The 288,358-nt window shown below is 38.9% G+C and overlaps 7 protein-coding genes and 3 long non-coding RNA genes across 17 annotated transcripts; 2 read left to right on the forward strand and 8 right to left on the reverse strand.

Moving 5' to 3' along the window:
* The first annotated feature begins 7,283 nt into the window (after window positions 1-7,283).
* Window positions 7,284-100,627, forward strand: LOC124111125 (acetylcholinesterase-like). Of its 2 annotated transcripts, none has more exons than XM_046470727.2 (11): window positions 7,284-7,904; window positions 54,374-54,532; window positions 81,486-81,642; window positions 82,799-82,984; window positions 83,902-84,104; window positions 89,069-89,213; window positions 89,851-89,958; window positions 91,781-91,854; window positions 93,638-93,758; window positions 95,874-96,024; window positions 96,848-100,627. In XM_046470727.2, exons 1-11 carry the CDS (start codon window positions 7,692-7,694, stop codon window positions 97,233-97,235), a joined length of 1,905 nt encoding a protein of 634 aa, XP_046326683.1. In that variant the 5' UTR covers window positions 7,284-7,691; the 3' UTR covers window positions 97,236-100,627. The 2 variants fall into 2 exon arrangements, with proteins under 2 accessions (XP_046326683.1, XP_046326684.1); XM_046470728.2 differs by having other exon boundaries at window positions 7,285-7,904; window positions 95,889-96,024.
* A 5,281-nt stretch (window positions 100,628-105,908) lies between these two features.
* On the reverse strand, window positions 105,909-127,416 carry LOC124111126 (putative RNA polymerase II subunit B1 CTD phosphatase RPAP2). Of its 5 annotated transcripts, XM_048399585.1 has the most exons (11): window positions 127,263-127,416; window positions 124,766-124,902; window positions 121,620-121,718; window positions 121,199-121,264; window positions 120,594-120,721; window positions 116,884-117,686; window positions 116,246-116,829; window positions 111,078-111,181; window positions 108,492-108,572; window positions 106,814-106,882; window positions 105,909-106,202 (listed from the first exon to the last, which is right to left on the reverse strand). In XM_048399585.1, exons 2-11 carry the CDS (start codon window positions 124,880-124,882, stop codon window positions 106,052-106,054), a joined length of 2,202 nt encoding a protein of 733 aa, XP_048255542.1. In that variant the 5' UTR covers window positions 124,883-124,902; window positions 127,263-127,416; the 3' UTR covers window positions 105,909-106,051. The 5 variants fall into 5 exon arrangements, with proteins under 5 accessions (XP_048255542.1, XP_048255541.1, XP_048255538.1 ...); XM_048399584.1 differs by having other exon boundaries at window positions 111,078-111,178; window positions 116,246-117,686; XM_048399581.1 differs by having other exon boundaries at window positions 116,246-117,686.
* A 4,145-nt stretch (window positions 127,417-131,561) lies between these two features.
* LOC124111127 (probable basic-leucine zipper transcription factor Q) lies at window positions 131,562-170,405 on the forward strand. Of its 3 annotated transcripts, XM_048399586.1 has the most exons (18): window positions 131,712-133,249; window positions 141,660-141,741; window positions 144,702-144,901; window positions 146,900-147,001; window positions 147,665-147,794; window positions 151,802-151,888; window positions 154,625-154,662; window positions 156,038-156,124; window positions 157,798-157,855; window positions 159,928-160,044; window positions 160,531-160,596; window positions 161,830-161,895; window positions 163,129-163,194; window positions 164,428-164,493; window positions 165,727-165,792; window positions 167,026-167,091; window positions 168,325-168,390; window positions 170,207-170,405. In XM_048399586.1, the coding sequence occupies exons 1-18, from the start codon at window positions 133,199-133,201 to the stop codon at window positions 170,281-170,283; spliced, it is 1,491 nt and encodes a 496-aa protein (XP_048255543.1). In that variant the 5' UTR covers window positions 131,712-133,198; the 3' UTR covers window positions 170,284-170,405. The 3 variants fall into 3 exon arrangements, with proteins under 3 accessions (XP_048255545.1, XP_048255544.1, XP_048255543.1); XM_048399587.1 differs by lacking the exon at window positions 164,428-164,493 and having other exon boundaries at window positions 131,568-133,249; XM_048399588.1 differs by lacking the exons at window positions 167,026-167,091; window positions 168,325-168,390 and having other exon boundaries at window positions 131,562-133,249.
* LOC125382023 lies at window positions 134,444-135,893 on the reverse strand. The gene is made up of 3 exons (XR_007222146.1): window positions 135,315-135,893; window positions 134,900-134,961; window positions 134,444-134,506 (listed from the first exon to the last, which is right to left on the reverse strand). It is a non-coding gene; the product is annotated as an uncharacterized LOC125382023 (long non-coding RNA).
* A 3,275-nt stretch (window positions 170,406-173,680) lies between the features above and the next one.
* LOC124111089 lies at window positions 173,681-175,910 on the reverse strand. Its single transcript, XR_006857381.2, has 3 exons — window positions 175,864-175,910; window positions 174,893-175,002; window positions 173,681-174,026 (listed from the first exon to the last, which is right to left on the reverse strand). It is a non-coding gene; the product is annotated as an uncharacterized LOC124111089 (long non-coding RNA).
* Window positions 175,911-198,072: 22,162 nt separating this feature from the next.
* On the reverse strand, window positions 198,073-201,595 carry LOC124111090. Its single transcript, XM_046470664.2, has 3 exons — window positions 201,437-201,595; window positions 200,272-200,371; window positions 198,073-198,395 (listed from the first exon to the last, which is right to left on the reverse strand). The coding sequence occupies exons 1-3, from the start codon at window positions 201,510-201,512 to the stop codon at window positions 198,197-198,199; spliced, it is 375 nt and encodes a 124-aa protein (XP_046326620.1). The 5' UTR covers window positions 201,513-201,595; the 3' UTR covers window positions 198,073-198,196.
* A 3,219-nt stretch (window positions 201,596-204,814) lies between these two features.
* On the reverse strand, window positions 204,815-210,184 carry LOC124111086 (scavenger receptor class F member 1-like). The gene is made up of 5 exons (XM_048399589.1): window positions 210,127-210,184; window positions 208,070-208,993; window positions 207,474-207,582; window positions 207,121-207,184; window positions 204,815-206,004 (listed from the first exon to the last, which is right to left on the reverse strand). Coding segments are annotated over exons 1-4 (1,083 nt in total). The 5' UTR covers window positions 210,176-210,184; the 3' UTR covers window positions 204,815-206,004; window positions 207,121-207,183.
* Window positions 210,185-232,654: 22,470 nt separating this feature from the next.
* On the reverse strand, window positions 232,655-235,342 carry LOC125382024. Its single transcript, XR_007222147.1, has 2 exons — window positions 235,266-235,342; window positions 232,655-232,732 (listed from the first exon to the last, which is right to left on the reverse strand). It is a non-coding gene; the product is annotated as an uncharacterized LOC125382024 (long non-coding RNA).
* Window positions 235,343-235,642: 300 nt separating this feature from the next.
* On the reverse strand, window positions 235,643-236,930 carry LOC124120222 (scavenger receptor class F member 1-like). The gene is made up of 2 exons (XM_046482988.2): window positions 236,034-236,930; window positions 235,643-235,755 (listed from the first exon to the last, which is right to left on the reverse strand). The coding sequence occupies exons 1-2, from the start codon at window positions 236,830-236,832 to the stop codon at window positions 235,643-235,645; spliced, it is 912 nt and encodes a 303-aa protein (XP_046338944.2). The 5' UTR covers window positions 236,833-236,930.
* Window positions 236,931-260,789: 23,859 nt separating this feature from the next.
* LOC124136216 (multiple epidermal growth factor-like domains protein 10) lies at window positions 260,790-270,547 on the reverse strand. Its single transcript, XM_048399590.1, has 5 exons — window positions 269,853-270,547; window positions 264,406-264,456; window positions 262,111-263,016; window positions 261,686-261,794; window positions 260,790-261,385 (listed from the first exon to the last, which is right to left on the reverse strand). Exons 2-5 carry the CDS (start codon window positions 264,446-264,448, stop codon window positions 261,313-261,315), a joined length of 1,131 nt encoding a protein of 376 aa, XP_048255547.1. The 5' UTR covers window positions 264,449-264,456; window positions 269,853-270,547; the 3' UTR covers window positions 260,790-261,312.
* Between the last annotated feature and the right edge of the window lie 17,811 nt (window positions 270,548-288,358).

A 288,358-nucleotide genomic window follows, 5' to 3' on the forward strand; every position in this document is an offset into this window, starting at 1 on the left:
AATGGTGTCCCTCAGACTTCCATGATCTACTGATCTTGGGTTCGACCACTAGCTTTGCTCTGATTATGTTTCCAGGTTTGTCACAACATACTCGTGGGTTTAAAAAATGTTTCCGTTATTTCCGGGGTTTCCTTCCCTACCAAGCCAACATGTCACGGTATAAAAGATATTCTTTCAGTGCCGACCTGAACCCAACAAACTCACTCCTTCACCCAATGGCCATACCATAATCCATATCTTGCTCCGTGAAATCAGCCGGTGTTAGATACAAGAAGTCCAGGCCCTTATGGATGAAGGCCATAACATGTCTAATGGAGCACGCCTATAAATAACGAGCTGCAAGACGGTGGTATTGCATGATGGCCAATAAGTGTGGTCTTACGGTAATTACACAGATCAATAGGAATAGGCGTCCAGTATTTCTTCCGTGAGTTATTGGACTAATTGCGAACCCTCGACTGTTGCCCATATCCTGGGTCGGAGTAAAGCACTGGCGTAGATCAGCGTAGGCGCCACACACGCGGTGCATGGAATTTGGAATTACCGGAAGTAATATTTACAAGAGCAACTATCAGAATGAGAGGAAAGCTAAAGTGTATTCCTTCTACTTATTCTTATTAACTATAAGTTGTTCAACTATTATTTCTCCGGCCATTATAATGATAGGTATGATGATGATTCTCATCATTGTCATCTTTATCAGCACCAAACTAGCTACGGTTATTTTGTACCACGTGTACATCAATAGCCACAAAGGTGGTGGTGTGATTGAGTAAGTCTTACGCGGTGTTTTTGATTTCGGTGTCGTTTCGGTTATATCAAACCAAGCGTCACTTTTAGCAGTGTATCAGTTATATCGTGGCTATGGGCCTAGCGTCACTTTTAGCGGTGTTTTAGTTATATCACGGTTGTAGACCTAGCGTCTCTTTAAGTGGTGTTTTAGTTATATCACGGTTGTAGACCTAGCGTCTCTTTTTGCGGTGTTTTAGTTATATCACGGTTGTAGACCTAGTGTCACTTTTAGCGGTGTTTTAGTTATATCACGGTTATAGACCTAGCGTCATTTTATGCGGTGTTTTAGTTATATCACGGTTATAAACCTAGCGTCATCTTTAGCGTTTTTTAGTGATATCACGGTTATGGGCCTAACGTCACTCTTACTGGTGTTTTAGTTATATCACGGTTGTTGACCTAGCGTCACTTCCAGCGGTGTTTTAGTTATATCACGGTTGTAGACCTAGTGTCACTTTTAGCGGTGTTTTAGTTATATCACGGTTATAGACCTAGCGTCATTTTATGCGGTGTTTTAGTTATATCACGGTTATAAACCTAGCGTCATCTTTAGCGTTTTTTAGTGATATCACGGTTATGGGCCTAACGTCACTCTTACTGGTGTTTTAGTTATATCACGGTTGTAGACCTAGCGTCACTTCCAGCGGTGTTTTAGTTATATCACGGTTGAAGACCTAGCGTCACTTCCAGCGGTGTTTTAGTTATATCACGGTTGAAGACCTAGCGTCACTTCCAGCGGTGTTTTAGTTATATCACGGTTGAAGACCTAGCGTCACTTCCAGCGGTGTTTTAGTTATATCACGGTTGTAGACCTAGCGTCACTTCCAGCGGTGTTTTAGTTATATCACGGTTGAAGACCTAGCGTCACTTCCAGCGGTGTTTTAGTTATATCACGGTTGAAGACCTAGCGTCACTTCCAGCGGTGTTTTTGTTATATCACGGTTATGGGCATAGCGTCACTTTTAACTGTTTTTCCGTTATATCACGGTTTTAGACATAGCGTCGCTTCGGCGGTGTTTTAGTTATATCACGGTTGTAGACCTAGCGATGCGTGTAGCGTGTTTTAGTTATATCACGGTTACTGACCTAGCGTCTCTTTTAGCGGTGTTTTAGTTATATCACGGTTGTAGACCTTGCGTCATTTTTAGCGGTGTTTTAGTTATATCACTGTTGTAGACCTAGCGTCGCGTTTGGTGGTGTTTTAGTTATATCACGGTTATTGACCTAGCGACACTTTTAGCGGTGTATCCGTTATATCACGGTTATGGGCCTAGCGTCACTTTTAGAAGTATTTCCGTTATATCACGGAAAATTTCACGGTGTTTTAGTTATATCACGGCTATTGACCTAGCGTCGCATTATGCAGAATTTAAGTTATCACGGTTGTAGACCTAGCGTTGCGTTTGGCGGTGTTTCAATTATATAACAGTTGCAGACCTAGCGTCGCGTTTGGCGGTGTTTCAGTTATATGACGGTTGTAGACCTAGCGTCGCGTTTGGCGGTGTTTCAGTTTTATCATGATGATAGGCTCAGCGTCGCTTATCGTCTATTCGGTTATTTGGCGTTCGTGCTTAATGTGACGCTGGACTTAGTGGGCATTGGTATGGTGCATACCGACCATGAATCATAGTGAGTGTGAACTAAAATGCGGACCCACAACAAGCGGATCCGGGAGCGAATTAATGCGAATCCGGCGCTTGACTACCAATCGGAAACTCGAGCCTCCCAAAACATCATTTCTTCTACATCGACTGCCGCTGCTTCATCTCTCACAATCGCTGTAATATACCAACATAAACATAATAGCAAATGAGGGATGGATGGCCCAGTGGCCTTAGGCGCAGCGACTCTCTCAGCACCGTTGTCCCTTTGCTCTCATGTTCTGCATCTTCCCGAGGCAAGGGAGTTATCTGACTATAAAAGTTCAGTTTCCGACCTTGCCGAACTAGGCTGGAATATCGGATAATTGTTTTGGCTGGACTAACGAGCCTATGCATAGTCCAATCAAAATCGCGTAACGAAATCGGTTCGAAAACTGCCGTGCAGATTTAGGTTGATTGCAAGATTTGAAAGGCATTTGTACCGTCAACTGCGCGTCTACAGATATTTGTATCTTTTCAAATCAAGGTACTCAAGAAATGTGATGCACTCCCCGAGGTAAGACCCGTTTTATAACAATATAGATCTTTAGTATCGATTACACCGCCTTGACTGGGCGCCGCCATTTTGTTTGAAGCAAATGCAGGTAATTATAGGTGGAAACTGATTGGTCAATAGGAGGGACATGGAAGGGGCATAACTTGTAATAGCTACTGAAGGAGCTACGATCGAGCTACGGAATTTCAACCTAGTTCGACAAGGTTGGAAATTGGTCTTTAAAAGTCAGTTAACTTCCTTGTCTCGGGAAATACTGTTCAAAGCAGCCTGAAACCTAACTCACTCACTCACAAATATGTACTCCAGCAATTACCAAACAAATTCAATTAGCAATAGTACCAAATCTTAATTCGTGATGGTATTTCCCAAATGCACCTGAAGTGTGTGATGTCGTCGTTGACATCCATGACACGTGTGTACTATAATTACTTGTTTCTGTGGACGTCGACAGCAGTTGGTGTCAGTACGAGATGTCTCAATAGTACTTGCCAGTATCAGGACCGTGCTCGTGGGTTTCACAAATGTAATAAATCTCTAAGAGCTGCATCACCAAGAGCTGCTTTCTTCACACATTAAGCTGACACGTCATTATATCATATAACTTACTGTTCAGTAACCCACTCACTCACACTCACTCATCACCGTGTATCTCATCGGTCGTATCTTAATGTGTGATATACAAAAACTTGTACAGACATAAACACACAAGGGAACATCTGAGAGAATACATCATAATTTCCTTAGTAATACAAATATACATTTGGGTGTAATTACTGCCCTAACTGACACAGACAGATATATAATGGTGTCATTTAAATGTTAATTCTATCGCAATTGTAACATGTATACTTAGCATAGTCTCTCGCAATAAAAGACTTAAAATGTTATGGAAACAATGGAATACGTGTACAACATGGTTGCTAGTAGTCGTCCAACTTTGCTCATATGTGGTTTCACTGATTGTGGCGTTGATAGATCATCTAATGCTCGTTGTTCAACGCCGCAATCGGCTATGTTCCAGCTATATGACGTCTGTCTGTAAATAATCGAGTCTGGACCAGACAATCCACTGACTGACATCACGCGCATCGATCTACGCAACTGGGATATGATTACATACATAAACAAAGTCATCGAGCCTGACCACCCGATCCCGTCAGTCGCCTCTTACGACAAACATTGGTTGCTGAAGAACAGTTCTATCCCGGATTACCCAGGGCCGTTAACCAATCGTATATCATACTAAAGTAATTTATGATGCACTAATGTGATTGGTATTATGAGCGTTGTAGACAAGATATCAATCGCGATGAGAGACATTGCACAGTGGAGATAGTATGCCCTTAACGTGTTTTGCTCAAGTTCCACTGGCCAGGAACACTCATTACGTGTTCATTCCCAAATTGAAACGCAAAGGTTAACCAAGAAATTATATTGAAACACACAGGGTTAGGTTTACAATGACAAGAGGCAATACAAATATGTGGCGGCAGTAATAGTGAGAGAGAGTGAATATGGTTTTACGCCGCTTTTAGCAATATTCCAGCAATATCACGGCGGGGGACACCAGAAATGGGCTTCACACATTGCAGTAATAAATAACACGCACCATACACACTCACAAATGTCCGGTATATGTCACAGTTGAATGTCTTGTATGAGGCACGTGATCCGTTCTGGAATCCAGGAACCAGTGTTGGAAGCAGGCTTTAAAGTTTTTCCGATAGGTATCCCGTCCGCACAGGGCAGGTAGATAAGACGCAACTTATGGAGGGCGTCGTCGAATCGCCGCCGTCTCGCTCTTACATCGGTACAGCCAGCCTTTTAGAATTTGCTTCCTCGAAGCTACTCAAATCATGTAGTCAGCCCGGAAGTGAGGTAGGGAGGTAATTCTATTCTGTTCACTGTCAAGGTCATTACCAGAACTTGATATTGTACGAGCGCCTCAATCAAATTGCTGCCAATTACAATCAACACTGCTGCCTACAGCAACATTACTACCACGTTACAGCCCTAGCGTCTGGCTAACGATATCTCTTGAAATTTCTTTAAAACAAACCAAGCTCTTACATCTTTTATTTCAACAGGCATTAGTCTTTAAAATGATTGTTATAACCACTTGCTTTGTAACCAAAATTCCATTCTTTTAATGATGTGTATGTCAAATTATATGTGTTTAATATGCAAGCACTTTCGCGGTTACAAAGAAGTTCCTGTTCCGGGTAATAAATCATTGTCACAAGGGAACATCCATTGATTTGCATGTTTTTTTCATAGCTGTATCCAACGAACTGGTTTTTTTACTCAGCACAGTAAACAATCGATTTGACATTTGGGTTTGTTCTACAAAACAAACTATTCTTTTGTTCCCCACTGCCAACAAGCTATCCATTTTGGGCATATTTCTTAACAACTTCATTAAGGAAATCTATCCCCCCCCCCCCCCCCCTCCACACACAAACCCATCCATAGTAATGTAATTTGGTGAAGATGAGGATTATTGAGATATCTGTTGAACGATTTTTTATTACTAGGACAACACTAACACTGACATTTTTACAACTTTACCTTCATCAGATAATACCTCCACGTTACTACGTTTGTAGCAGCATATGCGGTAGTAGCAACATCAGCATGAGTTGCATATTAGCGGTGACAAAACCTTGTAACAGTTACATTGTAGGAGTTAAATTACATCAAGTGCAACAGCAATGATCGCGAGTAGGAGCTCTAGCGGGGACAGAGCATGAGTGTTAGACACAATAAATAGTTGAGTGAGTGAGTTTCGGTTAACGCCGCTTTGAATAGTATTTTAATTATATCTGTCTACCATCTGTGCTGCTATCTATATATATCCTTCTATCTCTATTTATCCATGATATCAAAGCAGATATCAAACCTTTACCCATCCATGTATAAGTTTTAATAATTATGTACACAACCATCTCTCTACAATCCGTGCTATTATCTACATATGGTCCGTCTTTCTCTGTTCGTCTAGCCATCTAGTATCTTACTATATATTAAACCATCCGTTCACGTATAGAACCATACGCATCCATTAGTGTATAAATCCATACACCTATCAGGCCCACCTTACATCCTTCTATCAATCCATTCGTTCAGCCATCCATCAATGTGCTGGTATCAATCAATACATCGATAAGACCACGTTACATCCTTTCATCAATCCACCCGTCCGTTATCCATTATTATATATTTTTTACATCGATAAGCCCATCTGACCTTGTTCCATCAATCCATCCGTCCGTTATCCATCAATATATATTTTTTACATCGATAAGCTCATCTGACCTTGTTCCATCAATCCATCCGTCCATCCATCAATATATCAATTCCTCCATCCATATTTTCGGATTTCGTCAACCATAACCTGATTGTATATGACAGTTTGTGTGTATTATCGAAACATAATAACACATATATAACACATATTTACTCTTATAGTCACACATAAACACACCATACCCACCATGCCCTGGTCATATATGCACGTATGTATTTATTATGTTGCACTTTTACAAAAACAACCACTACATTCATATACACACAATTCAACACAGTTTCACACATTGTGTCTCATACTCGTGCTGTTTGATGGTTTACAATAAAAAAAAATGAATTGATAGTTTATGAGGAGGTACAAAAGGGTATCCATTAAAGGCAACATTTTCTCGATACCCAGCCACTCAAAGGACGCCATATGCGTTGTTGTGAGAAACTATATAAACATCAATGTATTGAGTTGGTACCACACTTTATAACTTTACCAGCTATAATACAGATAATTCCGCGGATCGAACGTCATGAGAATGAAGTCAATACAAGAAAATGACCTTTACATAACACCAATTAACTGGGGCCGGCTGTAGTGCAATAATCCATTGCTTCTATGTTGTGTTGTCGACCTTCTGTCCTGTGAATGCATAGTCTCTATCGATTCAATCCAAATTATTATAACTGGTGAGAGTGGCAAAATCTTTGGCTTCCTGTAGTAAGCCTGTAAGACTTGACGAGGAAGAGACAAATCTATACAGCATGAGAAATCATATACCTCGAGGACAGAACGCCCCATGTCGATATTCGTCTTACTATCATACTATGTGCCGAGGCTTGCTTTACAACTCTGGCTCGCGTAAAGCCAGTTAACACTACGCCAGTGTCTCGTTAATAACATATTACAATAGCACGCGAAGGGGACAGTTAGGCAAAGTTTTAGTTACTTGATCGGCAGCAAAACTTACACTTTTCTGTCACAGGGAGCTCCACCCATTAAATACAAGTCCCGCCCCGATTGATGCATTGTCTAGTACATTACTCTCGGCATCTGTTACTGAGAGCGATACTGCCAACCTCGGACCCCTCGGCCCATATGCTTGTCGGTGCGCTACCCTTCGTCTTGAGGTGATATCACTCGCTAAATTAGAGCGAATCTCTGCTCTAGGGTCACAGCGAGCCCAGCACCCCTGGTCAGGCAGATAGAGAGATAGAGGGGAGTGAGAGAAGACATGAAGCGAATCGACTCTAATCTTTATGCTGCTTGTATATAAAGGATTTGTTTTCGATTCCAGGGTTACCGAGAACTCTCCGGATGAGTCAAGATTGGCTCTAATCACATCAATTACACGGGTTTTGCTCAGAGCTCCTGTTTCGTGAGCTGGGGCATCAAACTTTTCAAGTTGGCTTTTTGTGAAGTTGCACTCAAGCGTAAGGCCACGAGAATGTCCGATTTTTCAAGGATTTTAAACTTTTTGGTTTACGCTACTATTTTAGCGTGTGTGAAATGTGGTCGTCAAGGTAGACAGTTTGTTGTCAGGGAGACAAAATATGGAACAGTCCGTGGTTTTGTTGATCATGTACATTCAAACCACAAAGTTGAAAAATATCTCGGTGTTCCTTTTGCATCTCCGCCGGTTGGAAACCTTAGATTTGAGGTAAGTGTTCATTTGACTCTGTTATACATGTACTATTAACATGCCTTCTCGATATGCCGAGTATGCTCACTATGATATATCAACAAGGAAACGAAAGTATAGAATCTCACCACAGGAATTCATTTGTATTGCACGGCCCGCATAGTGGCATGCTTCATAATGACTTTAGTTTAAATGAACTTGTAGGGAGTTGAGAAAATCGATACTCGGATTGTTTAACTTTAGTTTATTATACGTTACATACGTTATTATACACTTACGTTTTACATAATACTTTATTGCAACGTTAAGCTTATATATAGTTATTTCTTCTTCACAAAAGAACGGCATCTCTGCTACAATGGTGATGAAGATGTGAAATCCCCTGAAATGCTGTTCTTATTACAATCTATAACCGCGTCCTATTTCACACACGAGTAGTGTATCATGAATACCTATGTACCAGTTTTAATTTCATCTGTCAAAATACCTTTAACGGTAATAGTTTATATATTTTTTACCAGGAGGTATATGTATTTTAGTGTCTTTGAACGTTCGTATGTGGTTTCGATGTCATTTTCGTGGGTTTAATTTAATCGTTTAAGGCATACCAGGACAGTACCTTAATAATATTATGTGAATAGCTTTGTCTCACAATGGTGGCCGTCTATCTATGCTATAATCACTCGCATGTTGTTATCACCATGATAACAGTGTATGGTATTTTACATTAACAGCCTCGAACAGACACAACATAGTGATAATATTACATAGAAATTGTGTCACAATCAGCGACAATTAGTCTTTGACCATTACCACGTATAATATTATGAAACTGGTAGTCATAATATCATGTCTACTGAATATCAAGACACCAGCCATAGGTTGGTAATTGAATGGGCTGGGCACTTACTGATCCTTTTTAGTAGAGTCTGGTAACAAGTTGCATAACACTAATACTGAATGTGACTTGTTGTTGTGTAAGTTCTAGACGAAATATAGAAGTTGTGTTTAGTTTTGCAACACTATTATTTCTGTCTTTTGTTAGGTTTGGCAAGTATGATATACCAATTGTACCACGTATGTTAACAGTTGTACCACGTATGTTAAAAGTAATGCCATGTGTGTTGTGGCTAGATTATGGTTGTATAACAGTAATGTTATATATGTTGTGACCAGATTATGGTTGGTATAACAGTAATGTTATATATGTTGTGACCAGATTATGGTTGGTATAACAACAATGTCGTGTATGTTGTGGCTAGAATATGGTTGTATAACAGTAATGTCATCTATTTTGTGACTAGAATATGGATGTATAACAGTAATGTCATCTATTGTGTGGCTAGAATATGGATGGTATAAAAACAATGTCGTGTATGTTGTGGCTAGAATATGGATATATAACAGTAATGTCATCTATTGTGTGGCTAGAATATGGTTGTATAACAGTAATGTCATCTACTGTGTGGCTAGAATATGGTTGTATAACAGTAATGTCATCTATTGTGTGGCTAGAATAAGGTTGTATAACAGTAATGTCATCTATTGTGTGGCTAGAATATGGATTGTATAACAACAATGTCGTGTATGTTGTGGCTAGAATAATGTTGTATAACAGTAGTGTCATCTATTTTGTGGCTAGAATATGGTTGTATAACAGTAATATCATCTATTTTGTGTCTAGAATATGGTTGTATAACAGTAATGTCATCTATTGTGTGGCTAGAATATGGTTGTATAACAGTAGTGCCATATATGTTGAGGCTAATTTATGGCTGTATAACAGTAATGTCATATATGGTGTGGCTGGATTAAGGTTGGTAAAACAGTAAAATAACATATGTTATGGCTAGATTATGGTTGTATAACAGTAATATCCCATATAGCGTGGCTAGAATATAGTTGGTGAGACAGTAATGTAGTTCTGTCGTGACTTGATAATAATTGGAATACAGTTTAGTGGTTCTATTTACGTTACGTTTAGTATAAGTTAAGATTAACTTTATGGATTAGCTATTTCATATGATACACTCATAACATAAGGTTTAGCGTGATGAATCTGATCATGTGCACTGTCGGCACTATATTCATTTCCTTCAAATTCAGATCATGACAAGTGAACACGAGGCCGGTGCCTTGTGATATAACGGTAATGGTCCTTTATATATATTCAGGTCAATATGTGATTGCGAATAATTTATGAACACCGTCATCAGATTATTAAGTGGTTTATAGCTGCTTCAGTTGCAGTGATAAGGCAATCATCCCCAGTCACAGCATCAATATCGGGGCTTCAGCTGAGTTGTTTTCGCCTGCTCACAAGTTTATATTATCGGGGATTGAGTTCATTTTGATTTTCACTTGTTCACACGTTCATAACATCTGACATTGAGTTCAGTTTGATTTTCACTCGCTCATACATTTATATCATCGGGGATTGAGTTCAGTTTGATTATCACCCGCTCATACATTTATATCATCGGGGATAGAGTTCAGTTTGATTATCACCCGCTCATACATTTATATCATCGGGGACTGAGTTCAGTTTGATTATCACCCGCTCATACAATTGAGTCTATCTATCTGTCTGTCTCTCTGTCTTTCCGTCCGTCCGTCCGTCCATACATGATCCATCCATCCAACCATCCATCCATACTGGTATATTCAATATATAAGAACAGAGCTAACTACATCTACACACACACACACACACACACACACACACACACACACACACACACACACACACACACACACACGCACGCACGCACGCACGCACGCACGCACGCACGCACGCACGCACGCGCACACACACACAAACACACACACACACAAACAATATAATCGTCATTGTCTTGCTACTCGCCTCAAATATGAATGTTAAATAGCAAAGTAGTTATATAATGAGACTGATGCTTATCACAGCTGTCAGCTGGTTATGGCTAGTGTCATAATAGATATTCAGCATTTGTTCAGAGTAAAGATGGGATACTTTGCCAACGTGTAACATAGATTCAGTTACCTATTTCGCAGGCTTATCGTAAACAGCTGTGATAAACCCATTAAGTTTAATCACGGAGCACGACTTTTACCAGTGCTTCTACTTTATCTAAATAGAATGCGAATATAACTGACACTCTACATTTGAAATGTTTGAATAGTCAAATGCCAATTCAAGTAAAGTTAAGTAAAGTCAAAACACATACATTAAATATGTGAGTGACTATTAGAATCCAATAGGTTTGTTATCGTTTTTGGACATTTCTTAACATGTTTACTGCAGATGAAGTTAAAAGAGTGCATTGTATACATTTACAGCCTTCTGTCTTCTGGTTCATTGTTTGTTAAATGATACAAACATTTGAAAGAAGGCAAAACGTTTATACACAATATCTTAAACTGAAGTTTATAATAAGTTACAAATGAATAAAACCCATATAATTGCAACCAATCTCTGATGCCAGTGCTATAACTCTTAAAAAACAACAAGTATTTCGTTTCTGAACCAAAAAATAAATAATAATCTTTTGAAGTTTCATATGTCGAGTAGAATTTTGAAAATGCATTCAGTACTTGTTTACTGATGGGTCGAAAACCAGTAAACATTGTCAGATATCAAGTTAATGGTATACATGAAAGACATTCTTCTTGACCAGAATGTTTGAAAACGTGCTGTTGCTAGTTGCGTTGATATTTTCTTTCTAAACATGTCAAACAGGATTCAACAAGCAATAAGTCAGTTATAAGATTAACGTCCACACCAAAAAAAATCAATCAACTATATCTGAAAAGTTTCAGAGAGAAAAAGTGCATTTTTAGAATACAGTGGTATAATAGCTTTGTAGTTATTTTAGTAAGTTGCATAATTCCAAATAAGATTTATTGACTACTTCTTATTTCAATAATCTAGTATAGTAGCCAGACAGTCAAATTATTTGGCGCCTTTGGCAATCATCAGATAATTCCTCAGAAATAATATCAAATCCGGTTACACGTAGAGCTCCATATTTGATATTTGACGTATGACATTTGACATGGGGAACCAGATCATGTGAGTTCTGAGTCGTCACGTTTGATAAACATGGTGCTAAATGTTACAATATCCCTGGAGCGAGACAGAGCCTAGGCAGTTGCGTGCTAGAAGTAATTCATAGATACTTGCGACAAAAAATCGAAGTGGATAGTAAAGATGGCCCATATTTCTAGGCAACTGTTCAAAAATGAATACGCCTTTATTGACCATAGGCCGGGGTGTCGTGAAGGATATAGCCTTCAGTCAAAGCGACGTGCGTTTTATCATATTTATGTGCCTGATTAGCTCAGATAGAATTGGAGTGTATTTACTAGGAAATGTCCTTTTAGTTAAAGCCGTCGGTGAATGTGAGAATCTGCCCTGGATTCGATCCTTTCACGAATTAATCGAATTATTCTTAGGATAATAATTCAGTTTTGAAATGAATAGAGAAACTGTTCTATTTTGGTCAAAAAACCTTGCAGAGATCAAAAAGAAAATGTAGAAGCTTTTGTCACGTATATTGACAAGCTGTTCTTTATACGAGTGATCCTTTAATACTTTGTCTTTCTGAAACTGATTGTCCTCAACACGCCACAGTGACATCCTGACACGTCGGTGCATATCTGTTGTGATTTACGATGGCTAATCTGTGAACATATGGTCAAGTGCATAATGTCTAAATTATTGCAATAACGATTTTTGAAGCGTACGAAGAATTAATTACAGATCGAGACGTCCTTGCCTACAATTTCTTTCTACCTTTCTGGCTGCTTTCCTGTTGACTTACCTGTACACCTACCTACCTTTCTGAATGCTTTCCTAATGGCTGTACGCCTAGTTTGGTCATACAGTTTTACCAATGTGCATATCTGCACGTCCACCTTATTATTTATATGGATATCTTCTTATCCACTCAGATTGTTTACCTTAATTCATTGTATCTATCAACTTATCCATCCTTTTACCATACTACCTACCTACTTGAAAGTCAGGTGTCTACCTCAATAAATAATATATATATATACTGATGTATCTATTTCATATACACATATACAGACATACACATAGATACATAACTACACGCATAGTACTACATATCACATGAACATGTAATGAATACATAAGGCATACTTTACAAAGGCAGTGTTAGCACTTGGATACACAGTATTGGAGTGATGATAAACATAGTACTTTATAAGGATCGCTGTGGGGAACGTTTAACATACTTCACGCTGAAATGGTTCTTCTTCGAAGAAAGAGAAATTGCAATGGCGTTTCCTGATTGAATGCACGAATCATAGCTTGCTGCTTGTTTCAAGGTTGTAACTAGAAATCAGAACAAATATATTTTTTCATCCTCACTGCTTCTGTAAAATATCCACCTGACATATAACACGAAGACGAAAATATCAAAGCTCTAAAGCGTCAATAAAAAAGGCAACGTTTTTGCCATTTTGCCATTTTCTTATTATAGAAATTAAATGCCACGAATTTGATATGATCCATATTTCCTGCTTGCGGGGGCGTCTTAAATAACACCAAACTACATGTCTCCACGAATGTCAAATATTGAGGCATCCATGATGTATGTCTTAAAAAACATAACCTTTAAGGCGTAATTACTGGAATGGTAAAGCACAAACAAAACAGTCAATTGGACAGCTTTCACATTTACGTTTTTCCTCCGTAACCTTTAAAACGACGAGCCACTTATTAAGGCGATGGATCACACAAAATGTAATCACCTTCATTTAAAGAACATTATTCCGAGATGTCTTCCAAACTGTCACAACCGGCACCTTCTCTTGTCATTCTTCACCTTTAACTTTTACGTCCACGGCCATTAAACAATAAAAGAACTACGTACCATGCAGCTAAACACAAAAATGGATGACACATTCACCTAAATCGCCCCCACTATTGTCTAAGAATACCCTCAGGGGCATGGCAATCCAGGCCAGGTATCACTTGACTGTATCTATCCGTTATTTGGTGTTACTTCCTCATCATTGTGGATCAAATTGCAGACAAATCTGCATCCAAAAAAGAGCTGTAGATTTCTGTCAATCACTTGTCAAAATTGTACGTATTTCCTTCTGAGAGCCACCTGCTTGGCACAAGCCCGAGGGGGACTACAAGACTGCAGCATTCCCGGCAGATGCGCAGTGCTAGCTTTGATATTAAATGAAATATCCTCCCACGTCCCATCCCACGCTTTCCTTCAGGACGGAGTCTGGGTTGGAGCAAGCGAGGAGCAGTTTACGCAAAAAGCATCTGATTAACTGGCGTAATTTGCGGATGGTTTCGAGCCATCTGGTTGCTGATTTCTGTAATCATGTAATTTACACTCCATATAGCGTTGCCGTTGAGGGCTTTGATGCAAAACTAAGCGTTATGAAATAGAGCCTATTACGTAATTAACAACATATAGACAAGTACGCAGATTAGTATATTTAGGAAATTGCTCCCACGTCACAAGGAGAATATGTGAGGTTTTTTCGTTTGACTAGCTTAATATTTAGTGTTCGATAAAAACATTTTAAAAGGCTACCTTTGAAAATTACCTTAAGAGGTGCTATTTTTAGTAAATATGAGCAGTTTGTAGCGTATAGAGATGTTAAGCTTGAACCTTTTCTTTCTGCATTTATGTTTGGTTATAAGGGATATTTGGTGTTAGAAAATGATTGTAAATAATGAGCATACATTTTTTATCGAACCTGTCAGAAGATACAAGGTGGGTTTTTTATCTATCGATGAAATGAGTAATGATGTTTACATTCTGCCAAACAAAGGATGCTTTTAAGCTAAGAAAACATTCTATTATCAATTGTATAGTAGCGTAAGCATGTGTTTGTTGCACAATGCCGTTGTTCCACGTCGGAATAAAGATAAATACGTACACGAAAAGGTCCCTGAACAAACACAGTTTCACTGTTGAACATATACCAATAACACCTTAGGAATCAGAAGACATACAACTCAAGAAGTATGAGTATGTCGAAAATGTCCAAAATGTGATTCGATGTTCAAAACGGTCGTTGAAGATAATACTTTCATAGCTATTTAGCATCCGTAGAACACCTGGTTTGACTGACTAAATGCCTATCTTACTAAAAGCAAGGCTCGAGTCTCAACCTGTCGACATTGGTTTGTCTCCTCACGCTTTTACTGAATTTTAAAGGTGATAATTACATAACCTTGATGCTGCTGACAGCTTTATATTCGTGCAGTCTACTTCCCTGATGTAATATAAACGTTATAAAAATAAAGAAAATGGGTCACCACGTTGTTATTCTTTGGTTCAAAATCTCTTAGAAGCTGAAACGTACTTTTATTTGTTGGGAACATACACAGCGACGTTATCAAGGGCATCCATCGTTATACCACACAACATAGAAATTCAATCACTCCTGACAAATATTTAACTTGCTAACAATGTTTTCTTTAAACACCTTCCTTCCATAAAATATTGCTCGCTTGTGACATAACGGCACGTGTGTGCTCAGATAAACCCCGATGTACGTTTTATATTTAAACATCCTTTAACAGTGTTATATATATCATAAAAGCGGTGACACGAAGGGCTATGCGATTACACAATACCAAATGATGTTGTGTGTTTTTCTACGATTGCCCATCAGGCGTGAAGTATCTGCTCTTTGAGATGATATAAATTTGTATGATGTTTGACAGTAGCTTCGATAGATCTGTAAAGATATCCATTTCATCTTCTAATGTCATTCAGTGAGGAAAATAGCCATGACTTTAAGGTTTGTTGTTCGACTGATAATTATGTGGAGGAATATTTTCAGTACAACGCCCTATCTAATGAAAAGATGTGAATCCCTTTCCAAGATGTGTTCTGAGAAGGTCACGACTCAGCTGCACTTAAATGCTCTTCGGTTTTACTGTTCTGTTTTATCGTGTTTGAAATACATCACCTGCTCTCTCTTCCATTAAATAACCTTAGTGACAAAATGATTTCCAGTTTATGTAGGCATTAAAGCCTTATTTGATATTTGTAGAAAGTATATACCATCAAATAAAAGCCTAGGTTATTTTTAAATCACTACCAAACCAATATAACAATCTAATGTAATGTTTACAACCTCTGTTGAAATATTGCTCTGATAGCAATGAACCTATTTGGGTGATTTAAGATTTAAATATTGTGATTATTTAACTAATATTATGACGTTAATCTTTTATGCCACTGTGACAATAGCGCATCTTTAACATGTCTTTCAACAGATGTCTTTTAGTATTTGTACCTTGTTACTTGTGATAAATGTAAAATATAATTTGTCAAAATATATTAGGAAATATATATGAAACCAATCCATTACCACACATATACAATAGAAGATCTCAAAGAAAGTTGAAGACTATTTCAAAGCGATGGAGAACTTTATGATGTCCGTGATATGGGACTCCCTAATATGGACGTCCCTTACAATAAGAATCGATAAATGTAATCACGACCATCATTAATATTTCTTTTCTCCTGAACATTAGGAAGATGTCCCTATTGTCTGTCCTTATCTGCAATAGGTCATTCCGAATAGTCATCCATCAACGCTCGTCTCCACATTAGGGCTGGCAGGAGCTACAACGCATGTCGGCCAAGCATCAACAGGTTCTATAATTAAGACTAATAGCGTGTCACACAGGTGAAAGGGGAGTCACTTCGATCCACCAGAACATCTCACACAAGCGCATGTGTACCTGTTCAATGTCGAGAACAGCCTCGTTAATCAGGACAGTTTGGACAATAAACTAATGTCATAGTGTTATCAAACTGTGCAGAAACACAACGAATAATTAATCATGATATTCCATGTTCAATTGGTGTCCTGGTTGTTTAGATGCTCCGTGTCTCGTGCCAACGTCTTATCACGTGTTTAATTAGTTCCCACTGTCTGGAATTGAAGGTGTCAAGTGTCGCGAGGTCATGAGTCGTGAGGAAGTAAGGTAAAGAGATCGTGGGTAAATGGGTTGCAATTTAAGATGTTACACAGATGCGATTCTTTCAAAAGACATATTGATTTTGTTTCATCATAGAAACTCTTCATTATCTTTGATGTCATGTGATACTGATGAGACTGAGGGGTCAGTCAATATGTGTTTCCTGTAATGCCCTAACGTTGAAGCAGCAGTACATATTGGCTTAAGTTCAATGGCCTTAGGTAATTCAACCAGAGTTTGTATTTTACTAAAGATGAACTGTGATTTAATGTGACAGTATCTAATATTAAAAACCCGTCAATGATAATAAATAAAAAAATAATTTTAAATAAAAGGCAAAATAGTGTTAAATAATATATGAACGCATAACTGAATATCAGGACAACACCAGGTGTTAGTTAAAGGGTAAGAATGCAAAGACGTTTGGGATTAATTTAGAAACACAGATTATTTTCTCAATACTCTTGTACTCTTGTATATCATATGCCAGAGTACTGTAAGTGAGATTTAAATAGTTCAAATAATGTTTGATAGTTAAAGAATTATTGAGATCAATGTGTTGCATTCCCTGGATCTGATCAGCTGCACGCGCTCAGATTGGTGATAGCCAGAAAACAGTAAAATTATTTGAACAAAACAAATCACACATGATTAAACGTTTTGCAATCTGCTTCTAAACAATATCTTGAATGTAAACTTAATTAAAGCGAATAATCAGTTATAACAATGTTACATTAAAATAAAAGCAATACAATCATTTCCATATTCACAGGAGTCCATTGTGTAATGCCTACCAGAACACAAATCACTATCAAATAGTGATGACACCAGGTGTTCACAAAAAGGTCAACGTATCCTTCCCCAATTGTGGATCCCCTCACAAACACATGCAAAGGCATGTCAATTCTTCAAATGAAAATAAATCCGGGAAGATATGGTACAAGACAAAATAGGGAATTGCATCGGACATCATTGGTCACTGATGCGTCAAATTTGAAAATGGCATCCACATGTCTACCATAACACTTTTTGAAGACCTTAAGTACTGCAGCCCCGATCAAACAACTCATGAGCAAGAGTCGTATGGCGTTCGTTGATATCTTCGTAGAAAGAGCTTGTACCTCAAAAGTTGTGAACTGTAGACACCAGGGCTAGAGCTGCTGGAATATTTCTCGACAAAAGCCATAAGTCTTGTGGGGATTCCGTGTCAGAACAGATTCCCAGCAACCTATGTTAATCGCAAGAGGCGACTAAATGGATCGGGTGATTAGGCTTTGCTGATTGTGTGTCATCGTACCCAAAATGGCTTGGTACGTGGCTCATAATATCAATCACCGGATTGTCTTATCCAGACCAAATTATGCTTAGTTTGCATGTATTTGCAAGTCCCAAGTTTTCAGAATAATTTGACAAGTGACTGCGCCTTTCTCTGGCTCAGCTATGTGTTCTGATATAGGGTATCAACCAAACGACGTAACCAAATAGCTATCTTTGCCAGACAACAGGTTGTAAGTAAATATGTGTCATCTATATCACAAGGTCAAAGGTTGTCAGGTAATCCTTTAATAGTCTGTTGTCGCTTGCAGGGTATGTAAGAAATGACATCACCTGGACAAGAAAAGCGCCTAGCCCTCACAAACTGTCTAACAAGGCCATATAGTCCGTCTCGTAGGCGATTAGTGGAAAGATCTATCTATAATACTTCATGTGTTCTATTGTAAAGTAAGCAGGTGATACGCCCTGTCAGCACTACTATAGCGACACACGTCAAGTGTGTGCATGGCGGGCGACTTAAATTCTCACCTCACAATGGGGAGACACAAGTATGGATCAAGAAGACTTAAAGTTGTTACCTGCCACATTGGGTGAATACGGATGGGTTGTAGCTATTTGATACAACAGCGGCCAAAATAGTCCTGCAACACGACTGTGGAATATATATTTTTTAAGAAAACCACCAGATATGTATACAAGTATGTCTAGCCAGCTCTAGCCAGCTCTATGAAATCAACATCTGGAAAATTATTTGTTTTAATTTTAGAGGAGAAACATGTATTGCGCAATAAACGATTTCATAGACTATATGTTAATCCACAGCCAGCCAACAGAATGGGAAATAATACCAAGTCCCTACTGGAAGATAAAGGTTGTTACTTCTACTTATACACATTACATTCGACTCATTAATGAACATTAATCGTATTACGGTCACGGTATATTAAATTTGAAAAAGATACGATTCATCGAGATACAATCGTGGTAATATGTATGTTCTTTGTTTCTTGAAACATATTCTATTGACATGATCAAATTGGAAATTTGAAATTCACTCATTTGTCACCCTTTCTCAAACATAATACAGGTTACATTCATAAAAAAACATATTTAGAAACTTTGAAGAAATGATCACGATAACTTTTTTTGTTTGTTGTTAAACGACGCACTCAGTAATATTCCATATGACGGCGGTCTGTAAAGTGTCGAGTCTCCATCATACAAATCCAGTGCTTGACATCATGAGCATCGATCTACGCAGTTGGGATACGTCATCATCACGACATCAATTACCAAGCCAGAGAGATTATAGTAACAGAAGGAAACCAAGACGTTACAGTAAGATTTAGGTGGAATACCATGAGGGGGACAGTAGGAACTTGGAGAGAGTGAGTATGGCTTTACGCCGCTTTTAGCAATATCCCAGCAATATCACCGGGGGACACCAGAAATGTGCTTCACACATTGTACCCATGTCGTGAATCGAACCCGGGCCTTCGGCGCGACGAGCGAACGCTTTATACCACTAGGCTACCCGACCGCCCCAGTAGTAAATGGAGTTAGTTCATGCAAGTTTGCTATCAAGCCTCTAAGAGCTCGTTAAATCATGTGTTGCAGTTCAATGTTTTGTATGACAATGAAGAAAGTTGTAATCCAAATAAAGCGTACTACAAACCTGTTCATGATGATATTTGCTTCTGCCTAATGTTGTATGTTTGGTGTCATGTAAATAAGAATCATTATTACGCATATACATTCCGATAATCTTACACGGACAGGGAGGCATTTAGTGCTCCGTGGTTCTTCAACATACCCATGAGTATCTTAATTGGCTCCCCGTCATCCTGCCATCGTGTTTAAAGAAATACCTACGTGATGGCTATTTTCAACTCGAACGCAGTACAAATTTGGCCCAGGGGGACTTCGTGTATTATATAATGGTCGTCGTGGCACGATATGAAGGATTTCCACAGTGATGAACTTATTCCACTCACAGTGTTCTCGTTTCTTTTACGAAAGACGTGATTGCTTCTATGACTAGGACTGGGAGCTGGGTTCACAGCGCGGGTCATTAGTTCGATCTGGTGGAAATTAATTGATTTGACGCGTATTTCAGTGTTTGTTTTATACCTAGTTAATGGCCTGTTGATGTAGCATTTATGATGATCCTGTGCGCTCAAAGGAGAAGCTGTTGACTGCGAAGAATGTATTTTTTGCCTCCAAGGCGCCTGTTTTCATGTGTGGATCATCGTTCATAAAATAATGAATTACTGGCTTGTGTGAATCGAGATACCTCTTCATTTCGCGGGTTTCGAACTTCCAAAGTTTTCTCTGTTGGTCACCATTTATGTGTACTGTTATTTCAGTCTAGTGTGTGTGTAGATATTCGTAGTTTGGTGTCATCTATCTCTCTCTCTCGTGCCGATGGCCTGAGGTAACAGGATGCACATTTAACGTGTAGGAGAATAATTGCTCCCAGAGTGTGAGCTCGAGTAGCAATTTGCTGTCAATAGGATATAATTCGTCTTTCTAGATTTTCGCTGCTGCTCTCATCACAGGATGGGTGCTGTCAATAACAACTAACAAAGAGGTTTTCCTTTCGTAACCTAAATATTATGGCCGCTAGTGTGCCCAAATTATCTACTGCTGCTGCTGCTACTACTACTACTACTACTACTACTACTACTACTACTACTACTACTACTACTACTACTACTACTACTACTACTTTTTTACTTTGTGCTTCCTTCTTCTGAAACTGTGATGTAGATAGTATATATAGTTGACTGCTGTATTAAACACGAAGAAACATACGAAAAACAAATGCTTCTACTACTACTACTACTACTACTACTACTACTACTACTACTACTACTATCACCCAGGCCTGTTCTCTACTTGTTTTGACCAAGACCGTAATTACAATGTTCGCGATTCGTTTGGGAATAATCATACTTACATCGCGAACTTTAAGCTATTACTGTTACAAGAGTTTTTATACAACCTAATTCATTCTATTTTGATTTCATTGCAATTAATGAAGAATATGTTTTCCGTATGTGTGGTGTATTGCTGACGATATCCTAAACAATGCAACATGTGTGTAAGTATATACATTGATATTTTCGGAGCTAGCGTGATGCCACATAAGCAAATTACACACATGGAAGCTTCACCGTATAGAAGACAGGTGCATATCTACAGGGTTCATTGTGTAATTGCTTACATGGGTGGCCATATTTCCGGGCTCAAATCATCTCTCAGGCCTTTTGTAACCTTTAATAATCTGAAGATCTTTCACAGTCACAATTGCCCCATCCACAATTGGAACTACACTTTAGGACATAGCAGCCCTGGTCGAAGACAACGTCGTGTTAAGTTGGTTGAGCTGTACGAACGACACACATACTACTCAGGTGGCACATACCGGAAAATATGAGTGGTTTCCATGGAATGACCCGTGGCTCCTTTTACACACCAGCGGGAGTCGAATCAAAGACTGTGGACGAGTACCATGGGAATATAAGAATCGTGCTTTCATCTTTTTTTCAAATCTTCTGTACCAAAGTCAGAAGATGGATGTGTATCCTGATTAAGTATATGGTAAAAATAGAAAATGAGTTTTCATGCTTCCATAGGTATCAGATTCATATAAGATCCTCTAAAACATGTGGAAACATGACATATTTTGATGGAAACGTGTCTGCGTCTGTTGAAGCACTTCATATTGACCATTCATGACGTAAATAATGTCATGGTGTCATGCCTGAGCCCGTGACCAAATTCTAAATACCAAGGGTAGACCTTAGTTGCTTGTTACACAAGGATTTACGATTAATATAGACACTTTCAATTTTAAATCATGATTAAATGGTTTCATTATCAACTGCGTGTGGTCATATTGCTCCTTTTGGCCTCTTTAACGTACAATTCGTTTTGTTGTACATAAATATTTATATAGTGAGGACTTTACTCTTGTAAAAGAACAATCCAATGTAAATATCCGGATTATTTTTTTCAAAATTGAATCTAAATGTTTATTAACTTCCTGGCTACGTTAACATCCATAGATAAGTGGAACACGATTAGTATAAACCCACTCTAGAAAAGTAAGGACCATATCACCATCTTCTCAAAGAAGAGCACCCAAACAAGCCTCTTTCACACCCTGAAACACAAATCGTGAAGATATTAACTTGTTGATAAGTCCTATCCCTCCTCCTGTGTCGATTTCATCCAACGTGTGTCAATTGCATGTCGATTTCCATTATGTTGAGAAGTCAGATAAGCTCATTCTACCTGTCAACCAGCACACATGAAGCAAAGTCGTGTTGGTTGCACCGTAGGTGTGTAAATAGCACATATGAGGGCTACGCAGCAACGGAGATACGGACAGGTGGGAGCATGATGTGTTTATTTAACAAGCTGAGTCAGTTTTTTGTCGGTCTAGACAACCTGGGGAACGTGGAGTGAAGATAGATTAGATGAAATGTAGCACAGGTTAGTTTCAATAAATAGCTTACATGGCAGGGCAAAGAGCGTCAGTGAAAACGGCAGCGACGTTCTGATATGCTAAAATCTATCAGCGAACCACGTGACTACTTCACGTGAGACTATATAAAACAAATGTGTTATATAATACTGAAACTGTATACTGAAATTGAAATAAATTATTAATTAAAAATTTCTTGTGATAAACATGTCAAAAACTTAGTGTTAATTTATCGTGGAGTGCCAGAGATTTGATATGTATATGTATTCTGTGAAATCTTTAACATTTCATTTCTTAATTATTGTCATGTGAAATATAGAGCTAAATGGTTTTATCAACATTTGTGTTTGGTTATACTTTAATTATGTGTAACAGTGATAGCCATTCCTTCCACCATTATGAAATGACAAGTAACATTATACACGTTCTGCCACAACAAATCTGTGAAACAATCACTGCTCTGAAATTGGCATGCCTGTCTACCAGGCGTAGGTGATTAAGGGTCGTTCAGTAAAACGTTTTGCTATAAATCTAAACATTATCAATCTCAACTATCAGCTGTGAACGTACAAAGCCCACGGGACTATGGCTGCAGATGTAGCCAAAGTAACCTCACACCCACACTATGCCTGTCTAACCTCACAAAAATATCCCTTATTCACTGATCATTTAGATGATCACACTACGCATTATCACGTTGTTCCAATTAATAACCGTGGGTGATATATCTTGGTAGCTCGCTATCTCGCGAGATTCGTATCGAGGGGTGGCACTGGATAGGAAACTGACTACTCAGTACTTTCGCAGAACACGCCCTTCTCCGTTTCCCTGATTCTACATCAATTTTCACAGTTGAAATATATCAAAAACACATGCAAAGAAAGCTGTTCACTTTGGCAGCTGTCGTGCAACGTCAGAACACCAACGTATTCATCGTTGGCTTTGTTGTTACGATTGAGAACATTGTGGTCTGCACAGAGCAGAAATGAAGCTAAAATGACTTTGTTAAAGGTACAGGGCCTGTGGTCTTGCTCCAAGACTGCACTGAAAGATAAGTCCAATGGATGTGTAGTCATTCTATTCTCATAATATGCAAGTCGAGATAAGCGGACAGTACAAGGAGTCTCCTATAGGGACAACTTCTTCTTCGTCTTCTTCTTCTTACTACTACCTACTACTACTACTACTACTACTACTACTAGTCAATTTATATGGTGCTATATCTCGATGCATAAGAATGCTCTGGGAGCTTAGACATTATTACCGCGGTCAATGGATCAGTGTGCACTCAAAAATCATTCTCAACTCCCTGGGGAGTATACAACCCAAGCTACATGTGAGGCGCTAGAAGGTAAACAGCCACATGACCATCTCATCCAACCAGGTACCCATTCACTATTCGATGAACAGAGGCACATTTCGAACAAAGTCACTTGACTGAGGAGACACCACATGTGCTACATGTGCTTCAGTGTGGGGCAGGACCGAAGCCCCAGAAACTCTCAAGAGTTAAGCTGTTGAACGCGGTGACACATCAAACTACTTCCCAAGCCACCACGTTTATATTTATATAATCTAGAAATTTAAATTTAAACTACTAATTATTGTCTTAGAGACTTGTGCAAGTCTAATGGCCACGTTCCACAAAGCGTTCCACAAAGATTATCGTAACTACCATACTTTAACATAGGCTTACGATAGTCGTAGCCCAAAGATCGGTTTGCGCAACGGAGCCCTGGTCCCGAAATGAATAACACTATACGTTAGTGACCGTATGTTAAAAAAGGAACTGACTTTCTAATTGCAAATCACCACATGCCATGTTTCCCTCCTATAACCAATCCCTCTATCCTCCGTAAAGAGTCCTGTATCAGTTATGATCCCTCTTGTCACAAGCTCCCGAGCCACATTCCTGTACTCAGGTAGTGGAAATGGTGGTATAAAAAACGTGATCTAACTTTGGCACTTGTTGTAAACAGATAACGCTGGATTTCCAACACGGTCCAAAATATCATCAATAAATCCCCAAGAAGACAGGTTTTTCCTCTACAGTCGATAAAATCTGGCAGTTTTTACAAACAAAACTAAGCCCCAGATTTCGGAGATTTACAACTTTACTTTAATTTGTAATTTGAAGAGGATATTAGGTTAATATTTACTGAGAGAAAAACAAGCAACACAATAAAACCTGGCCAGTTTAAAAGGTTTCAAGAAAACAATGGTTTACAAGTTGTTTCAACAGCTACAGTCAATTTCCTCACATGTTTTGCAGTCATAAAACTGTTTATTTATATTTTTATAATGTCATGGTATGACAGATTAACTATAGTAATCTGAAAGAATCGTGTGTTCTTTAATTCCTTTTGAGTAGTGTATATACAGTGACAATCTAAAATACCATTAAGGATATTTATTCTGACTCGTGTCTGAACAAACATGAAACATTTTAATGAAGGAAAGGATTCTAAGAGAAAGGACAAGCCAATGCGACCTACTTTCCCATGTTTCTTTCCGCCAAAAGCTAACCGATTTCTGCTGTTTGAGCCTATCATCACAATACATGTTGTCTGATTAATTTGCACCCAAGATGTATTTACTTAGTCTCCCTTTTCAATAAAAGAAAGGACCTGCGACAATATTTAGCTTCTTGCGCCTGGTTATTCAAGCGAAATTGATTTTACGGAATAAAACAAATAGAAATCTATCTTGTAAGGAACCTCGGAGTTGCTGGACTCTTTGATGTGTGAGAATTTAGGCCAAGGGTGTACCATTGGATACAGTAGCCAGGATAGGACAAGTGGAGAACCTTCAGAAGTGCTCCGCCTATTTCAGAAGTGTTTTTCACCATTGGTTCCAAGTAAAATATGAAGCCATGCGATGCTGGTCTGCCTGTAGTATGGTTGTCAGCAAGATTGGCATTTAAAGCTGAAGTGTTCTGTCGATAAGATGACACTAGACTCACTTTAAGTGTCTCTCTCAGCAAACACTTTGTGTTAAGTCACTTGTTAATTGCACCAGTTATTGTGCGATGTGTGGTATTGTTGTTATTAGAGCGAGCACATCAGACCAAACCACAGACTGGCGTCTAGAAATGAAAGAGACCAACACGTGTATGTTCTTATCATCCTTCGGCTGCTTCTGTGGCTTCTGTTTTCTTTAACTTCTCCATGTCTAAGACAGGGGATCCAGTTCAGTACAGTTCCAAGTGCATGAGTGGTAAAATAATTTTAGAAGCATGCAGACCTTCTTTAATAGATCTATCTATATAACATGTTCCATGCAAAGTTTCGACCCGTTTTATCATTTTGCCTTTAAGAACTTATTAAACAGTATACCGAAATATAGTCCAAAGAGAAAGGTAAAGTTACCTTCCATACATATGTTCAATGTGTTAGTTGTACTTGAGACACTTCCTAATGGAGCTCCCGCTCATTTATTCCACATTTTTGTGATTTTTACAATCACAATCTGAACTCTTCGAACTTTTACTCACGCGTGTAATGTAAGCTTAATCTAGACCCTTTTTCGTCTTGCATAAATCGACCAAAGTAACTGTTTCCGTCTACAAAAAGCATAGTTAAATAGATCAGTTGCAATCTGTCTGAATATGCGGCTTCCAGGATAACAAGGTTATAACAAGAACGGACTAATGAGATCTCTCAGTATAAAGTTCACAATCAAAAGATTAATGAATCCTCGCTGACAAATTCGATATGAGTTACTGTGATAGCCTGGTTGTGTTTGTCGTTCTATAAGAAACAGGAGTATGTTGGAACGTGGCGTCTCGATATAACATGCACAATTATTACTAATAGGGTTCTCCCAGAACATACACTACCTATTGAGGGATGACAAGTGTCTAGACTATTGCATCGTGTGTTCACCTCATGTGGAGTATCAGATTTTCAGAAAGCATTATTTTAGGAAGTTAAACATGACAAAAGTCATTACTTTCTCTGATTGATTAGAATCATATTCCTCAGTTATTATTTTGAGGACTGTGTTATTGTGATGAAAATATTGCAAGGTGATGGTCGTTTAGGGGTTGCCTTATTCAAGGTCGTTGAGATGATATTCTAAAAAAGGAAACTGAAATACGGTTACTTAACACTAATGTCATTTGATTAATTATATGACATGTTCCAAGTAAAAAATTATTTGTGTTTAACGGCGCACTAGGCAAATTCCAGCTATAAGACGGCGGTCTGTAAATAATCAAGTCTGGACGAGACAATCCAGTGATTGACATCATAAGCATCGATCCACGCAATTGGGACACGATGCCATGCATCAACTAAGTCAGCGAGCCTGACCACCCGATCCCGTTAGTCGCCTCCTACGAAAAGCATAGTCGCCTATGTCTATAGTCGCAAGCATGGGTTCCTGAAGACCCATTCTACCCCGGATCATCACGGGTCTACACACATATCAAAAGGGTCTCGTCATATAATCTTGAACGCGAGGATGTTCAACCCTATTTCACCTCACCTCGTCATTGCTTGTGGCCTTTACGAGGTGTTTTTCTTTTAGGATGCAATGCATGCATATTTAAACCGAATCAACCGCAAAACAGCTGATCAATCATGTTGGCCTGGCATTAGACAGAAAACTGTTTTCTAATCTCTCATGACATGGTCAATTTAACTTTCGATGCAAATTACATGATGCGGGGTTTACATTCCAATTTTGACCTGGATGTACATGTACCTTCACATTGGTAATTTCCGTTCATAGATTGTTCCATATTCTGTAGTTGTCCTTCTATGCTTTGATTGAATATAACTAGCCATTGTATATTTTATTCTTGATGTGTTTAGATTTGGTTCGATAATGTGTTGGCTCTATGTAAATCTAAAATATTGTTATTGATGACCATTGTCAGGTGGCCGTGTGAAATATTCTTTGATTTTTACAAATTGTGTACCGTTATTGATCATATAAAATACACTTCATCCTTATTCCTAATGAAAAAGCCTCGCGATCCTTAAGCAAACATACATTTCCGACGAAAACGTATTTTGAAAGAAAATATTTTGATGGAAACGTTATTCATTAGATACACGTCCATTAGATGACTAGGAAGTTTGAAAACGAAGTTCAAAGTATCTTTTGCCCCTGTTACCATGGACATAAATTATAAAATAATATTTTAAGTAATATCGAAAGGGCACTTTGTTTCATATCATGGGCTGAGACCTGAGACAAATAATCGTAAAACGTTCGCAGTAAATTTCCGTTATGCACTTTTATACCTGTGCAATGGGCATTTTCAGCGTAAAATGGTCTATTACACAAAATGACTTTTCCAGAATAATTGTTTTCCACATTTGCCAGAGGTAGCAGCTACATTTAAAGCAATCGACTTGAATAAACTCTGCCTTCTTCACAATCCGTTTTTGTTACATATGTTTACCATTGCATGTTTTGTAATCATCCGTACCAAGGTAAACTGCCACGGTTACATCTATACTTAGATTGTGTATATAAACAGAAAGCGATTTATATGGGGTTAGGATAATTTTGTGAACTTAACTAACGTGCGTTCTTTTCAAACAAGCAATGGGAAATTGCCACAACTCAAACCTGGTGGACCCTGTGTTTAAACGTTCCGCATTCGTATACACAGCCCTCGTTCGTTTTGTAATCACCCACTTAGGCCCAAACTTGCAAATGTCAAAATCAGAAAGATTTAATGCTTATCTTACAAAGTATACACCATGCATTCACAACACATATCACGGCTTACTCCATGCTGTAACGCTGGGCTGTTTATATTTCACATACAGCTCTCATGTGCTGCTTTCCAAATGTCAAAACCTTGTCTATATACCTAAGCAGTGGCTATCGAAAACCCCTCGACATGTACTTAGCTTGTATAAACCATCTCTGCCACGTGTAGCGCATGATCGCCCTGTAACATATCTTTACGGCGCGGTCTGGTGTACCGTCATTTTGACGTTAAACGTGTCTCGACGTTGTCCGATACGCTTTAGCTGGCGGGCACCACAGTGTGATGTTGCCGGGGATATTTATTTTGATTTATGTAGTTTTTTGATGCCTAAAGGTTGGATTCGTATTAATAACACTTAACATTTTGTTGAATTATAAAGGTCTGATATTTGATGACAAAAATATGGCGTTTTGTGCTATCTAATTGGGCTGTAGATTTGAAGATTGAATTGTTTTTATGGTAATCTTTCTGCCTGGCGTGAGTCACTGCAAATGGTTGTGCCATTTTATAAACATTATATTTAAGAATTAAGGTCAATACGTGTATTGCTAATACATTTAGATCCCATAGATGAGGTGCACATATAATATAATTAAAGTAAATAGTATTGCGCATTTACAATAGCATTACTATGGTGCTGGGCGTGCGGAACTTAAGAAGAATTAGCACCTTATAAAATTGCAGGACAATGACATTTTCCTATTTCAAACCACGTGTGTCCTTTTTTTCAGAATACCTATTCAGGAACTATTTCAAATACCGTTTCTTGGTCTCGGTCAATGTGTGAATAAGACGTGAAATTCAGGTTCACTATTGCCATAACATAAGGGAAGGCGAGGCGACCAGTGTCTACTTAATCAATTCAACACGTACATATCTAATAGTCATAAATATTAAATACACACCCGTCAGCAGAAACTATTTGGACGTTTAGGATACTGTACCGGAGCCCATTTTCACCACGTTGTGCATATCATTCACGGTATCTTCAGATTCTAACACTCCGTTCCGATGAGCTATGAGATAACTAACGTCATTAATAATGTCATCACCATAACCATGAACCCTCGAGTGGTAAGGATGTTTCACCCCATCACTCAGGTTTTTGTCAGATAGATGCTTCTTCAGTATGTCTCCAGCTTGACCTATGGTCACCATGGTCAATAAATAAAGCGATAAGGGAGACCTAATGAATCCATTTAGATAGAAGGTGTTGTATCAACATCCAGCACCGGCTAGCGGTCAAGCCCTCGAATATTTCAAAACAAAATAAACATAGTGGTACGTGTAGAATCTAACGCCCGAGTTGGTTAGCGCTGCTTGCACGTTACTAATGAACTGCGGCGGTAACGGCATTCCAACAACGGACTCATCTAAATGAAGATAAATACCCCTGAGGCTAAATATACAATATGTTGCAGTCTTACATCACAGGTTTACAGCAACACGAAAGAGCCAAACATGTTGTTTGGACCAGACAAAATATTGCTTCGTGGTAAATTAAAAGTTGGAAATACGTCAAAGTAGAGTTTTAAGACCGGAGTTATTCATTCGCCCTTATTTCTGTTTTCTGTGCCAGTTGGTCTTTTTCATATGTGTTTTGCGTGTTATGAACGGTTGAGTTAATATCTAGTAATAACACATAATGATTCCAGCATGGCATTCTAAAGAATGGTATTATAAAAAAAGACAAGGGTTTCTGAACAACAACTGTTGTCTACTTTGTCATCTGTCAGCTTCTAAGAAATGCCAATTAAACGAATGTCATTGTGTTGCCAACTCTTCTCAGAGGCCAAAGTAACTGTGATCAGAGGAACTTATTGATAGTTGAAAATTAATAACGAGATGACTGCATGACTTTACAGAGTGATTAATCTTCTAACTGTGTACACAACAAATCACCATTCAATACACACCAGGTAGCGTTATGACATTTAAATGCGTATTTGCGTCAGAAGAACGTCACACTAAACGTGCCCCTGCATTCTTCAAACTGCTACATTTCTACCTGGGAATGAGAGCACCCAGACACTTCCACGTAAAGTTAGAAGTTTGGTGGTGAAGATTTGAATGTGAATGGAATCAAAATTATAATCATATAGCCTATGAGGTTAACCTTCAGTTCACAGTAACACCGGTACGCTTCAAAGAAAACGCGCGGAGTTAAACAACCAGATGTGATAAATACGAACATCAAACGTGATACTCATAATGATTGATTGAGAGATTTCTTATGCTTGATTGCGAGTTTCATGTTTCTAATAAATAAGAAGTCGCGATGATATGATATTTTTGCTGAATGAATGAATGAATGAATGAATGAATGAATGAATGAATGAATGAATGGTATATGATTAATACAAGTACTTTAAACTACTAAGTAAATATGACGTTCAGATCCGAACGTTTCAAAACTGTGATGACTATGATTGGGCACGGAATTGTATCAGTTATAATCTTGGCTTGACCACAAGTCTGACAACAGTCAGCGTCGGTAGAAGACCAGAGGGATTTGAAACACACATACAGTGGGATTAACCTCGCCAAAGAAGTAGATCGGCGTCCCTCACTCGGAGTCCTGTTTTCAAGATAAGGCACCGGTGGGATTTATACTTGAGAGTGTTGATTGTTGAACGTCTAATCTAAATGTTCTGGTGATAATTGAAATAAATTATCTCCTGATAGACATAGCTTTAGATTTATGAGCGGACAACTACTGCCCAACAATACCATGACAATTATAGGCCAGCCCTTCTAAGAAGGAGTTGTGTTGGACTAGACAGGTTTCAGATTTAACTTTCCATCTATTCGAAGACGCGTTGTAATGTGCACTGATCAAAAATGTATTTCACAACACGGTGCATTAGGATACTGTTCTGGGGTTGGGACAGATGCCAAGGAGATGTTCCGATGATATAAACAAGTTTTCGATTTTTGGAGACTCATTTTATATTTAAGACATGAAACACTTCAATTCTGAGTTTGGGTCCCTAATTTACATGCGTAAACCATTCACACATCTTAGTGCTGCGTGCGATGGTTACAATGACCTCCGTTGGTTGTCTACGAAACCCTGTAACCTGAAACGAAATAGTGCTTCAATCGTGATAACGTCTTCTGCACATTCACTTGTGTGGTGTCAGTGTACAAATAATGTAGGTCTCCTAAGTGACAACGTTAGCTGATAACGTCGGACCACCCTAGTATATGACGAAGAGATGCAACACACTGTTATAAAGACATAGACAACGTTTTGTTTCTACAGATTCATGCCAAAAATGTACATTTCATTCGGAATTTCAAAGCGTGGGAGATATGGCTCACCACTGAAGTGAAAATGGGCGATTTGCCGATTATCACCCAATAAATCTGGCAAAACACTCACTGATAAATAAATACTGATCCAAGAGGGGACCTCGGCTTGCTCTGGTTGCAAAAGAAAGGAATCTTTCGGCCTATCCGATGGTGAAAAATGGTTGATAACATCTGCCGTGTGGGTGGCCATTTTGATGACGTATAGTAGTTGCCTCCAAATTACGGCACATGTTTGAAGTGGAATAGGATCTAAGGGGAATTAGCCCGATTTGGCTAATGCTGTAATCCTTTAGCAAGATAGTGATAACATCTACAGCTACTCTCGCATGTTTTGATTTGAAAAAGAAAGGAAAACGCAATTTGTAGTGTATATTTTTACACTGAGTCCGGCTTTAACTTGCAATTAAACCTTCACCGATGGTTCGAGTGGTTGGGTGTCGCTAATACAACAAATGAAAGACTTTGTTGGTTTTTGTTCATTGTTTGGATGCTATTTGGAGCATGGCTTCAAAGGCCAATTGTCTTCAATCAATTTTAGCAAAGGACCCGCTCAGAGAGATTCCAAGCACATCTGGATCAGCAGAAATCTCTGTATGCAGGCCGGTATAATCGTGAATATGTAGAAGAAGCCTTATGTTCCACCAGCAATGAAGAAAAGCATTTGCTTAGAATGATTTAGCTTTGTGTCTGTAGTATTTTCTTATGATATATCTTATGGCAGAAATGGCCAAAGTTGTCTTTTGTCATTCACACATGGTAGTCTCTAAAACAGAATCAGTTTGGTTCGATTTATATTTTTAGGCATAATTTACTCACGACAATGACGATTACTACGGGTTAACAGTATTGACAAAAAAGATGGAATTCCAGAGAGACCACATGGCTCACACTTTACAGTTACAAGTTACAAATTGAAATGACGTAAGAATTACAAAATATGTGCTACCTACCCTAAGGAGGCATTTTATAAAATCTTTGCCACTTCTTTTCACATTTTCTGGTTTATCCTAGGAACAATTGATAAAGCACATGCTCGAAATCAGACTTTAAAAAAACTGTCGGGATGGAATTAGAGGATTGGCTTAATGAACATAGACGCGTTTCCATGGAAAACATGGACGAACGTAACGCAGAGTGATTTAAATACAAGTGTGCAGAGAAGACTTGTATAAATCACACTTTCTGTTGCTGACAGATGTTCTCGCAGCTGTTCTGCGTTACGCCCGCCAAGAAGACATCTAATTCGCCGTAATGTTGAATTACAAAGTGTAAGAGGATAATTCAACAGGAATCTTCTAGATATGAAGCCATTTGGTATGATGACATTCGTAGCATTATAAATTTATACGTATATTTTAGGCCATTGAATCTGTATTTGGGAAACTTGAAACGTGGAGGTCAAAACACAGTAAGGAAATACGAACAGTCATTTAGACAATATATACAGATTGGTATTTTCAGAAAAGTTTAACGGACGAAATATCTGTGCTGAAACTGTTTCAGCTGCTTCTCTAAGTTATTCTACCATGAGTATGTCCTGGTGTGGTTTGCTGCATCAACAGGCTAAGAATTTAAAACAAATTGGACCAATGTGTAATTGGTAGCCACTTTCACATGAGTGAACAGATATTAGACTCACGTTTTACCTCCCAATCACGTCTTTCTTTGATGTTAACCTTACAACTCAGTTTTCAATTTCTTGACCAGTATCGTGACCATCTTGAAACCTAAATCCCGTGAGTAAAGTCTGTGTTATTAAGCGATTATCGCAGGTAGTTTATCACCTATTTACCTCGTTTCAGATAACACATGGACACTTTGATCGATTTAAGATGTTCTACTGATAGGAATCTGATAAGCAAACGTGAAAAAAACGTTAGTGTATTCCAGTTACAACCTGCTGCTCGAGGACATGTCGGGACATCTCCATCAATGCGATTCAATCTCAATTCTAAACACCGAATATCTCAGTACTTCTCGTTGGTTGCCCGTATGCTCTTGTTGAACAATAGATTCTAATGTATATTGATATATACCAGTCTACTCAAAGACGCTAAAGAACATCAGATTCTTCACATTACTGTAGTTAATTGGTCATGGCATGAAAACTAACTGTAGTAATATGAAAGGATAGGTTGTTCTTTGACTTCTTTTCGGTAGTAAACATCGTAACAAAGGGATTTTAATGATTGAATTTAATTTGCCAAATGTATCCTTAACCAAACTGTGACGATCTGAGGTACTGCATAGAACGACTGACAGACTAACTGCACATTGCATCAGTTTCTATACATATGGTAGGCATTAAGGATTCGATTGTGTGTGTCAATATTGTTCTGTTGATACTGCTTCATGTTAAATGTTGGATCAGAGTTAAACAGGTGTCCAACAGAAACAAGGGGGTTTAACCAAATTGTTCTTCATAATTGCCCACGCTACGATAAAGCCTTGTGTCAGTGCACTATAATTGCAGTAATTCACCACCGATCGGGGAAGTCTTGCTGGCATATGTTTCAGGTATTTTGATGATTAACATGTTTTCTAAAGCAACGGTTTTGTGTCCTTGACCTTCACTAACGACGGGGGATACCAGGAATGGACTAGTTGAACTTGTTCCAGTTTGTGTGAACTGTTTCACTGTTGAACTGTCTGGCGACAGAGATACGAATAAGTCTTCTCCTGTCGCGTGTGGTCATGACAGACAATTAGTTGCCTGAACCTTTTTTGCGTTTGAATCTAGGCGTTACTAGGCGTTACAGTGACATCGTACATTGGCTGCTGTAGAATGAGTATGTGTCATAAATCGTATCACTAAGTGACTGCTGTTTGATTTCAGGGGTCATTAACACCCATTAAATGTTCGTGACGGTTTGACATGGCCTGTCATCAGATCAGATGCTTGAAAGGTGTACAGTCTGTCTCCGAAATGTACATGAAATTTCATTTACTACGGTCAACAGAACCGTTCCTATTGATTTGAAGGACAGCTTGTTCCTAAAGGGGCGTAAGCTTGTACATGTTAAGGGTACATGCACGTTGTATTCCAGTTGGTTTGAAGGACAGCTTGTTCGTGAAGGGCGTAAGCTTGTATATGTTAAGGGTACATGCACGTTGTATTCCAGTTGGTTTGAAGGACAGCTTGTTCGTAAAGGGCGTAAGCTTGTATATGTTATAGGGTACATGCACGTTGTATTCCAGTTGGTTTGAAGGACAGCTTGTTCGTGAAGGGGCGTAAGCTTGTACATGTTATAGGGTACATGCACGTTGTATTCCAGTTGGTTTGAAGGACAGCTTGTTCGTGAAGGGGCGTAAGCTTGTACATGTTATAGGGTACATGCAAGTTGTATTCCAGTTGGTTTGAAGGACAGCTGGTTCGTGAAGAGCGTAAGGTACATGCACGTTGTATTCCAGTTGGTTTGAAGGACAGCTGGTTCGTGAAGAGCGTAAGGTACATGCACGTTGTATTCCAGTTGGTTTGAAGGACAGCTTGTTCGTGAAGAGCGTAAGGTACATGCACGTTGTATTCCAGTTGGTTTGAAGGACAGCTGGTTCGCGAAGGGCGTAAGCTTGTACATATTATAGGGTACATGCACGTTGTATTCCAGTTGGTTTGAAGGACAGCTGGTTCGTGAAGAGCGTAAGGTACATGCACGTTGTATTCCAGTTGGTTTGAAGGGAAACTGCGAGGTATCGAATTCCCGTCACAAGTGAAATAGACACAGGATATATACATTGTAATAGAAGGAGTCCCTGATGGTATGGTCAGCTATTGACCTAGGTCCAGACGGCGTCTGACCTCGCGCAGAGGGGCAGACGACACGCTGTGGGCCGAAGGTCGAGGAACTCACTTAGTTGATAAGAAAAACATGAGCGCTTGTCAAGTCATATGGAAATAGTTGTCTGGAGGTAGTTTCCTCATCTCGATGGCATGGTCCTGGGAACACTTTTGTTTCTTATTGAGATTTAAGATATGACCGATCTCCTTGCTCATTATCTTCGAAGTTGAATCTTTCAAAATATCTGATTATATCTAGTAGGTCCGGAAAGACGTTCACAGAAGATCAAAGTTATCTAGATTTGTTATATGATATAAACGATTCGCAGTACTAATTATTTTTGATTGTTGTGATTTCAAGATTTGGGTTTATCAACAAGTATTTGGATTCTGAAATGTCTCCATGCAGTTACAAAGGATATTTAGTCTCACAATAAATATTTTTTGCAAAACGAGTTTATTTGCGTGTTTCACGCTATTGAATTTTTATTAACATTCTCCATATCTAATGACGTGTCACAAATGGAAATATTGCATCAGATAGTCATTTCGATGCAGATGCTCTGGCAACCTTCGTACAGATATATATAGTTTTATTTCTTAAGGCAGCGTATGTGTCACAAGCTGCATGAGAGCTCTTCTTACAAAAATCTTACTGTATGCCGTTGTGAAAAAGTAATGAATGAGGGTATTCTTTTCGCAATCTATTCAGGTGCTGTTTGTTTGTTGTTTAACGCCGCACTCAGCAATATTCAAGCTATATGACAGCGGTCGAGTAAATAATCGAGTCTGGACCAGACAATCCAGTGACTGACTTCATGAGCATCGATCCACACAATTGGGATACGGTGACATGCATCAACCAAGTCAGCAAGTCTGACCACCCGATCCCGTTGGTCGCCTCTTACGACAAGCATAGTCGCCTTTTACAGCAAGCATGGGTTGCCTAAGACATTTTCTACTCCGGATCTGCACGGGTCTTATGAAATATCACTTCAGAGCTACGTAGCGCATCACAGCGTGTGAAATTGCATTATGCTCTTTTATGAAACAAAACTTCTCAAAACACATATGTGACGTCATTCTATTAGTTAAACGCTCCGCTATTTTTCAGGAATGGTCAGTTGGTTTTCAAGTATTCATTATCTTGAACTAACTATTTGTTTATTTTGACACTCAAGTGAAATATTTGGATAACGTGTTGCCGATCCCGCATCGTATACTTTGAAGATGTGTTATACTCGACCTACGTACATGGCAGTTCGTTGTGACAGAAAAGTATTAAATACGTTCAGTTCAGGTTTTTGTATAAACCTTACAAAATATTATGTATAGTGTTGTGTTACACCTGTGACAGTGTACATGTTAATGCAATCATATAAACCTTGACGAGAAAAATTAAAACTCTTATAAACATATATATATCCTTATTCGGGGCTCTATTTTCCCTATAATTCCTATCAGCATGTTTTTAAACGTGCAAGCGATTGATAAAGTGCTCGTTTTGGACCAAGTCCTTTTCCATCAGCTAGCGACGGAGCATGGCACACGTGCAAACAGCGACAGAGAACGTATTTCACGTGCATGCATCACGCAAGGGCGACTCGCACAGTATAAGTAAAAACTTCAGCGAGTTTTTATTTATTTTTTAACCATGAGAATGGTTTGTCAAAGTGTAAAAGTAGGGGGTGTTTTTAGTAGGGGAATATCCTCGTCCCTCTACAATATTTTAAACAATGATCCTCGGGCCGTGCTGGTCCTCGGCTGCATTAGTTTCAAGGAATGGAGAGGTACTCGGACATTCCTCTCTACAGAATGGAAAGGTACTCGGACATTCCCCTATACAGAATGGAGAGGTACTCGGACATTCTTCTCTACAGAATGGAGAGGTACTCGGACATACCTCTCTACAGAATGGAAAGGTACTCGGACATTTCCCTATACAGAATGGACAGGTACTCGGACATTCCTCTCTACAGAATGGAGAGGTGTTCGGACATTCCCCTATACAGAATGGAGAGGTACTCGGACATTCCTCTCTACAGAATGGAGAGGTACTCGGACATACCTCTCTACAGAATAGAGAGGTAGTCTGACATTCCTCTATACAGAATGGAAAGGTACTCGGACATTCCTCTCTACAGAATGGAAAGGTACTCTGATATTCCTCTCTACAGAATGGAGAGGTACTCGGACATACCTCTCTACAGAATGGAGAGGTACTCTGATATTCCTCTCTACAGAATGGAGAGGTACTCTGACATTCCTCTATACAGAATGGAAAGGTACTCGGACATTCCTCTCTACAGAATGGAGAGGTATTCTGATATTCCTCTCTACAGAATGGTAAGGTACTCGGACATTCCTCTCTACAGAATGGAGAGGTACTCTGATATTCCTCTCTACAGAATGGAGAGGTACTATGATATTCCTCTCTACAGAATGAAAAAGTACTCGGACATTCCTCTCTACAGAATGGAGAGGTACTCGGACATTCCTCTCTACAGAATGGAGAGGTACTCCGATATTACTCTCTACAGAATGGAGAGGTACTCTGATATTCATCTCTACAGAATGGAAAGGTACTCGTACATTCCTCTCTACAGAATGGAGAGGTACTCTGATATTCCTCTCTACAGAATGAAGAGGTACTCGCACATTCCCCTATACAGAATAGAAAGGTACTCGGACATTCCTCTCTACGGATGAAGAGGTACTCGCACATTCCCTTATACAGAATGGAGAGGTGGGCGGACATTCCTCTCTACAGAATGGAGAGGTACTTGCACATTCCCCTATACAGAATGGAAAGGTACTCGGACATTCCCATCTACAGAATTGAGAGGTACTCTGATATTCCTCACTACAGAATGGACAGGTACTCGGACATCCCTCTCTACAGAAACTACACAGCGCATCGCAACCAATGAAATTGCTATCAAGACACAAAACATCAATAAACAACATAGCGCATCGCAGCGTATGAAATTGCACTGTACACAATTATGAAATACAATTTCAGAAAACTGAAGGTCACCGAGTACACAGTACTAACATTCGTATCGCAATCTCACTGAGTGTAGAAATCAGTCCATCGACGTTTCCTTTACCAACATGGCCCGTTAACTCAATTTACTAACCTTCCTCGACACCGCAAATTAACCATGACTAGTGGTATGGAAAACACGATTTCACACTCCTCCCGTCCCCCCAAAGCCACATGCCCGACGGTCGGGGGAGGCAGTTGATGTATAGCCCCCCGGTAGTGCTGTAGTTTGAACATAGGCTACATGTCTGAACTCCTCTCGTTAAGTGTTTAGGCTGCGAGTAGGGATTAGTTATGAGAGGTGGCAATGATTTTCTGAATGATGCTGCCTGTGTTTTTGGTTGAGGAATGTGTAGCAATTGGAACTGTGTTAATTTCGTCTGGGTGATTGCGAAATATTTTGTAGGCATCATGTCTAGTATTTGGATGCTGCGAATAAAGTAGACGCTCGTTGCCGGGATATATTTAGTACTGAGGATGTTAGTAAGGGAATGAGAGAGGAAGCGAGGGAGATAAAGAGCGCGAAGGAGAGAAAAAAGAGAGAAATTGAGAGAGTAAAAAATGGAGTAAGCGACAGAGTGGAGGGAAGGGGAGTTATACAGGGAATGAGAGGTGCAATAATTAAAATGTTGGTAAGGAAATACAGGGAGAAGGAGAGAGAGAGAGAGAGAGAGAGAGAGAGAGAGAGAGAGAGAGAGAGAGAGTAACGCAAAGAAAAATATAAAAATACATCAAACATGAATCACATAATTTTAATCGTAACAGTAATCTCACTACAACAATGCTTTTAATATTTATTAAAATAAATTACTTTGAATGGTGTTTGGGGCAAATACTCCGAAAAACCTGTATAAGATATTTGCAGTGATATTTCTGAGCGAGATATTCCTCTAAATAGGATAAAAACATTATAAATCGCGTTGTTAGTGATAATGTTTTAACGTAACACGTTTCCTCTAATGTTAGACCAGGAATGTCGGTTGGTTCTTCTAGTGTTTACTTACACACTATTAAACCTGTTAAACCTTATCAAACAAAGTGGTTGTACAAGAAAATTCGATTAGAAAAAGACAAGATGATAAAACAATTCAGTCCTTCGTCAGACAGTCATGAAGACCTTCGCTTTATCGGTGGCAAAACGTACCTATGACTCCATTTCCTCCTGATTATACTTTTAAGGATGAAATATGACCACGGGCTGCTGTTTTAAGCTGTCTGCCTATATTGTAGGCAAGGCAGTTTTCATTATAACAAAGAAGCCATTTCTCGTGGGTTTTAGGCGAATGATTGAACCACTTGTATCACTGTGTTAACGTCATACGTTTAACGTTTATTTCCCCGCTGTTCTTATTATATATCAGCAACGTCTGTAAATTGATTTATCTTGTGTACTGCCATCCCACTAGGGACAACGTCGGGACCCTTATTAAGGCTTTGAAGGTAGGCGAAAAGTGGGACACGTTCAGTGATTTTAAATATTGGTATCCTGGGGAATTGTTTTCGTTAATTGTGACATCATCATTTTTGTACGTTAATAAATATCCTAATGCTGAAGTGATATGTAGGTAAATTTATTTTTCTCCAGAAATAACGCGATTCCAATTTAATTTGCACATTTTATAGTCATTTCTTACAAACCAGACAGTTTCTGAGTTGTCTGATGCGCCGCCCTGGTCGTCTAATTGGCCCCAATCATCTCATTTCTCACTTCTCCGTCTTTCTGTTAATTCAGTAAGAACTGCAATGCTTTATTACATATATGTTTCCACATATTCCACGTCTCCTCGTTTCCATGTCCGTGATATACGTGTAGCTTTACAACCCTAGTTCTGACTGTTATTGAAGGTGCAAGGTCAGAGGCTCCTATCAGATTTCATTCAAGACCCTCAAACACCACTTTGTCTTCTGGCTCAAATCCGATGTATATCACCACAGCAGTTAATGACTACCTAATTACACATACACAACGCCTTAGTTTCACACAGGGAATTAATTACAACGTCTAGACCTGGACTGGAATTGGACACCAGACCATCGAATATAGTCTCCTAGTATTTGATAGGACCATCTGACCGTACACGTTAAATAACAGTCAGAACTGGAGCTGTTTAAACTGCGTGTATATCACTAAAATGGATACGAGGAGACGTGAAATGTATGGAAACATTTATGAAATAAAGCATTACAGTTAGGAACTGAATTAACAAGAAAATGGAGAAGTGGAAAAGGAGATGATTGAGCCCAATCAGCGGCGCATCAGACAACTCAGAAACTGTCTGGTTTGTGAGAAATGGCTTTAAAATGTGCAAATTAAATTGAAATCATTTTAACCCTGGATGAAAAGGAAGTAACCTAAGTATAACTTCATCATTACGGAATGTATTAACGTACAAAAATGATGTTGTCACAATATAACGAAAAAAGCCCCAAGATACCAATATCTAAAATCACTGAACGTGTCCCACTTTTCGCCTACCTTCAAAGCCTTAATAAGGGTCCCGACGTTGTCCCTAGTGGGGTGGCAGTACACAAGATAAATCAATTTACAGACGTTGCTGATATATAATAAGAACAGCGGGGAAATAAACGTTAAACCTATGACGTTAACACAGTGACACAAGTGGTTCAATCATTCGCCTAATGTCCACGAGAAATGACTCCTTTGTTATAATGAAAACTGCCTTGCCTACAATATAGGCAGACAGTTTAAAACAGCAGCGCATGGTCATATTTCATCCTTAAAAGTATAATCAGGAGGAAATGGAGGCATAAGTACGTTTTGCCACCGATAAAGCGAAGGTCTTCATGACTGTCTGACGAAGGACTGAATTGTTTTATCATCTTGTCTTTTCCTAATCGAGTTTTCTTGTATAACCACTTTGTTTGGTAAGGTTTAACAGGTTTAAGAGCATGTCAGTAGATACTAGAGGAACCTTTAAATGGAGACAAGGCTGGGGAAAGTATCAGTCCCAGCAAATTCGATTCATTTCAACCCTTTGTCTGTTAAGTCAAATTGTATTATGAATATATTATTCAGACTGTTAATGGTTGCCCTTTTTACATGACGACAGCTTTAGAAAGTTTTAGAAGAGCACTTGCTGTGCAGAATCTAGACCTAGACGGACAGCATACTTTTGAAGCATAATCCCTCTTGAATACATGTTTTTCTTATAGTATGACACTTATTGCAGTGCACCGGGCGAAGACATTGCGTGTTTTAAGCGGAAGCGTCGGTTAAAATAGATTCATCAGAAAGAGTAAGGAAACTAATCTGTTAGCGCTGAGCACAGACAAATCCAGTACTGTATGAAAAGGGATATAAATGACACATATTCGTAACGGTTTCCTTGTGTTACGAAATATCGCAGTGTGATTTGTTTTTTGTGTGCAAGCACATTTCACGTCACGAGTGCAGCGGCTCGCAAATAAATGAGGGCGTGTGTAAGTCATGTGAATTAGTAGGTTGTCGTCGAAACACGTGAATAGGAATTGCATGTGAATACAAATATTTATCCATTGAAAACTATCCTTTCTATTGTAATTCATAGTAGAACTTTTCAGATGATTATCCAGTACATTAATGCACTGCTCTGTGTCAATGTCTGTCTTTAGTGTGGTGATCGTGTGTTGAACATGAAAGACTGCAGCATCTCGTTACGTTATATACTTGTCATAATACAGCGTGACCATTAAATGTTATGCAGTTGACTTTCTTAGTCGCGATTTAAACTGATTTTGTCATTGTAAACGTAAACTGATATAAACCATATAACGTTAGTTACTCTGCATGACAAGTCTTTTCAGATAACTGATGTCAGTACTTAAACATCTTCAAACAGTATGGAGATTATAAACTTAAAATGCCAGGTATTTGTATTAGTCTGTCATACAAATATATCCAATATATCCTAAGTCTATGATAGCTGGAAAGTCTAGATTACTGCAGTTTCTAAAAGTGAAGGGAGTTTCTTTCTCCTTTTTATTAATTTTTATGAAGATAATGTGACAACTGTTTCTGTGTAAAATAGTTTCAGAGACTAGATGTTAGTCTAGTACTGTATTACAATCAACACATACGATGTTCTTTAGTTTCTGGGCGTTGGGAGAGAAATATACAAAACTGTTTATGTAGAAAACGTATGTTTGTATTTCTCAATGATCTGACGTCATTTCGAAAGCAAACACAAAAGATGTTAAATAAATATTTACTTTTTCACAAAACATTTCATCGTCAGTAATATTCAGCAACGTTTAAGAATTCTTAGATGGTTTTTGAATGACATAAAACGTGTGGTATTTTTGCATTGTCCTGGGTGCTATGATTTTTATAAACTGATAATTGTATGATTTATATATGTCTGGGTTTCTTTGTCTAACACAAACAGCTTGACTGAATCATAGCGCCGTCGGAGACGTTATTTCTGCAGTGGCTTGGCGAGGGCCTGCCTTGAAAATATACACGTCAATAAAACCGGCACAGTTGCATATACTCTAGCCTTAAACGTTCAGGAAAGTAGACAAAAAAAATGAAAGGTTAAAAGTTTAAGAGGTGATTCTACATAGATTCGCTTAGCGATCACACAGAATGTGCAGGAACCACGTTTATTTACGCTGTAAATTGCTCTGCGCGAGCTGTGCACGCGGCCTCGTCAATCAAATAATGAAATTGACACTGTTAAAACGCCAATCCATGTTGCAAGAGGAATTCCCCTTCAAATCAGCTTGTTGCTTTATCCGGGGATAATTACTTCTTGCTCTGTATTAGATCTTTGTTCATTCTACGTAGTGTCACGTTGTATTTGTACCGGTTGTTTGATTTGATGCATACAAAATCTGGTAACGTGGTAATGTCAATTTTATTTTGCCGAAAAGGTAACGGGTTGTTAATATCTAAAGTCCGATACCCTCATTCCAAGCGGTTGAAGGGTGATTGGCATCAGTTGTAGAATGTGTATTTGTTATACACTCGTTTCAATCAGGGCATTTGGGATTAATCGAAATCATGAATGCACGATTGAATAATTTTACCCCCATACACCTTTTGATATAAACGCCCAAGAGCTGCCCAACTTCAGACTTTCCTCCAACATTAAGCTGACAACCCGTGATATAACTGGAAACCTGTTCAAAGTGGCGTTAAACCCAACACACACATTCAGTTTGAGCGTAATGACGTTTCAAGGCAGACATGGGACATTTGTGCAAAATTGCAAGCGCTTCCGTGCAAAGGTACAATTTGCAAACCTGATGATAATATATACATTTGTGCAACGTCTTGTACTGTGCTACTAGAAGATCGATCAACATGTCAATGTGCCATATGTTTGCTTCTATTTCTCGTACTGACCTTGCAGATGTACGCCTTTGACACATTAATTGATACTTCGACTTTATATGAAAAGTAATCATTTTGTCTCCACGAAGCAATATTTGAAATAATGATCGTCAAGTATTGATCTGTTTCAGAATATGTAAAGTCGGATCAAACATCAGTTCAGATCACGTTTTCGAAAATGAATTGTTTCACTATAACGTCGGGTTTCTTTGTCAGTAGTATGTACAATGAGTTCATCAAAGCCAACTGTATTTATGCTGGATCTGGTATGCATTTATGACGGCCATGAAAGGCAAAGAAACACAAGCACAGCTATAACGAGTTTTCACTTTGGGGTTATGCATGTAAAAACTAGGTATACCGTATCATTACTTCATGCAACGTGAACCTTTCAGCAGCTGTAGAGCTGTGGTGATTTATGAACAATTCAACAAGACAAAAATACTTCCTGATATGGATTTCATTTTATATAGTAATACAAATTTTACATAAAAATGACTAAACGATGTGTGTAATATAAATACATGTTGTTTATACATGGGTGATTTGTTGTGCATAAATTTTGAAGAGGGCATTGTAAGTTGTGGTAGCCTGGACCTGATCGAACTCACATTCAATAAAATATGTTTAAAGTAAACTATTGCTTCTCACTTCGATCAAGTGAACATTTGATTCGATCTCAGACGGAATTATTCGTGAATTCATGTCTTCAACTAAGTGAGTGAGTCAGATACATAAGTCTTCAACTAAGTGAGTGTGTGAGATACATGTCTTCAACTAAGTGAGTGAGTGAGATACATGTCATCAACTAAGTGAGTGAGTGAGATACATAAGTCTTCAACTAAGTGAGTGAGTGAGATACATAAGTCTTCAACTAAGTGAGTGTGAGACACATGTCTTCAACTAAGTGAGCGAGTGAGATACATAAGTCTTCAACTAAGTGAGTGAGTGAGATACATGTCTTCAACTAAGTGAGTGAGTGGGACACATGTCTTCAACTGAGTGAGTGAGTGAGATACATAAGTCTTCAACTAAGTGAGTGTGTGAGATACATGTCTTCAACTAAGTGAGTGAGTGAGACACATGTCTTCAACTGAGTGAGTGAGTGAGATACATACGTCTTCAACTAAGTGAGTGAGTGAGTGAGATACATAAGTCTTCAACTAAGTGAGTGAATGAGATACATGTCTTCAACTAAGTGAGTGCTTGAGATTCATAAGTCTTCAACTAAGTGAGTGAGTGAGATACATGTCTTCAACTAAGTGAGTGAGTGAGACACATGTCTTCAACTGAGTGAGTGAGTGAGATACATAAGTCTTCAACTAAGTGAGTGAGTGAGATACATAAGTCTTCAACTAAGTGCGTGAATGAGATACATAAGTCTTCAACTAAGTGAGTGAGTGAGATACATAAGTCTTTAACTGAGTGAGTGAGTGAGTGAGTGAGATACATAAGTCTTCAACTGAGTGAGTGAGTGAGATACATAAGTCTTTAACTAAGTGAGTGAGTTTTACGCCGCTTTGAGCAATATTCCAGCAACATCACGGCGGGGGACACCAGGAATGGGCTTCACACATTTTACTCATATCGGGAATCGAACCCGGGTCTTCGGCGTGACGAGCGAACGCTTTAACCACTAGGCTACTCGACCGCCCCCTTCAACTAAGAGATGACCGTGGTATACTTTATTACTTGCGAACTTAGTTGTAACTGCTTGGTTTCACATGTTGTTTCTTTATGAAAGTCTCATAGGACACATAACATACACTGATATATTACCGAAGTAAGTTCACTGTGTCACTCACATTGCCCTAATTACGTTTTAGATGTCCAAGAATGATTACATACTTTCTCAGGTAAACATCCTCGGCCCAAACGCCAATTGGTATAATCGTTTGTTTCAAGGTTCAGAGTCTAGACACAAGTTTCGGATCAAATTCCTAATGATCATCGATTATTAAAACTGCTACGGAAAGAAATAATCGACATTGATGATTTATATGTCACAAGGATACTCGCTGTCCTGAGTGATATACAATGCTATCTTACAAACACGTATTAAGGCGCTTTAATGATAGTCCTGCTGATCGTTAGATGACCAGAGCTGATTTGGAGGTTTTTATTTCAATAATGCTTTCCTTGTTTTTGTAGGTCATTTTGCTAATTGACTATCATGTTTTGATTTGTTGACAGATACATATGTCAAACAGCCTTGAACCGTTAGATAAACTAGCACATGATGATTATTACGAAATGTTGGATAGTTATTTTGCCCATATATGTCGGAAGAGGCTTTCCCACGGTGGATTCAATGTGATGGCAGTGTCACGAAAATGTCCCGAGTGGTTACATATTTTGTTCTGAGTGAAACAAACGGGCAAATGATAACATTAATAATGCCAAGTACATTCATGAAATATCCAGTCATGTTGACGTAAACATATGTAATATAAGTAAATTTATTTAAATGTTCAATTACTTTCAAATGGTAGGTTTCTTAGGAGTGCAGACGTCCATGTTAATCATTCTAGCCTTTGAGAGACGAACCTGCTATTTAATGTTGTGGGGAAAGGAATTGGTGCTGTGAGGTGTTTAAACAGAAATACATGATACTTTGTCAGCTACTGCTTTTAACACATGCAGTTTATTATTTTAATATTTTTAAGAGGAGGTGACAATTTATGTATTTTGTTACAAGACATTTTTGTGAGGATATCCTACATGTCAAGCGGATGTTTTACATGTACTTTCCAGTCTTTACTGGGAGATATTATTTTTCTGAAAACAATCAACAGGACTACAACTATTACAGCTGCTACTAATACTAGCGATGGTGCTTGAAGTAGTGGTAGCAGTCGATGATGTAGCAGTAGTAGTGATGCTAGTAGTTTTTGTTGTGAAGGTAGTAGAAGAATAATTAATAAACATATTATAATATTTGTGGTTATGAAAAGTGTAGTGGTTGTTGTAGAGGCTGGAACTGGTGTATTGGTATTGGTAGTGGTAGTGGTAGACGTAGGCGTAGCAGCAGTACAGTAAACTACGGCTATTACGAACTCAAAGGGACCACACATTTTAGTTCGTTATAACCGTAGTTCGTTATAAGCATATATATAGCATATATACAGCATATATACAGCAAATGACCGGGACCAAAAAACCTGTTCGTTATATCCGCCAGTTCGTTATAAGCGTGTTCGTTATAAACGTAGTTTACTGTAGTAGTAGTAGTAGTAGTAGTAGTAGAAGTAGTAGTAGTAGAAGTAGTAGTAGTAGTAGTAGTAGTAATGGTACATGGTATAGATGTAGTGGTAGTAGTATTTGCTGTAGTTGTAGTCATAGTGGTTGTAGAAATACTACCTCTCTATATGGTCGTTGTTATACTTTTGTCCTACGCTGCGGTATTAGTAGTAGCGGCTGTTGTACTATAACCATGACACACCACGTGGAGAGGGGCATACACACGATGTAGAACAATAACATACACACAGTCACCCTGACAAGTATCGATGAGGCTGTCCAATCAATCAGACAGTCAGAGATCGATTGATAATGACAATGATCACGAGCCTGTCTCTTCCGCCGTCGCCCCAAGTGCCGATCAAATGACAGTCGATATGATAGGATAATCAAAACTAGCAGGTTATTATCGCCTTGTGGATTAGAGAGTTCCACTTCCGCTAAGGGACAAATCAATAATGGCCTTTTACAACCTCTAGCGTTGAGAGTTAGATTCTGCAGAAGGGATAAGAAAGAGCTTTTCAGGTTCATACGATGCAATAAAGGTTTTCTACAAAGGCGGTTTGTGGTCGCTGATAGCAAAGTTAATGGCTGGTACTCTTCAAGGCGTGTATATTCTGAAGATCATCGCCATAAAACTGACATCTGAACTAACCGGGACAGAGAATGATTAGGAATGTCTATGTTTTATGTTTCATGTACCGTTCTAAACATATTCAGTGACATACAGGGCTCCAGCTATTATTTAAAGCATAGGAGCCCAAATCTTGCATCCATGACAAGGTGCACAAATCGTATATAACTAACATGACATGAACAACAAATGCACTTTGACTCTACATCATATTTCTCTTCTTTTATTTCCATCTTGAACTTCGATTCCTAATTTATGAAGGAGGCTTTCTGTCTTTGAATTATACTCAGCTTTGAAAATCAAATGAGGTTTTGCTAAGGTGTCCTTTGAACCTGCCCATCAGCAAGATCACATATGAAGAGATATTTTGTTCTTTTGGTTGGTCACCATACTAGGAAAGATATTATTTAGCTAATCATAAACTTTCGTTCATGTTTTTTTACGTGTACCATAGATATTGAACACTTTGGTTCATGCAATTCCCTATTTTGACTTATACCATATGATCCCGAGTTTTTCAGATGAATATTTGACCTGCCTTTGCATGTGTTTGTGGCGGGTGACACCTGAGAGGCAGAATACGCTCACCTTTTTCCGAATACCTGGTGTAATCACTCTTTCATAAACACATGCTTAAAATTGTCGAAAATCGTGCAATGGGCTGTGCTTTTGGCAGCTAATTCTTATGATTATGGAAATGCTTTTGTCGACTATATTTATATAATTAGTGAATTTAGGACAATTCGTCATTCTTTTGTTATTCATTTAGGCCATACTAGTAAACTGTATCATACCGCAAGTTCAAATCATTCAAGTGTAAAAAAGTAAAATGTCTCGTCAATCTTATGAACATAGTCAATCAGTTTCCGTTTTCTGTATCATAGGAATTTTCTGAAATTTCCAGCAGGCCAAACAGTTCCTTAATACTTCGAATTTCATTAATTTTTTTTAAATAAATGAACATTATTTCCGAATCCGCTGTAGCCTTTCTTAAAAACTACTTTTGAATGAAACGTAACCGATTATTCATGAAAGAAAACTTTTTCTCGTGGGAACAGAAGGAGAAAGCTATTTGTAGATACGTCCTACTAAGTAGGTTTTTAAAAGTATGAATCACATTATATATACGAATTACTTCTGAATCGGTTTAAACGTTTTGGTACGCACGTAGGCAGCCAACTGTATGGCGAATAACGAAACAAGCAATTCCTGTGGACACATATCATGTTTTGAGGTAGAGCCCGTATCAGTCAGCGGCCTTGTTTACATGACAACGACATGTTCAAAGCTGTCCCGTGAGTACGAAATATGTCACATCACCATGAGAACCTTTTTTGAAGCACCGTGTTCATTCCCCTGACAAGGAAAACACATTTATAGATATTTGAAGCGATGATTTCAGCACACAATTAATTTTGTTTGTTGACTACATAATTTTCAATTATACCATTTTGATTATATTGATTGTGTTTGATGGGGGCTGCATAGATTCCATGCACTTTGGTCAAGTCGGTGTAACATGTGTCAAATTGTCATTATGTTAAACGTTGGTTGCATCATAAGCTAAAAATTAACTAATATGTTGATAAAACCGACTACACAAAGTAAATACGAAATAAAATAGTTCTATCCGAACCTATCTCTACGTATTATAAGATGTCTTTCTTTCCAACGGCGATACACCAATTCTCATTCAAACAGATCAGATCATCCATCTGTCAATGTATGAAAATACATACAACAAAACACATTAAATATTCACAAGAAATCTCTGCTGAAAGCAAAGCCGATTGTACGATTTCTAACCATATCAGGAGCATGTGTTTATGAATCACTATCAAATAGTGATGATACCAGTTGTTCGCGAAAAGATGAGCGTGTCCTGCACCATCGATGGCACCCTTCACAAACACATGCAAATGCAAGTCAATTGTTCACTTCGACAAACACGGGAACACATCATTTTAGTCACTGATGCGCCAAATTTGGAAATATCCTCCAATTGTCTACCATAAAACGTTTTGGGGGCGTTCGTTCGTCAATGCGAAGGGTTCGATTCCCAACATGGGTACAATAAAAGCAAATCAATTGTTCACCTGAAAACACGGGAACATTTGGTACAGTTTGGTTCATTTGGAAATGTCCTCCACAGGTCTACCATAAACGGGTTATTTTTATAAATAATCGTAAAAACTATGTCAAGTGTCTATGAACAATTAGGGGCGGTCGGGTAGCCTAGTGGTTAAAGCGTTCGCTCGTCACGCCGAAGACCCGGGTTCGAATCCCGACATGGGTACAAGGTGTGAAGCCCATTTCTGGTGTTCCCCGCCGTGATATTGCTGGAATATTGCTAAAGGCGGCGTAGAAACCAAACTCACTCACTCACTATGAACAATTATGGCTTTTATACATTGCATGTATTGAAGTGTTCATAACCATTTAGTTTCTCGTCACTTCAATAAAAACATTCCGATCTGTCTTTGCGTTCATTTCTGTTTCGTCTTGAAATGTTATCTCTGTATGAAACTTGTTGAAAATCGGTCTGGGTATGAAATAGGTCGCAAAATGAAAAAAAATGAAAATGGATACAAGCAATCAGGGATATTCGTGTTGGGCGGTTCCAGAAGGAAGGACACTTTTTGTGTGGTCTTATCATCGTTACTGCATAGGATACTTTGTCACATATTGTAAATGGGAATCCATTGAGTTGTACTTCGTGCATGACTGTTGCGATCCACACACGTATATTGTAGATAACACGGTCAATTTGTCTTGTGTGTTTCCAAATCAGCCAAAATAGCTTCACTGTTTAAACACCCATTTAAAACATCTACATTAAAAACAAAACTTAAAAAAACTTCAAACAAGTTTCACTTTGTTCTTAGGGGGTACATTTCTAGATTGTTATCGAAAAGAGACACATGCATGTAAACATAGCCGCTGTGTATCAAGTCCCACATAGCAAACCTGCCCAAATGCTTTACTTTTGAGCATCAGGGGTTAGTGATTTTTTAAGTGAGAACATTACGGTCTTGTTAATCTCGCTTTCATCTGACAGTATGATGTAGCGCCAAGTTTGCATGTATGTTAAACATGTTACGAGGTACCCGAATGACATGATGCATACTCGTTCTCAAAATACAATGATTCATTCAGGAGCAATCTACTTAATGGTAATCATTGGATTCATGTTCACAGTTTCAGAAGAACGCATAAGAGATACGAGGGGTTGCATTCGTCACCACTCGCCCCTTTCCGTAACCTGCAAGAAGACTCGTCCCCCTATCGATGAATGTTATGTGCGAAAATACGACAAACCAATCAGAATGCGCGTATGATTTCAAGTTCTTCGTCAAAGAATCCCTCAGAAATAATTTTTGAATTAACATATGTCTTGCATCTAAAAATATACCAAAGACACAGTTAAATGTGTTCACTCATACTGTATAAATCCGCATGTCCCGACGTGCTTTAAATTGCATCTGAAATAATGTGGGAAATCTGGGGAAAATGTGTGAACCATTACGCAACGAGTTGACAATTGTTTTAGGGATGCCCGTTTGCGCTTAGACGGAACCCGGTCGCAAAAATGGCCACGAGAGGGGCACGAGTCGCTATTCGGCTTGTCCCGGAATAACACGAGTTGGTCACGAATGGAGGGGTTGGTGCGTAATAGTTTATCTTACAGTAGTTGTACCAGTATGTGTTGGACATCTGGATGTTACTACCAATCCAAGAAACAGTTAACCCATTATATTGTATTCTTATCAGTTCATTGAAGCGAGCCACCAATACCGATGTCACTGTTACAGACTCTTTGCCAACCTCCGTACAGCGATACATAGTTTCATGTCATTTCAAGGCAGCGTGCATTGTATGTGTCACAAGCTGCATTGGAGTTCTTCTTACAGAATCTTACTGTATGCCGTTGTGAAAAAGTAAGGGTTGGAGATGTATTCTTTTCGCTAACTATTCAGGTGCTGTTTGTTTGTTGTTTAACGCCGCACTCAGCCATATTCCAGCTATATGACAGCGGTCGAGTAAATAATCGAGTCTGGACAAGACAATCCAGTGACTGACTTCATGAGCATCGATCCACGCAATTGGGATACGATCACATGCATCAACCAAGTCGCCTCTTACGACAAGCATAGTCGCCTTTTACAGCAAGCATGGGTTGCTTAAGATATTTTCTACTCCGGATCTTCACGGGTCTTATGAAATATCACTTCAGAGCTGGTTTGTTGTGTTACGCCGCATTCGGCCATATTCCAGCTAAATGACGGCCGTCTGTAAATGATCGAGTCTGGATCAGACAATCCAGTGATTGATATCATGAGCATCGATCTACGCATTTGGGATACGATGCACCAACCAAGTCAGCGAGCATGGCCATCCCGAGCCCGTTAATCGCCTCTTACGACAAGCATCGTCGCCTCATGCGACAAGTAGGGTTGCTAAAGACCTGTATTGTAACCCGGATCTTCACGGGTCCCGTTCTGATGAATCAATTTTTACCCGACGTCTATTTCGGGAGTTCACGGTTTTATTTCCTGTATCTTTCATAAATGAATACATATATGTTGCCCCATCTCAAAACACCTCGGAAAACTTACATTTCACCTTTAATGAACGCCATGTTGATATTTCTTGTCACCGCTAAACATAATTTTCCCTTTTCGGCTCTAATACTTTTCTTTCAACGGTCAAATTAGTTATTTCCTAAGGCGAATTTGTAAATATTTTGAGCGAGGCTTAACATAACAGTTAACTAAAACTGAAGCATTGACTAGCTTCCGGCCTACCGATATAGGTGCTAAATGCGCCTAGACCGCCGCGCATTCCAACAGCGATACCAGTCACGTAAAAAACCCGACATGATGAGATAAGAAAGGCCATAACTCGTAAATGGTTATCATGCATACCACTTACCTACATGCACATGCACCTCGTTAACTATAGCAAGAACAATGGAAGGGAATTCCATTTACAATAATTGTTCTTATGAGTCTGAGGTCAAAATGTCTACATGTCTCTCAATAAATTTGTCACAAAAAGCTGATACAAGCAAACGGGGTTGCAGGTCTCAAGAAAAATGGCATTTATAGTGTTTTTTGCCTGGGATTGTGGCTCTACTCCTGCCTATCTGATTGCCGTAATCTGTTGTAGGACCCATAAAACAACGCGAATGGGAGCATAAATGAGCAATAACAAGGCTTTGAGTGACGCAAAGAGATACATAAACTTGTTGTAATTAAGTATTCTATCCATTTCCTTACGTTATCGGCCTTTGAGCATAAGGCGGTGAAAATGTATGGTTAACCATAAGGGCCATACTTGGAGATAGCGATGCAACTTGTTATGTTGGCTGCTTGATCCCAATTACAATGTGAAATACGACTCTTTATTGCCCTCTAAACATTGGCGGATTTGTTCAGCCGTAATAAATGTTCAGGTGAATAAAAGACAAGGATCCCGGGGCGCACAAAATAACAACGGAAGGATTTTGATACATGCATGTAAACTGTTATCACCACTGATACCCTATCAGAGCAGCTTATTTCAAAATATTGCTCGCATATATCTCCTGTAAATACTGATACCCTGATACAAAATGTAATTAACTCACGAAGTTGAAGAAGAATATACTCACGGGAACCCGTGAAGATCTGTGATAGAATAGGTTTTCGGCAACCCATGTTGACGTAAGAGGGAATAACGTGATCGGGTGGTCAGGCTCGCTGACTTGGTTGATGCATGTCATAATGTCCCAAATGCGTAGAACTATGCTCATGATATCAATCACTGGATTGCCTGGTACAGACTCGAATATTTACAGCCCGCCGTCATGTAGCTGGAATATTGCTAAGTGCAACCAAACTAACAAAAATGCACGAATTCAGCCCAAACACCAGGGTACTTACAAACGTACAATTCGTTACTACCATACCTGTTTTTAGTTTTAAAGAAAGCGTTTGTATTCAAACGAAACTACGTCTTAAACAGGTAGCATACGTATAGTAGTACTATTTACTACAGACATTGGAATGAATACTGAAACGAGATTATTTGTACCCAAATTTAATGTCATGTCTCAAGCATCTATGTACACAACACAACATTTTGTTTTAGTCTGTTCTTATAATCAGGACAACAGAAACAAGTTCATTTTCGTATATTACACACAAAATGCCCGAAAGGATAAGTTTCATTGCAGGGCGCCAGGTTTGAAAAAGTTAAATCGGTATGACTTATAGTTGAAAAGATGTAAACAAACTTTAAAAAGAAACTTTATCTATGTCTCACATATGTATAATGATATGCTTACATACGATATACATAAATAACTATGAAAATATGTTTTAAAATATTCCTAACTGTAAATTAGTACACGAAACATCTCTCTGTTATTTGACAACAATTATTAGAGGGAGATGGTTTACCAGCCCCAGAGCGCTTGCGCTTCTAGCCAGCAACCGCTCGCAGGCGAAGGGCAGGGTACCAGTCTGGCTTTAAACGATCTATTTCTCCATACAGCATTTCGCTATATGATAGAGTCGGAATCGTAATCTGCTTTTACCACAGATTTCTTACGATTATAGAATGAATTTTGTCGTTTTTATTTTATATAGTATATGTCTTAACATGTGTTTTATTGTTTCAGTTTCCGATTCCCCCTCCACACTGGGGAGAGATCAACGCACTGGAGTTCCCCCCTGCTTGTCCCCAACCTAAAGTCGGAGTGAGTTACATTGAATACCTCGTCCCTGGCTTCAACAGAACAAATGAGGACTGTTTATACTTAAACATATATGTTCCGAGGGTAAGTGCACATTTGTCCAGAGTTGATCGACACTAAATGACGGCTTCAAATGCGTTTTGGTTTAATTGCTTTAGAATTAATTAATACTGATAAGATTTCAGGTCACGGTAAACGGCTTGGTATTGTCCTTTCAATGTTGTATTGTGTGTTGCTATACTCAAATGAACATATAATATGAACCGGTATTTCACATTTATTGAAAGCAGGTGGTCCAATGGATTTCTCAATACATTGTTTCATTACAGTTAGGTGTACCAAACACCCTGTACCAATCTCATTAAAATCAGATCTTAGTTCTCGCTATCGCTAAACAAAGATCTGAGGACATCCCATTACGGGTCACGTCAGAACGACCTTTCATCCAAGCAATCAGAGCGTCGCTTAACAGATCATGAAAGTGACGACGGAATGTGTTTTCTAATCATGCAACCTCGAAAAATTTAACAGAGGGTATTCCTTACGACAGTTACGTATTTTTTTTTATTATATCCATACAATCTAGGTCATCTATAAGCCATACCAGAATGTTCTTTTTATCAGTTTTAATGTTTTTAATCGAGAAAATGTCAAAATATGTTTCGAAGCGTAGTCGCCAGTTTGAAGCTTGTGTCGTAAAGCTCGAAAAAGCGTCCTTCTGAGTGGCTAATGTCGATTTCTTGTCAGTCATTTCATTGGTCGGTCAAAGTTCTAGAAGGTCGTTCTGACGTGACCCGTTATGGGATGTCCTCAGATCTTTGTTTAGCGGTAGCCTATACCGATAAATGATCTGTGCATGTACCTTTATCAGACAGCTGATAGAAAGACTGAGCACAAAATGATATAGGTAACAAAACAAATAGATATTTACAAACACATAGGATAGCGAATGTGGACAGTGGATGAAACCTATGGATGGTGCCTATGTGTTCAAGAGTGTGACAATAATGTTTAGAACAATGTTTGTAATAAATAGGGATCTGCCAAGTAGAATTCACCAAAGAAACAGAGAGTGAGTGAGTTGTGTTTAGCGCCGCTTTGAACAGTATCTCAGTTGTCCGGTTGATGTGGGAAGGGAGCCCAACGTGGTGCAGGTCAAGTGATGAATGGGACTTCGCTGTCCTTCATCAAGGATGTAAATTTACTATCTACTAACTTGTATAATCAGACTTGCAATGACTAGTTCCTATGTAAGGATGAGTGAGTATTGTTTTAGCAAAATTCCAGCAATATACGGCGGGGAACACCAGAAATGGGCTTCACACATTGTACATGTACCCATGTGGGGAATCGTACCCGGGCCTTCGGCGCTTTAACCACAAAGCTACCTCACCGCAACTGGTCTGCTGACACAATCTTGATAAAACAACAATTGTATGCAACCATATATACTATTACCTTATTTGGACCCAATTGTGTCGAGAAAAGATGCAGAATTCAGAAAAATTGCGCACTACGACGAGTTTGGCAACGAACAGTGTTTGAATGATTATAAGTGTATAAAGAAAATGTATTTGAACTAACTGTGATAATTTACACTCGGTTATGTCAAGGAAATTAACTTTAATTTCAGTTTAATTTTAGCGCTGATGATGCATCTTAGATAAGTTCCTCTTGAAGACGTACATATTTTAAATGAGGATATGATCTTATTCGCCATAATGTTTTTGCACTGTTTTCGAATCTTCACGCTGATTTAAAGATCAAAGTCCTGCAACGACAAATCTACACTGGAACGAAGATTATTGGAATGTCTCACTGGCACCTTTAACATACAATATTTTCAAAGAAACAAACTTCAAAATATCATTAGTTGGAGCTTAAATATCATAAATACAATCTCACTTGTGATGTAAATTTATCTCAAGAAGCGCAAAAAGTCTTTGAAAAGTAATCTTTTGATTACAAAGTAATTTTACGGTTTCTAAAACTCATTAGTCGAGGGTAATTTGTAATATGTCAATTTTGCTGCTACTATTAACATAAGGACAGGGTGGTGCGTCCCTTAAATAGTCAGCATCAGTTTCGTAGCTCTTGGGACAATTAATTGCCCTGCATAATTGGCACTCGTGCTCTTTTTCTTCGAAGTCAGATTCAATATGCGTGATATCACATACATCGCATCCACATCTTAACGAAATGTTTTAGAACATAGCACGAGCTTTCATTTCAAAGCCGTCCTATTTAACACTATTTTAACCCAACAGAAGATTAATTCCCTTTTTTTTCACCTACCGCGATTATGGCGATCCTAGATGGCACTTCCGCACATGCGCAGTTCTTAGATGCTACGGTTGCAAGGCTAGTTGTGTTATTGTTTGGGAACCTATACCCACGTGTGTGTTTTCATCTCTTCAACTTGAAAGAAACGAGTTCTTACATCGGTAAATTAATATGAAACAGTGTTGCCCAGAAGCCGAAAGGAACACGCTTTGTATGTATACACAGTCTTGCGGTTTGGCAAAAGCGCTACTGAGGAATGATAATTAGTTTGGATATTGGTTTCCGAAGCTGAATGTGAATGTGGTTTTTATATTAAAAGAAATAAGCTTGACGCCGGATTGAAACAAAATCCCATTCTGACTAAGTTATTTAATCTTTGATCTTGGTTCGATTTTTTACTTACCAAAACACATTCGCTCTCGTGTACGGCTAATATGGCCAGAGGCGGTAGGGGGTGACTTATCATTCTTGTTACATTTTCATGTTGGATAGTTTGGTATGAAACATAATCTGTGTTAATGCAATGAAATTATAATGGCAGAAAATACACACACGAGTAATATTGTAATGTATAGTAAATTTGCGTATGCAAGTAGAGGTATTAATACCATGCGTTCAGATGCAATACATGTATGTGTGACGTGCGCAAAAGAGGTTTTGTTTACCCAAGAGTAGCATTGAAATCTCTTTGTACTTGGTAGAGAAGACGAATTTTCTCATATTTGTTTGTACTGGTCTGACATTAGGACTGACACAACAAAAGATGAATGAGGATGAAATCAAGTGAGTGAGTGAGTTGGGTTTAACGCCGCTTTTAACAGTATTCCAGTTATATCGCGGCGTATCGGCTTGATGTGGGAGGAACGCCCGAAGTGGATCCCAGGAGCAGGGGTATGGTACTGACAAACCTAGAAACATAATCGGCGCAAATCGGGATTCGAACCCGCAATCATAGGTTCCTGGCGTGTGTAAGGGACGCAACTCTGCACAGCGAATCGCGGCGCCTTAGACGACTGGGCCACCACTGCCACCCGGATGAAATCAAGATGACGCGTATGGTATTGTTAAAGGAACCAATACAGATCATCAATGGATTGCAAATTTTCGAATGACCAGAGAAACATGTTCCTATCTGCAGACTGTATACCAGTCAGACAACATCTGCATTGAAGTTTGCCATAGCATGCAATTGGTCCTTTTTCGTCTCCTGAGTTCAGGACTGTTTGAAACCTTTTTGGTGAAGAGAGGCCTTCAGTGTGGTGGGGTGCGAGAGACGTTTGCATTCTGTTGTTGACTCTAATAGCGCCACTTATTTCAGATGTCCCCAAAATGATTATTTACAGGCTGTCATTTATGGTTACGAAAAGATCTGAGATTCCCAAACCGTTGTGGTGCCATCGACTGCATTCTCATCCCAATCCGCAAGGTCCGGGGTTCGATCCCCGGCCGCGTCATACCAAAAGACGTTAAAAGGTGGTACTTGTTGTTACCCTGTCTGGCGCTCGGCACTAAGGGGCTAAAACAAGGACTGGTCGGGTCGGAGTCAGTATACTGTGTCTGAGTGAGGTATTCATGTTAAACTGCGGCATGGTATCTCAGTGTGCTAGCACTATAAATCGGCATCAGTCCGGACTAGTACAAGCAGCCACACACACAGGTGCATGCACGTCGCTATATAAGTGCAATAATCTTGGACGCGACGCTAAACCCAATCTCACCTCACCTCACATCCCAACCAGTGGTTCGGCCCATGCCCTAGACTAACATTTAGTCTCTGAAATCTTATATTACACAATATCCTTCTTGACTCTAAAAATAAAAACAATTCTCTATGCTGATTTCAGAATAGAGCTAGCTTGAGATGGCTAGACTTGCTTTTGTATGCATTTCTAGATTATTATTTTTTCATAAAATAAATATATTCCACGGTCATGGTGCAGGACTACCCATGCCCATGTGACTATCAGAACAGGAATAATGCTTCAAGCTGTTTGTTACCTCAAATGTGTGTTTACTTATATTATCGTTGGATGGCCGAAAAGAGTATATGGTGTCCAAGTTTTTTTAACTTCTGAGCTGTTCCACAAAGGTGAAACTGATGACCTGTTCTCAGAGGAGCAAATGAAAGCCAGCTACACCAGACAAGGAAGTCAATGTGCATGTAACAATAACCCATGTTTGTCAAATCCATACACAAATCGTGCCTAACCTTACAGCTGCCCAAATACAATTAACTACTACAGGCTAATCGGAGCTGAGACGACCAATCCGTTGGGCTGGCTCAATGGAAGGTGGAGATGTTTCCAAAAGAGACTCAATGTTGAGTTCATTTTGCCTGAGACTGGCTTGGCTTCATACTTTGTTTCTGAATAAACACACGTGGAACATAAGGTGTAAATTCCCTGTCATGACAGGACTCTGATGTTATGCTGACATTATACTCTTCTACTGTTCATACGTTATATTATATTTTTTACTATTTGGTTGTTTGTTTAGTGTTAACAGCGGACTCAGCAATATTCCAGCTTTATGACGGAGGTCTGTGAATAATCGAGTCTGGGCTATACAATCCAGTGATTGACTTCATCAGCATCGATCCACGCTACTGGGACACGATGACATGTATCAACCAAGTCAGCGAGCCTGACTACCCGATCCCGTTAGTCACCTCTTTCGACAAGCGTAGTCGCCTTGAAAGGCAAACATGGGTTGCTGAAGACCTATTCTACCCCGTATTTTCACGGGACGTTTTACTTTTTGGAAACATCACAGTAACAATGTTTATGTTTTTGGGCACATTATAATAACATTGATTATTCTTTGGGCACTCTACAGCGGCACTGCTATGTGGGCACATCACAGTAACACTCATTATTCCTTGGGCACATTATAATAACATTGACTATTCTTTGGGCACATTACAGTAACACTGTTAATTCTGTGGGCACATCACATCAATACGGTTTGTTCTTTTGGGTACATTACAGTAACACTGTTAATTCTTTGGGCACATTACAGTAACACTGTTAATTCTTTGGGCACATTACAGTAACACTGTTAATTCTTTGGGCACATTACAGTAACACTGTTAATTCTTTGGGCACATTACATTAACATTGTTAATTCTTTGGGCACATTACAGTAACACTGTTAATTCTGTGGGTACATTACAGTAACACTGTTAATTCTTTGGGCACATTACAGTAACACTGTTAATTCTTTGGGCACATTACAGAAACATTGTTAATTCTGTGGGCACATTACAGTAACACTGTTAATTCTTTGGGCACATTACAGTAACACTGTTAATTCTGTGGGCACATTACAGTAACACTGTTAATTCTTTGGGCACATTACAGAAACACTGTTAATTCTTTGGGCACATTACAGTAACACTGTCAATTCATTCGGCACATAACAGTAACACTGTTTATTCTTTTGGCACATTACAATGACTGTAATCGTTGGGCACATCACAGTCATATTGTTTCTGTTTAGGAGGATTTACACTGACACAGCTTATCCTAAGCATGTCATGTTGGCACTTTTTATCCTCAGACATGTTACAATATCGATGTTTATCCTTTGGTTACACTTCACTGCTGGGGATCACTTAGGCAAATATAATCTGGACTCATGACATACAAAAAAGGGAAACAGGTTTACGACATCCGATGTGCGACGGCAGGATTGTCTCAAGTTTGGCTCTACACGTATCACACAGTCACACAAACATACCGAACATGCCATTAGGCATATCTTCTTGTCCAGTGTTTCCAAATAATACAGGTTTATTGTCTTTGTTTTCTTCAAATTACAAAACCAATAGAAAGCCTCTTTGTTAGAGGTTCTGAAATATACCCTCCCTTTTAAAAACGTCCAACTTCCTGCTCGATGATTAGTGGGGAGCTCGGGATTCACAAGGAACAACAGATACATTGTTAAATTTCAAAACATGTGATTACGTTTTACATGTGTATACTCAATATATGCATCATGTTCAGCGTCCTGGGTGTTTTGTTCATGTACTATAAACATCCCCTTGTCTGCAATGTCTGCAAAACTCATGTGCTTTAATTAACATTTTAATTTAGGTAAATATAATCTCTAACGTAGGGTTTATGCATGCTGATCTCCAATATTTCATTTGCTATTTTTAATATATGCACCAGATATTTCTGTTATGAATATGGAACTGTTTACCTATGTAAAAGAATGAACTTTGATTAGAGCTCTTGATTAGATCTGGTATTTCAAGTTTATTTGTAGTATTGTCAGACCTGGTTATCATTTCTGCCCGTGCTTCTGATATAATCAAGAGGGTTCCAAGAATGCCTGTTGGTTTCTTGGCTTGACTATCGACAGTTGTGTCTGTATTCACATGCTATCGGCTATACACGTGTATATACTTTGTCTCGTAAGCACTTGGCATCGAAATAGGAGGAGAGGTTATCACTTGATGCCACGATGCTCATGGTTCGTGTTTAGAGAGGAGGGTTTGGAAGGGTTGAAGGGATAAAATTAAGAGTGTTTGATGGAGTCATGCAGACAGACCACATGTAGGGATATTTGGCTTGGAGGTGGAAATTTTGCATATGGTTTAGGTGGCACGGTGTATGTTAATGGGCAATATGGTTGGCTCTTGATCAGGCAAGGGTATAATATAGATAAAGATAAATGCAATCAAGCTATGAATATACCAAGTGTCTAAATGTTTAACAAAACTGTACTTGTACGTGTGTAACACGTCATTTCGGGATGTTGCCGAGTGTCGCTTAGTTTATATATTAAATATAGCCAGTTGTCAGAGTTGTTTCTGATGATGACTAAGGGTAGGAATTGTCCTGTCGTAATTAGACGTGTCGTGATGCAAAGTTGTATGCTATGGATGGATTGGTTTGTTAGTTATGAGGGAATGCAAACTGTAAGAAGCCGGTGGCACGTGCAGCGGAACAAAAGAATGAGATGAATTATGGGTTATGTTTACACACATCAAGATTTTCCACTGGGTTGTGATTGTAGTTATATAAAAAATAGTCCAGTGATAAAGTTATAAAGCACCCGCTTCATATTAGCGTACACCAGCTATCAGACATAAAGTTGATCAACCAATTCCAAGAAGCAACTGTCAAACAACGGAAACATGTATATTAGCATAACTTCAAACTTACTCCTGTACTGCCAATACATTTAATAATCTTCATATCGCCGTAGAGCATATAAACCTCAAATATTACATATGTCATTTAAAGAAATAAATTAATCATGCCTCTGTTGGTACTGAAAACTAATACATGTGCCTCGCATTGTAGGGGAAAATAACAAATAATGTGCCTTTTTTGCAGACAAAGTGTCCAAAGAATACGGTTTCTTTACTTTTTTCTGTTTAAGAAAATGATAATTGAGCACCTGTTTATGTTGATCTTAATCTAAAATCATCTACCACAAACAAACAGACACAGACAGACAGACAGACAGACAGACACACGCCACAAAAACATATTGCTTCTCCCCTCGCTTATGTATTCAATCTGGACGAAGTGTTTTCCGCACTGACAGTTCTGTGAGTAATCTATAACTGCTGTTGTAAGAATGTTATACCTATCTTCTTTGATATGAACTGTATCACGATCTGCTCCCAGCGGGGAGGAAATTGACATGGAAGTGCCTCTTCGTGGTTCTTGTGCCGATGTTTACTGAATAAATATCAGTATACAGGGGTACAGGAAAACAGGAATTGACATCCTGTCATGTTGGGAGTTGTATTCAGAATGTAAGTTCTACAATGGTGATGAAATTAACACGATAGTGATGTAGTGACTATGAAATGGACATGAAATGAACATGAGTGAATTTCAAAGCCAAACTTAACGATGTGTACACAACGTGTATCAATAATATGGTGGATGTTATTGCTATAGCGGCAGCTACTCTTAGAAGTGTCATTGGGCCCATGTGATCACCGATTTCACTTAAACCATTCAAGTGTTCACAGTGAACAAAATAGTTTCTACCGTGTCGCTTCTATATAAATAATGACACGGATGAGCCATCTTTGTTGTGAGCAGCTGTCAATCAGCAAGGGGTACGCATCATTTCCTTTCCGACCTGCGTTTTTGAAATCACATGAGCATAAATAACGAATGAAAACATCCGTGAAAAGTGACCAGTGATTCCTATAGTGTTGCTACCATGAGAATGTCATTGGCAGCTTTTTTCCATGTCTTTTGTTTGACCGGTAACAAACAGGTCTTGCCATCGCCACGTTTAAATACTCGTCAAATTGCAATTACATTGCAAGAAAGGGGTGGCTATCCCCTTTCATGCCTGAGATGTCACTGTACAACGTGGTTATTTTCTGTGGGATTGTCTTTCATCTTTGTCACTCCTGCGGAAATCAAATTAGTAACAACCACACAACCGCCTTCACCACCCTGTCCCACACACAGTGCATCGTCTTCGTGTGCGTTCAATTATGGTGCAAATGTTATATCTTTAAATTGTGTTTTAGAAGTTATAGTGTCACTAAAGATAGTTGACTTATGGATTACAGTGTATGTTTCGGTACAGATACTGGTAGTTTTATCACCTGCTTGATAAAGGTACTAGATACAGTTCAGATGCTTGTACCTGTATCACTTGATAGAGATGCTAGCATCTGTACCAAAACGTCGTATCTAAAGGAGTTGCATTCTATAAGTCATTGTGCCAAGGTTGGTTATGTATGATCTATTTGTCAAAGTGTGAATATTCAAATTATGTCCACAACAATTTTGATTACTTAATAAAATATATACGGGATATGGGTGGCCCAATCGTCTAAGGCGCGGCAACTCGCAGTGCAGAGTTGCGTCCCTTGGGAACACCAGAAACCTAAGATTGTGGGTTCGAATGCCGGTTCGCCCTAATTTTGTTTCTAGATTTGTCAGCATCATACCCGGCCTCTACTTGATATCACAAGAAGAAAACAATTCCCAACGAGTGGATTATTTTTCAGTTGTTTACATGTGCTAAAATCATGATTCTTACCCCAAAATATATGTTGTCATATTCCTTAACAATTTTCTGACAGGGAGATGGCGGAGTGCGGGTTTGGTCGTTGCAGCTGGATGGAGAAAGTCTCTATTACATAACAACTGAACAAGAAACATATCAGTGACACAAATCTTCAGTAATGAATCTAGCTCCCTAGACCACAGACCTATATAATCTAAGTCCGTGCCTAGACATAACAATCAGTGTCTCACACACCGCATGTATTCTCCTTATACACGGCCCCCTACAATCTCATATCGAGCGCCCGAACCCCTCCCCCCGCTCCCCTCCGTGAAAAGACGGTCAATTCCCAGCTCATCTTTCCCACATTTCTCAGAGGTGTCCGACGACCAGCTGACGTGCGAATACCCCCACAATCCCTCTCTGTAAACAAAGCGATTTAGAGACCCAGTCGACCCTCTCCGCCCATCCGTCATTCATTCGATATGTCCGCTAAAGCAGATGGGATGAGGGTTCCCCATCACTCTTAATTAATTTATGTAATTTGTCAAACATAGATCAATCTCACTGTCTTTTCGCGGAGTTCGTGTAGCAACTGGGGCGCACTGGATTAAAGAGATTAGCTGGATGAACGAGGCGATTATCGTTGTTGTAAGCGGCATGAGCAATGTTCTAAGGGGCTGTTATGAGCTTCGACCGGAAAGCCCTGGCAGCCATATTTGCTTAGACATTGATTGATGAATTTGGGTTATTATTGTTCTCCTGTCTCCAAATTAAAGTGATTGAAATTCGAATGTTTCTTGACATGTTTGTATTCAAATAAAATCGATCTTTTCTAAATATACAGGACCAATCTCTCTCGTGTAGTTACTACTACTACTACTACTACTACCACTACTACTACTACTGATACGCCGGTGGGCTTTACCGGATTAATTGCAAATCCTAACAAAAGTGGAATAAACACTTTTCTTATGTCTGTAAACACTTGTATGTCCCATTCCAATATTCCCCTCCTAGTTACTTGGGGTCAGTATTCTACATGTGTGGTAAGTTTCTGTTTATGGCTTCCTAAATCATGTGATCTAATCACGGACTATTTCAGTATGAAATAATGAGAAATATCACTATTTGTTTTCAAACATATTAATACTATATCATTCGTGATGTGCATGGACCAAACATAACAAGTTACGCTGACGTTTACGTTGATTATATCCGTGACGAATGTGTTTCAACATGGGAGAGAAATCTAGTCACTGGGAAAATATTTAAAAAATCCAAATGACATCAATTCTCTTCCGAGAGTCATCGTTATCTTGTCAAGCCAGAAGGAAAACAAGACACGCTGAGGTCAGACAAAATTGGTACCGTCTTCGAATCCAATGCGTAAATATACAATTCAGAAACTCTAACCGCAAATCCACAAGATTCTCACGTTGTTTGTTTTCATGTAATTTTCCCTTAATGTGTGCGCAAAGGGCGACAATGCAGGGCCGCTTAGCCACAACAAAATAACCACTGGTTTTGCTTTAAGTACAAGCTATGGATAGTTATCACTGGTGGTGGATTCTTCTTACGTCAATAGGGGAAACCGAGGATCTGGTTTCTTCAGCTCTCGCTTACCGACCGTGGCTGAAACCTCCTCATGTGGTCCTGGCCAGAATAGGAGACGCTGTAATTTGTCTTCTGGGATGTCGGTGACAGTCATACAAGCTCTCTTGCTCGGTGAAATGTAGGTGTGGTTGGAAGAGGCCATTGATGACTTTGCTGGTGTTAAAATGGGCTCAGTTTTTAATGTATTTCCACATTGTGTTGGAGTTGTATGTTGATGTAGTGTTGATAATGGAGGTCAAGAAGAATCGGTTTTCCATGAAAATTATTTGACGTTGTAATTAATCCACATGCGCAAACGGAATCCTGGCAATGTCCGCCGTCCAGAGGAAATTCTGACTCCAATATTTCTGTTATTTATATTTGTATATGCTTTGTTCCTCAGTAAAATAGAATAAAGGGATACTTTAGAAATCTAAATGTAATTATTAGTGAGCTAGAGCAATGTTTTATGAGTTTAATACCATAACAGATAATGATCTCAATATGAAGTGATTTGTTATACCATACAGAACAGCCAATGCCTGGATGTTGAACACCTAACTCCTCAATTTGATTTATTTGAGGTTAAAAGGTCAGAGCTCAGTTCGAGATCCTATCCTGTATCCTTACCAAGGTGCTAGCCCTGAGGTCGGTCCATACTATCTGCTCGTGTAGTACAGTGGATTGGTTTTATCTATCCATAACATACAGTGATAGTTGAATTTCTTACACCCGCCACCTTCAGTACTTAGAGTGTTAATAACGTTGTCAAACACAATTACGTACCCCCCTGAGATCTCTCATTTACCTGTCTCACCTGAGTCTTAGTTACCTGTCAGAGGTAACACCTAAAGACATCAAAGTGCCGCGTATCTCTATTGCTGTGATAAACTACTTGGGCAGGCAACGACCATCGTGTTGATTGTAATATGTTTGTGTAATTATCATTGCTTTGAAGGTGTTGGCAAGGGTGGTTTGTTTGGTTTACCAGCAGGATACCTCCAATATTGCACTAGTAGCGCTGTGTAATAAATATGTTTTGTCTTATATGTAAACATTTGAGAGATCGAGTCAAGAGATCGATCACTCTAAGATAATACGTTTTTTAAAAGAACCAGACCTTATTGCATTTAATGCATACAAAATATGCAATCATTCATATACGTTTTCATTATTACAGGTGAATACTTGACCATTGTTGAGATCATTACTTCTTTTCTTCTTCGTTGATCCGGGGTCATTACAACTTGACTATACCCGGGTGTATTGACTTATAATACTCGTTCGGCGTTATTTCAGAAACATGTGCTATATTTAAATTGAATTGTCTTGATTAACAGGATTATGTCAAGCTCTCCATAATTGAACAAGATCTCACTAGAAGCTAATTGAAGTGAAAGTTATTTCACACCAGCAACATTCCTGGTATCTCACGTCGGCCTTTAATTAATCGCCATGGCCAGGCCCACCACGCGTGGACAAGCTGATCAACGACCAACTGATCAACGACAAACTGATCAACGACCAACTGATCAACGACCAACGGCAGCAGGACATGGCTTTGGAAATAGTTTCAAAATAGCGAAATTGAGAAATTGTCCCTGAGTTGGTTGAGTAATCATTACCTGCTTGATTGATCGACTTATTAGATGTGAGTAGACCGACTAACAAATAAAAGTGACAAACCCCTTTCCATAGCCACAGGAAACACAGTTTTGAACAACTTGAATCAAACCTGCTTTGACTGCTGACAGTCCCGGGCTGAGCTCTCCTTTAAGACAGGCATGTGGGTACTACGGACCTATCACTATACAGGTCGCGAGGTGTCAATACTTTGGTATTTTACGTGACCGAGACGAGCTGACAGTTGTTACCCATACATTATATAAGGAGAAATCGTTTCGAATCCACATCCCGTAGTCTCCCGCGAGATCCGAGACTGCAGGCAGAGCCTTCGAAAATGGCGGATATATATGTTTCTTGCTTCATTCACAAGAATGGTGAATAATGTCAGGATGTATGATTACGTGGCCACAACCAGTGTCAGTTGAACGTAAAACGACCTTTGACTGTTACATGAATAAAGCGAGCACTTGGCCTTTATAAATCCCAGATAAGAAATCTAGCACTTATACGACCAAAATCCTTCGTTAAATCAACACCACGGCGTACATGAATGTCACACAAACACATATCTACAAATTTATGTCTACTTAAAGATTAGAGAAACGCTTATAGAGATTAAAGGCTTTTTAGAAAGCATAAAACGGCGTATCTGCATCATGAATATGTCCAAGTCATATTCCGTAAAGCCTTGCTCCCATCAAAACGAGCAATGTCAGCGATATTTCAGCAGGGAAATATGGGAGTAGTATTAAGGCCATCACAAATTACTTAATCGTTACACAGACCTTTCCATAAATAATTATGGGTTGGTGAACAGACGTAAAGGGTTTCCGGAATGATCCAAATTTCAATTTGTCCAGAACATCGTTCAAAGATTGTTTTCGTAAGAGTGAGTGAGTGGATACGTATACCCTACTTAAACACAGTATACGGACTCAGTGCCAGCCAGTACTTGTTTTGTCCCCTTACTGCCGAGCGCCAGACAGGGTAACAACAAGGACCATCTTTTAACGTCTTTTGGTTTGAGGATGCTTAGTTATCATAAATATTATCGTGACACGTATTCTTTAAATAAACAGAAAAAGGTAGCGGTGACCCCCCCCACCCCCCCACCCCCCCCCCCCCCCCCCCAACATTCGTCGCGTGTGGTGACCTGCAATGAACATATTCTCTGCAGTATTTTTGTTATGAAGGTGAGGGAGTTGGGTTGAACAGTATTCCAGTAATATCACGGCGTTTCAGCTTGCTGTGGGAAGAAAGCCTCAACTGGTGCAGGTGTTAGACGCTTACCATTTTGGTGAAACCAAATAGCGTGGGTATGGGGCTGACACCCACACACACAAACAAAATCGACGAGAAGCGGGTTTCGAACCCACGAACAGAGGTTTCTGGCGTGTCCAAGGGACCTTACTCTGTACAGCGAATTGCGGCGCCTTAGAGACTGGGCTACTCGTGCCCTCCTTATTATGAATGAATACATAACGGAACTCATAAGACGTACAAAGTAACCGCCTCGCAGGCTTATTGGATTCTTCATCAATTGTATTATTTTAGATGAGGACTGATAGGTATCAGTAAAATGTCAACAACCACCTTCGGCGTCATCTCTTTGAAGCTGTCTAGAAAATATGTTCTTTCTTCTTTTACATGCATTAATTATAATTTATTCTTGGGGCAAATGTAGTGATAGGTTTCACCAATAATGGGAGAGATGTAATTATTTAATTCAGACATGTATGACATGACATGCTGTGATAAATGACGGTGTTACGACCCAAATATTTAATCATATAAGTGAGTGAGTGAGTGAGTGAGTGAGTGCCGCCGGCTATCTCGAAGTACGTGTGGCATGCAGGGGGAGAGAAAAAAAAGGGGGGGGCATTAATACTCTCTATAGCCCTCGAAGTACGATGACACACTAAAACAGCCAGGTTTGCTGCCTGTAGGTGGACGACCATTATGGTACTATCCACAGACAGCTTCAGATGGATACTGGATCGGACACCTGTGTGATTTGTTTGATATCTAGGAAATAGCTTATGAAGCTATCTGTACTAGGGGAGCATTTACATGATTTCCATGGGTTGGGTTTTAAATGTATAGTTTTCAGAAACATGCCCAAAATGAATAGTTAGTCGGCAGTGGTGACAAAAATGAATAGTTTGTTTTGTTGAAAATACACTACGTCATTTTGTGTGTGTTATGAGTGATAGTGAATAGATTGTTTGATGGCGCTCGGTAAATATATAGTTTGTCGGAAAAAATAGATTCTTCCCAAAAATAATCCCGACCCCCAAATCCATACAAATCAAATAGGGTATCCCTATAACTCACATACACGTCATTCAAACTCATGCCATACATGAACGTCATTGTGAAACGTGGAAGAAAAGTAGTCGATTCATCACAAATACATTCCCTGATATTCTCAAAGGATTAGCAATTATACACATTTCCTGACTCAGCAGATCATCACGAGGCCATTGACAAAGTACCTGCATTATGCTCATTTGCGGTAGTATTATTTCAAAGATCAATGCTTCTACCCCCAGGTTAACACTCAAAGACACACTTCTTCTACCACATGCTTAAGGCTAAGGGTAAGATGAAAGCAAAGGACTTTGTTATTCCTTGTTAGTTGGACGTTCACACATACAGTGTTCATGGCCTCGCCGTGCTTAGTGTCTACCCTAGGGCAGTGTACGTGCTTCCTGCTGGTCTGCGTGTTCGACGTTTGAAGGCAAGGCGAACGTTCAGCCGATGTGTTGTCGTCATAGGCACTGCACAAAGGTCAGAAAACAGGATCTAAAGCGTCTGCATTTTATAAGGTTGTTCAAGTGTTAATGTAGAGAAGAAACTAAATATTTGCAAATTTGTAATTTGACAGATTCTAAAATTACATCTTATTCTGTCATTTGTAAACAGATCTGATGACCTCCGTGTCAAATTATGGTGAAGTCACAATGAATGTCCATTCCTTTCTTTGAATATCTACACTAGATTTCCCGTTTTATAATTCTTTCAGTTGGTTACCTTTTGTTAATTGTGTAAATTGTGTAAAACCCAAACATTGTAGCTTCACATAAAATTCAAACGCAATGTGAATCTTTACAATGGAAAAATAATTCTTGGAAATTCTGTAAATAATGTTTTCTCTGACAGTCGCGTTTCAAAAAGAGCAATATTCACAGAAGGCATGACCACGTGATTTACAGACACACATACGAAATATGATTTACAAAGAGACATATTTCTTTCATGACTCTACCACATGACGATGTTTTTAACAAATATTTATAAATGACTTGGTGCAAAGGCATGTTAAAATCACTGTTTACCTGACAATCCTGGTTTTCGTTGTCACAGTTTAATCCTGTGCTCTGACAGCCAAGCGGCACTAATTGGCTATGGGTTTAGATGGGGCTACCCACGGGAACAAGGGGAGAGTGCATCAGCTTCAAATCACGATGCACAAGCCACGATCGTTAATTAAACAGACACTTGACGGGGTATCGAATGAAGCAGAGAGACGACCAGTCTGCAAAAATCTTCACAACTAAGGGATCAGTTTACCCCCAAAATCTCCGCTAGACTGAAAACAAAAATATTTGTTCGCCGGAAGGTACGAATGAACCGAGACCATACGGACATTTTGTTTAGCTTCGGGGAGATGGTTTATGTTAAAATGATAACTCGTCCTTGGGCGGGTCGAAATATGATTCGAGCTTTATTTAATTTTGTATGGAGGAGTGTTTGATATTTTTTGCAAGCCTCGTGGATTTTAACGCACGACTAATAACGAAAGAAATGCCTTTATTTAATTGGAGGGTTTAAAATATTTGCACATGTTTGTTTTGACAGTATTTTCGGCGGATTGATTTAATTATGAAACTGTCCCTGCCCATATAATCCTATAATAATTCACACAAAGGCTCCATTAATTCACCGGCATTGCAGACATGCTACTCAAATTTCGATCAAACATCCCACATCACCCCATTTACCCATTCACCCCCGTGGAGATTCTTGGGGACCCAATGCTTGTTGTCAGACTGATCAACCGCCATCGTACCCCCACGGCATGGATCGTTGCGCATGCGATCAGTTACGTCTTTTCCTGGTCCAGACTCGACAATTTACAAACCTAGCTTTATATATATCAAGCAGCCGTGTAAAACAACATAACTAACAAAGGGAGAATCCATTTGAGTTCTATGGGTGATGGGTGGAGTGGGGTGGGGTGGGAAGGGATGGGCTAGGTAAAATATCATTTAGGAATAGTATGTTCAGAAATATGCCAATTTAAATAGCTTATTAGCATTGGTGAACATAGTCAATAGTTTGTTTTTTTCGGAAAATATCCAAACGTCAGTTTTTGGGTAAATAGTGACAATGAAAAGATTGCTTGATGGTGCTCAGTAAATACATAGTTTGTTGGATGCAGCTGGGCAAAAAAGATTGTTTTACCACTCTCCCTACAACTCAAATGGATGCTTCCTAACCCAATTACAAGCCCTGAACACACCGCAATGCCGCATTTATCATTTCTAAATACAAGCGACAAACCTTTCCATATACATAAGAGATCTCTGCAAAAATCAGAGTCGATTGTACCATATCGTCTATATCCTGAGCATGTGTTTATGGATCACTATCAAATAGTGATGATACCAGGTGTTCGCGAAAAGGGAAGCGTATCCTGCTCCATCGGTGACAACATCATAAACACATGAAAAGGCAAGTCAATTGTTCACCTGAAGAAAAGACGTGAACATATGGTACAAGTGAAAATAGGGAATTGAATCGGACATCATTCTTGACACTCATGCGTCACATTTAGAAATGTTCTCTACATGTCTACCATACAATGTCTTGAAAGCTTAACTGAGGCCTTAATGTTGTAACCTTTTTCAAACAACTTATAAGCAAGAGTCGTATGACGCCCTTTTAAGTCTTGGTAGAAGGGCAAGCTCGATTGTACCTCAAAAGTTGTGAAATGTAGACACGAAAGGCTGGAGCTGCTGGAATATTGCTCGACGTAACGGGAACATTGGCTAAACAACTTTGAAGTCATCCCTCTTGTTATACAGTCTTATGTGGAGTTTTTTATCACTCTGAATCGTTATGCATAGATCTTAATATGAAACAGATGAGGCGGTCTCACTGGTCTCCTACATTTCTAGTTCAGGTGGGTAAATAAGTTGAAGGGAATTGACTATTTGATGGTTATTGAACGATATCAGATCATTGACATACAAGAAAGTCAAGTTTAACTGCTAGGCCAAATTACCTTGTTTTGACTTTGCCAATCCGAGCAGTAAATCCGATTCGAATGCATAAAGAAACAGATCAGATAAACTCATGTTGATAAAAATACGTTTTATCGTTATCACATATTTGATAAATACTCAAAAGTCAACATTACAATTAATCATGTGTGTAAAGATGTGTAGTTGTTTCTGAGATTTTGTTTAGATGATATCCAGTCTTAGGTAAAGGTATACATGCATGGCCGTTTTAATGGAATAGATATCGCCTTGACAAGGTGCCATTACAAAAATGTGCCCATTAAATGATATTCAACCTGCGTTAGCACAATACCAGGACCTACAAAGATCAACAGCAGGTTCTAAACATACACATACCATCGCCGTACACAAACATGGGCTGACAACATGTATCAGTGAGTTATCATTTGTTATAACAAAGAACATTATGAATATAAACAAGGAGATCGTAATCAGATTCACAACAATGAAGATGTACGTTTACTCGGTTAAAACAACAGAGCAAGGGATGCAGTGTAAAAGAATAACTATTGTTTTGGTTCAGGGTTATAGGAGAATCCACTGTATAATTTCAAGGGTCCAAGACAAAAACGTTATCCTGTGTCTTCTCTCATCCAAATTTGGTGACGATACTATGCAATGATTCTGTGAACCCGTTGTTATGATGTCATGGTTGATTAACTGACTGAATGACAATCCATCTGAAATGTAGTGAAATGAAGAACAATTTGACATAATAACATTACACGGAGCGCATTTATTAAAGATTGTCCGACAGAAGAGTGTTATTCTTTGTATATGATACTGTAAGCCTTCATTAGCGTTGCTCACATATTGTACTGAATGGTAAGTCCATGGATGTATAGTATGTCTCTCCTTATAATACTAAAACAAGTGGAAAGTACACATACGCCAGTCTTTTACTGTGACAAATTGTTCTTATTGCTTATATAATCTAGAAATTATGATTTAGACTTATAATTATTTACTTAAAGTCTTTTGCAAGTCTACCCTTAATCCCTTTTCATTGTGATTGTAATTTGAGCCAGAGCTAGATCTTTAATTGTTCTACCTGAATAATTCTATCTATGCTTTCAACACCTTAAATGATATGTAAGTTTATGTTATCAGTTTCTCCTTTTAACTTGAAGTTTCGTTGTGTTTGCATGTATTAGTAGCATATCATACGCTTCAGAAAAAACGGCCTAAGTCTTGTTTTACGCCGCTTTTAGTATGATGCCATCGATTTAACGTCGGAACACACATTTACGAGAATTGATTGACTATTAAATGATTACATAATGATACAGTGATGTTTCAGAATATGTTTAAGTTGATGGTGAAAATGTGAAAAATTCCAATAAGAGGATCATTACATGAATTATGGACACTGTCACTTAAAATAGATAGATTCGGGATTAAGAGACCTGCCAGTGTTGTATTATTTAACGCATTTCAATGTGTGGGGCGTACATATGTATTACATATATACTTATATTAAACACACGTATAAACGCATTTCATTCTACAGCAAATAGCTAAATTGCCTGGAAAGTAGAACTCCGTATGGGAACAGCATGTTCCATTTCAATGTGAACTTCAGCTTTAGTCTATCAAAGATGGCGGTATTCCCAACACGTGAGCAATCAGCAGTCATCAGAAAGCTATTGACGTAATTAAAACAATGTGCATTTCACACATACTAGAAACATTCAGTGTATATCTGCACCATTTCTCGTACCACCGGATCTTATACAGGGCCTGGTGTTTTCTAAATCTGGTCACCGCATGGGGGGTGTTCCCCGATGAAAGGCCATTCTGTATTTATTTCAAAGTGCGAGAAATCTGGTATATATTGACTTGTGTGTATGTATCTTAAGGAAATAGATGTCAATTTCAGAGGTTGTATATTTCCTGCCGTTTTGCAATCGAACGCGACGGTTGAGCGTTGGATACGGGAGCAGTGAGTGCTGACAGGATACTTTGTTACCTGAAGGAAATTCTATAATATGCTAAGATTGACATACCATGCGGGATTGTTTAGGTAACTATTTACATTTCCGCGAATAAAGTAATATCTTGTGAAAATATTATTGCTTTTGAATCAAAATATTTTTTATATGAGGTCAATAGAACGGTAGTGGAGTCTCCTTTCTTTAAATATGTAGGTCTCATACAGTGACAAGTATTTGCATTAGGGAGAAATGGGAACATGAATATGAAAACATGCTGCTTTGATATTGTGCCAGTGAAGAAAGAACATATACACCTGATGTAAAATATAGATCCCATTTCTTATTCTCATTCTTAAGGATTGTATTTCATGTATACTATCATCCCGTATGGGCAATTGATGTTACATGATCCATTTTGAGTGAGTATATATTTGCTAGATTTTTAACAATATCACAGCAATAACATGTAATGGCTTCACACATTGTGCCCTATATAACAAAACCTAGGCGAACTAGTGTTATGTACAGCCAAACCTCATTAACTCGTGTTCCATATATCGTCAAGATGATGTGCAACTATAAATGAGGTCCCAACAGAAAGGTTCTGTCACCTGTATTCCACTTATCTCCAAGTATACATTCAAGACATAATTGATGGTTATTAACCACAGACTATGTTACATCTCGAAGGAGTGTGTACGAAGCATTTTTCGGTCAGAAAATTGACAGAATTCAGTTGACTGAGAACTAGCTATAGAAGGTCATGTCGTGTTTCTGTGTGGCATGAAAACAATGTCAAATATCAGAATAAGAAGGCGCAAAATTTGCACTGAATACTAAAGTAGAAGGATCCTCCTTTCTTCGTGAAAGGAAATGATTTCAGGCATACCAACAGGACAATGGAGTAATGTCATATATGTCCATTGACTAAGATTATATTTACCTATGTGACAGTGAACCAATAATACACAAGGCTTCTTTGCTGATGTTTTCCCACAAGGATGAGAAATGAACTGTACTTAAAGATTCCACAACCGCCAATCTTACCTCATCTTTGATTGCCGAAACAGGATACGCATAAATGGCAGATGTTTATGTGTTATTTCCGATGACATTTAAACCGAATTCCTCAACATTGATATCATATGGCGGTCTTTCTTGACAGACTCAACACATGTAAATATCCATTTTTCCAATCGTACTCCATCTCTCTCTGGCTGTTTTTCGAAACTAGAGAATATTTGATTTTTTAATATCCTTTATCTCGTGATATCCTATGTGTTTATAAGAACGTTTTCCATCCCTCCTGATGTGTTATGTATAAGAACTAGTTTTGAGTGTTTACGGTAATATTTCCGATGATATTTACGCGTATGCTCCAGGGCACGGTTTCCATCCGGGGTCTTCCCTGAGCATATGTAAGTGTCACACTTTGTATATCACTGTTGATTAAACACGTGTGTAATGTTTGTTGTTAATATGCGCAGTGTAGAACTATGCTGCCCAGCACATGTGCATTCACTCGACATGGGTGTCTGATCTGCGAGGGAGTGTGTGAATGAAATGAAATGAATTAGCCTTGAATCTTCTGTTTTCTTGATATTCTGTGGATGGCCGATATGCCGCAACTGTCAATATCTCAGATCTCGTGTTTCATATCAATCCAGATGAATGCACCTGGATTCTAGTATTTTATTTCCCCTTCATGAAACACATCCTATTGTTGTGGTCCTTTATATCATAACCTACCATTCACTTCTATCGAACTATTATTTTGACTGACTTTAATTACATTCAATTTATATATTTTCATATACTATAACACACTGTCTAAAGAAAAACGACAAGAAAAAACAACAACTTTGAAGTCTTTTTAAACAGGAATTCATAGAGACAGGAATTCATACCTAAATGGTCTTATTGTATAAATTTATATTATATAAGTCAGATACATTAATATAGTCGAATTTCGAGGAACATCTTCAGTCAGTGTATGTGTACATCTTTCTTTAAAGAATATATAAAATACCAATAAAATACCATACGTTAAAGCACTCTCTGTCGTGTTACAAGTGTAATTTGACACAATTGCCTTTTTTAATCTATTCACGTGAAAATATCTCCTGTTGTTTGCTCTATTGTTTGATTATAAAGTTAATCCATAACCATGGAGATTGTAATTCTCCCACACCGAGCATGCATGTTACACATTCTCTCTCCCACATTTCCTCCGGTTGAATCTAAACTCCTGTTTTCACAAGTGCCTGCACAATATGGGCTTTCACATATCGTCGTGTCCACGTGCCCCATTCCTGAAATTGATTTGGGACTACACGTGTTTTGGCAATGTTTTCTGGCGAGTTTCAAGGTATACTTTCGTATTGTATATCATGGCAACGTGCTAACGACAAGGTGAAGTTTGAAGAAATTAATTCTTTGGTGGCTTACTTGCATGTCTGGAATGCACAAGGCTGTGACATTTATGTCATTAAGTAGCGTTTAAGAAATTTATACATTAATGATGACATTGATAAAGCCAAGGTTACATTTTGTGGTTCATTTGTATGTGTTCGAAGAAACAGCGTTTAAAGCATTTGTGTATGAAATTGCACCAGAAATAGTTCTCAAAGCAATGTCTATGTACAGAAATATCAAAGATATGAAGGATTCGACGAAAACGCTTTTGTGAAGAAATTAGTTTTGTAATCACTGTTTGTGCACTGATGCTCGTGTGCTGGGTTATCTCGAAATGTTGTCTATCCAAATTAAGTTTTTAATTACTGCATTAGATATGGGAAGATCGAACTCCTGTCGTTGGCACCCACTGAACATTAAATTAATATCTTATTTGAGTTATCCCGAATAAATGAGTATCTCGGACTGTTGTTTATAGCAGTACCTGCTTTAACTTTGTTATATATACCTTATATACATGTGTCTAAATGATTTCTATCATGGTCCCTATTAAAGTTAATCCTATTATATTACTTCCATTTACTCGAACATATGGCTATCTCGAAATATTTTAATCACAGCACCTATTGATGTTGTTAATAATAGTTGTTATACATTCTATATCGCGAACATTGTTGGCACTTTCAACATGGCAATAAGGTGAATGTGTTATAAGACATTCAAATCATATGAGGGAAAGGGGATGGCCTCGTTGTCTTGGGCGTCGCAATGGAACCTATGGCAGTAGAATCCCTTTGATTATGTTTCTTGGTTTGTCAGAACCTTACCCATAGACTTTGGTTTCAGTGACGCTGCTAAACGCGTCTGGGTGGTGGGGTAGACGAGTGTTTAAAGCGTTCGCTCGTCACGCCGAAGACCCGCGTTCGATTCCCCACATTAGTTTAAAGTGTGAAGCCCATATCTGGTGTCCCCCCGTTTTTATATTGCTGGAATATTGCTAAAAGCTTCGTAAAACCATACTCACTTACTCACCCTAAACTCGTCTAAGACCTGCACCATTCCTCCTACATCAAACTGACTGGTGATAGAACTGAAATATTGGTCAAAGCGGCGTTGAACCAGACTCGACAACTCAAAACTAAAAATTAAACGCAAACAAGAAACAGGGGAATTATATTTTGTCAAAATGTATATGTGAGATTCTAGTTGCAGAATATCTATGAATTCTTACACAAGAACAAGTTGCGGATGACTTTCGAATTACAACTTTTGAAAAGATAACTCATGGCATAAAATGTATCTATTCATTCACCGTATACATGTTTCGCATTAGACTTTCTTTTCAAGGTATGTGGTAATTGCTTGTGATATGAAAGATAACCCACAAAACCGAAAACTGGTTGTATAGAACAAGATACATAACATATTATTTTTTCTTTTGAGGATGAAACATATATTTTCTCCTCTTATCACTTGTCAAAGGATGACTGAAAGTGTTTACAAGAAGAATCCACCACTGAAGTATCATCGCGGTTTATTATAAAACCATTTAGACTTACACCAAAGTATCTGGTGTCCTTTGAAATGATTTAATAATATGATAACATTAACAATGTAAACCTCATCCTTTGACACGTTTTTAAAGACATGAATTTCACGCAACGCTGAACTCGTGCTTGAAGCACCTCCCAAAAGACTTTAAATGTTGTCAAGTGCATATCACCTTCAAACAAGATTGTAGTATTTGTATGCCGATTGAACTTGGTGGGGTATTGAGCTTGCTTGACAGGGTATTCCTGGAGCGAGCATGATTGGAGAATGTGTCTATTGGCACTGGCTTTATCTGGGCTTTCTGAAAGTGATACTTGAAATAATTGCATTTAACATCTGTTTGCCGAAAGGTAACAGAAACAGGACATCTGTTTGCCGAAAGGTAACGGAAACAGAAGTTTTAAAACAAAATTCAATATTTTATTTGTATTGTAACAAAAGAGTGTAACTACCTAGTATTTAGAAACAGATACATATCAAATGGACTCCTAGAGGATAGTAGATAGTATCTTATTCTAAGAGAAGTCTTGTACGCGAAATGTTTCCCTCCCTTGATTATTGTCCATCATTATCCAAGTGCCCTTCCCATCACTACAGTAAAATGCACAATACGAATAACAAACAATAAACACATTTGATTTAGTTAATGAAGAGCAAAACAAAATAGATTTCAGTTCCTTTAAGATGTAGCGTATATATAAGACCTTGCAAATTATTGTCACAGTCAATCATATACTTCCTGGTAAATAGAAAGGTGCAGTGATATCCGTGTGACGCCACATTATCAAGCTTAGGTACATATTTGTATACATTTATACACTCAACTTAAATACGTATAAGTCCCATGGACCACAAAGCATGGGTTCTTCTGATTTACCTAGCATGGTGTTTGTAGTATTTAAATGAATACAATTTATGTATTTCATATGACGAAATGTGGACTATTATCGTTAAGGTATGTTTATGAAATACAAAAAAACTTGAACCTGCTTTCACTTGTAAGACTGTTGTGTTAATGTGTCGGTGATGCCTGGCAGACACGTTTGACATTCCTGTGAGACACCCGCGGGTGTATACAAGTGAGAAACATTTTGTTTTATTCCTGTGACGTTTTCGTCAAGATTACGACACAATCAAGAATTATATGGTTATTCGAATAACCATAAATCTAAACTATGCCATTCCATATCTCGGCGGTGGCAGAACAGGTCTGGTATCGTGTGGAGAATACTTAGATAATGACACCAACTTGCCTTCACAGATAACAATATCATAAAATCACGACTGGCCGAATGTTGGCTGCTTATCGTAAACTGAGTTCTGAAAAGGTTCTGACACGATAACAGCAAAAGAAACGCAAAACACTTTACATGTACGTAATAAATTGAATTCCGAAATTCTGAGTCTGCTGTTTGATTTATGGAAACGATTTTACTCATCTTTTAAGATGCACTGTTGCAACGTGTATACAATGTGTAAGATAAGTAAATAAACTAACACTCAATGTGGAATGTGCTATCAGATAACGCTTATTCTCAGTATCTGCTTCACTCAAGGAAACCATACTGACACGATAAAGGAAAGTATGATATACATTAAGTCAATTAAACGCCTACCTTCAGAATCTTTTGATCTACGAAAAATTACTTTACAATTCTCACGACAAATGGAGTATTATATACCTTTGTGAGAACTTAATATGTAAAATGAACAGCATCAATACTTTTCTCGGTTATATCAGACGGGAATGTAGACATGATAAAAGAAAATATTGAAATAGAATTCAGAACTAGGTTGCATATTTTTGACACGATATAAAAGAAAAAAGAAAATTGCGTATACTAGTGTCTAGTCAAACCAACCTGTTATCCGAGATTAAAAGGATTGAAAGTTATTTATTTGTTGTATGTACAGTAGCAGATGCTCAGCTATACACTAACGTGACATGTAACATCTAGTTTTCATGTCATTGCTTCCTTAATGAAATTTAATGAAATTAAATTCAACGGGTCTTCATTATCCAGCGCTATAAGATCTTTCAACATTACACAAACACAAATACTAATATTCATGTTATATTTATGTGAAAAATATGCTTTAGAAAATGTAAATAATTATATGATATAGTTAAATGCATGTTATGTAGTATACCATATAACTTATGAGAAAATATGGACGCCGTTATAATTAAGATTATGAAATATACCATATTTGATTGTAACATTTGTTGAACTAAGGTCATCTGGTTGTATTTTCCATTATAAATTAATACAATTATTCTATCAGAGGCCGTAGTGAAACATTATCAGTTTTATGGATTATCCTATCAAGATGACACTTGACAAATTCGCCTATAATTAGATGTTGTGTCTCCAAATGGATTAAAGATAGTAAGACGATATACGAGCATCCTGCCAACTAGTTGTACTCGTACAAGACCTCTTCTGTAACATTAGACTCTCAGCTTTGTTAGGTAATCCTTCTCACACGGATCAGAGGCGAGATGTTATTTTTTCTCAGTAAACTGGAAATCAACCTCTCGCCCTTCAAGAAGTATAAGTACCTATTTTAGGATTAGCTCTAATTCCGTATTGTCTTATCTGAATCTATCCGCTGCTCTTTACGCCTAAAGTATTTACAATTTAGAAGTGTTGTATTTACTAATAGTTTGCCACAGCTAACATTATGAAACATTGTAAAAACACAAATGAAACTTTGAGTATATAATTAAAGTGTCATCTCCAACTTATTCCGTGACACATTGTCATATTTCACGTCATCAGAATGCCGATAGGAAGAACGGTTAGGGTACCGAGAAATACAGAGGAACGTTTTTTGAGACTGATTAAACATCTTAATCCTAAAATATATAAATTAGAAAGTCAAAAAGACAAACAGATAGAGGATTTGTGCATTAAACTTCATCAATGGAGGTATGCATCCTTTTCGCGAACACCTGGTATCATCACTATTTTATAGTGATTCATAAACACGTGCTTATTTATTATATATTCGAATCGTACTAAGGACTCTGCTAGAGATTGTAGTTATGATCATGGAAATGGTTTTTGTCACTTTTATTTATTGAAAAGGTATATATGAAGCATTAGTACGAGAGATGTTCAACGAAACTTTAAGAAACTGAAACATATCAGTCCTAAATTGAATTGTGATAGTGACAGCTTTCCTTTCCAATGTATTTCACATGTTGTAAATTTAATTTCATATAGCGGTGAAACAACAATGAATACGTCTACGGCGTTTAGTATGCCTCTTTAATTTACAACGGATGTGTCAATTTCTTATGTGATTTTCTTTCCCTTGTAGCACAGCCACCACCAGAAGAACAGGAAGCCATACCCTATCATGGTGTATATTCACGGAGGGTCCTACCAGACTGGCATGGGGTCAATGCTAGACGGTGCACCACTGGCCACACATGAAGTCATCGTCATCACTTTAAATTACAGACTGGGCCCACTCGGTAAATTCTCAACCTTGAATGGTCATAGGTCTACCCAAATTTATTTTCATATTATCAAAGGTATCAAAGGATATACATATTGACAAACAGTCAATGTGAATAGAGGACAAGGGCCTACTGAATAAACGAGTAGAATGCATTCAGAATGCATCTGCTTTTCTTGCAGATGAACAAAACCATTTGTCAGAAATGTCATTGTTTACGACAATCCGTTCTGTACGGAGTTATGTTATTCTAGAAAATAATTTAACGTTTTCCTGGACATTTAACGAAATATGTGAACGGTGAAAATGCAGGTACACATTACACACTCCTAGACGCGAAATGCCATTCACACGTTTGCTCATGAACGTCGTCTGTAAACGTTTGTTTCAATTTAAACAAATTGAAATGATAACAAAGGGTATGATTGTCTTAGTACCCCGATGACCTCAATTGTTTATTCTTCAAACCGTCCTGGAATGTGTTGAACGTGTTGTCATGACAACGTCAAATGTTTCACATTCCCCAATTACCAAGTGTTGATACGTACAAACTAAGCTATAGGAACCAGATGTAGATTGCAGGGTTGATTTAGCAATGTCACATGTGCTGGTTTGGTCAGGTGGTCTCACTTTTAATGTTTGCCTTAGGACAAATATGTGGGGAAGTGTCTTTTGTTGAGCGTTTATTTTATCAGAGGTTGACCTTGACAAGGTGCCTTATTTAATCCTTCCTTCTTGTCTCTATGGTCAACCTCCACATTTCAATAGATTTCATTTAAATATTGTTTTATATTTGTTGACCTCAGTGAGTAGTCATATATGTACATATATTTTACATTGATAGGATAGACATGTGGCTTCTTGCGTAGGGGTTTCAAATGGTCGGGATTGATACCTGTACACATACATGCACGTAAGCATTAATATATATGTATATTAACAGTATGCATTATTATATCCTAATGTGGACACCATCACCCGCACGAATGCTCCTGTTTATGTCATATCGTTGACTCTCACCAAGGTTACCAGAATATTCTAATAACGGTCTGTAATAATATTGAGGGGCTATAAATTATATATGTGTTCTTATATGACGTTGCTCTGTTTATGAACTATTTTATATCATCTTTTAACAGTTTACTTAATACACAGTCAAATATGTTTTAAAGGATTCCTGTCTGCTGCGGATTCTGAAATACCCGGGAATTTTGGAATGCTTGACCAAATACAAGGTTTAAAGTGGATCAAGGAGAACATAGCAGTATTTGGTGGTGATCCAGAGCGAATTACTATAGACGGTCACAGCGCCGGCGGATGCAGTGTTGGTCTCCTGATGTTTTCTCCTTTAGCTAGAGGTACAGTGACTTGCAATCCATACTAACTTATTCTGGAGAACTCCTATAGTCACGCTACAACATAATGTAATCCGGGAAGCACTTTAACCTAATTGATCACTGTGAGTGAGTTGAGGTTAACGCCGCTGACAGTATTCCAGTTACATCACGGCGTGTCTGCTTAATGTGGGAGAAAAGCCCGAAGTAATGCAGGTCTCGGAGGTTTACCACTTTGGTGAAACCCTCGAGCACGGGTATGGTGCTCACACACCTAGAAACATAATTGGTGTGGTCATTATGAAAAAAATGCTTATAAAGACTATAACTAAACCACTAGCAAGTATATCACGGTATGGAAATGAGATACATGTACATTGTCCTTATGAAATAACGAAGTGATTTCAATTGACCAGAAATTAATCTAACATGTAACGATATTTTCTGCATACTAGTATATATTTTCAAATCTCACTGATACTAAACATCAACGCTCACATGAACAAAAATGTTTCAGAAGAAGTATATCGTAATTCCTAATAAATATGGCACATACATAATGTCATTATGACATTATTTCCTGTAATTTTGCATAAAAAAGAAAATATAAATATTTCGTGTTGTGTTGAGACATTGTAACGATTTAAGTTTACCAACATGTACCGATTTAAAAATGCGTTCACGTAGTAGAATAAAGGTTATTGTCACGCTCAAAGTAAATGCATTATTTCAACAAAATAAGTGTGACAACATCCAGTAAAATTGTTCACAACTAAACAGTCTCCGTTCAGAGTACTGATGCCCTGCCGAACAAATGTTTCCCCTGTATATCGGCGCCCATAATTCTTCGCAGCATTATATTTTCTGATTGCAGGAGGCTATAAATGTGTCATATTTACGTAATATCTCCCGTCACCAGTTTTTCATTTGACTTCTTTCAGGTCTGTTTCAAGGAGTAATTCAGCAAAGTGGCTCCCCGTTTGCCCACTGGGCGTTGACGAGGCACAGGAGAGGACCCGACTTTTACTTTAAGTACTTTTCAGCTGCATTAGGGTGTGCAGCGAACAGCACGAAATTAATCAAAAAGTGCCTCAAAAGCCTACCGTCCGAACAGATAGAGAGGATGATATATGAGAAGATTGAGGCGAGTACATATATTTTCATATATTTTTATTTGCATCCGACAATAAACATTTATTACCGGCGTTTTCGCGTTTTTAACATTACGGGATAGGTTTTTGCTAAATCTTGGTATTTTTCACATAACGATATGTATCTATTTGAATCATATCATCAGTTCGGTTTAAGGAGAATGTTTGTATTTTGGGCACAAAATGTAATAGCCGATTTTCCATTGCAATGCTTGTGATGACGAAATGAGGGTCGACATCAGATTGAAATGAAGTTTTTCAGTTTGGAAAATCTGCCTTACAGAACAAATTGTTTAATCAATAAAATAATATCTAACAAGATTCGCTGACAGTTTATAGCATAGAATTGGTCGTGATGCTGGCCACCTTTTGATATCAGTTTTACCCTTTTAGGCAAACTACCAAAGGTATCCACGGTAATAGACCTGAATAAAATGAAACTTTGTTGTTGAAATAATTGGTTTATGACATTACAAAAAGAAGAGAAATAATATAGTATGAAGATTTCGGATGAAATAGGTCCGTACAACAGTGCTTATTGGATTGAAATAATGCACGTCACACGCTGGTATCAGTGCTTATCGCACTGGTGGGTGTGGGGGTTGGGTGTGGGTGTGGGGTATGTCTTGTCATGTTTTCAGTCAATGATTTGGCCCAACCACGATTATTCACGACGCGAATAGTTGCAATATTACTATGGCGTTAAACAACATTCACTCACTGCTATATCAATGATACACTTTCCCACAGCTGAAATGAATCGATGCGCTTAAGCATTTATTATAAACCCTGTCCACACTAAAGACAGACACGTTTCAAATGTGTCACATAATCTGTGGGGTTTGTTTTATTCACAATCACGCCGCCGGGAACAATCAATGGCGGGAGATTTGCACCAAACTTTACTCAGTATAGAATGTCGGCCTGGGCTAGCATACTGACACATATTTCTCATTCGTCAATAGTCGACTGCAGGCCCAATTCTACTTTTGTGTTCTACAGCATTGATCTAATGATTTTGTCGTTTATACCGTTTAAGTGCGGCAGTTTTCATCTCAGCTTAAAAGATTTAAAGAACTACCGTACACGAGCACTCAAATCGGACCGATGTGGATGTTGAATGTGAAAAATGGCACTCTATTCATTATTTTACCATTCATCCGTTCCAGGATTAATACTATTCATTCACTCTGCATTATTTCAATCTTTTATTCTTTCCATCATTTAATCATATTTTGATCACTGATAATTCATTATAAGCATATACACAATGCAATGTATTTATCAATATTTGTTTTAGTCAATCGTTCAACTATCCCTTTTCTGTATTTCCCTGATCAGTGTCATTTATCATGTAACACACTCACTCATTGTGGTTTTAACACTGATTTTGTAACGACGGCCAAACCGTGTGCTTGTCGTGAAAGAGACCTGGGTTCGATTGCCAACGCTTGAAATACACGAATCCCATTCTCTTCCGTCGTCTCAAGCACTGTAAACTATTTCTTTACTATCATCTATTAGAACAGGGCATTCGGTTAGCCAAATGGTAAAGCGTCGGTTTATCGTGACGAAGGATCGGTTTCGATTTCCAACATGGATGTAATGTATGATACCACTGCTTTATGAGTATGTTGGAATAGTTCTAAAAGTCACCTCATCTTACCCTCTCACTCCAGACCACCTAGTACCACAGCTATTATTAAAGTAACAATTTAATATAGACTCTCTATTTTGGATCCAACAATGTCAAGGAAGTTTGCATTTTCTGTCTCAGGGTGCCGGGAGTCTTTCCAAGCTGTGACTGACCGTACTCTTACCTAGCTCACTTGGCACATTGCCCCAAATAAAGGCATCACAGATTGATCAACAGCTCATCGTAACCCGACGGACATTTTCTGTCTCAGGGTGCCGGGAGTCTTTCCAAGCTGTGACTGACCGTACTCGTACCTAGCTCACTTGGCACATTGCCCCAAATAAAGGCATCACAGATTGATCAACAGCTCATCGTAACCCGACGGACATTTTCTGTCTCAGGGTGCCGGGAGTCTTTCCAAGCTGTGACTGACCGTACTCGTACCTAGCTCACTTGGCACATTGCCCCAAATAAAGGCATCACAGATTGATCAACAGCTCATCGTAACCCGACGGACATTTTCTGTCTCAGGGTGCCGGGAGTCTTTCCAAGCTGTGACTGACTGTACTCGTACCTAGCTCACTTGGCACACTGCCCCAAATAAAGGAATCACAGATTGATCAACAGCTCATCGTAACCCGACGGACATTTTCAAGATGGGGAGACGATAAAACGCGATAGGCTTCGATAGATTTTAGATTAGGTACTGGCGTTCTAATTTTTCTTGAACCATGAATGTCGATTTTCGGGTTTCGGGACAGAATGGACTTTGCAGTAACGATTTTTGAAGTAAATGTACAGTTTATGATCAAAGCTCTTTAAAAAGTTTTAATTACTTTATTGCTTAGGCTATGTTCTATTGAGACAATAGATTTACATCCGGATACTTCTTGAAAACCACTTTGATAAGATTAGCAACGTTTACTGTGAAGTATCAAATTTACGTTTTGACACATTGTGTTGGGACTCAAGATAACGTTATGCATCTTATTTCACTGCAACATAAATGACATCGCGTCTTGACAACTAAGGAAATCATATCCCATATGCTTCATGTCAGCTGACGGCATATTCTCTCTATGGATGTGTTTACGTCAGGGTTTGCCACTGTTTGTTATCTCCGACATTTACGTCAGCATTGCTAGATCTAATGCTTCCATTACTGACATTATACCTTTCACGACCAACCAGATAGGTCCGCCATTGTGATGTATGATCCAATGCACTGCGGGTCTCTCGTCGAGCGCTGTTCCCCTCTGCAGGGGACTTAACTCGTTTTTCACATATATACAGATTTATTATATGCATGTAGAAATATACATTCACACCTGCGGCTATTATGATGTGTTGGCAAGGCAACCAACAAGATAGTTAGAATTTATTTGCAAGATCGACCGTGATAAAGTCCGAGGAAGGTGGTTCGGGTGTGAGTTATCTCCCTTGATTTACTCTGGTATCCGGCGAACATTCTTATGAGATTGCATCTAGTTCCCCCCCCCCCCCTCCACTGTACATCCCTCACAGGGATGTGAAAAAAAGGTTCCATGGGTCTTTGTACCTGGGCATCTGATGGACAATGTCGGGCGTGGATGGTTCTAAACTGAGACGTTTTATCAAATATCAGAGAACCGGCGTGACGTTCCCGGTCACATGGTGCCGTGGTAAAATACTTCGAGATATAATCTCAATCGTACTCATAGATAGTCCCGTGCTCGTGGGTTTCACCGAAGTGATAAACGTCTGAGATCTGCATCACTTCGGGCTTCCCTCCCACATCAAGCTGACACGCCGCGACAAACTGGAATACGTTAAGCGGCGTTAAACCCAACTCAGTCACTCACTCATACATAGTCGGTTATCGGTTCATCCGATCGCTGGGATATTGTTATTAGTTGTCATCCATATGATTTAGTTTGAGATGACTTCTCTGCATGCGAGAACTCACTTGTAAACCTACAATTTAAATGTTGGGGAGTCTTCACTTTTCTGGGTGAGTTTGACCAGGCAGCTCTTCTTGTTAGAAGTCCCATTCGCTGTCTGGGCTGCGTGTAGAGTGTGCAAGCGCCCTGAGCTGATGATGAGCATAACCAGCCTGACTGTGCCAGGATAATCCAAATCCTCTTTGCTGCGTTTTTTAAATTTTAATCTGTAATAATTAATAATCTTTAATAATAATAATAATAACTGATCAGTGTAAATTTAACATGCATTCTCGGATCCCCGGGGATTATTCAGATACAATACTCCAGATAATACGAAGTCAGTTCGAACGAAAGGAATATGGGCGCAAGGCTAGCCTGGTGGTTAAAGCGTTCGCTCGTCACGCCGAAGACCCGGGTTCGATTCCCCACATGGGTGAATCCCATTTCTGTTGTCTTCCGCCGTGATATTGTATGAATATTGCCAAAAGCGGTGTAAAACCATACTCACTCGCTCACTGGAACGAAAGGTCTGATATGAGGTGGTCAGGTGTTCAGTAGGTGGTGGATAATGACATAACGATTTTGCAGGCGCCATGAGCGGCTGTATTATGAATTCTGACTTTTGTGCACTACTATAAGATCAATACGTTACACAAGCTGTGAGTTTGCCATTTCATCAACATTAAACCATTTACAGATACCATAAACGAACTGGATTAATATTATGGTAGTGTGTAATTGTATCATATCAGTAATGTCCATTATGAGGAATGCACGGGTGGTCTAATCGTCCACGGCACTGGAATTAGTCGTGCAGAGCTGCGTCCCTGAGTAGTGCAAGCATCTGCGCTTGGTGAAAGTGAATCACACAATCGCCGTGAATATGATGATGAGGCTTGGTTTGTCAGCACTCGTAGCTCGTCGATTTTACCAATTTATCGTGGTAAAATATAAACATCTACAGCTTGTCTCAATTGGATTGTCCTCCATATACTTGATGCGCAATAATCAATTCTCAACACTACACAATATACACAGACATAGATATTTTTAAAACTGCATTGACTATCTATGGAAGTCACTTTGTTGCTAGGTTCCTCATAGGTGCCAAATAATGTAGAAGTCCACTCCAAATTAACGTAAAAACATACGTTTGTCACCAGTCTTCTGTCGATGGTCTGAAATGTATAGGCCAATTATCACACGTCACTATCGAATTAAACTATTCCGTAACCCTCGCAGCCGTGATTATTGTTGGCGATAATCATTTCATTATATCTAATCGTTATATTCTACATAACACCCCATATTTTACAGTCCGTTTATCTGCAACTTCTTCTTATTGCGATTAACTATGTTGTACTATGTTCAATAATCAATATATTTTCTTGTGTTGTAGATGCCCCTGTCTCTTGTCCCCCCATTCCGGCCAGTGGTCGATGGTTACTTCCTGCCGGACACGCCAGAAAGATTAGCGGTCAAGGGTCCAGTGAACGCTAAGTACTTCCTGACGGGCGCCACTCAGGATGAGGGGGTTATTGCGGGTAGGTCTCCAACAGGATACTGCATTGAACCCTGTAGTGCTTATAAAATATTTAGTAGTGCGAAAACATTAGTTATGAAAGGAAGCCTCTGGAGGTAAGGGTAAAACTTAAAACAAAACAATGTATTTGAAAAAATCATCTGCTAAAGAAGGAGGTCATTTAAAGACTTTCAGGCCTTTTATAAACATTTGAGTTGTTGAAGTTTTGAAAATGTTTCGGAGACAAGGTTCTGATTTACATATGATATTCTCCCACATAATGCACATATTTGCATTTCATTCAGAATAATTTGAAGAAATTGCCACGAATGACCTTGATAATATGTTTAGTTTCACCGTCACATTATGATGAATGAGATATAGCATGCGACTTATTGACGATACCATTGTATACAGACACATTTCAAATGTACAACAACAGGTCAATGCTGTCACGGCAGGTAGAAAGTAGTATTCAGACGACGTAAGGGATATAATTTTTTGTGTGTATATTAGGTGCGTAAAATAACCAAAAAAACCCGATGAAAACAAAGCTCTAAACTGGTAGTTCGCTACAAGAAGATTGGTATTGATCATCATGTATAATGAATCACCTTTGTTTTCTTTAATAAATGCTAAACAAATGATCTGTGTTACAGCAATACCTTTCGTAAAGGAGCACGGAACGGGAAAACATGGCTCTCAAAAGTTATTGGCAGTGATGAACTGCTTCCGGGGTGATTTACCTGAAGTAGAAGGAATTGTGGGTATGTAAATCAGCTCTTCTTTGCATGTATTCAGAGTCGAATTAGCCTACCACTCATTTCTTTAAAAAGACGCCGTGAAGTGTATCTGTAAGCGGCATTAAGCGTCCGTTGGTAATTTCTTGAAATATGACATTACACAGAAGAAACCGCGAAGGCCTTCACACACTTGGATTATATAGTGCAAGGTCTTTGTATCTATGTCTCTCTCTAATAGACATTGTGAGCTTTGATGAGACAGACAAGCTTATGTTCGAAGGTAATCCAATCCACTATTAAAACGTTCCTAGCTTTGACGTAATGCGAATGACCTTGTGGAAGTAATAACCAGAGTATCCACACATAATCCAGACTAAAGAGATTTGATTTTAACCTAAAGGAACATATTGAAACGTTACAAGTATATACATTTCGTCTGTAGCGGAGACATATCCAAACTTTAAAGTCATTAGTATGAAGTTCAAAACGTTCACCGTTAATAAATACGGCGTAAGACTATAACCCTGTCACCACCCTGTCACCTGAGGCCTCTAGCCTTCAGATCTCTTCCTCTCGCCACCATTGATCCTACAGATCGATACCTCTTCAGTGGCATCGATTACCATCTAGAAATCAACCAAGATTCAATCTTAAATGGGTCTTGATCTACCAGGAGCTTAAGATTGTCTATCTGTTAAAGGTCACGAACGTGACAAAGCCGGAAGTCTATGTCGTCAACAAAGACGACGTAAACAGTAGTTATTGTAGAAAGATTACGCAAAAGGAAGACCACGGGGGTTCTGGGTTTTCGGAATGGGGGAATGTGCATTATATTATGGTAAGGGCCAATAGCCGAAGTCAAATTCCAGTGAAGCATATAATTCTGAATTATATTTTCTTTAAGAGACTTGGCGTGGGGTCCTTATTTTCCCATTTTCAACGAGAAATAATTATAGATAATCTGTTAAATGTCAAGGTAATAGAAAAAGGTTGGTTTTATTGGTTATTGATTTAGGTTACGTTATGATAAAGGGAACAGAGTTCATCAGGTGTAGCCAGAAGTTTTATAATGGAAGATAACGTGGTGTAAATACACGTATGTGATTGACACCGACTTAAAAAGTAGGTTACACAGAGATGTAAATGTAGGTAATAGTGATTTTCTCCATATCTCTTTCATAACTAACTTCATTTGATTCACTTAAGTTTGGGCTTGTACGTATTGGCTTGATTATCTGTTTACTGGATAGGTCTGTAACGATTCAGCGTCTGTAATGATTCAGCGTTGTGCCCCGATACAATCTCTCGTCCAGATATCACGCATTGATATGAAACGATAGTGTGTGTACGGTGAATACATGTTTATGATATGGAATGAAGTTCCTGATGGAATCCTGGTGTGCTCTCAAGTCTTTATTAGTTTAATTAACAACAGTTTACTGTATTTGGACGCTTATGATGAGTAAATATGAATGTACCGCTACGATTTAATATCGATATATCTATTGCATCGCTACAAAATATATAGCTACAGCCTTTTAGTCCTTGCTAAGACTATTGCTTGGTTTCTTCTCCATTTGATACTGATTTATAAACATATGTTCATGATATAGTCGGAATCGTACGATGGAATTTGCTTTTAGCAGATATTTCTTTGGATTGTGGAAATTGTTTTTATCGCTTTTATTTTCAAACACGTGATCTTGCAATTTGAATTTGTGTGTGTTTGGAATAATACAAACAAACAATTTGATATAAACGATGTTCTTGCAAGTTTGAATTTGTTTGTATTTGGCATAATATAACCTCTCGTCTAGAAAGTATATTTTTGACGTTTGATTACCAGATTCCGTTATGGAGCACTATACTCAGTGGCCGTTTGACAGAGGGGAAGAATACATCAGACAGAGATTCTCAGAGGTATGTGCAATGGCACGGATTGACCATCATATCTTACGTGGTCATGCAGTCAACTCACCGTCACATCTGTCACAACTCATGTTATCGATCTCTTACCCCTCGGAGAACCAGCATTCTGACATCAAAGATGAAGTAGTTATCATACGTCTTGCACGTGAATATTGATTATAAGTCAGTCCATATCATGTGTGTCTCATCACACTGGCTTTGATCAGAGCATGCGCATCGGGATTGGCTTTCTCACTTTCCCGTAACGGCCTTGTCATTCGGAATGACGCGATCATAATCTTGACTTACTCAAAATTAGGATATTGAATGTGGAGTTGAGAAAATTTCGCTAAGGAAATGTCGGTAAATGGTGAATAATATGATTATGTTTTAGGGCCAATGACTGTTTTATGCGAGTGGAACCATAAAATGTAATTCCAGCATTGGTAATATGTATAATAACGACCATCAATATCTCAATGGACCTAGATTATATTTACGTTGGACATACATGATCTTTATAAAGGATCCACAATTACTTTCGTCCACAAATAGAAGTGAAACATGGAACGAAAATAACCACATATTTAGGGTAGCTGTGCTTTACAGCGATCTTCTATCTAAATTTGCTTTGGCAGCCATCTACCTCCGGCGATGTTAAATTGATGATATACTTAATGTATGGGAATGAGCTGAGTTGTCGTAAGTATCTGGACCTGAATCTCTGTGCTATGAAACACCTCAGACTTCCATTGATAAAGTCCATGTGTAGGGAGGGGTAAGGATACGGCTGCATATCATCGTGCAAATGCATCGATTAAAAGCTTATGAGTAAGTGAATGGGCTTCTCGGTAGTTGTAATAACACTTTAACAGCTATAACGATACACGCCTGCACCTAACAAACTTGTGATCGATAACGTGAACAACGATCAACTCTGCAGGGCACTATGAAACATAATTAGTAAGTTCAGTGATGTGAGTACGTCTTTACTAGTGGTCATCCAGACTTGCAGACTCCTCTAAGGAAAGTATTAATTGACAACAAAATAACAGTTACAACAATTAAATTTAGAATTATAAATAAAAATAAATTGCAAAATTGTCATCAACGAATTTCGATCTTATGAAGACCTAATTGCATATCTGTCAAGCTACAATAAGCGGAATGTTTTGTTTGTTTATTGTTTATTGCCTCTCACGATCAGCATATTTTGAAGGGGACCTACTCTAACACAGAATCTCCACGGAGCAACAAATGGAATAAAATGAGTTTTTCCTTCAATCCAGCCTTGGAGCAAGGCTGGAGGTCACCTATCCCAGCACTATCAATAACATTTCAGTTAGCTTTTACGATGGGGTGAAGTATGGGGTGCAACATTGTCCCCGTGGGTGTATTCTGTTTGAGAGACACATAATAACTCGGATAAGGATGACATTATCATACATCGTGTTATGAACCTCACCGTTTGTCTTGCTGTATTAGGGGTGGTATGTAGCATAGTGGTGAAAGTCTTGCCTTGTTTCTACGAAGACCCGGTTCGACTCCCAATATGGGTTAAACACGTGAAGCCATTTCTTGTGTCTCCCTACCGTGATAGGGATGGAACATAGTTGAAATCCATCTCACTGCCGTTCGGCTCAATCACGATACATAACTCCTTTGAGTACTCAATAAAAAAAATGATCATTTTCGAGAAAGGATAATCTCTGACTGATGCTGATATGGACCGTAAAGTATGCCGTTTTGAGAAAAAATGATTTATTGAAAATATAAATTCTGTTTTTTCCTCCAGATTGTTGGCGACTATTTCATCGTGGCCCCCATACACAAAGCAGCTAGCGTCCTCTCCCGACACAACCTTACAGTCTTCGTCTACAACTACGAGTACAAATCCGTCTTCGACAAATGGCAAGGTACAGACCCACACAGAACAACTGGGCGTTGTCCATGTGCACCTTGCATGATAGAAATATATTAATAGCCACTACCGTTAAATCTCCCACATGATCACCTGATACGTGAAAGGCTTAAATTGAAACCATTACTAATTCTATATCCAGCACATGTATGTCAGTCATGTCCAAGTTTCAAACTGTTTTGAGGTACGTTGAAAACACTCTGTGTATATTTATGCAAATACAAGATCAGGGACATATGGCATCTCGTTAACGCAAATAGGCCGCTGGGTAAAAAAATCCGTCTTTTGTTAGGGTTGCCTTGGGGTTAAGCCATGGCGTTCTTGTAGGTTTAGTCTCGTTGGAAATGATCTTGAAACAATTACAACAAGGGGGTTATGGGGTCATATGCTGTATTCAGTAAGTAGGTAGTCATGTGAGATATGGCATCACTCTCTATTATAAGCACAGATCCACATTTTCTGGTATAAGCATAGATCCACACTTTCTAGTATGAGTGAAGATCCACGTCTTCTGAAGTAAGCGTAGATCCATACTTTGTGGTATAACCGTAGATCCACGCATGGTATAAGCGTGGATCCTTATCTTGTGGTATAAGCGTAGATTCACGCCTTCTGGTATAAGCGTAGATGCATACCTTCTGGTATAAGCAATTAGCATAGATCCACACCTTCTGATATAATCATAGATCCACTCGTCCGTGGTATTAGCGTTGATCCTCACCTTCTGATATAATCATAGATCCACTCGTTCGTGGTATAAGCGCTTCTTCCCGAGGCAAGAGAGTTAACTGACTTTAAAAGTCCAGTTTCCACCCTTGCCGAACTAGGCTGGAATTCCTGGGCTCGATCGTAGCGCCACCAGTGGCTATTACGAGTTATGTCCATTCTATGCGTCTCCTAAGGACCAATCAGATTCAACCTCTCGTATCACTTGCATTTGTTTCAAACAAAACGGTGGCGCCCAATCAAGACGATCTGATCGATAATCAAGATCTATATTGTGATAAAACGAGTCTTACATCGCGAAGTGCATCAAATCACGTCAGGCACCTTGATTAAAAACATGAAAAGATTTAGAAAATATCTGTTGACAACGAGTTAGCGGTACGCATGCTTTGCAAATCCTGGAGTCGACCGAAATCTGCATGACACTCTACGAACCGGATTTCGATTTCGGTGCACGATTTTGATTGGACTATGCATAGACTCGTTAGTCCAGCCAAAATGTAACTCCATAATACCAGCCTAGTTCGGCAAGGGTGGAAACTGGACTTTTATAGTCATTTAACTCACTTGCCTCGGGAAGATGTATAAGCGTTGATCCTCGCCTTCTGATATAAGCATAGCCCCACATGTTCGTGGTATAAGCGTTGATCCTCACCTTCTGATATAATCATAGATCCACTCGTTCGTGGTATAAGCGTTGATCCTCGCCTGCTGATATAAGCATAGCCCCACATGTTCGTGGTATAAGCGTTGATCCTCACCTTCTAATATAAGCATAGAGCCACTCGTTCGTGGTATAAACATAGATCCACACCTTCTGATGTTAACATAGCCCCACTCGTTCGTGGTATAAGCATAGATCCACACCTTCTGATATAAGCATAGTTCCACTCTTTCGTGGTATAAGCGTAGATCCACTCGTTCTTGGTACAAGTATAGATCCACTCGTTCGTGGCATCAGCATAGATCCACACCTTCTGATCATATCATAGGTCAACATTTCGGGGTATAAGAAATAGCCCCACTACTGTGTATAAGCTTGGACTCACACCTTCGGGTATATGAGCACCTGGTATAAGCATGTATTTACACTTTCTGTGTATAAGCGTAGACCCACAAGCTTTGATCGATTCCTTTGCTGACAATTGATTATGATGGTTACGTCTTATTACATAATGATTAATAATCTGACATACTAACATGTAAACTGTTTATGATATTACCATACCGCTTTTGTTTTGTTTTGCCTTATTAATATGGTTGGTTTAAGATGCATATAATTGTTTTGTAATTTTTCGTTTTGTGATTATGCTTTGTTTGTTTTGTTGCCATTTTATGACCCTTTTTGAGTTTCACGTTTTCTTAATCTCCAATATTGTCATAGCTGCATATTCAACAGGTGTCATCCATGGCGCTGAGCTGTTCTACCTGTCAGGATACCCCCTCGTTAAGCACCCGAACTTCCGGTATGATGAGTCCGACAAGACAATGGCCAGGATGCTCCTCATGTTCTGGGCGAACTTCGTCAAAAATGGGTGAGATGATTAAATCAACTCTTAGTGACCAAACCACACTGTTCCATCTGTAAGATGACTCTGTCATTGCATACCTCTTGCACATATACTTGCCTCCTTTACCGAGATTCGTTGATCGTGGGTTCTCAACGACTGGAAGCGTTAGTCTGTAAACATCATACACCTGCTCGGTGGTAGCAGCAAAGCAATCGACGAGCCTCATTAATTCGGGGTTCTCAACAGGGTGAAACACGATCTCTAGGGGTCTCTGCATTTTGTGTAATTTATACTTTTGTGAGTACACATTTTATACTCACTGGACACTAGATGGAATCCTTGCGCTTGTTGTAAAGAACACTATGTAGGAAGTGTGATGTCATAATGGCTACTGAGAGTAAATTGTACTGGCGTTCCCCGCCGTAAAACCACACTCACTCACTCACTCACTCACTTGTACTGGCGGTGCTAATTTGTATGTCATCGTAAGAGACGACGTATATCAAATAGTCATTGGTTTGTCTTGTCCGAGAACGAGTAATATTCTATTACAATACTGATGCACATACAAACAGTGTTAGCGTAAGGTCTCGCACTATATGCTTTTGAGATCACACATTCACATTCACAAGCACTGACATCAGTCCAAACAATGAACGAATTTAGAATTACACCCGGGGAAACATAATTCTCCTTCCCAAGGTTGTAAGAAGACGTGTTGAAGTTTTAATTCCTCTACATGCATTGTTCAATACAGTTCAACACTATAAGAATAGTGTGGCTTATAAGTCCATTAACAAATAATCAGTTTGTTGTGACCTAACCCGTTTTCTTTCCTGTGTCACAGCCTACCATCCCTTGTCCCACTGAAAGAGTTCCACATGGCCCGCTTCACTGAAGACCAACCTCTCTTCACCCGCTTCGTATCCTACGAAGATGGCCCGACGGTCATCGTTGACCACCACTTCAAGACAGAGAAGCTGTCCTTCTGGAACAATGGCGTTCAGGAGCTGTACCGACAGCAGTACAGAAACTACCTCGTGGACGGCGAGAACGTCGTCCGTCCCGGAGACTACATCATTACCCATACCTCCAATAGCTGGATTCTGATAGCCGCATGTATCGGACTGTCTGTTCTTACCGTCCTGTTGTCCGTGTGCTACTGCCAGATGAGACGTCAGGTCAGCATCCTCATCAGACAGAACAGTGTCTCCAGCGGCGAGAGGATGCTGTAGTAGGACTATACTATGTGTGATGGGCTCCGGGGTCACGTAGAGGAAGAGGAAGAGGAAGAGCAAGAACGAACATGAGTCGAGGACAGTGACAGTTTTGTTTTAGAGTCGACATGGTCATTCCCTGGGGAATTGTAATTCAGGGCAATTCAATGCAATTGGCTGATGACCATATGTCATGGACTGGCATCACGTGTTATCCGTCATCCTAACATTTCACGTCATGTGTCTGAGAAGAAGACATTTCTATGAATATGTTATTGGCGAGAAATGATGTAGTCGCTCTATGTCCACAGATACGTACAATTGGATAACGTCACCTATGAAGATGAATATATTTTTACTCTGGTGACAGAAACGCTGACAGACACACGAACCAATGATATGTATCATGGTTGTAGCAACCTGTGTTAACCACTGAACAGGGATATATGTAACTATATGTACCTCCTTGATATTGACCTGAAATGTACAACGCATATGATAGGGGTTGCCGTGCAACCCTACTGTCATTCTAAGTTGTCAACGCTGTTGTGCACGTTTGACTTGTGTGATGAAGCTTATTATTCGGACCTAGTTACCCCCGGAGCCCAATCTTCTGGAGTCTGTGATGTTAATGTCGGATCGCTGTATCCATTCCCCATTTTATACACATACATATCCACACGTGTGTTCGCACATGGTGCATTCCAGGGTGATATTTCTGATGTGTTCATTGACGAGCGGTATGTGGGTGCGAAAGATGATACAGATTGGATATGGACATATGTACATAGCACATTATTTGTTGACTGTTGTTAAGGAATGTACATATCATTACCTTGTCAATATCAAGTATATTTCAGATATATTTAATGTGCATTGTTTGTGAAATTCGGTTTAATATAATGAAGTAAAATATACATGTAATTATTTTCAATGAAGGACGATTGCATGGAAGGTGGTCTTGAAAGAATTGGATTGTATATTTGAACATAAATATGGGCCCTTATGAATATAAAAATTTAAAGTGTGAGTTAAGGGTGGAAAGAAATAAGGGACATCTTTTTTTATTGTTTTCGTGTCAATGCACATGAACTATCAACTGTAGAGAAGCAATACGTTCAGTGCATTTCTGTTGAAAATCAGTATGCCAGGTCTCATCAATCACAGTATAGTTTAATAAAACGAAATATTCAATCACTAAAGCAATAAATTAACATTTTGTTTTAAAATCAGCAAATATTTAACGTTTTTCGTCCTTAAATGATTTTTCAATAACTTATAACTTGTGATTATGATTAAAATGAATGCACATTTTTTTCTGAAAGTATGTGGATGGTAGAAATGACAGTTAACAAGCAATCTACAAGCATGAGGACCCATGTAAGACTCACAATGTTATTGTATATGGTTGGTGTTGTAAATTTCAGAGTGTCTATATTTCTTCTAGATGTACGTGTACAGTCGTAATCCAAGGTTTTGTAAGTTAAATATTTATACTTTTATATATTGCATATCATATGGATCTATTTCGTTAAGTGGTGACAATTCGTGTTACATCAAGTTTTGTGCTTTTATTTATAACGGACAGTTCAAAAATGGTCGTTGGGTTAAATTAATGCAGGAGATTAGCGATAGGAGGGCTGTTGAAAAGATAAACATGAACTATAGATATATAGAAAGTATTCATATGAAAATCATGTTCAATCGTTGATCACATAAGTTAACGGTTATCGATCACTTGTAGGACCAGTCCGAGCATGTGACATAGGTAATCTTCGTGCGTGTTCATGCAACGAAGATTGAAATATTTGAAGCTTGCCAAGTATATTTCCATCTGTAATCAGGGCGACACCGTCATTGCCGCTCAGTTGTATTCCAGAAAACTGTGATAGTGGGTTCGAATCCCGGTTCGCCCGGACTTTGCTACGGGACTTGTCAGCACATTGCCCGTGCTCAAAGTAAATGTCTAAGACCTGCATCACTTCGAGCTCCACTCACACATCAAACTGGAATGCCACCATATAACTGAAATACTGTTCAAAGCCTCGTTAATCGTTGAAGTTCATGTTTCAGCTACAGAGACATCAAAAAGATATACTGTAATGTACATTTCCACAGCCTTCTCTTGGTGTTTCACTGAAATTCATATACTGCCACTTGTAGGCTTTAGTACTTGAGGGGCGGTCGGGTAGCCTAGTGGTTAAAGCGTTCGCTCGTCACGCCGAAGACCCGGGTTCGATTCCCGACATGGGTACAATGTGTGAAGCCCATTTCTGGTGTCCCCCGCCATGATATTGCTGGAATATTGCTAAAAGCGGCGTAAAACCATACTCACTCACTCACTCACTTAAGTACTTGAAATAGAAAGAGAATTTTACATTGGATGTTCAAATTGTCAAATTTAGCTACGATACAATTTACTGTTGTTATCATCCCGAGGTCAAACGAACGTGAACTTATTTTTGTCTCGAAATGTGCTGCAGTATTCATTTATGTGACGGGTACCCATATCCCGAGGTATATACTATATGATATGTACCCTCGTCCTACATGATACATCTGTGGGGCGGCTATCTTGACCTTGACGTATCTGTGTGACGGGTACGCTGTCTCTATGTAATAACAAATGTGATTGGTACCCTTATCATAATGTTCATACCTATGTGACAGCTACCGTTATCTAGAAGAATATACATGTACCTATGTCATGGTCACCCTGTTCTGGAAGTACATACTTATTTGACCGGTACCCTTATCTCGAAGTACATACCACGTGACGGGTACCCTCATCTCAAAGTACATACCACGTGACGGGTACCCTCATCTCAAAGTGCATACCACGTGACGGGTACCACCATCTCGAAGTGCATACCACGTGACGGGTACCCTCATCTCAAAGTACATACCACGTGACGGGTACTCTCATCTATAAGTACATACCAAGTGACGGGTACCCTCATCTCGAAGTGCATACCACGTGACGGGTACCCTCAACGCGAAGTACATACCACGTGACGGGTACCCTCATCTCGAAGTACATACCACGTAACGGGTACCCTCACCTCAAAGTACATACAACGTGACGGGTACGCTCATCTCGAAGTGCATACCACGTGACGGGTACCCTCATCTCAAAGTACATACCACGTGACGGGTACCCTCATCTCGAAGTGCATACCACGTGACGGGTACCCTCATCTCAAAGTACATACTACGTGACGGGTACCCTCATCTCGAAGTACATACCACGTGACGGGTACTCTCATCTCGAAGTACATCCCACGTGACGGGTACCCTAATCTCGAAGTACATACCACGTGACGGGTACTCTCATCTCGAAGTGCATACCACGTGACGGGTACCCTCATCGCGAAGTACATACCACGTGACGGGTACCCTCATCTCGAAGTGCATACCACGTGACGGGTAACCTCATCTCAAAGTACATACCACGTGACGGGTACCCTCATCTCGAAGTACATACCACGTGACGGGTACCCTCATCGCGAAGTACATACCACATGACGGGTACCCTCATCTAGAAGTGCATACCACGTGACGGGTACCCTCATGTCAAAGTACATACCACGTGACGGGTACCCTCATCTCGAAGTGCATACCACGTGACGGGTACCCTCATCTCAAAGTACATACCACGTGACGGGTACGCTCATCTCGAAGTACATACCGCGTGACGGGTACCCTCATCTCAAAGTACATACCACGGGACGGGTACGCTCATCTCGAAGTACATACCGCGTGACGGGTACCCTCATCTCGAAGTACATACCACGTGACGGGTACGCTCATCTCGAAGTACATACCGCGTGACGGGTACCCTCATCTCGAAGTACATACCACGTGCCGGGTACCCTCATCTCGAAGTACATACCACGTGACGGGTACCCTCATCTCGAAGTTCATACCACGTGACGGGTACCCTCATCTCGAAGTTCATACATATACTATGTGACGGTTATCCTTATCTCGAAGAACATAGTTTTACAATGTCACAGATACTCATATCTCGAAGTACATACCTCTCTGATCGGCATTCTTATCTTGAAGTACACACCTATGTAACAGGGACGCTTATCTCGAAGTACAAACCTATGTAACCGCTACCCATATCTCGAAGTACCAATATATAGCATAGTTCTTATTTCAAACATCGATTTATCATAGAGCGTACTTATTTCAACAAACAAAAGCCTTAACATTGTCCGAAAGTTTGGTTTGGTTTGTTTATTGTTTAACGTCGCACTCAGCAATATTCCAGCTATATGACGGCGGTCGTGACCGAGTCTAGACCAGGCAATCCAGTGATTGACATCGTGCGAATCGATTCACGCAATTGGGATCGATGACATGCATCAACCAAGTCAGCGAGCCTGACCACCCGATCCCGTTAGTCGCCTCTTACGACAAGCATAGTCGCCCGTTATTGCAAGCATGGGTTGCTGAAGACCTATTCAACCCCGGTTCTTCACGGGTGTCCGAAGGAATCAAATTTCAAACGTCCACTGCATTTTAATACATTAAGGTTTCAGGTGAATTTCAGGGTTATGTTCACCGAATCATCATTAGATTTCCACCTAACTGTGTGACATCGTCAGTGTGTGAAGCATCCGCGCCAGAGACTTTATAACCATTGTGTTAGAGAAGGCGGTGAAATAGCTTTGTAGCTCACCTGACTTGAATATCATTGAAGTGATAAATATAAGATCTGACAACATTAATCTATTTTCAAATATGAACGTGAACTTGTATACTGTATAATGTAAAGAAACATTTTTTTATTGAAAAGCATACTCGCGTCATTGATAAATAACATTGTTCTGGCCAAGAAAATCATGTTCAACTGACAAAATCGAGTAGGGGTTAGGAGTGTGATTAAGAATGTCCGCAACTCTGTATTGGCAGTATAGAAATAACTGCATGCCGAAAGTTCAAACGATAGGCAGTGGTCAGGTGAGCTAAAGGTATGAATTGTGTTGCATATGATTTATTTAATTTTTTTGAGTATGTATAATGTCTGATGTTGAATATATTGTGATTAAATCGTTGAAAAATAACGCTTTGCTTTTTCTCGTCTTTTTCTTTAAAATGATCAATTGTAACCAGGTGGAATAGTCAACTCTAAAGCATGACCAGCGAAAGCTCTTATTTCAGCTATATGATGGCGGCCTGTGACAATGAACGAGTCTGTACTAGACAATCCAGTTGTTGATATTATGAGAAACCGGGTACGTTGACATGCCAAGCGGGTACGCGGACACGCACCCGAGAAGACCCGGAGCAGAATAGGTCTTCAGCAACCCTTGCTTGCCGTAAAAGGCGACTCTGCGTGTCGTAAGAGGCGACTAACGAGATCGGGTGGTCAGGCTCGCTGCCTTGATTGATGCATGTCATCGTATTCCAATTGCGTTGATCGTTGCTCATGATGTCAATCACTGGATTGCCTGGTCCAGACTCGATTATTTACAGACCGCCGTCATATAGCTGTAATATTGCTGAGTGCGGCGTTAAACAATAAACAAAAAAACGTTGACACGCCATCCATCAAGTTAGCGAGACTGACCACCCGATGCTTTTAGTCGCACGGCCGGCTATTCATGGGTAGTTTTCATCTTGAAAGTGAATGAGTTAACCATATGTTTAATGCGGCAGTCAGCAATATATAGCAGCAATATCACGGCGGACTGTGAGATTATTGACCTGGCAAACCGGTGACTAACGGCATGAGCAACTATCTATGTCAATGGGGTACGCTGACACAATCAATCAGGCAGAGCTTTAGTTGAACGTCGCAGGAAAGCTTAAATTTAAGAGGTTGTACTTTGCGAAACAAACGATCAAGGGTATTCTGCAGACCGATTATAGGGTATAGCTGGATGCGAACCCATGTTCATAAGATCCCTGCAGCTAAGGAACACAACTCTGCATAGCGAATTTCAACGCCTTAGACCACTGTGCCACCAATGCGCCAAGTTTACATCTACTGGTAGAGTGAGTGAGTGAGTTTGGTTTTACGCCGCTTTTAGCAATATTCCCGTTATATCACGGCGAAACCGGGTCTTCGGCGTCACGAGCAAACGCTTTAACCACGAGGCTACCCGACCGCCCCTCTACTAGTAGATATGAATCGATATTATTATTATTGTCCACGGTGGCTGAGTGGAAGTCACTAGGCGTATAGATGCCAAACTCTCCAACCGGAAAAAACTCCATGCATCTGTTTCATGTAAACTTACGAAGGGACTGAGGTGCGGTGAAATGGGATTATTGTACTTATCTAGCGACGTGCATGCACGTGTGTGTGTGTGTGCGTGTGTGTGTGTGTGTGTGTGTGAGTGCTTGTACTAGTCCGGACTGATGCCGATTTATAGCGCCAGCCCACTGACATACCATGCCGCAGTTTAACATGAATACCCGACTCAGACAATATACTGACCGGTCCTTGTTTCAGCCTCTTAATGCCGAGCGCCAGACAGGGTAACAACAAGTACAATCTTTTAACGTCTTTTTGTATGACGCGGCCGGGGATGGAACCCCGGACCTTCCGCTCTACGGGCGGACGCTCTATCACTTGACCAAGGAGGCGGTGACGAAGGAACTGAAATGGGCGCGTAAATATCAGGAGACAGCCAAAGGAAGGTAAAGCCGCTACCCCAAATCTGACAGCCATTTTGAACATACTTCCTGTTGTCAGTGTTGGTTACAGGGCAGATAGTTCATATCGACCAAACACATCGGGAATTCAGGTTGAATAGCATGTCGGCTTGGTGACTTCGTTAATTGCTTGTCATCGTAACGGTACCGAGTGTATGAGACTCTTTAACTGCTCCTAATTTATAATGTGGCTTACCGGTCCAGATTAGATTATCTATAAACCACTGTCATATAGCTAGAATATTGTGGTGTGCTGTGTTACATAAATCTTATCAACCATTGAAACTGAAGCTTCTCTGGTCCAAGGCCACTAAGCGTATGACGTATGACCATTTCAGCGCTGATTAGATGGTCTAGGAAGAATTGTGTAAATGTACATGTAAGTAAGCAGGGTAGGGTTTTGTTAGCAATATTGCAGTATCTTGGGAACATCTACCAGCTGTCTGGCCGCTGATCTCAGGTCACTGGCGTATACAGTGTAGGCGTGCGGTGTGTAGGGGGGGGGCATGCGGTGTGTAGGGGGTGCACGCTCCCCCTTTCTCCCAGACACCTTACACGTGACCTGCCCACTCAGTTATTACGTGCTGTCCACCACCCTACTCTTCTAACTCCTAGATCCACCTATTATGACATTTACCAACCACAAAGAGTCTTCTCACCATGCAAAGCACACATATTTCACAGTTTTATTCATTCCACAAAATGCTGTACAAATTCAACAATATTTCATGATTACATACAGTTATGTAGTTTTATTTTCTCTTATCACAGGAATCCGAAATTCTGATTTAAACTGAATTCATAGTATCCAACAAACCTACATAGAGCCGAGTTTTTGATGGTAACAAGATCACTTCAGAGTCTAACACTCAAAGGGAGGCAACTCCTGGACCCATTAAAAATCAACAAGGAGTCCACTCACCCTTAGCACTCTTTTACACCTTGTCCTACCATGCCACCTATGGGAAATACGCAAAGCAGGGCAGATGGTGTTATGGTAAAGACCTAACAGTACATGCAAAGACATGAAGTAGAGTATATGAGTCAGGTCACTGTGGTTTCATATCACAGTTTCCATTATTCCACCAATATAGCATGAGACACAAGAAATAGGCATAGCACGTTGGGAATCAAACTCAGGTCTTAGTTGTGATGAGCTGATGAGTGAGTGAGTATGGTTTTACCCAGCTTTTAGCAATATTCCAGCAATATCACGGCGGGGGACACAAGAAATGGGCTTTACACATTGTACTCATGTGGGAAATCGAACTCGCGTCTTCGGCGTGACGAGATAATGCTTCAACAACTAGGCTACCCCACCATCCAGTGAGCTAATGCTTTTACCACTAGGCTACCCTGATGACATACTGTAAATCTGGAAATTAATGCGTCTCCAAACTAATACGACTCAATATCAATGCGACTCACGCCATCCCATCCCCAATGGAATAATACATATCCTTACCTTAATCCAATCAAACAGCAAATAGTACTGCTTATCAGCACTGATCATGAGTTGAGCACTTCTGTAAAAACAATAAACAGTGTGTTCTTCTAAAACACACAGTTTATATGTTTACTCTGTCTGTTTACTGGCATTAAGGAAGTTCAAAGGCAATAAACCAATTGAACCAACAACAGTTGAATGATTGGTATGAGGAGAAGGTGTCAACAAGCATGACATGAGTGGGTAGAACTCTTGACCCTAGCAGTGATAACTCACCGGATGCCCATTGTGTAATTCCGATTCTTTGAATGACATTGTTATATACAAAGGATCAAATAATGCAATTCATTAACGACATTGGTGATGCCAGTTATCATAGGTTAGCGTGGATGAACCAAGGATCATAATCTGGGTGAATGTTGGATTCAAACCAACGACTGACAGACCTTGGCATCCAAGGGACGCAATTTTGCACAGTGATCACGTAGTTCTTGACAACTTATACAGAAAATAACCATATGTCATCTCAACCAAGATCTAGAAACATATCAGATTATAAAATAAGACTTGAGGGGTATATTTCTATTTAATGTCTTCATAAGTCTTTATATGACAATTAATGCTTAACAGTAATTCAGAGGGTACTTCAATGATCAGTCCCCTGAGTTTGTATCTGATGATGTGAGGACTTCTCGGTGTACAACAAGCTGAGGTGTCAACTGTGTAGCTTCAGACATGCCAGCCATTCCACAACTTCATCCAGATCAGCAAGTGTATGGCCAATGCCAGTCAGAAGAATGTTGAAGTATTTAAAGGCTGACTGTTCTTTGAAGGATGCCTGGATCCTCTTCGACTTCAATGCCAGCCTACAGAGAGAATGGTGAAAACAGAACAGATGTCACAGCATCCTATCAGTACTCGTCATTCTGGGATTGTGTTATGAACTACAACTATTAACAGTTATACCCAGTGTTAATGTGAAACCAGTGAATGAAATTTAACATCCACTCTAAGCAATACAAATGGTTCTTCAAGAATAAGCAAAGTGCTTGGATCATGAAAATGGTGGGCAAATATCTCATTATTCTGAAGTTCCTGCAGATTAATTTTTTCATTAATCCCGGACAGCTATCAAGGCTATGGAATCCAAACTAAACAGAAATAGATTGCAAGTTAGCATAGTAAGGGAATGGTCATTTATTATAGGGTGGTGTGGGATGGAGTGGTGGGTGGTGTGGGATGGGGTGGGGGGCTTGGGTGGGGGTCAGGGGAAATCAGAGTAGGGAAAGAAAATAAAAAAAGTATGACATTCGTGGGTAGGAGTACAATTTGTCACACTATTCAAACAGTATCATTTTATCATGTATTCAGTGACAGGCTTCAGACATGAAGTAGTAAAATCTTTAACAGGAATATTTAATTGTATTATTACAGACAATGGTTGTATTATTACAGACAATGGTTGCTCTGGACTTACATCTTCATCAGGATGAACGCCACCAGGCTCCACTGTCCTGGCTTGAAGAGAATATTCTGACTTGTGAAACTGAAACCAAACCCACTCTACATATTCAACCATCAAGTCTCAATGTTTCACTGAGCTCAGTTTTCTTGATAACTAAAACTGATGTTGATCTCATAACTTCCTGTTGCCTGTTTCATGAAACAATCTTAGTGCTACGTTGATCGCAAGCCTATGATAAAGTATGGGAGTTACGACCAGCTTAGCACTAAGATAGCTTTGTGGAACGGGTTCTGGAAACTAATACTTAACAACATTAATGTGATTATACTGAAATATTTGTCATTTTGACTCAAGAAATGTTACACTGCCAAAATATTGCCATGAGTGTTGAAATAAATAGTTGCCATATGGTATCATCAAGCTACACGTACAGGTGCTGATATGATACATTTATCATATAATGGGAAGGTTTCTCGGCAGGATAAAGCCAACGGATAAAAACGATATCTGTCGGGGTCATATGCGGATAGAGATGCAAATATCAAAGGTCAAGTAGGGACTACTTTCACTGTTTATAAACAAACATGGCGTCGCCCTCATCATTCGGGGATCGAGTCAGAATTAACCATCGGGAATCTGGATAAACTACAGGGAAAATTGCTATCATTATCAAAAGAACAGTCTAATATACTGGAAATCAGTCTCTAACTGTGACGTAGCTAAGGCATTTTATAAGTTTGGGCAACTTTGGAGATATAAATTTTGAAACAATTTTGCGAGGGCACGAGGCCTAGCCAAGCGGGATCAGTAGCCATATCTGTGCTTGTAGACCTCTGCGGCTTGAAACCTGCTCCACAAATTAAAATAGTTGGATTTGTCCGAAATATGTTTGAATTGTTACCTTGTTTCGTTTTGTCGCTGTGTGTACATCTAACTGCACTTCTTAACGTTATGACAGGACAGACCGACTGTCAACAACGTCTGACCGTGGCCCCGACGTCTCATAGACTAGGGTTAGAGTAGCTTCCCTTTGACAAAGGGCAGTTACTCTAACGGACAGACAGATGGATTGCCACGACAGGCAATTAAAAACAACTGTTGTTTTGCGTATATATGTTACTTCGCCACTGTATAAGAAACAGATTTCAGTTGGAACTATATTGGCTACTGTCACTGTCCGACTGACACATCACTTACCCTGTGACGTAATAAATATTAATGCGCGCATTCCAGAAAAACTCGCAATGTTTCGGTTATGTATGTGAGAGAGGGAAAGCAATTTTGAAGCACAGAATTAAAGAATGACATTATATGATAAAGAGGTTATCACGCTTGTGTGTTTGGGGATGGTAAATATCCTGTATTAGGAATAAACACTATGTATTTAGCTCGCCAAGGCTCGCTAAATACAATGTTTATTCCTAATGCAGGATATTTACCATCCCCAAACACACTCGCGTGATAACCTCTATGTACTGACACATGCTGGTGTTTATAGCATGAAAAATTACAAAAACAAATTCTGGGCTCTAATTTTACCTGGTACTTTAGAATTACTCTGTCATTTGAAAAGGCTCAAGGTAACTATCATTTCTTTGAAAACACACACGTATTTCATACTCAGATTGTAATTTGTTCAATTGGGCATGACCTGCAATGTCATTATTTAAAAATTCAAGGGTGCTACTACCTGAATGTGTAGACGAGTTCTCGGAGGTGCTGCGACACATCTTGGATGGAGAGACACAGGGGAGACAGGAGATCGGGAATTCTGAAACAAATGGGGAGCATTGAGATTCCTGGTCACATAACTGGAGTGAAAGTTGGTACTGATGTCATGTCACTCCCTGTGACTATGTCCGCTGTAGGTAACAGGCCAGAAGACAACTGTAATGAGGATCAGAGATGGGAATGAGGGATTCATTCACTGTCTGGTGTGTCCTACACATTTAACCTACAGACTGACAGAGGTGGGTATGAGGGACAGATACACTTTCTAGTGTGTCCTACAGACCTGTACTGATAGAGGTGGGTGCGAGGGATACATACACTATCTAGTGTGTCCTACAGACCTGTACTGACAGAGGTGGGTATGACGGATACATACACTATCTAGTGTGTCCTACAGACCTGTACTGACAGAGGTGGGTATGACGGATACATACACTATCCAGTGTTTCCTACAGACCTGTACTGACAGAGGTGGGTACGAGGGACACATACACTATCTAGTGTGTCCTCCAGACCTGTATTGACAGAGGTGGGTACGACGGTTACATACACTATCCAGTGTTTCCTACAGACCTGTACTGACAGAGGTGGGTACGAGGGACACATACACTATCCAGTGTGTCCTACAGACCTGTACTGACAGAGGTGGGTACGAGGGACACATACACTATCTAGTGTGTCGTACAGACCTGTACTGACAGAGGTGGGTACGAGGGACACATACACTATCTAGTGTGTCCTACAGACATGTACTGACAGAGGTGGGTACGAGGGACACATACACTGTCTAGTGTGTCCTACAGACCTGTACTGACAGAGGTGGGTACGAGGGACACATACACTATCTAGTGTGTCCTACAGACCTGTACTGACAGAGGTGGGTATGAGGGACAAATACACTATCTAGTGTTTCCTACAGACCGGTACTGACAGAGGTGGGTATGAGAGATACATACACTATCCAGTGTGTCCTACAGACCTGTATTGACAGAGGTGGGTATGAGGGACAAATACACTATCTAGTGTTTCCTACAGACCGGTACTGACAGAGGTGGGTATGAGTAACACATACACTATCTAGCACCTCCTACACATTTAACCTACAGACCTATATTGACAGAGGTGGGTACGAGGGATACATACACTATCTAGTGTGTCCTACAGACCTGTACTGATAGAGGTGGGTGCGAGGGACACATACACTATCTAGTGTGTCCTTATATCTCTACTGATAGGGGTGGGTACAAGGGATACATACACTATCTAGTGTTTCCTACAGACCGGTACTGACAGAGGTGGGTATGAGAGATACATACACTATCCAGTGTGTCCTACAGACCTGTATTGACAGAGGTGGGTATGAGGGACAAATACACTATCTAGTGTTTCCTACAGACCGGTACTGACAGAGGTGGGTATGAGTAACACATACACTATCTAGCACCTCCTACACATTTAACCTACAGACCTATATTGACAGAGGTGGGTACGAGGGATACATACACTATCTAGTGTGTCCTACAGACCTGTACTGATAGAGGTGGGTGCGAGGGACACATACACTATCTAGTGTGTCCTTATATCTCTACTGATAGGGGTGGGTACAAGGGATACATACACTATCTAGTGTGTCCTACAGACCAGTTCTGACAGAGGTGGGTACGACGGATACATACACTATCTAGTGTGTCCTCCAGACCTGTACTGTTAGAGGTGGGTACGAGGGACAGATACACTATCTAGTGTGTCCTTATATCTCTACTGATAGGGGTGGGTACAAGGGACACATACACTATCTAGTGTGTCCTCCAGACCTGTACTGACAGAGGTGGGTGCGAGGGACACATACACTGTCTAGTGTGTCCTACAGACCTGTACTGATAGAGGTGGGTACGAGGGACACATACACTATCCAGTGTGTCCTACAGACCTGTACTGACAGAGGTGGGTATGAGGGATACATACACTATCCAGTGTTTCCTACAGACCTGTACTGACAGGGGTGGGTACAAGGGACACATACACTATCTAGTGTGTCCTACAGACCTGTACTGACAGAGGTGGGTGCGAGGGACACATACACTATCCAGTGTGTCGTACAGACCTGTACTGACAGAGGTGGGTACGAGGGACACATACACTATCTAGTGTGTCCTCCAGACCTGTACTGACAGAGGTGGGTGCGAGGGACACATACACTGTCTAGTGTGTCCTACAGACCTGTACTGATAGAGGTGGGTACGAGGGACACATACACTATCTAGTGTGTCCTACAGACCTGTACTGACAGAGGTGGGTACGAGGGACACATACACTATCTAGTGTGTCCTACAGACCGGTACTGACAGAGGTGGGCACGAGGGACACATACACTATCTAGTGTGTCCTACAGACCTGTACTGACAGAGGTGGGTACGAGGGACACATACACTATCTAGTGTGTCCTCCAGACCTGTACTGACAGAGGTGGGCACGAGGGACACATACACCATCTAGTGTGTCCTACAGACCTGTACTGACAGAGGTGGGTATGAGGGATACATACACTTTGTCCAGTCTCTCCAGCACTATCTTCCTCCGTATCACCATCTGGTCGTGGGAGTCTACAGTCGGCAGCTGCACCTTCTGGCGCGGACTTCCTGCAGACTGCTGGACACAGGAAGTTAGAAACTCAACACAAGGAATGAATACAAGCAAAATACAAACACAAATTCAGGGTTCGAAATTAAACATACAAGTCATGGGGTCCGTGTCATAACCCTAATGTTTTAAATTTAAAATTAAGAGGGAACCTGGATTCATATACATGTAGAAGTGCAGCAAATCTAAGATATCCCCCTTAAGTTTGAGCACTGAAATCTGTAAGCATGGTAATCAGCTGGAACGGATGCAATAAGATCAATATCATTTTTATGAACAGTGAAATGTGAGGTGAGAGAAATTTTATTATGTATTTTTTTATGAAGAAACTGTTTCTGGCAAATGTGTATATTTCTACAACAGACATGCTTTTTTGTAATGGCAGTGAATATGTTATTGCCACCAACCATGCTCACCACTCCAACTGATTGTTGATTGTTGTCACGCCTAACTTTATTTGGTCATCTACATGATGAATTTATGAAACAAGGCAACACACATAGCTATTTTCCTCCTTTGTCGGTAGGGGGGAACAACAAAATGATGTGACGCTGTGGATGCAAACCTAAATACTAATTCATTACAACAATGTATAACATTATATATATGATAAATATTTGTTTAGATTAAATTTTACTTCTGACGGCGATAAATTGTCAAGCTTAGGCTTAAAACTTTTAAAGAATTGGTTCTCAGACAATGACTTTTGAAAATATAGTGCAGGTGGGCAGCGTCTTTTTTTGCTTGTTCAAACTAGTATGTAACTAAATACACAGATGTGCACCATCAACCTGGGAAAGGGCCTCCCCATATAATAAGCATGCAACTCCAATTGCAACTATAAGATGATTCTTTGTTTGTTTGTTGGTTTACGCCGCGCTCAGCAATATTACAGCTATATGACATTGGTGTGTAAATAATCAAGTCTGGACCAGGCAATCCAGTGATTCATATCATGAGCATCGATCCATGCGATTGGGATACGATGACATGCATCAACCAAGTCAGTGAGCCTGACCACTCGATTCCCTTAGTCGCCTCTTACAACAAGCATACCATGAGAAGCACAGTAAGCTGTCTACATGTAAAGGGAAGTAACTGCATAGTTTCTAAGTATTAGGATTTATTTTTTTAAATGGAATTGGAAATATAAACGAAATGTGCGGCAGATTATGATTTTTTTCAGCCTTAGATATAATACTGATTAAGAAGACTCGACGTCGTAATACCAGGTCAAATGCTCGGAATCAGACTGCCTGAGATGTTGGCCGGGCCCTGGACACTTTCTCAGAGGATACAGATTCACTGTACACCGATGTCAATAGCCAAAATGAAATTGACAATCGTTTTTCTCGTTTTTTATGCTGGAATGTTCATGGGTTGTTTAGTAAGCTGTCAAATGACAAGTTTAATTCGTATTTCGAAACATTTGACATTATTTGTTTATTTGAAACGTTTCTTGACTCAGTCGACTTCGATTGGTTACCTGGTTTTAAAGTCTTCTACTCCCCGGCGGTAAAGCTGTCCGGTCGTGGGAGAAAATGTGGTGGTGTTTGTTTTGCCATTAGAAATGAGTTTGCTCAGTTTTGTAATGTATTTAATAGTAATTCGGGTATTGATAATTTCTTGTCAATTATATTGAAGAAAAACCTCTTTGGAACGCCAAAAGATGTATTGTTTTATATATGATAAACTCGATGAATTTTTTCTTGATAGAGCAGACTGTCTCTCTGATTACACTGTGCTTCTTTGCGGAGATTTTAACTCTAGAACAGGTTGTGAAAATAATTTAGTTGATCAAGAATCGACCACAAATGATCCGGATATTTTCCCTGAAGTTGACATTGTAGATGCATGTATATCACGACGGTCTTCGCTTGACAATGTTATCAATAAGTTTGGACGATTTCTAATTAATTTCTGTTATGTTTTCAACTTGTTCATACTAAATGGCAGAGTTAATGCCGACATGAATGGTGAATATACATTCATTAGCGGTAATGGTAGTAGTACTATTGATTATTTTATTGCCTCATCTGATTTCTACGAGTTTGTTTATAATCTTACAGTTGGCGAGAGTCTTGACTCGGACCACTGCCCTCTTGAACTGAGTTTTTCATTTCCACGAGAAAACACAAATAGATTTGCACAATGTAATAGCACTAACTCGGCAGATAGATTTGTATGGAATGAATTGCATAAAGATGAATTTGTACACTGTCTTAGTGATCGTTTTGCTGAAACTTCACAGACTCTTCTGACTACGCTAAACACTAACATAAACGATGCAGTTGATCTTTTTGTAAATCTACTACTTGAGTCAGGGCAGTGTATGAAAAAAACAGTTCTTGGAAATAAACCACGTAAATATATTTTCAATTTAAACAGCGAGTGTAGAGAACATAGGAGATCAGCAAGACGAGCGCTAAGAAAGTTCCGTAAAAATAGATCTGAATCTAATAGGAAAACTTATTGTCAGTTACGCAACAAATATAAAACAAAATGTAAAAGCTATTTAAAATCCCTTAAACTTACCAAATTAAATCGTCTAAATGCCTCATTATCAAACCCAAAACGGTTCTGGAGAGAAATTAATTCTCTACGCAGTCCATCATCTGTTCAGAATAATATCACAGGCACAGAGTGGCTGACTCATTTTAAGCATGTGTTTGGCAATGATCTTATATTCCATGATGTTACTGAAAATGAGCATGACGATATTGCTGTTTATAACCCATCAGATGTTGAGTTTGACATTCTTGAGTCCAAAATAACAAGAAAGGAAATTCTCGATGCTATTGACTCACTTAAACCTGGAAAATCTCCAGGCCCTGACAATATCTTAGCGGATATGCTGAAGAGTTCCAAACACATAACTGTTCCATTTTTGCATTCTCTCTTTAACGACATATTCAACAAAGGTATATTTCCGTCAATTTGGTCAAAATCTATCATTGTTCCTTTATTTAAGAAGGGTGATACAAGCGATCCTGATAATTATAGAGCAATTTCATTGACAAGTATTTTAGGTAAAGTTTTTGCTATAGTTTTAAACAAGCGTTTAACACTCTGGTCTAATGTTTATGATAAAATTCCAGAAAATCAGGCAGGCTTCAGACGATCATATTCACCTATCGACCATATTTTTACACTTTATTCTATTGTACAAAAATATCTTGGATGCCGGAAACGAAAACTGTATGTTGCATTTGTGGATTTCAAAAAAGCTTTTGATAGCGTTAATCGTTGTAAACTTTGGGATTGTTTGAGAAAAACGGGCGTTGGGGGTAAAATGTATAAAATGTTAAAATCTATATATGCAAATGTCAAATCATGTGTTCGTCACAAAAATGGTGTCACTGATTACTTTGATTGCCCTATCGGTGTGAAACAAGGCTGCATTTTAAGCCCTCTTCTTTTCTCTTTCTTTATCAACGAATTGTCCCTTGAAATCCAACAAAACGGAAAACATGGTGTCCAACTTTATCCAGATATGTATGAATTGCTAATATTACTTTTCGCAGACGATGTTATACTAATTTCTGATACTGTTAATGGGCTTCAAACACAAATAGACATATTGTTTCGGTATACCATCTCCTGGAAACTGACTGTTAATACAGATAAAACGAAAATTGTTGTTTTTAGAAAGGGGGGTCCTCTTGCATCCAGGGAAAAATGGTATATAAATGGGCAACAAATTAATGTTCAAAAAACTTATAAATACCTTGGTGTCATTTTTCCCTTTAATCTGAAACTAAATCACCTCGTCAACGATCTTGCGCTACGAGCTAAGAGAGCCCTCATTACCTTATTTGTCGTTCTTGATAAACTCGGTGTGTCTTCCCCGTCTGTTTTCTTCAAACTTTTTGATTCTCAAGTTAAACCAATTCTGTTATATGGTTCAGAGATTTGGGGTCTCGAAAAATATCACACCTTGGAAAAAATTCACTTAACTGCTTGTAAACGATTCTTAAATGTTGGCAAATCTACCCCAAATTGTATGGTGTATGGTGAATGTGGAAGACATCCCTTATATATCTGTTCTTATGTACGCGGTCTAAAATATTGGTTAAAGATTGTAGAAATGTCCCCTGATCGTATTCCACGTAAATGTTATGAAATGCTGAAATACCGCGACAATGTTGGTTATATAACATGGGTCACTAAAATCAGACAACTTTTATTTCTTCATGGATTTGGATATGTTTGGATTTACCAAGGTGTTGGAGATAAGACAGCATTTCTTAGTGTATTTAAACAAGTTGCATCTGATATGTTTATCCAAGAATGGAGAGCTACATTGGAAAATAGTTCAAGATACGACCTTTATAAAACATTTAAATCCTGCTTATCTCCAGAACAGTACTTAACAGAAATAACAGACAGAAAACTTAGAGTGTGTTTTACACGTTTTAGATTAGGTTTGAACAATTTAGTATGTAATACGGGTCGTTTTTCCTCAGTTTAAAAAAATATGCGTTTTTGTCCTTTTTGCCCCACATTTATTGAAAACGAATACCATTTTATGCTTATCTGTCCATGTTATGAATCGCTCAGAATAAAATATTTCCAAGGTTTACCCCAAAACATCAATACTAATCAAGCTCCTCCGTTTTGATGAAATATCTAACGAGCAACAAAAGAATACTATCCTATACATTAATTATGGTTTACGACTTCGCAACCGTCTTTGTACAAATGATGTTTAATTATACTTTAGGTTATTTGCCTTCATTAATCAAATGCTTTTATCTCTTCTTGTTGTGTTGTGTTGCGACTTATTTTTCACAAAATTGTACACGTGCACATCTCTGTGCATATAAGTCTGCATGTTTATACTTCTACATGTACAAAATTGTATATATATAATGTTACTGTATGTATATGGGCCTATGGCCAGAATACAATAAATGATGATGATGAAGACAAGGTCTATTATTAAACACATTAACATGCATGAGACATGTTGAAGATGAGTATTTAGATACTATCAGCTTCTTTCATTTCTAACATGTCAAAACAATATTCATGAAGAAACTCCCAAAAGCTGCTACAGAACTAGGAACCCACCTGTGTGTTTTCAACTTTGTCCTTCGTCCACTTTTTCCTTCCCCCCACCGACCCCCTGTAGAACTCCCTCACTCTCAGCTCAAAGTCTTTAGCCTCAGCTTCTATCTGCTTGTAGTCCGGTAATGGTCCTGATGCCTGTTTGTCATCTTCTACTTGCACTTCCCCAAGCAGGCTCTCAAAATCTTTCTCCTGATCTGCTACCATCTTGCACAGTTCACCATACTTCTTGTCAAGCTCTGGCTGGTTCACAGCCATAGCCTCTTTCTCAACAACGCCCAAGAACTTAAGAGAGTCCCGTGTGACCCATTCTTCCAGCACCTTGGCAACTGCATTGAGAGGAAGTAATGTGGAAGCTGGTGTTTTTGAAGTAGGACCTGTACCTTTAGCTGGCGTCTGTATTTGTGACGGTGATGTTTTAGCAGGACCTGTACCTTTAGCTGGCGTCTGTATTTGTGAAGGTGATGTTTTAGCAGGACCGGTTCCTTTAGCTGGTGTCTGTATTTGTGATGGTGATGTTTTAGCAGTAGGACCTGTACCTTTAGCTGGCGTCTGTATTTGTGATGGTGATGTTTTAGCAGTAGGACCTGTACCTTTAGCTGGTGTCTGTATTTGTGATGGTGATGTTTCAGCAGTAGGACCTCCTTTAGCAGAGGCTGACAGATCTGTGATTAATACAGTGGCAGGATGGAGATCTGAAACTTTTGTTCTCTTTTCAAGAGACATATCTGTGATAATGTTTTCCTGTATCTTATGCCCATCCTCAATACAAGCATCGTCATCCTCTTCATCCGAGTCAATCACATTATGACCACTCTCTTTACTCGAAGAACCGGATTCATCCTTATCAGTTTTCTTGCCTCCTTCTGCTTCCTGAATATCTGCCAGTTGACCCAACAGATGCTTCTTTCTACTCAGTAGCCTCATCACATAGTCTTCTTTCGACTCTCCGTTACGCTGACCCTTAACCTCTGAACTTGCAACATGACCCTCACCTTCAGACACACCTTGACCTATTTTACCTTCAACCGTTGAACTTTCATCTTCAATCCTATTAATTTCTAAGGCACTTTGATCATTAGTAACCCTCTCTTCCTTTTCTAATGTATCTATTTTCGCTGACATCGGACAAACATCCTTCACTTTCTCAAGAGTTGCCTCCCCTTGAGTACTCGGCTCTGAGAAGTCCACATTAATTCCATGAACCTGATGGACGTCAGCAACAGTCATGTCAGCCATGTGTTCTACAATGTTGGAGAGTAGGTTTGAAGAATCGTCATCTGTTTGGGGCTGGGTAGTTACTGTGCTTGATTCAGGACTTGCAGCTCTGTCAGGTTGCTTCTGTTTAGGGGAACTGATCTGGTCCTGCTTTTCTAGTTTCAGTACCTCCTTCTTCAAGTCTGTCTGTGGCAAGCTCAGCAACACCTCATCACCGACAGCACATCTGGATATGGAGGATAAATACAATGTTCAGAAAATGTAATTTAATATCTAAATAATTGCTAATAAAGGGATCGGTCATTTATTACAGAGGAGAGTGGGTCACGATTTTTTTATTGACCCCCCCCTAATGCTTGTCCTATCTTTGGATGACCCTCCCATGTCCCTGTACATCTTTTTCATCTTCCCCCCTCCCACCCCCCCTGAAAAGGCAGAATGCAAAAACACTTTTTTTTAATAAAATGTCTACTTTTTGATGACCCACCCCAGATTAGTCAGTCAGTCAGTCCTTGTCCTAATAATATTAACTTAAAGTTGCCACTTCACTGATTCTGCTAAGGAAACAAGGCTTGCAAGTTGGTTGGAACCATGTCTTGCAGGCTGTGTGACAGATATTTTAAGAGAGCTTCACAGACTAAGCCACAGTTTGTTTGGATGTCAGTTCCATGCAACAGAGGCACACCAAGTGTAAGTACGCAGGCACACCAAGAGGTTTTACACCTCTTTTAGCAATATTCCAGCAATATCACGGCGGGGGACACCAGGAATGGGCTTCACACATTGTACCCATGTCGGGAATCGAACCCGGGTCTTCGGCGTGACGAGCTAACGCTTTAACCACTAGGCTACCCGACCGCCCCTAACAATCTTTGAGCTACAGGTGCCTGTTACCATGGAGACGGCCAGCAGCAAGGGGAATGAGCCAATTGGGATTAATGAACAGTATTTCAGTTTATCGGTGTGCTAGGGTATGTTCATCTAGAGTGATGATAGACCAAGAAACATAATCCTGGCACGGATGAGGGACACAACCCAGCACAAAGCCATTTGTGTCAGCTTAGACCACTGTACCTGGGCTCGAAGTAATTCTTAAACCCTTCTTGTCCTGCAGGGCAAGTACATATTATTTTGTACTTTTCCTGTGATATTAACACTTGCCCTCTTAAATATTATAAACCACAGACGTATATAGATTTACGTCTTTGTATAGACTAATAAGGTTTCATGTTCTCAGTTTTATTATCATTTTCTGTAATTAATCTGAGGATATTTACAACAAAATTATTCACAGTCATAGCTATCTACATTCATATCCGCCCATTAATGCAAACTCGCTCAACAATGTGTCTTGCACCGTTCTTTTTCGTTTTTAGAGTCATGCTGTTTTTTAAACTAATCCTTTCTTTGGCCTGTTTGGTAATCAAAATATGTTGTTTTTTTGTCAATCCTACCAACCTACAATTAAAAACATATCAGCCATTTCCCTAAAAAAATCATTCACATTGGCTTTGACATTGGCTTTGACATTTGAGAGTCAGTAATGAGTCGCTACCACAAAAAGAATAATAAACATAATTACCTTCCTTTAAAAACTAGATTCGAGACCTTCTGCGCAAACGAACAGTCTGTTTATTTCTTCAACTGACAGTTGCAAAGTATTTATGATATAAGCTTCTTGTATTTGTTATTATTACTAATATTGTACGAGATATGAAAATGGATATTAGGTTCAAAATTATGCTGCATATTTTATTGACAACGATTATTGAAATATACACACGCCCGGTAGGACAAATATTTGTTCACTTCTTTCTCGCCCACACATGCTGTCACTCAAAAATATTAGGACTGGCTCAAAAGATTGATAATCTGAATTATCAGTGATGTGAAGAAATAGTACTGATTATTGATATGAAAATTGTGTCGATAATATCTTACATGTACCATTGTGATGAAATTAAGCTTAGATTTACCAAAACAGACTTGTTATTATCAATCATGTCCATTGCCAAAGATGGAGAGCAACTGTTAGTGTTATATCTTAAATGTCCACAAATTGATCCATGCACAAGTGTGCCACCACTCACCAGTGGAGTGAAATATGTTGATTTCTTTCGGAATTGTTTTTGCTCAATAACACTTCTCCGATATTCATCTATAATCAAACAATATTTAGTTAACGATTATCGATCTCTATGATAGCCAGCCCTAGTCAATATTAGGGATTTAACAATACACTGGTGCACTGACGCATCGTGAGTTTTCATGTGACGATATGATACGCGATACCTTTTTACTGTTTCAATACAAGACATACACTAGCTGAAATATATTAATTACTACTCGTTTAATGACCCCTGGCATTTGTATCAGTCAGCTATAGGAAAATGTGTTGAAATTAGCGTTTCAAGTTCACTACTAAAATTGTCATTACGAACATGTGTCTACAGCTAGCTTTTCCTTTTGAACCTTTTGCTCTGATATATTTATTGTCAAGAAGTTTCCATGCGATTTGACGTAAATGTGTATCGCGATACATATCACATCGTATCGTGACCTTGCTGTATCATTTCACCCCAAGTCAATATGAGCAGACTTTTCGAGCCCTGTTGTAGCCCTGAGAGCATACTGACACAACCATGATAATACACCCATGTAACGATAGCCACAGGGTTCATACAGTTTTAACACGTTTTAGCACTTGCCTGTAAGTATTACAAGACGACAACTGACAGTATGACCATGATGATTGACATATTATTTGTGTACATACGGTACTATTAGGGTTATTAACCTGTGCAAAACCTGGAACCATTTGTTAAGGGAGAGCGTCTGTAGGTATTACTACTTGTGAGTATGACTAACGGGATCGGGTGGTCGGGCTCGCTGACTAGGTTAATGCATGTCATCGATCAGAATTGCGTGGATCGATGCTCATGATATTAATCACTGGATTGTCTGGTCCAGACTCGATTATTTATAGACCACCGTCATATAGCTGGAATATTGCTGAGTGCGGCGTTAAACAACAAACAAAACTTGTGCATACAAGCTTCCCATAAGCTACATATTGGTACCCAAGGTAAAAGAGTCGAGTCCACCATTACGCACATGCACGAAGACAACCCACCTCTTGGCTTGTACGGCTAGGAACTCAAAGTCCACCTTGGGTTCATGTTCCCTCGACCAAACTGGTGATGTTAATATCTGCTTCTCAAAGAACTGAGAGGCCTTAAGGCAGAAGTTACTGCAAAATTTCTGAAAAAAAAGAAAGAGTTTGTTACTTCATATACACTCTAGGCACAGAGAGAGATTGAGTGAGGTTTAACTCTGCTTTGTAGTGTATTCCAGTTATATCCTTGCATGTCAGCTTAATGTTGGAGGAAAGCCTGAGTGAGTGAGTGAGTGAGTATGGTTTTAAGCCGCTTTTAGTCAGGAAGTAGAACAGGGTTAACTACTAGGCTACCCGAGGAAAGCCCGAAGTGATGCAGGTCTCAGACGTTTACCACTTGGGTGAAACCCACGAGCATGGTATGGTGGTGAAGAACATAATCAGGGCAAACTTGGATTTGAACCCTCAATCATAGGTTTCTGGCATGCCCCAGGGACTTAACTCTGCACAAAGAATTGAGGCGTCTTCGACGACTGGGCCACTCGTGCTGCATCAAGATGAGGCAGTGTAAGATTGATCAGTAATGATGAGTTAATGAGTTTTAGATAGTTACTAAAACCTACCTTCCTCTCTGTGATATCATAGACCATATTTGACTTTGTGCATATTTTGTACTGCTGTTTAGGAACCTGAAACAACACCAGCAGAATGTGTCATAGATATGTATGCAAGTCATGCAACCATTACATGAAACAAACAATCTCATTAAGATCTTTTACTTAGATATACGATACCTCTGTGCCTCAAGATCTGACAACACCTCCATCGGGGTTGCATCAGGGGAAATTTCTCATCAGCCAATCAGTGTCGAGTGGGAAAACCATTAACACAAACATCTGATTATTCTGGCGTGCCACAGGGATGCAACTCTGCACAGCGAACCCGGCGCCTTAGATGACTGGGTCACTTGTGCCCCCACTTAAGAACAGTAGGAAATAAGAGTAAAATAAGCAAATCGTGTGCAGGCCAATATAAAAAACTTACTTTTGCCAGCTTGTTGCTACAGATGGGGTAGCCACAGTCCTTGGCTATGGACCGTTCCTCAACCACATCAGCATAGTGACTGGTCGAGATCAGCTGACCCTGAAACACACCACATGTATAATGCTACAGAGGGTGTATATCATTTAGCATGAATATGGAAAAAGTCTTCTACTGGGGTCGTCTTTTATACAACAATGTACGTATATGACTACGTCATGTATACAATTTCACTTTGTAGCCTTGGGAAGGCTCTTTACATTCATGATTGGCTCCTTAAAATACTTGTGCTTGATTGAAGTCTCTGGTCTGCGGGGGCGGTCGGGTAGCCTAGTGGTTGAAGCGTTCGCCCGTCACGCCGAGGACCCGGGTTCGATTCCCGACATGGGTACAATGTGTGAAGCCCATTTCTGGTGTCCCCCGCCGTGATATTGCTGGAATACTGCTAAAAGCGGCGTAAAACCATACTCACTCACTCACTCTGGTCTGCCCATCAAAGGGTGTTCCAGGGGTTCTAACAAAATATCATACAGGTAATGGATAATCTTGATCGTTCATAATATGGAGGATGTAAACATGTGTTTGCCTGCTCCAACATGGACTAAGACAATAACAAATCAGTGACACCTATCAGCCATGATCATGGGCAAGATAAACCTTCAATGTGCAAATAGATATGAATATCACAACAATTCAAGGCTCGTGCTTGCCACATCAACGTGAAATGTCTTCTATATATGGAGTTGTTAATTCTTGAATTTACAGAAGGTAAGAAACAAGCAGGGTTCTCCCAGAAACATAACATGAAACTTTGTATACACATCAGTAAAGTGCTGAAGTGCCTTTGGCTATTCAAATCATATTTTCATCCTACTCTAGTGAAAATGACAATTGGACACATTTCCAGAGAATAACTTACAAAGTATACAATATTTATTTTGAAATTGAAAATTTTACAATACATTGTATATCTATAAACTTATCCTATTTCACACTATGCATTTCTTCCTTCTCCTTGTGTGAATATGCCTAAAATAAAGTTTCCAGCTTCTAAAAGCATTTTGCCCGAACACACCCCAGCTTCACCATAGTCACCACCCAAGCAAATGGGTCACTGTTAGGGCTGGGGTCCACATTTACTACCCGGGTACCCAACCCCCATTACCCGACCCTACCCGGGTACCCACTGAAGGTCTCAAGAGTTTGGAGCGCAATGTCTGATTGGGAAATGTTTTATCGCAACCCTGACAAAATTATTTAGATACATGTATCAAACGATCAGATCATGCGTACACGGAAGTTAACTAGAGCTTTATCTCTACTCAAACATGTACAAGTAAAAAAGAATGTGTTCATCGTCAGAAAGAAATGTGAACGTTAGCAATCTGTGTAACCATTGAGCTATAGTGAGTTGTTGGCATTAAACAATATACTGTAAATCTTGAAATTAACACGAGCGTGAATTAAATGCGAAAATTGCGAGTGGTCTTGGCTCGCATTTTTAAACATCGCATTTATATCAACAATAAGACATTCTGGATAGCAGAAATACCAACTTAGACATATGCTGAAAACAAACAACTATGTATTCCACATCACTGTTTATTAAGCAGCACTTGTAACAAGTATATAAACAATGTCATTCAAACACTAATCATGCTAATTACATCCTGTGAATTGACACTCTGGGGTCAAGACAAGAGTTCTACTCACTTATCTGCTTATGTCATCACTGATCACACCTGCAAGTCCAGAAAGACGCCACCCACACAACACAGTGTCTTTGTTCTTTGCGACTGCGTCAAAGGCCGACACGAGCCAGCGCACATGTATTGTTTTAGCGGAAGTATTCTACTCAGTGCTAATAAGCAGTGCTATTTGGTGTGTGATTGGATAAGGTTGGATTAAGGCGAGGATTCTCCTGTTAACTTGACAGAGGACATTTTCTTTAGATAACATATCCACTGATGCTTGAGAGGAGGTAGGTGACCACAGGTCCGGGTAGTCCTGTGGGTCCTGTGGGTACCTGGACCCCACTCAGGAACCACCCGACCCAAGTACCCGAGTGCCCTAGTCACTGTAATCCTGTGCACTGTGACCCTACTCGGCCTGATCACCTGACTACCCCTGCCACATCATTCTCTTAATGCGGACGAGCTAGTGTCCTGGTAGCTGAGATGGCTGTGTGATAAGTATATAAATATACAATTTATCATAAACATTTTCAAATTTTGAAACTTATTCTATCTTACACTATGCATTTTATCCCACGGTTGGTCGATTGGGCTCAGATACCCTAGCCTGTATGAGGAAGCTGGTGCTAAACAGTGCTTCTATCTCAAGATTGTAACATTGTCTAGTGTCATAGAAGACAGGAACCCGTGAGTCGATAATGACTGTAACAAGTGTGGGAACCCCTTTCCACTAGTAGAACATAACATCATGAAATCAGGTTTGTTATGTGTTATGTGCTTTCACATAAGACATCGCTGAAGTAGGAACCTATTCAGCAAGACTTACAACCAATCCAGAAGGGGTCTCCAGGCAATTACATGTAGTTCTACAAGACAGACCGCTATCTCCAACGAGAATACAGTAAACTATGGTTATAATGAACGCAAAGGGGCCACTAATTTAAGTTTGTTAAAACTGTAGTTCGTTATAAGCATATGAGAAGCAATCAGAAGGCACTAATTTCAAATTGGCGCCTACGCTTCGAAACATATTTTGACAAATTCTCGATTACAAATTTGAAACCTGAACAAAAGAACATTCTGGAATGGAAAATAGATGGTCTAGATTGTATGGACTCAGTCATTAAACCTGTAACTATCGTTCGGAGTTAAAGTTTTCAATGTTGCATGATTAGAAATCACATTCAGACTGTCACTTTCATAATCTGGTAAGTGATGCTCTGATTGGTCGGATGAAAGGTCGTTCTGACGTGACCCGTAATGGGATGTCCTCAGATCTTTGTTTAGCTGTAGCGAGAACTAAGGTCTGATTTTAATGAGATTGACAGTTTCCTAGCCTCCTTTTCTTCACAAACTTTAAACATTGAGGTTACATTGTGATGGGCAGCGACATGCCTCATTATTGAGATGATAGTTCGTATCTTGACAGTGACAGATATATCACCAAGTACATACAGCATCCTTGAGGTAGTCCTCTGCTATGGGGTTTTCCAGGAGGCGCAGCACAACATGGAACGCCTTCTCTTCACTCGCCACACGATGACGTATCTGCTTCTCCTGTTGGGCAGCCATCCCGAGACTCACTCACCAGTCTGTTAGCAGAGAACATGGACATCAGGATGTACAAGCGTGACTGTTCTGTAGCATTCATATGTCACAATAATGCAAATGGAACATTTACCTGCTTGAAACAGACAACCATTTTACAAAATTGATGTGACTAACATCAGTGTATTAACCAACATGCTGGCCCCATCTGCTTCAAGGTAAGGAGTTTAGATCATTTAGGTGCTTCTCTAAAGGCAAACTCTATTTAAAATATGATAAATGGTGGGAGAATGAAAGGTAAAACAATACACAGAATGAAAGTAATGTGACTGAGTTAAGCTAATGTTTTCTGAAGTTGAAATATTTTCATTGCAGTGAACATAACACTTGATATTTCACGTATGGTATTCAAGTGCTAAGAATGGGGGTAACCTACCCTACCACAATTAACCCTAAGGACTGAAGAGTCATGCAAGACCTGTGAAGCGAGAACCACACCCTGCAACCTTACCCAATTAGAGTTATATAAGCTGTGCCAGGTAAACTGCCAGGTTTTCCTAAAAAAATATTACATTTATCTCATCTTGTGACCTGACGAAGATGACATTTGTACTCATGGATGCTGTGACTAAAAGAAATATCAATTCTGTGAAGCCACTTGATGAGATAAACATGTTATTTGTCTTGAAAAAAAAGAGAAATAAATTCTAAATATAAACACACAAACAAAGTCTATATAGTACAATATTGACATATTTATTAATATGGGTTATAGTCAAAATGGCCACTAAAAAGTCAAAATAGCCAGAAACCCATAGTCAAAACAGCTATAAAAATAAAGTCATAACAGACACAACAATAAAAAGAATGTGTGAAGGATGTGTACAGAGTATACATGTTAGATGTTGTTGTGAGCAGAATGTGGACATAATATACATGTTAGACGTTGTTATTACAATGTAATATCTTCCAGTAGAGTTCACGTGTTGTTTTAACCAATCTCTGTACTGACCAGTGTACCAACCTGTTGTGAAAACGTGAATAAACTTTTATCCTTATGATGAAAGATTGTGCATGATCCCTTTTACCAACTGTTCACTATCCATCTGAAAAGCTGAAGATGGTTCCCATGTTTTTTGCTGTTATGTCAAGTCGCTGAAAGATAGATTCCGTGGCTATCTTCAGCGGCCTTCTTCAACTATTACCCAACCTACCATTAGTCAAGTCCATTATCATGGACTGTACATTTGTGACAGTGCTTCCTGGATTAAACTAAGAGGATGTCTCTCCTTGGGCTTCAAGTCACCCTGATGCAAGCTGGCAAGCTCCGCCGCTACATAAAAGAAGATGCTACGAAGAAACAAAACGAAATCTTCACGGCCTGGAGATTGTACAAAGGGAGGCGACATAACACCAACAGTGCTGCTTAACATAAGTGCTACAAACAATGGACCAAGGGCAATGTGTGACAGGGATGTTTGTTTGTTTGTTGTTTAACGAACAATATTCCAATTATTATGAGGGCGGTCTGTAAATAATCGAGTCTGGACCAGGCAATCCATTGATTGACATCATGATCCACCCAATTGGGATCGATGACATGCATCAACCATGTCAGCGTGCCTGACCACCCGATCCCGTTAGTCACCTCTTACAACAAGCATAAGGATGTGTGATATGTGATGTGTAGTGGTGAGTTAGTATCTGTGTGTATATGGTGTTATACAACTGTTATACAATGTATGTAATACAACATTAATGTGACACAATACTTGAGTTTGTCTTCTTTATTTTCTGTGTGGCCGTTATGACGTTTTTGTGGTGGCCGTTATGACGTTTTTGTGGTGGCCGTTTTGACTTTTTTTCGGTGGCCATATTGACTTTACTTTTTGAGGCAGTTCTGACATGGGGCCGTTTTGACCCTTTCCCTATAAATATTAACATCTGCCATTCCACATCATTAACAATATAATCTGATACATTTAAATGTCCCATCTACAACATAGATGCTGAGAGCTGTGAATTTTATTTTAGTGCAGCCCGATCGGTGTATTATACAATGTAAAACAATGTTGTGTCGATATATAAAGCACAACGACTAGAAATACCACAGGCAGTTCAAATTTCAAACTGACAAATCATGCTCAATTGTTCGTGTGTTGTAGAAATGAGTCCAAGCGCGTTCAACTGTAAAGACTGGACAGTTTTCTGTAGTGTCATTCAGCAGATGGGAATGAATATTGAGCTGACCTAGGCACATGCGTGTGGTTCGAGGTTAAATGGGGCCTACATAAGGGATATATAGTTACAAACGAACTCAGACACTAAAATACTGAGTACCGGAAGACATTGAAGAACTCAAACCAAAGCAGCAAGGTGTCATTAATTCACACATCACACATACCACGAAAACTGGAAACACATAAAAGTTACGCCAGCTCCATACAGCGATGTCGAGTGATCACGACGGTCACGAATGCGTCAACTTTTGATATCAAGAGACGGGACCCAGCCTGATTCCGCTTTCATCAGAGCAGCGATACCAAGTAAGCTGGGCCCCGTCTCCAATATCACAATATAGGAGCCGGTACAGGCCAATGAGACGATGGCTGTGAGCGCCTTCGAAATATTAAACATACACTATGTTATGTAATTTTTCATTGGTCGCTATTTTAAAAAGGGGCACTGATCTAACGCAATTCCCCGGGACTGGTTGTTGCCTTTGTTATTGTTTTTTTCCCAGTGAGTGCCCGGATGTATAGCAGAAATCTAGACTAGTTCGCGACCTCTGCTGTGCCATTCGTAAGCGCATTAGTCACTTTTATGGATACCGGTAGTAATAAGGGCGTATGGTCACATTGATCAACAAAATGAAATACAGTTTTCGAGATAATAAGGAAATGTAGGTATCTTTGTGGGTAGCATCGGTAATGGTGACGAAGTTTTGATAAGTCACTTGCTTGGTAATTTTGCGATTTTCGTTTACACTATTTTGACTTGCCACATAAAGTAAATATTTCACCTGAGCATTGCTTTTTTATAGTGTGTATATTATTTTACTGTCAAAATGTGTAACATATTTATTAAACGTCTAAATATTCAGTTATTTTACAAATTGACTGAAAAACATTTCCATCTCTAATATTATGATAACGAATTCCAAACATTTTGATGTTTAATGTCATCACCAAGAGACTGAAAATGTTACGTTGAAAAGTACATTCTATGTTGTTTGGCTTCTAATCCTACATAATAATCTGTTGTGATGTTTGTAGGCCCTTTTGATAGTCTTTATCAATCTGGACAGATTTTTTAGTCAAAATGACTGACTGACCGACTGATATAGAAGATTTAACGTGCGCTTTCCGACTGTAGCGTATTTCGCACACGGGCCTGGCCGGACCATTTAGTGTATTCCGAAAAGGGTGAAAGTGGTGTGTGCAACCCAAGAGGGGGCTTTTAGGGGTTGCTTGTATTAAATTTTTGGAATTTTTAAATTTGGAATAAATGACTGAAATATTTACACATTTAATAAATTGCCTGAGAGAATCACATTTTACAAATTGACGGAAATATATACACGCTTACAAAGGAAAAGACCTGTGAAAACAACGTCTATCGCGCATTGAAGAATTTCCCAACCAAGACGTAGAGAACAAGAACGAATTATCGGTTCAAACGAAGGAAAACAAAATGCAAATACCATAATTACAACCTACCAAATTTATGTGTATAAATTTTAGGCAGCTTCCTTGTTCGAGGAATGTATCCGTGAATATCCACACAAAGGAACAATCTCCCACTCGTGTGCAGCTGTACAAAGAAACTTATTCGATGTCACGTGTCTCAGTAACAATCAAATATTTTAAAAGATATATATCGTTTCGGGATATTATAACCCGTGTTCGTTTCTCAACTGATAGCTTGGATTGTTTCAGGTGTTTTACATAGGTGTCAAGTCTCAATGGTCAGCTGAGAAAGCTCACGTGACAACTATTTTCTTAACGTCCACGGTTCCTAAAAATTCCATTGAGTGATAGATAACAATGATCAATCAATCAACGTATTATCAGTTAACCCTTTGAACAAAGTATGTTGTTTTTACATCGGCACTTCGCGCCATGATATGAGTGTATTCCCTTTGTTTTAGTAAACCTAGACATGTAAACACTCACTCTTGACATATCCACTGTGCAAGATAACAGTGATTAATCAATCAACGTATTTTCTGTTAATCCTTTGATGACTAGGAACGATCCGTTGATTTACAAAAAAAAGTAAATCAACTGATCATTCATCTCTTGCTGGGCTGCCACGTGCATATTACATAACACACATTTCACCTCACTTCAAACCTGGATTTAGATTGAATAATTACCCCAGACACAATAAATGCCAAATGGGAACCTTTGTCAGGTAATCTAAGTGGTGCTACCACTAATTGTACCTGTAATAAATTCATTAACTGAGCATCAAGTGAATGACGACAAATACACAAGTGTAGGGTTATACGAGAAAACGTGGATGACAACAAGGGAGTAGTAATCGTATTATCGACGCAAGCCGAAATCCAAAAATGCTTTCACTGCATGGATACCTTTTTTAGTATTAAACTATAACCATCTGGGGTATTTCCAAATGACCACATCCGATGAGCTCCCTTGTTCTTTATGTCTGTTTGTTTAGGCTGAAGAAATTAATTAACATGCGCCCTTTGTCGAAATCTTTATAGATCACAGTTAACCAATCAGTGTTCAAAAATGCGTAAAACAAATATTGCCTCGAGCCTCCAAGTTTATTTATCAGTCCTTGCAGACGGTACCCCAGTCTCTGGTCACGCTCAGTTGCGTTGCGTATCATCCGGGTACTCACGGGGGAAAAACAATAACAAAGGCAACAACCAGTCCGTTAGATCAGTGCCCCTTTAAGACGACGCGCTACCCTTCTACAAAACCCTCCACTGAGAAACGTCACAAACATACCACCGTCGGGCGCAGGAAAGACCTTCAAACTTTAAATTGTAATTAATTGTAGGAAATTAAATTTCCAAAATTATTTTCTTCATATATTTTACGTACATGATATCGATATGTAAGAGAAATGATAGTAAACATAGTCTAGCGTATTCTTTGCATGAACATTTCGCAGGTTTTCGAATACACCCCGAAATTGTGCTATGCGAGAAAAATATTTATCATACACTTGTCAGAAAACTTTGAGCGAATAAAATATTCTCAGGTATTTGAATGAGATACACATGTAGGAAGTTTATATATGTCGACATATGTAGAGCCACCCATAAAGTATAAATGTCGCATTGAAAATATTCCTAACTTTGTCTTTCCATTCCATGACGTCGAAAAAGTTTATTTTAAGGGGGTTGGTGTTCCATTTAAGGAATAAAGAATAACTCGTAATAAATATGATGTGACTCTTCTGACAAAATAGAAATGTGTTGTACGACTCGTATGTGGTTGCAATATATTTATTGGATGATTACGTTTAAAATGATAAAACCTCTGTTGAAAATATTGAAATTGGAATAGAATAGCAATTAACCATGGCCGATGTTGATATTTTCTAGCTATATATTTTTAAACAACATTCAAATGCAATACAATTATTAATACCAACGAAATAAGTCAATGTCCATTACTCAACAAATGGGCAGAATCATAATGGATGGTTTCTATTCATTCACCCAGTCATCACTTCTAACTTTGTACAACGTTGTAGCTGAGTGACAGCAGTATGAAGGTGACATTCCGTTTCAAAGTGTTACAAATAATACTATAGTAGTAATCGTAATGTAGTCTAAGATTGCACCTGGGTGCGTCCAGGTGTCGATTTTCTTTTAAACATGGATGGTATTTAGTAACTATTTACATAAATCAAACCTGTGTTAAGTTATTATGTTGATAATTTTCAAGATCGTTGGAAAGATGGTATGGTGTCTTATGGTATGCATTCTTAGAAAACTGCTTTCCATCATACTGAACATGACACACATGGGCATCATCCTCAAAAGGAGTTATCTCTGTGGCATCGAACCTTTTATTAATGCATTACAACTATCCCCAAACAATCAGAGAGAAGAGGTTCTCTTACCTCGTCTCGGGAATGGTTGTCTTGCATATCTCAATATTTAGCATAATAAAAACATTTCTGCACATTGTACAGTTCATTATTAACTGCATTGTCAAAAATATGTGACTCAACGTAAGGTAATGATGTAACACTGTCCAGATTAAAGAAATGTCGTATATTAACTGTACAATGTGCAGAAATGGTTTTATTATGAAGTAGAGAAACTGACACAGGCTTTCCCCTTGGATGATAGAGGGATATATTTGTCAATCTGAAACGGGGACATGGCATGGACAGTGGCGGAATCATAGTGAGTCATCGCGCAACGAGGCAGTGGTTTGTTGAATGAGAAGAATGTCAGAAGAAATCAACATGCTGTATCATGTGATAACTGTGACCAGTGGACCCTATATATTACTACAAAATCGTTGTTATCGTTATTAAAAATAGAGGTGCCGTTTTCGCCCGACTCATAGTAGCCGTTTTTACCAAATGCGGTGCCGTTTTCGCCAGAGAAATCGGTGACGTTTTGCTGAGGTGCCGTTTTAGCCTGCACCCCTAGTTACCTCCCCTATTTTGTTTCGCCGCAAAATTGAAAATTAGCACATGGGGTGGCAGCTATGTTAGATTCATGATTGAAAGTATGTTTGGAACTAGAATGCAGTCTAGAGTGTCTGAATGCATGGTTAACAACATTTAAAGCACGGAGAAGTGAGCCTCGGAGCTGGAGGATTGTTGGAGGGTATGGTCGGTGTGTTATTGCTAAAGACAACCACGATCACGAAACGCGTTGTCGGGTATTTGTTTCATCATATTTCCACAATTGTAATATTACTCTACAACATAATTTATTCTTTCATGGCCTTATTCAGCCTTATTGGATGGTTTTAGAAGTGGTATGAAAATGGCCTCTGAAAGCCTGACTATTTAAATAGTGTCACATACAGACCCTGACAAAAGAAAATGTGGGTTTCACCGAAGTGGTGAATGGTGGTACACATGTATGGCATATTGGGAAATGAAAATGTAGAGACGTCCACTGTGGGTAAGATAAGAGGTGTAACCACGGTAATCTTATAAGATTACAATTTGTACCAGGAAATACTTTAAAAACAATTGCCTCAACTTCTACACACAAAATTATGATTAAAGGACGTGTTGGATGTGGTGAAAATATTGCGTTGGGAAAGAAAGTCGGACCCTCCTATTAGAATGTTTTTTTCTATGAAGCAGGGTGAAAATGTGTACGATGAAAATAAAATTATTTTATTTTAGTGGTTGTTAATGCTATTGGGAAACATTGTACTTTCTTAAATAAGAATGAAATAACAAACACGTCCTAAATATGAAACTTGACATAAAATTGCGAAACAATATACATACTTCTAGCCTCTATACACATTAAAATTCTCACATAGATATTCCTCACCACAAAAAATGGGAACAAGGAGAATTCCTAGACACTCCAAAATCGAAGACAAAATTCAGGGAACTCGTAGACAAAAGACATATGGTAGGGAAATATACTCATCTATTGATTTATTACATATTATGTGGCAAATGTATTTCAAATAGTAAGTTTTAAATGACAATAATATTATTGCTATCATCTTGTCCCTCTCTGCTTGGATAAACATGTATGTACCTATTTACAAAGGATACTGCTAATGCTCAAAGGATACTGCTAATGCTTTCAAAACAAAAGTACGGTAATCCCCTATTCACCACTTACCGGGTTATTAATTTATTTACAAAGAGGCCTTACCATATCTTTTATTAAACACTTTTGAAATTAAAAAAACAACAACATGCAAACGAAACACTCAGAAACATAAACGAGACCGGTATGCCGATCAGTGATAATAATAATAATGCTAAGATTACTTATCATCATTCAATTCCAATATCTAACTTCACTCCCGGTTTGTCTTCGAGGTGGCGGTGTCTACGAATTCACCGCATCCATGTATTATAACATTTCTTGTTTGCCAGGCGACAGAGCGATAACAGCGCACATGTATCAGCCGAACGCACATAGAATAACAGTCAAACTGAGTTGTACGCGCGATACGAGGAGCTATACCACTCGATAAAAGCGGTACGCTTCCGTGGTCTCGAAAAGTATGTAAAATAGCGACGACCTTATTTACATCACCATCCCTATATAATAACTATATATAACTGTGACTGTGAGGTGATAAGCCACAAAATCATTGTCGAACGCGGAGTTGGAAATCTCAGGTCCGAGTGAAAATGATGGCAACATCCATGAATTGTCAAGAAGATTCTGACAGTTCTGGACATGTAAGTATTAGGGCTGGGACGAGTCCAAATTTAATAAACGTGTACACGATGTCTCAAAATGTCAGATTCGGAACATTTTTAGCATAGACCTGGCAAAACGTATTTAGATACATGTATTAAACAATCTAGTCACTCATACGCTGAAGATGAATTAAGTTATATCTTTATTCAACCATATGAAAAATCAAAAGGAATGGGGGCTTAGTCAGAAAGAAATGCGAACATTAGTGACTTGTAGTGTCAGAAAACACTCGTCTATTCGAAAAGCCACGAAAACTAGATCTATGTCCCGACATCATTGAAGTTGAACTTGATGAAGTTCATTTCAGAACACACACAATTAAGAAAATCATACATGAACCACTATTTCTGGGCCACAAATATCTCATTTTTTTCACACTCTGGCTTTGAATCCGTGAAATCTTGAAAGTGACAGGTGACACCATGCAGATTCCTCATGTCAAAATATCTGGCTGCAGCCTAAAAAACGGCTGTTCAGTCATACTCATTTCCATTGGTAATCATGTACCAGCAGGCTCGATCATTCCCAGTAAGTCTACAGGTTATTGTTGAACCAGATCATAGATTGGGATTGTCATCCTGCTTCATTTAACCCCAAGTGCTGAGGGACGGAGCCAAATAGGGGTAATTTGGCTGTATTGCTTTAAACGACTCCTTCTCTGGAACTAAGAGATAGAAATCAACCATATTTGGTTGGAAGCATCCGTAGGGGGTGGGAATTAAAAAATGTACAAATTGCGTGGATCGATGCTCATGATATTAATCACTGGATTGTCTGGTCCAGACTTGATTAATTAAAGACCGCCGTCATATAGCTGGAATATTGCTGAGTGCGGCGTTAAACAACAAACCAACCAACCATGTTTACGGCTTAAAATAAACTGCAGGCCGTATGGGCCTTATGAAATTTAAATCTATCAATACCAACAAATCTATAGGCTTGGGGGCTATGTGCTGACATCTATAACAAACACTGATCAGTGCACAAGGAAAAAGGCCTCCCTCCCTCCAAGAACAGTTTATTAGCCCCCACCATGAAGTTGGGATATCTGTCCATCCGTTCTCTTCTCAAAGAGGACAAAATTTAAGTAAGAGAAATGAAATTTTACATATTGATTTAAGTGGTCATGTAGCAGTTTAGTGAAGGTATTTTTATAGCGAACAAACACATGCTACGGGGTTGAGGTCTTTATTGCGATGCGTTGAGTGTGATCAAGGATCTATATATCATACACCCTGAAACACATAACACAATAAATACTAAGTAAAACATTATCATTAATGCTAGATACATAGCATAGGCTTATTACAAGTAATTATTTACATATATTAGTCATCCATTAAACACAAGATAGACTGAACCTTAAACGATTATACTAGAACATATGTACAGTAATATACATGATCCACAATACCGACATTCAAGGGAGATAACTCCTTGACTTTCATTTGACTATAATATATACACAATATATATACATAATATAAATGCATACCGCTTCCACATTCGGCATAAACATATACAATACTTTAAGACAGAAATTAATGATATGATCTTACATTAAATGTGGTCATCACAATTAGATTACATTGTAAATCTTAGACAAATATAAATAACACAATGCATACCCTGTGGGTGATACAAGGGTGTGGATCCCAACTGCCACACGTATGGCAACACCATAGATTATCTGAATAAACAATACATAGAATAAAACACTATTTAACATTTAATATATTGAACAAAGTAATACACACATTATATTTACAATGATTTGTATTGTATCACATCTGAATCTCTACATTACAAAGCTTAAAAACACTCTTGAGGTAAAACACTTTCACACATATTTCATTGAAGTGATAGAATACATTTTAGTGATAAAGTATGGGTCTTTAGCTTATCTTATGCAGATTTAAATATTTAGACATAAATCAACATTTATGTTAGATTACATACATTTAGTTTACTTCATATAACACTTTGAACATACTGTATTATTTAAATACAACACAAGATAGAGATTATAACCATTTAACTCACCTGATTTAATATTGTCTCTTTATCCTTTGCTGGTCTGAGCAGTTCTGTCAGTTTATGTGCTGAGAGAGTATGCAGTGTAATCAAAGCATGCAGTTTAACAATAGGTGTTAAATTGGCCAATCAGCAAATGAAGCTTCTGGCCATGGGGCAGTTAGTAGGTAAGACAGGTCAGATACACTTTGTTATAGCTGACTGTAACAGACAACTAGTTATATATGATAAATATACGTAAAAACCTAAAATGAAATTAAAACAAATATATACAAAAACTACATCGGCCACAGTCATGATCGCTAATGTGAACTGGGGACAAGTTTTCTCAGAAACTACGGAAGTTACGTGTTTGAAATTTTGCAAGCTTATCTAAGAGATACTTGTCAAGACTGAGTTCGAAAAATGGTCCTGTCAGTTATTGATTTACAGAGCTATGGCCCTTGTTCCATGCTCTTCAACTCAGTGTACGCTGCGAGGAATGGGGACAAGTTTTCTCAGAACTGCTGAAGTTGCATGAATGACAAGTTTACTTGTCAAGACGGAGTACAAAAATTGGTGCCATAAATTTTTATTTCTTTTGTGAGTTCCGTCCCTTGATCCATTTTATTTCACTTTGTGCATAGTGTCTGCAATGCGGACAAGTTTTCTCATAAACTACTGAAGTTAACTTATCTAAGAGATACTTATCCCAACTGAGTTATATTTCCAGAGAAGGGGCCTTTTGTGTGTATTAATTTCACATTTAATCATTTTTTCTGATGACATAAATCGCCCAAGTGCCTATATCTTCTTAAGGTTTCAAAGGACTCTTTTTTTTATAGTTTCTCTTCTCTATAAACAAAAAAATTCTAATGTGCTCCATGTTGGAGGATAGCGATAACGCTGTTTTCTCCTTATAAAAATATACTAGACTCGGACCAGCGGACCAGTGTTAGTGTTCAGAGTAACCTTCTTTCAATCGTTCTTTAGAGCAGAAGAAGGAGACTTTCCTGTATTTTGACAGACATTTAGGAGATAAACATACTGTGTTTTCAATGTAGAGCTAGGTTACCTGTAGATTTAACCCCGCGAAATTGAATTTTCAAATGTTAAATTTAGCGCGGGTTATATTATTAATTTTGTTGTCCTTACATATACATATATATGCTCTCTGCCTCATGGCATTCATTCATCTCGTCTACGGCAAGCTCAATGTCGACCAGCATGCAGACCTCCACACGTCGCTCCAATACCAAGTATGTCCACCATACAAGCGCCCCCAGGCTTCGGCCCTGCAGGATACCTACAGATGCCTCAGCTACAGACGCCACAGCAACAGACACCTCTCACGGATACCTCTTGGCTCCATTATCTGCTGCTGTTACAGCAGTCTCTCCCAATATTCCCAGCTTTGGTCACAATCACGGCGTTCCTGGCTCCTCAAGTGTCTCTATAAGCGCCTTACCAGCCACAAGCGCCTTTAGAGCCACAAGCGCCTTTGAGTATGCCTTTATTGGGCACAGATGACGCGCCTCGACCTAGGCCTTCTAAATCTCGTGCCTCCTCTCTGGGAACCCTCCGGCTCTTTACCCGTGTGCCATTCGGCCAGCTACTTGTCAGACACCGAGGGCTCCTTTCATCCTTCGTATGAAGGATCTACTTCAGAGGTCAACGTCAACATTGGTCTCAACCAGGTGGCAGATTGGCTAGCCGATCTTGAGGCCATTGCTTCTTCTCCTGGACAGGGTGTGGATAAGAAGGTGGCAGTCTGGTTTGACCCCACAGCCATTTCTCCAAATCCCCTCATCAAAGACATGATCACAGCCTTCAAAATGGATTTTGCTAAGCTGTTTTATCCCCTCCTTCAGGGCACCCAGATACAAGAGGGAAGACTTCCCTATCAACTCTTTACCACTGAGTACCATATTTTCTTGAGTAAAGTGCGCACTTTTTTTTCTCCAAAAAACACAGCTGTGTGGAAGGGGGTGCGCATTATACATGAATTATAAGTTTGGATGTTTTTTCCCCAATGGAAAGACATTATCGTGAGCACGAAACACCGGAAATACCATGTCAACAAATCCATACTGAAGCACGCAAAATAATCATGTAATTACACTGTCTGGCTATAAAAAGTGTTCTTTGTATATCTGGACTTATGTTTGTAACTTATTTCATTAATTTTATTCAAAATTACTTTTAATATTGTTTTTATTAATTTCGGCGAAATCGTGTGTGAAGCGTTCGGAAGATCGCACAACTCACCGTTATTAACAGCAACCACGGTCAGAATACCGCTATTGACGCCTTGAAACGAACCTTAGTTGACAGAGAATGGATATATATATCATAAATGACATACTTTGACTCGTTAAAAGTCATATTTGTATGCTCATATCTTGGACGAGGACCTCCACCGCATGAAGGCTCTAACCGCCCTACCACAATGCGCGTATCGGAAACGAAATTGGTGTACATCGAGACAGAGCTGAGATGCTCCCTCAAGCCACTATCCCTTATGCCGTAGTCTTCCAGGGCCATCCTACAGGGACCTGTGAAGATTCCGGGGTAGGATAGGTCTTCAGCAACCCATGCTTGCCGTAAAAGGCGAGCGAGACAGGTGGAATACATATGCACACCACCTTAGTTGAACTGACTTCCACTCGGCATCTCGGGTACCTCGCCCTCTCAGACTGGGACCTCCTCCATCAACCATGGTCCTCCACCTCACTCTTCAGTCGTCAGGTTGCCAAGACCCACGTCAGAGTCTCCGGCTTCGCGAGAGATGAGACCGCCCTCAAGGTTTTAGCACATGCATCCCAGGCTGCCTCCTTGAAGCCAATAAAGTCCAGCACCTACCAGCCTAGACAGGTGGCCAAGACTCGTCCAATGCGTCTTTTTGGGCAAGTAAAGGGGACAAGGGTAGCCTTATAGGCTCCTACCAGTGCTGTGATCGCTCCAGGGGAGGGAGTGGTTGACCGCAGGGACCGCAAGTGAATCCCTGTAGGTGGGAGACTGCGCAGATATTGGCGGAACTGGGAAATCCTGGGGGACCCATACGTCACCAACATCCACCGCCACTTGTACAGGCTCTCCCTGATAGTCGACCCACCTCTCACATCGTCGCCTTTGTGGACATATACCCCCCAAATCAGTAGCAGCTCCTCTGTGTTAACATCTACACGCTTCTGGCCAAAGAGGCCATTAAGATTGTGCATTCCCCAGCCATAACGCCAGGCTTCTACTCTCAAATCTTCCTTGTCCCCAAGAGGGGCTCGGACCAGTTTCGCATGATACACAATCTCGCCACCTTTAACAAATGCTGCCTGGCTCGTCCACCCTACTTTAGGATGACCACGCTCAGGCTCCTCCAGCACAGGATCCAGACTAACGATGCACTCTTCAGCCAGGACATCATCTTCATGGGAGTCCACTACAAATGGGCGGTCCTCCCGTTTTGTAATTTCTTCAGCCCCGTGGCTATTACACGCATTACCAAGCCGATAGTGTTGTTCCTCCACTTGAGAGGCATCCAGTTGGTGGTGTACATTGAGGACTGGTCCAGGCAGTTCCTTGGATGATGTGAAAACGTCCAGGAGTTTTTTGTTGATTGTGATCAAATCACTAGAAAACTAAGGCCCAGGAGGCCGCAAGAGGCAGAAACGAAACAAATAAAAGCGAGAACTTAACAAAGAGAAAAGAGACAAAGGTCAAGCGTATTCCAAGATAGGGCCACATTGTGTATGTTCTGTGAAATGTTTTGAGGAACTGGGGCCAGAACGTGTGAAAAGGGTATCTGACAGCTTTTGGGCTTTGGGAGACTGAGGCAAACAAAATTGGAGTGGATGTTGGGTTGATGAAACGATATGCGAAGTAAAACTGTTCAATGACTTATTTCATCCAGAGCAATGAGGGTCATGTAAAAATAAGGAAACAATCATTCTTGTTAATGCTTGGGATTACATCATTATAGAGGGAGACTAGACAATATTGACCAAACAGTGAAGGATGGCCACACTTCTCGTGTGTTAAACACAGCAACCATCCCAATGCATATCCCCAGGAAAAAATTGAGCATGTCAAGAAACATATTCCAAGCAATCCGACCAACACAAGGCAATACAGTGATAAAATGAATCCGAACAAGACGTACATGAGTCTTGAATACAATATTGAGGTATGCTACTAAAATTACAGTAAGATGCGACTAACAGGATCGGGTAGTCAGACTTGGTGATTTGGTTGATACATGTCATAGTATCCCAATTGTGTATATTGATGCTCATGATATCCATCACTGGATTGACTGGTCCACACTCGATTATATACAAACCGCTCTCGCTGTTATATAGCTGAGTGTAATGTCAACAAATAAACAAACAAGCAAACAAAATTACAGAGCTGACAGCCTGTGTGTAGTGATAAGTATTGACAGAATTTCATTGATAACTTCAGCATTGGCTTCAAGACTCCCAAAAGTGACACATGTAAAATCTGTGATGAAATGAATATCAACATTACTCAAGCAAAATTTGAGCGAGATGATGCAAAGGTTGCAGCATTGGAGAAGGAAAAAGAGCTTCATCACAGGAAATCAGCAGCCGGCTAGGACAATATGAAACATCAGTCCAAGGAAGCAAAAGTGTCACATGCAGAAGGATACCATGCAATCACATTTGACATCAACAAGCTTTGCCCAAACCAAAACTATCAACATGACCTGCTTTTTATGAATGCAAGGTATGGGCAAACAACTTAAACATCCATGACTGCGGTTCTGACAAGGGGTTCTGTTACGTCTGGGATGAATCTGTGGCTAGCCGTGGATCCGAGAAAATTGGTAGCTACTTGAAGTTGAAGAAACACATTGAGGGCAACAATATCCGAGGTGGCACACTTGTAGCCATTTCAGATAACTGTGCAGGCCAGAACAAAAAGTGGAACATTGAATTTCTTTGGCTCGACTTCATCGCCTGTGGAAGATTTGAAAAGGAAGAACATCACTCTCCTCTCAGTGACCATTTCATCTGACAGGGATTTTGCTTTTATTGAAAATCATGAATGACACAGAACTCAGTATGTTTTCAAACCTGCATCTATTGAACCAGATTCAACACGATTCAACAAACCATGACTGGATTTGAATTACGTTCAATGATGTTATGCAAGATATTGCTGTTTGCATTGTTTTCCCATACTTCAACTTTCTTATTTGAGTGTTCTTTCAACTGCCATGACTACCTGACTTGTTAAATCAGTCTCTTTGTGAACAGTTTCCAGGTCAGGATTGTGTGTTTATACTGCAACTATTTCCTTTTCTCTCTTCATCATGTTCATTTTTAGGAATGGACGATCCTTGCATTATTGTTCGAAAGGAAGAGAAGATAACAGTTATAGTTCATAGTGACCAGTTTGTGATTTTAAAACCAACATCAATGTTTGGCCTTCACTAAAGAAGGGAAATCTTTATGTTGTTGTACGGACCAAGGATGACGAATGAGTGAGATAAGTCCTCTGATTATGTGTTTTCTTTTTTGTGAATTGTTCTAATTGAGTTGGAAGAAAGTTATATTTCTACATTTTATATGTCATTATTTCTTTAGAATGACAAAGTCTTTCATTTCTTTATTACTGTGAATCTGATGTGGGTTAACACTAATATAAACATCGATCATTGGGCAAGAGTATGACAAATTCATTTTGGCAAGAAAATGATAAGCAACAAGACTTTTCTACAGTAGGTATCTTGTGCGCATAAAAACAACATTTTCTGTCGACGAAACATACCGCGTCTTTTTTTGTACACCACTAGAAGTACAAATGAGCAAAAAAGTAATGTTTAGAAAACAAGTCCAACTAATATTTTTCATAATTTATCAAACTTTCCAAACCAATTATCTCCAAAGAAGGTTTGTGTGGATTATCACTATCTTACCCTGTCCCATTCACATAACAGCTGACGAAATCACATTGAAATCAAGTTATGTAAAGGCCAAAATACTACTATGGTTACCCCGTATTATCAGTCCAATCTGAAACTTTTCTGGTAAGTTTTAATAAACCTCAACACCACTTGTGCTCCAATTTAAGGAGCTGATCACTTTCAGTATAAAAATGCTCCAGAATGGTCGATGTCCTGTCCTTTTAAGAACTAATATATACTTATATACTAGATATATGCCTACCCTTATAACCTTGCAAAAATGATCCAATTATTAGCTGGAAACATGCTTACTGACAGTTATGTCACTGTAAATTATGTGATCACAACCAAATGGTAAGTTCATTTGCTTATGAATAAGTATCTTTAAGTTATTTCAATGTACCGACAAAGCCATTCACTCATATTTTATCACATTTCTTATATTTCAGCGTGAAGAAGAAGTACGAGTAGAAGTAGCAGACGAAAACAATGATAGGTCATTGGCTAAGAAAAAAGGAAATGAAGGAAAAGGTATGCATGTAAAGAATTTATGTATGTTTATTTGAAGCTGGAAACATTTTTAACACAGGAAATGGGTTCTAGAATTTATGTTGTTTTTCATATTTTTATGAGGGCTCATCCAAGATGTCACAGAAATCATGATAAGGTATACCCTGAACATGCTGAATATCAAAGACTCATTTCAAGAATGACTGGTTTGAAAAAGCAATGGTGATCAGAATTTGTAGACATCATTCATCAATAATACAATCTAGAGCTTGGACGGGTAATTCAGGTACTCAGGTCAGGTGGGTCCTGATTAACACGTTGACTACACCCAGGACTACCCAGACACGTGGTTAGTAACATGATATATTGTTTAATGATAAAAATTGTCAAGAACTCCATAGTTACACTACAAGTCAGTAATGCTTTTTCCTTTCTGACTATTCACACATTGCTTCTGATGTTTGAGTAAAGATAAAGCTTCAGTCAGCTCCAGTGTATGCATGACCAGATCGTTTTATACCTGCATCTGAATACTTTTTTCCCGGGGTCTCTGAAAACAATTCCCAATCAGACATTAAATATCCACCCCTTGAGATTAGTAGTGGGGCATATGTTCCTTTTTTTTTTATAGTTTAAGTTTTGATGTTGACTTGACCATGGCACTTTGATCATGCTGCTAAGTACTCTCAAAATGCATTTCCTCACACCATCTCCTCAGGAACCACTAGATCAGTGCAGCTGAAACTTCACATGTTTGTGCCCACCAATGACATCTGCATTTTGTCCAAGAGGTTTAAGACAGCCTCTGTGGTCCAGTGGTTGAGCGTCCACCCGGAGAGCTAGAGGTCCGGGGTTCGATCCCCGACCGCGTCATACCAAAAGACGTTAAAAGATGGTACTTGTGGTTACCCTGTCTGGCGCTCGGCATTAAGGGGCTAAAACAAGGACTGGTCGGCTCGAAGTCAGTATACCGTTTCTGAGTGGGGTATTCATGTTAAACACAATAAAAAATATAAATCGCCATCAGTCCTGACTGGTACAAGCAGCCACACAAACACACATACATGCACGTCGCTATATAAGTGCAATAATCTTGGACGCGACGTTAAAACCCCATTTCACCTCACCTCCAAGAGGTTTAGAATCTGATTTTCAATGTAGTTGCCATGGCAGCCATGTTGAAAAAACCTATTCATTGCCATTACTCTGCTATTTTTGTACACAGCTTGGTGTAGTTAGTTGTGAGATTCAACATAGATCTTCTGTCTTTTGTGTAATATTTTTAATATTGACTTTTGTTGATCATGTTCTTAAATTCTGTAACCATATTTTCTCAGAAATTGCAAGACTGAGGGAGCTGAACTTTGGCATACATGTTTCTCCTTATGATGACATCATATTTGTTCATTTTATAAGATTTTAGCATTAGTTTTTAGTATTTATGCAGTAAATATTTGAACATCAATGCTGACAGCAACTTTTGTTCAGTGGCTGTCTTCTTAACATACACATTTTGTACATATCCAGGTGAGCTACATATGGCACTATGTTCCTAAAAAATGACTTGGTCGGTTGTTCCAACGTTTTCATTGTTGTTTTATTGAAAACAAAAGTGATGTGCAGGGATTTACTGGACACAATATCTTACATCCTGAGCGAATTTGACTTAAAAAGAATGCAATACAAATGCAGCACGCATCCACAGACAATTTGTGTGCAAGTTTAGGTATGAATTCTGCTATTTCACAATTTGGTACCATATAAAACTAATTTCTGTATGTAGCCTTTTATGAATATCATCAATCTCATTAAGATCAGACCTCAGTTCTCGCTAAACCGCTAAACAAAGATCTGAGGACATCCCATTACGGGTCACGTCAGAACGACCTTTCATCCGACCAATCAGAGCATCACTTACCAGATTATGAAAGTGACAGTCGGAATGTGATTTCTGATCATGCACCCTGAAAACTTTCACTCCGAACGATATTATGGGTTTAACGACTGTATCCATACAATGTAGACCATCTATTAGCTATTCCAGAATGTTCTTTTGTTCAGGTTTCAAATTTGTAATTGAGAATTTGTCAAAATATAATTCGAAGCGTAGCTGCCAATTTGAAATTAGTGCCGTAAAGCACGAGAAAGCTGCCTTCTGATTGGTCATTCCATTGGTCGGTCAAAGTTCGCGCAAGGTCGGTCTTACGTGACCCTAATGGGATGTCCTCAGATTTTTGTTTAGTGGTAGCGAGAACTAAGATCTGATTTTAATGAGATTGTGAATATCATACACAGTTGAATACTTCACGATCTTTTAGCACTAGCACTTGCAGATGCGTTTCAATTTAGGAATGCCATATCTATTTTTAACTAACAGCCTATGAGCATGCTCAATCTTACATCACTTGGGGTAGAGTGCTGTCTTTGATATTCCTCTAGGACCCCCAATCTTTAACCAGGGACCCCCTTTATTGAAGGCATTGCATCCCCTGTATCCCCAAAATAAATAAACCAGGTAAATTCAAGTGGAAGCCTGAGGAACACTTCTTAGTTTTACACGCCAAGAAAACCAACAATTACAACTGGGCTCACTTTGAACTGAGCTCTTTAATACAATGCCATTCGGGTAACAGTGTCTGTTTCATATTCAGAAAATTTGAAAAATATTCTTTTTCTTTGGCAATAAAAGTGACTGACGGGAAGTAACCAGCTGTTGCCCAGGAAATTATTTCATTTTTGTAGCCCTACCACATTTGGTCAATGAAATTGCAAACCAAAATATCTGTTGACAACAGGGCTACTTAATATGGAACTTTGTAAGAAGGAAATACCATTTGAATATTTTTTGTGCAAATACTTAACTGTTTCATTCTGAAAATACATACCAAGCCACAAATATGTTACATATTGCTCTTGACATTCTTCATGGTCTGTTTCTGACATTATGAATATTGTGGTTTGATGAAATGTGTTTGTTTTAGGAAAACCTGTTGGGCATACGCGAGGACAAGCAGGTGTGCAGAGTGAAGTGGAAAAGCAGCCGGACGAGCATTCATTCCAGCATTTTCATGTCATCAATACACATGATTCTGCATCTGGTAGACATAAGTTTGAGCTAGACTGTACGTCCAGAGGAGTCGTGTCTGATGTCATTAATCAGATTCCTGAGGATCTGAATGAGGCAAGTATTTATATATTTGAGAGATTATTGTACTAATTCACCTTGAAAGAAGTGTAGGAATATATTCCTGTTCTGACTGAAAGTCTATAGAGCTTATATCATGACCTTTTTGAAACCACGGGACCATTGAAGCTGAAACTTCTCACACTTGTTCCCACTAATTTTGACACTCCTTTGTTTTCAAAAGCTTCGAATCTGAGTTATAATACGACAATCACAGGCCTTTGACACTTTGACATGATCTTAAATTTCACTCAAATGCATTTCTTCACACTGTAAACAACATCTCTTCAGAAACCACTAGGCCAAAAATTTGGGAGAGCTAAGAACTTTCATACTATGGTATATTTGTTTTGACATTTTAGGTTCATGATTACAAATTATGTTATTATCAATTGCTGTTGGGGTAGGTGAATTGTAACCAACTCGGGACAAGCCATCTTCCCGAAGCAAGTGAGTTAACTGACTATAAAGGTCCAGTTTCCACCCTGGTTATGAGTTATGTCTTTTCTCTGCCTCTCCTATTGACCAATCAGATTCAAACTCTCGTATCACTTGCATTTGCTTCAAACAAAACGGTGGCGCCCAGTCAAGACGATCTGATTGATAATCAAGATCCATATTGTGATAAAACGAGTCTTACATCGCGAAGTGCATCAAATCATGTGAGCACCTTGATTAAAAACATGAAAAGATTTAGAAAATATCTGTTGACAACGAGTGAGCGGTGCACATGCTTTGCAAATCCTGCAGTCGACCGAAATCTGCATGACACTTTACGAACCGGATTTCGATTTAGGTGCACGATTTTGATTGGACTATGCATAGACTCGTTAATCAAGCCAAAATGTAACTCCATAATACCGGCAAGGGTGGAAACTGGACTTTTATAGTCAGTTAACGCGGGAAGATGCGGACAAGCCAGCAATTTGTGCCCCTCTAGACACATTACAATACATCAGAACTTCTTCAAATATGAACAACAACTCTATTTTTGTTTGAGTCCACTATCAATAATTGTTAAAGTTTACTGCTGTTTCACAAAGTTCTGAACATTTGATATATTAAAACAAAATTAAAATGAACTTCTACTGACTAACCCCCTCTGATCAATCTTACAGTCACATCAAGAATATGCCAGACTGACTGGTGCCTAAAAATATTAAAAAATATTTTAGTTACTGACTAATTACAGTCACACCATTCTCTTTTTAACCCATACTTTCAACAATGAAGTCCCATCTGATATTCTGGCTCACAGTGAGTGAGTGAGTTGGGTTTAACGCCGCTTTTACCAATGTTCCAGTTATATCGCGGCGTGTCAGCTTAATGTGGGAGGAAAGCACAAAGTGATGCAGGTGTCAGACGTTTACCACTTCGGTGAAACCCACGAGCATGGGTATGGGGCTGACAAACCTAGAAACATAATCGGGGCAAACAGGGATTCGAACCCTACAATCATAGGTTTCTGGTGTGCCCTAAGGAAGCAACTCTGCACAGCAAAATGTGGTGCCTTAGACGACTGGGCCACCAATTTCATGAAATGTTTGTATTGAACATGTGTATCCTGTCTGTATTGTATTTTTTTTAAACTGGTGGCTATTTCATTTTCTTAAAAATATCTATCACCTCTTCCTACATATCAAATTTTAGAAAGCAAATGGGCCGTCATTGATAAAACTCATTGGAAAAACATGTTGTGAGTCGTTAACTGAATGTAAACAAATGCACATGTGTGGATTTGAATCTCTCACCATGCATTGCCCTACCTGTATTAACAGCTCCAATTCATACCAAACACAATTCTGTTATCTTTACTTTGTAATGTAAACATTGATCAATAGGGGTATGAGTCTTCTTACAGGTTACAGTATGGGGCGAGTGGTTTCCAGTGGGTGTACAACAACTCAAGTGAATTGTCCAAAACATTCAAGTGATCAACAGAGCTTTGTGGCTGTATTTGTTTTTGTAATCATAGGATAATTTGACCTTTTTCAGGGAAGTTCAACACATGCAGAGAATGAAACCCTCAAGATCTTGCAGGATATTGTGACTTCTCCTGAAAATGTTTTGCCGATATCAAGTGTGACATATGTGTTTGTAAGTATTGAAGCCTGCTGTCACCTTGTGCACATTATGATTCATTACACTGACATTTTTGTTTCTTTTTAAATCTAGAGAAAACTTTTTGTTCTGGAACAGAGTAGGTCACAAGTACCCAATTCCTGTTGCATGACTTGACTAATTGTAAGCTTTGGGTAATTTTTTGTCATCAAGCCCTGACAGCTAGTAGATCCAGAATCCATTATTTAAAAATAGCAATGATACGTATGGTATATGATTTGGTTGGTTGGTTTGTTGTTTAACGTTGCACTCAGCAATATTCCAGCTATATGACGGCGGCCTGTAAATAATCGAGTCTGGACCAGACAATCCAGTGATTGATATCATGAGCATCGATCCACATAATTGGGATCGATGACATGCATCAACCAAGTCAGCGAGCCTGACCACCCGATCCCGTTAGTCGCCTTTTACAACAAGCATAGTCGCCTTTTACGGCAAGCATGGGTTGCTGAAGACCTATTCTACCCCGGATCTTCACGGGTCCGTATGGTATATGAAATATTGCTGACTGTGCTCTTGAATCGAACTGTATCTGTATCATCAACTGAAGTCCACTGAAACCACAGTGTGGAGTAATCGTAACCTCAACAGACATGTTCATGCATATGTGATTACCGTTTCTTTCTTATATTTTAGATACTTGTGGAAAGTTCTACAGATAAAAGTTTTACAGTCACACCAGAACCTAGCCTCAAAAATGTCCTGGCACTCATATATGATGCACGAAACAAAAGATTTGTGTTGGTGCTCCAAGGAAAAATTGAAGGCAAGTAGAAAATGACCTTGTTGAATTCATGTGAAGATTGGGTCCCTATAATAATCATTCTACCTGTATAAATGCATCTTTTGGATCAGTGTTGCAGCTCTATGAAGACTTTGTTAAAATAAGCTCTATTGTTTACCCATGTTAATATGACCCATGCGTTTCATTGCGTGGCATTGTACCCATGTGTAGCATTGTTTCACTGTGTGGCATTGTATCCATGTGTAGCATTGTTTCGCTATGTGCCATTGTATCCATGTGTAGCATTGTTTCACTGTGTGGCATTGTACCCATGTGTAGCATTGTTTCATTGTGTGGCATTGTACCCATGTGTAGCATTGTTTCATTGTGTGGCATTGTACCCATGTGTAGCATTGTTTCACTGTGTGGCATTGTACCCATGTGTAGCATTGTTTCACTGTGTGGCATTGTACCCATGTGTAGCATTGTTTCACTGTGTGGCATTGTACCCATGTGTAGCATTGTTTCACTGTGTGGCATTGTACCCATGTGTAGCATTGTTTCACTGTGTGGCATTGTACCCATGATGTGTAGCATTGTTTCACTGTGTGGCATTGTACCCATGTGTAGGATTGTTTCACTGTGTGGCATTGTAATCATGTGTAGCATTGTTTCACTGTTTGCCATTGTACCCATGTGTAGCATTGTTTCGCTATGTGCCATTGTATCCATGTGTAGCATTGTTTTACTGTGTGGCATTGTACCCATGTGTAGCATTGTTTCACTGTGTGGCATTGTACCCATGTGTAGCATTGTTTCGCTATGTGCCATTGTATCCATGTGTAGCATTGTTTCGCTATGTGCCATTGTATCCATGTGTAGCATTGTTTCACTGTGTGCCATTGTACCCATGTGTAGCATTGTTTCACTGTGTGGCATTGTACCCATGATGTGTAGCATTGTTTCACTGTGTGGCATTGTACCCATGTGTAGCATTGATTCACTGTGTGGCATTGTACCCATGATGTGTAGCATTGTTTCACTGTGTGGCATTGTACCCATGTGTAGCATTGTTTCACTGTGTGGCATTGTACCCATGATGTGTAGCATTGTTTCACTGTGTGGCATTGTACCCATGTGTAGCATTGTTTCATTGTGTGGCATTGTACCCATGTGTAGCATTGTTTCACTGTGTGGCATTGTACCCATGTGTAGCATTGTTTCATTGTGTGGCATTGTACCCATGTGTAGCATTGTTTCACTGTGTGGCATTGTAATCATGTGTAGCATTGTTTCACTGTTTGCCATTGTACCCATGTGTAGCATTGTTTCGCTATGTGCCATTGTATCCATGTGTAGCATTGTTTTACTGTGTGGCATTGTACCCATGTGTAGCATTGTTTCACTGTGTGGCATTGTACCCATGTGTAGCATTGTTTCGCTATGTGCCATTGTATCCATGTGTAGCATTGTTTCACTGTGTGCCATTGTATCCATGTGTAGCATTGTTTCACTGTGTGCCATTGTACCCATGTGTAGCATTGTTTCACTGTGTGGCATTGTACCCATGATGTGTAGCATTGTTTCACTGTGTGGCATTGTACCCATGTGTAGCATTGTTTCACTGTGTGGCATTGTACCCATGATGTGTAGCATTGTTTCACTGTGTGGCATTGTACCCATGTGTAGCATTGTTTCACTGTGTGGCATTGTACCCATGATGTGTAGCATTGTTTTACTGTGTGGCATTGTACCCATGTGTAGCATTGTTTCATTGTGTGGCATTGTACCCATGTGTAGCATTGTTTCACTGTGTGGCATTGTACCCATGTGTAGCATTGTTTCATTGTGTGGCATTGTACCCATGATGTGTAGCATTGTTTCACTTGTGGCACTGTACCCATGTGTGGCATTGTTCCACTTGTGGCATTGTACCCATGTGTAGCATTGTTTCACTTGTGGCATTGTACCCATGATGTGTAGCACTGTTTCACTTGTGGCATTGTACCCATGATGTGTAGCATTGTTTCACTTGTGGCATTGTACCCATGATGTGTAGCACTGTTTCACTGCGTGGCATTGTACCCATGTGTAGCATTGTTTCACTGTGTGGTATTTTAACCCATGATATGTAGCATTGTTTCACTGTGTAGCATTGTACCCATGTGTAGCATTGTTTCATTGTGTGGCATTGTACCCATGATGTGTAGCATTGTTTCACTTATGGCATTGTACCCATGATGTGTAGCATTGTTTCACTGCGTGGCATTGTACCCATGATGTGTAGCATTGTTTCACTGTTTGGCATTGTACCCATGATGTGTAGCATTGTTTCACTGTGTGGCATTGTACCCATGTGTAGCATTGTTTCATTGTGTGGCATTGTACCCATGTGTAGCATTGTTTCATTGTGTGGCATTGTACCCATGATGTGTAGCATTGTTTCACTGTGTGGCATTGTACCCATGTGTAGCATTGTTTCATTGTGTGGCATTGTACCCATGTGTAGCATTGTTTCACTGTATGGCATTGTACCCATGATGTGTAGCATTGTTTCACTTATGGCATTGTACCCATGATGTGTAGCATTGTTTCACTGCGTGGCATTGTACCCATGATGTGTAGCATTGTTTCACTGTTTGGCATTGTACCCATGATGTGTAGCATTGTTTCACTGTGTGGCATTGTACCCATGTGTAGCATTGTTTCATTGTGTGGCATTGTACCCATGTGTAGCATTGTTTCATTGTGTGGCATTGTACCCATGTGTAGCATTGTTTCACTGTGTGGCATTGTACCCATGTGTAGCATTGTTTCATTGTGTGGCATTGTACCCATGTTAAGCATTGTTTCACTGTGTGGCATTGTACCCATGTGTAGCATTGTTTCATTGTGTGGCATTGTACCCATGTGTAGCATTGTTTCACTGTGTGGCATTGTACCCATGTGTAGCATTGTTTCACTGTGTGGCATTGTACCCATGATGTGTAGCATTGTTTCACTGTGTGGCATTGTACCCATGTGTAGCATTGTTTCATTGTGTGGCATTGTACCCATGTGTAGCATTGTTTCACTGTGTGGCACTGTACCCATGTGTAGCATTGTTTCATTGTGTGGCATTGTACCCATGTGTAGCATTGTTTCACTGTGTGGCATTGTACCCATGTGTAGCATCATTTCACTTATGGCATTGTACCCATGATGTGTAGCATTGTTTCACTGTATGGCATTGTACCCATGTGTAGCATTGTTTCATTGTGTGGCATTGTACCCATGATGTGTAGCATTGTTTCACTTATGGCACTGTACCCATGTGTAGCATTGTTTCATTGTGTGGCATTGTACCCATGTGTAGCATTGTTTCACTGTGTGGCATTGTACCCATGTGTAGCATTGTTCATTGTGTGGCATTGTACCCATGATGTGTAGCATTGTTTCACCTTGTGGCATTGTACCCATGATGTGTAGCATTGTTTCACTTGAGCCATTGTACCCATGATGTGTAGCACAGTTTCACTGCGTGGCATTGTACCCATGTGTAGCATTGTTTCACTGTGTAGCATTGTACCCATGATGTGTAGCATTGTTTCACTGTGTAGCATTGTTTCACTGTGTAGCATTGTTTCACTGTGCAGCATTGTTTCACTGTGTAGCATTGTTTCACTGTGTAGCATTGTTTCACTGCGTGGCATTGTACCCATGTGTAGCATTGTTTCACTTGTGGCACTGTACCCATGTGTAACATTGTTTCACTGTGTGGCATTGTAACCATGTGTAGCATTGTTTTACTTGTGGCATTGTAACCGTGTGTAGCATTGTTTCACTTGAGGCAATGTACCCATGATGTGTAGCATTGCTTCACTGTGTGGCATTGTACCATGTGTGATTGTACCATGTGTGTTGTTCTACCAGTGTGTATTGTTGATATGTTTCATGTATAGTCTTCTGATTTGTATTTAAGTAGAAATAGGTTTATACATTGACCTCGGTGTAAATCAATAACATGCAGGTCAGTTTTCAGTGTATAATGATCACCTATTCTCTTACAGAATTGAAAGAGTTGAAATGTGAAATACTGAAAACAGTGTTTGACATGATACTGTTGTTGTATGAAAAAAACACCCAAGCAGTCAAAGGTAAATATCTTCAATCATTTTAAGTTTTTCATATTGTTTCATTTGTCCTGTTTATAAATGCCCCAAAATATTTTAGATATATATCAGTTATACACAAGGACAGGAACCTATTATTTTTAACCGTTGATTATATAATACAATATAATATAATATATATATATACCGTATTCGACGTAATAAGCGCCCGGGGCGCACTCAAAATTAGAAATTGGGGGCTCTTATTAGAATGTTTTTTTGGTGAAAAATACAGTGTTTAAAGATAAATTTCGTGGTTTATGCTGACAGCCTGAAATGTTTATGTACGACAGAAATATTTTTCCAGAATTAAATGCCCATAATTTAGGGTGCATATAACACACGTGTGCGTATAATACGCGAATAAAGAAGTCTTGTGTAAATTGATCAATCGGAAGGGGTGCTAATTGGGATTGTTCACTAGCCAATATCTTAGAAAATGGCGCCGTGGGCGCTTATTAGAGCGGGGCGCTTATTACGTCGAATACGGTAGTAATAATTAAATAAGTGGAGTAAGATTGAACACAGTTTTAATAGGCTAGCGCTTTCAACTCGAGTCTCATCAGGCCATAACTGAATAACGGACATGAAGTAGTAACATATAGTTACGTGACGTCATAACATTTAGGAAGCTATGACGTCACAATACCAAGGTGACAATGGACAAATAACTTACGCCTTTACATTTAACTTAGGCGCGTTTTTATGAATGAAATGTTGCTCTTTTTGAAACAATGTAGGTTCATGATCAAAATTTAGCTTATATAGCGGGAAAACTAAAAAGTTGCCGTTTCCACATGCTTCTAAATGTTCACTGAGTGGAATCGTGCGGTTGTGTGGCTGCTTTATTTGTGAACGGTGAGAATTCATTCTTCTTTTTAATTTAAGTTCTGTCTTTCCGATATACTTTTCATTGCATCCACTACAAACAATCAAGTAAATAACATTTCTAGTATCACAAGTCATATTTTGTTTTACAGTAAATTTAGTGTCCTTTGTAATTTGGACTGAACAGCCTTCAATTATATTGCTGCAAGTATGCAACGTTTGTCACCGCACTTAGAAACCTGTGGAGTGATACCTGCCTATTTTGAATCAAAGTATTAAAATGGAGAAGATATTAAGCAAATACAATATTATCAACAGCCAAAGACAACCCAAAAACTTAGAAAGATTTTGACAAGTTCTAAATTTGATTCTGTTGTCATCACTCCACAGGTTTCTAAGTGCGGTGACAAATGTTGCCTAACTTGCAGCAATATAATTGAAGGCTGTTCAGTCCAAATTACAACTTTTTAGTTTTCCCGCTATATAAACTAAATTTTGATCATGAACCTACATTGTTTCAAAAAGAGCAACATTTCATTCATAAATACGCGCCTAAGTTAAATGTAAAGGCTTAAGTTATTTGTCCATTGTCACCTTGTTATTGTGACGTCATAGTTTCCTAAATGTTATGACGTCACGTAACTATATGTTACAACTTCATGTCCGTTATTCAGTTATGGCCTGATGAGACTCGTACGTGGTACGAGTTGAAAGCGCTAGCCTATTAAAACTGTGTTCAATCTTACTCCAATTATTTAATTTTTACTATATCATGCCTAAGAGTTAGAACTTTACTGTGCTTGTGTGTATATATATATATATATATATATATATATATACATACACACACACACACACACACACACACACACACACACACATACAAGTAAGCAACAATGCTGAGTAGGGCTGGGACAGGTAACTCGGGTACCTGGGTCGGTGGGTACTGGGTAGGGCCCGGGTACCCACAGGACTACCCTGACCTGTAGTTAGTCACGTGATATATTGTTTGAGGACAAAAATTATCTGGAACTCTATGGTTACACTTCAAGTCACTAATGTTCGCATTTCTTTCTGACTATGCACCCATTCCTTCTGATTTTTCATATGGTTGAATAAAGATATAATTTAATTCAACTTCAGTGTATGGATGACCAGGTTGTTTAATACATGTATCTAAATACGTTCTGCCAGGGATATGCAAAAAATGTTCCCACTCGAACATTTTGACACATCTCCTGAGACCTACAGTAGGTACCCGGGTAGGGCCGGGTAATAGGGGGTTGTGTACCCGGGTAGTAAATTTGGAATTGTCCCAGCCCTAGTGGTGAGACAAGTTTCAATTTTTGACATTTTGAAGTGATTGTATTATTCTATATCACCTTTGGGCCACAGATATTCAGGAAATCATCTCAAAATATTGATGTAATATCCCGAAAACTTTAACATGACCTGCTCTGTTATTCATAATGTCACAGGATCGGGTTTGACATGGCTTTGAACACTATTTCTGTGATGTGGTCAGTGTGGGAGAGGAGACCAAGGTTCTAAATGTTTACCACTTTGGTTAAACCCACAAGCAAGGTTATAGTGCTGACAAACCAAGAATCATAATTGTCAGTATTTTTTTACACAATTACTGCCCTTGATCCATGTTGTTTTACTCAGTGCAGTGTCTACAATGAGAACAAGGCAGAGACCATATGGTCTCTGGGACAAAGTTTCTCCGTTATTTCTTCCTGAGAAGGGGCCTTTTGTGTGTATTAATTTCACATTTAATCATTTTTTCTGATGACATAAAGCGACCCTTGTGCCTATCTCTTCTAAAGGCTTATGGGACTCTTTTTTCATAGTTTTTATTCACTACAGTTAATTTAGATTATTTATTTTCAGATACATCTATTCCATGCAACATTCCAAATTGTTTGCAGGTAAGAAAACATATTATAGTCTACAAAATTTCTAGGATAACAGCTTTTATTATCTGCCTCATGTCAAGGTCACTGTTAAGGTCATTAACATATTCAAATGTAGGAAGTATTATTTGCACTGTTGTCATAATTGAAGACTTTTGTATAGTGTTACTGGTACCAGTGATAGGCTATGACATCATTACTATTGGTGTCCTTGGTGTCTGTATTCTGTCAGCAATGAAATAGAGCGTGTGAAAGCATGCGTGCTTTGTAGGGAGCTAAAAAGAATTTCTTTCAAAATTCCAGCTCCTTTAGTACTAATTGATAGATTGAACTGTAACTTGTAGTCTCTGATCAAAAGGTCAGGTTGGTTTAAAACACCAACATTCAACTTCAGTGTGCTAGGCTGCCATGTTGTTTTCTCAAGCTCACTGGCTTACACTTTACTGAGATGGTTGCAGAATGTCTTTCTTCATAAATATTCAAGCAAAATATATCATAAAAGAAATGTCCTTGTAGTTATCGTCAATCATGTTAACTCAGGAAGAAATCTGTCAAAACCATGCATCATAACTATCAACATTTGACTTGACTAAATAACATGAAGACATGTCCATTCCTCTTTTGTACTGGCTGGCAAAGTTCCATAGAAGTCCATAGAAAGAGTGGTCCAACAATATACCACCAAATTCCACTCTCAAACATAAATTGGGTACAATGTGTGAAGCCCATTTCTGGTGTCCCCCGCCGTGATATTGCTAGAATATTGCTAAAAGCAGCGTAAAACCAAACTCACTCACTCACTCACTCACTCACTCACTCAAACATAAATGATATTCCTAATTAGTGGGTACAATTAGGAAAGGATTTTTCTTTAAATTCACAGAAAATATTTGAGACAAGTGGAATTAATACTATGTGGAGTCTCAAAAACTCTAAGGCTGTGCTTGTTTTAAAATCTCAGATAAGATTCAACGTTCATTTATGTCAGGACTTATTTTTTATATTTTTCAACTTTGTACACCACTATCCCACATGAAAAACTTAAGAAAAAACTTCATTCTTTGAACCATTGAGCATTTGTCACTAAATGTCATGACCATAGATATAGCTACGTCTCTATCTTCAAAGGATCTGGACAATGTATCAAGAATGAAAGCAAATGTCATCTGATGCTTACTCAAAAAATGATATGTGAAATACTGCACTTCCTCATTGACATCGGCTCTCAGATTTGACAAATTGAGAAAAAAAGTTTATTTCATAAATTCCTTAGTTATAGAGAATTCTAACCGACAATTTCTCCAGTGTGGAAGATTCTTATGAAGAATGTAACCAATGCTTAGATATTCAGAGGGAACTCTTTTGAAATATCTTGTTCATGATGTTTCAGATATTGAAAGCTTTGTGTCCAGCTGCATTTGATACAGTGCTCAGTGACAGCGAAATAAGAGAAAATATTTCCAAGGGGGCAGATAAGGTGTGTATTTGCATTATCAAGCATGACACTGATTAGCTCACCTGACCATGCTGACTGAAAGTCAAGTGAGCTCATGTCATGGTGCGTTGTTCATTGTCTGTACGTTCATCTGTTTTTTTGGATTGTCCATGGTATATCGGTTTTCCTCCCGGTGTTAACTTTTGTGTTTTCCACATCTCCCTGGAAACTACACATATTTTAACAGAATCATGTAATACCTTTTGGGGGCATATTTTGATTTTTGATCCAGCTGTGGCATTTGACTTTTGCATACTCACATTTTTCCTGTGTTACTGGGGGGCACGGGTGGCCCAGTCATCTTTGGTGCCGCGATTCGCTGTGCAGGGTTCATCCCTTGGGCACGCCAGAAACCTATGATTGTGGGTTCGAATCCCGGTTCGCCCCGTTTATGTTTCTAGGTTTGTCAGCACCATACCCCTGCTCGTGGTTTCACTGAAGTGGTAAACGTCTGAGACCTGCATCAGTTTGGGCTTTCCTCCCACATTAATTATAAGCTGACATGCTATGATTTAACTGGAATAGTGTTAAAAGCAGCGTTAAACCCAACTCACTCACTCCCTCCGGTGTTACTGTATTTTCAAGTTCTGTGGAGATGAAACTTTGTGTGAATCATCCCAGCTAAGATGTCTCTGAAACTGCTCACAGAATTTATGTGATGTGAGTTTGAATCCCATCAATGGTAATGAAACGGACATCTTATTTCAAAATGTATTGAAACTGGCCATATATGTAGTTAGTAGTAGGGTCTGATATACATGTTTCATTTTTGATGATGACATAAATTTTGACCTTGATTCAACCTTTACAGCATTATAGTTGTGGTATCATCAAAGTGATACTGCTCTCATTGGCAATAAAAATCAAGGAGGTTCCAAATTGGAAAGCCATATCTTAGACCCGCTGCACACTAGCCTGCCACCATGTTTCATCTGATTATCAGTAACATTGGAGAACAATAGTAAAAAAATTACAAAAAGTTTTAAAATCTTATTCTTAAGAAGCACAGGGCTTCATCTTTGTTTGAATGAAATGGCTACAAAGAGATTTAAGTTTTTTATGTCATCACTGTTTGCATCGTCCTAAATGCAAAAAATATTCTTTTTGCACCAGTTTTATTTTAACTCAATATAGATGTTTTAAAAAAAATAATCATTACTTCCTAAGTGAGGTGAGCTACTGAACCTTAAATTTTAACCCAATTTTCTTCAACTATATATTCTTCTTTTTCCTATAACTATTTAATCGGTGAATATCTTTGATTATCCAGTGCATTAAATCTCCATTTTATTATGATAAACACCCAAAACCCACTGACCACCATACCTTTTTTTAAAGTCTAGTTCAAATGACACAGTACTTAAAACAGATGTTCAATTAAATTACATTCCTTCACTATGACTGAAATTAGCAGCAATATTACCAGCTAGCACCGGAACATTTTGCAGTATGATGACCTCCTTGCCCCGTTCAGGAAAACATATATCCAATCTTCTGATTTGTTTAAGTGTATAGAAAGCCTGCTTGAACAAGGCAGTAATTTTGAATGTGTATCTGTGCAACTTCCCGGAGTTATGTAACCATTCATGCATACATCATCTTGTATTTACTGTGCTGTAAAACAAAGCAAAACAGTTCTTGTAAACTTTTTTCAGTATAAGCAGAATATGAGTCCTCCTGTTCAAGCAATGGAAAAGATGTCTATTACAAAGGGTAAATATGTTTTGTCTTTGTCTCTTCCTTTATACATATGCATGATTATGCAATGAGAAGCGTTATGTGCAAATGAACAACGAACAACAATACAATCACGGCTGTGTAAAACTCTCAGTATTAAAAGTGTACATAAATTTTGGGAGCCATGCGATACCGCGCGTAGTAACCGAGGTAGCGCTTTATCGAAGAGCCCAATAGCGAGGGATCACTGTACCTTAAGTATTCTAATACCCACTGTTGATTCCTCTATATAGCTGAAATATTGCTGACTTGGCAAACAAGATGATTCTGGCTTTACCATGGAGTTATTTACAGGCTGTCATGCTATACTGGTAGTTTTAATGTTCCTGATTGCTGCTTGAAACATTCACTGATTGAAGAGAATATTCACTTGTGTTATTAAAAAGAACATTTTAACAACCTTGAATACTTATGCAGCATGGTCAAGTGAGACTGAGGCAGGTGTAGATGGTTCACTGCACACAAGTTTGTGTGCTGGAGCTTCACATCAGTGTAACTCTTCCATACCCCATGGGACGTTTTCAGTCAAATAATTGTTCCTATTGACCTCTTTATAAGGTCAAGGTCACTGAAGGCCCCATTAAACATGGTTCATGAAATTCATGTTTCATTTGTAAGAAAACAAGGAACGTTACAATCAGTGAAGATACAATATAAAAAACTTACCATATTCGACGTAATAAGTGCCCTGCTCTTATAAGCGTCCGTGGTGATATTTGCTAATATATTGGCTAGTGAACAATCCCAATTAGCACCTCTTCCGATTAATCAATGTACACAAAACCTATTATTCGTGTATAATACGCACTCGTGTGTTATATGCACCCTTAATTATGGGCAATTAAATTCTGGAAAAATATTGCACAGACTTTTCTTTTGTATCATTTTAGGTACATAAACCTAGTATTTTACGATCTTTCAACTCTGTTTAGTTTTAATCAAAATTATATTCTGATAGGAGCCCACTATTTCTAATTTTGAGAGCACCCTGGGCGCTTATTACGGTCGAATACGGTAATCAAATGTGGAGATCCCTTTTCCCTTCACTCAGGGAGTAGTTGTAAAGAGTTGTAAAGAAGTGAAGTATTCCTGAGGTTGGGTCTCGATCAGATTAGATATTTGGTTGACCTTTATTGCAAGTCAATGTCCCCAGAGGTCACATTGCGACATTTCTCTTTCGGAATATTTACTTTTGTTAAAGACAATACCAAGCATTTTTCAATCAGTGTATATTTACCATAAACCACAAACATCAATTTTGAAAAATCTTTAATATCCTTTTTTATCAAACACAAGTTCTAGGTATTTAAAACAGTGATGTCATATATGCCGATACAATGGGATTCAGATTTGTTCAAGCCATGTCCAGTCACAAAATATTTTTATTTAGAATTAGTCAAATTAATTTAGGCACATAGATCTAAAACCTTTATGAGGATTAGTAGGTTTGAATTGAAGAATCTTCTATTGTGGATGATGCTTTTAGCATCATCTTCTAAGGAACTAAAAAGCTCAGAGAACTGACAATTTTGTATAATATTTAGCACAACATTGGGGCTCAGAATTAATGTGGAATTTTGAAAAAGATTTTTTTTGTTGAATTTCATTTATCAGGCAGCAGCTTTGTGCCAAAGATAAGTAATAACTTCAAGTTTCTTTAAGGCGCCATCATCTGCACTAAACTTTGGCCACTGTTGTTGATGTTGCCAAAATTAAATGTCATTCACCTCAGAAGGTGCTAATGCTCTGATAATTCCATGAATTTTTGTTACCATGACAATGAAATAATAATACTGCTACATTGATAATATACTGTACTTCAGCATCAAACAGACCACATTACAAAGCCAATTAAAAGCTGCACTATCCTTACTTTAATTGTTAAGATTTCCCTAGTACTGCATATAACATTCAGCTGAGAATGTGGTCAGCAGCCTTGCATGTTCTATCTTTTATATGCTTAAAGTTTGTACTTGTAAAACGCAGTATGCCAAAATACTGTGTCCTTTAGATTCCTAATTTGTGTTGTTGTTGTTGTTTTTTGTTAGGTGAGCAGCAGCAGCAGCAGCAGCAGCAGCAGCAGCAGCAGCAGCAACAACCACAGCAACAAGACAAACATGATCAACAAACTCTCCGGCAAACTGGTGTACAACTGATACCAAGTGGTAATTTCATTATGATGACTGCACAAGTGTTCAATCCCATTGTTATAACATACCATATGCAGACTCCCGCAATTTGATGAAATCTCCCAGTCTCCCGTATGAGAGACTATTTCTCTTGCAAAACAGCATTTTTCATTAAATTAAAATGTGGCTCCATTGTCCCGCGAGTAAAAACAAAAAAACAGTGTGATATGATGCCTTTATCTGAGCCATAATTAAACTTGTAAATTATCTTCTTCAAGTGTTATTGTCACTTTATTAAAATCTCCCCCTTTGGAGACAAATCTCCCACATTTTGAAAGCAAATCTCCATTGTCGTGACGAGGGGTTGACAGGGCTGCATATGCCTGGGTAGTTACAGGTTTCTAGGGGCCGACATAGTAATGATGGTAAAAGCATACGGTATCTAGGGAACATGTCTGTTGACAATTTGCAGATTTTAATTTTGACTCATACCTTTGCTGATATGATTTTTATTTGATTTAGCAAAAGGGTCCAAACAGCAACAGCAGGCCCCAGAATCTGTTGAAGTACCCCTGGGACAGAATCGAGGTAATTGTGGTGTATTTTTCAAAGACATATGCATGTATGCTGATTCATATAATCACCGCTATTAAAAGAAATTCTGCTGTGTTTTAAATTAGAGCTGATATCATAGAATTGAGAACTCAGTTAATTCAAAATCAAATGTTTCGAGGTAATGTTTCCAATATGTAAGACTTGACATCTTCTGATTAACAAAGTTTGTTTTTTAATTTTTTGTTATTATTAAAAAAATGTTATTATTTATTATTAAAAAAACAAAAAAACTTTGTAATCAGAAGATGTCAAGTCTACAATCAAATACATGTAGGTCAATGTACAAAATCTTAACCTGTCAAGACAGCACAAGTGTTTTCCTGATGTTTCCACATCATCATTATCACCCAACACGACAGACACATGTTCCTCTTGAAAATCATTTACATACATTGGCATATTTGTTTTTTTACTTGATTTAAGCCAAATTCCAGAAGGGGAATAAGTTTCAAATTAACTTTTTTGTGCTCATTTTCCCCTCTGAATCTACATGATCTATTGGCACATTTCAATAATAATGAAAGCCTCAGAGTACATCGATATGGAAAGGGAGGTAACTCTTTAACCTGTGATATTCTAAGAAACATTTCAATGTTACGCTGAACCAGATCTTTTCCCATAGACTTCAGTAGTAATGTTATATTTTTTAAAAAGAATTAAGTGTTCAACAACCAATCCATGTACATGTAGCCATAAAGCTGAAATAAAATCACATTTGACATTGACATTTTGATTTCCAAGCACTAGGAGCTAAACACACCAACCCAAGACATAGGCATCAAATGTCACTTGCTTGAAAATATAGTGGGCACATTCAGCATAGATAATGATAAAAACAGGACTAAAACAGGTCAGGTTAGGGTGGATGTTGATCTTTAGAAACATCAAAATCTTACACAATGCCATCCAATCATCGCTGCTTGTTTCTTTACTGCACATTTCATCTTCCCTACCAAAGCTATGTTATAGGGGATGGCTGCACAATTGCCTTTGGAGGCAAACCTCCCACTTTTTGAAAGCAAATCTCCTCCATTGTATTGATGAGAGGTTGACAGGTCTGCATATGCCTGGGTAGTTACAGGTTTCTAGGGGCCGACATAGTAATGATGGTAAAAGCATACGGTATCTAGGGAACATGTCTGTTGACAATTTGCAGATGTTAATTTTGACTCATACCTTTGCTGATATGATTTTTATTTGATTTAGCAAAAGGGTCCAAACAGCAACAGCAGGCCCCAGAATCTGTTGAAGTACCCCTGGGACAGAATCGAGGTAATTGTGGTGTATTTTTCAAAGACATATGCATGTATGCTGATTCATATAATCACCGCTATTAAAAGAAATTCTGCTGTGTTTTAAATTAGAGCTGATATCATAGAATTGAGAACTCAGTTAATTCAAAATCAAATGTTTCGAGGTAATGTTTCCAATATGTAAGACTTGACATCTTCTGATTAACAAAGTTTGTTTTTTAATTTTTTGTTATTATTAAAAAAATGTTATTATTTATTATTAAAAAAACAAAAAAACTTTGTAATCAGAAGATGTCAAGTCTACAATCAAATACATGTAGGTCAATGTACAAAATCTTAACCTGTCAAGACAGCATAAGTGTTTTCCTGATGTTTCCACATCATCATTATCACCCAACACGACAGACACATGTTCCTCTTGAAAATCATTTACATACATTGGCATATTTGTTTTTTTACTTGATTTAAGCCAAATTCCAGAAGGGGAATAAGTTTCAAATTAACTTTTTTGTGCTCATTTTCCCCTCTGAATCTACATGATCTATTGGCACATTTCAATAATAATGAAAGCCTCAGAGTACATCGATATGGAAAGGGAGGTAACTCTTTAACCTGTGATATTCTAAGAAACATTTCAATGTTACGCTGAACCAGATCTTTTCCCATAGACTTCAGTAGTAATGTTATATTTTTTAAAAAGAATTAAGTGTTCAACAACCAATCCATGTACATGTAGCCATAAAGCTGAAATAAAATCACATTTGACATTGACATTTTGATTTCCAAGCACTAGGAGCTAAACACACCAACCCAAGACATAGGCATCAAATGTCACTTGCTTGAAAATATAGTGGGCACATTCAGCATAGATAATGATAAAAACAGGACTAAAACAGGTCAGGTTAGGGTGGATGTTGATCTTTAGAAACATCAAAATCTTACACAATGCCATCCAATCATCGCTGCTTGTTTCTTTACTGCACATTTCATCTTCCCTACCAAAGCTATGTTATAGGGGATGGCTGCACAATTGCCTTTGGAGGCAAACCTCCCACTTTTTGAAAGCAAATCTCCTCCATTGTATTGATGAGAGGTTGACAGGTCTGCATATGCCTGGGTAGTTACAGGTTTCTAGGGGCCGACATAGTAATGATGGTAAAAGCATACGGTATCTAGGGAACATGTCTGTTGACAATTTGCAGATGTTAATTTTGACTCATACCTTTGCTGATATGATTTTTATTTGATTTAGCAAAAGGGTCCAAACAGCAACAGCAGGCCCCAGAATCTGTTGAAGTACCCCTGGGACAGAATCGAGGTAATTGTGGTGTATTTTTCAAAGACATATGCATGTATGCTGATTCATATAATCACCGCTATTAAAAGAAATTCTGCTGTGTTTTAAATTAGAGCTGATATCATAGAATTGAGAACTCAGTTAATTCAAAATCAAATGTTTCGAGGTAATGTTTCCAATATGTAAGACTTGACATCTTCTGATTAACAAAGTTTGTTTTTTAATTTTTTGTTATTATTAAAAAAATGTTATTATTTATTATTAAAAAAACAAAAAAACTTTGTAATCAGAAGATGTCAAGTCTACAATCAAATACATGTAGGTCAATGTACAAAATCTTAACCTGTCAAGACAGCATAAGTGTTTTCCTGATGTTTCCACATCATCATTATCACCCAACACGACAGACACATGTTCCTCTTGAAAATCATTTACATACATTGGCATATTTGTTTTTTTACTTGATTTAAGCCAAATTCCAGAAGGGGAATAAGTTTCAAATTAACTTTTTTGTGCTCATTTTCCCCTCTGAATCTACATGATCTATTGGCACATTTCAATAATAATGAAAGCCTCAGAGTACATCGATATGGAAAGGGAGGTAACTCTTTAACCTGTGATATTCTAAGAAACATTTCAATGTTACGCTGAACCAGATCTTTTCCCATAGACTTCAGTAGTAATGTTATATTTTTTAAAAAGAATTAAGTGTTCAACAACCAATCCATGTACATGTAGCCATAAAGCTGAAATAAAATCACATTTGACATTGACATTTTGATTTCCAAGCACTAGGAGCTAAACACACCAACCCAAGACATAGGCATCAAATGTCACTTGCTTGAAAATATAGTGGGCACATTCAGCATAGATAATGATAAAAACAGGACTAAAACAGGTCAGGTTAGGGTGGATGTTGATCTTTAGAAACATCAAAATCTTACACAATGCCATCCAATCATCGCTGCTTGTTTCTTTACTGCACATTTCATCTTCCCTACCAAAGCTATGTTATAGGGGATGGCTGCACAATTGCCTTTGGAGGCAAACCTCCCACTTTTTGAAAGCAAATCTCCTCCATTGTATTGATGAGAGGTTGACAGGTCTGCATATGCCTGGGTAGTTACAGGTTTCTAGGGGCCGACATAGTAATGATGGTAAAAGCATACGGTATCTAGGGAACATGTCTGTTGACAATTTGCAGATGTTAATTTTGACTCATACCTTTGCTGATATGATTTTTATTTGATTTAGCAAAAGGGTCCAAACAGCAACAGCAGGCCCCAAAATCTGTTGAAGTACCCCTGGGACAGAATCGAGGTAATTGTGGTGTATTTTTCAAAGACATATGCATGTATGCTGATTCATATAATCACCGCTATTAAAAGAAATTCTGCTGTGTTTTAAATTAGAGCTGATATCATAGAATTGAGAACTCAGTTAATTCAAAATCAAATGTTTCGAGGTAATGTTTCCAATATGTAAGACTTGACATCTTCTGATTAACAAAGTTTGTTTTTTAATTTTTTGTTATTATTAAAAAAATGTTATTATTTATTATTAAAAAAACAAAAAAACTTTGTAATCAGAAGATGTCAAGTCTACAATCAAATACATGTAGGTCAATGTACAAAATCTTAACCTGTCAAGACAGCATAAGTGTTTTCCTGATGTTTCCTCATCATCATTATCACCCAACACGACAGACACATGTTCCTCTTGAAAATCATTTACATACATTGGCATATTTGTTTTTTTACTTGATTTAAGCCAAATTCCAGAAGGGGAATAAGTTTCAAATTAACTTTTTTGTGCTCATTTTCCCCTCTGAATCTACATGATCTATTGGCACATTTCAATAATAATGAAAGCCTCAGAGTACATCGATATGGAAAGGGAGGTAACTCTTTAACCTGTGATATTCTAAGAAACATTTCAATGTTACGCTGAACCAGATCTTTTCCCATAGACTTCAGTAGTAATGTTATATTTTTTAAAAAGAATTAAGTGTTCAACAACCAATCCATGTACATGTAGCCATAAAGCTGAAATAAAATCACATTTGACATTGACATTTTGATTTCCAAGCACTAGGAGCTAAACACACCAACCCAAGACATAGGCATCAAATGTCACTTGCTTGAAAATATAGTGGGCACATTCAGCATAGATAATGATAAAAACAGGACTAAAACAGGTCAGGTTAGGGTGGATGTTGATCTTTAGAAACATCAAAATCTTACACAATGCCATCCAATCATCGCTGCTTGTTTCTTTACTGCACATTTCATCTTCCCTACCAAAGCTATGTTATAGGGGATGGCTGCACAATTGCCTTTGGAGGCAAACCTCCCACTTTTTGAAAGCAAATCTCCTCCATTGTATTGATGAGAGGTTGACAGGTCTGCATATGCCTGGGTAGTTACAGGTTTCTAGGGGCCGACATAGTAATGATGGTAAAAGCATACGGTATCTAGGGAACATGTCTGTTGACAATTTGCAGATGTTAATTTTGACTCATACCTTTGCTGATATGATTTTTATTTGATTTAGCAAAAGGGTCCAAACAGCAACAGCAGGCCCCAGAATCTGTTGAAGTACCCCTGGGACAGAATCGAGGTAATTGTGGTGTATTTTTCAAAGACATATGCATGTATGCTGATTCATATAATCACCGCTATTAAAAGAAATTCTGCTGTGTTTTAAATTAGAGCTGATATCATAGAATTGAGAACTCAGTTAATTCAAAATCAAATGTTTCGAGGTAATGTTTCCAATATGTAAGACTTGACATCTTCTGATTAACAAAGTTTGTTTTTTAATTTTTTGTTATTATTAAAAAAATGTTATTATTTATTATTAAAAAAACAAAAAAACTTTGTAATCAGAAGATGTCAAGTCTACAATCAAATACATGTAGGTCAATGTACAAAATCTTAACCTGTCAAGACAGCATAAGTGTTTTCCTGATGTTTCCACATCATCATTATCACCCAACACGACAGACACATGTTCCTCTTGAAAATCATTTACATACATTGGCATATTTGTTTTTTTACTTGATTTAAGCCAAATTCCAGAAGGGGAATAAGTTTCAAATTAACTTTTTTGTGCTCATTTTCCCCTCTGAATCTACATGATCTATTGGCACATTTCAATAATAATGAAAGCCTCAGAGTACATCGATATGGAAAGGGAGGTAACTCTTTAACCTGTGATATTCTAAGAAACATTTCAATGTTACGCTGAACCAGATCTTTTCCCATAGACTTCAGTAGTAATGTTATATTTTTTAAAAAGAATTAAGTGTTCAACAACCAATCCATGTACATGTAGCCATAAAGCTGAAATAAAATCACATTTGACATTGACATTTTGATTTCCAAGCACTAGGAGCTAAACACACCAACCCAAGACATAGGCATCAAATGTCACTTGCTTGAAAATATAGTGGGCACATTCAGCATAGATAATGATAAAAACAGGACTAAAACAGGTCAGGTTAGGGTGGATGTTGATCTTTAGAAACATCAAAATCTTACACAATGCCATCCAATCATCGCTGCTTGTTTCTTTACTGCACATTTCATCTTCCCTACCAAAGCTATGTTATAGGGGATGGCTGCACAATTGCCTTTGGAGGCAAACCTCCCACTTTTTGAAAGCAAATCTCCTCCATTGTATTGATGAGAGGTTGACAGGTCTGCATATGCCTGGGTAGTTACAGGTTTCTAGGGGCCGACATAGTAATGATGGTAAAAGCATACGGTATCTAGGGAACATGTCTGTTGACAATTTGCAGATGTTAATTTTGACTCATACCTTTGCTGATATGATTTTTATTTGATTTAGCAAAAGGGTCCAAACAGCAACAGCAGGCCCCAGAATCTGTTGAAGTACCCCTGGGACAGAATCGAGGTAATTGTGGTGTATTTTTCAAAGACATATGCATGTATGCTGATTCATATAATCACCGCTATTAAAAGAAATTCTGCTGTGTTTTAAATTAGAGCTGATATCATAGAATTGAGAACTCAGTTAATTCAAAATCAAATGTTTCGAGGTAATGTTTCCAATATGTAAGACTTGACATCTTCTGATTAACAAAGTTTGTTTTTTAATTTTTTGTTATTATTAAAAAAATGTTATTATTTATTATTAAAAAAACAAAAAAACTTTGTAATCAGAAGATGTCAAGTCTACAATCAAATACATGTAGGTCAATGTACAAAATCTTAACCTGTCAAGACAGCATAAGTGTTTTCCTGATGTTTCCTCATCATCATTATCACCCAACACGACAGACACATGTTCCTCTTGAAAATCATTTACATACATTGGCATATTTGTTTTTTTACTTGATTTAAGCCAAATTCCAGAAGGGGAATAAGTTTCAAATTAACTTTTTTGTGCTCATTTTCCCCTCTGAATCTACATGATCTATTGGCACATTTCAATAATAATGAAAGCCTCAGAGTACATCGATATGGAAAGGGAGGTAACTCTTTAACCTGTGATATTCTAAGAAACATTTCAATGTTACGCTGAACCAGATCTTTTCCCATAGACTTCAGTAGTAATGTTATATTTTTTAAAAAGAATTAAGTGTTCAACAACCAATCCATGTACATGTAGCCATAAAGCTGAAATAAAATCACATTTGACATTGACATTTTGATTTCCAAGCACTAGGAGCTAAACACACCAACCCAAGACATAGGCATCAAATGTCACTTGCTTGAAAATATAGTGGGCACATTCAGCATAGATAATGATAAAAACAGGACTAAAACAGGTCAGGTTAGGGTGGATGTTGATCTTTAGAAACATCAAAATCTTACACAATGCCATCCAATCATCGCTGCTTGTTTCTTTACTGCACATTTCATCTTCCCTACCAAAGCTATGTTATAGGGGATGGCTGCACAATTGCCTTTGGAGGCAAACCTCCCACTTTTTGAAAGCAAATCTCCTCCATTGTATTGATGAGAGGTTGACAGGTCTGCATATGCCTGGGTAGTTACAGGTTTCTAGGGGCCGACATAGTAATGATGGTAAAAGCATACGGTATCTAGGGAACATGTCTGTTGACAATTTGCAGATGTTAATTTTGACTCATACCTTTGCTGATATGATTTTTATTTGATTTAGCAAAAGGGTCCAAACAGCAACAGCAGGCCCCAGAATCTGTTGAAGTACCCCTGGGACAGAATCGAGGTAATTGTGGTGTATTTTTCAAAGACATATGCATGTATGCTGATTCATATAATCACCGCTATTAAAAGAAATTCTGCTGTGTTTTAAATTAGAGCTGATATCATAGAATTGAGAACTCAGTTAATTCAAAATCAAATGTTTCGAGGTAATGTTTCCAATATGTAAGACTTGACATCTTCTGATTAACAAAGTTTGTTTTTTAATTTTTTGTTATTATTAAAAAAATGTTATTATTTATTATTAAAAAAACAAAAAAACTTTGTAATCAGAAGATGTCAAGTCTACAATCAAATACATGTAGGTCAATGTACAAAATCTTAACCTGTCAAGACAGCATAAGTGTTTTCCTGATGTTTCCTCATCATCATTATCACCCAACACGACAGACACATGTTCCTCTTGAAAATCATTTACATACATTGGCATATTTGTTTTTTTACTTGATTTAAGCCAAATTCCAGAAGGGGAATAAGTTTCAAATTAACTTTTTTGTGCTCATTTTCCCCTCTGAATCTACATGATCTATTGGCACATTTCAATAATAATGAAAGCCTCAGAGTACATCGATATGGAAAGGGAGGTAACTCTTTAACCTGTGATATTCTAAGAAACATTTCAATGTTACGCTGAACCAGATCTTTTCCCATAGACTTCAGTAGTAATGTTATATTTTTTAAAAAGAATTAAGTGTTCAACAACCAATCCATGTACATGTAGCCATAAAGCTGAAATAAAATCACATTTGACATTGACATTTTGATTTCCAAGCACTAGGAGCTAAACACACCAACCCAAGACATAGGCATCAAATGTCACTTGCTTGAAAATATAGTGGGCACATTCAGCATAGATAATGATAAAAACAGGACTAAAACAGGTCAGGTTAGGGTGGATGTTGATCTTTAGAAACATCAAAATCTTACACAATGCCATCCAATCATCGCTGCTTGTTTCTTTACTGCACATTTCATCTTCCCTACCAAAGCTATGTTATAGGGGATGGCTGCACAATTGATACGGTTTGCACATCTGTTATTCAATTCATACATCAGTGAACCAAAAAAAACCACAATGTCAATTCACAATAAGCATGTTAATACATGGCGCAAAATTTGGATTATTATGTGTTTGTTGGGAGCGTGATACTCACACACGTTTCTTTTTAATGTGAACAGCACACAGTGATTTAGTTATCAGGTGCTCACAAAAACACTTTTGTTTAACCGTAAATACCCCTTACACAATGCCATCCAATCATTGCTGCTCGTTTCTTCACTGCACATTTCATCTTCCCTACAAAACTTATGTCTAAGGGGATGGCTGCACAACTAATACTGTTTGCACATCAGTTTTTCATAATAAGAAGGCTTTGATAATTACATACTTACAGGTTAAGATTACAAACAGTTTATTTCTATGATTAAATCTACTTCATTAGCAAAGGTCAAGGTTAACTTTCTTGTTTATAGTTCTTCAGCGTCATAAATAATAACATTAGCCCTCTAGACCATTGAAAATATTTTGAGAATAAAGGAATGCAGAAAATAGACTATAGTGCCAATATGAATTCTTCTTGGCCCTGAAATTGACATCATTTTCTGTGATATATATAGTTAAAAAGGTTGCACTTTTTTATTAAGTATGTCAAAGTTCTATCACAAATGCCTTGTGTTTTGTTAAAAAAAGGTTCAACCATGTGTACTTTTGTCTTATCATTTTCTAACACAATGTTGCAAGACAAGATCTCAAATATCTAGGGTAGCGACAAAGCCTTATTCATGTTAAAACTGCATGGTTATATTTGTTTCCATTTCAGGAGAACCAGACAAGCCTCCGAAAGATACCGGCATTTCCGGAAAATTTCAGAACTCAAAGATCATCAGTGACAAGTAGATAGCCAGGGCTATGCTGGGAGGCCTCAACTCTACTTAAGTCATATCATTCCTGTAGTTCCTTAGTGCTCACCATTATCAGTGCTGTACAATTTAAATGGAATTAAATTTTGTTGAGGCTGATCATATTGTTCAATGTGTTTATACATTCTCGAATTGAGTCAGAGGTGTGGAGATGTTGTCCTTGGACTTTCCACCTGTCAAAATCTGCTTTTCCCAAATTGGAGGCTGCTTGTCCTGAAGTTTATGTGCACAATGTTTGCAGCTGGTTTGTGCAAACTAGAGTCCATCTTTTCAAAGCCACTGTATTATTGTACAAAGGACATGTGTGTCCAAAATCAATGTCACACGATACCTGACATGCATGAGTGACATATCAAGATACATGTTGACCACATTGACTGTTCCATCACAGGATGTAGAGATTATGGTATCATGTTAAGATATATTTTCTATATCTTTTATATATCCATATCTTGTGATGTTTTGTGTTAGGCTCTGGAACAACAATCAGATTCAGGTACGAGCCCATCCTACATTGTCAGGAACACGCTCACCAACCCCGATACAGACTGTATGTTTGTTTGTTGTTAGGCGACTATGCTTGTCGTAAAAAGTGACTAACGGGATTGGGTGGTCAGACTCGCTGACTTGGTTGATGCAAAGCCACTGTATTATTGTACAAAGGACATGTGTGTCCAAAATCAATGTCACAGGATACCTTACATGCATGAGTGACATATCAAGATACATGTTGACCGCATTGACTGTTCCATCACGGGATGTAGAGATTATGGTATCATGTTAAGATATATTTTCTATATCTTTTATATATCCATATCTTGTGATGTTTTGTGTTAGGCTCTGGAACAACAATCAGATTGAGGTATGAGCCCATCCTACATTGTCAGAAACACGCTCACCAACCCCGATACAGACTATTATGTATGTTTGTTTGTTGTTAGGCGACTATGCTTGTCGTAAAAAGTGACTAACGGGATCGGGTGGTCACTCGCTGACTTGGTTGATGCAAAGCCACTGTATTATTGTACAAAGGACATGTGTGTCCAAAATCAATGTCACAGGATACCTGACATGCATGAGTGACATATCAAGATACATGTTGACCGCATTGACTGTTCCATCACGGGATGTAGAGATTATGGTATCATGTTAAGATATATTTTCTATATCTTTTATATATCCATATCATGTGATGTTTTGTGTTAGGCTCTGGAACAACAATCAGATTGAGGTACGAGCCCATCCTACATTGCCAGGAACACGCTCAAGTAGTATAGTTTCTAAGTCCATTTTATCAGTTTTCCAGTGTGATCTCTTTCTCTTTCCATGAAGAGAAAGCATCTTTCCAGTATGGGTTAGTAATAGTGGAACATTCTTCAATGAGGGCTGCACATGAGGCCAGATCATTCATGGGAACATGACACAGGTTACTGAAGTTGTGTTTACAGAAGTATCATTTAATTGTTGCAATCTTCAGTGAGTCAATAATGGCTTTTAGATCAGTCATTCTTAATCCCACTTTGTCAAAATCCTTTTTCAGGTATACTGTTTTTATTTTGTGAAACCAGATGAAACCAAAAAGCTTCTCTCTTGATTATCAATGAAGGACTTTGGAGGATGAGCCGGCCCCAGGAACATATGCACCAGAGTAGATCATTTTATACTTTTTATCACTATCATCTTACCAATAATTTCCTTTTTTCGGTTTTCCTAAATATTTAAAATTATTTGTATTCTTGTTCTGGTATTAATTGCCCACAAATCATCTACTTGGACATTGAGAATTATACCAATCCATATTGCCTTGGTTTTATCAATGTTAATTTTTGAAACCTGACATTCTGTATAAAATGGAAAGGGTGTCCTTGAGACTTATCATTTGAGCCCTCCTGAAACATTGAGTACCATGGGCGTATTGTCCTAGCTTGTGTTCTTGGTCATTCAATACTATTCCTTTAATATTAATCTTAATTAGGATCATTGTACCTAAAATTTAGGCAACAAACAAAAATATGTACGGCAAAATAAGATCTCCTTGTCTACATCCTCTAGAGTAAGAAAACATGTGGCAATTTGGGATAACAAATGATGTGGTATCTTTAGGTAAGATTAATATCTATTTTTTCATGATTGGGCCGAATCCAAATTTTCTGAACATTACACCAATAAATTGTTTTGGAACTGTATCAAACACATTCTTAATATCTATCAACAGCAGTTTTTAAGAGACAAAGATGAAAAGTGTTTGTGGCAACATAAGGGAAGATAGGCTTGTGTCTGTATCAGAACAGTGCAGAGTGGCGTATATGGATATATTAATAGCTACGTGATAAATCGCAAAGAACAATGAAGAACAAAGCATGGTTTATTTCATGATAAAACGTCATTTCTGGCGATTCGAATATGCGTTCGCAGCCTGATGACGTCACATATTGGACGACGTTAGTTTTGAGATGAGAGGGAAGTGTCTGGTAAGTTGTTCCCCATCGATGTAGACGGCCTACACAGAACGATCGTGGGAGAGATATGACAATCGTTAGGAGAAAAGGTGCAGATGGTTTGAGGTGAGGATTGTGAGAATACGCGGGAAATACCAAACTTAATCCAGCTGTTCGTAAAATTGGTTCTCCGACATTTCCTTAAAGAGGATGTACATGATGTTGATATCTCAACAGAAAAGATAATAATAAGAAAATATGTAAACAACTCGTGGTCATTGTTTATCGTACAATAAAACAGTGCAGGGATAATAAACCATTCGGGGCTCACCTCATGGTTTTGTCTCCATTCAGTGTTTGTATGCGTAATTCGCAGTAATGACTAGACGTATTTCTGACAACTGCCGTGCAGTACCCAAAGCTCCAAACGTATATAGCTGCAGAATATTCAGGAAGCAGCACCTAGGAAACCGAGCGGTTACCTGGTTAATTTTGGGCATAATCATGTGGAGGTTATAAAGACTACTTTGCCGAATCTGTTCTGATGAGCCACCGTACCACCATGTCATGTAGGATACACGAGCTGTCAGATACCCGTATTTCACAAGTGATTCTGGATGCAATCTGACTATCGGGGAAAGGGGGCTCAACCGAACACTGACGGTTCCATTTGAGCTATATATATACATATATATATATAGTCTGTGAAGTCAAAAGCCTGTTAGACGAGTACTTTGCACACCAATGTATGTACGCGCCCGTGTACCACAATTAACCGCTGCAGGGAGAATAAACAACTGCGCCCCTTTTGGTTTATTCCCCCTGCAGTGGTTTGTTGTAAGATAAACAACAACCACTCGTCGTTTATTTCTTAAATAATGACATCTCATGATCTTTATTACCGGGTCCAACTGTGTTGAATAAAGGAATGAAGTCTGGGGTGTTCATAAACTTTATTATGCACATTGTCTGTTCCTTACCATCAGGATGCTACAGAGGCCATCGTTGATAGGCATCTCAACGTTTTTAACCATTGAGCACCGGTGACTTCATGATACTGTCCATCTCCAACACACCTCCACATGTCAAGTCATGTATATTATTTCCTGATTCGTGCCTGATTTTACATCAAGTTCTTGTTCAACGTGCGTTGCTTCACCGCCTGTAGTCGCCCTGTGATGACTGGCGATGTATCAATGCTTGCCTGGTCAAACGCTTTAGCCATCTCTAAAACTGCCCCTTTCTTCACTTGTATGTTTCTTTTCTCCCTTTTCTTAAAAATCTGAAAATGACACACTTTAACTCTACTTCCTCATATCACTGTGATCTTTACAGTTCTTTTATTGTATCCGAGCTTCAATTTAGTAAATTAATATAAAATATGTTGGTAATGATCAGAACAGCCGAAAAACACATACCATGTACGACGTAATAAGCGCCCAGAGCGCTATCAAAATTAGAAATAAGGGGCTCTTATTAGACTATTATATTGCTGGAAAAAACAGAGTTGAAAGTTAAATTTCGTGGTTTATGTTGACAGCCTGAAATGTTATATACGACAGATATATTTTTCCAGAATTTAATTGCCCATAATTAAGGGTGCATATAACACACGAGTGCGTATTATACGCGAATAAATAAGTCTTGTATACATTGATCAATCGGATGGGGTGCTAATTGGAATTGTTCAATAGCCAATATATTAGCAATTATTGCAGTGAGTGCTTATTAGAGCCGGGCGCTTATTTCGTCGAATCACGGTAACACATATTTTAAGATACAAACAAATATACCAAAGTTAGTTACAGAACATTACACCAGAAATCACAAGAAACTATTATCCTACTTTGCGAACTATTTGTTTCAATAAATCATAACTGTTTGCTTTAATGTGTGCTGGTGATTAGGTGCCTCACTCTGGCAGTGTGGGTTCGAATTCCGGATGGGACTCAACCCAACAAAGTACTAGAATCTGAACTTCACTTAGATGGTGTTATCTCAAATATAACATTGTTACAAATTCATGTATTGATATAGTTTTCGTATACTGCCTTGGTGTGAATTAGGTGTGAATCAAGATCCGGTGTTCGTTATCAAATATAATTTGGTCATCTTAAGCACGTGTACAAAGGAAGATTCTGTTCTTACCCATGCACGTGTTTTCCTGACTACAAACACAAGCAAAGTGACGGCAATCACAATGGTGAATACACCAATAGGCACAGCATACTGATGAATTATCTCCTCCATGGGCGAAGCTGAAAATATATTTATATTCTTGACCTTTAAATACCAGTACCATCTATTTAAGAAATATAATATATAGCTTTAATATTTGTATCTTAATATATCTCCTGTACTGTCTATTAGATCGTGGTTATGCCCCGAATTATTATAGGTAGATCACGAGACGCTAAAGAATGTTTAATTCTGATTGGTCAAAATACCATTAAAATCAGGATTCGCATTCGGTATTGGTTAGTTGGTTTGTGGTTTAACGCCGCACTCAGCAATATTCCAGTTATATGACGGCGGCCTGTAAATAATCGAGTCTGGATCAGACAATCAAGTGATTGATATCATGAGCATCGATCAAAACAATTGGGATCGATGACATGCATCAAGCAAGTCTGCAAGCCTGACCACCCGATCCCGTTAGTCGCCTCTTACGAGAAGCATAGTCGCCTTTTACGACAAGCATGGGTTGCTGAAGACCTATTCTACCCCGGATCTTCACGGGTCCATTCGGTATTGAATGAATTGGACAGATATATAATCTTTACGTTCGAAACCTCCACACTGAAAACACAGTATGAATATCTCCTCATTAGATGATGGGAGGAACCTTTTATACCCATTTTCACCTCTCCTCGCCTCAGATCATTATGAGATTGAGAAAACGAACTGATTTCATCCATTGTTCATTGCGTCACCAGCAAATATTGACACTGAAAACAGGGTGAGGTGAGGTATTATAATGGGGTATAATGTGGCGTTCCAGATTATTGCATTTATATAACGACTTGCATGTAATTAACTCTTGTAATTATGCATCATGTTAGGATCAAATGGTATCATCACAAGACACTGCATCAGGAAATTACCAGCGCCATACTTACGAGTCAAAACACGGCCTTGAACTTAATGGTGCAAATGAGAGTAACCTCCCTTTGCTCCTCTCTCGCCCAAGCTCCTTCCCAGCGCGTGACACCTTCGTTACACTCTCGGTAACATAGTATAGAGAGCTCCGGGAACGTACTATCGCTGTGAGGAGCTTGCTCTCTCGCCCTCAAATAGGGATACATAGACATATATTATGTATGAGTGGGTACTCCGATTTTATGAAACCTCAAGAAGCCATCTTCTTAATTGACGTACCTGGTCATTCTACCAAATGTGGCATATTGACACTGAAACAGGGTTAAATAAATTTATTTGTTTTGGCATGAATCTTTTAACCTATGTCACTTACTGTTTATATTAAATATACTTTGCAGCGAAGTTTGCACGACATTCATTAATAAAGAAATGTGAAAAACACCAGAAATCTACATCAAATGTCATTACAACAACATATTATTGATACCATAAATGGAGTGATTTCTAATATTAGTTACAATCGGGTTATTTAAAGTTTACTGAAATAGCGCATGATTATATACTCAATACCAAAGGGCCCACCGATGTGAATAAATCACAAATGATATGGTGTACAGATTTCTGAAATGTTGTATCTTATAGATCAAATATAATAAAATCAAATAGATAACTAAAATGTTTTTGACGCAAAATTAACTTTGAACTAATAACATTCAAAATGAGGTGCAGAATAAACACGAACGTTAAGTTATAGGTACGGAAGCCTTTTAGGGCCATTTGTTTTTTTAAATTTTTTCGATACTATCTTGAAATTTCAAGATACTAAGTTGAAATTTTAAGATAGTATCGAAAAAAATAAAAAAACAAATGGCCCTAAAAGGCTTCCGTATATAGGTGCATTATCATGTTCTTTATAGATACATTAGTGAGGCTGGAAGCAGAAACACATTGTTGTAATGACAACGCTGTTGTGGGAATGTTGTGGTCATGACGTCTGTTGTGTTGATGACTGCATACAAAATACCTCCAGGCAACTAAAAATGGTTTGGCAAAGACGTTAAAATGCATATGATGTTATTCCTCAGAAAAAGTATAACAGATTTGAATTATATACCATTTAGACACAAATTCATGCTGAAGTCATCACCACAACAGCAAATCATGTTGTGGTGATGACTGTTCTGGTAATGACAGTTCAATAGAAAATGACCCAAATAACCGTCAATGTACATTAAAGTTTGTGAAACAATCAGAAAAAAACCTTCTCCTCTTCATAAAAGTAACTCTTAACGGGAAGTATTATGTTTTAATAAGAAATATGCAAATAAGGACACCCAATCATCGTTCAACTGTCATTACTGGTCAAATATACACTCAGACACAATACATTTATGTTTGGATATATCCTATTGATAGTGTTGAAATACAGAAGTGAAAAATGTTTTCATAAAAACAAAATGAGAATAACATGTGTTAGTCAGGGCCATCATTTTGCCATTTTGTCGAGAATGACACAATGGTATCACACGATCGATATATTGTGTATATCCTTATAACGTGGCAATTTATTAAACACACAGTGTTTTGACTAAACAATTATTGTACTGTTGTATATATACAGGCCCGCAGAAACTTGAACTTGGGGTCGGTGGTTCACGGAAGGAAATATTAAGTGTGGCGTATTGATCGGAACACGTGATCAAATGATCGACAGATGATTGACTGGTCGGTATAATGAATAGTGTATGTTTTTAGTCTATGACCTTTATTAATAATTTCCAATATTTCTCAATCTTCTGGATTGCATGAGATTAAACGATAACAACCATTGGTTGATTGATACAAGCGTTAGCTTGAGGTGTAAATGTTCAAATCTAATATAAGCTGCTCTAATTTCAAGATGATCTCAAAAGTCAACATTCGTACGTTGTTTGTACTTAATGATTGCGAGGGGGCACGGGTGGCCCAGTCGTCTAAGGCGCCGCAATTCGCTGTGCAGAGTTACGTCCCTTGGGCACGCCAGAAACCTATGATTGTGGGTTCGAATCCCGGTTCGCCCCGATTATGTTTCTAGGTTTGTCAGCACCATACCCGTGCTCGTGGGTAAACGTCTTAGACCTGCATCACTTCGGGCTTTCCTCCCACATTAAGCTGACACGTTGTGATATAACTGGAATAATGTTAAAAGCGGCGTTAAACCCAACTCACTCACTCACTATTCATTGCGAATGATATTGAAAATAATAAAATCACCTTCGTGTCTGCTGATATCATATATACTGCAACACTTTTGGAATGAAAATTGTATTGTTGTAATTTTTGGCACCATAGCCACAAAAGTCAAATAAAGTATTTAGGGTTTTTAGGCACGAGATAATAAATCACAACAATGTTGTCGTACGGGTTCGAATCTCATTCAGTGTGTCTGGAGATTGACTTGAGCACAAAATCACATCTTTTCTGATTTCGAGTTAATGTTGATTATGCGTTTTCAAAGTGTTCCAGTAAAAATAACACTCGTCAATAAAAAAAACAAAATATTTTTTAGCTATTTCAACCGGCTTGTGTTGATACATGTATCGGTCTTCAGGTACATCGATGAAAGACATCCGTCTTCATTACCAGGGAGTAAACGTCTTAGACCTGCATCACTTCGAGATTTCCTCCCACATTAAGCTGACACGTCGTGATATAACTGGAATAATGTTAAAAGCGGCGTTAAACCCAACTCACTCACTCACACTCATTACCAGGGAAGGTTATCACTCACACGATATGGCAGGGTTGATATAGACAACCTAAAACAAAACAGGTAAAGACTTTCAACTTTTGTCATCGTTGATTTCATATATACTACTCAAAAGAAGTTAAGGATCACCTGATTCTTTCATATTACAATAGTTAATCTTTCATGCCATGACAGATTAACATTACTAATATGAAATAATCGGGTGATCCTTAACTTATTTTGAGTAGTATATTCTAAAACAGCCTTCGTGGTTTAGTGGATTGGATACCGGACCGGAGAGCGGAAGGCTGGTGGTTCGATCCCCGGCCGCGTCGTACCCGAAGACGTTAAAAGATGGCACTTGGTGTTACCCTGCCCTACTCGGTAATAACGTGGACTGGTGGGTGCGGTTCAGGTACACAGGTAGACTGTGTCTGAGTGGGGTATCCATGTTTATCTGAGACATAGTAGGCTAGCGCTATACAACCGCCATAAATCCGGACTAGTACAAGCAGGCACAAACCTCAACCAATAACCAAAACTGAATGGAATAAATACAAAATATACATTTATTCAAGCTAAGGCATTTGTACACGTTGTGATTGGTTGCTAAATGTTGCATATTCATTCAAAGACCTCGTCGTTCTTAATTCGCTGCTTGACCTGTTGTCGGCCTGTGATGACAGGAGAGCTGCCTCCACTGGCCTGGTCAAAGGCTTTAGCCATCTCCGAAACTGACCCTTTCTTCACCTTGACGGAGCCCTCTCTCTTTAACGATTTATTTTCCTGGAACAAAGGTTTAGGCTTATTTGCTTACTACGTGTAAAATCGGAAGGAAATATTAATATTGAAACATATCTTATTGCGAAACAACATGTGAAAATTAATAGACAACGTATGTGTCCACTTCTGAAATATTGAACAGTTAAAGAAACCATTACTCTGTGTGTAATCGGAAGGAAAAATGATTGAAACATATTTTACTGCGAACCGACATGTGAAAATGAATAGAGAATGTATGTGTCCACTTCTGAAATATGTACAGTTAATGTAACCATGACCATAAGTTGACAGTAAATTAAATGATAAGGACTAGTAATTTAGGAAACTTGTAAGTCGCGTTCGATAATGTTCAATCATCCAACGATCAGGATGGTCATCTATCTTTAAATTGCAAAACAGCAACAGAGTGAGTGAGTTAGGTTTAACGCCGCTTTTAACAGTATTCCAGTTATATCGCGGCGTGTCAGCTTAATGTGGGAGGAAAGCCCGAAGTGATGCAGGTCTCAGACGTTTACCACTTTCGTGAAACCCACGAGCGTGGGTATGGTGCTGACAAAACTAGAAACATAATCAGGGCGAAACGGGATTCGAACCTACAATCATAGGTTTCTAGCGTGCCCAAGGGACGCAACTCTGCACATCGAATCGCGGCGCCTTAGACGACTGGGCCACCCGTGCCCCCAACAGCAAAAGAGGTAAACTTTTCGTACCCATTCAGGTTGCTGTAGATAGCTGATAAAATAACCAAGACGGACGAGGTATAATTGAGTTGTTTTGCCCCCTTGCAGGCCAAGGACTTGCACTTCTCTTTCATGTCAACTCATCTGTTGGTTTTCATAACGATTTAAAAAGTCTTAGTCATTTTACATAACAAGGGAACCAAAAGAAAAACATATTATTCATGAACTTGATTAAATTAAATTTTATTGATGTGTTGAGAAAGTCTAGAGTTACTGAGTTAATCTCATATCCGTAAAATGTTTTGACTCGGGCAGTTTAAACAGTTTAAACATGAAAACGGTTCAAAAGAATGTCATGACTAAGTTTTCAGAAGATGAAAGAGGAAAGTTCGGAACATTAATCAAAAGCCCAGTATCCATTGTAACCATAAATGACTTTGAGAGGAAGCCAACAAGACATATCTTTGTGAAAATACCGAAAAACCCAAAAGGAATCAAACTAGAAATAGACCAAGAAATATGACGTAAACACAGTTAGCGGCCAATGCATATCCAGAGGTTGAACTGACACTCCATATACACACGACTAGCCATTCGTGTCACCAAACGGTCAGAGTATTGTTTGGGTTTAGATTATCTACTGAAGCCACAGCTAAAAATGTTAAAGTAAGTCTGTTATCAAACTCTGTTCCCAGATATACCCTTCAATAAGACGATTAGAGTACTGACATTATTGCCCTCCAGTGAACTGTAAACACACTACAGGGCGTCTTACCTGGTCCTTTGGCTGTGCGCTTGACCTGCTGCTCAAGAATACAATGAGCGTCACGGCAACCACACCGAGGAGTATACCAAGCACAAGCAGATCCATAGATTAAGCTGGAATAAAGAAAATATGAATATATGTTATATTGTTACTACTGCGGGCGGTGACGTAGCCTAGTTGTTAAAGTACTCGCTCGTCATGCCGGAGGCCCGAAGTAGATAACCCACATGGGTACAATGTCTACAGAACAACTCAGACGAAGCCCCCTATTTTATATATTGCTGAAATACTACCTTTGCTAAAAGCAACATAAAATGATACTTACTCACTGCGAATATATTTTAATTGAATCTTTTTATAAACGTCGGTTGGTAGCTATATTTAACGGGTTAAGAATGTGCTGGGGCGGTGCGGTAGCCTACTGGTTAAAGCGTTCGCTCGTCACGCCGAAGACCCGGGTTCGACATGAGTACAATGTGTAAGGCCATTTCTGGTGTCCCCCGCCGTGATATTGCTGGAATATTGCTAAAAGCGGCGTAAAATCATACTCACTCACTCACTCACTAAGAATGTGCTTTCCGAGATCACTAAGATTTACGGTTCACGATCTCTTAACACTCACCCACTAATCACCCATCAGCTCCAATCACCTGTTGGCGTCCTTTGTTAGCTCTTACCTTTCGTTATTTTCCACCTTTTGTTATCTTATTTATTTTGTTGTCCTTACATGTACATATATATGCTCTCTGCCTCATGGCATTCATTCACCTGATGAAGGAGTAAGCATATACTCCGAAACGTTGTGTTCCTCATAATAAAGAAGTTGACATCCATATATTCTCTTCCTTATGTGTATCACTTCTAAATCACTTCTTTCAAAGAACTATACCTTTTGTTTCTAATCACTGTATCGATATCGAGTCGGCGAGTGAAGTCTGTTCTATTTTGCTGTCATGATCAGCAGTGTAACATTGGGCTGAACCAGGCAAATGTTTAAATTACACTACAAACAACGATCCATATGGTCAAGATACGAGGACAACCAATCAGACGGGATTAATGATTCTAACACAGTATTACACACAATCCTCTTTCTCAACGGTAGAGATTCCGTGTATGACTCTTGGTAGTCAGGAACCTACCATTGGTTAACCCCATTTAACCTCACCTCATGTCTACCTTGATTGCGTGTTATCGTATCCCAATTGCGTTGATCGATGCTCGATTGTTTACAGACCGCGGTCATATAGATGGAATGTTGCTGAGTGGGGTGTAATACAAACAAACAAACACACAAACAAAAACAACAACAAAACAAACAAACAAACAATCTACCAGGCTTACGATAAGTATGGGATACCGGGTGCCTACTTCTGTCTGGGACCGTATGAAAACACGAAATAATAAGTGCGTTGGTGACAGTATAAGATGCTATAGTAGTCTATATAAGATACTGCTAAATATATAAATGACCTATGACAGAAATAGAAGCTGTGTTGTCTAGTTACTTGTGGCACTGAAAGTGCAAGCACTTATATCCAATGGATACTTTAAGCACAGACGTTACTGCTTGTTGAAAGATATGTTTAATTGTCAATACTCAATGCAAAATGCGAAGATCAGAGGTAGCGTCAGTGCCTGGCGTACATTTTAATGACACAAAAAAATGTGTATGATAGAAATAGAAAGTAATTACACGCTCATAAACGATGTTTTTATTCGATTGCACAAACGATATCAGATATAGAGCGTGTGAAATGTACTTGCTTCGTTTGAGTGATGCTGACAGGCAGGATCATATGGTATGATTCAGAAGAAGATGTTGATTCCTCATGAATCACAAACAAAGGTGACAAAGAGAAGTAGACAAGCAACACATACAGTAAACTACGGTTATAACGAACTCAAAGGGACTACTATTTTTAGTCCGTTATATCCGTCAGTTCGTTATGAGCGTGTTCGTTATAACCGTACGAGAGAGAGAGAGAGAGAGAGAGAGAGAGAGAGAGAGAGAGAGAGAGAGAGAGATTCTTTATTTCCTCCAGATGACATTCCGAAGATTACAATGAATATATAAAGTATATACACAGTAATAAGTAAGTGGAACATATGCAGTCTATATTTAACATACTGAGCTAATCGTAGGATCATATATGCTGACATACAGATATTGACTTAAAATGTTGATGAACGTACATGCTTGATCAGAGAACGCTGTAGCATGATTGGTGCCTAAACATATATAGATAACAGGCATGAATTGTCCCCGCTCTGATAACCACATTGATCCTCTGTTAAGGCGAAACACACATCACTTGCTGGGTCAGCATGATACATCTCGACCTTTGTTAACCCGTATTTGACAATCGTCATGGTGAAATTAACATTCTTCCGAGTTAAATTGACATTCTGCACACCGACGTTGGTTGCACTGAATATACAAATTTATACAGTAACTTGTTTTGCAGTGTTATGCTTTTATTTAGTAATACAATCGCAATATGGATGATGCCACGCTACGTGTTTCACCGTCCTGTATATATTGCAAATATGTCATCAAAGGCAATGTTACCGAGTTTATACATCTGAATTTCGTGCGTTCCATGCATGTGTTAACAAATGTGAGATAAGAATTTAGAGTTTTTCAACCGATAGATTCCTGTCAGGATGTATATCTTAGACATTAACGTGTTTGTTTTGTTTGTTGTTCAACGCCACACGCAGCAATATTCCAGCGATATGACGGCTGTCTGTAAATAATCGATTATGGACTAGACCATCCAGTGATTGATACCATGATCATCGATCCACGCAGTTGGGATACGATGACTTGCATCAGCCAAGTCAGCAAGCCTGACCACCCCATCCCGTTAGTCGCCTCTTACGACAAGCATGGGTTTCTGAAGATCAATTCTACACGGATCTTCACGAGTCACATTTGAAAATGAGTGAGTGAGATGGGTTTAACGCCGCTGTGAACATAAATTCAGTTATATCACGGCGTGTCAGCTTGAGGTGGGAGGAAATCCCGAAGTGATGAAACTCTAATCTAATCAGAACGAACCTGGATTCGAACTCACGATCTTAGGTTTCTGGCACGCCTAAGGGACACAACTTTGCACAGCGAATTGCGGCGCCTTAGACGATTACCACCACCGCCACCCCAACACACACAAAAAACAAATGTAAACACATAAAGTGTTTATATTGATATTTCCGCCGTGATATTGCTGGAATATTGCTAAAAGCGGCGTAAAACCATACTCACCCACTTATATTGATATTGCTAATAAGACCGACGTAAATTCATTGACTCGCAATTTATTCAAATTGATGTCCAGCAATTACGTGAACATCAAGCTTCACCCGCGTTCTTAAAAACAAAATGTGCTTGTTGACTAAAACAATGTGTATCAATCTGGCAGGAAATACCGTACATAAAACTACGTTCTTTATATGAAAACAATCACCATGGAGAATAGCATCTGTTAAGACGAGATGTTTGAAATGCGCTTTTACAAGGTTCTTCTGTTAATACATCGTGCATCAAAATTGTATTTGCACTAGAGAATGTAGCAATGTGAAAAACTATGTTATAATGAGCATGTGGGGCACACCAACCCGCCTGACAGGTCGGTATGAGTTGAGATGATCCAATTCGTGAATAAAGTGTAAACATTCGAGACAAGTATTTTGCACCACCTACACGTACGACCCCCTATGAATTCAAACAATTACGATTAAAATGTGCCGAGATAAGCTGAAATACGATCATGTGAAACATATGATTTGATACAATTGCAATAAATTTAATTTTCATTTAATGTTTATGTTAAAATATTTATAAAACATATAGAACATACTTCTCCGGACAAGATAAAACCATGGAAAAAATACCTGATAATTTAATCGTTCAGTTGCTACCAGATCCAATGATATGAACAGAGATAGGTCTCAGTACTGTGGCACCTAGATGTGGCCAAAGTGATGCACAGAACTTATATGAGAAATTAAGATTGTGCGTGAGATTTAGCCATCAACGTGATACTTGGCAGGCATGGGTAACCTTGAAGCCATCACAACGCGTTTGTCACGAGCTTACAGTAAAATATTAAAGACTTAGTATATATTTAGATATATGACATGACTTCGTCCGATAGCCCTATACCTTACGAAATCATCGTATTGCAGAATATCAGCTCACCAACACCTACCTATGGTATATCCCCAGCAGAAGCGATGGTGAAACTTGAGTTGTTAAGATCAGCTGTTGGGAGGAATCAGAGCCAATCTCAGTATCCCGACTCTCGTCTGACAAGTGAAATCGTGGAGAAAACGTGACCCTTGACCCACTGTTTAACCCAAGTAGTAGGGCTTGTTAATATACAACATTTAATACATAGCGAGTTGGTGTGGCGGTACACTAACGGGTGGAAGTGAGAGGGTACTTTCATATGGAAATGGGCGGACACGGATCCTCGGTGGGGAGTCGAGGTAAAGATCCACGATCCTGCTAATATGAACACTAAAAAGCAGAGCTTTACCTTCCAAGGCCATGTGGTGGTAGGCCCATACAGTCTGCTATACTCCCGCTGTTTATCATCGGCAACATGTCGCATGCACATAATACACAATTTACAATGGATGCTTATCGGTTTGGCACGTGGATTTATGTATTTAATGCACATATATAGAGCTTGTCTCATCGGAGTGTGTGTCATACAGACTTTACGACGCCTCCAGTGTCATCTATATAGAGACGTTCATGGAGTGTCAGTTATATAGAAAAGTAGTGTTATCTATATAGAGACGTAGTGTCATCTGTATCGAGAAGTAGTGTCATCTATGTCGAGAAGTAGTGTCATCTATATAGAGACATGGTGATATCTATTTAGAAACGCAGTGTCATCTATGTGGAGAAGTAGTGTCATCTTTTCACAGAAGTAGTGTCATCTATATAGAGTAGTGTCATCTATGTGGAGAAGTAGTGTCATCTTTTCACAGAAGTAGTGTCATCTGTATAGAGTAGTGTCATCTATGTCGAGAAGTAGTGTCATCTATGTGGAGAAGTAGTGTCATCTTTTCACAGAAGTAGTGTCATCTATATAGAGTAGTGTCATCTATACAGAGAAATAGTGTCATCTATATAGAGACATAGTGATATCTACTTAGAAACGTAGTGTCATCTATACAGAGACGTAGTGTCATCTATGTGGAGAAGTAGTGTCATCTATGTGGAGAAGTAGTGTCATCTTTTCACAGAAGTAGTGTCATCTATATAGAGTAGTGTCATTTATATAGAGAAGTAGTGTCATCTTTTAACAGGAGTAGTGTCATCTATATAGAGAAGTAGTGTCATCTATGTGGAGAAGTAGTGTCATCTTTTCACAGAAGTAGTGTCATCTATATAGAGAAGTAGTGTCATCTATGTGGAGAAGTAGTGTCATCTTTTCACAGAAGTAGTGTCATCTATATAGAGTAGTGTCATCTATACAGAGAAATAGTGTCATCTATATAGATACATAGTGATATCTACTTAGAAACGTAGTGTCATCTATACAGAGACGTAGTGTCATCTATGTGGAGAAGTAGTGTCATCTATGTGGAGAGGTAGTGTCATCTATATAGAGAAGTAGTGTCATCTATGTGGAGAAGTAGTGTCATCTTTTCACAGAAGTAGTGTCATCTATACAGAGAAGTAGTGTCATCTATATAGAGTAGTGTCATCTATATAGAGAAGTAGTGCCATCTACACAGAGACATAGTGTCATCTATATAGATAAATAGTGTCATCTATACAGAGAAGTAGTGTCATCTTTTCACAGAAGTAGTGTCATCTATATAGAGAAATAGTGTTATCCATATAGAGACGTTGTGTCATCTATTTACTCAAGTAGATATTTGAAAACAGCACCCAAAAACGCGAAGTGTCCTTTTATTCAAAAGCAATTAACACAGTTCAGAATGAGTAAGCGAAATAAGTTTAAGGCATCACTCCTTATTACACAAATATATACAAAAAATACCAACATATTGTTATATGTAATTTAGTTTTCCATGTGATATAGCGCTAATATGTACAATTATTCATGATCAGTACCTCACTCACAAAAAACAAAACAAAAACAAAACCAAATGATGTGTCAGTGTAAAGTTGAAAAGAAGGAAAACCCAAAGAGAAGCTTATCGAAAACGTTAAACTTAATTGATCGAGTGAGTGAGTGAGTGAGTGACTGGGTTTACTTTAACGCCGGTCTGCATATCAGTTATTCACGATGTGTCAACTTGATGTGGAAGAAAAGCCTGATTTGATGCAGGTGTCGGGCGTCCAGTGCGACCCTACTGAAGTTACTAAATGAATTGCCTTTCCTGGTCATCATGGTCAATTACGCTATGACTTTGCCCCTCGCCTTGTCCGCAGCGGCTCGGCTCCGTCAAGGAGTGATTGGTCTAACGACACTTACTCGAAGTTGTCTCTATCAGCATTCATACTCCCATAATAAAGAAACGCAACACCAGCTTATACTCACATAGTTTAAATTACTCTCAGCTCATCTATCAATACAGGACAGGATCAGACCGACCAGACTCGTCACTAAATGGGGAAAACTTAGAACGATCGGGATTCGACTCAATCGATTGCAAACCGCGCTCTCCTCTCCTAATGTTGAAGGTATCATTTTATAATGTTCGGGGCTGGCACGTCTTTGTCATATGTCACAATACCTCATTTTGATTCGTTAAAAGTTAGATCTGACCATGAACTCATGTGTGTCGTTATCGGAAAATTACAGAAGCTTACGTGCCAGATTGATCATCTCTCTATTGATTTTGTGACTCGCTCCGGATGCTCCAAATGAAATATATCTTGAATTCTCTGCTTGTTTCATTAACTAATGGACGATAACCGGGAACCAATCCAATGATGAATATGAAATGTCAGAATACACTTGTGATAAATGTGAAATGTCTTTTATCTATGAATTCCTTTCAATCTTAAAGTTCTGTCACAAAATATAGCTGATGCCACTCTTCATTGCAGCTATAACGGTTTATTTGTTACCATTTTCTAATGTTTTTGACATGCAACCTTATAACACAGGCACATTGAAAGCGGCGAGCATGGGTATGGTGCTGGCAAACAGAAGCAACGATCACAGGTTTCTGACACGCCTAATTGACGCAACTCTGCACAGAAAATTGTGGCGCTTCAGACGACCGGGCAACCTGACAAACCAAGGATCGTAGTCGGGACGATTTGAAATTCAAATAAATAAAAGCGACACAAGTAAAATCCATAATCAAAGGAAATCTCTGCCAAAAACAGTTTTTTCGTTTCGAACTCCAATTTAAGTGAATATCATTTGGCCTCTTGTAATAGAAATGAAATAGGTAAGAGTATGACTTGACTGGAAATATGTCAAAAGTCAGTGTACCTTGTATTCACTACAATAAATAGAGGATATGTGTCGAGTGACGGGGAAAGGAGATACCTTACTAGTGGCGTAGCCACGAGTGTAAATATCTCCTTTTCCCACGTCACGAGATGAGAAAAACATCTTATTTCCCGAGACACAAGGAATATCCTATTTAGTACATACTTTTTGTGTAGTTGTAATAACAAATGTAAAACCTTGAAACGTAATCCGCCCTACCTAACACGGACGGTCCAGCTTCCCCCCCCCCCCCCCCCCCCCCCCCCAAAAAGTATCAAAAAATATTTAGGGTCACGAAAATTCTTTATCATACATTTAGATATGATAATATGCAAAATCAACAAAATATATTCTTGAAAACTCGGAGACCGCTGTTGGAAGCGAAAGAATACACGCTGGTCAAGTTACAAGTAAAATGGCCTTTGGGTAACGAAAAGTCTCCATTGACGAGTTAAATGAGAAATTTACAGTTTATAACGAAACATTTTCGAGAAAATAACAAACGGCAAGAAGTGATATTAACTCCATAAATGACCATCTGTCATTATTTCAAGTGTATTTGTCACCATTCCACATTCAGCTGAACACAGCGCTAAAAACAACTAATCAGTTTTATCATTGCGTTTCAGTTTAATGTGGGAGGGGTGCCAAAATTATTTTTGACTTTATTATTTAAATGGCGAAACATATGGCATGTATGTGCTGACAGACAAGTACCAAAGGTCACGATTTTGCATTTGAACCCACGACTAATGGGCGGCAACTTAAATATGAAGCCACCCGATCCCCCGTTTGCTTGTTATTAAAGCAGATTTTCACATTCAGCCGGTTGCCAAAAATATATATGGTCTAGGAATCTTTATGGTCTCTTTCGAAATACGTTTTCCCTCTAATTCATTCAGAAATTTATAGTTGCACAACGTGTACACAGCTTTACCAATAATAAAATAGTACGATACAATACTATGTTTACCAATATTCGGACATGCTTCAACTCGACTTGTTGTCCTTCTGGTAAGGTCCAAAGCAAATGTACGTTCATTTTCAGCGATGCCTGGGTATAGTGTATCGTCTACCACCACACTGAACTTCAGGCGCATCCCAGTACTGGTGCGTTCGAATAATTTCTTAGATGTACACCCATCTTTACCTACATAGCTGAAGGAGTAGAGATTGTCTTTGTTGGTCTTGAATAGAATATTTCTTTCCGTATCTGATCTCCAAACATGTCTGTCTTACAGTGAAGGTTTGAAACAGACTTCAGTTCCGAAGTTGTATTCGTCTCAAGTTGAAGTCGTTTGAAGCTGTAATCATTTTGTAACTGTTCCACAAAAATGATTGTTTTCGTGTAGACATCAAGGTGCATACCACACAGAATACCTCTTCGTAAGACTTTGAAATTACGTTCAAAGATGGGTCTCGACTTCATCAAGTCCACGGTTGCAACCTTGGTTCTCTCAATCCAGTACAACATACAGTTGTGTGAATCTGGCACAAGCACCTTTGGTTTCATCAAGGATGCGATCTTTTCGTTGATGAATATCTTGGATTATGGATTGTATATTCTTAATGTCGTTGTGGTCACTACGAACAAGGTACGTCTGTGACATGGGTTGTCACTATTCACCGCGGTTTGGCAACGTTTATAAGATTTATTACTGAGTGATCTAGTCACATCATCTGTATTGTTTCTTGTCTGTTGTTTAGTGATTTTACAATTTGAAATGTTTCCTTGACCAGCTTTCATTCCACCATATGCGGGTGCTGTCTTGATGGTGACAGCTTTCCTTGGACTTGCTCTGTTAAGATTCTTCCACGTAAACATCGTCCATCAAAGTCCCCGTTCAGCTTTACGTTTTCAATCGAAAATTGTCCTTTTACCTGAAGTAACTCACATCTTAAACTAGTGGGTTGAACTTCTTCTTGAACGCAAGCTCCGGAACACTGTGTGTCAGTGGCATAGGCTAAGAGGCACCCGAACACGCTCTCACCCTGTACTTGTTTAAGAGAAAACTCTTCCAAATGTACATTGTCTTTAGATTCAATTGGTTTGCTGCTTCGCCGCCCATAGGTGTCTTCTTTAAGCGAATACACCACGCAGATAGAAACAAGGAGAGTTAATGCCACAACCGTCATTGCGAACAGAATAAACTGCCAACTGTTTGAATTACCAGCCCAAACACTTATTTTCTATGTAAAACAAACAAACCCTTAAACTTCTTAAACATTTCTTTGTTAAATGGACCGATGACATTACACATTTCAATGACTAAGGCATTACATTGCTACTAAGTATGTTGGATAGAAATAGTAATTCACTAAGATGAGTAAATCTTTCATAGCATCTTTCTGATGGCTCTTTGGTTTAAGGTATACGTACAGAGCTATTGATTCGAGATATGTTGTGTGGGTGCACATGATTATGTCTGCATTTCGTATTTCGAAAGATTACATAGTATAGCTAAACGTTTCCAATGAAACATTTCATCACCTGATGACATTTTGATAACACGGTAATATTTATAGCTTAATATCTTTTCCTGAAGCGCATATCCAAGTAGGCACTTAACGGAATGGTTGTACATGTAAAGAGATAGATACATACAGAGGAAAAGATGTTTATATCCCTATTTCTGTCTGCTGTCTCATTATTTGCAGGATGAGAGAAAGTAGGAATCGTATTTCCCACGGTTAACTCGTCAAGATGTCATCAGTTCTATCTATGACGCGATGCGCTTGGTTGTTCCTTGCTATCTGAACAGTATAATTTTTATAATACCTTTACATCCACAGTGGGGGCATGGGTGGCCCAGTCGTCTAACCTATGATTTATGTTTCTAGGTTTGTCAGCACCATTCCCGTGCTCGTGGGTTTCACCGAAGTGGTAAACGTCTGAGACCTGCATCACTTCGGGCTTTCCTCCCACATTAAGCTGTCACGCCGCGATATAACTGGAATACTGTTAAAAGCGGCGTTACACCCAACTTACTCACTCACTCATTACATCCAAAGTAAGTGTACAACTTTCCAACCTATGCTGACAATCATACCGTAAATGTAGAACAAGTTCATAAGGAAGGGAATGTATGGATGTCAACTTCTTTATTATAAGGAAGTACATAAGAATTCGAATCGAAATCAATTTGGAGCTGTGACTGCATAATCGCTTCAGGACCAGACAATCCAGTGATCGATGTTATGAGCAACGATCCTCACCGTCGCGCTAAGGCGACCCGCAATGATCCAAGTCACCGAGCCTGACCTCGCGATCCATTAGGTCACCTCTTCCGACCTGCGTATGTTGCTGGAACTCCACGTGGACATAGTAATGTTTATATGAATCCTTCTCATCCTTTTCGCAACAAGGATTAATTTGTAAAGAAGGGTCCCCGGGGGGGGCGGGGTTCGGGGGGGGGGGGGGGGGGTCCGGTTACATTTGTCCTCAGCAACATGTGCTGGTCATAGGACATCCGATGGGCTGATATCGTTCGTCTCTCAGTCGACACATACCCGTGAAGATTCCGGGGTAGAATAGGTATTCAGCAACCAACGCTTGCCGTAAAAGGTGACTATGCTTGTCGTAAGAGGCGACTAACGGGATCGAGTGGTCAGGCTCGCTGACTTGGTTGATGCATGTCATCGATCCCAATTGCGTGGATCGATGCCCATGATATCAATCACTGACCATTGTCTGGTCCAGACTCGATTATTTACAGACCGCCGTTACAGTTCTTGTTAAATCCCCTTGATGCAGACCGCAGACAATTACAATCTTACATCGTGGCCAGGTGATCGAACCGCTGACCTTCGGCTCTAATCACAACACGGGGGGCACGAGTGGCCCAGTCGTCTAAGGCGCCGCGATTCGCTGTGCAGAGTTGCGTCCCCTGAACACGCCAGAAATCTATGATTGTGGGTTCGAATCCCGGTTCACCCCGATTATGTTTCTAGGTTTGTCAGCACCATACCCATGCTCGTGGGTTTCACCGAAGTGGTAAACGTCTGAGACCTGCATCACTTCGGGCTTTCCTCCCACATTAAGCTGACACGCCGTGATATAACTGGAATAATGTTAAAAGCGGCGTTAAACCCAACTCACTCACTCACTCACTGTTCACAACAACACATAGGCCATTGATGTTCAATGTTGCAGTTAGCACTATTGCAACTAGTGGCCAAGGTTTAGCGGTCATTACTAGTCCTGCACCATGACTGTGGAATATATTCATTTTATGAAAATAAATAATCTAGAAACGCATACAAAAGCAAGTCTTGTCAGCTCCAGCTAGCTCTATGAAATCAGCATAGGGAATTTTTATTTTATTTTTCGAGTCAAGAAGGATATTGTGTCATATACAATTTCAGAGACTAAATATTAGTCTGGGGCATTACGTGCCCAACCAGGTACATACTGGTTGTGGTAACCAGGCGGCATAGTTGTAATCTGTTAATACTTTTACCATTAAACCTCAACAAATATATTTTCATGTCGAAGCAAATCTCATCTCTCCTAAATTGCTAGAACTCTCTGGGCAAACATCAAATGTTTCTTAGTTCCAAGGTGAAAGGCTCTCACATGGTTTGTTTGTTTGTTGACAAACGCCGCACACAGCAATATTCCAGCTCTATGACAGCGGTCTGTAAATAATCGAGTCTGGACCAGACAATCGAGTAATTGACATCATGAACATCGATCCATGCAATGGGATGCAATGACATGCATCATCCAAGTCAGCAAGTCTGACCACTCGATCCCGTTAGTCGCCTCTAATAACGACAAGCATAGTCGCCTTTACAGCCAGCATGGGTTGCTGAAGACCTATTCTATCACGTATCGTCACGGGTCGATTATCACCTGGGGATTATCAGACAGTGTGTGGATTCCAGTAATGTCTTACAATTCGAATTCATGGCATCATTTCCGATGTATCTGAAGGAATGGTCATTGGATTTGTACTTTATCTTTGATGTGTAGTAGATCTCTCTTCTAGAAGCAACTCCAATTTTGTCAGATGAACAATCACTGAGTATAAGTTTCACGCTGTAGGCGTTTGAATATGTAACACGCGTGTGTATGTGTTTGTGACGGGAGCAACCGGTGTGACAGGATACGCACACCCCCCCCCCCCCCCCCCCCCCCCCCCCCGTCGTCACGAGTCATCACTTGTTTGTAAACATGACGATCAGTCGGATGCGAGTTAACTCCATGCATGGTTGTGGCTGCCTATCACAGTAGTGAGCTGTGACTGGTAGCAGCGATAGTATAGAGAACTCCGCGAATGGTCTATCGCTGCGAGGAGCCTGGTATTCTGGCTGCCGGAGAGCGCAACCAAAGATAGAGATTGTACGCACGCTTCATTAACGTTCCTCCCACTCAGAGTCATCAGCAATAACCTGCAATTGTCTACTGCAGGTGTTTCATTCCTTCTGCGTAGGTGTGGTAGAATAACCGTTCCAGTAAGGATTTGAAGGTACAAAGGAATGAGAGCATCCATCCATTCGGTGTACTTCTTTCCCCAGGCTGTTAAAGCTACAATGCCCGCATAGTAAACTATGTTCATGCACACCACCAAAGGCCGTCTCTTGGTCTTCCTCGCCGTAGTATAACAATGAGCCATCTGATCCATGGTGTCGGCTCCTTCTTTTGTCTTATTGTATCACCCCACAAATCACGGAGACCTGCAATCTTTCTTTCACACGTTTCTGACTTCTTTGTCATAGAGATCTATGTTGAGACATTGTCGCTCTCATGCTTGTTCTACAACAAATCAATGTGAACCAAGTTTTGTTTCAGCTATCCAAGGTTAAAATAGTACCTATGAAAACCCATATTTCTGTTTCATTTGTTTCTTTCCACTCATCATCACACACATACACGTCGCTATTTCAGTGCAATATATTCAACGCAACGTTAACCCCGATTTCACCTCCCCATGACGCGTCCGGGGATCGAATCCAGGACCTTCCGGTCTCCGGGCAGACGCTCTTCCACTAGACCACTGAAGCAGTCCCATTGTTTGCAATTGTTCTCGGTTCAATATGTGTCGTAGTCATGTGCGATAATGCCGACAGACGTTTCGTTACAAACAACATTTAAAGAATGTATATATGGACGTTAATCTTGATATACTATGAGTGGGGTAGCTTAGTGATTAAGCATTCGCATTCGTCTCGCCGGTTTCGAAAACAATTTCTGGTGTCCCTCGTAATATATCCCTTTACGATCAGCTGTATTTTAAGAAAAGCGTTTTCTATATCAAGGACCACGCCGGGGAGACAACAGAATACTCGTACATATATCAACAAAAATATAATAGAAGATGATATCAAGGTTCACCTGAGATATATGACGACCAAACGCTCTAATGCGCGACAGATATCTCGGCCTCAACACAGACTGTGGACCTGCATATCTTAAGACCCTAGCTCAACCTCACGAACCAACAAGAGGACTGAGTACACAAGACAAATAGGTTCCGCAAAAGCTTCAGTGAAAAACAAATATCGGTGAACGTAGCTTCAGGTGCGCAGCAGCAACTGGTGGAACTCCCTTCAAGGACACATCAAATCATCGGTCACGCCAGCATCATCTCAAAGAGTTGAAAACTTACCTGTTCCAAATTGCTTATGACATCCTGTAGCAATCACATCTACATGAACAGTCAGCGTATATCATGTGTATATATGTTGTATGTAAAGCGCCTGTGAAGAAGTAAAGTGAAATTTGAAGGCTATATCAGTAGATTAGATTAGATTAGATTAGATTAAATTTGAGGAGATATGGGTCTTTTACCCTCGTGGCAACAGCCCTACCGAGAGTCCGCAGCAGATCCGGGCCTGAATGGTTGAGTGGGAAATGAGTGGAAATAGGTCTGTTATTGAAATACTGGCCAAAGCGGCATTAACACGTTGTTTACGTTGAGTTAAAGATGTGTATTATTTCTTTTTTTGGGTATTCATGAAAACAACTACCAACACCTTACGATGTCTTCATCATATAGTAGCACGTATTATTTCGTGAGCTGCGTTTAATTTATTCCATTGGGCCCTATAACTTAGGTGTATACGCTAGGCTGCATGAAAATTCATTTTTTTCGGGCACATCGTTAGGATTTACATTGAACGCATGTGACGAATCGTTTTTTTCTATTTTTGAGCCATAGAGGATACAGTTTTAAAACATGAGCATTGAGTGTAAACACATTTCTGCAACTATCATTTATAGAAACCAATACAGTTTATCGCGCAGGTAGTCTTAAATGGTACATGATGTGCAATGGCTTCTCCAGCTGAACATTTTGTAAATTAAGGAGGCATTGTCATTAATCAGTCAGAGTGACCAGACACCAAACAAAACATATTTAGGAAACCTGACTCAGTTAACCAAATAATCTTGGTTGCTGTCATGCAAATCAGGTTCGGTGACTTGGTTTATTGAGGGGCGGTTGGGTAGCCTAGTGGTTAAAGTGTTCCCTCCCCACATGGGTACAATGTGTGAAGCCGATTTCGGGTGTCCCCCGCCGTGATGTATGCTGAAATATTGCTAAAAGCGACGTAAAAATCACTCACTCACTCACTCACTCATTCACTTGGTTTATTGTGTGTCATCGTATCCCACCGTCGTGGATCGTGGATCATTACATCAATCACTGAACCCATCCTCGATTATTTTCAAGCCGCCGTCATATAACTGGAATATTGTAAAACAAACAAACAAAACCATATACACACCCTTGGGGTTAGAAATCGTCATAATCCACAATTCCAAGTTGCGAGTAGGTTATTACCCATTGACATTTCTAGAGCGAAAATAACGAAAACGTATGAAATGTCAACCCGTCATATGAACTTCACTGAAGGCAGTTTATTGTTCAGATGATGTCATGTAATCAATTTGGGACGTCATAAACAAGGGATGACATCAACTCGTTTTTGTCACAACAATGAAGCACTATGAGGTATTGAGAATCGCTTAAACGCACAATTACAACTATCGTAAAGTTATTACAAGCGATAATTCTACCCATATCTACCCTACCTGTTTCCTGAAATGTCACCAACTACACAATACTCGTTTGCCTACACTTTCAGAGAAGACGAATTACTAATATTTAGCTTACAGTCAGGCAGAAAGGAAACAAACACACTTCGCTTTAGAGTTTGACAGGTTATCAAGCCAATTAAACTTTACAAAGAAACCAGGATTTATTTTGAATATTTTAAGAACTATCGTATGGGGTTTCAAATGAAGAAAGTTAATAAGGACACCTTTAACGTTTCCTGTTGTATTAGGTCCAGAGTTCGGTTTCTTTGTTTAATGTGTTATACTTAACAGAGTGTTTATTCGTGTTAAATCAATAATAAGTAACTATATAAACGCGAAGGTGTCAAATGGAATTGGCACTTAACCTTTAACCTTATTTGTTTAAATCGCACGGCTAGAGTGTTATTTTATATGGTTTTTTTTATGGTTACTGTAATCCTTAGTAGCGACGCATTGACTGTTTTATGACTCTTGATGATGGTCTGTAAAGCAGTTTATCGTTTGATGGAACATTTATCCCTTTTCTCCTGAACATAAAGACACACCTGATAAGGTACAAGGTAGGAGAAGGGCCAATATTTGCCCACGGCATCTGCATAATTTAGAAAATGGACAAAAAGGAGAAGATGATGTTAAAGCAGCGCGATGTGTCTGTCTGAATGAGAACAAAACTCGCATTTCTTACTTATAACAACAAAAACTGTAACGGTGAGGCGAAAATGTGCCGAAAAGGCTGAGACACAGATAAATATAAACATCAACGTGAATAAATCCACTTAAACCGATTCCACTCGGCGTACATGTAAATGACAGGATAACAGGTGTAAAAAATTGTATGAATTGAATACTGAAAACCAGTGGCGAAACCAGGTGATGGCGAAGTCCTGCCCAGCCGGTATCACCCGCCACTCACAATTTGCATAGAAAATGTAAGGTTTTATTGTCTGAAGGCAAATCAGTTGAAATCTGTGTAAAAAAACTCGTCATGGGAGATGGACTTCCTCACAATTCTTGAAATTCGAAGCACCGGTCCAGCACTTGTTAGTGTAAGAAGAAAAAGACCAGGTGTCAACCATGAAACGTGTAAACGTGATCATTTCCACACCTATATTTCAATATTTACCATACCATTACAATTTGAAATTTCCAGTGGTCCAAAAAATACCATTATCGGACCTCATTCTATATAAACTACTTCAAAACGACTTGTGTGCAGTTTGTCCTTATTAGCTAATATCGTGTCTTCGCTGTTGAAAGCTTTTTCGAAAAGATAACAACATACAGACATCGACAACAAAAATATGTAATCCAGGAGTATGCCCAGGTTAGCTACCACATTGTACTGCTATAAGCCCGTCTAAGTCTGTGAATAAATGACCATGCAATATGTAGACTATAGATGAAGATGTTATGGGTATCGCTGAAAAAAACAAATAAGAGCTTCTTTACCAGTTTCCATACTTCACAGTCGTCTTTTGATGCTGAGATTATGTGATTGTGACTCAAAAGATTGTGGGTACTTTTTTAAATATTGTAAAGACTCATACGACGTACATCCATCAATGACAAACATTATGTTACAAATTTAGACATATTAAGATCCTCAACAATTTAGGCCTTAATGCTTAGATCCTAGTTTCTAAACAGCTTCTCATTTGTAATCATCATAATTATATTTGTCAAGAATTGTTTGTACTATTTGCCGTGTAGGGATAAAATACTTTTGTGTTTGTTGTTTAATGTCATGTTCAGCAATAATCCAGCTCTAAGATCAAGGAGACACAAACGTAAATGGCATTGTTAATGCATTTTAATATTTCAACACTTAACAATTAATACATGATTTCAAGTCAAGTTATGTTTCCTGAAAGGTTTCAATCACGAAGCACACTGAACAATCAGGAGTTAATCACAATCTACTTCTTCTTCTTGCGGGCAATGTCCACCATCTGTTGGCTCTGAAAGGCCTCCAGTTCAGACATGTCGAAATCCTTGTCTGTAGAACATACGTTTCTGTCCTTTTTACAACACGTTGGGTAGTCACCATCTTTGACTTGCGTCTCCTTGGGGTAGCATCCGGGGATCACCATAAATGGGTCTTGTATTTCCAAACAACTGTAGAGCAATACAGGTACAGACAGGCAAGGTTAATGTGTTTGAAAGGGCAAATATGATAAATGCGTTGGATTTCATTTTGTTGGTAATTCCGTAAAACAGAAACTTAAAAGAAACGGACATCTTATTGGCCCCGGTCGCGTTTAAGTGATCAGAAACAATGAATGACAATTATATTCGAGGGGGCACGGGTGGCCCAGTCGTCTAAGGCGCCGCAATTCGCTGTGCAGAGTTGCGTCCCTTGGGCACGCCAGAAACCTATGATTGTGGGTTCGAATCCCGGTTCGCCCCGATTATGTTTCTAGGTTTGCCAGAACCATACCCACGCTCGTGGGTTTCACCGAAGTGGTAAACGTCTGAGACCTGCATCACTTCGGGCTTTCCTCCCACATTAAGCTGACACGCCGCGATATAACTGGAATACTGTTAAAAGTGCCGTTAAACCCAACTCACTCACTCACTATTATATTCGAGGATTATTGCAGTTTGGATTTATAACCGTGGAATAAAGAGGCCATCCTCTGCATTGATGTGATTTAAATTTGTAGATGTGAATGAGTGAGTGAGATGTTTCTAACTTACAATATTCCAGTTACATTCCAGTATTCAGCTTAATATTGGAGGGAAGCCAGAAGTAATGCAGTTCTCAGACGTTAACCTAATTTGTGAAACCCACGAGCACGGGGATGGTGCTGACAAATCTCGAAACATAATCGGGGCGAACCTAGATTCGAACCCACGACAATAGGTTCCACATGTGCCCAAAGGACATAAATCTGCACAGCGAATTGTGGCGCCTTAGAAAACTGGACCACGCTTGGCCCCAAATGAATTACGAAAAATTGATTGTATGTCATCTTGCCCCGTAGATCGTCGCTCGTGCTGTCGGTCGCTGATTTGTCTGATTCAGATTGTCAATCGAAATATGACCTTGCAACAACCCTAATCACGCGCGTCATGTACCAGGGGTACTTGTAACGTCATATGAAGTGTACAAATATTTATTTTAAGATTTAGAAATACGGACATTATGATTTGAAGAGTCTTGTCACATCCTTCCTCTCAGCACTCTCTTCCGCGAAACCAGCACATCCTTCCGCTGATCACTCATTTCAACGCATACATCACATCCTTTTACTAAGCACTCCCTTCCGCGGATACAGCTTATCCTTCTGCTGAGCACGCCCTTCCTCACTTACAACACAGGGGGGCACGGGTGACCCAGTCGTCTTAGGCGCCGCGATTCGCTGTGCAGAGTTGCGTCCCCTGGGCACGCCAGAAACCTATGATTGTGGGTTCGAATTCCGGTTCGCCTCGATTATGTTTCTAGGTTTGTCAGCACGATACCCGTGCTCGTGGGTTTCACCGAAACGTTAAACCCAATTACTCACTCACTCACTCACTCACTCACTCACTCACTCACTCACTCACAACACATCTTTCCGCTGAGCAGGCCTTACCGCGCATATAGCACATCCTTCAACTGAGTACTCCCTTCTGCGCAAACACCACATCCTTCCGCGGATACGAAAGAAAGAGATACAGTCCCTCCACTGGTTTTCGTATTTCCGTTGATAGTTATGTCAAATCATTCATTGTCTACGAAACTGACTACGAGAATTCCCAGTAATGGACAGTCAAAACTCACTGAACAGACCGAAATACTGTTGATTCGACGTTGATTGTAAACTCACTCACTCATTGAAAATAAATATATATGTATAGGGAACCTATCGCAATAAGATCTTTTGTTCCCGTGGAGTCGAATCGGGACCGCGTCACGATCCGATCACTCCCGGAGCGCAATAACAGGGTCGCCGCTCATTTGCGATCAATGGGACATTAGTGACGACCATTAGTGTAAATGTATTCTTACTCTTTGCAGACCGTTATTGCCTCTTCACACCTGCATGACTGACATTCCCTTTCGTCATGGACTGTCCATTTATCACCTTCTTGTTTTCCTTCGGGACAACCTGATGTAAACAAAATGAATATTTTATCAAAATGTATTAGGGTGGTATCATTGGGGATGGTGGTGGTGCATAACAAGGAATAACACGTTATGTTATTGCTTCAATGCACAATTACATCTCATAGCTTTTCTCTTCATCTGAACATCAACATTCGCTTAGAATGGAATAGACACGACAGACATTACGTTTTTGGATTTTTTAAAAATACAACAGACAGTATACATATTTCAACCAACCTAAAGTTACGACACTTACGAATGCGTGAAGATGAAAGGATGCATTGCTTAACCGATAAGGGCTTGGTCGTCCCAATACACGACCCATGAGCCAAAATAGTTAATGTAAGTAATCATTCGTCAAGTTCGTGATCAAATGCCTTTTGGGTATCAAAATAAGCGTTTGTTAAAATGAATTTCAGATTAAATGTGAAAGAATACAGAAATTTAAACCAAATGAACCAATAAGAATCGTTAATGTTGTTTGGTTTCGCGAGAGATCAATAAGTCATTCAATCCAGCTGTTGTTTGAATGCATCGAACATAGTCGTTCTGGGCTAAGAAATGAAGTACTGAAGTGCACAGAGCCAATTGATTAGGATGAATCAATACACGTGATGTAGTTCTGTGTATATTAAGCAAATACGCAACGGATCAAGAAACCTGATTCCAAGACAAACCGAGAACAACATATTTATCAACGGCGCAATTTTCGTTTTAATAGCGTCGTGTATTCAACAGCGACCTTCATACAGTTTAAAAAATCTCAAATAAAATAATGTGAAACGAATGCAATATAGTCTTAAAGAACAAAAATCCTCGTGTGTAGATCTAGAGATAGCACTATCACATGATGCATATTGTTAATATCAGAATTAACGCAGGACTGTATTAAATGAAACATTAGATATTTGACAACAAAACAATTGAGGTGTGGGGTGTCAGATATATTAAGGCTACAAACACCTTCACTTTTTGTGATCACACACTGACAAACGCAGTTATAAAAAAAAGCTAATTCATCTAATAACCTTTCTTAGATAGCAGCTGTAGTTCGTAGAATGCTTACCTTCCTCTGTTGACGTGTTTCCATGAACAAGAACAGTCAATGTAGACACACAAACCAACAAGGAAAGCCACTTCATCGTGTTAGATGCAAGCTTGTGGGAAGGTGTACTTCAGGGAGATCGTTTATCCTGGCTTCCGTTAACAGCTGTTTCCTCTGACGTCCGCTTGTATTCTTTCACATCAATGAATGTAATGATGGATAGTTTGAATAGGTGGCTACATGCATGCGGGTAAACTCAATAGAGATCGATATCTATGAATACAATACATGACGGGAAGGAGTCAGTGAGTGAGTGAGTGAGTTGTGTTTAACACCGCTTTTAGCAGTCTTCCAGTCATATCATAGCGTGTCAGCTTAATGTGGGAAGAAAGCCCCAAGTGATGCAGGTCTTAGACGTTTACCACTTCGGTGAAACCTACGAGCACGGGTATGGTGCTGACAAACCTAGAAACATAATCGGGACGAAACGGGATTCGAACCCACAATCATAGGTTTCTAGCATGCACAAGGGACGCAACTCTGCACAGCGAATCGCGGTGCCTTAGAGGACGGGTCCACCCGTGACCCCTAATACAATACATGACTTGAAGGAGCCCCAACATTTCAAGTGAAGTTGAGTATTTTGTAATTACTGTAAATTGTTGCCTTCCATTGCCTATTACTAAGCAGATATCAGAGCCCCAATTATCTGTTGGCTTCCCTTGTTAAGTTTCCACCTTCTGTTATCTTATTACTTTGTGTTCTTACATGTACCTATATATGCTCTCCGCCTCATAGCATTCGTTCGCCTGATGAAGGAGTAAGCATATACTCCGAAACGTTGTGTTCCTCATAATAAAGAAGGGGACATCCATAAATTCTCTTCCTAAACTTGAGTGTAGTAAAGAACTATGGTGATTACCAAAAAAATCATGATAATAAATCATCGCCTGTAAGGAACTCTGCATCACGCCAGCATCCAACGCTCTCTTGACATATCAGACACTTTTACATCACAATGGAAATATTATGTCCTCATTTCCTCACTTAATCCCGACTATATGTACATTCCCTCGATCTCCATGGAATTGGCGTTCCTACTGTGACAAACGCATTTTGTTTACAATTTTAATATTCCTTCCTTTGCCACTGTTAAAATTTGTTAGTAGACTACCTCCTGAAAGGTTGGTGTGGTTTGTTTGTTTATTGTTTTATATATTCCAGCTATATGACGGCGGTATGTAAATAATCGCGTCTGGACCAGACAATCCAGTAATTTATATCATGAGCATCGATCCACGCAATTGGGATCGATGACATGCTTCAACCAAGCCTGACTCCCCGATCCCGTTAGTTGCCTCTTACGACAAGCATAGTCGCCTTTTACGGCAAGCATTGGTTGCTGAACACCGAGTCTACCCCGGATCACGGGTAACCTCCTGAAAGGTCAGATATTAATTCCCAATATTATAATAATTTTTATACTTAAGGGGCATTCACACGCTACAACTACTTGGCGCAATTAATTCTACGAACTGAATTTGATACAATTCGGCATTCACACGGTGGCGAGTTGCATCCAACTCGGATCTCGCAAGATCTCTGACTAAATGCTTGGAAAATAGTGATTCACTACATTACCGTTGGAATTCTGGTAGCGAGTTACATTTTCAGACGCACAGTTTTATAAGTTCTGAAAAATGAAAAAAAATATCGTTTTGCGAGAATTGTGGTTGCGCGGCAACTGGGCGAACATCTGACTTTGCTATTTATGGAGCTATATAGTATTGAATGTTCTATCAAGTGGTGTAATATTTCAGACTAATTTGAAAAGCAGACGTAGTGCTAAATGTTGTCCAAATTATAGCTTTGGTAGCGAAAATAAACCAAAAAATGTAGCCATTTTTTTTATCGTACACCGATAACGTAACATGCGATTAAAAGTTTTATTAGACAGCTTCATGTCAGATGTGAGCGAACAAAATACTATCTAATATGTGAACGGGGTAATGGCATGTATATTAGCATTGTGTGGTCATGTATAACATGATACATTCCATACGAAAACTTACTTCTTGTATGTGGCGAAATTCAATTTTTCTGCCATGACGGTGGAGAGGTCTACACATGTGCACAGAAAAGGGGACATAACTCCACTATGCTTAACTGTAAGCAATTACCCAGTGACCAGTGTGAGAATTGGCCATGGTTCATGACAATATATTCTCGTGAGTTTGCGTCAGCCATGGCGTCACGTGGAACAATTTCTGTTGATTTTTCAAATCATTGTCAAAGTATCTAATAATTAATTCCTCAATTCTTGCAACGATTATCGCCCCATGCATATTCGCAATAATCTGAGCTAATGTATGCAACATATCGACGACCGTATGTCTTGAAATAGTAGAACATGCTCATGTCTAAATGTGGATGTTTACAAGCGAGTAAGTACTGGTAGGTTTAGGAGCACAGTGTTGATTATTTCGGTTGATTTCATTTGGACCCGTGACTGAGGCAATTAAAATTGTGTCAATTCATTGGTATGAGGAATTCAGGGATGTATATGTCGTAGCTGAATGTGAAATATATGTGATGTCATGGGCGTCTCAATACCGACAGGGGCGGTCGGGTAGCCTAGTGGTTAAATCGTTCGCTTATCACGCCGAACACCCGGGTTCCATTCCCGACATGGGTACAATGTGTGAAGCCCATTTGTGGTGTCCCCCGCCGTGATATTGCTGGAATATTGCTAAAAGCGGCGTAAAACCATACTCACTCACTCACTTTACAGAATATGTTTTTCACAAAGGCCGCCAGGGGTCTTGCAAGCGAAGTAAAGATTTGCAATGCTAAAATGCACAAGATTTAACCAAAATCTCATTACAGAAAAAATGAATGAAAACTACAGAGAGAAAGAATGTAATTTCACTCACAGACAAAACATTTCAAACAAAAACTGAAACAAAATCTATATACATCAACCGAAAATGTCGGTTGAAGAATCACATAACTGAAAATAAAACAAATAAAAAAGCAAATCAATTGGATAATTTGCACCAGTGGTGTTTTTGTTTTGGTGGACAATCCAACTGGTAACAAATCAGGTGTCACGACGGTGACGGTAATATAGGGTACAACAGGACAGCAGGTTGATACCTGCTTATTGGCATGTTTTACAAACAGTGGATATGGATACTCTAACATACACTCACTTCTAGAAAGGATACTGTTATGAATGTAAGTACATTGTAGTACCCGACATTAAGGTGATAATACTCATTGGATATGTAGAAGATCTTTAATACTATGTTAAATCACGGCATACATACACATGTACGGCATATTTTAATTCCATCTTCAAATATGTTCATGTAAAATAAAAAAAAGAGTCTGACGTAATATGCTCCCCAAGAGTATGTTTTGTCAGTGGCCACACATGTACACAATAGTTGATCATATATGCTGAGTATTTCTCCCTTTCAAAACGTGCATATATGTTATGCGAAGGGAACACGAACACTGCAGTTGTACATACGTAGCTCGATCGTTATGTTGATGGACGTCTACTGACATGAGCTGGCACTTACCTTATGGACATGCATGTAGTAACATGTGTTTTTGCTAAGAGTGTAAGCCTCGGTCGGATAATTCTTATTTCCTTACTTCTTACGCCAAGAAGGTGTATTATTTCATTTGTGTTATGCGCAGTCGTTGGTATTGAGATATATCCGACAATAGTTTGCTTGTAGATACAAAATCAGGAATCAGTGCAACATGTAAAATTTTAAATTTGATTGTTTTCAGTATTTGTGTTATATAATAAAAACTAGACTACAATAGACAGATGATTCTTGTCGATAAATATGGCTACAAGTACATGCTGAACCAGTATATGTAGCTGTGTTGTTAACATGCACTGATTACTTGCAGCGAGTATTGGTGTTGTATAAACTACACGCATTAGTCATATATTGTGTTGTACTCATATTTCAAATATTAATATATTTCTTGTTTCCTGATAACTCCATATGTTCTGTAGACCCAAGTTTTTCGAGGCAGCTGAAGGTCTGGTGTATACCGTCACCACAGTATTAATCTGGATACACACAGATTTCAACATTAAAATCACGCAGGAAGCTAATACATGAACTTCCAGATCTAGGGCATGATACCTACAGTAAATATAACCATACATGTGATGTACCAACATGTCAAGTACTTTTATTAAGTCGCATGTTTAACTCTAAAGGTCTCCACAAAGGGGTCTTTATGCAATACAATAAGTATTACTATTGCCATTGGGAATTAAGGTGTAAGAAATACCACACATGATATACGATGCACTTGTCAATTCTGCACAATTCTGAGATATATCAAAATCACATGTTTGTGCTGATGAAAAGAGCTTACATTAAAAGCATATACTAGTATGTTGCTCGATCGACCCTGACATATTAGAACTATCGATTGTCTCAAGATAGACCTTCTTATGCCCATGCTGGAAATAATTAACACACATTATTCAACGATACATCTTCTTGTTGCTCGCGATCTTGTCCGAGCAAGTCGGCTGCTGACAATCCCGGCTCCTACAACATATGGAAAATGGACTGTTTAAGGATGTCTGCTTGTATGTTTTTGCTGATGCAATCATTTGTATTTATGCATAAAATAGCTACGCCATAAATCGCAAAGAACAAAGAAGAACAAAGCTTGGCTTATTTCACGATAAAACATTGTTCTATCAAGATATCATTTCTGGAGATTCGAACATGCGCTCACAACTTGCTGACCTCGTAAATTGGACGGCGTTATTTATAAGAGGGAAGTGTCTTGTGAGTTGTTCCCCATAGATGTTATAAGGCACCGTAGGAAATGGCCGATATAATTTATGTTCTAAATCAACCTATCGCCGATATGAAGCGGTGTCGTGAGTAAAGTCAGATCGTTAAAAAAACGGCGTTTAATGTCGTTTACTCTCGTTTTACGATACGTCGTATTTTGCTTACGACAAAGCCGAATGGGAGCTGAGTGCTATGTCACTTCCTTAAACACGATTGTTGATATGTTGATTTGCGTCAAGCTTAAAAATATCGTCCGCATCTTAGTTATACGCGACCACTTGATTCATTGCATTTTCTAAAGAGAACCAAAACATGACGTGAACATTATTTTTTCGATCCTTGAGATCGCCAAATGACAAAAACGAACTATTGACATAACATCAGTTGACCGATTGATGCATTGATTGTCATACGTTCCTGCTTGTGAATACTCAGGAAAAAAATCAATATGCTTACAATTAACAACGTTATTTAAGCGTAAAACCAATAAAATCAAATTAATGAATATTTTAGTATTTAGAGTTTGATGATGTTGACTTTGCTAGATACAAATCAATATCGTGGTATATCACAAAAGTAAGATTATGTTTTGATGATTTTCTGGTTACCCTGTTCGTCAATTTGTAAATGTGTCTCTATGGTTTTGTCATTACACTTTTAGGAGTGAATGACTGAGTGGCAGTGTAACGTCGCATTGTCATTGTGTCAGCCATAAAGTGACGACACCGTAAGGAGTCCAGTGAACCACTCTACTACCGTTCCAAGAAATTCGACAATAACAAATAACAAAATTGGACAATATCCCTTCGCTTTCATTACACAGCGTCAGAAGGAACTATTATTCAGAAGATTAAACATTACCTTAATATCAGGAGCATTTCCATCCGCGGCGTGTTTAAAGCATGACAGGGTGCGTCCTCGGAATCTGCAACACCGAGTGTGACAGAGCAACCAACGTTTGTCAGTATGTAAAGTGTAATGACAATTAATTCAGAGTTTCCTACAGTATCCTTGAGAAACTTTACACTGCAGAGTGATACAAACACATTTACAAGTTTGGTTCAAAAACGCATGATGAATTTCTTGTCCACTCCATCGGTTTCAAAACACATTTCCAGGCATATAAGGATATTTAATTTATAAAAGCTTAAATTTTATGCCACAGAAGAAAACTGGAAAAATTTGTCAGTTAAAGAAAATAATCAACAACTAACCAGATAAAGATCCCGATTAAAACGATTACAAGTAGACAGGCTATGGTTGAAATAATCGCAATGGCAACATGTGATTCTTGCCTTTGAGGTGGGACGTCGGTGATTGTGGCTATATAAAGGAAATATCATGCTTAGAAATACATCTGTAACAACTTATGTCTTCTACAGATCACGTGATAGTACTATCACGACCATGTATATATACCATAGGTGTTGTATTTGTGACAATTACAATGTATTTGTGTGGGTGACGAAAAATGTGTTTCTTAGACATTCAGTTTATGAATAATAGTTTCTTTCCAACTTAAAGCAACTGAAATACCTACTAATACTTATTAAGTGTGTTATAATAAAAACTACTAGATCCTAATAAATTACTCAATTTTGTATATATTCGATGTTTAGTGATTAAATGTCTACGGTTGTCATCACGTTTGTATTATAATGGAAAATTGTCACCTTTTCTTTACCCAGAAAGTAAACTAATGCAACTTTGAACCAACATGTCCTATATTATTATTATAACTAACTTCCCCTGTGCGTATAACATGTAAATCGATGGACATTCAAACTACCAATACTAGCATATCACATACATTGAGAGGTTCCGTTACCATCGATCATGGAGGTGCATCGACTTCTTTCATCATATGTGAAACCTTGGCGACATGTTATGCAGTTCCCACTATTCTGTTGACATTTGAGGCAGTTTTGAGAGCAGGTGAACTCACATGTCTGTCCCTTCCACCCATCAAGACATCCATTGCAAGTTTTGTCATCGCTACAACCGGAACTTAGACAGTTGCATTTCTTCTTCTCACAGCTTGTTCCTGTGAACCCTGCCTTGCAGGATGTACACACCCCAGCTTCAGTGCAGGATAAACAGTTAGGTAGGCAAGGGATATGGCAGAGGGGAGGCTTCCAGCCAGGTACACAGCCGTGGGTACAGGTAGGAGTGTCTCCGTCAATCCTTGTACTGCAATCTCTATCGAGGCATTTATCAGTACAGTGTCTATCACAGGAGTGCCCATAGAAGCCAGTGTTACATCCATGAAGGCACACAGCCGTCAGCTGATTGCACTTGCCATGGAAACATTCCACTGAACAGGTTTTGTGACAACGCGTCCCGGTAAACCCGTCCTTGCATCCACTGTCACAAGAACCATCATAAAATTTACAAACTGAATCAGTACACTGTTTTCCACACTTGTGTTCACATTTATGTCCCCACCATGTGGGTTTACAGCCTTCCAGACAATTCCCTGTTGTACGGTCACAGAAGACACGGTCATAATAGCTCTCTCTGCACTGAGGTGGACATGTCAGTGCACAGGTTGCAGAGTAATATCCAGCTTGACACTGAAGACAAACACCTGTTGTTTTACTACATCCACCCGTGTCACAGTGTTGACACATCTTGTCACAGTAATCACCATACCATCCAATATAACATTCCTTACATCTCCCGAAGTCAGATACCGACAGGCAATGGTAGTCTAAACCATTAGCAATAGCGATACCTAGAAAATGTAATATAAAAGTTGGATTAGAAATAGCATGAATACACCAATCTACCATACTCTGATAACCATAATACATATGACATAAAAGGTCACGAATCTCCACCTGAACTCGTCTCCATATCCAAAAAGTCCAATTAGTCCTATTACAAAGTTATAACTTGATGTAAAACATCGTGTGCTATTAAGTGAGGTGAGGGGAAATTGGGTTTAACGTCGCGTCCAAGATTATTGCACTTATATAGCGACGTGCATGCACGTGTGTGTGTGTGTGGCACGTGTGTGTGTGTGTTTGTGTGTGTGTGTGTGTGTGTGTGTGTGTGTGGCTGCTTGTACTAGTCCGGACTGATGCCGATTTATAGTGCTAGCTCACTGAGATACCATACCGCAGTTTAACATGAATACCCCCCATGCCGAGCGCAAGACAGGGCAACAACAAGTACCATTTTTTAACGTGTTTTGGTATGACGCGGCCGGGGATCGAACCCTGGACCTTCCGCTCTCCGGGCGGACGCTCTACCTCTAGACCACGGAGGCGGCCTTGAGCTGTTAAGGATGTCTGCTGCTGTGATTTTGTAATGGGAGTGTTCTATCGACAAGTCAATATATTGCTGATATGACTTGAAAGTCAAATCGCTACAGATGTAACCTTTTATGTAGGGAAAAAGGGGAATAGCACATTTACGTGTAGATGGTTTGTTATAGATAAACGTTTTAGCCATTTGTGCTTAAAATGTTAAATGCAATAACATACTATTATTTACATAGTGTATGCGAAACGATGAATACGATGAATGACTGAGTACCTTGTATGCCTCTACAGCAAAGTTTAGCGCGGTAGAGCGCAGTACCATTTACACGTACCACCCGCTGTTTCCCATTTGGGCAATATTAAGATAATAAAAATAGTATTTGTCTTAGAATAATTTAGATAGTGGTAATACACATCCTTATAATAATTTCAATTATCCGATGCAAACAATCTTCATACACATCCTTAAGATAACTTAAAATATCTCATACAAACCCTTCCCCATCTATCGTTAGTATATGAGTTTAATATACATATTTTCAGGAGAGCTGAATTGTCAGATTATTTGTACCAATGATACAATACGTTCAAACATACTCACTTTGTAGGTACATGCATATGGCTATTGCAAGCAGTTGATGTAATTCCATGTTAACAGTTGTACGCTGTAAGCAAGAGAAATGTATTGGTTCCACATTCAAAAGACACAAAGCATGTAGGTAATTCGAAAAGGCCTTGCACAGAGTATTACTTCGGAAATTGTTTCACTTAGTCATTAGTTTGTCAAATGTCACACTCGTAAATAACTGAGTCCAAACTGATGTTTGTTGTCATCTTTACGATTATCAAAATTGTGAGTTGTGTTTTGGCTTAGGGATTGTACGTACAAATATGTAAACATGTACGAACAAACATTTATAAAATCGATGAACGGGAAGCATAAACAAGAAGCAAATACAGGGAAATGTACTACGCATACGGTTTCACGTCAGCAAATAGACGGTCAAAAGATTATTTCCCGTTTAACCTCAGATCGATTTCGTCCACAGAAAGAAGCGGTTGCATAAAATGTAAGTGTTTTGTTTTATAGTTGTAATAGTACCAAATGATGTTTTTCCAACATATATTACAGTTCAAGCGAGAAAAAACTGAAACAAAATACATGAATTAGGAGACGTCACTTTTGAAATGCTCATGAAAAGTGAGTGAGTGAGTACGGTTTTACCCCGCTTTAAGCAATATTCCAGCAATATCACGGCGGGGGACACCAGAAATGGGCTTCACACATTGTACCCATGTCGGGAATCGAACCCGGGTCTTCGGCGTGACGAGCGAACGCTTTAACCATTAGGCTACCCGACCGCCCCGCTCATAGAGAACAGTGTCGGGCATTACAGAACAGCGACACCCCACCTAATTTCTTCTGTGTTCTGATTAAAGTGAAAAACAACTACTGTATACATCGAACCTTTCAATGTGAATCATATTTAAGTATTGACCTTCACTTTGTGTGAGTTCATTGGAGTGTGGAGCTTGCGACGACGTTCATGCAATGTTTGGCCCTCACTCTATGAAGGTTCATACTCCAATGAACTCACACAAAGTGAAGGTCAATTCTTATAATTTTTTATCACAATTTCTTACCTCAAAGGATGTAGGCCAAGATCTAAACACAATTATATTATTTAGTACGTGTGACTTCATGTTTACACTGACAGCCAAACAACAACCAGCTATATCGCGGAATAAAATAGTTCCCCCAAAAGAGAGGTGACATGAGCGTATGGATGCAGAACTTGCTCTTCAGAAACATCTTACGCAACACATGTGTTCATATAATTTTCCTATCAGATGAGAAAGGTCTGTAATGAACTACCTCAGTAGGTCAGTCACAATGACAGCGCATCGTAATACATTTACATCAAGTACAAGACGTCAAAATGGCCGACACGATAAACGTGACGGGAGGATTTCCGAAGTTGTTAATAAACCTGTGGCGGTTACATGTGTTAGTCATCATTGATCAACTGACCAATTATTGAAAGGTGATTAAAGATGCGTCAAACAGACACCAAGGAAAATTCGCAGATTGCTGGAGACAATCACTGTCAGCCTAGACACAGATTGAGTCGATACTGACGATAGTTTGGATGTGCATTTTTTCGTTTGTTCATTAGGATGGGCCGTAGCGAGGAAATTCGTGAACAATCATGCAGTCAAGCTCTCTTACGTTTCTCAATGTATACTGAAATGCTGAGACCAAGATTAAAGGTTTTAAATGATCAGAAATAATGTTTATGTATGTTTTCGTGCTAGGGAATTCCCAGGGCTTTCCCCAGGAATGTGTAAGTAGTCCGTCAGTGTTTACGTCATTTCAAGAACACGGTCTCGTGAAAAACGTATGAACGTCAAATTGTGTCGTTCATACACTTATGAACGTCAATTTCGCGGTCATGTGACCGACCTCTCGTCCAATGGAAAAGTCGCATATCGTGTAAACGTCAAATTAAAATATTATTCGCATATAAAGACGTGTTTCTGTGGTCCCTCACACTTGTTCCAGATCGATAGTTTGCGTTGTCCTCACGTTTTGCCCTTGTCGGTTTGGCTGAACACCTACGGTATGTCATGCTATTCCTAATAACACTCGGGAACACCTTTGGCCTTGTTTATGGCTGAAGTAGCATTGATATACGATGATATCGTTTGCTTTCACCATATTCTATGTATTCAATCGGAAACGAAAGTCCCCGGAATTTCTTAACTTGACTTAAAGCTCTGGTATCCGAAATTCCGATTTCAATAATGACCTGCTTTTACTATCAAACACCTGTCTCAAACACATCTTGGGTCATAAGGGAGCAACCATTTGATTCTCGGGGGCGGGGAGGGACGGGATTTTCTCCAAAAACATAATCAAGCCCCCGTTTTACTGAACAATATTGCATATGTATTGATTGTTGGAAAATAATAATGTCCCCTTTCTTGCAAATACACACAAATATACATTCCTGCACAGTGGTATCTAGCAATAAAAGTTTATTTATTTATTCATTTATTTCATTTAGCTTTGAATAAGTTATACGTAGGTCAGGTGCGGAAAGTTCACTTTTCAAATTATAAGTGTTCTCTAGAGATCCTAAAGAGAAACATGTTTCTTATTAAAAAGACGTGTTTCATATGTCAGCAATAACTAATGTCATAGCTAATTGTTTCATGACTGAAGTAAAATACTTTTGTCCAATCAATTGCCTTTCCTCTAAAAGTCAGATTCTGTTCAGCTTTTCATTCCGTTTCAATAGTTTTTATATGGAATATACAGAAATTGCCCCCCACCCCCACCCCCCCAACTTCTTTATTATGAATTGAAATAAAAATGTTTATAAAAAAACGAAACACTTCTTTATTATGAGGAGCACAAAAAAATATAGGGAAATGTCAGAAAGAGAGAGGGGAGGGAGGGGGAGTGTGTAACGCGTGGTCTGTCACTCCTAGGCCTGTTCCTAGGGTGTCCTGTCTCGTTTTACCTCTGGAGAAGTCGAGTCACTGTCACCCAGTTAAGCAAGACATGCTTGGAGCGTTCTTTTTTCAATTGTGACACGTTCCCATCGATGTGCTCGCCTTTTATACCTCTCGTGTGCATTTTGCCTGAATGTTGGCCTTAACACGAGTTTTCTACATAAAGTGCGAAAATCAAAATCTCCGAAATGCACGGACTTTGAGTCAGCCACACATGTTGGCTGCATTTATGCAATCGTTTTCCGATATTTAAAGGAAAATAAAAGTGAGTTTACTAACAATTATTGCCGCTGAAGCCTGTGAAGTGCGATGAAGCGGCTTTGTTTGGAATTTGCCGAAAAGACGAAACATTGTTAAACCGACTATATATTTCCCATTGAACAATCGAAAGAATGCTTTATGCTCTTGGACGATACCAGATAAGCAAATATACTAGAGGTTAAGTTTGTAAAAGAACATCCCAGTGTTGACCAAACTTATTATCACAACATTTTCATGGTCAATCTTCGAAACATGTGCATGAATGTCATGCCCGGTGGCTGGCTTCGGATATTTTTCCCCTTTGTTTTTTAGGCGACAATTTTTTTATTTCTTGGTTTACGGATGCGCCGCTCTTTCAAAGTCCAAATGTTAAATAAAAATAAATATGAAAATTACCCTTTTTTTTATTACCGCCGATCTTTTCGACAAAAAGTTCAAACAAAAAAAAAGATTTCATTTCCTCGTCGAGCGTAAAGCAAAGGGAAGTCACTCTGATATTTCTTGCTGGGATCCTTCTCTAATACCATCAAAGCTTGTCAACGCAAAGCGCAGTGGTGACCAGTTTAACTATTTCAACACTGTTGGCCGTTCAAAGCCACAAGTCACACCGCACGGTAGACCGTCCAAGCCACGTCAAAACAGTTTATAATTATATTAACCTACTTGTCATATCATTCATTTATTAAATCTATCACATTTCACAATGTCTGAAATACGTATTCCATTTGATTTTATCATTTTTTTATCTATAGATTAAAAATATATTCACTTAACACTATTTCCCGCAATGTTATTGAAAATAAAATTATCGGACACACTTCGACAACGGGACCTCATCGAACATGTCAAATAGCAAAATAAAGACGTTTCATGCGCTGAAACGTCTTTATTTACAAAGTAATAAAATCATCAAAAATATATCTATAAAAGTTGACAAACTGACATCTTAGTTATTATTTCCAACTTTTCATGCGATCGCATATTGTAAGTCAAATGACATCTCGGCTTTCGTCGCCTCGATTTCTCGGCTCGGACACGATGTCTTAATGCCAAAATATATGCATAAGAAATCTTTGTCACAGCTCTAAACCTAGCTCTATGCATCCATAAAGTTCCATATTTTTAATATAGATCGCGATTTCATGCTAAAACGTTCAGAATAACATGATTTAACCCAAACCTTTCGCCAAAGTCTGAAAATTATCGTTGCTGTAATTTGATTAGCTGCCTTAGGTCACGTGCTTAAATTTGACCAATCACGAACCTTGTAGCAGATTTTGTCGGTGAAACAATATAAGTTTTTTTAATGTATACTGACATGGCAGGACGTATGTGTTATTCATACGAAGCTTTGAAAACCGAGGTATTTCCTCATGTTAGTTAGCGGACAGCCACTATAATCGGGAAATGGGTGATGACAGATATTATTTGTAATTCTTTTTAAAATAATGTTCCAACAACGTAAACAAATGAAAATTAAAAAGAAATAGGTAAGTGGATTTTATGAATTATTATGTTTGCCGAAAAAATCGTTAGATTTGCGCTGAATTTGGACGTAATGAATGTTTTAGCTTACATTATTATTTATTTAAAACGAACTTTATTTAGTTGTTCATGAATTATTTAAATAATGAAATACACATAACTTTCATATTTATAAACAATAGGATTAATTAGACCTTTCAAATAGTGTATGGCCAAACATGTAGTAGCAAAGATGTTAATTTCAGCAGATAATTCCTTGATAAATGTTGGTTTCATCTATCACACAACAGTCTCTGGGAACTTGGTGTCACAGCAGTAATCTTCTGGTTGGCTGGTGTTGAAAGAGTTAAATGTTGCCCATGCTGCCAAAATAGCAGCGTCTTTCATGCATTTCCACCCATGACATGAATATTGTTATGTTGCCATCCTTGCACAAGCTGAGTGCCAGGGATATAATAAAATGTTCTTGAAAAATTGAGTTATTTTACTTTTATTACGCCAGGATATTTTTTTTCATACCTACCTAACTTTTTAGGACAAAATTCAGGTAAAAAAAATGTGAGAGGCTTTTTTTTTCTTTTTTTTTTAATTGGCCTGCCTCACTTTTGAAATGAGTTTGAAATCCGTAAACCAAGAAATAAAAAAAGTGTCGCCTTATAAACTTTCGGCGTATCTAGCGATATGTCTTCCGGAAGAAGAAGTTAAGTTTTAATAGGATGCGCAAACCAATAGCTGTAATGATGGACGATGTGATAAAATATACACGGAAATAAAATTTTGTTCGGTAATACCCGACACGGCTTTATGTGAAATAACTATTGATTTTTAACTGTTTCAGATTGTACAGAGAAAGTTTACACTAATTCTCAAAATGCTTCAAATATGTGATTAAGTATATGACTATAAAACAGTAATTAGGCCCTGAAAGGTTATTGTATAGACAAAATAGATTTATATTATTTTATTTCTCTTTCAGGTACCTTTTACGGATATGGATCTATATTGCCTTCACAATCATCTTCAATACGGGTATAAATCTTTAAAATCACAATGTGAAAATATATCATGGGTACAGTGAACGAAAGCATGTTGCAACAAAGGAAACGAATAGACAGGGTTTTATTTGTTTGACATCCTGAAATTTATCATTAAGAGGTTTTTTTATCTTTGATGCTGGAATAGCCGCTGGTTAGATTCTTTCCATGTTTGTGATTTAAACAATATTTATTTCCGAAAAGGGATATAGGATCAGTGAACAGGTTAAGCCAATTTCAAGACCTCTCCCTCCAAGGACATTTCACAATTAATAATCGTCACGATATGGCTGAAATACTGCCGATGTGACGTAAAGCACTCACTCACTCACTCACTCACTCACTCACTCACTCACTCACTCACAATAAATAAGGATAAATTATAAATAAAATAATAAATTTATGTAACTGTACTTACTGTTGCAAATATCATGATGCACAATATACAAGTCACACACAAATACACACACACACACACACACACACACACACACACACACACACACACACACACACACACATAACAGTACTTAACCATCTGGCGATTCTATGCATATATACATACACACATACGCGCTTGTAGACATATCTATCTACCTCTATGTACCAGGAAATCACACATATATAACACTATTAAATTGATGTAATTGTTAAGAAGACACATATTTAAATTTTTAATCTTTCAAACTTTACAATAAACAAATAAACACATTGAATAATAGCAAGGTTAGTTGCAGGGGATGTTTTGGCATTTCCATACAATACTGAATCCAAGTCATATCATTTTATGCACTAGTTCATATCATGACGAGGATTACAATATTTGGGATATGAAAGGAAGTAATGTGCAGAATCCTCGTAATGGTATCCACAAGAGCATGTCATAAATTCCAGAATCTCTGTGATATCTATGTGCATTTAAATCATTGCATCTGAACCTGAGGCGGAGGTGGATACTTTGACCGGAACGGGCACCACTTTCTATTTTGAAGGCAAAATATTCTAAGATGTTTAGTTGTGGGGATACTTTTAGTGATATCATATGCAATATAGTGTTACTATGTATTGTCTGGTAAATAAGTCCCATGTTTGTCATACTTTCAATGAGTACAAATACATTGGTCAGGTGACTAAAGGGATTTAACCAATGAATAGTTCATTTTAAAAGGCATGATCATTATGTATCGCCAACACTGCTAACTCAATAACAGCGTTAACTCATACTTCAGGAACAAAAAATGCCAATTAAGTTTTGACCAAGTTTCTTGACAATAAACCGAATGGTTTGGCCACCACACAGGATGAAGGTTCTGGTCAAACATTTTAACGATCTTTTTGGAACATGTCTTCCAAAACTCCATATTCTGTACCTATCCATTTATCAAAACAATCTTTCAACATTTTCTTTCTTCCGTCATGTTGGATTCTTCTTTTGATCAAGGAAAATATATCCACAATTCTATTGGTTTTAAAGGTCGAAGTGAATCGGTTCCAGACTTCTGTATAACCAGTAGATAACATCTAAATCCAACGGAATGAATTCTTGAGGCCGAGATACTTTATTAGTGCACACGTTTACAGACAAATGGTTTAAACTGTTAATAAAATAACAGCAGATAAATTAATATACTATGATTGTTTGTTTTGTTTGTTTGTTTGTTGTTTAACGCCGCACTCAGCAATAGTCCAGCTATATGACGGCGGTCTGTAAATAATCGAGTCTGGACCAGACAATCCAGTGATTAATATCATGAGCATCGATCCACGCAATTGGGATCGATGACATGCATCAACCAAGTCAGCGAATCTGAGCACCCGATCCCGTAAGTCGCCTTTTACGACAAGCATAGTCACCTTTTACGGCAAGCATGGGTTGCTGAAGACCTATTCTACCCCGGAATAATATACTATGTATAATTTGGTTTCGGTCAAATGACAGGTCACATGATTATAGAAACAAGAGGGTTTCTGTTCTCATAGCAATAGGAATATGTTTCTCAAGACCGGAAGTGGCATCGTCAGAGTGTTCGTGGTTATGACGTTGCTTATACGTGAACTATAGCCTCTATAAATTTTGTATTTATATTAGTATGAGTAAACCCAGTTTGATGATCCCATTTGTCCCGTTTCAGGCATATATATCGGTGAAAAATGTACGGATCCAATATGTACAACGACTACGACAGCTTCAACGGCTTGTTCAACTGTTAATAACTGTCTTCTTGGAAGTTGTACAGTTAATACTGAAGGAGACATTGGTTGCAAATATGGCTGCAAAGATGGCTTTTCGGGGAGACTATGCACCATTCCATGCATATCAAACTGTTTAAAATGTAGCAAACGAGATGCAAGCAATTGTATAGAGTGTAAAGAACGCCATGTAGGCGAATATTGTGAGAATGAATGCCCGAATACCTGTCCTGAAGGATGTTACAGGAATGGTGTCTGTAAGAAACAATGCTCGGATAACCAAGTGCCTAGATGCAGACTTTGTAACGTCACTTCAGGGATATGTCAGAAATGTGACATCCATTACATTGGGGAGAACTGTGAAACTGACTGCACAAACTGTGTTGGAAAGTGTTCAATTTCAGGTTGCGTTGAAGGATGCATAAATGGGTTTCACGGAAACAAATGTGACACTCCTTGTTCGGAAAACTGTTTTCCATTTTGTAAGCCTGACATGAGTGCAACAGGGGAATGTACACCTGTGTGCGATCAAGACACCGGCAGCTGTATGAATGGCTGTAAGAATGGATTCAGAGGTCAACAATGTACAGATGGCTGTAGCTCCAGATGCAAAGGTATGAGATGTAATCAAACCACAGGCCATTGCATGGCGTGTATTGAGGGGTACTTTAAGGAAACGTGTCATTTGCGATGCTACAACTGTAAACATGACCTTTGTGACATGAAAACTGGTTTCTGCTTTGAATGTAAGGACGGGTACTATGGAGTACACTGCAAACAGACCTGCACTAACTGCCAGTCAGGCCTTTGTGAACGCAATGGTGGATACTGTATTGACGTTCTCCAAGTGACAACAGTTGGTATGTATCTTTCAATTCTGGCTACCTCGGACAAGATATGTGTTTTGACCGCATGATGTAATCCTCCAAAGAACGTACAGAACATACAGAAGGATGTACTGTCGACCATGCCTATACACAGAATCAGTCGACAAATGAAGAACAAATATGCGAATAGCGAATCCTATAGCTTCACGTCATTCTTCAAATGGATTATTAAGCTATGGTAATGTTTCAGATGCTTCCAAGGTCCCATCGCCCCAGTCAACCATGAACCCACTTGTGATCGGATTTATTGTCTTCGGGGGCATTGCCGCCATTCTGATCTGCATACTTAGCCATAGGTAAGCATACGACACATATAGTGTGTATTCTGAAGAGCAATAAATGGCATGTTCATGAACGCGTTTCTTTAGATGTATATTGTGTAGAAGTGATACAACAATGTTTCTTTAATTCACAAACGTATGATAGTGGACGAACTATATTGTCTTCCTTTATGGGCCATTTGTAAGCAGCGCAGTCTAAATGGAGATGTTTTAAGGCTTTACTTGGTTTTGACCCCCGTTGTTGGTGTTATATCGTGGGCTTACTTTATAGCACTGGTGTTCTTGTGACATGTCGATTAGTCATGATCATTCTCAAAGGTCATATCATCAAAAAAGTATGTTAACCCTCAAGTCAAGAAGGATATCCTATTGGTCAATGGATTTTGGCACATGTCTTATTAGGGCGGAAGCGAGATCGAAAATATAATTCAGGGACCTTTTACGCTGTATGCATGTAGTAGATAGAATAGACTTTTTCATCTTCTGATATCAGTAGCTGGTCACGGTAATCTACAATCAATGAGTAGCATATGATATATTTGTGTGTGAAAAAAAGGTAATTGGACATATCACGGACAACATATTATGTATATAATTTCTGTAGCCATGTGAAGATTTGGGACACATTGATCAGTCATGTCAGGGTCAATGTTTTCCTCATAACTTAACTCATACAAATGTTATTTAAGAAGGATGTTAACTAGACTGTCCCGTGTGTTGTATATTGCTAGTCAACTTACCTCACGGTATTGGATATTATCATAAAAGAGTAATACCATCAATAATAAAATTACATATCGTGTTTGGCTCTTCCAAGATCTTTGTAAATAGTTTCAGCAAACAGCAGCAGAAACAGGCGTGTGTGTTTTTACTGGAAGAGTTGATCAAAGTCTTTGTAAAATTTAAATACAAATGTGTTTACTTCAAGACTTCAACTGTACACTGTGCACTGTCCTCTGCGTCAAGTATTTGACGTATGCGACCGGTCATCGTTTGTTTACAAACTCAAAATAAGCTGAGAGTTATATCCTTTTGTTAATCTTTCAGTAATACACAACATGACACCTAAAGGTATTATTTCTGAATGATATGTGGACAATAGGACGAGGTATTAAAACACCGCGTTATTCCTTTAAACGTTCTTTTGTTTCGCCTGAAAAGTGAGTGAGTGAGTATGATTGTATGCCGCTTTTAGCAATATTCCAGCAATATCACGGCGGGGGACACCAGAAATTGGCTTCACACATTGTACCCATGTCGGGAATCGAACCCGGGTCTTCGGCGTAACGAGTGAACGCTTTTAACCACGAGGCTACCCGACCGCCCTCGCCTGAAAGATGGAAATTGACCACATTTGGCAATAGTTGCATCATAATCGAAGGGAGATAGCCAGAGTTACATTTTCTTACTAAACACCCTAACTAAAAAATAAATGCTATGATTACATTTGAGCATGAATATACATAAACCTTAAATTCATATAAAAAGGTTAATCTGTGTTATCGTTAATTTTTTGTGAAAAAATTAGTTTCAAGTGTGATTTCCTCACAAACAGGAAAATGTTTCGGATTTCTTAATATCGCCCTTTACACCCGTATGATTGTGAGTTGCGAGTGTGAAACATGATTTCCACTATCAGAAAACAGATAATACAGATCATGTTGTATGAACGTTCATAACATGTATAGATTCTTACTCTGCTGAGTATAAATATTGTGTACATGTTTAGTTTAAAGACACACATATTTTGTAGATGTGTATAACATCCCGTCTTATTTGAAACTTTATAACAAAGTAAACTAACTTTCCTACTTAAATTAATGCTGGTATATTCCACTTCCCCTAAGCCTCTTTTCAAACTATGTTACGGCTAAAGAAACAAACCGAAACGCCCTACATCATCAACATCCATACATCCACTGACAATCTATTATATGTCATTATTTCCTTTAGAGTATGCAAACTGTCGACAAGACCGCGAGAAAATCCAGGGCGATCGGCAGACAATGTTCCACCTCAGTACCGTAGGAACAGCTACAATGAAATCTATGAGGAAGAAATGGATCCTTCTGCAGGTCAACGACCACGGACTGAGGCATATTACAGCCCACTTGTAAGACAGGACAGTGATTTAACTGTAAATAACATTTCGCTAAGCAACATGTCTTCATCTGACAATGACTCCCTAATTATACCACCATGGTTTGCACGTTTGGGTCACGATATCACCGCTGAGTCATCATACAACTAGAACAGTATTTTTTTTAAAGTCAACACTTATGGGATTGCCTAAAAGTCGACTTATCTGTCAATTGTAAATGATATTGATAAAGTAATTTCAGAGCGATTTTCCATGACAGTACCATGTCAATTTCTAATTCCTGAAATATATATGCCCAATCACTGTTGTCATTGTGAAAACGTGTTGACATCCAGTCATTTTCAGAACTGGGACACATTATATTACAAACACTACAACACAGACCTTATTATAACATTGCATGGGCGATGTATGGATCCGAAATACTGATGTGACATTGTTAGTCACTTTTCAATAAAATGAAGTGACACAGATACATGTAAGGGGAGATTAAACATGCTGTCTGCATGTTGATTGCCAGAGTTCACAACGTCATAACGTTAACCAGTGAACTATTGGTCGGTTTAATGCTCGGCACAACCCCTCAGGCCGTCACCTGTCATGCGTCACGCATTGTTGGACATAGGCAATTGATTGAAGATTGCTTTCATCAGACTTGAATGTCAATGAATCGATGGTTGTAGGCATGCATTTGTGTTCAAGGTAACAGTTCCGTTTGTGATACCCAGTTCCAAGATAGGAACATACCGCATCATAATCTTCTGAAACGATTGTTGTGAACTTAATGTTGTGTACAGATATATGATAAAAGTCTAATTTTATACAAATTGGGCTGTACCTAAAGTTGAGTAAGGCCTCCTTGTATATTTTCACTTATGCTTATTTGCTTCAACTAGCGGGCTGATGTGGAAAAAACGGATTCAGAAGTTGGTATTTTCAGATAAAAACAATTTTGCGTCCTGAAGTAATCTACATTTAATGTAATGTATTATAAATAACATTTATTTATGCTATGTTGCAGTACGAGTCAACATCTTACGTATTATTACTATTCCCCCACAACAACATAATGTAGTGTTATCGCACATGTCCGTTCATGGGTCAGGAATAAATGTTTTTTGTAGCTGCATGGCTATGTTGTTCAAAAGCAACAATAAACCAAGTGAGGCTACATATTTTATTATACAACTTGGAAATATTTATTTTTGTATTTAGGAGACTAGTTTAACCACGGATATAATTGAGGTCATGTGGATTAATAAATTTCATAAATGTTTGTAGGCTATACAGGTATCGACAAGGCTGAAATATTGACGGTAAATGTTCACTAACATTTAACATAACACATCAACACCAGAGATCGAATATCCAACGAAACAGATTCCATTGGTCATAAAACGCATAACAGCAGTGAAAATTATAAGAATAGATCACTGAAAATCGTAAATGAAATATTATAACATTCAAATGTTTCTATGACATGATATGTGGATATTATTATACCAAAGATAACATATGCACATACCGTTCAACATTACTTTGCAATATATGATTGGATTTATGTCAAATAAATATTTGAAAACAGTTACATATTTGAACAATCATAAGATCCATGTTTTATATATAAGCGAACATGATTGTGAAGATTCAAACTGGAACATCACACAAAATACCTTATTATCATACACACCAGAACCTGGACCACATAGACCTCCGTGTTGTACTCAGCGGTAGAATGTGAATGGTAATCGAGGTACGTCTTTACATGCACATGACACCGTTGTTATGTGTGACATGCTATATTTAGTTGTAAGCTAGTGTGTGATAAACGGCTACTCATATCTGTCAAAATACCATGAATTGAATAGATCAGAGTCCATTTATTCTACACTCTTCAGTAACACGTTGCTTACCTAGTAATGTCAAACTTATCTCTGTTGAAAAGAAATATCAAATCGACATATTATTGTGACACATTTTCGAAAAGTGTTACCATGTTATATAATGTTTCCAAAATAAATATATTTGTACTGGTGCAAATAACATTATGCAAGCACACATGTCAGGGAAGTATTTATAGTTTCTGAACTAAGCGGCAAAAGAAAGTATAAGTTGGCAATTTGTAATTTTCCTAAAAACAGCGATAACTAGTGGAAAGTGGGTATTGGGAATATGGCTGCCCAGGAACAGGTAACAAAAAACGTCTCACTCGAACGCGCCACCTTTGACGGCGCTCGTGCGGTGACAAAAAATGGTGAAACAGGTTTCCCGCATGGCATAAACTGCACGTGCATGTTAGCTGTATAAATGCATTCGTCTGCAGGGTATAACCACACGTGATGAAAGCACACAAAAGAAATGTCGCGACTGTCACAGGAGCTGAGAGAGAGCCATCGGTATGGCTGAAATGGGGGCAACACAGGTCCAAATTGCCAGAAGGTTTGGTTGTACACCATTGACAGTAGCCAGGCTGATTCAACGGTACAGGCAGACAGGGAGGACACAGGACAGGCCTAGAACCGGACGACCCCGAGTGACAACACCACTGGAAGACGGTCAGATACGGCTCATTCACCTGCGAAACAGATTCGTAACGGCGACGGCAGCAACAGCGTTGGGACATCCCATTAGCCAACGTACAGTACTACGACGACTTCGTGCTGCTGAAATCCGAGGGTATCGTCCTTTCCGAGGAATGGTACTAACTGCTCAACGTCGACGCCTGAGACTGCGATGGGCGAGGCAGGTTCGACGCTGGCAAGTGAGAAATTGGCGTCGAGTGCTGTTTACTGATGAAAGTCGGTTTAACTTGTTTCGAAATGACGGCAGAGAACGAGTTTTCGACGCAGAGGGGAACGTTTGGCTCCGGCGTGTATTCGAGAGGTCCATCCATTCGGCGGGGGAGGTGTCATGGTGTGGGGCGGTATTTGTGGAGATCAACCGACTGATTTGGTGATTATACAGGGAAACCTGAACGCTGTGCAGTACATGTACAGAGACCAAGTGTTGCAGCCAGTTGTGCTTCCGTTCTTACAAAACCTACAGCAGGGGACATTGTTTCAACACGACAATACCAGGCCCCATACTGCAAGACTGACTCGGAACTTTCTAAACCAGCAGAACGTTGACGTTTTGCCCTGGCCTGCCCACTCACCGGATATGAATCCTATTGAACATCCGTGGGACCATCTTGACAGACAGATTAGAGCACGCCATCAGCCTCCCGTCAGCAGACAATAATTGCAGCAGGCCCTGAGAGACGAGTGGCAACGGATTCCAGTCCACGTCATCAGGAGACGTCATCGATGAGGCGGCGTATCACAGCATGCATTGAGGCAGCTGGAGGTCATACACGACCTATACTTTCTTTTGCCGCCTAGTTTATATATTTGCATTTGTGTCCGAGACAAGCTTTGCGGGTGAACTGCTGGATATGAATATCCACATAAACTTTCTGAACATAGAAGTCTGTGAAGAGGTTATGCATGTTTCTTGGACTCCAAAAACAGCACCCGCATTTGAACATTGCAAACCCTATCTGTACAATATACAATTTATAGGTTTATGATTTTATCGGAAGGAAATGTAATTATGTATCACTTAATTTACATGATATGATTATGCAACTTTTGTATCAACTATTCATTGCTTTGATGTGATCATGTTATTATGCCAGAAACATACAAGGCAAGATGAAAAACTAAGCCTAAGTCAGATAGTGAGTGAGTTGGGTTTATCGCCTCTTTGAACAGTTCAGTGTTTCAGTTACAGTACCACGGCGTGTCAGCTTAATGTGGGAGGAAACCCCGAAGTGATGCGGGTCTCAGATGTTTACCACTTTGGTGAAACCCATGAGCATAGGTACAATGCTAGCATCCTAGAAACGTAATCGGGTCGAACTGGGATTCCAACCTACGATCATAGGTTTCCGCACACAAAATAGCAGCGCTTTTGACGTCTTGGCCACAAGGGGCCCCGACAAGTCAGATAATATTCAAGATGTTTGACATGACAACAAAGGCTAAATAGGTTACGTACCTACCTTAGCAGAATATCTGCACTTGTACACTGCTGACGTAATTCATGATAAACACTATAGTGCACTCCTACCTGAAACGAGCTTTTATCGGGTGTCTAGTGGTGTATTGGACGGTCTCCAAGTGTGTATCTAAATCAATCTTCAGTGCGTCAACCTGTACGCCACATTTCTCCTGCAAAACAAAGCTGACTGATAAGCTACAATGCACAAACAATAACGTGTAAGCTCGACACTAATTATTAGTACATTATTAAATGCAACATGCACATGACATTAATGCATACATTATCTCTCACTGCATCATGGGCAAGTAACTTAACTCATATGAGAAGAGCTCTATGAATGTTTATACATGATACTACAGGTAAAATATAGAGCATCGAGTGTAGCTTTTACAGTTCTTTATGATTATCTCAATTTTGCCATCGCTCTGTATTTTTCGCTCTTGACAGCTAGCATTATACAATATTGGCAAGTAACTTTGATTACCCCCTAGAGTTACGAGCCAATGCTAACAACATAACGTTGTGTTATCGCGGTTCATGGATCAGGAATCAATGTTTTTGCAGCTACATGGTTATGTTGTTCAAAAGCAAAGATAAACCAAGTGCAGCTGAACATGCAGCATGGAACTGTGTTGTGTTTTATATTGGGAAAATTTATTTAACCTCTAATATATATGAGGTCATGTGGATTAATAATTTTATATTATATTACTTGTAGACTATATGTGTACAGGTATCGACATGGCTGAAATATTGACGTTACATTTTCACTTAATACAAACATCAACACCTGAAATCAATTATCCAGCAAAACAGATTGTCATAACACTCTTAATAGAAATGAAAATTATAATAATGTATTACTGAAAATCGTCATTGAAATATTATATCATTAAAATTCTATTTTTTCGATGACATGATATGTGGATATTATTATACTACAGATATAGTATGCACATGCTATTCAACATTACTTTGCTATAAATGCCATATTGGCTCAATAAATAATTGAAACCAGTGATGTATTTTCAAGACAGGTATGTAAGACAAATGTGTAAAGTCATATAACCGTTATTGTGCCCCTCCTGTGAAATGAAAACAAGAAAGTTACGTATCGACGTCTACAATGAACCATACCATGTTTTAGATATAAGCGAACATGATTGTTAAGATTCAAGCTGGGGAACACCCTACAAAATAACTTATTATCATACATACTAGAAACTATCTGATGTATGTCCGTGCCACATAGACCTCCGTGTTGTGCTCGGCGGTAGCCGATCTCCAAGTGTGAATCATAACCGAGATACGTCTTTACATGTTATGCACATCGTTGTGATGTGTGTGACATGCTATATGTAGATGTAAGCCAGTGTACAGGTAAACCAGTGTGCAGCTACTCTACACATCAGATTAACACTCTTCTAGTTATGGGGTACCTTTATTCGTGCAGTTACACGTTGCTTACCAAGTAATGACAAACTGTACGTGCTCATCTCTGTTGAAAAGAAAGATAAAATCGTCAGATTATTGTGACAAATCTTCTAAAATTTTACAATGTTATACAATGTTTCCAAATATATTTGTACTGGTGCATATAACATTTTGAAGACACACATTTCAGGGAGGTATTACTAGTTTCTATATATTTGCATTTATGTCCGAGACAAACTTTGCCACTGCAGATTGACTGCTGGATATGAATATTCACATTAACTTTTACAGTGACATGTAGCAATATTCCAACTGTTCCACTTAATCTACATGCCAATATGATTATACATTTGTATCAACTATTCAGTGCTTTGATATATGATCATCATGTCACCATGACAGAAACATAAAAGGCAAGATGAAAAACTACATTAGCCTTGATCGACGACAGTCAGATAGTGAGTGACTAGGGTTTAACGCCGCTTTGAACAGTACATTATTTCAGTCAGCGTGTCAGCTTGATGTGGGAGGAAGTGATGGCTGTCACATATGTTTATCACTTTGGTTGAACCCACGAACACATGACAAACCTAAACTCATAATGGGGACGAAACGGTATTCCAGCCTACGATCATGGGTTTCTGGAGTGCCCTAGGGACAAACTCTGCACAGAAAATAACGGTATCTGGACAACTGGGTCACCTGTTCCCCCGACGCTTCAGATAAGCTGCAAGTCGTATGACATAACAGCAACGGTTAAGTGGGTTAAGTACGTGCCGTGTGTGGTTACCTTTGAGTTCAGATAAGGAAGAAATATATACCGATGTGAGGCGCTTTTTTTATTCAGTCACCAAATAGATACCATAAAGTTCACTGTGATTTCTTTTAGTGTCTCAGTGATCTCGTATTACACCTCGATGTTTCGCTTTCATCAAACGTGTGAGTCAGTCAGCCAGTATCAAACGTGTCAGTCAGATAGTCAGTCAGTCAGTCAGTGTCAGTCTGACAAGGACTTGTCAGCTCGGAGTCAGAACATTGTGTCCGAGTGGGTAATTCATGTTAATCCGTGGCATGACATCTCAGTGGGCTAGCACTATAAAATCAGAGTAGTAAAATCAGCCCCGACACACAGGTGCATGCACGTCGCTATATCAGTGCAATTATCTTGAACGCCAAGTTAAACCCCATTTCACCTCACAACGTCTTTGCAAAGTTACCGTGTCACTGAAAACTTATACATTTGGGTCCACACGTGTGTGGTCGTTTTTTACGATCTTCAGGAGTGCATTGTTAACATTACACGTCCTATATCTCGATACGGATGTTTTGTTGTGGTTTGTATGTTGTGACAGCAGTCATAATCAGTAAGTTTTGTTTAGGTTGAAAGTTACTTTCGATGAATATATTTAGGACAGACACCTAATTTTCTAAAACCTAAACAATTTTGTTTTGCAATACATGTACAAGTATGTATGACAGTGCTGAGGTAATCGGAATGTTCTTCTATTTGCATGGTTGACATCTAGCCAACTTTCACACGAGTAAATATTCTAATAAAGATAAAAAAACAAAGCTTCTGAAACCGAAACGATTTCTTAGTACTAACGGTGTTGAACAATATCTGTTTAATTTATTAAAATGTGTTTCATTAGATATATTTATGTACCTATAGATGATTAGCTTTCCCAAGGGAACCTCATTGACTTGTCACTTAGAAAGATATAAATCGTTTGTGGTGTCGCACCGATGATTACCTAGAAACACGTGTTAAATTTCCTGTATGCTCAATCGAGAATTGTCACATCGAAGGCTTTTCAAACGAACCCTCAACCTCGTTTAAGTCTGTGTGCAAATAAAAACTACGTTGTGTCAGGGTAATTCTAGTAAGTGGTATTACTACTGTATTCACGACATATCTAGATATATTTTCGAATCTTTCAGGCGTGATTCAATATTGTTATTATAAGCCCTGCTAAAGACATAATTGAATATGAGTTGGTCATACTGAAGAAATGGCCTCTTTCAACATTTGTATAGCATTATGTTCTCTTTAGTTTGACGTTATGTTTATCGCAACGACTTTCAATAGTGTATCCGGGGGCATGGGTGGCCCAGTCGTCTAAGGCGCCGCGAGTCGCTGTGCAGAGTTGCGTCCCTTGGAACGCCAGAAACCTATGATTGTGGGTTCGAATCTCGGTTCGCCCCGATTATGTTTCTAGGTTTGTCAGCATCATACCAGTGCTCGTGGGTTTCATCGAAGTGGTAAACGTCTGAGACCTGCATCACTTCTGGCTTCCTCCCACATTAAGCTGACACGCCGCGATATAACTGGAATACTGTTAAAAGCGGCGTTAAACCCAACACACTCACTCAATAGTGTATCCTTCGGAATCCGACAGATGGGGTTGTGCAACAAACTTACGTTGAATTAGGATATCCATACCGTGCCCGGTATGATAGCGAGACACACATATCAGATCGAGGCCGTTAGGTCTCATATGAGTCGAGGAATGATACCTGGCATGATATGAAATTCGCCGGGTGATAATAGGTTTATCACTGAAACTGACTGAGCCTTTGACATTTTCATGTTTAGTTTCTTTATCAACATATATTTCAGGTTGCTCCGGGATAGTAAACCTTATACATATCGTATTTGAAAACAGATATCGATTTCCAAAATATTTCGTTCGAAAGCAGCCATTTTCATTGCATTTTTCATGCTCTCAATACATCCGACATTTTTCTTTGTTTTCAATTAATTAGTCTAAAACCTTTATCCTATTCGAAAGGGACGCTAGCGTTCCCTCTGTTCAAACGTATCGTGTCATTTCAAGGCTGTAATTGAATAAATGATATTATTCTGCTGTTACATCAAAAACGTCGTAAGAGGCGACTAACGGGATCAGGTAGTCAGGCTCGCTGACTTGGTTGAAGCATGTCATCGATCCCAATTGCGTGGATCGATGTTCATGATATCAATCACTGGATTGTCTGGTCCAGACTCGATTATTTACAGACCGCCATCATATAGCTGGAATATTGCTGAGTGCGGCTTTAAACATCAAACCAACCAACTTCCATCAAAACCTGAAACTCAACTAGGTACTCCTGTCAAATACTTCTGATCCGGCACATGGACATGACTATATCAGTGAAGGTAGTTTATGCCAGAGCAGGCAATATTCCATCTATATCACCTCGTCCTCTGGGATAGGCAAAGTAGTGGTTTGAAGCATGAACCTGGGGTACAAAGATTCCGGCAAATTTATTTTTATATTGTTTAGATTTCACACAAGGTCATGTATATATTTGTACATTTGAGTTCGACGGTATGAATTTGTATATAGAAACGTCTAATTTTTCGTTTGATCGCTTTTATTATATACTTCAGTGTGAAAGACTTTTCCGAAGTTGAGAAAAATGATATTTCCATTGCAGTAAACATAACACTTGATATTTTACTGCAGCGAACATAACATTTTGACGGACCTATTGTCATACAAGAGTTACACCCCCTTGTCTCTCTTTGTCGTTAGAGACCAGCCCATACACACACTGGTGACGTTCTTTTTACGTTTGGTCCATATTGACAATGCAACATAATGACAGACGGTCGTTGATGGAGTTAAACAACAAACCAACCAACCAAAGCACGATATGTACTCCGCGGCCAGAAATTGGTTATCTTGCCTGCATGCATCGGGCAAAATATGGACGGGGAATTTCGCTGTTATTGGGATGGGGAAAAATACATGTCAGGACACATACATACTGTAAAAGGTGAAAATACATATTTTCAATTTAAATGTATTTCTCATGAAACATGAATATTTATTTGCTAGTGATTCAAGAAAAAGCGACACAGCTATTTCCGTAAACACAAAAATCTCTTCTCTTTTCTAAAACTAAAAATGTTACACATAGTTTATATTAAACATATTGTATTGACATGAAAAGGTCAAATGGAGGTGGCAAATGTCAAAGTTAAGATACCATAAACATAAACACAGATAGCAGACGATAGCGTATATATTAAACATTGAAATAAACAAAGTACAACACCTCACTTCAAACAGTAACATTGATAACTAATACAAGTAAAATAATAAAACTAGAAGTTGTAAATAGTAAAACAACAGATTAAAACACGAGATGTCTATGAGTATAAATATTTGTTCACATAAAACTGTTTTTCATTTTGTTGACAAATATATTTGGCACACCTTTAAATATATAAAGATATTATTATCGAACATGAAATAATATATTACCATAAAGCTATGACAGGAAAAGTCAAAGCCAACAGACAATACATTAGTATGCATTGAAGTTGTAAAAGCATAATAATTAGGACATTCAAGAAATATGTGATGTATTTCCACACAAGCATGTTAAGTTTTCTGACAAATTGGCTTTTGATAAATTGGCATTGAGAGAACTACCGGAATGTCTCAAACACGTATATTTGCTCTTCTCTCCCCAGAGTATATTTACTTTTGGTTTAACGCTACATTTAAAACATGAAAATGTTCAGGAAAGTCTATATCGCTGAGAATTGTTATTCCATAATTTAAGTGTGTATGGTACAAAGTGAGTGAGCTTTTAAAAGTATTCCAGTTTTATCATGGCGTGTCAGCTTAATTGTGGGATGAAAGCCAGAAGTGATGCAGGTCTCAGACGTTTACCTTTTCGGTGAAACCCACGAGCACGGGTATGGTGCTGACAAACCTAGAAACATAATCGGGGTGAACCGGGATTCGAACCCACAATCATAGATTTCTGGCGTACCCAAGGGACGCAACTCTGCACAGCGGATCGCGGCGCCTTAGACGACTGGGCCACCCATGCCCTTGTATGGTACAACGGACTGCAGTTCGAGCTTATGGAATACTAATATTCTTTCTATTTCTATGATTATGAGGAATAAAACTGGATACGCTTTGTGGTGAAAGGTCATTCAAGTAAGCTAAACATACGTTGTCATAGATTTTTAGCTTTGCGTCTTCTTGATAGTGTCTCCAAGCCTATTTCGTAATATACAGTAAATAGTTCGAGATACAACCAGCTTCAAATTGTGCACACTTATCAAAGATGTCAAAAGTGTATACGGGAATAGGTCGAATGAAAACAGTTTAGCTAATGGTGATCCCCCGAGTCCATATTTAAGTGATGGCGAGGAAAATATCATTTTAGTGAGTGAGCGAGTATTGTTTTACCTCGCTTTTAGCAATACCAAAGCAATATCACGGCGGTGGACACCAGAAAAGGGCTTTACACATTATACCCATGTCGGGAATCGAACCAGGGTCTTCGGCGTGAAGAGCGAACGCTTTAACCACAAGGCGACCGCCCGACCGCCCCTTACAAGAAATAAAAAGTGTCATATTACCTTGACGCATATTGTTTTGAGGGAAAATATCCTCCGTTAAGTCTTTGTATTCGGCGTTTATGAAAATAATTTGAAGTAAATGTTGTCAAATTGGACCCAATAGCAAATGCTAGCACACGACTGGAAGTTGAGGAAGCCAAAGGGTCTTATCTATTAGTAACCGCATTAGAAGAGGTCTCTGTTGGCTGTCTCGTCGGGGCAGCGGCCTCCTTCGGTCGTCTGTTACGACTCGTGTCGTGGTTCTGTGGTGTGTCATGTCATCCTGTCGTCTTAATGAATACTTTGTGGACTGGACGAACGTCCTGAGGTGCAACACGACCAGAACTAGAGTGGGGTGATAGTGCCGCGATCTGCAGTTCGCGCTTTTCCATTTCAACCTGCACAGTTCTCGCTTTCCTATTTCAACAATAGTCTTCTTCTCCAAGTCATACTTGATCGCAGGTCCATTGACATGTTTGTTACGGTAATTTAACACTCGTGACCAGGCTGCGTCCGTATATAAATCTGCCTTTATAGAGGTGCGAAAGTGTATGATAAAGGCTCTTCTGCATTTGAAATAAATCCACGTCTTAAGTCAACCTGAAACAATAACATGATCATTAATAATAGAATGTAACATCATTGCCAAACAATATTTATCCTCACGTTGACAATCTACAAATAATGTAATAATATATATATTTGACATCACTTGAATACCAATTTTAACCTGTTAACATATAATAGTACATGTGTAGTATGTACATTATGCAATTCGCCATTGGCAGTTTAGCAAATCAGTAACGTTTTGGCACATATTTGTTTTCATTAATATAGTAACGTTTTAGTTGTCAACGTTAACGAATTACCCTCCTTACCAACCACAAAAACTACATGTTTCTGATAAAAAAAAGTATTTGGCCGCAAAACGTTTATACAATTTAAGGTGTTGGAAGCAACATAGTACATGCACAAATGTGTAAAAGTTCTAATAGCCTACTGGACACTTTTCATTTGAAATGTCTTCTGAAGTCAAGAAGCCAAAAGACATTTCCATGTCACTTAAAGAAAAGCAATCAAACATATCTAAGGTCATAACTTTCAATTGTTCCAAAAACATGATGAATGTCTGATGTCTGAGTCCCCGATTATTCGAGCAGTGTGGTATTTGGCAGTTTCCTGTTAGAACAGTATCCCTTGTAGCTGCCTTCTGAGAAAGGGAAAGACAACTGGCTGTAGAATGACATCCCTTTAACGTTGGGCGTTCAAATTTCCACGAATGATGACAAGACGGGTCTTCCTTTCACCACATATCCCGCACCATAACCTGACACCACCAAAGTGTGAATCTCTTGGATGCATCCTAACGCCAGTTGTACACCTCTCTCATTGCTGAGCAGTACACAGACGATGGACGACTGTTTCGCCCATGTTCATGAGTCAACACCATTCTGCGGTGGGGGCTGTAGGCCATCATTTGAGCAGCACATAATCGTCCTGACACTGTGTCTGCTGATGCGGCATCCCAGTCCCGACAACACCAATGACGTTACCGCCAGGAAGCGGTTGCGCAGAAAGCGCTTCCCCTCTGTGCAGGTTATTTGTTTGTCTGCCACTTCGTGCCCTGTCTCTCGTGTCCCCTTTCTGGTGGTATCACTGACGTAGTCTGGCAACGGTCTGTCGGCTGTATCTGATTTGCGTCGTCATGTTAATGACCCCATCCCCTTCTCTCTCGCGTGCTTTGTTATGCGCTCTGATGTTTATTCAACTTTTATATCAGATTGGGATATTCGTTGTTCTCTGGTCGTAGTTAATGCCTCAAAACATTTTCCGGATGGTATAAAAGAAACCCTTTGTTTGCATCAAAAATATTAATCGAGTAAGTGAATAGTTCATGTTGTTAACATAAAATGTCAATACAAGAAAATAACCAGTCTAGATTTTCTGCCAAAATAGATTCCACTTGACGTAAAGGGCAAATGGCTGTGGAAATTACATGAATGTACCACTGAAAATCAGTGATGTCAGTCAGTCATACAATATGCACAAAAAATAGTCAAGCTGCCGGACACGATCACCTACATGTAGCCATCCAGTTACTCACCGTAACCAACGTTGCTTAATTTCACCTGACTTGTGACATGTACGCAGGACTACGTGCCACATCTTCATGATCCATGATTCATGATTTGTGAAGTGAAAAGTAATTGAAAATATCAGATTGAATGCAAGAAAACGCTAAGGACAGGATACACTGACTGTCCTTTCCAATATGTACCACTTGAACTGGCCTGGGATTCAAGAGTAAAGGAACCCTGGTGATACCATTCTAAATGCTGGTCGATGGACCATGCCATCTCCACAATCCTCGATTATTTCAAGATACAGACCTTTTATTGATTATGCTGAAAATATTAACATAATATATACATAACAAAAGTATACTTTGCTATCACCTTCTTCAATTAAGCTGGATAGTGTCGAATTCTGCGTCTACAAAAAATGAGAATAAGGGTGTCTGTCGGTATGGTAACTGACAGCAGCTCAGTTGACTGATCGGTGCAATTTTCTGATTTTATCTGTCTCGTGACAATAATATTGGTGAAACTTAACCTGACGATAAATTGTTATATCAAGTTTTCAGTGCATTTTAATGTGTACCCGCTTTGTTATACGTGGACAAAAATTCAATATGCTCCTAATTAAAAACGCAATTAATGCGTAGGAGCAATGGAATCTAATTAATTAACATATATAGCATATAGATTTTGCTGTTGTGGACATCGCTAGAAACAAAAGTGATCTCAAACTATAAGTTCCTGCTTCGACAATCTCTGCGTTTGTGTTTACACACTTAGGAGTGAGCTCGAGTGAGTTCCAATTTAACGTCGCACAGGCATTGTTTCAGCCTTAAAGCGACGACACTGTTGGGAGCCCCTTGAACCACGGTAATGTCTACCCAGGAATGCGACAGTTTTTGTCCGAATATCAAAACGGATGATTTTTTTAATTATAGACAGTACGTATATGTACTCATTAATATTAATACTCTGGAATATTGCTGAGTTCGGCGTTAAACAACAAACCAATCAACACGTAAGAACGAAATGTAAATGAGATGGGTTAACATTACCATTTCATAAGGTGCATTTTCATCGTGAACGTGTTCCTCGGATAATGACGGGATACGTCTTCGGAATCTGAAGTACCTAATGTGACACAGCAACCAACATTTGTCAATACGTTGTAAGTTGTGTTAACTGTTGGGATAATTAATTAAGAGTATTTATGAGTATCCTTGACACACTGCAGATTGATACAGAAATATATGCAAGCTTGTGCTGTAGTCTGACTGGCTAAAAGCCCAGAAAGTATTAATTTCTTGTCGAACCCATCGGCTTAAAATAAAATTTCCAGGCATCTAATATTCACTCATTTATAAACACTAATCGTTATGCCATAAAAGAATAGGGAAATATGTTTTGTCAATTATAGAAACTAACAATCAACTTACCAGATAAAAAATACAGTTGCAACAATTACAAGGAGAGGAACTATGATGGATATAATCACAACGGGAAGATTTGATTCTTGCCCTTCAGTTGTGGCTTTGGTGGTTGTGGCTGTAAGGATATGAGCAACACATAAAAGAAACAGATCTCAATTGTTTGTACCAAGAAATGTCTTCTACAACTACATTTAAAGGTTTCATTCACAGATGTATTCATGGCGTAGTTTGGGAAAAGTAAAATGTATCTATGTTGCAGAAAATCACATATATCTAATAGACATCCATGCTAGAATATGCTACATGCTACATACAAGATAATTTAATCTTTCATGCATCAATCAAATGAGTTACCAGTACCACCATATAGGATACATTGATAGGGTTATTTACCTTTGAGCACGGAGGTACATTGACTTCTTCCATCATATGTCAAACCTTGGCGACATGTTATGCAGTTCCCACTATTCTGTTGACATTTGAGACAGTTTTGAGAGCAGGTCAACTCACATGTCTGTCCCTTCCACCCATCAAGACATCCATTGCAAGTTTTGTCATCGCTACAACCGGAACTCAGACAGTTGCATTTCTTCTTCTCACAGCTAGTTCCTGTGAATCCTGCCCTGCAGGATGTACACACCACAGCTTCAGTGCAGGATAAACAGTTGGGAGGGCAAGGGCTATTACAGAGAGGAGGCTTCCAGCCATGTACACAGCCGTGGGTACAGCTAGGAGTATCTCCGTCAATCGATGTACTGCAATCTCTATCGAGGCATTTATCAGTACAGTTTCTATCACAGTAGAGCCCATAGAAGCCAGTTTTACATCCATGAAGGCACAAAGCCGCCAGCTCACTGCAGGTGCCATGGAAACATCCCACTGAACAGGTTTTGTGACAACGAGTCCCGGTAAACCCGTCCTTGCAACCAAAAGCACATGAACCATCATAAAAGAAACACTGTGAATCAGTACACTGTTTTCCACACTTGTGTTCACATTTATCTCCCCACCATGTGGGTTTACAGCCTTCCAGACAATTCCCTGTTGTACGGTCACAGAAGACACGGTCATAATAGCTCTCTCTGCACTGAGGTGGACATGTCCGTGAACAGTTTGTAGAGTAATATCCAGCTTCACACTGAAGACAAACTCCTGTTTTGCTACATCCACCCGTGTCACAGTGTTGACACATCTTGTGACAGTTATCACCATACCATCCAGAATAACATTCCTTACATCTCCCGGACTCAGATACCGACAGGCAATGGTAGTCTATACCATTAACAATAACGATACCTAGAAAATGTAAAATTAAAGTTGGATTAGAAATAGAATGATTTCACCAATCTACCATACTCTGATAACCATAATACATATGACATAAAAGACCACGAATCTCCACCTGAACTCGTCTCCATATCCAAAAAGTCCAATTAGTCCTATTACAAAGTTTGTACTTGTACTAGTCCGGACTGATGCCGATTTATAGTGCTAGCTCACTGAGATACCATACCGAAGTTTAACATGAATACCCCACTCAGACACAGTTTACTGACTCCGCGGCGACCAGTCCTTGTTTTAGGCCACGGAGGCGGCCTTGTGCTCTGAAGGATGTCTGCTGCTGTGATTTTGTAATCACTGCGCGACTCGAAATAGGAGTGTTCCATCGACAAGTCAATATTTTGCTGATATGACTTGAAAGTCAAATCGCCACACATGTAACCTTCTATGTAGGGAAAAAGGGGAATATGTGTAGATGATTTGTTATAGATAAACGTTTTAGCCATTTGTGCTTAAAATGTTAAATGCAATAACATACTATTTTTTACATAGTGTAAGCGAAACCTTGAATACGACGAATGACTGAGTACCTTGTATGCCTCTACAGCAAATTTTGGCGCGGTAGAGCGCAGTACCATTTACACGTACCACCCATTTGGGCAATATTAAGTTAATAAAAAAGTATTTGTGTTAGAATAATTTAGATAGTGTTAATGCACATCCTTATAATTATTTCAATTATTCGATGCAAACAATCTTCATACACATCCTTAAGATAACCTAAAATATCTCATACAAACCCCTTCTCTATCAATCGTTAGTATATGAGTTTAGTATACATATTTTCAGGAGAGCTGAATTGTCAAATTATGTGTACCAATGATACAATACGTTCAAACATACTCACATTGTAGGTACATGCATATGGCTATTGCAAGCAGTAGATGTAATTCCATGTTAACAGTTGTACGCTGTAAGCAAGAAAAATGTATTGGTTCCACATTCAAAAGACACAAAGCATGTAGGTAATTAGAAATGGTCTTGTACAGAGTATTACATCGGAAATTGTTTGACATGGTCATTAGTTTGTCAAATGTCACACTCGTAAGTAACTGAGTCAAAACTGATGATTGTTATCATCTTTACGATTATCAAAATTGTGAGTTGTGTTTTGGCTTAGGGATTCTACGTACAAACATGTAAACTTCTACGTACAAACATTTATACAATCGATGAACGGGAAGCATAAACAAAAAGCAAATACACGTAAATGTACTACGCATTCGGTTTCATGTCAGCAAATAGACGGTCAAAAGATTATTTCCCGTTTAACCTCAAATCGATTTCGTCCAGAGAAAGAAGCGGTTGCATGAAATGTAAGTGTTTTGTTGTAGTTGTAGTTGTTATAGTACCAAATGATGTTTTTCCAACATATATTCCAGTTCAAGCGAGAAAAATCTGAAACAAAATACACGAATAAGGAGACGTCACTTTTGAAATTCTCATGAAAAGTGAGTGAGTGAGTACGGTTTTACGCCACTTTTAGCAATATTCCAGCAATATCACGGCGGGGGACACCAGAAATGGGCTTCACACATTTTACCCATGTCGGGAATCGAACCCGGGTCTTCGGCGTGACAAGCGAACGCTTTAACCACTAGGCTACCCGACCGCCCCGCTCATGAAGAACAGTGTCGGGCATTACAGAACAGCGACACCCAACCTCATTTCTACTTTGTTCTGATTAAAGTGAAAACAACTACTGTATACATCGAACCTTTCAATGTGAATCATATTCGCATATAAAGACGTGTTTCTGTGGTCCCTCACACTTGTTCCAGATCGATAGTTTGCGTTGTCCTTACATTTTGCCCTTGTCGGTTTGGCTGAACACCTATGTCATGCTATTCCCAATAACACTCGGGAACACCTTTGGCCATGTTTATGGCTGAAGTAGCATTGATATACGATGATATCGTTGATTTCACCATATTCTATGTATTCAATCGGAAACGAAAGTCCCCGGAATTTCTTAACTTGACTGTTACTGTGTCGGAAACTTATATAATACAGTACGTTCCAAGGGTGTAAAAGCTCAGGTATCCGAAATTCCGATTTCAATAATGACCTGCTTTTACTATCAAACACCTGTCTCAAACACATCTGGGGTCATCAGGGAGCAACCATTTGATTCTCAGGGGGTGGGGAGGGACGGGATTGTCTCCAAAAACATAATCAAGCCCCCGTTTTACTGAACAATATAACATATGTACTGATTGTTGGAAAATAATAATGTCCCCATTCTTGCAAATACGCACAAATATCCATCCTGCACAGTGGTATCTAGCAATAAAAGTTTATTTAATTATTCTTTTATTTCATTTAGCTTTGAATAAGTTATACGTAGGTCAGGTGCGGAAAGTTTTCACTTTTCAAACTATCAGTGTTCTCTAGATATCCTAAAGAGAAACATGTTTCTTATTAAAAAGACGTGTTTCATATTTCAGCAATAACTTATGTCCTAGCTAATTGTTTCATGACTGAAGTAAAATACTTTTGTCCAATCAATTGCCTTTCCTCTAAGTCAGATTCTGTTCAGCTTTTCATTCCGTTCTTTCGTTTCAATAATTTTTATATGGAATATACAGAAATTGCCCCCCACCCCCACACCCCCCAACTTCTTTAATTTGAATTGAAATAAAAATATTTATAAAAAAACGAAACACTTCTTTATTATGAGGAGCACAAAAAATAAAGGGAAATGTCAGAAAGAGAGAGGAGATGGGAGAGGGGGGGGGGGGGGGGGGGGGGGGTGTATCGCGTGGTCTGTCACTCTTGGGCCTGTCCCTAGGGTGTCCTGTCTCGTTTTACCTCTGGAGAAGTTGAGTCACTGTCACCAAGTTAATCAAGACATGCTTGGAGCTTTCTTTTTTCAATTGTGACATGTTCCCATCGATGTGCTCGCCTTTTATACATCTTGTGTGCATTTTGCCTGAATTTTGGTCTTAACACGAGTTTTTATTACATAAAGTGCGAAAATCAAAATCTCCGAAATGCACGGACTTTGAGTCAGCCACACATGTTGGCTGCATTTATGCAATCGTTTTCCGATATATAAAGGGAAATAAAAATGAGTTAACTAACAAAGATTGCCGCTGAAGCCTGTGAAGTGCGATGAAGCGGCTTTGTTTGGAATTTGCCGAAAAGACGAAACCTTGTTAAACCGACTCTATATTTCCCATTGAACAATCGAAAGAATGCTTTATGCTCTTGGACGATGCAAGATAAGAAAATATGCTGGAGGTTAAGTTTGTAAAAGAACATCCCAGTGTTGACCAAACTTATTTTCACAACATTTTCATTGTCAATCTTCGAAACATGTGCATGAATGTCATGCCTGGTGTCTGACTTCGGATATTTTTCCCGTTCTTCGTTTTTTATAGACTTTCTGCGTATCTAGCGATATGTGTGGTGTGGGGTGGGTGTGTGGGTACCTACGTGTTTGTGTATGATTGTGTGCGTGACTTTATAAGTAATTTGGCGTGTGTGTGTGCGTGTGAGCGTGCGTGTTCATAACCTAACCTTAATTTTAAACATTGTGTTAGTATATGTCTTATTTTACCTTACCCAGATCATGGCGTTATAATTTGCTTTTATGTCTAAGTGTCTCGTAGACCATACTTGGTCGGATGTTATATTTTACTGTTCGTGTACGTGTTTTAGTATGAAGTGTATATAACATGTGACACTATAATAAACATTCTCTCTCACTCTCTCTCGCTCTCCGGAAGAAGAAGTTAAGTTTTAATAGGATGCGCATACCAATAGCTGTAATGATGGACGATGTGATAAAATATACACGGAAATAATTTTTTGTTCGGTAATACCCGACACGGCTTTATGTGAAATAACTATTGATTTTTAACTGTTTCAGATTGTATAGCGAAGGTTTACACTAATTCTCAAAATGCTTCAAATATGTGATTTAGTATATGACTATAAAACAGTAATTTGGCCATGAAAGGTTATTGTATAGACAAAATAGATTTATATTATTTTATTTCTCTTTCAGGTACCTTTTACGGATATGGATCTATATTGCCTTCATAATCATCTTCGATATGGGTATGAATCTTTAAAATCACAATGTGAAAATATATCACGGGTACACTGAACGAAAACGTATTGCAACAAAGGGAACGAATAGACAGAGTTTTATTTGTTTAACATCCTGAAAATAACCGACACCAATAAAGTTGTATTTATCATTGAGAGGTTTTTTAAACTTTGATGATAGAATAGCCGCTGGTTGGATTCTTGCTATGTTTGTGATTTAAACAATATAATTTATTTCCGAAAAGCGATATGAGATCGGTGAACAGGTTAAGCAAATTTTAAGACCTCTCCCTCCAAGGACATTTCACAATTAATAATCGTCACGATATGGCTGAAATACTGCCGCTGTGACGTAAAGCATAAACTCACTCACAATAAATAAGAATAAATTATAAATAAAATAATAAATTTATATAACTGTACTTACTGTTGCAAATATCATGATGCACAAGTACACAATATACAAGTCACACACACACACACACACACACACACACACACACACACACACACACACACACACACACACACACACACACACGCACACACTACAGTACTTAACCAAACCGGCGATTCTATGCATATATACATACACACATACGCGCTTGTAGACATTTCTATCTACCTCTATATACCATACCATATAAATTCATGTAATTTTAAGAAGACACATATTTAAATTTTTAATCTTTCAAACTTTACAAAAAACAAATGAACACATTGTATAATAGCAAGGTTAGTTGCAGGAGATGTTTTAGCATTTCCATACAATACTGAATCCAAGTCATATCATTTTATGCAGTAGTACATATCATGATCATGACGAAGATTACAATATTTGGGATATGAAAGGAATTAATGTGCAGGATCCTCGTAATAGTGTCCACAAGAGCATGTCATCAATTCAAGAATCTCTGTGATATCTATGTGCATTTAAATCATTGCATCTGAACCTTAGGCGGAGATGGATACTTTGACCGGAACGGGCATCACTTTCTATTTTAAAGGCAAATATATATTCTAAGATGTTAAATTGTGGGGATACTTTTAGTGATATCATATGCAATATGGTGTTACTATGTATTATCTGGTAAATCATCCCCATCTTTGTCATACTTTCAATGAGTACCAATACATTGGCAAGTTGACAAAATGTATTTACCAAATGAATAGTTCAATTTAAAAGGCATGATCATTATGTATCGCCAAAACTGCGAACTCAATAACAGCGTTAACTCATACTACAGGAACAAAAAATGCCAATCACATTTTGACTAAGTTCCTTGACAATAAACCGAATGGTTTGGCCACCACACAGGTGGTGAAACACTTTAGCCATTCTTTTGGAACATGTCTTCCAAAACTCCATATTCTGTACCTATCCATTTATCAAAACAATCTTTCAACATTTTCTTTCTTCCGTCCGGCAGTCATGTTGGATTCTTCTTTGATCAAGGAAAATGTATCCACAATTCTATAGGTTTTAAAGGTCGAAGTGAATCGGTTCCAGACTTCTGTATAACCAGTAGATAATATCTAAATCCAACGGAATGAATTCTTGACGCCGAGATACTTTGTTAGTGTACACATTTACAGACAAATGGTTTAAATTGTTCATAAAATAACAGCTGATCAATTAATATACTATGTATAATTTGGTTTCGGTCAAATGACAGGTCACATGAGTATCAGAACAAGGGGGTTTCTGTTCTCATAGCAATAGGAATATGTTTCTCCAAACCGGAAGTGGTATCGTCAGAGTGTTCGTGGTAATGACGTTGCTTATAAGTGAACTACAGCCTCTGTAAATTTTGTATTTATATCAGTATGAGTAAACCCATTTTGATTATCCCATTTGTCCCATTTCAGGCATATATATCGGTGAAAAATGTACGGATCCAATATGTACAACGACTACGACAGCTTCAACGGCTTGTTCAACTGTTAATAACTGTCTTCTTGGAAGTTGTACAGTTAATACTGAAGGAGACATTGGTTGTAAAAATTGCTGCAAAGATGGCTTTTCGGGGAGACTATGCACCATTCCATGCATATCAAAGTGTTTAAAATGTAGCAAACGAGATGCAAGCAATTGTATAGAGTGTAAAGAACGCCATGTAGGCGAATATTGTGAGAATGAATGCCCAAATACCTGTCCTGAAGGATGTTACAGGAATGGTGTCTGTAAGAAACAATGCTCGGATAACCAAGTGCCTAGATGTAGACTTGGTAACGTCACTTCAGGGATATGTCAGAAATGTGACATCCATTACATTGGGGAGAACTGTGAAACTGACTCCACAAACTGTGTTGGAAAGTGTTCAATTTCAGGATGCATAAATGGATTTCACGGAAACAAATGTGACACTCCTTGTTCGGAAAACTGTTTTCCATTTTGTCAGCCTGACATGAGTGCAATAGGGAAATGTACACATGTATGCGATCAAGACACCGGCAGCTGTGTGAATGGCTGTAAGAATGGATTCAGAGGTCAACAATGCACAGATGGCAGTAGCTCCAGATGCAAAGGTATGAGATGTAATCAAACCACAGGTCATTGCATGGCGTGTATTGAGGGGTACTATAAGGAAACGTGTCATTTGCGATGCTACAACTGTAAACGTGACCTTTGTGACATGAAAACTGGTTTCTGCTTTGAATGTAAGGACGGGTACTATGGAGTAGACTGCAAACAGACCTGCACTAACTGCCAGTCAGGCCTTTGTGAACGCAATGGTGGACACTGTATTGACGATCTCCAAGTGACAACAGTTGGTATGTATCTTTCAATTCTGGCTACCTCGGACAAGATGTGTGTTTTGACCGCATGATGTAATCCGCCAAAGAACGTACAGAACATACAGTTGGGTACATACACAAAGAAGGATGTACTGTCGACCATGCCTATTTATTACAGAGAATCAGTCGACAAATGAAGAACAAAAATGCGAATAATCCTATAGCTTCACTTCATTCTCAAATGAATTATTAAGCTATGGCATTGTTTCAGATGCTTCCAAGGTCCCATCGCCCAAGTCAACCATGTACCCGATTGTGATCGGATTTATTGTCTTCGGGGGCATTGCGGCCATTCTGATCTGCATACTTAGCCATAGGTAAGCATACGACACATATAGTGTGTATTCGGAAGAGCAATAAATGTCATGTTCATGAACGCGTTTCTTTAGATGTATATTGTGTAGAAGTGATACAACAATGTTTCTTTAATTCACAAACGTATGATAGTGAAAGAGCTATATTGCCTTCCTTTATGGGCCATTTGTAAGCAGCGCAGTCTAAATGGAGATGTTTTAAGGCTTTACTTGGTTTTGACCCCCGTTGTTGGTGTTATATCGTGGGCTTACTTTATAGCACTGGTGTTCTTGTGACATGTCGATTAGTCATGGTCATTCTCAAAGGTCATATCATCAAAAAAGTATGTTAACCCTCAACTCAAGAAGGATATCCTATTGGTCAATGGATTTTGGCACATGTCTTATTAGGGCGGAAGCGAGATCGAAAATATAATTCAGGGACCTTTTACGCTGTATGCATGTAGTGGATAGAATAGACTTTTTCATCTTCTGATATCAGTAGCTGGTCACGGTAATCTACTATCAATGAGTAGCATATGATATATTTGTGTGTGAAAAAAAGGTAATTGGACATATCACGGACAGCATATTATGTATATAATTTCTGTAGCCATGTGAAGAATTGGGACACATTGATCAGTCATGTCAGGGTCAATGTTTTCCCCTTAACTTAACTCATACAAATGTTATTTAAGAAGGATGTTAACTAGACTGTCCCGCGTGTTGTATATTGCTAGTCAACTTACCTCACGGTATTGGATATTATCATAAAAGAGTAATACCATCAATAATAAAATTACATATCGTGTTTGGCTCTTCCAAGGTCTTTGTAAATAGTTTCAGCAAACAGCAGCAGAAACAGGCGTGTGTTTTTTTACTGGAAGAGTTGATCAAAGTCTTTGTAAAATTTAAATACAAATGTGTTTACTTCAAGACTTCAACTGTACACTGTGCACTGTCCTCTGCGTCAAGTATTTGACGTATGCGACCGGTCATCGTTTGTTTACAAACTCAAAATAAGCTGAGAGTTATATCCTTTTGTTAATCTTTCAGTAATACACAACATGACACCTAAAGGTATTATTTCTGAATGATATGTGGACAATAGGACGAGGTATTAAAACACCGCGTTATTCCTTTAAACGTTCTTTTGTTTCGCCTGAAAAGTGAGTGAGTGAGTATGATTGTACTCCGCTTTTAGCAATATTCCAGCAATATCACGGCGGGGGACACCAGAAATGGGCTTCACACATTGTACCCATGTCGGGAATCGAACCCGGGTCTTCGGCGTGACGAGTGAACGCTTTTAACCACGAGGCTACCCGACCGCCCTCGCCTGAAAGATGGAAATTGACCACATTTGGCAATAGTTGCATCATAATCGAAGGGAGATAGCCAGAGTTACATTTTCTTACTAAACACCCTAACTAAAAAATCGATAAATGCTATGATTACATTTGAGCATGAATATACATAAACCTTAAATTCATATAAAAAGGTTAATCTGTGTTATCGTTAATTTTTTGTGAAAAAATTAGTTTCAAGTGTGATTTCCTCACAAACAGGAAAATGTTTCGGATTTCTTAATATCGCCCTTTACACCCGTATGAGTGTGAATTGCGAGTGTGAAACATGATTTCCACTATCAGAAAACAGATAATACAGATCATGTTGTATGAACGTTCATAACATGTTTAGATACTTACTCTGCTGAGTATAAATATTGTGTACATGTTTAGTTTAAAGACACACATATTTTGTAGATGTGTATAACATCCCGTCTTATTTGAAACTTTATAACAAAGTAAACTAACTTTCCTACTTAAATTAATGCTGGTATATTCCACTTCCCCTAAGCCTCTTTTCAAACTATGTTACGGCTAAAGAAACAAACCGAAACGCCCTACATCATCAACATCCATACATCCACTGACAATCTATTATATGTCATTATTTCCTTTAGAGTATGCAAACTGTCGACAAGACCGCGAGAAAATCCAGGGCGATCGGCAGACAATGTTCCACCTCAGTACCGTAGGAACAGCTACAATGAAATCTATGAGGAAGAAATGGATCCTTCTGCAGGTCAACGACCACGGACTGAGGCATATTACAGCCCACTTGTAAGACAGGACAGTGATTTAACTGTAAATAACATTTCGCTAAGCAACATGTCTTCATCTGACAATGACTCCCTAATTATACCACCATGGTTTGCACGTTTGGGTCACGATATAACCCCTGAGTCGTCATACAACTAGAACAGTATTTTTTTTAAAGTCAACACTTATGGGATTGCCTAAAAGTCCACTTATCTGTCAATTGTAAATGATATTGATAAAGTAATTTCAGAGCGATTTTCCATGACAGTACCATGTCAATTTCTAATTCCTGAAATATATATGCCCAATCACTGTTGTCATTGTGAAAACGTGTTGACATCCAGTCATTTTCAGAACTGGGACACATTATATTACAAACACTACAACACAGACCTTATTATAACATTGCATGGGCGATGTATGGATCCGAAATACTGATGTGACATTGTTAGTCACTTTTCAATAAAATGAAGTGACACAGATACATGTAAGGGGAGATTAAACATGCTGTCTGCATGTTGATTGCCAGAGTTCACAACGTCATAACGTTAACCAGTGAACTATTGGTCGGTTTAATGCTCGGCACAACCCCTCAGGCCGTCACCTGTCATGCGTCACGCATTGTTGGACATAGGCAATTGATTGAAGATTGCTTTCATCAGACTTGAATGTCAATGAATCGATGGTTGTAGGCATGCATTTGTGTTCAAGGTAACAGTTCCGTTTGTGATACCCAGTTCCAAGATAGGAACATACCGCATCATAATCTTCTGAAACGATTGTTGTGAACTTAATGTTGTGTACAGATATATGATAAAAGTCTAATTTTATACAAATTGGGCTGTACCTAAAGTTGAGTAAGGCCTCCTTGTATATTTTCACTTATGCTTATTTGCTTCAACTAGCGGGCTGATGTGGAAAAAACGGATTCAGAAGTTGGTATTTTCAGATAAAAACAATTTTGCGTCCTGAAGTAATCTACATTTAATGTAATGTATTATAAATAACATTTATTTATGCTATGTTGCAGTACGAGTCAACATCTTACGTATTATTACTATTCCCCCACAACAACATAATGTAGTGTTATCGCACATGTCCGTTCATGGGTCAGGAATAAATGTTTTTTGTAGCTGCATGGCTATGTTGTTCAAAAGCAACAATAAACCAAGTGAGGCTACATATTTTATTATACAACTTGGAAATATTTATTTTTGTATTTAGGAGACTAGTTTAACCACGGATATAATTGAGGTCATGTGGATTAATAAATTTCATAAATGTTTGTAGGCTATACAGGTATCGACAAGGCTGAAATATTGACGGTAAATGTTCACTAACATTTAACATAACACATCAACACCAGAGATCGAATATCCAACGAAACAGATTCCATTGGTCATAAAACGCATAATAGCAGTGAAAATTATAAGAATAGATCACTGAAAATCGTAAATGAAATATTATAACATTCAAATGTTTCTATGACATGATATGTGGATATTATTATACCAAAGATAACATATGCACATACCGTTCAACATTACTTTGCAATATATGATTGGATTTATGTCAAATAAATATTTGAAAACAGTTACATATTTGAACAATCATAAGATCCATGTTTTATATATAAGCGAACATGATTGTGAAGATTCAAACTGGAACATCACACAAAATACCTTATTATCATACACACCAGAACCTGGACCACATAGACCTCCGTGTTGTACTCAGCGGTAGAATGTGAATGGTAATCGAGGTACGTCTTTACATGCACATGACACCGTTGTTATGTGTGACATGCTATATTTAGTTGTAAGCTAGTGTGCGATAAACGGCTACTCATATCTGTCAAAATACCATGAATTGAATAGATCAGAGTCCATTTATTCTACACTCTTCAGTAACACGTTGCTTACCTAGTAATGTCAAACTTATCTCTGTTGAAAAGAAATATCAAATCGACATATTATTGTGACACATTTTCGAAAAGTGTTACCATGTTATATTATGTTTCCAAAATAAATATATTTGTACAGGTGCAAATAACATTATGCAAGCACACATGTCAGGGAAGTATTTAAAGTTTCTGAACTAAACGGCAAAAGAAAGTATAGGTTGGCAATTTGTAATTTTCCTAAAAACAGCGATAACTAGTGCAAAGTGGGTATTGGGAATATGGCTGCCCAGGAACAGGTAACAAAAAACGTCTCACTCGAACGCGCCACCTTTGACGGCGCTCGTGCGGTGACAAAAAATGGTGAAACAGGTTTCCCGCATGGCATAAACTGCACGTCCATGTTAGCTGTATAAATGCGTTCGTCTGCAGGGTATAACCACACGTGATGAAAGCACACAAAAAAAAAGTCGCGACTGTCACAGGAGCTGAGAGAGAGCCATCGGTATGGCCGAAATGGGGGCAACACAGGTCCAAATTGCCAGAAGGTTTGGTTGTACACCATTGACAGTAGCCAGGCTGATTCAACGGTACAGGCAGACAGGGAGGACACAGGACAGGCCTAGAACCGGACGACCCCGAGTGACAACACCACTGGAAGACGGTCAGATACGGCTCATTCACCTGCGAAACAGATTCGTAACGGCGACGGCAGCAACAGCGTTGGGACATCCCATTAGCCAACGTACAGTACTACGACGACTTCGTGCTGCTGAAATCCGAGGGTATCGTCCTTTCCAAGGAATGGTACTGACTGCTCAACGTCGACGCCTGAGACTGCGATGGGCGAGGCAGGTTCGACGCTGGCAAGTGAGAAATTGGCATCGAGTGCTGTTTACTGATGAAAGTCGGTTTAACTTGTTTCGAAATGACGGCAGAGAACGAGTTTATCGACGCAGAGGGGAACGTTTGGCTCCGGCGTGTATTTGAGAGGTCCATCCATTCGGCGGGGGAGGTGTCATGGTGTGGGGCGGTATTTGTGGAGATCAACCGACTGATTTGGTGATTATACAGGGAAACCTGAACGCTGTGCAGTACATGTACAGAGACCAAGTGTTGCAGCCAGTTGTGCTTCCGTTCTTACAAAACCAACAGCAGGGGACATTGTTTCAACACGACAATACCAGGCCCCATACTGCAAGACTGACTCGGAACTTTCTAAACCAGCAGAACGTTGACGTTTTGCCCTGGCCTGCCCACTCACCCGATATATATGAATCCTATTGAACATCCGTGGGACCATCTTGACAGACAGATTAGAGCACGCCATCAGCCTCCCGTCAGCAGACAATAATTGCAGCAGGCCCTGAGAGACGAGTGGCAAAGGATTCCAGTCCACGTCATCAGGAGACGTCATCGATGAGGCGGCGTATCACAGCATGCATTGAGGCAGCTGGAGGTCATACACGCTATTGAAGGCAACTGTGTCGACAATGAACTTGTAGTGTGTCTGACCAATTTTTGGTGACATTTTTGAAATGAAATTTCTTACCCCACCATTGTTTACCTCGAGCTAACATTACCTGTGATTTCATTCAACTGTGGTTGATCAATCATTTGTTACCCCTCCCTAGATTATATTATAATTCACAACAAAAACTCTTCTTGTTATTTTTTTATCAATCATGGAACTCGACCTATACTTTCTTTTGCCGCCCAGTTTATATATTTGCATTTGTGTCCGAGACTAGCTTTGCGGGTGAACTGCTGGATATGAATATCCACATAAACTTTTTTCTGAACATAGAAGTCTGTGAAGAGGTTATGCATGTTTCTTGGACTCCAAAAACAGCACCCGCATTTGAACATTGCAAACCCTATCTGTACAATATACAATTTATAGGTTTGATGATTTTATCGGAAGGAAATGTAATTATGTACCACTTAATTTACATGATATGATTATGCAACTTTTGTATCAACTATTCATTGCTTTGATGTGATCATGTTATTATGCCAGAAACTAAGCCTAAGTCAGATAGTGAGTGAGTTGGGTTTATCGCCTCTTTGAACAGTTCAGTATTTCAGTTACAGTACCACGGCGTGTCAGCTTAATGTGGGAGGAAACCCCGAAGTGAGGCGGGTCTCAGATGTTTACCACTTTGGTGAAACCCACGAGCATAGGTACAATGCTACCATCCTAGAAACGTAATCGGGGCGAACTGGGATTCCAACCTACGATCATAGGTTTCCGCACACAAAATAGCAGCGCTTTTGACGACTTGGCCACAAGGGGCCCCGACAAGTCAGATAATATTCAAGTCGTTTGACATGACAACAAAGGCTAAATAGATTACTTACCTACCTTAGCAGAATATCTGCACTTGTACACTGCTGACATAATTCATGATAAACACTATAGTGCACTCCTACCTGAAACGAGCTTTGATCGGGTATCTAGTGGTGTCACAATGACCTCTGTATTGGACGGTCTCCAAGTGTGTATCTAAATCAATCTTCAGTGCGTAAACCTGTACGACAGAATTCTCCTGCAAAACAAAGCTGACTGATAAGCTACAATGCACAAACAATAACGTGTAAGTTCGACACTAATTATTAGTACATTATTAAATACAACATGCACATGACATTAATGCATACATTATCTCTCACTGCATCATGGGCAAGTAACTTAACTCATATGAGAAGAGCTCTATGAATGTTTATACATGATACTACAGGTAAAATATAGAGCATCGAGTGTAGCTTTTACAGTTCTTTATGATTATCTCAATTTTGCCATCGCTCTGTATTTTTCGCTCTTGACAGCTAGCTTTATACAATATTGGCAAGTAACTTTGATTACCCCCTAGATTTACGAGCCAATGCTAACAACATAACGTTGTGTTATCGCAGTTCATGGATCAGGAATCAATGTTTTTGCAGCTGCATGGTTATGTTGTTCAAAAGCAACGATAAACCAAGTGCAGCTGAACATGCAGCATGGAATTGTGTTTTGTTTTATATTGGGAAAATTTAACCTCTAATATATATTAGGTCATGCGGATTAATAAATTTTATATTATATTACTTGTAGACTATATGTGTACAGGTATCGACATGGCTGAAATATTGACGTTACATTTTCACTAACACTTAATACAAATATCAACACCTGAAATCAATTATCCAGCAAAACAGATTGTCATAACACTCTTAACAGAAATGAAAATTATAATAATGTATCACTGAAAATCGTCATTGAAATATTATATCATTAAAATTCTATTTTTTCGATGACATGATATGTGGATATTATTATACTACAGATATAGTATGCACATGCTATTCAACATTACTTTGCTATAAATGCCATATTGGATCAATAAATAATTGAAACCAGTGATGTATTTTCAAGACAGGTATGTGAGACAAATGTGTAAAGTTATATAACCGTTATTGTGCCCCTCCTGTGAAATGAAAACAAGAAAGTTACGTATCGACGTCTACAATGAACCATACCATGTTTTACATATAAGCGAACATGATTGTTAAGATTCAAGCTGGGGAACACCCTACAAAATAGCTTATTATCATACATACTAGAAACTATCTGATGTATGTCCGTGCCACATAGACCTCCGTGTTGTGCTCTCCAAGTGTGAATCATAACCGAGATACGTCTTTACATGTTATGCACATCGTTGTGATGCGTGTGACATGCTATATGTAGATGTAAGCCAGTGTACAGGTAAACCAGTGTGCAGCTACTCTTCTAGTTATGGGGTACCTTTATTCGTGCAGTTACACGTTGCTTACCAAGTAATGACAAACTTTACGTGCTCATCTCTGTTGAAAAGAAAGATAAAATCGTCAGATTATTGTGACAAATCTTCTAAAATTTTACAATGTTATACAATGTTTCCAAATATATTTGTACTGGTGCATATAACATTTTGAAGACACACATTTCAGGGAGGTATTACTAGTTTCTATATATTTGCATTTATGTCCGAGACAAACTTTGCTACTGCAGATTGACTGCTGGATATGAATATTCACATTAACTTTTACAGTGACATGTAGCAATATTCCAACTGTTCCACTTAATCTACATGCCAATATGATTATACTTTTGTATCAACTATTCAGTGCTTTGATATATGATCATCATGTCACCATGACAGAAACATAAAAGGTAAGTTGAAAAACTACATTAGCCTTGATCGACGACAGTCAGATAGTGAGTGACTAGGGTTTAACGCCGCTTTGAACAGTACATTATTTCAGTCAGCGTGTCAGCTTGATGTGGGAGGAAGTGATGGAGGTCACATATGTTTATCACTTTGGTTGAACCCACGAACACATGACAAACCTAAACTCATAATGGGGACGAAACGGTATTCCAGCCTACGATCATGGGTTTCTGGAGTGCCCTAGGGACAAACTCTGCACAGAAAATAACGGTATCTGGACAACTGGGTCACCTGTTCCCCCGACGCTTCAGATAAGCTGCAAGTCGTATGACATAACAGCAACGGTTAAGTGGGTTAAGTACGTGCCGTGTGTGGTTACCTTTGAGTTCAGATAAGGAAGAAATATATACCGATGTGAGGCGCTTTTTTTATTCAGTCACCAAATAGATACCATAAAGTTCACTGTGATTTCTTTTAGTGTCTCAGTGATCTCGTATTACACCTCGATGTTTCGCTTTCATCAAACGTGTGAGTCAGTCAGCCAGTATCAAACGTGTCAGTCAGATAGTCAGTCAGTCAGTCAGTGTCAGTCTGACAAGGACTTGTCAGCTCGGAGTCAGAACATTGTGTCCGAGTGGGTAATTCATGTTAATCCGTGGCATGACATCTCAGTGGGCTAGCACTATAAAATCAGAGTAGTAAAATCAGCCCCGACACACAGGTGCATGCACGTCGCTATATCAGTGCAATTATCTTGAACGCCAAGTTAAACCCCATTTCACCTCACAACGTCTTTGCAAAGTTACCGTGTCACTGAAAACTTATACATTTGGGTCCACACGTGTGTGGTCGTTTTTTACGATCTTCAGGAGTGCATTGTTAACATTACACGTCCTATATCTCGATACGGATGTTTTGTTGTGGTTTGTATGTTGTGACAGCAGTCATAATCAGTAAGTATTGTTTAGGTTGAAAGTTACTTTCGATGAATATATTTAGGGCAGACACCTAATTTTCTAAAACCTAAACAATTTTGTTTTGCAATACATGTACAAGTATGTATGACAGTGCTGAGGTAATCGGAATGTTCTTCTATTTGCATGGTTGACATCTAGCCAACTTTCACACGAGTAAATATTCTAATAAAGATAAAAAAACAAAGCTTCTGAAACCGAAACGATTTCTTAGTACTAACGGTGTTGAACAATATCTGTTTAATTTATTAAAATGTGTTTCATTAGATATATTTATGTACCTATAGATGATTAGCTTTCCCAAGGGAACCTCATTGACTTGTCACTTAGAAAGATATAAATCGTTTGTGGTGTCGCACCGATGATTACCTAGAAACACGTGTTAAATTTCCTGTATGCTCAATCGAGAATTGTCACATCGAAGGCTTTTCAAACGAACCCTCAACCTCGTTTAAGTCTGTGTGCAAATAAAAACTACGTTGTGTCAGGGTAATTCTAGTAAGTGGTATTACTACTGTATTCACGACATATCTAGATATATTTTCGAATCTTTCAGGCGTGATTCAATATTGTTATTATAAGCCCTGCTAAAGACATAATAGAATATGAGTTGGTCATACTGAAGAAATGGCCTCTTTCAACATTTGTATGGCATTATGTTCTCTTTAGTTTGACGTTATGTTTATCGCAACGACTTTCAATAGTGTATCCGGGGGCATGGGTGGCCCAGTCGTCTAAGGCGCCGCGAGTCGCTGTGCAGAGTTGCGTCCCTTGGAACGCCAGAAACCTATGATTGTGGGTTCGAATCCCGGTTCGCCCCGATTATGTTTCTAGGTTTGTCAGCACCATACCAGTGCTCGTGGGTTTCATCGAAGTGGTAAACGTCTGAGACCTGCATCACTTCTGGCTTTCCTCCCACATTAAGCTGACACGCCGCGATATAACTGGAATACTGTTAAAAGCGGCGTTAAACCCAACACACTCACTCAATAGTGTATCCTTCGGAATCCGACAGATGGGGTTGTGCAACAAACTTACGTAGAATTAGGATATCCATACCGTGCCCGGTATCAGATCAGATCGAGGCCGTTAGGTCTCATACGAGTCGAGGAATGATACCTGGCATGATATGAAATTCGCCGGGTGATAATAGGTTTATCACTGAAACTGACTGAGCCTTTGACATTTTCATGTTTAGTTTCTTTATCAACATATATTTCAGGTTGCTCCGGGATAGTAAACCTTATACATATCGTATTTGAAAACAGATATCGATTTCCAAAATATTTCGTTCGAAAGCAGCCATTTTCATTGCATTTTTCATGCTCTCAATACATCCGACATTTTTCTTTGTTTTCAATTAATTAGTCTAAAACCTTTATTCTGTTCGAAAGGGACGCTAGCGTTCCCTCTGTTCAAACGTATCGTGTCATTTCAAGGCTGTAATTGAATAAATGATGTTATTCTGCTGTTACATCAAAAACGTCGTAAGAGGCGACTAACGGGATCAGGTAGTCAGGCTCGCTGACTTGGTTGAAGCATGTCATCGATCCCAATTGCGTGGATCGATGTTCATGATATCAATCACTGGATTGTCTGGTCCAGACTCGATTATTTACAGACCGCCATCATATAGCTCGAATATTGCTGAGTGCGGCTTTAAACATCAAACCAACCAACCAACCAACCAACCAACCAACTTCCATGAAAACCTGTAACTCAAGTAGGTACTCCTGTCAAATACTTCTGATCCGGCACATGGACATGACTATATCAGTGAAGGTAGTTTATGCCAGAGCAGGCAATATTCCATCTATATCACCTCGTCCTCTGGGATAGGCAAAGTAGTGGTTTGAAGCATGAACCTGGGGTACAAAGATTCCGGCAAATTTATTTTTATATTGTTTAGATTTCACACAAGGTCATGTATATATTTGTACATTTGAGTTCGACGGTATGAATTTGTATATAGAAACGTCTAATTTTTCGTTTGATCGCTTTTATTATATACTTCAGTGTGAAAGACTTTTCCGAAGCTGAGAAAAATGATATTTCCATTGCAGTAAACATAACACTTGATATTTTACTGCAGCGAACATAACATTTTGACGGACCTATTGTCATACAAGAGTTACACCCCCTTGTCTCTCTTTGTCGTTAGAGACCAGCCCATACACACACTGGTGACGTTCTTTTTACGTTTGGTCCATATTGACAATGCAAAATAATGACAGACGGTCGTTGATGGAGTTAAACAACAAACCAACCAACCAAAGCACGATATGTACTCCGCGGCCAGAAATTGGTTATCTTGCCTGCATGCATCGGGCAAAATATGGACGGGGAATTTCGCTGTTATTGGGATGGGGAAAAATACATGTCAGGACACATACATACTGTAAAAGGTGAAAATACATATTTTCAATTTAAATGTATTTCTCATGAAACATGAATATTTATTTGCTAGTGATTCATGAAAAAGCGACACAGCTATTTCCATAAACACAAAAATCTCTTCTCTTTTCTAAAACTAAAAATGTTACACATAGTTTATATTAAGCATATTGTATTGACATGAAAAGGTCAAATGGAGGTGGCAAATGTCAAAGTTAAGATACCATAAACATAAACACAGATAGCAGACGATAGCCTATATATTAAACATTGAAATAAACAAAGTACAATACCTCACTTCAAACAGTAACATTGATAACTAATACAAGTAAAATAATAAAACTAGAAGTTGTAAATAGTAAAACAACAGATTAACACACGAGATGTCTATGAGTATAAATATTTGTTCACATAAAACTGTTTTTCATTTTGTTGACAAATATATTTGGCACACCTTTAAATATATAAAGATATTATTATCGAACATGAAATAATATATTACCATAAAACTATGACAGGAAAAGTCAAAGCCAACAGACAATACATTAGTATGCATTGAAGTTGTAAAAGCATAATAATTAGGACATTCAAGAAAAATGTGATGTATTTCCACACAAGCATGTTAAGTTTTCTGACATATTGGCTTTTGATAAATTGGCATTGAGAGAACTACCGGAATGTCTCAAACACGTATATTTGCTCTTCTCTCCCCAGAGTTTACTTTTGGTTTAACGCTACATTTAAAACATAAAAATGTTCAGGAAAGTCTATATCGCTGAGAATTGTTATTCCATAATTTAAGTGTGTATGGTACAAAGTGAGTGAGCTTTTAAAAGCATTCCAGTTTTATCATGGCGTGTCAGCTTAATGTGGGATGAAAGCCCGAAGTGATGCAGGTCTCAGACGTTTACCTTTTCGGTGAAACCCACGAGCACGGGTATGGTGCTTACAAACCTAGGAACATAATCGGGGTGAACCGGGATTTGAACCAACAATCATAGATTTCTGGCGTACCCAAGGGACGCAATTCTGCACAGCGACTCGCGGCGCCTTAGACGACTGGGCCACCCGTGCCCCTGTATGGTACAAAGGACTGCAGTTCGAGCTTATGGAATACTAATATTCTTTCTATTTCTATGATTATGACGACTAAAACTGGATACGCTCTGTGGTGAAAGGTCATTCAAGTAAGCTAAACATACGTTGTCATAGATTTTTAGCTTTGCGTCTTCTTGATAGTGTCTCCAAGCCTATTTCGTAATATACAGTAAATAGTTCGAGATACAACCAGCTTCAAATTGTGCACACTTATCAAAGATGTCAAAAGTGTATACGGGAATAGGTCGAATGAAAACAGTTTAGCTAATGGTGATCCCCCGAGTCCATATTTAAGTGATGGCGAGGAAAATATCATTTTAGTGAGTGAGCGAGTATTGTTTTACCTCGCTTTTAGCAAAACCCAAGCAATATCACGGCGGGGGACACCAGAAATGGGCTTTACACATTGTACCCATGTCGGGAATCGAACCAGGGTCTTCGGCGTGAGGAGCGAACGCTTTAACCACAAGGCGACCGCCCGACCGCCCCTTACAAGAAATAAAAAGTGTCATATTACCTTGACGCATATTGTTTTGAGGGAAAATATCCTCCGTTAAGTCTTTGTATTCGGCGTTTATGAAAATAATTTGAAGTAAATGTTTTCAAATTGGACCCAATAGCAAATGCTAGCACACGACTGGAAGTAGAGGAAGCCAAAGGGTCTTATCTATTAGTAACCGCATTAGAAGAGGTCTCTGTTGGCTGTCTCGTCGGGGCAGCGGCCTCCTTCGGTCGTCTGTTACGACTCGTGTCGTGGTTCTGTGGTGTGTCATGTCATCCTGTCGTCTTAATGACTACTTTGTGGACTGGACGAACGTCCTGATGTGCAACACGACCAGAACTAGAGTTTCAACCTGCACAGTTCTCGCTTTCCTATTTCAACAATAGTCTTCTTCTCCAAGTCATACTTGATCGCAGGTGCATTGACATGTTTGTTACGGTAATTTAACACTCGTGACCAGGCTGCGTCCGTATATAAATTTCCCCTGATAGAGGTGCGAAAGTGTATGATAAAGGCTCTTCTGCATTTGAAATAAATCCACGTCTTAAGTCAACCTGAAACAATAACATGATCATTAATAATAGAATGTAACATCATTGCCTAACAATATTTATCCTCACGTTGACAATCTACAAAGAATGTAATAATATATATATTTGACATCACTTGAATACCAATTTTAACCTGTTAACATATAATAGTACATGTGTAGTATGTACATTATGCAATTCGCCATTGACAGTTTAGCAAATCAGTAACGTTTTGGCACATATTTGTTTTCATTAATATAGTAACGTTTTAGTTGTCAACGTTAACGAATTACCCTCCTCACCAACCACAAAAACTACATGTTTCTGATCAAAAAAAGTATTTGGCCGCAAAACGTTTATACAATTTAAGGTGTAGGAAGCAACATAGTACATGCACAAATGTGTAAAAGTTCTAATTGCCTACTGGACACTTTTCATTTGAAATGTCTTCTGAAGTCAAGAAGCCAAAAGACATTTCCATGTCACTTAAAGAAAAGCAATCAAACATATCTGAGGTCATAACTTTCAATTGTTCCAAAACAATGATGAATGTCTGATGTCTGAGTCCCCGATTATTCGAGCAGTGTGGTATTTGGCAGTGTCCTGTTAGAAGAGTATCCCTTGTAGCTGCCTTCTGAGAAAGGGAAGGGTAGCTGGCCGCAGAATGACATTCCAGTAACGTTGGGCGTTCAAATTTCCACGAATGATGACAAGACGGGTCTTCCTTTCACCACATATCCCGCACCATAACCTGACAACACCAAAGGGTGAAGCTCTTGGATGCATCCTAACGCCAGTTGCACACCTCTCTCATTGCTGAACAGTACACAGACGATGGACGACTGTTTCGCCCATGTTCATGAGTCAACAACATTCTGCGGTGGGGGCTGTAGGCCATCATTTATGCAGCACGTACTCGTCCTGACACTGTGTCTGCTGATGCGGCATCCCAGTCCAGACAACGCCAATGACGTTACCGCCAGGAAGCGGTTGCGCAAAAAGCGGTCCCCCTCTGTGGTGGTTATATGTTTGTCTACCATTTCGTGCCCTGTTTCTCGCGTCCCAATTCTGGTGGTATCACTGACGTAGTCTGGCAAAGGTCTGTCGGCTGTATCTGACTTGCGTCGTCATGTTAAAATTAGCGCGATTCCATGACCCCCTCCCCTTCACTCTCGCGTGCTTTGTTATGAGTGAGTGAGTGAGTATGGTTTTACGCCGCTTTTAGCAATGTTCCAGCAATATCACGGCGGGGGACACCAGAAATGGGCTTCACACATTGTACCGATGTCGGGAATCGAACCCTGGTCTTCGGCGTGACGAGCAAACGCTTTAACCACTGGGCTACCCGACCGCCCCCTGCTTTGGATCCAACCACTTGCTTCGTATACTCTCTTTGCATTGTCACGTTGCAGAGTACAGTTGCACAGTGCTACCAACGGCTTCATTCGAATAACGAACTGATTCCAAAAATAATTCCTTCATATGACACAATGTGTAATGAAGGTGTATTTTTATTGTTAGTTTGTTTGTTGTTTGACGCCGCTCTCAGCAATATTACAGCTATGACGGCGGTCTGTGTAAATATTCGAGTCTGGACCAAACAATCCAGTGATTGACATCGTGAGCATCGATCCACTCAATTGGGATACGATGACATGCATCAAACCAAGTCAGCGAGCCTGACCACCCGATCCCGTTAGTCGCCTCTTTCGACATGCATAGTCGCCTTTTACGGCAAGCATGGGTTGCTTAAGACCTATTCTACCCCGGATCGTATTGTATCAAACGGTTGATCTCTTTACAGGTGAGCAATAAACATGACATATTCTCTTAATGTATACAACTTCATGTTTTGTATATTTTTCGAACTATCCTGTGTAACGTTTACGTGCATTTTGCGCTTGATAACAAATAGGGATTTAAAATATTTATAAACAAAAGCAAAAAAAACTGAAAATGTTTATTCCACTTTTATATCAGATTGGGAAATTCGTTGTTCTCTGGTCGTAGTTAATGCTGAAAACATTTTCCGGATGGTATGAAAGAAACCCAGTGTTTGCCTCAGAAATATTATTCGAGTTAGTGAATAGTTACATGTTGTAAACATGAAATGTCAATGCAAGAAAATAACCGGTCTACATTTTCTGCCAAAATAGATTCCTCATGACGTAAAGGGCAAATAGCTGTGGAAATTACATGAATGTACCACTGAAAATCAGTGATGTTAGTCATTCATACAATATGTCATCCAATATGCACACAAAAATAAGTATTTGTCGCCTGACGCAGCACAGCAGTACTCTGCCGTGCAACATCAGCCTGTAAACAAACCAGAAAATCCAATGTAAGTCAATTCTCACATTAAAGAAACCCTAGACTTACGCCTACACTATTTGCTGCCAAAGGATACACCACATGTGTTTGTGTGTTGGGGCAGGAACGGAGCCTAAGGACCTCTCAGAAGTCAAGCTGCCGGACACGGTCACCTACATGTAGACATCCAGTTACCGCAACGAACGTTGCTTAATTTCACCAGATTTGTGACATGTACGCAGGACCCCGTGCCACATCTTGATGATCCAAGAAAATTAATTGAAAATATCAGATTGAATTCAAGAAAACGCTGAGGAGAGGGTACACTGACTATCCTTTCTAACACGTATCCCGTTAACTGGCCTGGTGATCGGGATTCAAGAGCAATGGAAGCCTGGTGGTACATTCTAAATGCTGGTCGATGGACGCTGACGTATTTACAATTCATGATTTTCTCAAGATAAAGACCTTTTATTGAGTTAGCTGAAAATAATTAACATATACTTTACCAACCTATTCGTTGCTATTGCCTTCGCTCAACCTGGATAGTGGCGAATTCGGCGTCTAAAAAATATGAAACAAATATATTCTTCAAGGGTGTCTGTGAGTATGGTTACTGATTGATCGGTGTAGTTTTCTGAACTCGTGACATTAATTTTGGTGAAACCTGATGATAAATTGTCATATCAAGTTTTCAGTGCATTTTAATGTGGACCTGCTTGTTATAGGTAGACAAAAAGTCAATATACTCCCAATTAAAAACAAAATTAATGCGTAGGAGCAATGGAATCGAATAAATGAACATATTTCGCATTTAGATTTTGCTGTTGTTGGACATCGCTAGAAACAAAAGTGATCTTAAATTATAAGTTCCTGCTTCGACAATCTGTGCGTTTAATTTAACGTCGCACAGGAATTGTTTCAGCCTCAAAGCGACGACACTGTTGGGTGTCCATTGAACCACGGTAATGTCTACCCAGGAATACGACAGTTTTTGTACGAATATCAAAATTGATGATGTTTTTTTTAATTATAGACAGTACGTACATGTACTCATTACACGTAAGAACGCCGTCATATAGCTGGAATATTGCTGAGTGCGGCGTTAAACAACAAACCAACCAACACGTCAGAACGAAATGTTTATGACATGGGTTAACATTACCACATCTTAAGGTGCATTATCATCCCTTACGTGTTCCTCGGATAATGGCAGGATACATCTTCGGAATCTGCAGCACCTACTGTGACACAGTAACCAACATTTGTCAGCATGTTGTACATCGTGTTAACTGTTGGGATAATTTATTAAGAGTATTTGTGAGTATCCTTGAGATTTTTTACACTGCAGATTGATACAGAATTTTGTGCTGCATTCTGACTGGCTTAAAGCCCGGAAAGTATTAATTTCTTGTCGAACCCATCGGCTTAAAATAAAATGTCCAGACATCTAATGTTCACTCATTTATAAACACTTAATCGTTATGCCATAAAAGAATAGGGGAATATGTTCAGTCAATTATAGAAAATAACAATCAACTTACAGGACACAAAACCCAGTTGCAACAATTACAAGGAGAGGAACTATGATGGATATAATCACAACGGGAAGATTTGATTCTTGCCCTTCAGTTGTGGCTTTGGTGGTTGCTGCTGTAAGAAAATGAGCAACACATAAAAGAAACAGATCTCAATTGTTCGTACCAAGTAATATCTTCTGCAAGTACATTTGAAGATAGGTTTCATTCCAAAAGAACTACGTGCTTGTTGACCTTCAAAACCATATACATATATCATATATGTGACGTAGTTAGCGAAAAGTAAAAGGCATTTATGTTGCGGAAAACCACACTTATTTAATAGACATCTATAGGTACATGCTAGAATATGAAGATAACTTAATCTCTCAAACATTAGTCAACTGAGTTACCGATACCAGCATATACGATACATTGATAGGTTCATTTACCAGGGATCACGGAAGTACATTGACTTCTTCCATCATATGTGAAACCTTGGCGACATGTAGTGCAGTTCCCACTCTTCTGTTGACATCTGAGACAGTTTTGAGAGCAGGCCAACTCACAGGTCTGTCCCTGCCAGCCATCAAGACACCCATCGCAAATTCTGTCATCGCTACAACCGGAACCAAGACAGTTGCATTTCTTCTTCTCACAGCTAGTTCCTGTGAACCCTGCCTTGCACGATGTACACACCCCAGCTTCAGTGCAGGATAAACAGTTGGTTAGGCAAGGGTTATCGCAGAGAGGAGGCTTCGAGCCAGGTACACAGCCGTGGGTACAGAGAGGAGTGTCTCCGTCAACCCCTGTCCTGCAATCACTGTCATGGCATTTATCAGTACAATGTCTGTCACAGGAGCGCCCATAGAAGCCAGTTTTACATCCATGAAGGCACACACCCGCCAGCTGACTGCAGTTGCCATGTAGACATCCCACTGAACAGGTTTTGTCACAGTGAGACCCGGAAAGCCCGTCCTTGCATCCAGATGCACATGAACCATCGTAAAAGAAACACTCTGAACCACTACACTGTTTTCCACACTTTTGTTCACATTTATCCCCCCACCATGTTGGTTTACAGCCTTCCAGACACTTCCCTGTTGTACGGGCACAGAGCTCACGGTCACCATATCTCTCTCTGCACTGAGGTGGACATGTCAGTGAACAGTTGGTAGAGTAATAGCCAGCTTGACACTGAAGACAAACTCCTGTTGTTTTGCTACATCCACGCGTGTCACAGTGTTGACACATCTTGTCACAGTAAGCTCCATACCATCCAATATAGCATTCCTCACATGCCCCGGACTGCGATAACACCAGGCAATGATTGTCTGTACTATCAACAATGAAGATACCTTAAAGATGTAATGTGAAAGTCGTATTACATATAGCATGAATAAAACAATCTATTAGACGCTGATAGTTTTTCCAAGTACATACTTCATATGACATACATGAATCCGCCACTGAACTCTTCGACATATCAAAGAAATTCTGTCATTCCTATCGCTCAGATATGTGAAACCTCATTTTGTAATCAGTACGCAAATCGAACTGCCGTCTACTGGAGTGTTCTAATATCAAAATGTAAGTCAGTCTATCGTTACAAACAAAACGGGAATTAATTCCCATGTTACGACATGTTTTTGAGGGAACTACGTACTTAAATGCGCACGTTTCTACAGTTCACGAAATAATATCACATGGAGAAATAGTTGTTATCTTATAGATAAACGTTGAAGCCATATGTAAATACAATGTTCAAAACAGTAAAATACCATTATTATTCTTTAATGTGAAACTGTGACTACAGTGAATGACTACATATCTATGGGAATGTTGGGCGTGGTACATAAGGAGTGCGCCTAGCGCAGTGAAATTCACACCAACAGCCTCATTTGGACCATCTTCCCGAGGCATGAGAGTTAACTGACTACAAAAGTCCAGTTTCAACCCTTGCCGAACTAGGTAGATATTATGGACTTAGATTTTGGCTGGACTAATGAGTCTATGCATAGTCAAATCAAAATCGCGCAATGAACTCGAAATCCGGTTCGTAAACTGTCATGAAGATTTCGGTCGATTGCAGAATTTGCAAAACATGTGCACCGCAAAATCGTTGTCAACAGATATTTTCCAAATCTGTTCATGGTTTTAATCAAGGTGCTCACGTAATTTGATGCACTTCGCGATATAAGACCCGTTTTATCACAATTTAGATCTTGATTATCGACCAGATCGTCCTGACTGGGCGCCGCCCTTTTGTTTGAATCAAATGCAAGTGATACGAGAGGTGGAATCTGATTGGTCCATAGGGGAGCCCTAGAAAGGGCATAACTCGTAATAGCCACTGGTAGCGCTACGATCGAGCCCAGGAATTCCAGCCTAGTTCGGCAAGGGTGGAAACTGGACTTTTAAAGTCAGTTAGCTCTCTTGCCTCGGGAAGATGCATGTGGACAATATGATTAAATAATAATTAAATACATGTATATGTATCTGAGAAAATCTTGAAATTCATAATTAAGAATATAATATCCAATACACACCGTTCCCAATCTGTCCTGTATTATAATATTTTATATGTTCGGGGAGAATGGCGGTTTGGTGTGGTTGAGGGAGTTGGGGTTGGGGTGGAGTGGAAAATGTGAAAGCCTCCACCGCGACACCGTCAATTCCTTTTAGTTAGGTGAACTAAAGTGTTATGTTATATTTACCAATGATTCAATACGTTCAAACATACTTACATTGTGTGCACAGGATTACTGCAAACACTTGATAAAGTTCCATGTCAACAGCTGTAAGCATGAAATGATCCATATAAAATCGTCAGTAAGCATGTTGGTAATTAGATCAATAGGTCTCGTAGAAGCATAACTATTGGATATTTGTTTGATATGGTTATTAGTTGATCATATCTTATAGTAAGTGAAAACAAATGTTTGATCAATTGACATTATCATTCTTTGCGATTACAGAACGTGTTATGAGTTGCCTTATATATGTCGTAAGAATTGTAGGTACAAACCTGTGAAATATACGTTCGATGAAGGGAAGAATAAACAACGAGCAAATACAAGGAAATGTTCAACGCTTTCAGTTTTATGTGCAGCAAATTGAAGGTTGAAGATAAGTTCCTGTTTCGTCCAAAACAAGAAGCGGCTGCATATAACGTATACGTATATATTTTGTATTGGCCCACATTAGAGCTATAGATTCATGCCTTGTAGATGACTGTGAAGGCAATATATATCCATATCCGTAGACAAAACTTGTATGCCGATAAATCAATGGATTTGCAGATGACGGACCGACTATCACTGGGACCACAGCATAAACTGGTGCAGGTCCCTATTGTTATTTTTTGTTTTATGCATCATTAAGATGTTGTATTATGACGACCGAATGCCCGCTGGTCAGATTCGTTCCATGTTTGTTAGTACACTGTATAAGAAGTCCAATACATTTGCCAGGTGAGATCTATATGAAGCATGATTCATGTTAAGGCTTAAACACCATGTATCTTCGAAGCTGGTGACCCAATATGCATCACACCGACATAAGATGACCATCATATTTTGACAATAAACAGCATGGTTTGGCCATCCATACTGGAATAATTGAAAGTTTGCCTACGACATAGGTCTTTTTCATGCGAATACTTACGATGTTAAAATTATATAATTCACTTTAAATCAAGGTTACTTACACGCACCCACAAGCCATACCCGTGACAAACACGGAATCCATACCAGTATTATATATACGACATGGGTCTCCCAACAACTTATGAAACGATTGCGTATATTCTGTGCCCGGCTGGTGGTAATATCCAATCAGCTTACAGGCCTAGCCGACTGTGCTTATAAGCCACGTCTCCTCGTTAGCGCTTTTAAAATTCGTGTGGGTTGTGACAAATACCGACCTCAAAAAGCGTAGTTTTAATTAACCGCAACAACGCTAACATAACGTTTTCACACTTTTTCTCGGCTATCGCATTGTACATCATACTGGCTACATAAAGATGTAAGAAATATCTTTTATCTTTTACTATGTTTTATGATACTTGCACTTTAATTATCCACCGAAACAGATTACTTTTGACGCGAAGGACAATAAAGCTGTGAAAATTATATGAATGGACCCCTGAAAATCAGTTATGACTCCAGGTTTTCGCTAAAAGAGCAGGCATATCCTGCCCTACAGGTAGCACCCTTCATTCACTTAATTTGCATTATAAGTGTTTTTTTTTGTCTGACGCCGCACAGCTGTACTCGGCGGCCTGTAAACAAATCATTAAACAAAGTACAGTACATGGAGTTATTTAGGCATACACACGCTCCTGTCATCTGTCGTTTGAGAACCTCCCCCTTCCACATTCCGATAGGCTTGATGAATGGGCTTTCAATGAACTCACACAAAGTGAGAGTCAATTGTGAAGAGAATGCTTTGGTCATGTTTGGTCACACCCTTTAGCCATGTTTAGGGTACATGGCTTCCAAAAAGTTTTATTCATATCCAGGTACACGAAAACAATCTTTTAACATTTTCTATGTCTTCTGGTGGCGGCCATGTTGGATTCTTTTGACCAAGATTGCTTCAGGAAAATGTTATGACAGTCCTATTGGTTTTAAACTTAAGGTATAAGGGAACCGTTTTCTTATTTCTATATCTAATAGATAACATATATGCTGAATACTTAAGGCGAAGATACTTTATTGTGGCACACATTTTCACACATGGTTTAAACTGATTATAAAACAACAGATATAAAATAACTTGAAACGATGTATCATTTGGCAATATTAGTTATTGAACATCTTCTAGTCTTGGTCATGTGACAACTCACATACCTATCACCTTTAGGTTAGTTAGGCTTTCTGGTCCCATTGCAATAGGAAAACGTTTCTCCGAACCGGGAGTTTTAGTGGTCATAACTTTTATTCTAAGGTAGCTCTAGCCATGGGAAATGTTGTTTCGAAACTCTACTGTAAATATGTGTTGCTTTTGAAACCCGAATAACATGCATATGATGATATAAGAGTGGTGACATGATAGTTAGCTCTGTGTGAAGCTTCCTCTTCTTTCCATGAGACATACATGTATATACAATTATACAAGCTGATTAGCTTAGCAACTGTATAACAGTAATAAAAAAGGAGAGTAGCTAAATCGGTGTCCACCCCACTGGCCTACTTCCCATTTGGCCCACGCTTTTAGGGGATTTAATTACGGTAAGTAATCGGTTGGTTGATCACTCACTAATTACCCGTCTCCCCCAGAGTGATGAAAATGAACCAGTCAAACAACAAAGAAATAGTGTCTCATAAGCCTAGCTAGGCTGGATGGTATGATAAATTTAATATGATGTATTCTTATTGTTTCACGCCATGTGACACTTTAATAAACTATGTCTGTCTGTCTGTCTGTCATGTAATAGTTCGGCGTGTCGCCCTTGCACCCATTCCAATACTACCGTATCGGTTAGCCTTTAGGAACTTCTTGAGTGTGCAATTTAAGTAAATCTTCATTTGAAGACAATAGGTTATTAAGCTATCACAAAAGGTTAAACAGTCAATATTTCAAAATATGCTTGTAATGATTTGAAATAGGTTTTAATTAAAACAACCCACGCGCAACCGTGCAAATTACATGTACGTTAACGCACATGCAGATGTTAGCACAACAGTATTGACAGTTTCTTTTCATGTTTACTGTTCTCGAGTGAGTGAGTGAGTGAGTGAGTGAGTGAGTGAGTGAGTGAGTGAGTGAGGACTCAAGGAATGGGTTTCATATATTTAACCTGGAGTGAATGCCTTAAACTCTGCCTATGGGCATTCCATCCGCCATTACCATTTTTACAATAAGTCATATTGATAGAACCTGTTAAGGTTAGCCAAATTAAACTTTAATCGCGTTTGTACAGCTGCATGCAAAACAAAGTCCAAGTGCATTATGATAAAGTCCATTGACGTCTTCATGGAATATAACAATATGATATACTTTCACTTTGCCTATTGTTATCAATATCTTGCAATATCATTGTCATGAATATAATATTACATGAATACACAGGGTGTGAACGAAATTGAATTATTAACTGAACCAACCCATCGGTTAGATTGACCTAACAGTGCTTTCAGTGTGTTTACTCTGTCGTCAGGGTATGCCAATTGTGACAAGTATAACCTCTTTCAAGTATAATATATATCAACGCTGTGTCAATACAATAATGTCAACAAATGTTGAGGGTCCTGGCGGGTGTGTTTCGATAGTATCGCTCAGATTCATCAATACAGTATATTACTGTACAATGATTCCGAGTGTGCTTGCTTTAAGCTATTGCCGTACCTACAGGTATATTAGCGATGTACGTACAATCCAAAACGCACTGCAAAGACGTCGTACCTCAATAGATTTCTCAATCTAGTTGTATTTTCGTGACTATGCCGTTCAATCACACGAAATAACTTTGATAATCACCCGTGTCCGTTCCAAAAATGCTGTAACCTCTATTCATGAACGATCCTCGTTGCCAGTGTTGTATCCGTTGTATGACAAGTCATGGTTGGTTCCAATATTTATTCAGGAATGTTACAGTCATGCATATCGTCTAAGATGGCTGGCCCCGGCGAGCACGTGAAGTTCCATACATGTGACGCACCTCGCACGTGAAGAGTTACCCATCAGAGTTATCTCCCCTATACCACTACGTGCCTGCATAGCATATATACCCCACTATGCAACTGTATTACAGCAATAAAATGAGAGTAGCTAAAACAACACATTCACAAAGCAACCAATTAAAGCGGCTGCGACCAATTACCACATGAGTTAATTAACTCAACACTCTGATGAGTGCCATTAAATCACAAGAGAATGAAATGGTCGGGTCGCTCATTCTCTACTTCAGAATGCAATGACACTGAACAACGACGAACGCCGGAATTTGCAAAGCGGTGTCGGAAATAAAGCGAGGGCCCAGAGAGGTCACTAGACCGTGAAAAGGGTAGATTCGAGACACAGTGATAATTAGATATCACACGCACATTACATGAAGGCATACATTACCTATCACTGCATTATGGGCAAGTAACTTAACTCATACTCAGAACAAGCTTTCTTTCTTAAGTACAGGGTCGATTAATTTATAGACCGCCGTAATATAGCTTGAACATTGCTTGGTGTGGCGTTCAACAACAACCATCCAAAATACATCACGCTATTCAATATTATCGACGAATAGAGTATCAAAAATGTAATTAAATGCGATATTTATCTCTTCCAAGAGGACGCACATGTAATTCTTTGTAGAAGCACGTAGCAGCCAGCAGTAGAAACAGCAGAGCGTCGTTCGTTCAACGTTTCAAAAAAGAGTTATACCCCTTTGTTATACTTTCAGTATTTCAAAATATGGCAACACTAACCGGCTATTTATGAATGAGTCGTAATATGACGGAAACAATGCCGAGGCGACGTTAAATTTTAACTAACGCACTATTTAGGAATGATATATGGACAACAAGACGAGGTACTGAAATCGGACAACACATGTAATTCCTTGAGACGTTGAGTCGTAATCAAAGGGAGATGACCAATGGTGCTTTTTCTTACTAAAATCCATTATAAGAAAATCTAAGTGATGACATATAACATTGATTTATGCTGATGTACCAGTACGATTCAACATTTACTGTATTATTATCATTTCTTCAAAACCTTCGAAAAATTAAACTATTTCTAAAAACGTATTGTGTTTGCTTTGTTTTTGACACAAGTGTAACATACATAGATGCTGACAGCGCTACACCTTACTCGAAGAGAGCTATGCACATCGTCGCTGCTGTGTGCTATAAAAACATGTATGTTCATATCGAAGTGCTCAGATCTACATACGCGCATGTGCATCCTTTATGTTTCTTTAAATCTCAGAAAATCTTTATGTGATGAGAAGCATTTGGTACAACTATCTACAATTCAGCCAAACGCATACATTATCAGGTCGTTTCCTTAAGTATGCACTGTTGGTAGCGTTTGATGCATAATGTTTTTATTGAATTAGTGTTGAAATATTGATTGCTAATAATTTAAATATCCGAAAATTGAGAATTTTTACGAATTCTCCACATATTATCTCCAGCAGAATATCTGCACGTAATTTATGATAAACAGATCGTTTATAGTACACTCATACCTGAAACGAGCTTGTATTGGGTGTCAAGTGGTGTCACAACGACCTCTGTATTGGACGGTCGCCAAGGGTGTAATTAAATCTTCAGTGCCTAAACATGTAATATACATGTACACTTCTCCTGCAAAACAAAGCTGACTGATAAGTGACCTCGCCCTGAGCTACGATGTACACACATCGGTTTTAAGTATAACATGCACATGGCATGAGGGCATATGTTATCTCTCACTGCATGATGGGCAAGAAACTTAAGTCATATGAGAAGAGGCTTATGAATGTTTACACATAATACAACTACAGGTAACATATATGGCATCGAGTATAACTTTTACAGTATGTTATGGTTATCTCAATTTTGTTATCGCTCTGTATTTGTTCGCTCTTGAAAGGTAGCATTATACAATATTGGCAGGTAACTTTGGTTACCCCCTAGATTCATGAACCAATGCTTACAACATGACGCTGTATAATCGTACATGTCAATTCATGGATCATATAAATAAACATACAAATGTTTTTGTAGCTGCATGGATATGTTGTTCAATGGCAAATCTGAACCAAGTGCAGCTTTATATGCATCAGGGAAATTTGTTTTGTTACATTGATGAGATTAATTTATCCACGAATATATATAGGGGTCATGTGGATTAATAAAGTTTATAATTACTCGTAGGCTATACAGATATCGACATGGCTGAAATATTGACCTTAATTTTTCACTTAAATTTAATATAAAAAGTCAACGCCAGAGATCGATTATCCAACGAAACAGATTCCACTGGTCATAACACTCATTATAACAATAATAACTTGTCTATGACATGATATGTGGATATTATTATATTAGAGGTAACTATGAAATATTTCAACATAACTTTGCAATAAATGACAGATTGGCTTAATGTCAAATAAATAATTGAAACCAGTTATACATTATCAAGAAACGTATCTGATAAAATATGTAAAGTCAGACAACCATTTATATCGTCCCTCTTAAGAAATATAAACCAAGAAAATGAGACACATTAAGTTACGTATCGACGTCTACAATGACTCATATTTTGGACAATCATAAGATCCATGACTTATATATAAGCGAACATGCTTGTGAAGATTAAAACTGGAACATCCCACAAGATGTCTCATTATCATAGACACCAGAACCTGACCTATGTTCGTATTACAATGACTTCCGTGGGGTAATTAGAAGTTAACGACCTCCAAGTGTGAATGATTACCGAGGTACTGAGGTTAATGCCACAGTGACAATAAGCTGTAAACCATATGTTCCACTTAATCTACATGATATGATTATACAACGTTTGTATCAACTATTCAGTTCTTTAATATGATCATGTAATAATGCCGGAAACATAGTTTCTGTTTATTTGCATTTATGTCCGAGACATGTTTCGCGGATTAACTATATAAGTATCTACATATTAATGTATTTTCTGAACATGGAAGTCTGTGAGAAGATGATGCATGTTTCTTGGACCCCCAAAAAACAACACCCGCATTTGTACATTGTAAACTGTATGTGCACACTATACCGTTTATAGGTTTATGATTTTAACGGGGAAAGATATATTTATGTACCACTTAATCTACATGATTACACAACTTCTTATCATCTATTCAGTGCTTTGATGTGATCATGCTACTATGCCAGAAACATACAAGGCAAGATGAAAAATTGCATAAGTCTTAGTTGTGTATCTCGACGTCAAGTAAGATATATAGTGAGTGAAATGGGTTTATCGCCGCTTTGAACATTACAGTATTTCAGTTACAGTATCACGGCGTGTCACCTTGATGTGGGAGGAACACCCGGGGTCTCCGATGTTTACCACTTTGGTGAATCACACGAGCATGGGTATGGTGCCACCAACCTAGAAACATAATCGGGGCGTACCGGGATTCCAACCTACGATCATAGGTTTCTGATGTGCATTAGAGACAAACGATTTAGACGACTGGGCCACCTGTACCCCGACAAGTCAGATAATATACAAGTCGGAAGACATAACAGTGAAGGAGGAGTAGGTTACGTACCTGTCATGTGCGCTTAACTTTGACTTCAGACAAGGAAGACATATACACCGCAGTGACATAATACCCCTAATGCCATAAACAAATGTGCGGAGTTCACGGACTATATCAGTCACGTGTTAGTATCGCATGGTCAAATAGACATTATACCTATGCAGACTGTGGGACAATACATTCTTCTGGAGAAATCTTACAGCATGTTGCCGTTCACTATAATCTTGTCTGTCATCAGCGTACCAACAAACCAAAGCTACGTGCTAACTTACTGAATTTGAACAATACATCAAAGATTGCATGAGACTTCCACAGGACCAGGGATAAACTAGATCCCACTGGTATGCCGATATTCATGACAAGTCATTTTGTCTCAGTGAAGATACTTGAGTAATTCGAATCAAAGCTTACAAATAGGTCTACAGTATGTTTACGTGAAGGGATACGGGCCAATTTGTTCAATTCGTTTGTTATCCTTTCGCCCAGGTGCTATGTGGATTAATACATTTGTACATTTATACATAGCTTGAACTTGTAGCTGATATGTTAAATAAAACACGACTCGCCAAACTATTGCAATATTACTCTAAGTATGAAACATATACTGAAACTAGTCAACGTTGCCACAATAAACTAATTTGGATTATTGGTCATCAGATAAGCAAATGGAATTAAAATTCAAATGTCCAGACGAACATCTTCCAACTGAAAAGAAGAGTAAACGTGTAGTATAACATCTTACCTCTTCAACCAGCTTATGTTGATTGATAGAACCTTGTCAGACACTCACAATAAGGATTACGAGAATTATTAGAACTGGTTAGACCACTTACCTGTCCGAACAGATAGGGTATTTATAGTGTCACAGTTACCTCGTATTGCACCTTGTGAGTGCGCCAAACGTGTTACCGATATGTCAACAGTTACTTTTATGTCATATTTTCTGGGGGCACGGGTGGTCCATTCGTCTAAGGTGCCGCGATTCGCTGTGCAGAGTTGCGTCCCTTGGGCACGCCAGAAACCTATGATAGTAGGTTCGAATCCCGGTTCGCCCCGATTATGTTTCTAGGTTTGTCAGCACCATACCCATGCTCGTGGGTTTCTAATATTGGAATTGTAACATTATTTCAGCATGACCGAAGTTACAAGCCTCAAGCAATAGGTAATTCAAATAGTATCTTGCAATTACTTTTGGTGTCACAGTATGCCTCTGTGTTACACATAGGCTACACAAATCTTTTAACTGCGACATGTAATAGTTCGTTGTGTCGCCCTTACACCCATTCCAATATTACCGTGTCGGTTAACCTTTAGGAACTTCTTGAAAGTGCAATTTAAGTAACTAACTATTTACTCATTTATTTTGATTAAGTTGTTAATGAATCAGGAAAAGGTTAAATATTTCAAAATATGCTTGTAATGATTTGAAATAGGTTTTAATTAATTTAAACAGAAAACCAAAGCGCAACTGTGAAAATTACATGTACGTTCACGCACATGTGGATGTCAGCACAATAGTTTTGATAGTTTCTGTTCATGTTTGTTGTTCTCGTTTGCACGTGATGTGTGAGGAAGTGAGTACTTGCGAAAGCGTTACCACTAAAGATTATCCCCGTCCTTAGTCAATCGACTATTTGAATATATGTATACTTATAAACCTGTTTTTTTACATCAATGTTACTATCAGTTCAAATAGACAGCACTTCGAGGTAAGTGAGTGAGTGAGTGAGGACACCATCAATGGGTGTAACATATTTAACCTGGAGCGAATGCTTTAAACCGCCATTACCATTTGTACAATGAGTCGTATTGATAGAACCTGTTAACGTTAGCCAAATTAAACTTTAATCGCGTTTATACTGCTGCATGCAAAACGAAGTCCACGTCTTGATGGAATATAACAATATGGGATATTTTCACTTTGACTAATGTTATCAATATCTTGCAATATCATTGTTAGGAAATATAATATGACATGAATACACAGGGTGAAAATGAAATTGAATTATTAACTGAACCAACACATCTGTTAGATTGACCTAACAGTAACGTAGATAACGTGCTCTCGGTGTGTTTACTTTGTCGTCAGGGTATGCCAATTGTGACAAGTATAACCTCTTTCAAGTATAATATATATCAACGCTGTGTCAATACAATAATGTCAACAAATTGTGAGGGTCCTGGCGGGAGTCTTTCGATAGTATCGCTCAGATTCGTCAATACAGTATATCACTGTACAATGATTTCGAGTGTGCTTAATTGCCGTACCTACATGTATATTATCGATGTACGTACAATCCACAACGCATTGCAAAGACTTCGTACCTCAATAGATTTCTCAATCTAGTTGTATTTTCGTGACTATGCCGTTCAATCACACAAAATAACTTTGATAATCACCCGTGTAACCTCTCTTCCTGAGCGATCCTCGTCACTGTTGTATCCGTCGTATGACAAGTCTTGAGTAGGTTGCAATATTTATTCAGGAATGTTACAGTCGTGCATATCGTCTAAGATGGCTGGCCCCGGCGAGCACATGCGTTATATCGCACGTGAAGTTCCATACATGTGACGCACCTCGCACGTGAAGAGTTACCCAACAGAGTTATCTCCCCTATACCACTTCGTGCCACGGGTGTGTTTCGATAGTATCGCTCAGATTCGTCAATACAGTATATTACTGTACAATGATTTCGAGTGTGCGTGCTTTAAGCTTTTGCCGTACCTACATGTATATTAACGATGTACGTACAATACACAACGCGCTGCAAAGACTTCGTACCTCAATGGATTTCTGAATCTAGTTGAAAGTGTATTATTACATTATCTTGTTACCGCTGAAGTTGGAACCGCGTCAAAATCAGCTGGTCACATCCAACCTCTAAATGCCTTTGAGGATTATCATCGTATCTACTCGTAATAAATACACTGTAGCTCATATATAACAGCCTGGGGAGTCCCATGTACAACCGGACAGATTATATTAATATTTAAGTGTATACGGCAATCTGGACTCTACTGACAGCACCACGAGATGCGTTCAAGTTCTGACACAACGACAGCAATTACAATAGGCAGTGGGGAAAGCAGGTTTTAGACGTTTTCCATTTTAGTGGAACACTCGATCATGAGTTTGTTGCTGAAAATAAGGAATCGAATCGACTCACGGTCATAGGATTCTGACACGCCTCTTGAGGAAGCAAAACTGCGATTTAGACGGGATTGCCTAAAAGTCGGGCCGGGCCGGGCCAAGACGGGCTAAAGTGTTATTGGCTAATTACTTAATTATCGGCGATCATATCTACATATTATTGATGCAACATACACACATGACACTACTGAACAATCACCAATCCAAAACGTGCAGCATAATTAAGTAATTCGGAGTAAATCACTTAAAAACTAGAAAGTGGAGCTGTGTGTTAGCGTCGCTGATCTAGGTAACATGTAAAAGAGCAATCGTTAAACGAAATAGGATTTGACACGTATCAAATACTTCTAGCTATCGTCATACGAATTTCCATCTGTCGGCATAGCGTTTATATTATAGGAACGTACTATATCTAAGTAAATACCACTTTATAACGTCACTGTTCATCGTATTTAAAGCAGACACGTTGGTTAAAGTAGACCTCTTCTCCCTATACTCTCAACAGTCACACAGTTCGCTCCGACCTGGCCCGGGCTGTCAAAATCAACTTAAACCTCACAGATGTATCATCAAATGGATTCACATCTATAGATTAGTATTATATCTACCTATACACCACTTTATAATGTCACAGATCGCAGTATTTATAGACAACAAGGGGCTCAAAGGGAAGCCCTTTTCCCTCTACATTCTCAACATAGTCTCTATCAGAAGTGTTTGGCTTGTGTTGGGTCCGACTTGGCCCGGGCGGTCAAAATCAACTTTAAACGCACAGATGTATCTTCAAATGTGACTAAATCTATAGATTAGTGTTATATCTACCTATACACCAATTTATAATGTCCAGGTGTATCGCATTTAAAGAAATCTGCGCCCTTAAAGTGAAGCATTTTAACTGTATTTTCTTAAAAAAATCCAAGTCAGAAATGTTCGGTCCGACCTGGCCCGGGCTGTTAAAATCAACTTAAACCTCACAGATGTATCTTCAAATGTGATTAAATCTATAGATTAGTATTATATCTACCTATACACCACTTTATAATGTCACAGATCGCAGTATTTATAGACAACAAGGGGCTCAAAGGGAAGCCCTTTTCCCTCTACATTCTCAACATAGTCTCTATCAGAAGTGTTTGGCTTGTGTTGGGTCCGACTTGGCCCGGGCGGTCAAAATCAACTTTAAACGCACAGATGTATCTTCAAATGTGACTAAATCTATAGATTAGTGTTATATCTACCTATACACCAATTTATAATGTCCAGGTGTATCGCATTTAAAGAAATCTGCGCCCTTAAAGTGAAGCATTTTTACTGTATTTTCTTTAAAAAATCCAAGTCAGAAATGTTCGGTCCGACCTGGCCCGGGCTGTTAAAATCAACTTAAACCTCACAGATGTATCATCAAATGTGATTAAATCTATAGAATAGTATTATATCTACTTATACACCACTTTATAATGTCACAGATCGCAGTATTTATAGACAACAAGGGGCTCAAAGGGAAGCCCTTTTCCCTCTACATTCTCAACATAGTCTCTATCAGAAGTGTTTGGCTTGTGTTGGGTCCGACTTGGCCCGGGCGGTCAAAATCAACTTTAAACACACAGATGTATCTTCAAATGTGATTAAATCTATAGATTAGCGTTATATCTACATATACACCAATTTATAATGTCCAGGTGTATCGCATTTAAAGAAATCTGCGCCCTTAAAGTGAAGCATTTTTACTGTATTTTCTTACTTACACGTTTAGAGGCCTCCCAATCGTAAATCCTTGGTAGAAAACGATTGACAAGGTAGTCGTTACCCATAAAATTGTGTCTACCTTGACGTCCGTCAACTTCAACAAAGAGAAAACAAATGTTTCAACTGTTAGATGCATGGACGTAACACATCCTTCGATCATTGTAGTGGTCAGTTTACTGACCCGGTGTGTTGACATTTGTCATCAGCAGGTTGTCAGTTACTGACCATACCAAACCACACCACGTGTTTGTGACTACGTAAACATACCAATTGTGTTTTTTAGATCACAGACCCCTGCGTATGAGATGAGTCCTTTATAATAATTGAAAGAAACGCCGGAAAGGATTATTCCAAATAATTAGAAACTGGCAGGCTGCGTAGACGGGGCGTAGTTGTTGGCATCTAATTGTGTCACTATTAGTACGATGCATGTACTACATGCCATTCCATTTCCCGTTATTAGTTATACAATATCTATAATTCCAAAATAAGTGAGTAAATGCTTTTGACTTCCCCATTCTCGAGATTAATCTAAGCTTGAATACCTTGTTTGATCTCATTGTAGAGTAAGTTTTGCAGCTATGTTGCTGAATAAATTGTAACTTAAGCTGTTTATTCCAACAACAGATAACGCGTGTTGAAGTCTTGGCATGTTTATATGGTGTCATAAGCTATGATCTTTAGTCAAACGTGTTTTGAATTTATAAGAAATGTAAAAAAACACTATTTCAAGACTCACACATGTTCCTTTTTTATGCTGATTCAGAAAACGCAACATTCATATTCATATTTAATGTAATGTGAATTTTAAACATGTGTTTTAACTTTCTCAATTATGTTTTGCCATTTTACGCAATATTTGTTCTTACATCAGGTGTAGACACTTACGGTTTCTTTCCCGAACGCAAATTATAATCTCAGACGATAACTAAACTGTAATTAGGAATATACCGATGCGGGTTGAGAATGCATTTACAAAACTGATTCACATGTACTCATAAAACATACGCATAATATTTCCAATTGAGAATTATTCGTAACGTACTACTGGTTAACACATGTGAACACATCTCAATGTTGAAGATTATCGTGAACTGTTAGTATTTGTACTTACATCTGAGGTACCACTTAGGGACAAGGTTTTCGAACCTATATGCACATGTACATCATTTTTTGCAAGAGAAACACTTCCTGCACCCGAACTTGAGTTGATAACATTAATGTTTGGTTTCACAGTTCAAGCATCGTCTAACAATGCGCTAATTTGATTATTCGATTATACTGGAGAAACGTTTTTGCCTTACTTCAAGTCTTGTGTCTCATCGATCCTTCTCATTGCGTCCGTATATGCACGTTAAGTGTGGAATTAATCCAAATTACACCTGTACCCAGCTTGCTTAATTGCCCCTTGCTTAATTGCAATCAAGTAGGTGTTGCGTAATCAATCAACCATTTGCCCTTAATTAGCTGTCTTGAGCTGTAGTTAATAGCAGACCGTTTCATTGATAACTTATGCATTTGGTGAGGCTAATTAACAAAACCCATTTATTTTATTTTGAACTTACGTTAACATGTTTGTCCTAAAATGCTTCCAGAATACTTTTGTAAGCTATGATAGTGTCGTGTCCCTCGCAAGTACGAAATGAAGTTATAACATATCACCATATTGGTATGAAAGATACTATTCCATAAAACATACTATCACTGGCCACTGACAAACATTAGCAGTATTAGAATAAGTTAGTGAGTGAGTACGGTTTTACGCCGCTTTCAGCAATATTCCAGCAATATCACGGCGGGGGACACCAGAAATGGGCTTCACACATTGTACCCATGTTGGGAATCGAACCCGGGTCTTCGGCGTGACGAGCGAACGCTTTAACCACTAGGCGACCCGACCGCCCTATTAGAATAAGAAACACGATTAAATACAGTATGACGTTTAAGCATACAGAAAACTAAGAGAGCCCAAATTACTTCAGTTTCTGTACTGTACTTGGGTTTACCTCCTTTGCATCCTGCGAATCATTCTACCCGTCGGATTGACTTGACCCGGGTGGTTAATCATCTTAAACATCACGACTGTAAACTTACTTACTTACTTACTTTGGAGATTTAACGTGCGCTTTCCGACTGATGCGTATTTCGCACACGGGCCCGGCCAGGCCATTTAATGTGTTTCCGAAAGGGGCGAAAGTGGTGTGTGCAACCCAAGAGGGGGCTTTAGGGGTTGCTTATATAGAATTTGGGAATTTTGAGATTTGGAATAGATGCCGATGGGGTAGGGGAGGAGAAATAAGGGAGCTGGGTATGGTGGATGTTTGTGTGTTTATGTAATTTTGATTTGGTGGATTATAATGTTTTTAGATGCGTTTTATTAGTTCCGTTTTGATTAAGAATACGCCTAAGGCCTTGAAGTTTTCTAGTTTATTTTGTGGGTTTAGTATTGCTTCTAGAGTGAGAGCCTTGTTTAGATTGAGGGTGGTTTGTAATGCGGTTCGATGTGTTAGGTAGTGTGTGCAGTAGATGAGTGCGTGTTCTGGGGTTTCTAGTTGTTTGCAGTGTGGGCAGTTACCTGTAGTATGTTTTTTAATTTTTTTAGGTGGTTATTTAGGTTGGTGTGTCCTGTTTGGAGTTTAGTGATTACTCTGTCGATTTTTTTTGATGGATGGTGAATTTTTGGTTTGGTAAGTGGTTTGCTGAGTACTTTTTTGATTTGGCTATTTGAGTTTAGATATAGGTTATGCCATTTTTTGGTGATTTTTTGCTTGTTTACACTCTTAATTTCTGATTTTGAGATGGGTAAGTTTAAGCTTATTTCTGGGATTTTGAGGGATTGTTTAGCTGCCTTATCGGCGTTTTCATTACCGTATATTCCTACGTGGGCGGGTATCCACAAGAAGGTTATTTGTTTGCCTGCGTTAGTTAGGTCGTTGGAGCTTTTAAGTATTAGATTTATTAATTTAGGTCGGTTTTTGGTATTTTTGTTTTGGAGGGCTTGCAGTCCACTTAGGGAGTCGGTAAGTATTAGGATTTTATTGTGGTTTTTGGATTCTTGACTATGGAGGGCTGAGGCCATGCCCATTAGTTCTGCCGTGAATATTGATTGGTTGTTTGGGAGTCGGAAGGATTGTGTAGTTTTAGTTGGTTGTGTGGTATGGACTCCGAAACCTGTGTGTTTGGAGGTCGGATCTGAAGATCCGTCCGTGTAAATGTGACACCAATTTGGCCAATTTTCGTGTATGTATGCTAGTGTGGTGGTTTTAGCTATGTTTGGGTCGGTTTGTTTATTTATTTGGCTAGCTAGTGTTGTGTCTATTTTGGGTATTTTAAGTTTAGGGGTGAAGATATTTGATTGTTTGCAGTTTTGTTTAAGATTTTAAATTTGGTGTTCATTTAGGTAGTTTGTTATTCTTTGGGATATTGGGGTAAGTAAGGGGTGTTTACGAGCTAGAGCTTGGTTTTTGGGGCTGATATTTTGGTTTATTAAGTTTTGGATGAGAGGGTTTGATTGGGATGCGGCCCAGAAATTTAAGCTTAGCTGTTCCCTGCGTAGACTTAGTGGCATTTCTCCTGAAGTGAAGTGTAGGAGGTGCCATGTTGGGTGCGTGTAATTAGTTTGAGAGCCTGATATTGTATTGAGTCAAGTTTTTTAGATAGAGAGTTGTTTAGGGTGTTGTATATGGCGCAGCCGTAGTCTAGTTTTGATCTAATTAGTGATATGTAGAGTGAGAGGAGGGTATCTTTGGAGGCTCCCCAGTTTGAGCCAGTGAGGCATCTTAGGGTGTTTAGGTCTTTACTGCATTTAGTTGTTAGTTTTTGGATGTGAGCATCCCAGGTGAGATGTTCATCGAAAATAAGTCCTAAGAATTTGGTTTGTTTTTGAAATTTGATTGTTTGGTTGTTTAGCTGGAGGATTGGGGAGGCGGGTTTCAAGTTTTTATGTTTGAATACTATTCCTGTTGTTTTTTCTGAGTTAAGGGAGAAGCCCCATTTGTCAGCCCATTGTTGTATTTTATTAAGAGATTTTTGGAGTAAATTTTGGGCCATATTAATGCTTTTTGTGCGGATCCAGAGGGCTCCATCATCCGCGAATTTGGATGTGTTTATTTTAGGGGATAGGCCCTCGAAGAGATCGTTTATCATTATATTAAAAAGTGTGGGGCTGAGGATACTGCCCTGGGGAGTACCATTTTCTAGGGGACACTGGTCCGATAGAGTATGGTCTATCCCCACTGTTATTTTACGTTCGTTTAGAAAGTCCTGAATGTAGTTTATTATTTGTCCTTTTAGTCCTATTTTTTAAAGTTTTTGTATTAGCCCATCGTGCCAAACCATGTCGAATGCTTTGGAGAAATCCAGAAAGATGCCTGTTGTGTATTGTTTGTTGAGTTGTCCTGTCTTGATGTCCTGTTCTAGTCGGGCGAGATTATCTTAGGTTGAGCGGCCAGGAGTGAAACCGCTTTGATCTGTGTTTATGATGTTATTTTGAGTTAAGTAGTGCTGTAGTCATAGATTCCATTACTTTACATAGGTTTGAGGTTAGGGATATTGGTCTATAAGAATTTGCCTGGTTAGTTGGTTTATCGGGTTTAGGGATAGGGATGACTAGTGCCTGTTTCCAGGGAGTTGGTACCTGTCCGTTTTGATAGATTAGGTTATATAGTTTAAGTAGTGCCTGGAGTAGGTTGGGGGGGGGGGGGGGGGGGGGGAGTTTTTTGATTATTTGGTAGGATGTTAGGTCTAGTCCTGGGGCAGTTCCCTTTTTCCTATTTTGGAGTACGTACTGGAGTTCTTCCATTGAGTAAGGTTGGTTTATTTCGAGGTTATCATTATTTGGTTCTTTAGTAGGTTTGGCTTCTGCTTTAAGTTTTTGTTGGAATTTTTCGCTGAAGTTATTGTTGCTGCTTATGGCCGAGAAGTGGTTTGCTAGGTTATTTGCCTTTTCGGTAGGGTTGGTTGAATTGTTTATGTTGGGTGTTTTTTTGTGACGTTTTAAGCCTCTAAAGGCGTGGATTTTTCGCCAGACTGTTCTGGCATCTGTGCGATTATTTACTCCTTCACAAAATAATTTCCAATCTTTGGTTTTAGCTATTTTGACCAGTTTTTGGACCTTGTGGTTTAGTTCGTGAGCTACCGTTATACGGTTATGGTCGCGTTTGGCTCTATTGAAGGCTGTTTTACGTTTGCGTCTAGTTTGTTCTATTTCCTCGTTCCACCATGGTACCGAGGGTTTGCCTACGTTATTTGTTTTATAAGGTATTGATGCTTTGGCTGCGTTAATTATGTAGTCTGTTAGGTTTTTGCAGTAGATTTCTGGGTCCTTATTTTCTAGTTTGGTTAGGTTGGCTTGGTTGCAGAACGACTGTAAAGACAAAGTTCCTAGATATATATAGAACTTTAATTTACGGTGTCTTTTAACCATCACGGCCATAATACTGAGTGGTCCAAGTCAGGTTCAGGAGAAGTGTGTTTTCACAGTACGAGCTTTGTCGGAAATGGCTGCTCGGAGATGCAGCATGTATTCTCGCGGTATGGCAGATTACAACTGTCTCAGATAATCCTGTTTTCCTAAACACACAGATAATAGAAGCATTAAGCAGGGTTGAGGGAGAGCTTTATCCTGAAATCCAAAGTGTCTCACCTTAAAAAAAACCCTAACATTGACAACTCAACCAACCCCGCCCAAAAAGCAAATAATCTCGCCAACCACTTTTCGGCCGTTAGCAGTAACACCAACTTCAGTAAAAAATTCCAAGATAAACTTAAAACAGAAAACAAACCCACAAAAGAACCAAACAATAACAATCTAGAAATAAATCAACCTTACACAATGGAGGAGCTCCTCTACGTAATCAAAAACAGGAAAAAGGGCACAGCCCCAGGATTAGACCTAACTTCTTACCAAATAATTTTAACCATCACGGCCATAATACTGAGTGGTCCAAGTCAGGTTCAGGAGAAGTGTGTTTTCACAGTACGAGCTTTGTCGGAAATGGCTGCTCGGAGATGCAGCATGTATTCTCGCGGTATGGCAGATTACAACTGTCTCAGATAATCCTGTTTTCCTAAACACACAGATAATAGAAGCATTAAGCAGGGTTGAGGGAGAGCTTTATCCTGAAATCCAAAGTGTCTCACCTTACCTTCTCCAAGTGTTACCCTATATAAGTGACGAGGTAGCGCACTGACATCCCCAACTAAAACAAACCAAACTCCCCAACCAACCAACACCCAAAACCTAAATAACCTCACCTTACTCCTAGCATACATGCATAGTGAAAACTCACCAAAAGCTAGCATGAAATCCTTCCTCAAAGCAGCTTTCAATCTAAAATTAACCAATCTTCCCTTCTTCCTCTTTAACCTCCATCTAAAAGAACTCACCGAATAAAATAAAAAATAAAAAATAAATCACCAATCACCCGAACCCGAACCAAATTCTCAAAAAAATCCAAATTCACACTACCTAACTACAACTCAGTTAGAACTGACAGAGGTAAACCGAAAACAAGAAGAGCCGCAGGAGGACTAATCATATTTATCAGGGAAGATATAAATTACGAAGAAATAAAAATAGACACGCCAAACCTAGAAGCCAACGGCATTAAAATAACATTAAATAACCGAAACATAAACATCATAAATATTTACCACTGGGCGGAACAAAAAGTCCAACCTGAGGATCTAAACAAACTACTCCAAATAAGCGATAAATCTACTATATTCCTAGGAGACTTTAACGCTCACCATCCTACATGGAGCATAGATGATAAAATAGATAATCATGGCAAATTAATCTCCGAATGGATAGAAACAAACGACCTAGTACTCCTTAATAGCAACCAACCCACGAGGTACGATAAGATAACCCAAAAAATGTCGGCTATCGACCTTACCATATGCACCGCAGATCTAGCCCAAAGTACTCAATGGGAAGTGCACGACGTCCCGCTAGGTAGTGACCACTTCCCCATAAACATAACCATAGGAAATACAAACGTACCAATCCAAACAGAAAACCAAGAACCAAAATTCCATTACAATAAAGCTAACTGGGACCAATTCCAAGATATCTGCAACGAAGCTAACTTAAACGAAATAGAAAATAATGATCCAGAAACCTATTGTAAAAACCTAACAGACTATATAATAAACGCAGCCAAAACCTCCATCCCCTTCAAAACATCTAAGACAGGCAAACCGACGGTACCATGGTGGAATGAGGAAATAGAACAGACTAGACGAAAACGTAAATCAGCCTTCAATAAAGCAAAACGCGACTACAAATATTTAAACATAGCCCACGAACTAAACCACCAGGTTCAAAAACTAGTCCAAATAGCCAAAAGTAGAGACTGGAAAAAATTCTGCGAAGGTATAAATAACCGTACAGATGCCAGAATGGTCTGGCGCAAAATCCACGCAATCAGAGGCTTAAAACGACATAAAAAAAAACCTAACATTGACAACTCAACCAACCCCGCCCAAAAAGCAAATAATCTCGCCAACCACTTTTCGGCCGTTAGCAGTAACACCAACTTCAGTAAAAAATTCCAAGATAAACTTAAAACAGAAAACAAACCCACAAAAGAACCAAACAATAACAATCTAGGAATAAATCAACCTTACACAATGGAGGAGCTCCTCTACGTAATCAAAAACAGGAAAAAGGGCACAGCCCCAGGATTAGACCTAACTTCTTACCAAATAATTAAAAAACTCCCCCTAAAACTACTCCAGGCACTACTCAAACTATACAATCTCATCTACCTAAACGGACAGGTTCCTACTCCCTGGAAACAGGCCCTAGTCATACCAATCCCTAAACCTAATAAATCAGCTAATCAAGCTAACTCATATAGGCCAATATCCCTAACTTCAAACCTATGTAAAGTAATGGAATCAATGGCTAAAAATAGATTACAACATTACTTAACCCAAAATAACATCATAAACCCAGATCAAAGCGGTTTCACTCCTGACCGCTCAACCCTAGATAACCTCGCCCGACTAGAACAAGATATTAAGACAGGACAACTAAATAAACAATATACCACAGGCATCTTCTTAGACTTCTCTAAAGCTTTCGACATGGTATGGCACGATGGGCTAATACAAAAACTTAAAAAAATAGGACTCAAAGGTCAGATAATAAACTACATCCAGGACTTCCTAAACAATCGTAAAATAACCGTGGGTATAGACCAAACTCTATCGGACCAATGTCCCCTAGAAAATGGTACTCCCCAGGGCAGTATCCTCAGCCCCACCCTCTTCAATATAATGATAAACGATCTATTCGAGGGCCTATCCCCTAAAGTAAACACATCAAAATTCGCGGATGATGGAGCCCTCTGGATCCGCACTAAAAGCATGAACATGGCCCAAAATCTACTCCAAAAATCTCTTAATAAAATACAACAATGGGCTGACAAATGGGGCTTCTCCCTTAACTCAGAAAAAACAACAGGAATAGTATTCAAACATAAAAAACATGAAACCCGCCTCCCCAATCCTCCAGCTAAACAATCAAAAAATCAAATTTCAAAAACAAACCAAATTCTTAGGACTTATTTTCGATGAACATCTCACCTGGGATGCTCACATCCAAAACCTTACAACTAAATGCAGTAAAGACCTAAACACCCTAAGATGCCTAACTGGCTCTAACTGGGGAGCCTCCAAAGATACCCTCCTCTCTCTCTACATATCACTAATTAGATCAAAACTAGACTACGGCTGCGCCATATACAACACCCTAAACAACTCTCTATCTAAAAAACTTGACTCAATACAATATCAGGCTCTCAAACTAATTACACGCACCCAACATGGCACCTCCTACACTTCACTTCAGGCCTTAACAGGAGAAATGCAGTCTACGCAGGGAACAGCTAAGCTTAAATTTCTGGGCCGCGTCCCAATCAAACCCTCTCATCCAAAACTTAATAAACCAAAACATCAGCCCCAAAAACCAAGCTCTAGCTCGCAAACACCCCTTACTTACCCCAATATCCCAAAGAATAACAAACTACCTAAATGAACACCAAATTAAAAATCTTAAACAAAACTGCAAACAATCAAATATCTTCACCCCTAAACTTGAAATACCCAAAATAGACACAACACTAGCTAGCCAAATAAATAAACAAACCGACCCAAACAAAGCTAAAACTACCACACTAGCATACATACACGAAAATTGGCCAAATTGGTGTCACATTTACACGGACGGATCCTCAGATCCGACCTCCAAACACACAGGTTTCGGAGTCCATACCACACAACCAACTAAAACCACACGATCCTTCCGACTCCCAAACAACCAATCAATATTCACGGCAGAACTAATGGGCATGGCCTCAGCCCTCCATAATCAAGAATCCAAAAAACACAAAAATATCCTAATACTTACCGACTCCCTAAGTGGACTGCAAGCACTCCAAAACAAAAATACCAAAAACCGACCTAAATTAATAAATCAAATACTTAAAAGCTCCAACGACCTAACTAAGGCAGGCAAACGAATAACCTTCTTGTGGATACCCGCCCACGTAGGAATATACGGTAACGAAAACGCCGATAAAGCAGCTAAACTATCCCTCAAAATCCCAGAAATAAGCTTAAACTTACCCATCTCAAAATCAGAAATTAAAAGTGTAAACAAGCAAAAAATCACCAAAAAATGGCATAACCTATATCTAAACTCAAATAGCCAAATCAAAAAAGTGCTCAGCAAACCACTAACCAAACCCAAAATTCTCCATCCATCGAAAAAAATCGACAGAGTAATCACTAAACTCCAAACAGGACACACCAACCTAAATAACCACCTAAAAAAATTTAAAAAACACACTACAGGTAACTGCCCACACTGCAAACAACCAGAAACCCCAGAACACGCACTCATCCACTGCACACACTACCTAACACATCGAACCGCATTACAAACCACCCTCAATCTAAACAAGGCTCTAACTCTAGAAGCAATACTAAACCCACAAAATAAACTAGAAAACTTCAAGGCCTTAGGCGTATTCTTAATAAAAACGGAACTAATAAAACGCATCTAAAAACACAATAACCTACCAAATCAAAATCACATAAACAAACAAACATCCACCATACCCAGCTCCCTTAGTTCTCCTCCCCAATCCCATCGGCATCTATTCCAAATCTCAAAATTCCCAAATTCTATATAAGCAACCCCTAAAACCCCCCTCTTGGGTTGCACAGACCACCTTCGCCCCTTTCGGAAACACATTAAATGGCCTGGCCGGGCCCGTGTGCGAAATACGCATCAGTCGGAAAGCGCACGTTAAATCTCCAAAGTAAGTAAGTAAGTAAGCACTGACATCCTATTCCAAATATCACGATCAGAAATGACTGCAATACTCGTTGGCGACTCTTTGGTCAAATATCTTGGACGGTACACTGAGAGAGAAGACATAGTTACGAGATCGCTGTCAGGAGCCAAGGTGGCTGACGTCCCCGATCTCCTCTGGGACATTGAGAGGTTTAAGGTAGGAGACGTCTTCATATCATATCTTTTAGCAGTTAAAGGAAGTAACATTTTGCACATTATGAGGACTGTTCCACGCACGTACTAATGAATAATCAGTCATCATAAACTCACCCCAATGATAATTGAAACCGGTTTGGATAGTTGATACAGACACTGTGTGATAAAACATATTTCCAAAAACCTACCTTACGTTTGGGTTTCAGTGAAAGATACATCTGAAGTGACCGTTATTAGGGCTCCAAGCCGAAAGGCTGTAGAGCCCTATTGTAATCGTTCGATTTATTATTATTATTATTATTATTTATTATTATTATTATTATTATTATTTATTATTCCGCCGATTTTTGTACCTGCCCTAGCAAAATAACCACCGGCTCGATTTTGTTCAAATTTTGTGGGTGTTTGTAGACCGTTGGGTACTAGTGCCCGCCAAAAACCCTAGGGCGTAGGCCGAAAGGCCAAGGGCAGATAACTGAAAAACAAGTATTTTTTGAAGATGTATTTCGCCCTATTGCTCCGCAACCGCTTATCCGATGACTTTGAAACCTTGCATGTATCTGCTGCTTTAGTTCTTTGATATTTTTTGTTCTTTGACTTTGGTCATTGAACACGTGGTTTGGCAGCCATATTGGATTCAAGGTTTTCACAGGGTTTTGGGGGTACCTGTCTTCAAATACTATCTCCTCTGAATCCACTGCATGAAATGCTTTCAAACTTTCTGAGAATTGTCTCCATACAGAACACAACAAATAAGCATAGCCGTTTTTGGATATCTTTTTTAGTTGCGGTCATATTGGATTTTGATTTTGATCATTTTTTTCACCGAAATGTTACTTTTAAGATCATAACTTGTAAGGTTCTTAACAGAAACTATTGAAAGTTTGCATGAAGCTTTGAGACTATATGTAGCTCATTTTGTTCTGGGTTGCATACTGAAAGCACCACTGCTTGGTGTAGTATTATTTGATTTAAGTTAAAAATCAGACTTGAGTACAAATACTGAAGGAAGCGCCTCATAAATCTACCAAACACCCCCAT

Source organism: Haliotis rufescens, unplaced genomic scaffold (genome assembly GCF_023055435.1).
Source record: "Haliotis rufescens isolate VD_foot unplaced genomic scaffold, xgHalRufe1.0.p SCAF_2, whole genome shotgun sequence".
NCBI lineage: Eukaryota > Metazoa > Mollusca > Gastropoda > Lepetellida > Haliotidae > Haliotis > Haliotis rufescens.

Coding starts and splice junctions, on each gene's coding strand:
- LOC124111125 (XM_046470727.2), top strand. CDS start 7,692: ATGTCCGATTTTTCAAGGATTTTAAACTTTTTGGTTTACGCTACTATT. Junction 89,214..89,850: donor GGATGAGGGGGTTATTGCGG/GTAGGTCTCCAA, acceptor TCTGTGTTACAG/CAATACCTTTCGTAAAGGAG. Junction 91,855..93,637: donor TCAGACAGAGATTCTCAGAG/GTATGTGCAATG, acceptor TTTTTCCTCCAG/ATTGTTGGCGACTATTTCAT.
- LOC124111126 (XM_048399581.1), bottom strand. CDS start 124,882: ATGGCTGCCCAACAGGAGAAGCAGATACGTCATCGTGTGGCGAGTGAA. Junction 117,687..120,593: donor CTAGCCGTACAAGCCAAGAG/GTGGGTTGTCTT, acceptor CTCCATATCCAG/ATGTGCTGTCGGTGATGAGG. Junction 108,573..111,077: donor CTGGAGAGACTGGACAAAGT/GTATGTATCCCT, acceptor CATTTGTTTCAG/AATTCCCGATCTCCTGTCTC.
- LOC124111127 (XM_048399586.1), top strand. CDS start 133,199: ATGATGGCAACATCCATGAATTGTCAAGAAGATTCTGACAGTTCTGGA. Junction 144,902..146,899: donor TTCCTGAGGATCTGAATGAG/GCAAGTATTTAT, acceptor GACCTTTTTCAG/GGAAGTTCAACACATGCAGA. Junction 156,125..157,797: donor TTTCCAAGGGGGCAGATAAG/GTGTGTATTTGC, acceptor AACTTTTTTCAG/TATAAGCAGAATATGAGTCC.
- LOC124111090 (XM_046470664.2), bottom strand. CDS start 201,512: ATGAAGTGGCTTTCCTTGTTGGTTTGTGTGTCTACATTGACTGTTCTT. Junction 200,372..201,436: donor AAACACGTCAACAGAGGAAG/GTAAGCATTCTA, acceptor TGTTTACATCAG/GTTGTCCCGAAGGAAAACAA. Junction 198,396..200,271: donor GCAATAACGGTCTGCAAAGA/GTAAGAATACAT, acceptor ATTGCTCTACAG/TTGTTTGGAAATACAAGACC.
- LOC124111086 (XM_048399589.1), bottom strand. CDS start 210,175: ATGGAATTACATCAACTGCTTGCAATAGCCATATGCATGTACCTACAA. Junction 208,994..210,126: donor CATATGCATGTACCTACAAA/GTGAGTATGTTT, acceptor TACATTTTCTAG/GTATCGCTATTGCTAATGGT. Junction 207,583..208,069: donor TGGTAACGGAACCTCTCAAT/GTATGTGATATG, acceptor TCCTTTATATAG/CCACAATCACCGACGTCCCA.
- LOC124120222 (XM_046482988.2), bottom strand. CDS start 236,832: ATGTGTCAACACTGTGACACGGGTGGATGTAGCAAAACAGGAGTTTGT. Junction 235,756..236,033: donor ATGTACCTCCGTGCTCAAAG/GTAAATAACCCT, acceptor ATATCCTTACAG/CCACAACCACCAAAGCCACA.
- LOC124136216 (XM_048399590.1), bottom strand. CDS start 264,448: ATGGAACTTTATCAAGTGTTTGCAGTAATCCTGTGCACACAAT. Junction 263,017..264,405: donor AGTAATCCTGTGCACACAAT/GTAAGTATGTTT, acceptor TACATCTTTAAG/GTATCTTCATTGTTGATAGT. Junction 261,386..261,685: donor GCAACTGGGTTTTGTGTCCT/GTAAGTTGATTG, acceptor ACTGTGTCACAG/TAGGTGCTGCAGATTCCGAA.